The 235,295-nt window shown below is 40.0% G+C and overlaps 2 long non-coding RNA genes across 4 annotated transcripts; both read left to right on the forward strand.

Moving 5' to 3' along the window:
* Positions 1-13,526: 13,526 nt before the first annotated feature.
* Positions 13,527-233,300, forward strand: LOC138118550 (uncharacterized). 2 transcript variants are annotated; one of them, XR_011155206.1, is made up of 4 exons: positions 13,527-13,672; positions 213,018-213,381; positions 214,000-214,229; positions 232,124-233,300. It is a non-coding gene; the product is annotated as an uncharacterized lncRNA (long non-coding RNA). The 2 variants fall into 2 exon arrangements; XR_011155205.1 differs by lacking the exon at positions 232,124-233,300 and having other exon boundaries at positions 214,000-214,867.
* LOC138118552 (uncharacterized) lies at positions 162,675-173,619 on the forward strand. Of its 2 annotated transcripts, none has more exons than XR_011155208.1 (3): positions 162,675-162,955; positions 165,475-165,649; positions 170,544-173,619. It is a non-coding gene; the product is annotated as an uncharacterized lncRNA (long non-coding RNA). The 2 variants fall into 2 exon arrangements; XR_011155207.1 differs by lacking the exon at positions 170,544-173,619 and adding an exon at positions 166,074-166,180.
* Positions 233,301-235,295: the final 1,995 nt, after the last annotated feature.

Here is a 235,295-nt window from a genome sequence, read left to right on the forward strand (position 1 = left end):
TGAAAAATGTTTACCAAATTTTAGGCTTCCAATTTAAAGTGTGGATGAGACATCTTTTTTGGAATTGCACACACAAAATGTCTAATGTGGAGAATAACAGAATTTATTTGCAATTTTAATTTTCCTGAGATGGTTTTACAGCTCCCACTCTCCAAATGATTATATGGCGTTTTAGTCTATTAAAATTATCTTGAAAGGTTGAGGGTGCAGCCCATATTAGAAAATATTTTGTTTATAAAACTCCTACAGTACTCCTAGTAGTCATTTTAAAATGTATGTCTGAAATAGTTATGTAAGAAAAGCATTTGAAATTTTTTTACAATATATATTGGGAATGTTTTCACTTATATAAATAATTACTGATAATATGACTTATGAAAAAATTATTACTACCATATGTGGAATATAGTGACTTCTAAACAGATTTAAAAAAAAAAACAACCCTACAAACCCAGAAAATGTGTATATCTGTCTTTAGAAATTAGTGTTTATATCACAACCGTGATTTGTGAATAAAGAAAAATGGTTTGTAATATCAAAATAAAAGCTTAGTCTGAAAAGGTACAAATCCGTTGGTGTTCAAAGTCATTTTGCTTTCCCTGCTCGCTGTGTCGGTGCCAGGGCTGTCCCCACAGTGGCCCCAGGGCACCGTGCCCGGTGTGCCCCCAGCGCTCTGCCTGTGGGGCACGGGGCTGTTCCCGCCGGGGCTGGGTCCCGCCTGCGTGCGGGGGCTGCTGTCTGTGTGTCTGTCCCCGCGTCCGTGTGTGCAGCCTCGACAGCTGCCGCCACAGGCCTGGGACAGCCGGCGTGGGGCTGGGTGGAAGGTTTGCTTCCAAAGATGACAAGGTTCCACCACCAGCATCAGCTGTGTTTTTCAGGCAGCACTGCATGATACATGGGGAATAACTGGGGTTTGTTCATAGGGATGAAAAAGGCGTCCTCCAGACTTCTGAATTCCAGTTGTCACTTTCATGGACGGTGTCTGTTTCTGTGCACATCAGGGGCAGGGAAGCAAGCAAAGAGAGCTGTTCCAGAGGCTCCTCCTGTCACTGCTAGGCTTGTTGCCCAAGCCACAGGAAATGTGTCCACGTGCTGTAGTTCTAGACATGCCCATCAGCCCAGCAGGTCCAGATGAGGCTGATGAGGGTAATGTGCCTTGGATGGTCACATGCATGCCAACAGAATTATGTGACTCTTCTACCTGGGTTCCCATTGTACTCTAATTTAGCAGAGGAAGACAAGACAGGGAATAAGGGATTCAATATTGCTTGGGTTGCAGTTTAGCAGGAAGTTTTATTCTACCAAGTGCCTGAATCCTTCCAGGAAGCCAAAGAAAAGAAATCCTGATGTTTGCCAGGAATGGTGGGAAGACATTATGCTGTGCCTCATTTATATCTTTGTATGACATACAAGCACTAAATGTCCAAGTGCACTCTCCTGCCCATCAGGCATGATGGATGCATTGGCACTGCTTCCCTCAGGGGCTGGATGAAATGACCAAGGTGGTAACACTGGGTAAGATTTGGGCTGAAGGCGGGTGAGAAGTGTCTTAGCAGCTAAATCCAAGTGGGACACATAGACACACATGGAGAACCTGAAATGCCACGTAACTTTCACGTGGCTGGATTCATCTGCTTTTGCCTGGTATCATTATTTATGTCTAATGAAGTTGTGCTTCATTTCTTGGCCAAGCAGCACACATGCTAAATTAATAAAAACTTTGTATTTGTTGAACAATTGGCCAGAGAATAAGCAAAGCACCACATGTAACCAAAAGACAAAAGGCAATCATCTTTGTATTTTTATTCCAATTATTTAAAGTTCTAATACAGCTTTAATTGTCTAGCCCAAATTAAATTGAGGCTTTATAGAAGGTCTTAGAGCTGTTCCTGTGTAGGATGTTTTGTACTACTCTGTCCTTGGTCACCTTTTTGGGCATTCAAGTTGTTTATTAGCTTCCAATTTGGGTACAATTTTAACATTCTTTTTTTAACTAGAATTTAATTTTCTTTAACTTTCTGGGAACCTTGTCTTCAGTTTCAATTGCTGTCATGTCATATTGCTGTTTCTTGCCTCAAGTGATTTTTTTGCAAGTTTGACATGTTCCTCTTGCCACATTTTTTCAGTTTTACAGTACAGATGCATGAGGAAAAAAGACTGTGCAAATCATTTCCTCCCTAAAGTAGTGCTGAAATATCATTTTGGTAGGTGTAAGGGAGAGAAGAAAAAAGAAGAAGAAAAGTAAAATAAAAAGTAACCTTGTTTCAGTGGGATGAGAAGATTCAAGTGGGAGGTGAGATCAGAAGGGAGACAATGATTTTGGGAGGTCTTTTAAGAATTTATGAAAGTGTCATCAAAAAGAGTCATTTTACCAGTATTATAAAAGATTATCTTGGTGCTTCATTTATACCTAAAGGGCATATGCTTCACGTCTCACTATAACAGGAGCTTTATGCTGAGTCTTTCCAGACTTTCCAGGCAGCTTTCATGCCTCTCCAGCACTTCCCTAGTGTTCTGCATACCAATAATTGTCTCACAGCACTTCACAAAAAGCACAATGGACACAGACTAGGATCAGAGGAAGAGATGGGCAGTATATGCCAGTGTACCAGCAACTTGAATCTTTTCCTGAGGTAAGACGGAGATGAGCACAGGGAGGAAAAATATTAGAAGTAATTTTATATCCAAGAGCTCATCCTTATTTTCTTGCTTGGAAAAGAAAGGTGTTTAATTCATGCTGGTTTGTATTTAATTCTCTGGGTGTATTTCCTATATCCACACAAACCAAGGATGAGTGCCGTGCAATGGCAGTGTAGTTGTAGCAGTGATGTGGCTCCCTGGCTGGGACTGGCTGGGACTGGCTGGGACACAGCTCCTGCTTGGCAGCAGGGCAGTGGAACACACAGATTGCCCACTCGTGAAGGGCACGTACTTAGAATCATATCCATGAAGGGACCTGGAAATAGCAATGTCATTTTAGGTGTCCAGGCAGGCAGCATTCAGGCCCAGAAGCTCCTGCTCAGCTGTTGTTTAGCTCTCTCTAGTAGACATTCCTCCAAAATGTCCTGCCCGGGCACTCAAGGTAGGTGACCTTGCTTTGTGTGATTTGCAGTGCCTGGCAGGGGTACAAAGAATGACTTTTGGGTGGAAGGGAAGGTGGAGGTGATTGCCATGCCCACTGAAATCATGTTCAAGGCATTCACAAATGAATGTGGGAGATTGCTTTTAAAGTCTTCTTTTGGCTCAACTTATACAGGAATTGTTTTCCAGATGTAGTTGCCATGAGTATATTGGGTTAGGTTATTCTCAGTTCTTCTGTGAAAGACCTTCCATTTCACTTAAATAATTAGTCATTGAGAAACACTTCTACAGTCTGTTGGCTAGGACTCTGCCCTGGATTCCAGTCCCTGCTCCACGTCAGAGTGAATAAAACCTGCCTCCATGACCCTACTGCTCGGTTAAAGGGGATCGGGTGACAGTGGAGTGTCCCCCCTCCTTCCCATGGGACTGACAGGCTCCTTGTAGTTCCTGATTCCAAAAGGAATTTACAGTTGAAAACCCAAACTGGAGAGAAGCTTGTTGTTAAGGTACTTCGGAGCCCTCCAGCCTTCTTCCTGCTCAGCCCTGCTGGGCTGGGTTTGCTCTGTTAGCTGTAATTTACCCTTCACTGCCTGGGCAGCCTCTGTGCCTGGCCAATTTAATGATTCCCCTCTTTAGCAAAAGGTCTGTGAGTCAGGATTTCAGCATGTAGGAAAACTGTTAAATAAAACATAAGTGGATGCAAAAATAATCATTTAATGGACATTATGAAAGGACAGTAAACCAAACAGTTCAGTCCAACGGATGATGTATAACATCTAAACAAATATGACAACTAATTAAGGATTAGGTTCTGCATTTTGGATGACAGGCCTTATAAAAATGAACAGCTAGGTTATGTTGGGGGAAAAAAAAGCTGCATTTTGCAAATGTCAGGCAGACAGCTCAGTAAGCAGAAATGCTCAGTTATCCAATTAAAATAAATGTGCAGTGTTCTCCATATAAAGAGCTAAAGCATCCTTATGTCGAGGAGTTAAGATCCTGAAATATAAGTGGAACAAAAAGTGCTCTCTATAAAGATTAATGTAATCTATCAAGATTAACATTTTGCATGCTGGCAAAGGCAGATAGTAATGTGCTTCAATTCCTGAAATTGGAAACATTAGACTAAGATTAGTACCAATTTAAACCCCAGGTAACCCCAAATATTGAATTGAATTCATTATTTACAACCACAACGGGCTAATAACTTGCCCTGATGGCTTCTATGGGAAATAGATACTTACAGTAGGTGCTCTCCTATTCCCCAGAATCCTCCCTGGTACTTCATGTGAAATATAATTACAAGTTGCACAAATGCAATTTAGGAAAAAGTCCTCCACTAGAAATAATTCTGTTTATTCAGGAGTTTGATTTCTGTCCTGAGAAAGAATAAGGCTGGTTTGAACATTGTCATGTGCAAGGGGTATCAGGGAGAGGCCATCAAGTTTCAAGGCCACCAGTAGGGGACATAGTTAAACCTAATTTTTTTGTTGCTTTCTAACAAAAGGGAGTTATTGTGTAACAGTGGAAAGCAAGCAGTGGGGAGGGACCCTAATACCAATTAAAATAGGTTGCATTTGCTTTGTAGGAAAAAAAGATTCCACTATCTACACCTCCAGCAGAGCATACGGGTTTTTTTAAGGTAAGATTTAAACCTTCCCTTTGATGCAGGTCTTCAAAATAAGAATTTCTAAGGCTGGAAACATGTAACAAAATTTCTAAAAGGATATTAAATTCAAGGTATTTTCAACAGAATTATCATGAAACATATGGATTTTCTGGTGGTTTATAAAGCAGAAAGCAGAACATTATTACTAGGAGGGAGGCTTTACCAGAATATTAAAATGAAATTCAAGTTTGTGAGGTGCCTGACATATAAAATAAAATCTGTCAAATGTTGAAGTGAGAGGTGATATCTTAGCTCTGCAGTGCTTGAGAAAACATGGAAGATCATGGCTGTAACACTCCCACCTCTGTTTGATTCTGCCACCCACAGATTTGCCACCTTTTTAATGAAGTGAGCAGTTGCACTTGCAGCTCTGAGTGCCTCTGCTGTCCTCACCTTTATTCTTCTAGAAGCAATGTTTCACATCTTGGCCACAACTTTTGATGTTCACCCAGAAGGGCAACGATCCAGCTCCCTATTATTTGAGAAGAATGATGGCCCGGGGATACAGACATTGTTAATTTACAGACTCAGCTGATGAGCTGTGTAACTGAGGTTTCATCACAGACTTGAGAATTCTGGGGCCCTGTTGCTCCACAGTTAAAAAGCAAACAAAGTTCTTTCAGGAAAAATAGCAAGCAAGAGAAAAAATAGTTTTATCTGTGAAGCTGGAAAGCAGCTTTTATTGGCAGTTCTCTTACACTAAGAATAGAGAGAGAAATATGCGTGTTGCTACAGCTGGTAAATTCTGCCAGAGAGACAAGAAATTCCTATGGGATGTCTCTAGATTCTGATCCATGTCTTTTTATTTTTTTCTTTTATTTTTAAACATGACCCTCTACTAGGCCACGCTATAAAAATTCAACATTGCCCCCTCTCTTCACCTGGCATTGGCCCCTAATGCCTGATTCCCGTGGAAAGAACGATCCATAGCCCTTGGAATGTGAGGACATTGTTTCTGCCCTGGGATTAAGAGGAAGGCATGCACCACCAGAGCATGCTGCACCAGCCATCCACTCTGAATCCACTCTGAAATCTCCTACCTCTGGAAAATAAGAAGTGGCAACATGAATATGATAAGCAGAGCAACATGGCCTACTTTCTGATAATCTTCTTTTATAGCTTTATTCTCGGTGGCTTTGAGGAGAAGTCAATACAGAAATCGTTTTGCCCAGTGCCAAAATAATGGAAAAACATGCAAATTTGTGCTCTCCCCCAGCTGTCTGTCTCTTTGTCCTGTAGTCAGCCTGAGCCTGTCACCACTCTATGGAATTTTATACCTGTGTGGAGCCCAGCGTAGGATTGGGGACAGGAAAACAGGATGTCATTACTGGAACACCCTAAGAAACAAATCCCCAGTAAAATGAATTTTTGTGAGGCAACTGGAGATTTGGGAAAGTGAGAACCGAGTAACTTGCTCCTGTTGAAGGAATTAGGTGCCAACAGATACCATGGTTAGCACTGATCTGCCCAAACTGAGTGGGGGATCCTCAGAACACTGTCAGAGCACATCAAAGTACAGATAGGATTATTTGAAAGTCCCCAAATGCTGGTTGCCTTATTTAAACGAGAATCTTCAGGTGTTTTCAACTTGTTTTGGACAAAGCACTCTCAGGGTTTTAAGAGACTGAAGTCACCTGGAGAGGCGTGGTCCAATTTTGAGAGACTTTTTTGCCTAGAACTTTCACAAAGGACAGTTCTAACTTATTTTTTTACTCTGAGATTTCTGCACTTTTTCTACAAATATGAAATTTCTTCTCCCTTCTAATTTCACTCCTAAACTGTATTTTCTTCTCTACATTGTCAGAATTGCTTTTAAGGATTAAAATAAAGAAGGAAATAAAAAAGGAAAAAGAGAAAATGTGTTGGCAGTGCTGCAGGTCTGCAGAGGGAACATAGCACTGAGGTAAAGAAAGGCAAGTTGCTGAGTGAGTAGGTCCTAGGAATTTTAAATAACCTTAAAGCTGCTAAAAGGAAAAGTCATAAGGTCTCTGGTGTTTGTGAACATGCTGCAAAAAAGGAGACAGCATTAAAAATGAAAGTTTTCCATTCTCTGTTGTGTAAGCACGAGCAGGCAACAATATCAACAGTGTATTTTAATCAGGGAAGAGATAATGGTTTAAATTTGCTCATTTGCAGGGGTCGGCCCAGAGCACATATGCATTTAAGGTGATCTGATTTCTGTAAATTCAGGAATGGATGTCTTAAAACAAATTGATACTTTTTTTTTAAGGTTAGGGCTAAAAATCTTTTCCCAGGGAGACAGAATTTCAGTATTTTAGAATAAGCTAAGTAAGAGGCTGGTTTGGGGCAGCTATGTATATTTTGTATGTGTCACAGGCTAGCTTTATTTTGATCCTTGCCCATCATATTTCATTCACTGTGTAGTTTCTTAAAAGAAAAGAGTTTTGAACTCAATGAAGGCATTTCACCCTTTTGTTGAAAACTCCACCAAAGCAGGAAAATTCCCAGCTGTCCTGCCCCTCCTGGGCACACAGCCAGAGGGAGTGCTGAGCCCTTACAGCAAAGGGGCCTTGGGAAGCTGCAGATTAGACCCATCCAACCCAGCCCTGGGTGGCTCCAGCCTTCCCCTGGTTAAACTGGGGACATGCACCTCCACAGAGCAGGGATGTATCGAACTGCTAACACACCTAAATCCTAAATAAATCATAAAATAGAATAAATACACACTAAAACACACTAATGCAACCACCTCAGGGTTATTAAGACCTCGTAGGGAGTTGCCTGAGCAGGGAACTCCAAGCTGGCAGCCCTGCCAGCAGTGCAGGGGAGGGACAGCCACGCAGTGATGCCATGGGGAGGCACAGGCGCTGTAGCTGGAGGGGTTCAGGGATGTCTGATACCCCCACGTGTGTGACCTTTCTGTAAGGCCACGGTCACAGCTGCTGAACCAAGGAGGAGCCATGGCAATCCTTTGCCAGCTGTCCTGGTAAATTAACCAGGCCCGGCCCAGCCCAGCCCCACGGGATTACAGCTGTCCATCTCCCATCACCCGTGCCAGTCCTCTTGTGCCATGGGGAACGGAGGGTGCTCACCCCCTTTTCCCATATTTCTGCACAGAGGATTTCTCTTTTAGCCCTCAAAGATAAATTTGACCTTGAAGAAAACATAGAATTGAGGCTTTTCTCCCTCTGAGTCGCATTCCTCCACATGCACAGGACAAATTAATTAAATGCTTTTTGACCTTATGCTTTCCTGAATGTTTTGCATAATAGCTCAACCTAGATAAGTTATTTAAGAGGAATTGAAAACTGAATTTTCCTAGAATCTCAACTGTGAAAGCAGAGCAACTCTTCTGTGAATCTGATGATAATGTGGAGGAAAAGGACAAAGACTTATGTAGGAGAAGGAAACCAACAGTCTTGTCAGGAAGTTTAGAGGCTTAACTCTTCAAGTTACTTTTAATTATCTCCACCCGAATAGAAAAATTGCCAGTAGCTTGTAGCTGAATAGAAAAATTGCCACAAGACATTTCATCCTTGCATAACAATAACAGAAATGTGCTAAAGAGTGATGCAAAACAATGCAGAAGACTTTTTAGTGATGGGTACAGTGCCATGCCCTGATCTACGACAGGCCCTGCATCTTTCAGAGTTTAACTAAACTGAAAAAGCCTCAAGATGAGCCATGCAGAGGTTTGGGGAATCCCCCATGATGGGCATCTGTAAAACATCTTGGAACTCCCCTATATGTGGAGTTGCTTGTTGCTGAGATGGCAATGCTGAAAATATTGCTGAAGTTTTAGAGATGACTTCTGAAAGAGTGCAACTGTGATTGCACGATTGCACTGTTTTCAGTAGTAATTGCATTCCCATGGTGCAGCTTATGAAGATTTTCTGAGATCTTACTTTTGTATTTGATCCAGGAGAAGCAGTTTGCCTAAATAACTCAACTCAGTGGGATTTTTTTTTTGCTGTATTTCCTCTTAAAGCTTTTTTACCCTAATATGAAACAAGGAGTCTGAGAAGATCAAATAGCGAGTAAAGATTTAAAGAGCATAACACAGATTCTGGAACAGGGAAAAAGACCCCAACAAAACAAATAAAAGACCAAAGAACCCCCCAAAGATTCCTCTCTCTGCATATTAGCCTGACTTTAAACAGCAGGAGTTCCTTTGGGCTCATTTTTAAGTGGTTACAATAGCTGTCTTTCAAGAGAAACCTGGGAAAAGGGGATGGACCCACAGAGGGGAGATCCCGAACAGCCTGGCCGAACCATCCTTCCCTGAGAGTGCCTCCACCAGTGCAGGGGAGCTTTATGTAAAGTCATTTTACATGGAATAAGACCTGTCTGTAGTCACCTCCTCTTCCAAAGGAAGGTTCATCTGCCTTGTGGAGAGCACAAAGGCACTTGCATTTCCCTCTTTGCAGCCAAGCCATGTGGCAAACACAGCCATTTAGGTTTCAAAACCTTTGTTCTTAGCCCCTGACTGATATACAGCACTGTGACAGGCATAAGTTTTCCCCTTATTCAGCATGAAATTAACTTGACGTGTTCAAAGAAGCAAAGCTATCGAGCCCGGATCGTAATCAGCGTGAGCTTCTTCGGGGGAATCTCCCCAGCCAAGCACTAAAATGGGATCTGTACACGCAACGGGTCCCGCGGGCAGCCCCGCTGCTGTTCCACACGTGCTCTTGCAAAGGGGCAGAGCAAGGGATGCATGTTCTGCCCTCTCCCTGCCTCCCCTCAGTAGCCCCAAAGTTGTCAGCAGCCAGCCCAGATGCGTTGTTTTAAGCATGCTCGTAATGAGTAAATGCATCTGCAGCCGCTTGGAGCCGGTGTTTCGAATGTTTAAGTGCCTTTTGGGAAGCTTTTAGGCTGAAACTTTGCTGTTAAGACACTGAAATATTAGTAAATCTTGCAAACGACACAAGTTCTAATGTTCCTCATTTCTGCGGCGCTGCACGCTGTGCTAATGACCCGGTGACTGGATTTGCTGCTTTGGAAAGCAGAGCTCTGGGCCGTAAAACTTTCATCTAAGTTGAGCTGCCTCTCTCTAACGATTTTTTTATTTGTTTACTTGTTGTTTCAGTAGAATTTAAAAGTAGCAATTAGAGAAGTCCAGCCAACCAAACCCTCACCCCCTAACAAGGAAGTTGCCTTAACTCAAGATCTAATGTAATGGTGGGGAAAACATTGTGCTCTGCCCAGTAAAGTGATAAGAAGTAAAGGAAGATGCATAAATATGCTGTTGTTTTACACATGAGCAGGAATGCATAATTCACGTGGTGGTTTGCACTCACACCAGCCACCACAGCTACATTTTGCCACTCAGCTGTGCCTGGGCAGGTGTCCTCTCTGTCACTTGGTCAGAAATTACCGATGTCCTTTGAACCCTGGCCCTGCTGACTCTGCTGTTCCCATGCAAGTCCATGGGTTTGCTATAGGATGGAAGAGCTCTTGAGTCCGGCTGTGCCAGGAGGGAGGCTGACCTGGCACCCTCAGCCTCTCCACAGTGGTTTGAAGCAGAACCTGAGCAACCTCTGTGCCCAGCTTTCTCCCTGAGCCTTGGAAAAGAGGCCAGCAATGAAAAAGAAGCAGGAGTAGACAGAGAGAGCAGGACAGCCCTTGAATGAAATGGAGAGCAAGCCAAGGCGACTGCGCAGGTGACACCTGGGGACACAGGTGTCTTCCCTAGATTAAGAAGGGGGAGTCTGGGAGCCAAGCTGCATCCCAGGCAGCAGCTGCCAGTGCAGAACAGCTCTCCTTTGCCTTCCACTGAGAAGAGCTGTGTGATCCTGGAGGACCACGGGCATGGGGGAAAGACAATTACAATTCCTCCAGCCACAGTCAACGCTGTCATCTCCGCTCGTTCTGGTGGAGCTCACAGGAGGAACAGAGGGGACACGGTGCTGCTCCTGGCACTTCCACCTGCCCTTCCTGCATGGAACCCTGGGGCACAACCACCCGTTTGTCCCAGAGTTTGCTTTGCTCAGGAGTAGAAAAAAATACTCTCTGCACAAAAATAAATAAACTCCCCAGCACTTCCTGTTTAAAAAGCCGAGACCAATGTTTACTTGGCATGTATTTACAGTAGAGCTGGTGAAAACAATGTTATTAGAAAAATAAATGCTCGAAATATGGTTATTTTTGCCTTATTTCTCAGCCAACTGAAAAGATGAAAGATAAAAGCTTACTGGAGAGGCTGCTGATAAAAGCTGTCTGTAGTGAAATCCCTGATAGCTGCCCCCTGCCCCTCCTCTGCCCTCCCCGGAGCAGGGGCTGTGGCAGTCCTCCAGGGGCTGGCCAGGACGTGTCTCTCCTCATCGTTGCTTTTTTCTAAAGCTACTCTTGGTTTGAAAACTTCATATTAGAGCTCCAAAAGCAGACAGAAGAGTGTGTTTGGGGAGCTATAGGTCGTTATTATGGTAAAATCATAACATCTAAAATCCAATTCACCCCTTGCTATAAATAAGTATAATGAAGAATTTAATGATATTTCCACTAAAATTAGTCAGAAGGCAAACTTTAAAAAATGACACAGATCATTAACTGGGAACATTTCTCAGAAGAGATTTGTTATATTAAAAAGGCACTGAAATTACTAACGTTAATCAACTGTATTGTATTAAAAACTCTGTATAGATTAATTAAGTGCTTTAAATATGAAGAAATAAAAAAGCGGGGATATAGAGGAATCACAGGCTTGAGTCTGGGTCTCCTGACATGCTACTTCCCCTGAACTTCTCAAGCACCTAATTTAGTAAGAATTCAAATTAAATAATTATTCTTGCCTGCTCTAAGCTGTTTTTAATACCCTATTTCATAGGTAACAAGATTCCTGGCATTGCTTTTCATCTACTTTCATCAAACACAGATACTGGGCTCTTGTCCACGCCACACCCTGGGCTCAGCTGAATCAGTAAGGGCCAAAGACAGTCAGAAAAATACATTTTGAGATATTTAGCTGTGGTTCTTTGCTGTCAGGACCTGGCACTTTTAGGTGATCTCCTGCTGGAACAAATCTGGGCTTGTTTAGCCACTGACTGCAGAGAAGAAGAGCATTCAGCTCATACACTTAAATTTGTATTTGCCTATGAGGGCAATTTGCCTCTGCACTGCTGCTCCCTTGGGTACCAGACACTTAAATCAACCTCAGTTCAAAGTACCAACTTTAAAAAACAAAAACCAAAACTGTAAAATAGGTAGGCTACATTTTATCTTTCTCCTTGTGAGAGATGTGGAGCAGCATCTCTCTCATCAGGGCTGAGCCAGCCTTGCACAGGGTTAGAAAGTGAGGTCATTCTGGGGGTGGGAAGCAGCAGCATCAGGCCCTCAGTACCCTCGTTAACACAGCCAGCAGCTCCAGGGGCGCCTGTTCCTCTCCTGTAGCAGCACACCGTACTGCACATATATTATACACACGATTAGAATACTCACTGTCAGCTCGTGCAGGAAAATGTGCTTTGCTGTTATGGCACACGAAAAGCAGACTTGTATTTTTGTGCTTGGATGTTGTGGATGTTGCTATGTTTTTGCCAGATCCGTTTGCACCAGGGGTATTTAAAGGACTAGAAAAGATGTACCAGAGTGCTCCCTCTATGTGCAGCACTTGCACTGAAGGAGAATCTGTAAGAGAGGTCAGCAAAGCTCTCCTCCCCCTACCTCCAAGATAAACACTAAAAGTGTCTTTACCTACAGACAGACATACAATTTAATTTCTACATGAAGAAAACTTGAACCAGTCTTCTTCCCATCCTGTCCATGCAAAGCCCTATCCAGTCCCCTGAGCAGGTTGAGGGCTGGCCAACAGAGACCTGAACCACCCTTCCCGGTGCTGTGTGCACTGCAAAAGAGATTTCCTCCAGAGATCCTCTGGTTTGGACACTGCTATTGAAAAGGCAGCCCAGAAGTAGAACATTTTACTGGTTGAAACTAAATATTGAAACTTGAAAGCTGGGAGACCGAGATTTTTTTTTTTTTTTTTAATGGGCTTAGTATTAACAAAATAAAATAAAAAAAAAAATTCTGGTGCAGTTCGACTGGCTCAGTAGCAGGTATTATCATATATCCTTGTCTCCCACGTTCTTTTTTCAATTGTGTGGTGCTTTAAATGATGCTGGATAATGCAGCAGAGCGTGTGTCAGAAACAGGTCACCAGCTGATTTTCTGCAGCTACTTTATAGAAAAATATATTCCTTAAAACTCAAAAGCTCTTCAGCCAAGTCCCCAATACTTGAGGAGCTGGTGTATATGCCAAGTTTTCTATAGTGCAGCTCACATTCTGGGCACACTCTTTAGCTGTGTGATAAAAATACTGACATTGATTCATGTAAAATGCAATAACCTAAAATGTTTGTAGCCATATGCAATCACTGAAACAGAATGACCTTATTTTATATTATTTTATATTATTTTATATTATTTTATTTTATTTTATTGAGGAACTAAATCAGACATTGCTTTCACCTGTGAAATTCAACTCAGTGGGTACACTTGTAATTGTATTAATTCAAACATCTGAACACTGGCTCATAGGTTTATGAGCCCTAATTATGAGCAATTATTTTAAAACTAGGTATTTTTCAAGCTCGGATTTTCTCTTTTTCCTGGTGTTTGTTTCTGGCTTTTCCCCCCTTAGCACTGTTTATTTTGTTATTGGTCAGGGAGTAAGATAAAAACCTGAAAGGAGCTACACCTGAATCTAAAAACCTGAAAGGAGCTACATCTGTGTTTTGCCTCCCAGGCACATTCCAGGGTTGATGTCCTAATGAAGAAAAGCTGCTCATGAGGAGCCAGGCATTAAGGAGCAGCTTTATATGGCAGCAGTTTCGACTTCTGTGAGTAGTGTAAGGTTGTTTCCCAGGCGTGGAGAAATGATGAGATTCAGAATGCACGTTCTGTTTTGGGAGAAAAGTATTTTGTCTGTGAAGACATTTGTGCCTCAAGAAAATAAGGGCCTGGGTGAGTGTTACTTCCTGCAAACAAGCCCCTGTTTTGTTCTACTTTTCAACTTCTGTAGGGAGAGATAGAAAGAAAATATCAGTTTTGGAGATGGTTCTGAGTAGGGAGGAGGTGGATGAAGGGTTGAGGTTGACCTTGGAAAAAGGGGAGTGTGGGGGGGGTCAAGCATTTCAGGTTTTGTCTTTGTTTCTCACTATCCAAATCTATCTCAATTGGCTACAAGTTAAGTGAATCTCATCCCCTCTTTAAGTCACATCTTCTTTGTCTGGGATGGCAGTTGGGGAGTGCTCTTGCTTCATTTCCACTCACAAGCCTTTTGTGTTTCCATCCCCCTTGTCCTGCTGAGAGTGTGGCAGGGAGGGCACCTGCCAGTGGCACCCTGCCACGAAGGGTGGCCTTTGCCATCGTGGTGCTGCAGGAGCACTTTGAGGAGAGTCAGTATCATGAAACTGGACAGATTCACCTGGAGAAAGGGAGCAAAGGGTTGTGAGAATAGGAGCAGGGAGTCTCATCTAAACAAGAAGGGAGAAAAAGGTGTTTGGCTCAGAAGGGTGAAATAATTGGAGACTGTTTGTTTTCTAATTTAATAAACTAATACCACATAAGTCTTACAGAAGTTAATAGTTAAGTGCAAACTCTAAGTTTTGAAGAATACTTGGAAAAGAAGCATATGATGCTATGAAGGTACCTTTAGGCCTAACAAACAGGTATTGTGTTTATCCATGGTTAGCTGACAGTGCAGCATAATGCCAAACATCACCACCCACAGCACAGGGCACAGAGCAAGCTGCTAACCACGATTCCAGTCGGATTTGAGCGGGGTATGGCATCCCTGCCGTATGCAGTGGCACTGTGCAGGGTGCCCAGTGACCAGCTCCTGTCAGAGGATCAGTTGGATCAGCTTTGATGGTGTGGTTGGGTTGTTTGCTCAGGTCCTTTTCAAGCAATGCAGCAGAGCTGCCATGCTCAGTAGGCCACCAGCAATTCATCTTGCTCTTCATATCTGCCTCTTGAAATGTGTGTGCTATTCAAATAGGGCTACAGCACAGAAGTTTCAGTGAGTTAATGACTCTGCCTGTTTGTGATGCAGGCTCATCCAGGAGAAATGAACAAATATTTTGAGGGAATGCCACTTGGTTACAGTACGTGTCATTGAGACACTTGACTAGAAATTCAAAGTTATTTAAGTTTAATTTTGGCTCAAGAACCCACATAAACTGGAGCACGAACACTGCCTTGACTTTTTTTGCTTTGGCTGGAAGGTGCCAATTAAGTTCTGTAAGAGGGCAGTAAGGCCAAAACCAAAAAGCTGTGAACCCAGAGGGAGGAGGAGGCATTAAAATGGGTCAGTTGTGTCCCTGCATTAGGATAAAAGTTCTTAATTTGGGAAGCAGACTCTTACAGCCAGCAACAGGAGTGAGCCTGCTAAGGAAATATCCCTAGAGGAGTTCCTGCACTGCCTTAGAAGGGAGAGAAGAGATCATGCATGTCCATACCCCCCCACCAATGGATGAACAGGCTTGAAATTTCCCTCCAAAATGCCTTTTTGCTTTCTCTGTTTGTACTTCAGGGGCTTTTAGTCTCTCTTCTAGTCCAGTAGTAGTAGCTGGGGTTTTTCATATGTTGTTGGCATCTTCTAGGTGATACCTGGTCCCTGATATTACTGGAAATAATGCTAGCAGCAGAAATCTAAGTTTCAGTGTTATAATAATAAAGAAGGTACATTCTACAGAAACATCTGACTCCAGGCTGAATGATCTGAGCATAGGTGTGCTCCAGCAAAGCTTTGTTTTTTTCCTTCACCAGTGATCACTGACCCCAGCCTCCCTTTCCTTGCTGATGGAAGGTGATTGTTGCTTGCAGGCAAGAGGCAGAGGAAGTCTGGATGAGAAACATGGTGCAATCATGTGGAGATATACTTTCAGTGTAAGCCATCACAGTGTAAGTGCCTCATATTCAGACAGAACTACAAGTGCAGCATGGAAATAAATAGGCCTGGAAGTTACTGTATCTCAGTGATGACTCATGACCAGATACAGGCAGTGTGTCCTCACAGCTCTTCATGCTGTGTTTAGAAGAGAAAAATAATAGGCAATCTCTGAGTTGCTGAGATTTTCAATTGTCTGAAGTGGTGCAAGTAGCCAGCACTCCTTAATGAGGTTTTGTGGTTTCACTGCACGTGTTTCATTTGAAGGTAAAGAGTATTTGCACAGGCACTAAAATAGAGTGGAGAAGAACTGTATAGAATTTATGCTGCCCCTGGGGTTAAGAGTGTCCATATCTGACGGTTTATGTCCACCTTTTCTTGCAGAAATGATTGCAGGGTGAATTTTAAGTACTTTATCATGTGCAGGATTTGTAAATGCACAGAAGCTGGGTTAGGGCTCTTCTGCTTTTAAGGTGGCTGTTGCAAGTCTGGTGCTCTCAGAAATCACACCTACCTATGCAGCAGGTTTAGCTTCAAGATGAACGTGCCCTTGTGCTACCTAATTCTGAAACATCCCCAAAATTAGACTTACTATGTAGAAACTGTGACTCTGCACATTGGAACTGGAGTTTCTGAATACAGGTAATAGATTCCTGTGAGCACAGAACCAGTTAGTTTTTATTTTCTTTCTCTTGCTTAGAGTGTCAGCGATACCTTTAGACATAAATAATTTTGAAAAATGCAATCACTTCTAGACTGCAACTTAGGTATAATTGAATGAAAAAAAAAAAGATATTTTGTGTAAAGAAGCTTAATTGGAGACTGTGACCACGAGCTTTAATAGAATGCTTTGCGTGTTTATCCAACCAGTGAGTGCTCAGAAATACAGCACTTGAGCAGCAGTTTGTGCTAGTGGTAAACAACCATCACGATGTTCTCACTTGTTATATTGCAGTTTAAATGTTCTGCCATGCAGAACTGTTGGTTCTGTTTGTGTGCTGCTATTGCCTCAAAGTGAGGGAGCTCTAGAAAAGAATGACTTTGTGAAGAAGGCCTTTGCAGCCCCACAGGCTAGGAACAGATCCCCCATGCTGCAAGGGCAGTTCAGAACTCTTGAGTTTGGCAGTAGGGCTTCACCCTGCCTTTCCTTAGAAAATGTGTGTGCATCTCCTCTGCTCCTACCCCTGCCCCTTTTTGATTTAATATTTAGGTCAAAACTAGAGTTACGCACAAATGGAAAGTTGAAATGAGAAAGGATCATTGCCAGCATAGTGTTTGAAACAAATTATAAACCAGAGCAGGTCAAACCCTCTGGAATCACGGTGATTTCCTGCCACTCAGGCATTAGCAGGATGTGCATTCAGTCCCTGTTAATGTGCTTCAACTTCTCTGTGTTGCATGAGAAAGTTGGATTAATGTCTCTGTGTATTTTGCCACTTTCTGACAGCACTATAAGCTGCAGTCTGGGGACTGTATTCCCACACAGGGTAGACACTTGAACAAAAGTACAGCTTTAAGATCATCATTGTTTTGACCTTTCTTCTCCTTTTCTGCTCAATTCCTACTGTGATCAATCAATAGCTGCTGTGGGAACCCTGGGTCAATATAATTTAAACTGGTTAGTATGTCAGGATGATGCCACTTCAAATACTGTAGCAGTCAAACCTTGCTCTATAAGTAAAAAAAAGCCCACGTAGTAGAAAGAAGGCAGATATTTTTCTTTGAAACATTTCTGAGCTGACAAGTCTGGATTTATGCTGATATAAATTTTTCTTATAAAAACAGAAACAGACAAAAATCCTTGGGAGAGCTGCTTCCCTAATCTCAAGCAGATCTGAAGAGAAACCCAGAAGATGGGTATGAGTATGTGAGAAGCTGGCTTTGTCTCCCTCACCAGCTTAGTCTGAAGGGCTCTGGTTCATTAAACCTAGACATAAAGTAGTTGTACCCCAGACTTCTGGCTTAAGAAAGCAGCAAGAGTTTGTTACAAAACTCCTTACTTGACCAAGGTTTTGTTTCTTCTTGTAAGAAAAATGTGTCTTATCTTAGTGGTGGAGCTCTGGAGCACTTGTGGGTGTTGAGAGGTGTTCAGGCTGCCCCTTCCCAGCAGGGGTAGGGCTCCCCTCTGTGGGACTTATCCAAGGTATTTACTTTTTTTTTGTAAACAAAGAAAATCTTAGCTTGCAGACTTAATGGAAAAATGAACCATCTGTGAATGTTACTTGCAGCTCATTTGCTTCATTGGCAAATATTAAAGGGTGTTGTAAAGATCCACTGAAATTATGGAAATGGGTTTTAACATTAAAATCAAAGTGCAATTAGAACATTTCACTGCATAATTGTTTGGCAGACTAAGCTAGCAAGCAGAAGACACCCAGCTTTCTGATTTATTGGTCACAGGTTTTTTCTTTAGAACTACAGAAGCTGAGATGTTTTTGTATTTATATTTTTTAAATGATCTGCACAATTATGAAAAGGCAGCGCTCACACATCTTGAGGTTTATTTTGTATGACTGTGTTTTACATTTCCAAACTGTCATCTCTGTTTTCCCTAACCAGCATAAATTGGAACCTGCAGGATTTAGAGGCAGGGGTACAGACAGCAGCAGCTTCGTGTTTTACCCCTGTGTACATCCTCCTCCAGAGCATATAGCTTGTTTGGTTTTAATTATTTTTCAGACAAAAGAAAAAAAGGTTCATCATCAGTGTGGCCCAGAGTGTTTTGTAAGTAAAGGCCACATTGCAACAGACTTATAATCAATCATAAAACATAAGGGTTTTTACCTCTTCAGAATTGAAGAGGTTTAAAGAATAAAACAGATTTAGTGTTGGCATACCTGAAAATATTTTATTCACATGTAAAATATAGTGTTACAATTTATTTGCCAAAAGCATATTACAGATAGTCTCTGCTTTGCTGTTTCATGTGAAACAATGAGGGTTTATGATAGGTAAGGGCTGGCCAGTGATGCGTAGAGTCCTTGTGCTTTTAATTTGTGTATGGGGTGCTCAGAGTAAGACTGTATTTACAGTCTCATGCAGCTGAGCACCAGGGGCTCAGCCCTGGGAATGGAATAACATGAACTTGAAATTACTACACAGATCTTTTCAGTGTAAAAACTTCTCAGAGACCTTCTTTTTGTTCAGTGTTTGTACGATAGGGTCCTATTTGTGACTGGGTTCCCAGGTGCTATTGTAATGCAAATAATTGTATTTTTTTTAAAATGCACACTGTGAGCTCCAGTGTTGCTTCAGGAGTAAATATTTAAGTACCTTTAATATTGAACATTTGCTGAATGCCTTAGTGCTGCTGCTATAACTATTTAGTTTATTTATTTGTAGAATAATGTTAGTCTTGGGGCGAAATATGTCTGTTGTTGAGATCATGTTTGGAGTCCTCGGTACTGTTCTGGGTAGGCTGAACAAGAATTACAGCAGGCAATTTCAGCACTGAGGTGACATTATATTGGAATATTGCTCCTATGGGGGCAGAGGTGCACTTCCAGTCAGTGTTAAGGTGACTTCTTCTCAGGGAGCACTTCTGCTCTGTGGAAACACACGTTGCTGCTCTGAGCTGTGCAGTCTCTGGGCACAGGAAATTACTGAAGTCGAAGAGCAACTCTTGTAGCTTTTAGCATTACAGGTGGTGCAGACATGAAGCATGTTCCCATAAGCACACAAGGATAATGCTAAAATCTAGATATTTTGGTATTCTCTGGCTCAAAGTCCAGGTGTCCTGTGACTCCTGCAGCAGTCAGGGTCCTCCAGCTGCACGCTGGTGCTGGAGGCCTCTGTCTCTTGTTGCAGCTTAGCCACTGCTAACCCAGGCAAAAACATGGATTTCTTAGCCAATGCTTTAAAAACAGAAAGATATTGTAATTAGAAAGTATCTTTGATTGCTTCTGCTTGTTCTTTGTGATATGAGTGGGATGGATCTCAGCCTGGTTTGGGCATGAAAGGCAGGGTTTTTTTCTGATGGAGGTTTTACTTTCAAAACTCCCATGAGTTGAGGCTGTTAGCAGCAAATTGTTCTTTGGTTGTTCAAAAACTCCCCAGAGAAGAAGAAACTGATCATACATTGTTCACCTATGAGCTGTTGGCAGCTGTGAAAACAAACCCCTCAGCTGGCCCTTCACAGCCACCTTGGCACTGTGTGCCTTTGCTCTGGGCTCAGTACCTTGGCTGAAGGCAGCACCTGCCCCTGCTGCTGTTGGGTGCAGCCTCCATGAGAGATGAGCAGGCGATGGTGACAAGACAGAGATTGGGAAGCATGTTATGTGCTCAGGATCTGAGGGTGGGAAGCTGGTGGTACCTGCAGGCCAGGAAGTCAATTGATAGCCTGGTGCTGTGTCTTTAATCACCTCTGTGACCTGAGCTCCTTCTGGTGTTGGACACCGTGTTGGGACCCATGCATGAAGATGATCTAGCCAGCAGTTCTGGAGTAGCCCTCCTTTTCTGGTTTTGGCTAGGGACCCCTGCCACAGCCAAGTGAGTTGAGACATTTGGGAGCTAAGGGTTGTTTTGTGTATTCTGGGCCATTCCTCTGCATTAATGTGCTGCAGGGTTTGGTGTGCAGAGGCTGGCAGGTTCCTTTCCTCACCACCAGTAAATACATGGATCAAACACAGCATTTCTTTAAAGGTAAAGAGCTAAAAAAAAAAATCTCAGCAAGCCTCATGCAAATGAGCCTGCTGTCTCAATACAATTTCCCTGCAAACACCAACACAGCACAGGTCTTTGTAATGTGATAAATCAGCTGAAGCAGCAGGAATTTAACTGGAGGAATAGCAACTTTTTTTAAGCACCTCTGGAGGTTAATTGATGAAAGGATTTTGAGTTGATAAACACAACAGGAGGATTTGGATGTTTTCTCTGAGATGAAAACCTGTATAGTCTGTGCTGCAAGATATTTATTTAACAAGAACTGAAGCTATGAAAGTCTAAGACAATAATTTCTTCTCCTGAAAAAATAGACTGTATTTCAATCTGAAGTATCCCACTATCACTGTGACATCCCAGATAATTTCAGATCCCTTCAGGGGTTTGGTACTTAGATACATGTACATGCTAATCCACAAAGTAGATGGAGCAGGAAGATGACCTCCGAGCTGTGAATCCCCACGGATGGGAAGCAAACAAAAAGGAATGGACTAAGGCAACTTTGCAATATGAAGCTGGCACATGGTGATGATAAACAGTCAACACTGGCACAACGCTGTTGTTTAGCTTTCAACTGAGTTAGTCTTGCTGCTACCACTGGGAAAACTAATAACATAACAAATGAAACTATTGTTCAGTTTCATTAAAAAGAAATCTGATAAGATGGGGAAAATTGAATTAGCCAATCTCAATAGAGTTGCTGCTTGTTGGAGCAAAAGCAATATCATCTCTAATAGAATATGTCCCAGATAGTTTTGGCTGGTCCATGCAGTGTGGAATCTGTGTGCAGACGCTGGCACATCCACGCAGCAGGCTAATGTAAGCATTAGTGGGTCACAACTCTGCATCTCCAGCAGCAGCTCCACAGCCAAGGCTGGCAGTGGTACTTGTTAGATCAACGAGATGAATTGATTTCCCTTGGCAGAGCAGGCTGAGGCGTCTGTCCGGTGAGGCTGATGTGCCCCTGCTCTGTGTGTCAGGTGGTGCCTCCCCTGAAACCTTGCAGCCCAAATCCCCTGCTCTGGCCGTGGCTGTAGCCACTCTGCCAGGGCTGGGGACCACTTGGATTCCTTTTTTAAAAATTCAGCTTTGAAATCCATGCTGAAAGACTTTCATGCCCTGACCTCTAGATGCTCTAGGCCAATGTTTGTTTTATTATTGTTTTGTGAGTCTCCTGCCAGAGCCTTTACAGGACAGTGCTGTCCATTACTCTGTGCTCTGTGACAGTCCCAGCCTGAGTCCATGAGGTTGAAATCCTTGCATCACTTAGTGGTGACTCAAAATTTTTGTACCTAAAATAATCAGTGCTTGCTCATTTTGCTGGAAAACAGACATTGTGAGTTACAATTAGCACAACAGCCTTGTTACTGGGAGCCTTTTGGGTTCCTCAGCTACCTCTGGCACAGCCCAGTGCTCTGTCCTTGTCACTGCAAGGTGTCTGCAAGTACAAACAGACTAGGCTGGCATGCCACATTTCATATTTGTAGAGCTCATAAGATACAAGAGATTGCAGCAATGTCCTGTGCACTTTTGGTTACTGTGTGAGTTAGGTAACATGTGGGATGTGGGGTACATGTTTGCTCAAGTACAAGAACTCTGTGTTTGTTGGTAGAAGCTGGGGTGAAAGGGGACCAAGTGAGACTCTTTTGTTTGTTTTTTGTCCCATAATTAGAAAGAGAGAGGTGCTGGATTACAAGAAGGGAGTAATCACATATGGAAGATTTTGGGGTTTTTTTGTTTGTTGTTTTTTTTTTTAACAAACCTGGTAAGTGCAGTCCTTGAGGCAGTGTGGAGTGGGGGGGTGAGGCAAGGGGACACAGAATTCACTGATAATATGCTTTAAGTAGGATCAACATATTTTATTTGTAGCATAAATGTCTACACATGATGTTTGGCCCCAAAAGGGATATTTAAGGAGATTAATCTGAATATTTGCAGGGCATTACCTAGCTAATATTAAACTCCTTTGACATCTCAGTATCAGAATGTCTCAGAATTTAGTTCAGTTTCCTTATTTCTTCTTAAATTAAGGTTATTTAATTCTGAATTAGAGAATTACCAATGTTGATTTTTATGCCTTTATTCTGCTAGAGTTAATTTTCCAGAGCTGTTTTTTTTCTTGTTGCTGTTTTAGTAGGCTTCTGGCTGGCTTCTACTAATCAAAACAGTGTTGCTATGTAGAGGTTTTCTTGCTCCTTGACATGGTTTTCTGGGGACTTTAAAGCACTGCGGTGGCTGTTTGGTAATGCTCTATTACTTGTAGCACCTTCTAAAATATCTCTTATGTCATCTCATTCTTGCAAAAGTGGTGCACTCTGTTCAGGTTTAAATAATGTTATCAGATTGAAAAGCTTACTGTCCTTAAATGATCAGAGTGAACTACTTCCTTTCAGTATGGGAGGAAATGAAACATTTTGTAATAGAAACTTAAATCTCCTGCCTGTGGAATGAAATGACCTTGTGTGGTACAAGATTTACATTTAAGCCAATGGGCACTAAAACCTGCTATGCACAGCTTTGTATTTCCAGCTAGCTGTAACTTCATTTTATAAAATCAAAATGGAAATTGTATCCTGAACATTTTTATTTTAGTGGATTTAAATATAGCCATGTAAATAAAACTATTAGATGACAGAGAAAAAGAGATTTGAAGAATGATGTGTTGGAGAGGGTGAGGATGTGTGGAGATTGTAAGAGAGAAAAGGTTCTTGAGCTGCCAGTGGGATGTTCCTGAAATGTGAGACAGGAACAGGGAGATGGAGAGGAGTAGAAGTTTTTGAAATCAGAAAGCAGCTGGAAAAGGTTCCCAGGAGGCTGCTGCATGGCAGCCTGTGGCCCTTGCAGCAGCTGCAGGACTCTGCTGGAGCACGAGTGTGCAAGGACCCTAAAATAAAAATCTTTCTGGATTATAATCTTTGATCGTTTTGTTAACTCCTTTTGTATGTGTTAAAGGGCAAACTGAGGACCTTCTTTTGCTTATTTTCTGACTTGTTTGGGCTGCAGAGGTGTGACTGACATTTAAATGTGATTTGAAACTTGGTGCATAACTCTCATGGTGTTACTGGTGGGGATGGGGAGGATGAGCTCTTGTGATTCAGGCTTCAGCTGTGCCCTTGGAAGAGTGGCTGTTTGCAATAGCAAGTTCAATAAAATGCTGCTGTATCAAGGCAGAGTACCAGGGGGTTTTGTTAGAGGAGACAGAAAACGTGGTTTCTCTTGAGATTCTGTCCTGCAACCTGCATCCCAGCAGCTGCATCCCAGCAGCTCCAGCAGCTTTTGCCTTTCCATGGGCTCCTGGCTGTGTCCTGGTGGGTGGGGAAGCAGCAGCGTGCTGTGGGTGACTGGAGGTGGATGTGCTGTCCTTGTGGTTCTTCAGTGCTGGCTGGAATTGCCATCCTTGGAGGGGAGAAGGATGTGTAACAGAAAATGCAACATTAACTTGTGTCTGTGAGCGGTGTAGAAATGTCACATACTTGGGAGTTACATTGATCTTTCCATCAGAATTGGGGACAATTTTTTTTTTTAAATTATTGGGGGTACGAGGGCACGTGTGGATGGGCAGTGCTTGTGAGTTTCATGACAGAGGCATCTTCCTATTTCTAGTGTTGATGTGGAATCCAATATTCACTTTAATTACAGTGTTACAGCTTTTGTAACCTTGGAAAAACTGCTTTGATGGGAGAGAAAGTACAGCAAGTTGAGGGTTTTTTAGGCATACATAAAGTAAAAACTGAAGAAAGTAAGGTAGTGATTTGCCTGTAAGGCTTCATGAACACCACAGTTTTTCACATGCTTTTTCATGGGATTTTGAAATATTTTAACCTGAAGCAATATAACTTTGGTAGATATACTTGTCTCCTGTCAAAGTTCTTGGCATGACCTTTTATTGACTGGGCCAATGGCATCTTTAAGGAGCATTCCCTAACTTAAGATCTGCTCAACTGCAGATGGAGAAAGCTTTTGTGACAGTTGTTAATGTGATGATGGAGTTTTATGTTAATATGATATGTTAATTTTTTAGTAGGAAATGATGTTGACGATCTTTGTCTCAGCTGAGAGCAGGAGGAAACTCATTCTTTCCTCTTCCTTCTTCTGTATTTGTTACATCTTTTCTATATCCAGTTTGCTTTTTCAGCAGTACCATTTTAGAAGCTTTTAGAAATAATGGCCACATTCACATGAAATTGTGAATTCAAAGGTTGATGGAAACTGCTCCCTCAGCTTACTTGGGAATCTCAGGAAATCCAGCTGCTGTTGGGTAATGCTTTGCACACTGTGAGAGACCCCATCCTTGTGATGGGGAGCAAACAATAGATCCTGGCTGTGCATGACTGCTAAAACATTACTAAGTTAGCAAAATTCAGACTCCAGTGTTCTGGGCTTGACTTCAGCATTTTCATTTATTGAAACCTGCAGCAGAGGTAACCAATTTTGCTGTACAGTCACATTGGATTTCCTGACTAAAACTACACACTTTTGAGAAATGGACTTTTCCATAGTTGGTAATTACCAAAACAAACAAACAAAAAGTGCACATGTACTTATTTTATGGACTAAGTGTTTTCTTATTGAGTGCTATGCCTGTACAAATTCCTAAAAAGAGAATAGTGATTTTTGGTACCTCTCTTGGCTGGGCAATATTACTCATTAGCCTAAACTTGAGGTGTGTTTAAGCAGGGCTCATTTCCCTAACACAACTGTGTTGTTCCTGCTGTGGTGCTTTTGCCAGCATCTCTGGCCAGTGCTCTGTTACATGTCTGGGGGCAGCCATCCCCTAAAAAGGTGTTTCTGGGCTCAGTGACCAGCCTGCCTTCCACAGCTACCCCAGCCTCTTGGTCTGAGCAACAAAAGAGCATCATTTTCCTGCACTCTGGTTACACCAGCAAGACCCAGTCCTGTTTCTCCTTGTGACCCTGGAAGTTCTGGCAGAACAGAGGACAGGAGAAGCCTCTTGTGTAGCTCCTGGATAGTGCCAACACAAAAGGAATCCTTTCTTTAAATTTCAGTATATGTACCTTTACGTTGAAGTGTAAGTTTATGAAATAGAGGTTAAAGCACAGAGTCCTACCCAGACAGTTGCTTCTACCTTACTCTTTTTCTTAATGCTTGGGAGTAGTCATGACAGCCAACTTCCTTTCCTGGTTAAGGAAGGACTGCTGACCTCCATTCCTGATTACTTCCATGCATTAGCTGGCAACTCGTCCCTCATCTTGCTATTTGGACTTTAATAGGTTAATTTCCTTTCATGTTACTCTTTATCAAAGTGCTTTTCTTTTTTTTTATTTTTAAACTCTATTTTATCCCAAGTTTCTTTAATTTCTGAGTAAAATGTAGCCTGCCTGGCTCTTGGGGGTCTATCCAATGCTTCTCCTCTCAGTGGCTCTGCTGAGATTTCTTTGCAGACTTTCACTCTTTGACTGTGCTCACGTTCCTGGTCTGTTTTAGCTCTGAGCCACTTCTCACACAGGCAGTCTGAGCACCTGAGTGTTTGGGGTAAATAGGAGTTGGATAACCCAGTGCCAAATGTCTGTGTGGCTAAAGCCTTTCCATGTACAATGCATATGTGTTAAGAGGAGGAGAGGCCAGTGCTGCTTCAAAATTAAAAACTGGCTTGTAGCAGAGAAAACAAAGGCTCCCGTGGTTGTTACGCAGACTATGCACTAATTGGGAATGAATGCATTGTGTGGAATAAATAATGCAAAGGCAGCTTGATAACACCTGTCTGGTGGTACATTAGGGTATTGTGCTGGGAGGGTTTTGAGGAAACAGGGAACACAACTTTTCACAGCTCCACTTTGTACTCCAGGTAAGTCTAATGCAAATGAGGGAGAAATTGGTGACATTAGACTAATAGCACTGCTTAGTCTCTAATAGTCTCTACTTAATAATGACTCCGTACTTAAAATTTTCAGATGAAGGCTGAAAACTATTCTCTCCACAGGAGGCCTCATGTCTTTGTGTTTTCTGTTTTCTTAAAATGAATATTCAGACTAAGACAAATCAGAGATAATAATGAAACAAGATAAGCATCTAATGCTTCCGGGGCAAGATCACTCTATGGCACAAACAGCAGTTGCATACAGAGGGTTTTTGAAATTACAGCATGTCCATGTGTCTGTATAGAACAGATATGGGCAAATAGAAGTCCAGTGTCTTCTGTAAAGTGAGACTTGTATCTGAAATTCTTCTCCCATAGATATTCTTCCAATCATTTCATGTGAAAATTTAGGCCACAGCAGGGACTGATTCCTTTTGTCCAAGAGGGACTGCCACCATGTCCAGCTCCCACCTCAGTGCTATGGGGAAAGCCAAGAGATGACTCAATGTTTATTTTTTATTTCAATCCCAAGTCAAGCATTGTAATAATAATCGACAGTGGAGAAGCATAGCCCAGTTGGCCTCTAATTGATAATCCAGATTCAAGTAAAACGAATTTCTAAACTAGATCAACTCCTGTTGAATAAATGGCTCAAACATATATCCTGCTTGCACGGTGATAAAATGGCAACACTCCTGGTTGCCTTTCCGTTTGTGATTTGTCCATACTGATGACAAACTCTTTTTAGCTGAGTGCACTGCTTATGGTGCAGGTTCCTGTCAAGGTGAATTTGATTCATTTTACCTTATTGCACCAAAGTTTAAATCATGTCATTTCTATCCGTGGCTACATGTGGCTGATTTGTGGTACATGTCTAACTGGAGAATACATAACATAAGATTGATTACAATAGCATTTCTAAGAGTGTAATGATAACTTTTTATGGCTTTCAACTCTGTCATTGTGCTGGTGTCACACTGTTCTGAAAGGAGTTTGGGATCTAACGTGTTACACTATGCAGGAAAAGAAGTTGGGGAGAGGAGCAATATTCAAAAGCTGGGAGGAAATCACATTTCTTCATTAGGTTTGTCTGCAATGTAAAAACTGTCAAAATATTTCACCTATAGAAAAGAACATATTCAAGGTAGCTGCATGAATGGCTGCTTAGGAGTTAAGTGAAACCTGCATTATTTCAGCGTTAAGGAAATGTTAAAGATACCTGGAGACTTTAGGTAACTGGGTTTCAGAAGGTTGGTTTTCCTGTTGTCTTTGATGTGACTGCATGAGGTGTGATTTTTGCCTGTGACCATCTTTTCAGATACACAGTGGTTCCACTTTTGAAAGCTGTGAGTGATTTGGGTGCACATTTAAAGGCATCAGAACTAACAGGATTCTGCAAAACCTCTTAGCTGTATGGCCCATGTGGGTTTCTTATACCGACAAAAGAGCTCACTGACACTTTTAAAGCTGCTTAAAGCCTGTGTCAGCCAGCATTCAGAATCTAAGTAGACAAAAGAAATACAAAGTAGATGAAAATTAAAAGATACCACAGAAATTCAGTAGCAGGTCTGGGAATGTCTCTAATATTCTGGGTTCCTTGATTCCTTCTCTTCGGATGCAAAGAAATATACGGTATCCTTGACTTCTCCTTGGCTATGCTGTGTCTCTCTCTTTTTTTTTTTTTTTTTTTAATTTCTTCTGAATAATGTGACCCAAAGGGGAAGGAAACAAAAAAAAAGTTTGTCAAGTGTCAATTTGCCTGTGGTCTGAGTCATGGGGGGAAAAAGGCAGTGCTCACTCCGGAAGGAAGGACACATTTGATGTTCTACATCTCAGAACTCAACTGAGGCTAAAGATGGATGCTCTGCATCAGGAGATATCCTAAAAATGTCTCTCTCCTTCTAGAGATGATCAGTTGCATAAAGGTTCATTAAATGTGTGCCAGTGTAAGTGGGCTCTAAATACGCAGGGATCTTCCTGAAGTGAAGGTCTAGCGACAAACTGGATGCTTTCTAAATTATATTTCCCAGTCTGCATCTTCCCTTTTCCGTTTGTTTTCCACCTATACACTGTGGTTTCCTTGGAGGATGGGCAGATTTTTGCTTGTGGCCACAGCATGTTTTATTGAAACTACTGAGCTCACCTTCTGTTTTCCTTTCATTCCAAAGCAGAGTGAATTATCTGCCCTGCTTAATACTGATAGCTAAAGCCATGGAAACTCCTCTTCAAAGAGTGGACTAAATTCCAAATTCTGTTGGACTGAAGGCCAACAGACTCCTCGCTTGTACCAGAAACAGTGTGACTCAATAGGGTGTGATTGTTTCCATGTGCTGGGGCCCCACCTCGAATCCTGGGCTCAGCTGTGGGCCCCTCATGAAAAGAAGCACGTCCAGGGAAGGGTCTGGACTCCTAACAAATTTGTTAAGGAGTGACTGTAAGGGGACTCAGCCTGAAGAAAAGGAGGCTCAGGGAGAACCTTCTCCCTCCCTACAGCTCCCTGACAGGAGGGTGCTGGGGGTGGGGGGCAGTGTCTTCTTTCGTGTAACAAGAAATAGAACAAGAGGAAATGGCTTTAGATTGCAGCATGTGAGGTTTAGATTGGATGTGGGCAAGAATTTCCTTACTGAAAGGGTGGTCAGGCACTGGCACAGCTCTCCAGGTCAGTGGTGGAATCCCATCCCTGAAGGGATGTAGAAGACAGGTGGATGTAGCACCTGGGGATGTGCTTGAGCTTTGGCAGTGCTGAGTTAATGGCTCAGCTTGATGATCTTGGTGGTATTTTTCAACCAGAAGGATTCTGTGATTCCATGAAATGCAGCTGTTGTGGTTGATAGCTGCGATGGTAACTGATTTTCAAATATCCCCTTGTGAGGGGCAGGTGCTGCTTTGGCAGAATCCTCTCCTGCTCTGTTTCTGATCAGCTCATGGCTCCAGACACAAGCACACCACGAAGGGTAACAAGCTACACCTTGTCAAAGAGCATTCAAATGCTATGATCATGTTTTTATTCAGTGTTAACTGGGCCTTCCTGTTTGTATAGCAGTGTTTGCAGCTACTGCTTATAAGCTGGATAAGTTAATTAAGCTCTTCAAATAATGTGTACAGTGCTTCAAATTAAAAGCAGATTTGATTTGTCCTAACCATGGTACAAAGGCATGAAACTGGATTGTCACATCCTTTGAAGATAGAGTAATCAGAAAACCCCACTGACCATTAATTGAGTGCTAGTGACAGATATAATTGTTGGTTCATGTATAAATATATATATAAAAAATTGTGCACCCTAGGCACTTAAATCAAGTGTCTGGTTTGATGAGTTCTGATATTGTTTCTAAGATACCTTTCCTAGGTGTTTTCTAAAGCTCTACAAAGTATTTCCTGAGAGCTGCTTCCTGCTAATGGTGGGGTTTCCCAAGCAGGAGTGTTTAAAAGAGCTGTTCTTGTGGAAGTTTTGGTTCATGTACATCTTAACTGCTGCTCCAGTCAGTAGATGCTGCTTCAATTTAATTGAAACATGGTTTTTGAAAGAGGAGAGAATGAGTAAAAATATGTTTTCACTGCTAAGCAAATAATTGGCTGTCCTGAACATAAATAGAAAGGAAGTACATTGAGTGTTCTTCATACTTCATGGCCAAAAAATTCGTAAGTATGCATCAAGCTGCAAAGAAAAACCACTAATTGGAAGTAGTGACCTCACTCTTGTCTACCTTGTACCTCCCAGCTCCTACCAAGGACTTTCTGAGCTGTAAGTGCCCACCTGGTAAACCCTCATCTTTGCATGGCAGAGCATGTGCTGCCTCTGATGAGTCAGAGACCTGCAAACTGCCTTCTATTACTGGGAACTGCAGTCAAGGAGCCTTCTAAAACTACAGAAAAGCACTTTTTGCCAGTTGATGTTGTTTGAAAGTTAAGCACAGCATCAAATGGCAAGGCTATGCAGGGAGGACTGGATTATGGACAATTATATTGTTCCTGGGAGATCTGGGGATTGATGCTTGGTTTTGATTAAATCTGTTCACTGTTCAAGGAAAATTAAGTTCTACTTGCCCAAATTATTTATGATATGGATCATGTGCCTTGCATCACGTACTCGCTCGGGTCATTGGGTGATAAATCCATGTGATAGAGGTCTCTAAAATGCGTGGGAGTTGCAGTAGGGAGTGAAAAAAGGTAAGAGAGGGAATAGGGAAGAAAGCCAGACTTGACAGGAGGGTTTTTTATGTTTGAATGCTTTGAGAAAATAATCTGGGTAGTGCCCCATGCAGCAAAAATCAAAGACCAGTTTTGCCAATGTTTTTGGGATTCCATAGCATCTTTCAAGCGTGGTGTGCAGTGTTTGCATACCTGCCTCTGCTGCAGGGCCCCTCACGAGGCTGCTGTAATTGTCCCCTTGGGGACTGCTGTTGTGCCTCTCTCTCTCCAGAACCGCCTCACTGAGCACTCTCACAACTTCAGCTGCTCTTGTCTAATTACTGATGGAGACTGGGGGGGGAGGCTCTGAATTTCAGCTGAAGAGCTGATCTCTTTCAAGCTAAGCATCACTTCACGGTAAATTTGGTTAGTTTGTTTTGTTTTCTTTGTTTTTAAAGAGATGGGAGGGAGATCATGGGATAACTTTCCCTTAGTAAAGGCTACACTTTTTGGTCCTATTTTCACTGTGCAAGTTGGTAGGAAATTGAGTTCAGAGTACTGAGGACACAGTTCAGGTGTTTTGAACCCTAATGTACCTGATTTACTGAGGGAGAATAATGAAGCAGAATAGCCTCAACTGCTGGAATAGTTTCACTCTATTGAATTGCATCAGTTTTAGACAACTAGGTTTGAACTGTGACATGTGAGACGGGGTGTTGGAAACAGAGTTGTGTGCACAGCACAGCCCCCCTCTTCATCCTGCCTTTCCCTCTAAAGCCCTTCCAGCTTAGAATTCAACACAAGCTTCTTTCTCACCAGTGAGAATGAATGTTGATAATCCTGAAACCTCTAGACATCTGAACTCCAACTCCAAGCTACCCCAGCCTGAGGTGTACCTTTCTGGCATTTCCATTATCTCCATCGTACACGATCTATGCGGTTCCTGTAGTAGTTTGTTTCCAATTAAAATTTTAAGTTGTAAAAAGGTACCAGAGAATTTGCAGTGAATCTGTGAGGGATAGGAGAACTAGTTCAGGCAAAATAAGATTCAATTCAAGTGTGGGTAGGTTTATAGGATTGTAGGGTTTTAGTTTTATTCTCACACTCCTCTGTAATTCCTAATTTTGGACAGAACAGATGGACTGAAATTCTCTCTCTTCCCTTGTTTCCCTTCTGGGAGAAAACACGTTTGCAGGGACAGATTCACTGGTATAATTGAAGTAGAGAACAGGTCTGCTGCATTTCTGACCAACTGAAATCCAGAATAAAACAAGAAAATCAGGAATATGTGATATTTTAGCCAAAGGAAAAAATTATACCCTATTAAACAAAAAAAAGCCAACAGAGGTATAAGGATCAAGTCATTACACAAAAATTACACAGATGTGTTGAATAATGCTGGATAAAACAAAGAGGACCTCTCTTCTGGGGTGTGCCTTTGAAATTCTGTGCTGGTGATGTGCCTGTATCCCTGATCAGATGAAAATGGTGTGGGTCTGAGTTACCTGAGCTCTGACTGAGCCCTTGCTGATCCAGGAACCTTCCTGCACGGTTTCTGCACCTACGCAGAGACTCCAGTTTGGGTTCAGGTGAGTGCAGTAACTCCTGTCCCAAGGCACAGATGAACTTCTCTGGCCAGGTGAAGAAGGGACTGTGCCACACACACTCCCCTCCAGTTAAAAATGGAACCAAGCAAAATCAGTTCATCTGTGAACAGAACCCTGGCAGGTGAAGTTGCAGAGCTGATGTGCCAGAAGTTGCCAGAGCAGTCGGGAGGTAGCACAGGTTCAGGCTGCAGGTGTTCATCAGCCCTGCTGGGGACATTCAGCCCCACAGAGGTCTCTGACTCGGTGGCTTGGCCACACTGCCATCCATAGCAGCTGGGATTCATTTGTGGCTGCTGACTGCAAACACTGTCAACCTCAAAATGTTTTTAGCACAGCTACCCACTTTCTGTGAGAATCCCCTTGGTCACAATAGACTCAGGCAAATGTTAAGAGCATTTAGCTTTTATAATGCTCCTGTGCAAACACTTGGAAGTGAGATCCTTGGGAGGACTTCTAAACAAACCAAGCTGGGCTCAGGAACTCTCTCCGGAGCTCAATATAGTTGATGACTGAGAAAGGACTTAAAGAAAGTGTCAGACAATCTGCCAATGCTCCTGTTTGTGCCTGGCTGCCTGGTTACAGCTGGAACTGGAGGCAGCAGGCTGGGCTTGATGAGCCCTTGTATGAACCAGTATAATAAATATATCTTTGCTCATTGCATGGCACATAATGCACTACAAGGTTGAAACCCTGAAAGGCAAACTCCTTCCAGCTACTGGATTTAAATTCCAGTAAATGCCCATGTATGGCAGAGAAGGGAATAATTATTATATAGCAACTCTACTAGGTAAGAAAATTATTTCCTAATCCCTTTAATGTCTGTGCTTACATGCTAACCAGCTGGCTTGGTTACTGCAGGGAAGAGAGGCTACTCTATTCCTTTAACAACTTGTTTTCAATCAAGCAAGCTACATTTTTGCAAGATCAATATGAGATGAACAGAAAAATATTTGATTACTTCAGGAGCTGTCAGTGTCTGACTTTTTTCTAAGCTGACATAAATAACATCTGGGGCAGCAAATGTACATACTTCTGCTTTCTATTTCTGAACATTATTCATGGACTGAAACTTAGCTTGAAATTGAAACAATAAGAGTTAGAATGCTGGAAAAGCACCACTCCAATTTGCAGCAGAGAAACAACTGAAGCTGCCAGCTGGAATGAAGATTCTCTGCACACAGAAGGCAGAGAGCATGTGTAACATGATGCAAAGTACAGTGAAACTTGCTTGTAAATCACACTGCCTTTTAAAATTCAAGTCCTTTTCTCTGGCAAAGTAGAATGCTGCTGAAGCATTGCCCCATTCCTGAAATTATAGCACCTAAAAAATATTGCTCTTTCTTCGTGCTGGGAGAAAGGTGAACAAGGCAAGTTGTCTGAGAAGAAACTTGGGCATTGTCTGTGCTGTGCCTCTGGGGAGGATGCTGCAGTCACTTGTGCACCTTGCTTTTGCCCCATCTAGGCAAGGATTCTAAAATTTCCAAGTGGTTTAAATATCAGATGTTATTACTAAATCTGAAATGGTTTTATGAAAGGTTGCTATCTGCTCACCTGCTGTACAGATGGTTATACTTCTACTTGGTAAGTCCTCGGAGCAGGAACAACAAGAATACAATCCTACAATTTCTATTCTGTGCTCTCAGAGTGCCTTTAAAATGCAGCAGTGTTTCCTACCCAGCAATTGTCCCCAGCAACCGCTGGAGATCTGAGCGATTAACTACCAGTGAATGACTACATGTGCTGTGGCCTTTAACCTCATCTTTGGGTTATCATTTCTGATGTTTCTTTCAGTAATTCTGTCAGTTTTGGGGGTTTTTTTGTTTTTTTTTTTTTTTTTTTTTTGAGCTGCCACAGAGGTTTTATTTATTTTTTTTTCAGAGCTATGTCTCACACTTTTGGGCTGTATCCCCAGGATAGAAATACTTACCTCTTCTTTCATACCTCATGTGCAATTTGTTGGCTCTGACAATTCCTTTCATTCTGAAAAATATTGCTTTAGAGAAATCAGTTTTAAAACCCAGCAGCAGCTCAGACTGTTTTTTGTCTGTAGCCATTCCAAAGAAGTACCAGTTGCCAACTTGTCTCAACAGTAGTCAGCACCTCCAGGTAATGGCTCCTGACACACTTTGGTACAAAATGTTGCTGAAAACTCATGATCTGGCTCTTTTTAGACAAACAAAGAGAAATGCTGGGGGAGAGAAAAGATGAAAGCATTTACTTCCTCCCCCTTGGAATAAGGGCTGTGAAAAGGGCTGAGGAGATGTCAGCGTGGGATCCTGGACTTGCTGGGGCTGAGCACAGGGACACTGTTGTCGTGCCTTTCCAAAGGAGCTGTCACCTTGAGTTAGGATGCTGTGCCATGGCAGACTGCCACCCACACTTGGGTATACTTTGAAGTGAGCAGATTAGAAGTGGTTCAGCTTCCCAGGTACACCAGCTTGGGTAATGTCAAGGAGGGGAAAAAAGGGAAAGAATCTTGCTTGTCAGTGTGAAGAGAATAAATAAAAAATTAACTAAACCTTTCCCATCTGCTGTGCCAATAAGTTTAAAACTGACCCAGTGGTTTTTAACCACTTTTTTTTTTTTTCAGGTTTTGAGTGAAGGTTTTAAAAATCCTTTAAAATTCAGCTTGTGCAGGTGGGAATGTGGGGATGCAATCAACTTTTCTCCCTCCTTGCTGGAAGACCTCTGAGGGAGATGGAGCACATGCAGCAGTGCCTGCAGTAACCTGGGGAGAAGGTGTGATCACTGACTCCACAAAGCCCAGCTTCCCCATGTGCTGGGGGATGTGGGGATGCTTCCAAAGTTTTGGCCCCAAGAGTCTCTCAGTCAGAAGTTGAAGGCACTTCACCTCTGTGCAGCAATGTCTGGCACAAGGAGCTCCCTGCATGCTTTGTCTTATTCCAGGCATAATTTGTAATCAAATAAAACTATGATCAATACACTGTAGTGATGATGACTTGTCTGATCTGAACAGGACATGTTCTCCCTTTGCAGGTGGATAGAAGGAAACAGGCTTTTCTTATATATATATATATATATTTGTTTTAATTTGGGCCACTTCAGACAAAGCCTTTGAACTGGCTTTAAAGCAGTGTTGAGGGATGGTGAAGGATATTTGGGGTGCAGCTGCAGGTTGAGCTCTGCTAGCAGGCCCCCCAGGCAAGAAGAGGCTGTGAACTGCTGCCCCTTTGCACAGCAAAGGACATGGGGACCTCTGGCCCCCAGGAGAGGGACATTCAGGGTGGGAGCCAATGACCCCCAGGCTTCTGCATGTCTGGACTGTGAGGATATAAAATCCCAGGATGTTCTCTGTTCAGGGTCCTTCCTTGCAGGCACCAGCTTGAGCTGTTATTTTGTTATTTAGTTATTGCACCAAGATTAAATTATTTTAATGATCAGGACATATGAGACTCTGCTATGGGAAAGCTGGGGTTGAACAGGTGGGGAAACACCTGGTCTGGCTGTGTGGGGGTGTGGGGTGCAGCTGTGAAGGGGCTTTGGTGAAGTTGGACTGTATAAACTAGAGTTTCACCTAGTTTTGATAGCTGATGATTTTCAGGTGCACTAGTAATTCAGAGTTTTTCTATGTTAAAAAATTTCCTGAGAGATGAGGTAAACTGGGTTATCCACAGGAACATACACAAGAAAACCTTCATAGTCAGCAAAATAAGCTGTTAGAATAAACTGAACCTATTTAGGAGCTTGCTTGGTAACAACTGGTCAAACTAATAATGTTCATTATACGCCAGCCCTGGCAAGCAATTTTGCAGACAAACCAATGCCTTCCTTGTGCTTGGGCAAATCTCAGGCTCAAGCATAAGACAAAATTCAGCTGCTAAAGAGCTGTACCTGGATCTAGCACTGCCAGAAGAGCAGCACTTTTTCAGTCTGTTCTAGATCTATGTTGGGGCACTCTGCTCTACATGGGATGGAGAAGGCTGCCTCTGAGGTGACAGCATTTGATTTATATAGAAAATACTAATTTAATTTACCTTTCCTTTCCTGTATCCTAGATATTTAGGGTTTCTTCTGTGCTTATAGCACAGCTATGAGCCTTTTTGCATCTTTGCAGCCTTCCATTGGTTTCCAAGTGTGTTACTTTGGGGTTTTTTTGTTTAGCTGCGACCTGGTCCTCACTGCTATTCCCACAGTCTGACATCCATATGAGCATGCAGTTTGTTACTGTTATTAAAAACTCAATCACCCTATTTTTATATCTAATACTAATGTTCAGGTATCAGATGTGTCTGGTTGTTTAAAACTGAGTACAGCTTATAAGTGTTACAGAAAGGGTGGGAAATGCCATACACAGCAGCAATGGGATTTGTCTTACCTGTTTACTAGAAATGTATTAATATCAGAGGCAAATCATGGCAAGTTATGAGTTTAAATTTAATCTCCTTTCTCCCTCATTATTTAATAATTATTTAATTTTCTTTGATTCTCTCTTTTTCTTTTCCAACTTAAACAACCAACTGTGCTCTGGCCAAATCTCTACCAAGGCAAGCAAACCCCTTCTTTTTATCCTTCTTTGATACTATAAAGCTTCAAAACGACCAGTGTAAAATCCTTTGTTCTACCCTTGCCACCTGACATCTTAGAAATGGGATTTATCTCTGAATGTTTATTCTCCCCTATTCTCCATTTTAACAGTGTAAATATTTGACTTTGCAGTTGTGAAGTTAGTATAAACTTCACAGTAAAAACTTGGCTTAATTAAACCCATCAAAACACCTGTCAGCTTTGTGTATGTACAAGAGGCTGGGTCAGAATTAGCTACCTACAAAAGATGCTGCACATGTTTCAAGGGCTTTTTATTCCTTATGGCAGAATTGCCTTTCAAAGGCAAATTTTGCAGCAGGTATTTAAGTAAAATTAGATAACAAGAAAGAAAGTTCCTCTTCCTCTAAACATTGAACGTTAGGTCTTATCCCAAAACTTCTTTAAACAGACTTTCTCAGAATATGCTGTCACATGTGGGGTAAGAAACACCACTACAAGTATGTCATAAATACAGCTAAATTTTAAATATTCTCTTGTTTTTATGCCTGCAGTCATCTCAAAGCACACAAAAACTCTTAGAAGTGGATCTAAATGAAATAGGAGAACAATCAATTGGCTTCTTCATTTGCAGTAAGATGTGAAAGAAGAGATCATCTTGAAAACTCGCTGGAAGTAGAAAATAAATGGAGAGAAGTACATGGATTACTTTGATCTTTGACAGTTGTATTTGATATTAAGAGTTGTCCCAGATTTTTTTTTTTTTTTTTTTTTTTTTTCCATTAAAGGCTGTATAGGAAAATTTGCTGAGGGGCTGAAGGTTCCACCACAGGACCAGGCATTCAGTGGTACTGAGATCTGGGTAAACAGAGAGCTGGATTGCAAACAGCAGCACTTGGGGTTTTGTACAATGCAATGCCAGGTGCAGCTTGATTTCATAAAACAATAACCCCTGGCTGATGGAGTGTAATATGGCACATCTTCAAGAATAAATGAGACAAAATATTCCAATTACAGACTAATCTTACTTCTTTCTATCCTGAGCCAAGTGTTTGCCTCAATTGTTCAGCAACAAATTACCCCAGGAGCAGAGAACTACCACGGAGGATAACAAAGTGGCGTCTGCTCAGGGAGATTAACTGTTGATCAGATTCTCATATTAAGAGAATATGAGAGTTCATATTAAGAGTTCTTGAAGGAAAAGAAGCAAACTAATTCACAGCAGATGAGACACTGATGTCTTGTTCTTTGTCTTCAGAGGAGCCTTCTGTGCTGTGCTCACCAGGATTTTTTTGGAAGCTGCTTTTTGAGGATTTGTGTGTGCCTTCTGCACAACACATGCTGCAATAAAAAAAAAAATCAAACTTACAGGAACAGTTTCATGGGGGCTGGGAAAATTTTAGAAGTGTTGAGTTGTGACAATTAATGCCTGTATTCAGCACCTCTGAGAGATTTTAATTAATGATCTGTCATTAACTCTTTCACGTATACATGCCATAAGAATGTGTTTCTTTTTCTCTTTGGGATTGTTTTAAGACTGAGGCTGATTTTGCCCTGCATGCTGCAGAGGGGAATTTCTAAAGAGGCCAGACTGAGATGTAGAGAGACAAGCAATGCAGAGGTATTAGTTTCAGCCACATTGTGAATCTCTTACTGTGTTGAAGAAGTTTTAGGGGAAAGATTTCAAAGTATGTGCTGCAGTTGGATTTACTGCTTTTTACTTTGAACTTTGCCCCCTCCTGCACCCCCAGTAAATACTTTTATGTGGCTGCTCCAATGACAGCCTTTGGTTTACTCTGCAGTCAGAACTGGGGGTTCTTGGCAGCCTTTCCTGGGGCTTGGATGGATATGGAATTCCTCCTTTGCTTCCTACTGGATTTCGTTGATCCACATAGACCCACTACGGAGTTTGAAGTGCTTCACAGTTGAGTATAAGTTACTGCAGTGGTGAATTAGTTTATAAATATTTTCTACAACTTAACTAAATATACCATTAGTGCATTGGAAAGGGCCACTTGCCACGATGTGGGTATTTTAGGCTATGAAGATCAGCTGCAATTTTAAATGTGTAAAACCACTCCACTGGAATATCTCTATGCAGATGGGAGACAAAACTCAGCCAAATTTTTCAGTGAGTGGTTAACGGTCATTGTTTTGGGAAATTCAGGGTTTAACCTAGCATAGTATGTAAGTGTAACACTTCACCTGTGTCTCCTTTATTATTAAACACCCAGATTTAGGTTAATTGAGCTGCTTTGCAGCCACAGGCTGTTAAAGACTGTTCCTGACATCAGCACTTTCCTTGCTCTGTGGAAAATATTCTCTTGAAAAGACCAAGAAGAATTTAAAACAAAGCCCAGCAACCTTATCTGGTCCTGACTTATTCCTGGGACAGCCCAAACAGTGACTCCTGATTATTTTCTGTCTGCTTGCCCCTCAGTTTAAAAATACAGGTTTTGTTGACTTTGTTTCAGGTTGAACTGAGCAGCATCCTCTAAATCCCTTTGGCTAACAGTTGCTGTCACAACAACATTATGGAGCACTGGAAAACACTTGAAGAAAGTGATTTTCAGAATATTAAAAAAGCTCAGAGTGAAGGGGCTTTGATGAAATGTGGCAGGTCACTGTGCTTAGGGGGTGGGCTGTTAAATGTGAATGTAAGAAGCCAGGAGGGTTTAATGAGGGGGACTTCTGTTTGGTTTAGAGGGTGGAATTCTTGGTTTGCAGCTGCTTAGCTTGTGGATAGCTCTGGTAGATAGAGATAAGAAAGCACAGGTAAGATGCAAAACCAGAGGTGCTGATGGAGATCAAACCTTTGGAGAGCCCCTTGATCAAGTGCTGGGGCTCCTTGGGAGTAGGCTCAGGTGCAGGAGCTGCCTTCAGCTGCAAATACTGATGAAAAAGCCTCGGTTCCTCCGAGGCAGCCACCCAAGGAATGACTTTGCTGTTCATTTCCCCCTGCCCTGTGACTGAGGGTGCTCATGTTGGCTCCAGCTAAGATGTGCTCCAGTGCATTGTAGGTCCATTGCTGTGTGTGCAGATTGCCTGTAATGCTATAAACTAGATTATGGAGGTGTTTGCCAATGTTTTGGATTCTCAAAATGCCTGTCTATCCTTGAGACCTCTGCAATCAGCCAACTGCTCCAGGCTTGGCCAGCCACGCTGCTTGGCAAATCGAAAGGCGGTCTCATTACGAATAATTTGATTTTACATACCTGCTCACAAAAGCAGGTGACTCTTCATTTAGCTAGTGAGATATTAAGGCTCATATTTCAACAGGTTTGGAATTATGTCATGGGAATTTTTTTTTTTCCTGGATGAATTTAAAGTAAAATTGACCATTTTTTTGTCAGTTTAGTTGTTACAAAACTCCATGTACTCACTTTGCAAACTGTTTGAACAATCCACATTCATGTGAATAACTCTTACACTAACAATGTCTAAAAGGTTCCTGCTTGCTTTCTCCTTTCACTTAAATAAAAACCTTAGGGGAAAAAAAACAAAACGCCTATCCATTTTTTTCCATGCTTTCTGACAGGAAATCATTTCAAATCTGAGTTTTCCATAACCTCCCAGAGTTCAGGTGCTCCTCTGCAGAGCACCTCTAGTAGGTAATTCTTACTGGGAAAATATTGTTATGATGGCTCCAATTTCTATATGGCAGAAATTTAGCGTGGATCTTCCAGGCTTTCACCAGGTGCCAAAACTGTGAAAGCCAGGCCCTAAATCCAAAAGATTTCTGTGACCAGAGCTAGAAATCCTCTGTGGTACTGTTCTTTGGTTTCTAATGGCAAGGCTTCAAAACCTATTCCTCCAGCCTTCTGTAATTCCATAGAAAAGGGGGATGGAACTCCTTACTTTTGTACCTTACTGGGCTGCAGATTTTAATGTATCATGTGAGTTGTTTGGGGGTTTTTTTAAGGCACTTATTTCTTAAGTCACAGAGTTCTATTAATGTAACACAAGTACGTTGGATTACAGGGTGTGTCCTAAAATTCCTATCAGAAGTCTTAAAAATGCATTAGTTGTATATTTACAGTGAAGGAGAAGCCTTTCTGCTACTGCCCTGAAATGTGTGCCAGGTCTTCAGGGCATGCCACATAATGTGGCCCTAAGAAGAAATGCCCTACTTACAAAGCTGAGGGAGACAATGAATTATGGAATTAGATGGTGAGGAAACAACGAAGGAGACATGAGAACTAATTGCAGGGAGAGATGTTGCAGAAGTATTTTTAAACTTATACACTAGGACAAAAGCAGTGGTACCAAACTCATTTGCACATTAAATTTATTAACCATCTTTTTGCCTTATGTAACATATCTAAATAATTTAAATGTGCTCTTTATGAAGCTAAAAGAACATTTTGCTTGAAGCAAAGTGTAAAGGGTAGGGGGAAGGGTTTTGATAAAAAGATTTCCTATTCCTTTAGTTGTAGAAATGATAGCCCAAGTGCTGTTTTTCCATAACTGTTTGGGCTAAATTTGAGTGAGATGTGTATTGGAAAAGCCCTAATGAAATTAATGAGAGTTCCTTTGCTTGTTCCAACCTTAACTTGGGCTATGGCCATTATTATTTTTGAGGAAAACTGTCCTCACTATGTTGGATTCATTGCGCCCACCATGTGTAATGGAAATCCTCCTTTCAGAAGCAGAAAACAGGTCTTTGTTCAGATGCTTTTAAACATTTTTTAAAATCAGATCATTGCTCAGATTTTTGGAATGTTTCTTAATCTTTCTTATCTTTTGCAATGAATTTGGGGGCAGGTTAGCAATCAGTTCTGGCCAGGTTACACCTGAACATGATTGAGGTAGCAAATTGGCTCAGCTGAGATGCAGGTGAGGGCAGTCTCATGTTGGGGCAATTGAAAACAGCTGGGAAGCTCCCAGCCTCCAGTTCTCTGTGGGCTGTTGAGGAGAAAACATGCAGCATCCAGGGTAGGTTTTGTTGCCTTTTTTATACTTTGTTTTGTGTTTGTATATAGTTGTGCAGTTTTGCTGTTTCTGCATTGTGGTCTTTGTGATGGAAATCATCAGCAGATGTTAAGGTTCTTTTTAATTTTTTTTATTTTATTATATCCTGGTTCTCTGTGGTAAAATGAGCTGAACAGCTGACTGTAGCAAACTTATTTATCTGCAGTAGCCAAGCAGAGGCACTGCAGAGCTCATGCTCTTGAGGGCTAACAAATCATCACTGTGGGAAGGGAATGTGACTTATTATTATTTACTGCAACTAAGAACAACTTGGATAACTAATCAAAAGCGCTTTTTTGTTGGCTTTTTTTTTTTCCTCTGAGTCTTAATTTTTGGTTTTGAAGTTCCTCATTAGAAACATTAAAAGTGGAATGATGTTCTTAAGACATTTGCCAATCACAGAAGCCCTTTTCTGTTTGCAGCTGTACAATGTGATGTTTCAAACTGTTTTTCTCCCTTTTGTGACAAATCTTAATTTTGTTTAGCACACAGTAAACATTTATTTTTGTCTTCGTAGAGATAAAGAATTTGCATGCAAGGTTTTTGAGTTGTTCTGAAACAATATTTGTCTTGATAATTGGATGCATTTATCCAGTTTTGTGGATGTTTTTTCTTTTTTAAAAAATGGGTTGTTATTGCTCAGTGAGGTCTGTCCCTTAAAAGACTTGTTTACTGAACCTAGCTTCTTAGTCTAAAATATATTGGTCGGTTCCACCTTTGCAACACAAGCTGTGTGAAAGGAAAGCTACAATATTATTCCATTTACTCTGTTAAATCCTTACCTAAATGGGGTGCATGTTGGGGATTGTTTGTTCCCTTTTTAAAGCTATTTCAACATCAGGTATTTACTTAGGAAGCCTCGAGGACTCATGTGGTTCTCAAATTGCTGCTCTTCTCCAAACTTCTCTCTGTTGCTCTTTGGGTGAGTGTGACGGACTGCTTTGCATGCCTGGGAAGCTTCATCTCTCACCAGGTAGAATCATGTGCTGACATCTCTCAGGGAGTCCCATATGCCAAGACACCTGAGCCAGTCTTTAATGCCTCCCAGGTATGTGGCAGGCCTGGAAGAACCTCTCTGAAACTTTCTCTCCTGTCACTTTGCTATTTTTAAGAGCTATCTTAGCAGCATGCAGAGATGAACAGACTACAGGAGTAGAGGCTCTTATGCATTCCTTTCAAGTAATAAATAAATAATGCATTCCAGGCTGTGCTACCAGCATTGTTCCAGCTTCATGATTCCAGAGATAGTTAGTAGCAAGTTCAAAAGTAGTTTTATAGTATTTCTGGGGAACAATAACAAAAAAAGACATTGAGAACTGTTGTTTCAGAACCAGGTTTCAGTTCCTGGAAGGCAGCTTCAAATATTTGCAATTTTCATGTTTGGAAGAGAAAGTGGAGTTAAATTCTGAAATAATGGAGTAGCTTTCATAAAGAGTAGACTTCAGCCTCACGGGCCTTTACAGAAGATGAATTTTAGTCATTAATAAGTAGGATGTCTGTCTATTAAGGTATGCATTAATTTGTTTAGCTCCTTTTTGATGAGCTGAAGATTGTTTTTGACTGATTTTTCTTCAGTGTCCCTATCCCCTGACTGCAAGAGTGTAATTTGTGTTTCCCACTTATAGAGGAAGAAAGGTACAGAAGGATAGGATGCCCTATAGGATCACAGTCTTTTGGTTGGGCTTTAGAAAAGTGTTTCATTAATTGGAAGAGATGAAGGTGTGTTCAGAATCAAACCTGTCTCTGACAGGGTAGTGAATTGGTATTGCACTGATTTGGTAGATGACAGCATTTTGCTTCTTAATCTAGTTGTGCCTACAGACCTATGGTGGGACAAGGGTCCCTTTGGCACAGGGTTACACACAGAGTAAGTGAGGATCTTGCACCCCAATTGATGTCCATCTGATAATCTGAAGTGTGGTAAACATCTTTAAAAGATTTCTTTGGTAACTTTTGATAGTTTAATAGTGATTGTATTTCAATTTTAATTTCACTGGCTTTGAAAGAAAGAAAGCAATGGTTTTGGTTATCTGAATTCTAAAGGGCTTACCTCCAAGTTATTTTCATTCCTGTGGATTTGTTTTCTCAGTTTGGGAAATAATGGCCTGGCCACGTGCACTGTGCTGGATGTGAATCCACTGTATGTGCACAAACACTCCCAGAGTTATTATTGAATACTTTCTCAGCAGATATTGGCCACTAGTTTATGTATAAAATAGAGAGATAACAAATACTTAAAGGCATTCTGATACACCCTTCTCTCTGCCACACCAGAGAACGATCATTGCAAATGGGATTACGCAGCAGTATAACAAATGTCATTTGGTTTCTGTCCTCCAGCAGTAATCAAATAGCAGAAAAAGCATTCTCTCATGCATATGGTTTTTACTCCATGTTCTTTTTCTGTGATTGCTGTTTCACTTTTTTAAATGCCTTTTTTTTTTTTTTTTCTTAAGCAAAGGATGAGAAATGTATGTACTTTATTGAAATTATGTTTCAAATGATGGAATTTAGCATTCTTGTGTCAGTGTTTCCAATGATGGAATTTAGCATTCTTGTGTCAGTGTTTCCTGTAGTTCTGCACTGGGGAAGTAAACTTAGATCTAGGAGAGAACTCATGTTTTGGCAGTATCTAAACTTATCCATGCACTTAATATGGAACCACTTGTAATATCTGAGGCAAGTATTAAAAAATAAATAAATTCCAGTGGCCAAATTAATATCGAGTCTGAATTCTCTTCAGCAACCTGCTGCACTCGGTCCTTATTGTTAGTTCAGTTTAGATGCATTCGTTTGGGTAGAAAGTCGCAAAATAACGTTGGGTTGGGGCTTTTTTCCCCTTTTACTCACCTCTTTTTGGTTGTGTTAGCAAGTGTCTTGTTTGGGAAAGGCTTCCAGGCCATGTGTATTGAGGAACGAAGAGGTTTCTGTGTGAGACACTGTGAGGGCACCCAGGTCAGTGGCCTCTGGAGAGCTCCCAGCTGGGACATGGGGAAGGGATGAGCAGGATCCTCCCTGCTGTCACTCCTGAGCTGTGCCAGCAAAGGCTACACCTGGCCTTCAGTGACTCCCTCTGATGGGTGGGGAGAGGAGGAAGGGCTGAAAGCAAACTTCAGTTTTTGTTGGGTATTTTAAGATTCACTGCCAGTTTCCATTTCTCTGCTTTCACGAGTCAAGAAGGTGGTGTGAGAATTGAATACCTGCTCCCTCCCAGTGTTTCTGCTTTCTCAGTTGCTTCTGCTTTCTCAGCTTTTGTGCCAAAGCATGAAAATTCCTGTGACAATGTTACCATTTTGCTAATGGTTCATGCCCTAGTGGATACCCTCCATTGCCCTAAAATATGCAATCATTTAATTGTCATTGCAATCCTATTATATTGCCATTATGGAACGTCTGGTGGGGAAAGCTATGAACATGTTATTAGTGCTGAAAGGGACAATTTACTGAATCTCGCTAAATGCCATCACTTCTCAAAAATGAAGCAAAATTACTTTATTATGCATGTCCTACTTTAATATTCTGCTCAGATAATGATTGGGAGCCATTGATCTTTTTCTGAGTGGAGGTTTTTTGTACAATTTTTACTTTGTTGCAACAGTAGGAATGCTAAAAACTTCTTGGCTTCTTCCAGCATCCTTCCTTATGTTAAAAAAAAAAAGCAGCTCTTGCTGAACTGGAGTTGTGAGTACAGATTTTGAAGCCTTTTGTGTTTAGTGACTCAAGTGATGTTCCTATTCATAAGTTCATACAAGTGAATCAGATCTCCTCTTCCTCCTGACACTCCCTCTCCTTTTTGGCCCCTCTTTCCTTGCTTTTTTTAGCTGTTTTGTGAACTCTTCAGGGCACGGGGTACATCTTAATGAGTCTTTGAAATAACACTATGCTCTGTACGACCTCTCTTGAGGTCTCCAATTACAGCCAAAGTACAGATAATTAACTCCCCACGTATGACTTGTGCTGGAGGAGGGTTGGTTGCATTTGAAGCACATGCAACTTGTTGTCAGTGTGGGAGCTTAAAATTGTAGGCTATTCCCAGACATGCTTCAGTGGATTGGTGAATTTGAATTTCTTGCTGATTCTAGGAATTGCATTTCCTTCTGTGGATGGCAACTGAGCCTGAGTGAACCATTCCCTCATCTTTGAGATTACCATTCAAAGAGCTACAGGAAATCCAAGGCAAATGTCATTGTGGAACAGTATGGGGACCAACAGGGACTTCTCCAAAGCTTTATAAATTCTGGAGGAAAAGCTATTTTAACCATAAGGAAAGAAAGTATCATAGAAGTCCTTTAATATCTTGATAGTTTGATGTCTTTGTAAGTGCACATAAAACAAACTGAAGAGTATTACATGCAAATTATGATTAATAAGTTGAGTTTGGGGGGCATTAAAAATCCTAAGGTATGATAAATGCAAAATGTATCAGGATTAAGAATACAGATATATGCTCACATTGCAAATGTGTCACCAAGCAAAGCAAGAATAGTCTGTTGTGACTTTTTCCTCTTTTTAATCCATGTGATATGTTTAGCTGTTTCATATGGATTCTGCAAGTATCTGTTTTTTTAAATCCTAGATTTCTTCCTGGTAATTTTGAATTTGTAGTTCTGGGCCAGCTGATACAACACAAATAGAATTATTACTATACAACTTAGTTTGGAAAAGGGTTTTTGAAAAGCAGTTTTGAATTGCCTTGTGGCAATTCTCTTGTACATAAACTCATTTTAACTGCATAAAACCTACTATATTGCATCGAGAAACTGCAGTGAATGTGCATTTAGATGTTATGAATAACTGCAGTTAAGTAGAAATGAAACTGAAATAAATCTGAATTTTATTTGCACTTTCCCTTCATTTTAATGCCACTCAAGCTGCTGCTACCTTTTATTCTCCGAGTAACATAGCTGTTAAGGATAAAGAGCGTGTGTGTGTTTATCTGTGAAATGCTCAAGTACTGCTGGCCTACATGTAGCATGGTTTATAACCACAGAGGCTGTGCAATGAAATTTTGACTGCCGGACATTATTTTAAAGCTGTTTGCTCCTGTCATGGAAATGCTTTACACAACTAACACAAGGTATGGCCGAGAAAACTGAATAACCATGTCAAAATTTAAGATTTCTGTGAGTGATAAGTGGTGTTTGTGCCTTGGCAATCAAGATGCTGTTAAAAGGTGTTGGGAATGTGCACGAGGGCTTGTTCGTGCAGACACTGAGTGGTTTGTTGCACTGTGCTTGCAGCAGGCAGCACGCTTGGCTTTGTGCTGTGGCAGTGAGCACTCCCAGTGACACCATGTGGGTGACCATAATCCCTCTGCTCTTCTGCAGCCACATCTCACTTGGAGGACCCTGAGTAACTCTGGGGAAAATTTTCAAAAGCACTTGAATGGCTTGGTCAGCTTTGTGTCATTTCTGAGCACGACTCACCTGCCCAGGAACCGCAGTCCACAGAAAGATAATGTGCTTTGTCTGCCAGTGCAGCCAAGAGCCTCTGGAAATTTTACCATCAAAAATCCTGGTTGACAAAGGTTTGCTTGATTTATCAGGCTGTGATGGCTTTTATTTGCTTTCCTGCTGTTCTTTTTGCTGCCAACTCATTCAAATCTAAACTTTTGGACCATTTCTCTTCTGTCAACCCTCAACTTTTGTCATGCAAGCCACCCTGCACAATTACTGTCAGACTGTAATTAAAATGCTAAAATAAGGTAGTAGGAGCTTGTGCATTGCCTGGTGGGCTTCTGCCAGCAACTAATGAACAAGCCCTCTGTCCTGAACACATGGATGTGCTGGAAAAACAGCCCGAATGCTGAACACAAAATCCCTTAGCAAAGCTGTCATGGAGTGGAGCAGTGTGATAACCATGCTGCTCTTCCAGAGTGTGAGCACCCTCCTGAGGAGCTGGGACACAGCCCGGGCTGGCCCTGCCCTGTCAGTGACAGTGGTGTGACTGTGCCTCTCTCGTGCTACTCGCTGTGGGTCCCTTCCCCTCAGCACATTCTGTGAGTGTGTGACTATCAAGACTCTGTTTCTGTAATAGTATTCTCTCTTTTTTTCCATCTTCTAATGATTAAATCTGCACTAATAATGATTCTTTGATTAGTCTGTTAATATTTCAATTATAGTGCTGGGAAGCCAATGACTGGACATATCAGGTACATTTTCTTTTTGCCCTTAGCAAGATTTTGAGCATAATTTCTTTGGTCTCTTGAATTCATAATGGCACAAATAAGAAAAAAAAAAAAAAAAAAAAAAAAAAAAAGAAAAAAAAAAACCAACCATGGACCAGTCTGCTGGCATGGAGGCTGACCAGGCTCAGGAGTTATCCCACACTGCACTGCTGCTCTTCTTTTCTTAACTTTTAACTTGTTTTATCATGCCCACCTCCCCATTCCCTTCTTAAAGGAGTTCTCTCAAAGACTGAGAATTTGTATAGCCTGGAAAATTTTTAATTTTGTGCCCTAATTAATGAATATAATGTAATGTACACCTGTGGTGATAATACCTTTATTAGCATTGAAGCTGTTAGACATCAAAGCATTGTACCAGGCAAAACCATCTATTTCTCATTTAATGGAATCACAATTAAAGTGTATTTTGTTGGAATGAAATCACATCATAACTGGAGCTCTGCATGGTGAGCAGAAATCCTTCCATCCCAAACTGCAGGCTAATAATAATAAGGGAGGCTTTTATGTTCAGCATGGCAACCAAAGTATTAGGTCACAATACACGTTTAACATCACTGAACATTTTATGAATTCACTCATTTTAACACCTGACAAGTGTCCTAAGAGGTAGATGCATTAACATTATATTTGCTTCATAAATAAGGGTGAAACAGTGTTCTCACCTCAACGTGAGCAGTTTCAATAAAGAGAAAATGCTGCAGCTTTTGGAGCAATAATTCATTTCCTGTGTGGATAAACTGAGGCTGAAGGCAAAATAGTTTGTCTCTATCTAGTATTGTAAATACATTACCTTTCCCCTTTGAAAATTGAAATCCTTCCTATTAGACTACAAGCAATGCTGAGGTTTCTTTCCCATAGCTTCTTTTGTTTCTTTTCCAAATTCATCTGCTGTTAATCCTATTGTATAACAATTTGTTAAAGGTTTTTTGTTTGTTTCTGATTCCTCATCTCTCTAAAGTGGGAACTGTGCTCTGGCTGAAAAAAAATATCTTGGAGATTTATTGTAGAAAAGCCTGGATGTGCTTACTTTGGCAAAATTCTCCATGATTTCATTGTTCTTTTTAAGAACCATGAAGAAAGCTGGTCATGTTCAATATTGCCAGTTCAGGCAGTGTCTTGTAGGCATGACAACAAGCATATGTTGTTGGGGAGGCGAATGCAACTGGGTTGGGAACTCATCCATCTCTTGAGACAGGGGTGGGAGGCGAGGGAAAGGTAACAAGGGAATTTGTTATAAGACAAATATGAGATGAACGTTCCCATAAGAAAACAGTAAAGAAATTCCCAATATGTAGGGTTTGATTTTCATATTCTCTGCATCATGGTCATGTTTATCTTCTGTCAGGAAGGATGAAGGGGCCAGTAATGGTCTTTTCCCACTCTCCAATCTTCTTTTCCTTTTTTCCTCCATGGATTCTTAGATTTATTTTTATCTTGGAGAAGCTGCAGTTTACTGGTGCAGTAGGTTAGCTTTTATAGTTATAAAATTTAGGAGAGAGTGATATCCTTTCCATACAACTTCCAGAGTGCTTTCTAAAGCCTTTATTGCTGTAATCTTTCAGATTCAGTAAGAATCCTTGACCTTTGCTGGCTCCATTATTTTAGAGATGTTGCATCACTTTGATTCCCCTGTACTACCACATCATAAGGGAAAATATCTTTCCTTATGGAAATGGCATAGCTACATCAAATAAACAAGTCTGTCACTCTTCAATTATCACATTAAATGCTATAGGGGAAGACAGAGATCTGCCTGCACATAACTAGAGAAGTAACTATCACTTCACTGCATAACAGGAAGATCTGAATAGACAGAGGATACCTAGAATGGAAATAGAATATGTTCCTAATGTACAGTGATTGCCTATACAAACACTTCTTAGTCTATATTGGGAAAAAAAAAGAAAATGAAAGAAGTGAAAATCATTTCTTGAAAACATGAAAATGAAACTGCCTTTTTTCTCCAAATTTTGTGAAGAGTATTTTCACTCTGTTGTAATTTGGGGCTTGATTTAACAATCCAGGAACTCAATCTGGCTGCCAAAATCAGCTCCTGCCACCTCCAAGGTAGGAATGTGGGTGTGGTTGTGATCTGCTGGTCAAAGGTGATGACACTGTGTGTTCTCACCTTTGTGCTGACACAATAAACCATGTCAGAAATGCCCAACAGACCACACTGATAGGTTTAATTTAGAAGTTTATTAAAGTATGCATGTGTAACATTTCCAGTTACATTGCAAGTATGAAGGGACATGGTGTCATAGGAATACATTCAAGTCTCTGAGGAAAAAACATTCTAAAACACACACAAAAGGACACTGCAAGTCCAATTAACATATGAATCTCCAGCAGCGGAGTTCCTTGAAGAAAATGAAGAAAAATGTTGGGAAGAATATTTAAAGTTTACAGTTTTACACTACTCAACAGCTCTGTGTTCATTAACTGGCACATCCCTTCTAATTTGTGATCTCATTTGTACTGTGTCAACAGCTTTTAGCAGTGCCTCTCCGCATTGTGTTTGCTTTAAAGCGCAGTTTCTGTAGTCAGAGAGAAACTGGGAGCAAAATCAGCATTTCAAAACCTGTAGTCCTCCTCATTACTACCCCCTCCTCTGCTGCCTGGCTGAGTTCTGGCTGGTTCACCTGTGAGCCAGGAGGTTCTGTGTGTGAGGCTCTGCACATCACATAGAACTGACCACTGTTTTCAGCGAATCTCTGCAGATTTTGTGACAGTGTGAAAGCGTTCAAGAGTTGACCTTTTTTTCCCTTTATGTTGCATTACCAAAATAATCTCTTCTTTCATGTTTTGTCACGATGAAAACAGGACTGGTGTGATTTACAGAGGCAAATCTGGCAGTCTCTCCCTATTTACTTGGACTGGAGGGTACGTGTCAAATTGGTGCCTGTCCCAGTGAGGATGTTACCTGAAAGAGGAGACAGTGTGTTAGTGGATCAGATGTAGATTAAGGTGTTGCTGTTGTGTGTGCCAGCTATGATTTACAGATTAAGCTGGTTTCCTCTATTTAGTTTAATTAGCATTTTTCTCTTTATTATGTGTTTTTTAGTTCACTAATTTTGTAATGTTTTTTTATCTACCTTAACACAAAAGCCTATGCAATGACAGAATATTTTCTATACAATTCAGCATTTTTTCTTGTTATGGTACAAAATACTTTTCCATCCATTACAATTCTTATTTTTCTTTTTGCAGTAAGATGCCATTTTAAAATATTTTAGAGTATTCCAATATGCTTTGTAATTTTACATGACCTAAATTATCCCAAGTCCTTTCACAACAAGCTCCAGGCCTACTAGAGACTTTGGCCTTGTTTCCTTCTTGTCCCAAACTCTACTTCATTTACATCAGAAGTTCCAGGCCTGTGAAATCAGGACCCACTCTTGTCCTGCTTCTCAACAAATTAAAAAAAAAAATGTATTTTGTCTGCCTGAGGATTGCATTTTTAGGTTTTCTGTCACCTTATTAGTGCTCATTCCTTTGCTAGGTTCATCTGTAATAAGTCAGAGTTCATTTATTATAGAAACTCACAGATATACAGAAGAAGAAATTGTGAAGAGACTGTAATAGTTTCTGTTCCTTACAAGAGGAGTGTCTTTAAATTATAAAATATTATAAAGAACTTTTGCTCTTAGCGTTAATTTTCTTAAGCTCTCAGTCCCTTTGACAAGGAGAATAAGGTATCACCTGGAACAGGGAGGGAGGGAGCCATCCAAACCCATCTTCCTTTGGCTGATTGATGTTTGGTAAATTTGTGGGAGTTAATGTAAATCTTCTTGCTTAGGTTACCATCTGATTTGGTGCTATAGTAAATGAAGAGGAACAATTTAGGCTGTTTCCCCCTCCATGGTTTTTTTGTGTGATGCATCCCCTTGAGATGCCTTGCAGTCATTTAGGTGGTGTGGGATCTTTCAGAATAAAAAACAACAGGAAAAAGAAAAGACTGGAATAAAAACATTTTGTTCTGCAGTTAGCTGAAGGATTGGATAGGAAAGTTTGAGATATTAGCAACCTTCAAAAAAGTATTAAAATCAAGCAGGAGGGCCTGGAATCAGCTGTGTGTGTAATGTAGCAGCTCACACAGCTCTGCAGCTATCAAAATAGCTCTGTATATACTTGGTTAAATATTTTGGTTTAAGTCTTCCTCGTAGCCATCTACTTACAGAGTGCTCCTTATTCCTTCCTGTCAATAAAAGGGGAAGGGAGCCCTGGAGCACAGTGTGCATCTCTGTGGGCTTTTCCAACGGCTGATGAAAAGACAAGCTTGTACAGATGTGGAGTGAAGGGGAAGCTGAGCTGTTCCCCCAAAGCACAGCCTCTGCTCTGTCGTGTTTTTCACCACAGTGCCCTTATTGAAATTTGTGTAGGTGGTGTCAGTTTAATAGGCTCAGCACTTTTAGGGGACATTGACAGAAACTAAATTGGAAAAATGCAGCAAATGTTAGGTTTTAGCAGAATATCGACTTAATACAGATTGAACAGGGAAGAAAAATATTGTGTGGTGTGCAACTCGAACTTCACATTGTCTCATTAAAGACCCTGCAATGGATAGCACTGCCTGCCTGCCTTGCCCTCAGCTGTAGACCCAGCAGATCATTCATGTAAGGAGTAATAATACACCACTCCATGGCACCTCTCTGCAGCTGCCACGAGGTATTTTGAAGATGTGTTTTTATTATTTACCAAAATCTACACTCGATTTATTTCTGTGTAACTGTTTTTTGCTCCCTCCCCACTTTTGCATGTCCTCACATCTATTTTTTATTCATTTGTTTGACCCTAATTTCTTTCTTGTGTACAGCCATCAATCCCTTGAAACTCTCAAGTCCCCAGACCTGGGTGTGTATTAAGATGCATTTGCATTATTTTCCCCATTTAATGGTGTACCTACAAAAAAATGAGTCAGAAGAAGTATTAGCTTCTATCAATGAGAAATTTTGCCTGCTGTCTGGAAAACGTGGGTTGACTGAAAAAATTGAAAACTGGGCAAATCAACTTAGATTTTCACAAGAAAAAGCACTAAATCTCACAAGAGAAGCACAACATTCAATTTTATTTTTCAATCTTGACGTGTTTTATGTTATTAACTATGAGTATCTGGTTTAGAAACATATAAACCGTGGGCTGAGGGAACATCACTTCTGCCATTAATTTGAATCTGATACCAGTAAAACACCAGTTAAGCACAAGATGGACAACTGATGGTTTGGGTGGTCACTGATGGATGGCAAAGCCTGTGGCATGTTCCACTTGGCTGTGGGGCTGCAGGGGATGAGGAAGCTGTTCAAGAGCAATTAGTTTGTGGTTAAGTTTGTTGGGGTTTTTATGGCTTTGTTTCCTCCCCAAAATGAATTGCTTAATATAATCCTATTGTTTACTCACCAGAGAATAAAGGAGATGGTATTTGCCAACTGTGTAGAGTGGGCTTTCAGTGGGAGGGACTTGTGATGTATTTGTGGCCTGAGTCCCACAGTGGACTGTGACTGTGCAATACTGATATTTAGTGCTTTCCATTTCCTAAGCAATAATTCCACAAGACTCATTATTTATATTCAGCAAGTGCCAAAAGCTTTTTTTTTTTTTTTTTTTTTTTTTTTAAATGGCTCATAATATGAGTTTGCTCAATAGCCTCTGGAATACTGAATTTTATCCTTTCAGTGCAGGAAAAGCTGTTTGTCTCCTTTCAGAAAGCATCCAGGTTTGACCCCTTATGGCCAAAATATAATGTGAATGTTAAATTCCACAAAACCCAGAGAAAGAATATTAGTATTTCTTTCCACATTTCTCTTTTCATGATTGCAACACAAGCACTGAATGTCATTTTCCTGTCTTGAAACAAACACACCAATAAGTCTATCTGGTCTGCCAAGAAAAGATGCAACATCCAGACAGTTCTTTGTACTGTCAGATGAAATGAGGCTATTTTGAATAGTGTTTAGGATATACAACATATGGCATGCTGCTGATTTTTGCTTCTGAAGGATCATATTGGATTCACGTATCTGATGGTATAATTCTAACTGCGCCCCACAAAGTACTGAAATGGCAACTCAGCATGTTTTTTTGAAGGTGTCAGAACCATAAAAAGTTGTTGCTGGCTCTGTTCCAGCACTTTCTTCTTTTATTAAAGCTAATTTCTTAGCTTTTGACTAATTACAGCTGTCCTTGAGGACAACAAAATATGAGTTAGGCAGATTGGGAGATTGTTTTGTGTTTAGCCTTTCTGCTTCCCTCACCAGACACTGACTGTGTTTTCAGTCTTCTGATAACTGACCTGAAACCCCACCCAGAACAGCACCCCCTGAGTGCTGGGGAAACAGCTTCTCTGGGACCCTCTGCAGAGCAGGCTTTTGGCTGGTGCTGAAGCCTTTGATTCCCAATTGCACTGGTGTTCAAAGGCCCAGGAGAAAATCAATCTGCTCTGCTCATGTCATCTCATCATTAACCTTTCAGCACTCATCCAAAGCCACTGCTCCTGGGTTTGGGCAACAAAGAGATCATGGGTGGTTTATGTCTTTCATAAGTCATAGGATCACAGAATGGTTTGGGTTGGAAGGGATCTTAAAGCTCATCTTGTTCCACCCCTTGCCATGGGCAGGGACACACCTTCCCCTAGCCCAGGTTGCTTCAAGCTCCTGGCCTTGGACACTTCCAGGGATGGGGCAGCCTCAGCTTCTCTGGGCCTCACCACCCTGACAGGGAAGAATGTCTTCTAATATTTAATTTAAATCTATCCACTTTCCATTTAAGGTGTTTTCCCCTTGTCCTGTCACTACATGATTATATATTATGATGCTTTACTAAGATTCATATTTTTCTAGACTCAGAAGGTAAACAAAAATGACATATATTCATTGTATCTACATGACTTTCAAGCTCATTCTATGTTGGTCAGGTTGTCTTTTTTGGCACATGAACAATATGATTTAAGATGTCTAAAACTGGACTATGAAGCATGGCTTTGTGGTTAAGGAAAGTCCAGGCTGTGATGTAGCCTTTGTTCCCCCTGTTCCTGTGGACTTTACACCACATTTCTGTTGGCACGAGAAAATAGTCAGGGGGCTTGTCCAGCTCTCTGGTGTAGCTGGGAAAGTTTCATAAGGATTCATTTTCTTTACCTCAGGAAAACAAATAAAGCTGAGCAGCAGCTGAGCTGTGTGAATTTTGTTCTTAGAGAGACAGTGGGCACCAGCCTAATACACACATTTGGACATCTGTGTTGATCCAAGTCCTGTATCTCTGAAGAGCATTGTACTGCAGCCCAAACTCACCCAGCAGAGGCAAATCTGGTTTGGATAATGCCCTTGTACAGAACAGATTAATCACCTTAATTAGGTGGGGTTTTGTTTCTGTTTCTTTTTAATATCCTTTTGAGGTACCAGGTATTATGCATGGGAGCACTTCCCCTGTGCTCTGGTGTTGATGGTCACAAACAATAAGTGCTTTTTTCAAGTCACCTGTGTGATCTAGTAAACATATGTGATCCTGCCCATCACTTGTCTTCTTACACAAATTTGATATTCCTGCTACAGTATTTTCTTGTGGTCTCATTTTCTGGTAACTTTCAATTTTTATAGGCTGAAAAGTACCTCAGGGAAGGAGCTTGCTGATTGTTTTTTGGACTTTTTTTTCCTTGTAAAAAGCTATTTTTATAACCCCTACTGTTTTTTCTCTTTTTTTCAGTGCTTGCTTTTTCAAAAAGAATAGCAAATTGACTGTATCTGAGAGCTGATATGCCTATTTTGCTCATAACTTTTAGCTGCTATTTCCTTAGAAATTTCCTGGTGATACATATAGTGTGTATGAACAAGCTGCCCTTTCTGTATTTCTTTTTATTTCCTTTTACCCAAAGGCTTCTTGTTCCTAAAATTTTTATGTAAAAGCATTTTTTTTGTTTGAAATCGGTCTCATTCTCAGATGACCCCTAGCTCTGTTTCATTCAATCATTAAATTATAAGGTGCCACCTTGTTATTTCTGTCGTTTCCTCGCTGATCCACAAGCACACAACCTGAAAGTGAACTTTCACCTTAAATTCTTTTGAAAATATTCCTTCTTGGGATCTATTGCTGTAGCTGGTGTCTGACATGAGCTGCTGCTGTTCTTCCTTTGCTCCATTTCAGTGTGGCTGCAGGAGTAGAACCCCCTTGGGTGCCCACGGGGGTGGGCAAGAGCTGCACCAATTCCAACCTGTGGGTGCATGAGGAGATGAGATTTTTAACAGATATTCACACCTTTGTGACCCCACTGCTACCGTCTTGAGGAAGTTTCCTGTCCCAAATCATAAGGGATTTGGGCAGGTTAAAAACATACTAAGGGAAATTGAAAATACTTTGTGTATATATATATATGTAAGCATAATTTTTCAGGACCTTTCTCAAAAGCAGTCCCTGGCAATCAGACTGCCCCGCTACAAAAAATATTAGGCTGGAATTTCCTGGGTAAAGTGCAAAGACTTGCTGTGGGATATGTGAATTTAGGCCCATGCTGTGGTATCAGGAGTCTGTGACTTCAGGTGGCTCACAGGAATTAGATAATTCAGACTGAACTGGTGACCAGTGTGGGGCAGTCTGGATTGTTGATTGTCTCTGCAGCTCTGCCCATGAGAAACCTAAGGATGAGACAGAGACATCCCGAATTAAAACACAGGCTGGGCTCTGCTTGCTGCTATTTGAGCTGGATTGCTTGACATAATTTGAGGAGAATATTTGTTTGGGTGTTTTGGTGTTCTCCTTGTAGATTTTCCCTAGCGTGGTCTCCACACATATTGCCAAGATATTTTTAAAGTAGCTAAATTGAGTGAGATATATAGAAATGAATCTGAATCAAGCAAAATTCAGTGAGTTGGGCAATATATTTCTGGCAAATTTATCTCCATGGAATGTGAGGGTTGGTGACAGGCAGACAGACTGTTTTCACATAATCTCTGCATCTTTACTCTCTGCCTTCGAGTTTTGAAGCTATATGGCTGCTGTGTATTAAGAGTTAAAGAAGAAAAAAAAGATTGTTTAGTGGTGACAGCTGTGACTTTAACAGCTCGAGCTGGAAAGGTGAGGTCATAAAAAAACCAATGCAATGTCCTTATGTCTGCAGTGCTGGCCCTTTGCACACAGAGTCTGGAAGCCTGATGGTAATGCATAAAAATAATGGTTATATGTGACAGTCTATTTTGAGGAACTTCCTATACTTAGTGACCATTAGACAGTACAAAAATTATTGTTAGACTTTTCTTGTTTGTGCTAAAACAGGATTTGGAGAACTGCTTAATGAACATTTACTCTTTTACAGCTCTAAAACAACTGCTGAAAATGTATTCTTTCTCTTTTTGACTTCTGCCTCTGCTGGTTCCCTTTGGTTTTGATGTTATCTATTTAAAACCAAATCTGATAAGGGATAATGGCTGCATTAGATTTGAAGAGCTGCTTTGCTTGATCCGTCTCCAGTGGCTCTGGAGCAAGGTCTAGGGACTATCCTTTGTGATAAACACTGCCACAGACAATCCCTTAATTTCTCAATCAATTTGCTAGTGAGGTGAATGTCTCCAGCTTCATCATTTCCTGGACCAAACTCAAGTCTGAGGATATGTGGGCTGTGAAAAGAGACACAAAGAGGTTAAGGGAGCAACCTACCAGAGTTAGTGAGGAGGCTCATTGGGAGCTGATCCTTGCCAGGGAGGGAGAAGCAGCCCTGCAGATGGGGAGGGAAAGAGGAGGAGGAAAGATGCCATGCAGGCGTCTGCAGGTACTGCAGCAGGAGCTCTCGCTGGTACAGCAATGCTATACCTGTGTGCCATAAATGTGGTGTCTCCTTCAGCCATCAAGGTCCTTCATTTACTGACAAATAACTGCATTATTTCCTGATCTATTTCACAGTTATCTAGATATGTGTATATATATATATATATATACTTACCTATGTTTACACATGGCTATATGTGTGTGAAACTGATCTTTATACAAAATATAGAAAAACTATGTATAAATATATATACACATAGATACCTATTTATAAAAGTAATAGTTCTGCCTCCTCTTCGCAAGCTAGGGAAAACAAATGTGTATGTCCAATATTTATTGCTGGGAATAATGACCTAAATTATTTTCTTGTTAGAGTTCAGATAGCTTCATTATTATACAGTTTCCTCAGAGCAACTCTGAAGAGTTTTTTGTATAAACTGTACTTATTTATCACAAGGCTCGTTATCTGTGTTGTAATTACAGTATGCATACTGGTTTTAGACAGCAAGAAAACTAAAGCTGTTAAAAGAGTAAGGATAAGTCTAAAATAAAAAATAAAAGAAACCACCAAAAAATAACTTCAGTAATTCATCTCTTAAATCATGAGGTTCCTAACTCACAATTCTCTGTTTCATAAATCATAACTTAGGAGCAAACCAGTTAGTTAATGGATGGGGGAGAGGGCTCGTCCTTCCTCCTCCACCACAGCGCAGGGCTCTCCTGCATCACACTGGGAGGTGGGAAAGCCTCAGCAGTCCCATAGGATTTGCTTTAGAATGCTTTTTGGGCAAACTGAAATGTTGACACTTTCCAGCTAGGAAGAGTGGCCTGTACCCTTCCTGTGAGGCAGCAGATCCCTTGTGCTGTCCTTGCAGAACCCCTCCGTGTGCAGGGTGGCAGCAGGAGGGGACAGTGAGGCTGCAGCCGATGGTGGCTCCACGGTGACCTTCAGCCTTTCCTGGCCATCGTGTCCTGCTCCTGCCTGCCCCTTGCCCTCACCTGGATCACCATCAGCTGAATAATGGCTCATTGAGGGAACAGTCACAATGTGGTCTTTGTTGTTGTCCTCTCAAAATTAGCTATAGATGCTTATAAGATGTCTAAAGGGGGTTTCTTTAGGCCTAAAAACTTATATTGTACAATTTCAGATTTTTTTGAAACACTGAGGTTCACCTGTGAGTAATTATCTGATGAAATTAATGTAGCTTTGATGTTTGATGTTGTATGATATTGTGGAATTCAGCCTTTATTTATTCCATAAGCGTTTTAGGAAGAATGTCATGCCAACAGAACTAATTAAGAGGGAGAGCTGCTTTATGCTGTGACATTACAAGATGGAAATAGAATGGAGTATGTGGTAATTAAGGTGCTGATGGCTTTTCCTAAACAAATTTGGGTATATGGTGAACTTTGAATATAGTCCAGCCTTATTGTTTGATGGAACTTTAAATATACATCTGTGGCATGGTGGCATTAAGCTAGGATATGACAATGTAAAAAATATTGACTCTACTCGTATTAATGCTGTACTGAAATGTACTTTGCACCAGAACTGTTTGAAATGAGTTCAGTTTGCTAGCCCACTGTAACATATGACATTTTTCTAATTAGGGCAATGTTTAATTTACTGTCTCATGGCTTTTTGAATAAATATAAATTGTCATACTAAAGTGACAGGTGTAAAACCCTGGGTAGCTGTGTTAGAGAGGTTAATTTGCTCTTAATCAAATCAGTTCTGCTTCACTTTCTCACGGGGAGTGAGAGATAATAGGCCTGTTTAACTGGAGATTAGGCAGCCTTTTCCCTGGAATTCCCAAAGGGTTTACCTGAGACTTATTGTGTCATATTCTCTATAAAGATATTTGAATACATCAACATTTAAAGATGTGCTACATCTACTCACAAGGGTATTTTGTTGCCCGCATTTGACTCGGCAGCACTGAAAGGAAACCTAGGACTAGAAGAGCTGTGGGAATGTGGTCCTGTGGAGAGCTGAAATATGCCACCCAAGAAGGAACCCATCCCCTCCCCAGGTTTGGAAAAGACAGAGGGGTCAGGTTTCTTTAATTATTTCTTTTTCTTTTCTCTCATTGAGCTGAAAAGGGAGAAAAATCCTCACCCCATCTTATATTTTGCAGTGAGAAAGTTGTCAATATGTACTGCTTGAGAGCTGATAAAAGAGCTAAGAAACACAAATGAAAATGCCTGCCAGCCTGTAGGAAGTGAGAGCAACATGGGAATCCACTGGGGGAGTGTGTGAGCATAGGAAAGAAGCTCGGTTTGTGGGATCAATAGGTGAAGGCTTTGTACCAGAAGGCCAATTGCTGCAGTGCCTGCCAGGATTCGGTGGGAAGAGGCAGTCCCCAGCGAGACAGCACGAGCATCCTGCCATGGGGGGTGCAGGAGGGGCCGTACGAGCTGAAAATCATTCAGCAAAGGAGCTTGGGGTGGTGTGTTAGGAGAGAAATCCAGTGTGTTACAGAATATCTGAGGCTAGGGCTAAGAGCAGTGTCAGTTTTGATTGCCTGCCATCTCTGGGATAAGAGTTTTCAGCATTCAAGGCAAGCTGGCATCTTATTTTTACGATCTTCAGCGTAAATAACTCTACTCACAAAACGGAAATGAGGTGGTCTGTAGACTGAAGTTGTGACGCTTCCTTGTCACAATGTTTTAAAGCAGTCCCGTCTTGTCTTTTGCTAGCAGTAAGGAAAAATGAAATAATCACCCTTGCATGGCAATACCTGTGCTGAGGAGAAGCCAGAAGCACAAATTTTCACAGCTCCTTGTGCCTGGTGAGCGTAGCAGGCGAGGTTCTCACTGCTTTGCCAGGTACAGCGTGGTGGGATCCAACACAAGGAATGGTCTTGGTCCTCACTCTGCTTCAGCATCAGGGAAAACCATCCTAAGTAACATTAAAGTCTTTGGGCTGTAAAGATTAACACATGACAGTTGGATCTGGAATTGCTCCACTGGGAGACAAAGGAATGTCTTGACCAAATGAGTGCATCGAGGAGAAGCAGGAAAAGGTGATACCCCTCATACAAAGGTCTAAGCAAATTCCTCCCTACATTATTGCACATGAAGAAGAGCCATCTTCTCTTTAATAATTTAGGAGGTAGGAAATTAATCTTTTGTAGTCCCTGGCCCTAGATGAATGCTGCAGTAAATTGAGACTGATTTTGCTTGTGTGCATCTTTTGTTCCTGAATTATCACGTGCACCTGTGACTTCTTTTCTCTTTATTTGAATGGGCTTTGTGTAAGCTAAGTACTGAGAGAAATGTACCTTTTTGATTTTTTTTACATAACCTATATTGTATGTAAAACAAGCAAATCCTCTGACATGTTTAGAGTCCTGTATTCTGGATGTGCTGGGCAAAATAATAAGAAGGATAGATACTATCACTCTTCTATTATTTATGGGCTATAAAGTCTTTACAGTGGCATTGACAAAGGGTTTATAGTCAGTACACAAGCTGGTTATACCATAAATTGTAATGTTATATGATAAACTGGAAGTTTATAGCAGTAGTAGATATCAAAGAAAAAAATGAATTTTGGTTTGAAATGATCTATCATGGGATGGAGTTGCTACATGTTTAAATATTCAACCATTTTTGTCTTCATTTATTTTGAAGCTACTGATAATTCATGTGCTACAGAACAAGGATTTATAGGTTTATTTAGAGACTGCTGTGGGGGGAGGTAGGAATAGACCCTTTAAACTCAAGAACAACACATTCTGGCAGGGTAGCTGAGAAACACTGATGCAATTAAATTGATTCAAGTCTTTGGTTTCCAGCCCTAGAGATGGCAAACAGACCTGTTGCTAAATATTTGGTCTGTTGCTACAGGGCTCCCAACAATGCAATAAAATAGTTGGATTACTATTTCTAGGAATGTAAATGGAGACTACTTACAGCAAAAATGTCTTAAACATAATTTAATTGCGTTGAGTTTACATAAAGACTAAAACCAGGAAAATGTCAACAAATGTTAGTTCCTCTTCCTTTGTGAGTTACATTCCTTCCTTTAGCTAATGATTCTGTAAACAAGAACCAAAATATTCTTAGTGTTTACTTACAACACTTTAATTTAAAAAATCTCATTGTGATTTTTCCCCTTGCATGGAATTACTATGTATTAAATTCTTACTCTTTATTAAATTCATAGTTTCTCACTGCTCTTTTCTCTCTTCAAAGCTTTTCTGGTGTGTAAGTACTTTACAGATGGAATGGCACTGCAAACTTAACTAATAATTTGCAGGTAAAACTAACTTTCTTTCTTTTATAGTTTCTAGAACTGACTTAAAATTATCTCAGTCGGAGCATGGTGCTCAATGCCAAGGCCATGGGTTTGTTCCTTGTATGGGCCATTCACTTAAGGGTTGGACTTGATGGCTGTTGTAAGTCCCCTTTAACTCAAACTATTCTCTGAAACACAGTGTACCATAGGAATTGTCAAGCTTTGAAAACCAGTCTGCTGTCTTAATTTTGTAAGGTGCTCTTTTGTAACACTCGGGTACAGCCTGAGTGTTCTGTAACACTCAGGTACAGCCAGGATTTTGGGAAGCTTAAGATTAGACACAAAAACAGAGGAAAACAGCTTTTTCTGTAAAAATGACTGTTGCTGACTTGTCCTTGGTGGTGACTGGCATGTTGGCAAAACAGAGATTTGCCTGATTAGGCAAAGATTGCTGTGTTTGGCTGTGAGCAGGCTTGAGAGGAGTGGCTCAGGTGAGAGTGTGAGTCCAAACAGAACAGAAGGGATGGGACGAAGCAGGCAGCATGTTGTGAGCCCAGAGCACTGAGGTGCAGGGCCAAACCAGCCCCTTGTGGGCTCCTGAAGCTCCCTGTGCCCCCTCCCAGGAGACAGGCATTTCTTCTGAGGGTTCCCATCCCTCCGTGTGGCTGACAAATTCTTCAGGGATGAGAGAGTCTATGTCATGAAGGGAGAGGCTTGAAGCCTCTTCACCAGTCAGCAGAATGGCATAAGAAATTATGTTCAGGGAGTAAAATATGAGCAATATTTCAGTCTGTCCCTACTGCCAGGGGCTCAGGTAATGTCTGAGTGTATGCACAGCACATCCATGGCTTGTTTCCAAGCTCTGCTCCAGTCTGACTAGATAATGAATATGCATGAAGGGGAAAAGAGGAGGTGGGGGAGGGTTTTATCTATTTGTTGGTTTGTTTTGGTGATTTTTTTGTTTGTTTGTTTGTTTGGAGGGGAGGTTTATTTGTTTAATTGTTTTTCTAAAGAAATATTTTTGTTTCTGGGGGGAAAAACCTAACTGCTGTTTACCCCTGAAGTACAAGTTTTGCACTGTGTACGTTGTTAAAGTACAATGCTAAGGATGAAAAGATGTATCTCCCCAAGCGATTTCTTGAGTTGTTTTTCATGCAACATAACAGTTTTCAATTGTACCATGTAGCAGTCAAGTGGTCTTGTTTATTTTAGTTATGCCTGAGGAATTCTTTGAAGAAATTAAAAAAAAATAAACCAGCAAACCATTTCAGGGTTAGACTCTCTGCTTGTTTTTAGCCTTCTCTGGTCTTTGACACCCCTGCTAAGAGATTGAAAAATTGGGATTGGTAACGTTTCCCCGTTTGCAGTGGTGTAAACAAGCACATATCGTAAGGCCCTGCCTGATTTTTGACATCTGCTTCTTTATCACTGGTGCTTTAAATATGAAATAGTTCCACAGGAATTTCAAACAGCAGAGCTTTATGGGTGCTTTGGCCAGTGTTGTACCCCATAAATGCTAATAAAGTTGTCATTAGTGTCTACAGGATGGGTTCTTGCAAGATGGACATCTATTTTAGTCTTTATGGTTGCCACTGCGTATCAGCCCTGAATGTTCACACAGGACAAACTGATTGAGTACCAGAGCACTGGTGGGGAATTGTGGGCAGCTGTTGTGGTGGGGTTATTGATGGGAGAACAGCCCTGCAAGGATCAGCTCTTCCCTGAGGTGGTCGCAAGGGCTGACCCCTCACAGACCATCTGGGGGCCTGTTCAAACCTTGTCCCTCAATTTTCCTCAAGGCCCAGAGAGTTCTAACGAGCCTTTAATTGCTCCAAGCAGCCTCACCTGCTTTTGTCCCATGGCCCAGGAGTGGTGTTTGTGCTCAGGTGGGCCTGGGACAGCGTTTGCTCCCTCCTGTCACCTGCCCTGCTGCATCACCTTGCTCAGGTATCTCTAGACTGTGCTGAGGTGTGGGGTGGCCTTTGGGACCAGTCCCAACCCATGCCAGCTGCAGTGGGCATTCCCAGCAGGGCTGGATTTCAGTGTCACAGGAATTGTACAGGTCTTGTGCAGCTTTCCCAGATGTGCCTCCTCCCCTGCTCAGTGTGCTGATCAGTAATGGGGGTTTCAGGTGGCTTTGCAGAGTAGGGTTTTTTTTGTTATTTATTTGTTTTCTACTGAAGTTTCTGCCTGATTTGTCCACGAAGTTGCATAATTCATCTGCAGCGTAAAACTGCTCCCTTTGTACAGCACAAAGAATGACATTTGCAGTTTACTGAAAGAAATAAAAAATAGGAGAGGGGCTTGGGGCGAGTCAGGGACATGTTTACGTGCCAGTGGCTCTTGTTTGTGCCTGGCAGGTAAAGTGAGTGAACTGTTAAATTACTGTTGTGTTCCTGTATGAAGTCATCATTGATTTCTATGAAATTCTTTAATGTTCTTACTAACTCCTCAAATCTACAGCAAATACTCATTGGGCCATGTATATTTCTGAGGATTTATGAGCTGTTCATGATTCATTCAATCACAAACATGATATATACCACCGAAATATGAAAAATTCTTTAGGTGGTAATTTTTCCTTTTATATTTCCTGAGCAGAGGTATACCATTGTAAACACAATACCTGTTTCAATCTATCACTATTTACAGTAAATAACTAAAAATGAATTTAAGTTTTCAGCCTCTTATGCAAACTAAGATAACCTAAGCCTTTGGTATCTTCCCAGTATATGCTTGCTGAAATGCCATTTTTAATGCAGATACTTTTAGCTCTGTGTGATGCTTTGATATCCAGTATTTGCTCAAACAAATAGAGTTATATCTTCTAGATAACTAAAAGTACCTCCAAGTCTGGACTATAAAAATCTAGCATGTCCTAGTCATGACTATTTCTCCTCATAAATACAGTAGAGTTCAACTGAGTTTCTGTTGGGGAGTGCCAAAGTGGAAGCGTGTATTAAATCTTCAAGTGAGGTGAAGAGATGTTTTGTACTCTCACTGTATGTGGAGCTTGCCTTCTGTATGGGCTCTTTGGAAAGGAAAGGGATTGGTGATCTGCCTGTGCATGGCTGGAGCCCACACATGAGTTTACTGCCCCAGAGTGCAGCATCCCAACCCTGCTGCAGTGACACCTTTCAGCTGTGCATAGCAAGAGGGATGAGCCTTTGCAGCTGCACAGAGGGCACTTAGAGAGATTCTCCCACTTCTTATCCCTCACTTTCCAAGAGCTGTCTTGACACACTACTTGAGCTGGGATTTTTAGCGATGCAGTTATGCTGTCAAAAAGAAATAGGAATTGTGATCCATATCGGAGCTGTTTATATTTTATTTACAAAATACCATATTTTTTTATTCAAGTCTAGACACATAGGCACTTAGTAGAGTATAAGCAGAACTTAGCCCTGAAGAGACATGATGTTAGCTTGCATTTTAAAATGAGAGTAAATGTTTGCCAAAGATAGGTGCATGCTATACCTTGAATGCATATAGTCCCTCTTAAGTCTTCTTGTAGTGATTGTGGCTTACATAGCTCAAAGCTAATTTTGCAACAAAATCTTGCAAATGTAGTATTTGGAAAACCAAACCATGTTTACAGGCAGAAATCAGTCCTGGCTGTGGAAGGTCCTTGGTACAACTTAGGCTTTCCATTAGCAGCTCAAGTGGGGCTCCTGACTTGGAGGTCATTTCACACCAGTGCAGGAGTACTACAGTGAGAACAGCCTAAGCAGTACAAAAGGGGAAAAGCCTGAGCAGCCAACTGGTTCTGATCACTGCAGGAGCACTGTGGCCAGCCCATCACACAGAGCTCAGGTAAGGCAGGATCCCTGCTCAGAGTAAGAATCCAACACTGATTTCAAGACATTTATTTAAACGATTTCTCTTTTTTTTTTTCTTTTTTCTCCTCATTTCTTATTGTCTACAGTGTTCCTCCTTCCTTCCTGAGGTCCTAAATGAGTCCTTGAAATAACCAAATGAGTTGTTCCAAAATGGAAACACACTTATTTTGTAGAACTATGGCACACATAGGGAAATTTATTTGTAGGGAACAAGCTTTCCACCAGGTTTGTCAACACACGGTTCTTGCTCAGACTCTTTGTAGAAATGATTCGTCTATATGAATCATAACTCATGGTAGGGATAAGGTAGTTATAGGTGGCTTCTGAACTTTTGTCTACGTACAACATAGATATTGAAGAGATCCAGCTGCATCTTTAAGAGTGAATGGCACTACAGTATGAAGTTCTGCACCAGCTCTGAGTAGCAGAGCAGGAAAGATCACGCAGCCCAGAGGACAGGTGGCCTCTGGACCTAAAGTCATCTCACTGAATCAGACTGCTGAATTCTATGTAGCTCTGCATTATATGCAGCATGATCTTGATTTGCCATCTTGTTTTTGTCTCATACTCTTTAAGTTCATGAATTATTTTTCTGAGCAATCAGACTGTTGAGGAATGCTTGTAGCACAGATGTGTGATGGTCAGGCTACTGTAATAATCCTTTGATCTCCAGTTGTTGTTTGACCTACAATTACATTTCTAGTGTGTTTGATAAGAAGTAGCCAAGAGCATGAGATTACAGATGTGTATGTTGCTGGCATTATCATAATTGAGACATACTGGCTTGTTTAAAAAAGATGTGGTGAATGTGCTGGAGCTTTCAACTGGCATAACACAAACGCCCTGTGTTTACTTTAAATGTCTGCATTTGCATCTTATGAAACCTTGACTGAAAAATCCTACAGTATTCATGTTTTTGGATTCTTACTTAGGAACATTTCTCTTCATCTATGCTAACCTGCTGCCTGAGGCAGAAAGCAGATTTTGATTCTGTGTTTTGCTCGTTAATAGAGGAAGCAAGATCCAAGCCCCTCTTGAGCTAATACCTCAGCACGTGTCTGGCCTTAAACAGTGATGAAGGCACCCTCAGCCCTGTGAAGCAAGTGGTAGCTGAACCAGCATGAGGAATAGAGAGAGCAGGTCTCCGTTTACCCCTCAGGTGAGGTTGGAAGCAGTGCAGAGGTCTGTGTGCTCTCCCAGAGCTGTAGGAAAGCACACAGGCAGCCCAGGAGGCTGAAGCCACGAACAGGGATCTCCTGGCTGTATGGCAACAACTGACTTTCAGCCTATTCTCTAGGGGAAAAGAGACTTGCACAATTCTTTTGCCATTTTATCTGCCTGTCTGGCAGATTTAGTCTTATAACCACGTGAAATATATGTAAAAGAAAAATTTCAAAGAGAAATGGAAGCTTATGATTTGGGGTGAGCATGTGGTAGAGGAGACCCAGGGAAAGAATAACCACACAAGCTTGCTTCTTGCTGGGATCAGCAAAACCACATGAGAGAGAAATACTAGAAATGGCCAAACAGCAGGATGCTGTTCCATCAGAAGTGACAATGAGCTTCCACCACATGTCAATCAGGTTTCATTATTCATGTAGTTTTGCTGTCTCAGTATCTTCAATACCGAGGTGTACGATTTAGAAATCCAACCCAAAAGCTTGCTCCTTGTGGGTTTGGTGGCTTATTTCTGTAGCTTTTGTACCACTTTGGGGTTGTTCAGTCAGTCACACCACCTACACGTTGGAAGCTTTGCACTGTTTGGGTACTTTCCAACTATCACTCTCGTTCTACCTTTTCCAGCAGTATAAAAAGCTGGTTATGTGATTTTTATTTTACTGCTTTGTGCTATGCTTAACAGCCTGTATGAATACAGAACTTGATATAGGTAACGTAAAATAAAGAGAATATTTCTCCACAATAAGTAAACCAGCTTAGCTAATTATCTGTTTTATAATCATTCACCACTCAGCGTGTGTGCATAATTTTTGTTGCCCAAATTATCCAGAGGTTAAACTAAAGCTTATATATAAATAGGAAATATTTCCCATATTCAACTGTACAACTCCCTGCAAGGCAGAGGAACACAAATGTGCATATTTTACAATACCACAGAGCACACGTTTTTCATTCTTTTTAAGTCTCTGTCGGTTTATGTGGCAGTGACCGTGGGCCTTTGATCAGGCTGGCTGTTTGAAATCCCGGAGTGGCTAATAGCTCCCTGTTAGCGAGAGGGAGGAGATGAGCACTGAAGCTCACAATCACAGGCAGTCACTCGGTGAACTCCTGAACTGGAGTGTTTTGGAGTGGTTTTGAAAGCAGGGGTTTGAATTGACAGCGTTTGAAGTTTGCACCAATATCAGTGCCTGGGCACGGAGATGATACAAAGGCTTTTCCATGGAGTGGGCTAGGGATGGAACTGGAGAAGTGCATAGGACACAGACGTGTGGAGCTGTTCAGGTCCACCAGAAAAACTTGGATGTGTTGATCTCTGCAAGGGAGGTCCTCATGTGAAATATTGTGCTGCTGAGGATGGGAAGAACCTTCTCTAACTGTCCCAAGCCCATAGAACTGCCCCCTGCCTACTCAAAGGCTGGGAGCTGCACTCAGCCTCGAGAAGAGGGTAAGGGATGTGTTTAGTTAACATTGTTCTGCAGCATGGGGTAACTTGGAGGAATGTAATGTAAATGTTGAAAAGAAGGAAAAAAGTAATGTTTTTAAGTATCTTTTCTTTAAGATAACTGAGATGAAACGTGACAAGTTGTGAATGTAAAATACTGGTATGTTATACATGCTGCTGGTTTTGAGAGTTGATGCTGGTCTTGTAGGGAAAACTGTTCAAGTGGCCTATAGATCAATAAAGAAGTGAAAACTAGCTTCAGAATGGGAAAAGTGACAATAAATTAATACTTATTTTGAGTAAAAGCATTGGTAATAAAAAAAAGGGCAAGACTTACAGAAATAAAATTATTGCATACCTTGTATCCGATCATTAGAAGGCTGGTTCAGAGAGCCCTAAAGTCTCTTGCTGAAGCAGGTGACATGATTTACGTGACTGAAATGTTAGAAACCAGTATCTATGACTTATTTAGGAGGTATTTGGTGGGCATAGAGACGTAAACAACTATTGTAAAAAATCATATTTCCAATTAAGATATACTGAAACAAAATTATCCTGAATGGATATGAATCAGCTTCTTCTCAGCTGACGCACTACCCACAGCTTGTTTAACAATGGCTGAATTCCAAACGAGAACTGGATAATTCCCTTCCTACATTTACTTGCAATCCTCACAGTGGAATAATTTGCGGAATAATTATAGTGGCTAATTTGTCAAATTTCAGTTTAGACAACGCTGCTGGAAATCAGTGCTGGAAAATGGATACTGCTGCACCTTGTATTTGATTATATCTATCCTGCATCTAAATCTGAATTATCTTGCCCAAGCTCAAAGTATGAAGTTGTTTGGGAAGTCCAGCTTGCCTTCCTGGGCAAGCTTGATTTTCCAACTTTTCAGAAAGGGTGCTGAGTGAAAGGGGAAAAGGCAGAAAATAATCACCTTTCTCTGAAGGCTTTTTCTATGTTTTCCCCCAAGATCTGTATCAGTAAAAGGTGTTTTGCTCTTGGCCTGAAGCAGAGTTTTCATTTAATTTTTTTATTACTATGTAATCTTAATAAAACTTCAGAATGTTCAACATCTTTAAAAACAGTTTGCCAAAGAGTTTCTAGGAAATCAGTCTGTTTTAACACCTTAATTTAATATTAAGGGTATGAGAAACCTGTAAATAGATGCAAGAAATGCTGTAGAGGACAGTGTTTTCTGCAACTCCACAGTTCTCATTATCTCCCCTTTAGTGATGCATCCCATCCATGACTGTCAGATGAATTGGATCTTGCATCGCAAAAGGCATTATCTCCCATTGGGATAAATGTTCAGGAGGCATCAAGGAGTACTCTGAGAACAAGAGCATCATTTAAGCAATGAGTAGCTGCTGACTCACCAGAAAAAAATTCTGCAGAGACAGCTAATTTCCACGCAGAGATGCTTAGCATTTGTAAACAGGGCCGTGCATCTCCCGAGCTGTGCGAGCATCTAATCACAGATCACTTACACAGATTACTTCTCTGAGCCACTTCGGACTCCTCCATTCCCGAGAAACATCATCCAGTCTGTACTCTCGATTTCACTTGAAGAAGTTTTTCAGGACAGGAAAAGGGAAGTAAATGTCCCAGGATTTTCCATGTTGCTTGGGAGAGTAGGGATCCAACTCCTACTGGACAGCAGAGTAACTGTCTTAACTGCCTCTGAAAGTTACTCCTTTTAAATTAAATATCAATCTCACAGGAGATGATAACAGAAATGTCTGTATTTGAAATGTAAAATGTGTTTATCACTCCGAGATGCCCTGTGGTGTTTACAAATGCCTCCAAGAAGTGGTTGGGCTGAGAAGGGAGACACAGGTTGAGGGGCAGCTGAGGGGAAACAGGCGTTTGCTCTAGATTTGCACTGATATTGCTCTGTAGATTTAATACTTGTCTTTTCAACCCTTTGTTAAATGATTCATGTTATAGATGGATCAATGAAATAGTCAGAACTTTCTAGACCTTTTCATTATATTTAATATTATCTTAGACCAATGAGGCTTAAAAGGAGCAAAATAAGAGCAAGAGCTGAGTACTTTTTATGTCGTTTTCTTGATGCTCAAGTTAAACTGAACTAGAAATAAAAAGACTACTTTACTTTTAAGGTAATCTGCCCCAGATTTGGGGAGGGCATTAACTTGTCGTACTTGGCAAATTAATTGCTAAACACATAAATACAAACATGGGTGAAGAACTGGTGTTCTTCCAAGTGTGTGTCTATATATATTTATTCATAATGAGTGTGTACCCATATGATGTACAACCACTGCTCCTTTCCTTCTAATATAAAACTCAAATCATCAACAGTGTGCATAAAATACAATATTTTGGCTTCTAATGTTTCTCAGTGAGTTCTGCCTTTACACCTGATGTATTTTGTAGCAGCTCTGATGAGCAGGGCATTGGATTAAGTGCCAGAGATTCTGGGTTGGATTTTGGCCTCAACCATGATCTTTCATACATTGCTTTTGTTATTAAATGATGGTTTAATACAATGCCATATATTCCTGAAAATTAAACCTTAGCAACAGATTAATAGCATTTAAGACTATAAGTGTGCATGTGTATATAAAATTAAAAACTCCATAGTGTGGAACAGTAAAAATGGAAGGGTCACAACGAGGAAATAGATTAGCAGAAGAGTAGCATATAGCAGCTTGTAGTAGCAGGTATCAAAGAGATGCATGTCTTGACTTTATTCCATTTTCTTCTTCATAAGCAGAAGTTGGTAAAAGACTATTTTAATACTTTTTCAAAAGCTGCCTAGGAACCCTAGCTACTAAGCCATAAAGGGAATGGGTAAGTCCCCAGAAGGCTTCCTTTCTTTTCTTTTATAAATGTGTAGGGGGAAAAAGCAAGATATAAAAAGACACCCAGCTTCAAAGTTAGATGTAAAATAATTTTCCTTTATCTATTATCTTGCCTAGTGCAATGTACTAAAGCAGTTTTCTGAATGTCATGGAATTAAACGTTAAACAAAAATAAGCAGAAACAGAAATCTGTTTTAATTTCCCTCTAATTACTTCCTCAGAACCAATCAAGCTGCCAGTCAGGGGAATTGAAGACAGCACACAGATCAACACTTTGCCATCTTTGTTTTTACAAAACTTAGTTACTTTGTTAATGGAGAAAAAAAGAGTTTGTTGTGTTTGGTTTTAAATGTAGGTAGCTGATTATTTCTTGAAATAATATTTACATGATTTTGTTTCAAGTTAATTTTGAGATTGCTTTTTTCCAGCACAATTGGTTAAAAAAAGATGCCTGCCAAATCTCAGAGAGCTTCTTCTGAAGCTGCTGAACAAAAAACCTAAATTAAAGTAACAGTGATAATACTTCTATTTGTTGAAAATAAGGATAAGAATGCTGGGCGAAAGAGCCTTTAGAACAAATGCATTTCTAAAGATCAGAAATCAGTTTGAAACTGATTTCTTTTGCATCTGCACTTGTGTAGTCTTGCACACAGCACTAAAACTCTTACAATTTCTTCTTCTCATGTAACAGGAAGCATGGGCTTAATGTTTTCAAAGTGTTACCTGCCCCCATAGGAAAAGTACAATATATGCTTGGATTATTGTATTTCTTTATGCTATTGTATTTCTTTATGCTGGATCTGGAAAGCATGTGATTTGTTTTCAGAGGAAACTGTACTCCTAAATTCCTTTGAAAAATCTCTCTCACTAAATCTGTTATCACCCTAATTCTTTATACAGATAACAAAAGGCATCTGTCCTGTCTTTTCTTTATATGCTTAACAAAAATAGTTTGATTAATTCTAAATGACAGGCATGGTAAAAGGAAGTGATATAATGAATCTGTAAATGGAGAGGTTTTTGTTTGGAGTTCTTTCTTTCTTTTGTGTTTTGTTTTTGTTTTTTTTCTTGGATTTGTTTGTTTATTTGGGGAATTTTGGGGGCTGGTTTTGGTTCCTGCAGCTTTAATGAAGTAACCTGCAGGGTAAGGAAGGGAGTGGTTTTTATTTCAGGTATTAGCTTGGGACACAGAAGGAGTTTACATCTTTCACTGCCTGAGATGTTTGTTTCTGAGTTGGATACCTATTGTTTGTTAGGTTGGAATATTTCTTCAAAACACTGAAATCATAACATTCCTGAAATTCTCAGAAATGAAGATGTGGGAAGGAAAGCAATGCCTACACAGCACTCCAGTTTTTGTTTTATTTCTTGTCAAATAATGTTTGAGTTATTTTTATTAAGAGCAACAAGCAAAACAAAACAAGGAACAGAAAAACTTCAAAGTTCAGAGACCTCAGCTTTAACCCCGTTCCACTCCCTTAATTTCAAACACTTATGTAAGTAAGGATGCACTTGACTTGCAGAAGGATGCCTGAGGCCAGGATACAGCTTCTGGGAGAGGTGGGGAGAGGAGGGAAGGCCCTCTGGCATTTAGTGTGGGTTTATTACATGTGGACTGTAGCCAAGTAATTAATATTTTGGTTTTTTTCTTCTTATTGCTTTACTGCTTATTTTTGTATAGCCTTTCTTCCTTAGACAGTATTCATCATTAAGTTGAACTTAGTTGAACATTTTAAATAATCTTTTTCCAGTTTATGATTTTTCTTCATGAAAAATTGATTTTCCTTGCTTACCCTCTCTTTGGATGTGGTTATTTAGCTCACTTGGTGATGAGTTCTGCTTACAGACAGAATTACTGAAACATCTGTGGAAAGGAGATGTTCAAATGGCAGCACAAAAGTTCTCCTTGTGAACATGAGAATATTTACATGGGCATGAGAGGTTTCTGAGGGCCCAGAAGGTAAAGCTTTGTTGTGCAAGCTCATGGCATAGAGGAAAAACTTTATTTTTCTGCAGCATTGTAGTTTTGTTTCACTGCTTCAAACCCGTATTTTTCTTGGTTTCCAAGTCCTGAGCAAGAACTATAAATGTCACAATATGCTGAGTTAATGAGGGAGCACCAGGCTGGGCTCTCTGCAAGACTTTGCTTTGTGGTTTTAAATCAGAAAATCAGAGCCTTAAATTTATCTGAACATAGCCTCCTTTTTGCCTGTGTGGTTTAATGTGGCTTAATTAACTAATGTCTGAAGTGAGGATTCAAGTACCCATGTAGATTAAATGAGCCAATTTAGGATCCTGCAGGAGCTGAGTCCCTCTGAAAATACATCTCTTCTTCCACAAAGGAATACAGAAAACACTTAGGAGGCTGTATTGGTTTAGCATGGCAGGGGGGCTGTAAGGGTTGTTTCTGTGAGAATCTGGCAGCAGCTCCCCCATGTCCAGCAGCTCCAGGACCGACCCACCACTGGCCAAGTCTGAGCCCAGCAGGGCGAGGGCAGCACCTCTGGGACAGCAGATCTAGGACTGGGGAAGAGCTACTGTGCAAGGAGAAATTGCAGCCTGAGAGAGGAGTGAGAGCTGTGAGAGGAACACCTCTGCAGAGCCCAGGCAGGGCAGAAGGAGGGGCAGGAGATGCTCCAGGGGCCAGAGCTGAGATTCCCTTGCTGTGCCTCTGCAGCCCATGGAGGTGCTCCAGGATGCAGAGATAGACCTGGGGACCGTGGAGGACCCCACAGTGGAGCGGGTGGGTGTCTAAAGGAGGCTGTGACCTCCTGGGAAGTCCATGCTGGAGCAGGCTCCTGGCAGGACTTGTGACCTCCCAGCTAAACTGCAGAGTTTGTTCTTGAGGGAACACCATGGGAGGGTCCCTGTGCTGGAGCAGGATAAGAAGGTGAGGAGTGATCACTCCCTCACCTGGTCTCAACCCATGAACCTTTCATTACACTATGATGTTTTCTCTCCCCTGTCCAGCTGAGGAGGGGAATGACAGAGCAGCTTTGGAGGGCACCTTCTTCCAGCCCAGGGCTGCTCCCTGGGAGTGCTCTGTGAGGGGAAGGTCAGCCTGAGTGCAGCAGGTGCTGGGCAGCACCAGGAATGTCCTTCACAGGGCCCAGGTACAGCCCCACAGCCCCAGACCTGGGGAGGAGCTGCCACAGGCAGGCAAGAACTTCTGGAGAGGGGCTGGGGCTCCCCAGGGCATATCCCCTGTCCCCCTAGCAGCCCTGACGTCACCTGGGGATCTCTTGAGGAGTGAGAAGCAGAGCTGAGGTCACAGGTAGAAGCCAGCAATACTTCTGTGTACCAATTTGAGGAGTGTTAACCCCATAAACATCAAATGTGAGCTAGCTCGGACTGTTGCACTCTGGAAACCTGGCTGAGCAGACAACAACTTCTCGGGTTCCTGTCTCCTCACCCAATGCATTCCCTGTTCCCTGTTTGCCTTTCCCTGGATCATGGTCCAGCTCTGCCACACACCATCCCAGCAGGGCTCCTGCTGCCTCTTGCACCTGCAGACAGTGTCAGGTGCTGGTCATTGTTTAACATCAGAGGAAGTTCGCACTTAGTTTCTTGTATGTGTTTATTTTTACCTGGTTGAACATTCACTGCAACAGCAAAACAACCTGTTGTGCTAAGAAGACAAGTTCTGCACAAATGAGGACACAGCAGAGTCAGACTTAAGTAGAAATTCTTTAAACAGCTAATTCAAAGGAAACATCTTGCAATGCTTAATTTCCACAGGTATACCACACAAGACAAAGGAGAGTGATGTACTTCTTAACAGTCACCATAAACAGTCATAACAGACGCTGGGTTTAGAATAATTGAATCATTAGAATTAAAGATATCCAAATCAGAATCAAAAGACTTTTCTGGATTTAGCAATTCAGATAATATTACTGTTGAAATAGGAATAGTATTGTATTATAGGAGTTAAATGGTAAGCTCCTACGCAGAGAACAATTATAAGTTATTCCAAACTCTATCTGCACAAGGGCATTTATAAAAATGCAGAGGCTCATCACACCTTGTATAGACTCTGAGGCAATTAATGGTGAAGGCGTCTGGAAACAGAAATGAGACTTGATAAGTAATTGCTAGATAAACATTATAGAAATGCTGAGGTCCTGGTTTTAGAAGTGAGAAAGGCTTCTAAATGTCTCAGATGCTCCTGTGAATGTTGCTATTTGTTATATCTCTGCAGAATTTCAGTGTCTAAGTGCCCATTTTAAGATACTTTGGGCCTGATTAAAAAATAATAATGGCTGAGCAGTTGAGATACCAATGCAATTCAGTCAAACTGATGTGAGGCTGGGTTGTGTTATGATCAGATTCAAGACTGTCAGTGATTAGTTTGCCAATTGGTATTTTAATATAGAAATAATAATTAAGAGCAATTTTTGTGGCTACTGAGGCTTTTGAAGCAGCCTGAGTGCTGCTTGTTCTGCCTCATTAGAAATGGGTATCCCAGTGCAACCTGGCCTCTGGAGCTGGGCTGGCCACCACGGGTTTAATTCCTAGATGAGAAGTGCTTCTTGCTGTTCTTTGAAGGATATGGATATGCTATTTGGTTTCCCTTCTTTCAAACTCTTCTTTTCTCCATGATGAAGAGTGGAAAAATGTTTTAAATTTTAGCACTGTTTAGGATACAAGAAACTGTTCCTTGCTCTGCTTCATTTACAGCCATAAGAAAATAATAAAGTGTTTTGGTGGGGAAGAATTGGTACCCTTAAAATATTTTTAGAAAAATATTTTTCCAGACCATTAATACAAAGAATCAGCTTACATGGATGTTTATTGTGAATGTTTTTGCATGTAGTTGTTTTTATGAAGATATTTTGGTGTTCCTGAATGCTCCTGCACAAAAGAAAATATTCTCATTTTGTTAGTCACTACTTATGAAAATTACTTTATACAACTTATTTATAACCTAAATATGTAGGGTTGTGACTTTATCTTGAACGTTATGCCCTATTGGAGTAAAAATACAGTTATATACAGTTGTACTAAAGCACCAACAGAGGAAAAAAAGCCTGTGCTTTCTGTAGGTTGCTATTGCACTCTCTATTTTACTGAGTTGGCTTACAAGACAAAAATGTTCATTCTTTATTTGTGTGAACAGCCAACTGTAGCAGCACCAATGTCTGTAACTGGATTTCATTATGGAAATTCAGCTAAAAAGGGCCACAGGCACAAAAATCCATTAAAATGTTTCTATTGCTTTACATATTCTTCTGTGATAAAAATAGCCCTATATTTGAATTTAAGAAGCTTTAGCCTAAAGGGTAGCAGATGGATATTAAGGAGATTATAATAAAGAAGGGTATTATAAAAAAAAAAGGCGGATGGGGGAGAACCATTCTTCCATATTTAGGGAAACCATTTGTAATAGCAAAGGTATTGAGAAAATGTGATCTGTTCCTTGGTAATCAATAATGACTTGTTGATTCTTTATGTTTCTCTATGAGGTCCTGATATAAAAATAGTCTTGTTTTGTAATAAATTGATACAAATGACAGCTAAAAATATTAGACCTATCTAGGGCACTTGCATTGTCACTGTAACAATGTAAAATATGATGAGTGGCTGCCATCTGAGCATATTTTGAAATAAACAGCAAATGCTCTTTGGCTTATTAAGAGTCTTAAAAAGCAGCCTTCAGAAGTTTCTGAGAACATGCAGCCTTTGCCAATTCTAGACCCAATTTCCTTTCCTGTAAATCTGCTTTATATCTGAACTTTTTTCCCTATCTCTGCAAATTTGTCCTGGCAGATTTAAAGGTTTTCTCAAGTTTCTTGAACATTTCTGGTCCCTTTGGAGTCCAGACAGAGCCTTCCAGCAGCCAGATCAGAGTTTCTGCTTCAAACACAGAAGTTCCTCCCTCCTGTGGGTGCACAGAACACTTGCAATGAACAGCTCAATACCTGTGTGTTAAGTTTGAGACACATCAGACTGAATTGCCATTTTTTCATAAGGGAAGAGCAAATCCATGGCATACCTGCTAGTTCCCAAGGTTGTTGGATTGAAACATTAATGATGGACAGGGGCAAGGCTGCAGCCAGACTGTCCAGCAGCACTGAGCAGTACAGCAGGGGCTGTTCTCTCTTGGAAGTGGACAGGCTTCCAGTAGTTCAGCAGGCTGTGTCCTGCATCTCTGCCCTTTGGAAAGGGGTGATTCTTGAATTGCCAGGGCTGCTGCATCACTGGATATCTGTGATGAGAGGTGGAGGAGCTGACAGGAGGGGAAAAAAAAAAATCCCACGTGTCTCCTCTCAAGCTTTCTGGTGTGCTGGCTGGAGGTGGCCCACTTAAGTCTGATGGGATTAACTGGCTTCAGTGGGCTTGACATCTGTGTGAGTAAGGTTAGACTTTTCCTTCAGTTTAGCTGGCCCTAATAACATTTCAGTGATTGCATTCCCCTTCTTATACTTTCCATGTCTTGGTTGAATATTGTGAGCTGTGTTATAAGGATGGATTTGTTAGCTATTGCTCATGCTCTTTGAGTGAGCCCTGGGACTTTTCCAGCAAAAGATAAGGAAAGAAAGGAACAGGGGGGAGAAAAGAAACAATTGCAGGTCTTAATAGCTAAGAAGGGTTAAACAAAGAGATAACTGCTGCAATGCCTAAATGTTTTTGGCATTGCTTTAATGTGAAACCTTTTCATCTGTGTTACACCTTCAGAAGTCAGATCTCGCTACACTCCCTTTGAGTTCTGTGCTTCCATTTCTGGCCTAATTACCTCTCTCAGAGTGAGATTGCTCTTCTGCCTTAGAGGAGGGGGATTTTTTAATGCAGTGTTGTATTTTTAATATATAAATATATATATGTGTATATATGTCTAGAGAAAGTCGGATTCGAATCTTTTGTTCTTGGCACACACCATATGCTACTGTTTAATATTTAATCAGCCCCACCTCATCAGAAACACTGCTGGCCTCATTAGATAATTAATGGCTGCCTGCATCTCATTTGCTTCAGTTGATACATCTGCAGCCAGTAATTAGAGCAGGAGTTTATTAGTTGCACTGGCTTAGTTTATTTGTGAAACAATCTCTCCTTTGATTGAAGCCGCTGGGATTGGCATATGTGGACAGCCTGCCTCCCTGTTCAGTAGGGCTCTTTTGTTTACATTTTTGCTACAGTTTTGCAACACTGCACATCCTGGCAGTCCTAGGAACAGTTGGTGGCGAAGATTTGCCTTTTATAATTTAGAAGATAATTGGGTAATTCAATGCAGTAAAGCTACTGCAAAGCAATTCTGTAACTTTGGGGGAGGGGTGAGGAGGGAAATCTGGTAGACAATTTGTTCTCTTATAGTTTTCATTTTTTTATTATTATTTTTTCAGACATCTTGATACAAATCCTCTCTATCTGAAGGATCTATGTGCATAGCACAATGTGTTTGGAAAGCTTTCAATTCACAATTTTTTTCTCTTGATATATTAGCTAAAATAAAACCAGTATTCTTAAATATTGGTGAGTGATGACATGCCAGTGTCAGTAACCATCCTTCTTAATGAATTCCCATCTTAAGCCTCTCTCCTTGGTCTGTCAACTCATTTGCATTTGTATAAAATGTACTGTGGTATTTTCTTCTGGCCCTATGAATTTATGACAAGTCTCTCACTGAATAGTCTGAAGGAAAACCTTTGTACAACTGACCACATTAAAATAATGAGATGAATTGTTCTTGCCTCTGAGAGAAAACACTAGATCTCATCAGGATTGTCTCTGAAAGATCCTCTCCTATCATTATACTCTTAACCCTGATTAAGTGTTTTGTTTTCCCTGAGAAAATAAGTCTCTATAGTTCTTTCTTTTTCTTTTAACAAGATTCCTGTACCAATAGTCATCTAGCCAGGCAGAAGTTTGAATGGGGAGTTCTCCCTCCTCAATGCCTATTTTTGTTTTGCATGTTCACTGAGAACCTTGCTTTGGCACTGCATTTGTGTGCAGAGGTACTGCAGAATTCCACTTTGGAATGGCAGGCATGTGTTTGACAGCCTCCAGCAACACGATGCAAGAGTTAACTGTTAATGTGGGGAAGAGATCTACATCAGATTCAATTATCTTTACCACTAGAAAGGCAAACTGAAAATTGGTGGGGTTTTTTGCACATTTATTCTCCAAAGGGCCAGGTCAGCCCTGCCAGTACTGATTTTTTTTTTTTGAGATGGGAAAAGGTGGTTTGGGCCGATGACTCTGACTCTTCTTTGTCCTCAGTGAGGATTCTCCTGCAGTGAACATTTCTGGATAGGTCTTGTTCCAAGATGAACACATCAGCCATCCTTGCCCACGTGCAAGAATTCCTGCAATTAAGAGTAATTTCTCTTACAGTACCTCTGTTTCTACCAGCAGGTGTGCTCCTGAAAGCATATCCTAAATATTCTATAGTCTGGGATGCTCTTTCCTCCTTGTTGTACCTCATAAAACCAGGGGAAGGCAATTGTCAACGATTTTTGCCTTCAGCCTTGCTGCAGAAGAGACAGGCTCTAGTCAAAATTAAACTGTACGTTCTTTCAACCTGTCTGCAAACGAGGTAAATTTACTGCAGGTTGGAGGAATCCTCAGCCTCTAGAGGACTGGGTTAAAAGTAATCCTGGCTGGGTTGTTCTGGTAAAGACATAAACTGACTGATAAGACCTGGGGCTGGCAACTCCCCACCCTTGTTCCCTTGCTGCAGAGGTGAAGTGGCAGTAGCTGTCTCTGCTGGGATGCCTTATTTCCTTTATTGTGTGCATCTGGGTGTGTTCTTTATTGTTTGTTTTTTCCCTATTTTGTGAGCCACAGTTTGAACTTGAGTCACAGAGCTGATTTTGTTCCCTGTTGTTTAGAGATTTAACCCTGGAGAGGAGCTAGAATTTGTGATAACCACATCTTTAAAGGAATGGTACCAGGCAGTCTGGCTGCACAATTGGAAGGGGTGTCAGCCAGCAATAGTTTTACTGTAGCTCCAAGCAATGGTTTCCTTATCAGTCTTCAAAACGTTAAAAAGTCTTTTCTTCTACTAGATAATCCTTTATCATGCCTCTGTAGCTCCACTTAGCCTACACTGGTAGATGCAGTGTGTTTTGACAGTTCTGACCTGATGAAAAAGCCTGTGCTATGTTTGTAATTGATTGTACCCATAAATGACTCACGGACTCTATTCTGTTTCTGTTGTTCACTGTGTCACTTGAGCTTTTTGTTTGTGTTTCTCTGGTTCGATTTCTCCACAGTGAGAAGAGCTTTGCAGAAACAAGTTTAGATTCTCATTCACAAGGTGGTGTTGGGCTGCCTCTGGGAAGAGGGCAGGAAGGAGAGACAGTCATCAGTGTTTTCTGAGCACAGAGCAAGAGTCAAATGCTGGCTGCTGTACTCTGGGGGAATGCACAGGCTGCCTGGAGATTTGGATCACACCAGTTGGTTAATAAGCACTCCTTCCTTCTGACTTTTCTCTCACTGCTTTTGATCAGTTTGAAGTCCTCATCCTAGTAAAGGTTAACTTTTTCTTTCCCATATGACTGGTACAGGGATGTCTACCAAACCACATTTGGGTTGAATTTCGAAATAGCAGCACTAGATGTGCCTACACAACTAATTTTAATGTACATTTGGCTAGAACAGTAGGGATCTGTATGTCTTGCCTGTACTGCTGCATGGATATTATATAACTGCATTAGTTGTGTGTTTGCAAAGTTTTCCAAACACCAATTTTTTTCTCTGAGTCTTCCAAATGTCTTATGAACAGTGTTTTAAACGCCAGGTTTCTGAAAGCTGATTATTTAAAGGTGTTTTATTCAGAACAGCATGTGGGTATTTAACTTCCCAAGCTGCCCTCAGAAATCACAGTTTTATGTTTTGAGTCCTAAACCTGAAGTTTTAGAGTTTGTGTCCAGGATTACTTTTCTATGGTCAAAGGACTCATTATTGTGAATGTATTCTGCTATATCGGGACTTTTTTTCACCTTTGCATGGTGAAGTCTGAAGTTAAAGACAAGGGCTTATGTTACAGATTTTTCAGAGGGCCAAAAGTATTTTTACTTTTTTTCTTGTCTTTTTTGTTGTTGTTGTTTGGCTTTTTGATTGGTGTGTTTTGTGGGGTTTTTTTTTGTTGTTGTTTTTTTTTTTTTCCTTTTTTTCTTTTGACCACTGACACTTTATGGCAGCTTACCCTTGTACACCATCTCTTCAGGTCTGGAAAGTGTGATTCACCCATTTAATATGGAATTTACAAGGCTACAAAACAGTTCTTAAAAAAATCATTAGAAAACGAAAATTTTCCAGACTACCACACTCTATCAGACAAGTCATTAAAGTAATAAATAGATGAAACCTGTTCACATAAGCTGAATTGTAAGAGAAATTTAGCTGATATATATAACAGTGAAAGAGACACTGGAACACACATTACTTGGATTGCAAAATGATGAAAAGTTACAATAAATCTCCCTGTATATGCCTTTTCTTTCCCCTTTAAACATTCTAATGTCATTGTTGTCAGGTTTCTATATTCAGAGTCTATCTCCTTTCAGTAATCTCGGGCTCGCCTGCTCTCCAAGGGACACAATTATGTTAGCTCCAAATAAGGGCTCTTTGATCTCTTTTTATTCCTCCTTTGTTTCTGCACAATGAAAGCGAGAGGAACTCAATTAAAGTGACTTAGTCTGGTCTCTTGACAGAAATTGTTACAAGTAAAGGGTTTGATTCTCTCCTCAGTTAAACTGGTGTTTTGCCAGTGTAGCTACATTGACACTATCAGAGCTGCATTGATGGAAAGCTGCTGCCATGGAAGAAAGGATCAATCCTCAAGTTTCTCCAAATAGGCCATTTGAAGGAACTAACACTTTCTTTTTCTCAGCTGAATTGAAAGCAATTTAATTGGCTTTCAAAGTAGGCTGTTCAGTGAAAGAAGCCCAAACTGAAGGTGACCATGATGGTAAAACGAAGGAGACAAACATCTTGTGATGAAACTTTGTTTTGTATTAAAGTCTGGTAATCCTTTAAAAGCAAATCTTAAGAATAATGTGCCCGTGGCTGTCATTGTTGTCAAACCTTAAAGGAGGCGTGTTGCTCAGTATCTTTTCAGAGTAAACTCATGTCTTGAACTCCCTTACCACACACCACATGTTTACCATTTCTTTTTTTGAGAAAGGCATAAATTTCAGCTAGTATGTACTCAGCTTTTGCTTTCAGTCCAAATAATATTTGCCATCCTCAATATGTGTTTTAGGTCTTAAGTCAGTTTTTCTCTTGAAAGATCCGGAGATTTGTTAGAGCCTGCAGGGATTATGAACACTTGGTAATTGCTACAAAATGAGATTCTTCTATTGATAAAATGGAAACCTTAAACATTATTATACATGTTGCTGTTCAGAAAGCAAGTTCAGGACAGAAAAACATCACTGGAAACTTGAAATATTCCATTGAAAACAGAATGTGTGGGCTCTTTGCCGTTTGTGAAATATGGTCATAAGTGTTTTATGTAACTCTGGGGCTTTTTTGCATAATATTTGGCTTTCTTTATATTTGGATAGATCATCATGGTTAAAAGAGCTGTGTTAATGCCACAACTGATATTGAATATTACTTCTCCTTTGCTGCTTTTATTTTGAACCATTGTTTCCTAAAGAAATCCTGTGATGGGTTTTTGTCATTTGGTGGAGTCATTCCGTGCTCAGTTGTGCACCAGCCTTATTCATCCTCTAATGCTGCTGTGAACTTTGTGGTCCTTGGGTTTTCCACCTTGTTAGAGGATCCTTGTCAAGCTTTATTTGAGAAACCATCTGATTTGGCTTCCTTTTCACTTTTGTCAGGATTCACTTATTCCCAGTGTGCAAACTGTTTAAAGCTGGTTTTCCCATTAGCCCTCAGAGGTATGAGAAATGTAGTTCATAGAGTCAGGTTAGTTACTGTCTCCGAAGTCACTCTTCTCCTCTGCACCTATTTCCCACTCCTGGCTTTAACCCTTTTCTCAGCAAATCTTGTCCAGCTGGAAAGCCTCATTACGCTGCTTTGTGAGGCTGCCTGTCTTGCCAGGAGTGAGGGCACATTTTCTGTCACAGAATATTGAGGCAGTAGTGGAGATTGCTGTCAGAACACGGTCTCAGAAACATCAACTTTGTTTTTTGGAAATAATTCTTTGCTGCTTCTCGTGCTTCTAAGCAAAAAGGATGGAAACAAAGGCAAGGTTTTTGTTACCCAGCAGATGGAAATTACAGGCAAGCCAGAGATGAAGAACAAGCAAAGAATGCAAGTGTGGGAGGTATTGCTTTGCTCTCCAGTGTCACAGACAATCTGGACTTGTCTAGAATGGATCTAATGATCTCTGGGATATTTGATCAATTCTTATTTAAGCAAATTCTCTCCTTGAATTTAGAGGTGATTCAGTGATTAGGGAATGCTGGAGACATCTCTATTTCCTTTGTGCTTTTTTCACCGCATGGAATTTTTTAGTGCCAAAGAAGAATGATGGTCTGCTGAGAGATGTTATTTAGACAATAAAATAGGTAGACAGCAAAATTTGAAGTCTTCCAAAAGATATTTTACAATGATGATCCACTGCTGGATCTGGCTGCTGTTTCATGCTGTACCTCATGCTCAGGGGAAAAAAAATAACTAAAGAAAACGTAGAATACAAGAGTTCATGAAAAAAGAATCATACATAGGAAAACCTGACTGCTATATCACAAGACTATTGCATTTTGAATATATGGAAAAAACCAGAAACTGATCAGTCGGTGATATTTTCCCTATCCATAGCTGAAGAACAGTAGACCAGAATGAAATTCAAGGGCAGGAAATCTTAGAGTGGAAAGAAATTCAAGGAGTGTTGGTGTCTTATATGGCTTATCTGCATCCAGAGCATCCTATATTAAAATACCCCTGTGACTGAAATAAAGGCTAGAGAGTAGAGCTATTTCTAAGATTTTTTGATTAATACTACTTAATTAAAAATTACCATCACTCACAATTTGGATATTTGGGGAGAAGGGGGAACTTTTGTCAGTTCTCTTGCTGGATTTTCCTGTCCAGGTTTCAGCACACTTAGGGCCAGGGCCCAGGAGTCCCATCTTTGAGAAAGGCTCTTAGGAACTCGACTTCCATTATCTTAACTAACAATTTGTGCCACTGCTTGGACTGTGCTGATGCTTCAGTGTGCTCACCACTTGGAGACACTCAAACTTCCATTTTTTTTTTACACAAAGAAAGTAAAAGAATATTTTTTTTCTCCCTACTTTTGGAAATAATACTGCTAAATCCTCTTTTTCTATGACAGATACTTTTATAGAGAGAGAAAATTTTTTAATATCAGTCTTTTAGGTGACCTGCATACTGAGCTTTGACTACCTAATTTGTTTGCTTATTAGTAAAATCCAGAATGAGTTTTGTGTTCCATAATCCTGCATTTTCAGTAGGGCAGGAAAGTCACCTGATTGCCAGGATCTGAATCTGATGATATGTAACACTGGAGTGAAAGACTTGTGCAGTAGAAGCATTGCTCTGTGCTAATTCTGCTCCCCTGATTTCAATGGAAAATACCAACCTAAAAATGACGACGAGGAAAAAGATGAGTTATTACTCAGTTCTGCATATGTTCTTCCATATGCTTCCGAGATGCAATTAGGTTGAGGTGAAGCCAAGGCATTATTTTGTATCCTTCTGATTCTGCTTCTACCCATTCACCTGAGCAGGGTGGGGGTTTGCTCTGTCCTTTCTCTTTATCTGCTATGCACAGTGTAGGTGCTGCTACAGGAAAAACACAAATCTTTTTTAGTCATGTGCAGCCTCCCATGTATTTGGGCCTTACTGTACAACAGTTTTTATCCCCTCCACACATACCTTTGGTTTTATCAGGCTCTCGAGAGGAGGTTTATCTTAAGCTTGGTGTGAAGTGGAGGTCTAAATGCTGAGCTGTCTCTAAATCAATTCATTCTTCCCTGGTAGGAAGAGTGCTATTCATGCCTGGAGTGGAGATAGCAGTCTTTTCAATATTGGTTAAATGTTTTATCCTTATTTATCTTATTTTAATTCAACTGCTCTAAAGAGCTTTTTGAAGTAATCAGGTATGACGGTGCTAGGGTTAATTAACAGTTGGTGTGCTGCCAGCAGCTTCCCCGTGATGGTACTGATGATGATACTGATCTTATCTGATATGCTTTGCTAGGAAAAAACCATCGAGAAAGAAGCAAAGACATTATGATATGAATATATAAGGACAGTAGGTGTCCTTCCTGCCGTTTTATGGATGCATCTGAAGGATTTCCTTTGTGAGAGAACAGAAGCTCAGCCTAACCCTTATCTGTATTACACCACAAAAATCTATCTTCAAATGACATCAAAGCACAAAGCAGGGAAGTATAAAGCAGACTCTGAAAACTCATCTTGCTGGTGGTGCTGAAGTAGTATTGTCCATGTGATTTTGAAGGTCATGAGTAGCTTGTATCCATGGGCTGTGAACTTGCCATGTTTTGGGTTTCCAAGTGTCAGCTCTACATGTATACAAACACAGAGATGTGCCAAGGCCTTTGTTTTATGAATCTGGGAATTTTGCAATGTCTGTTTGAGGTACAGCTGTCTGAGAGGCACTTTTTGCTTTTGCAGTGCAAGGCTTTGTTTATTTCTGTTTGCCTGCCACGAATGAAATTGGAACTATGATGCCGATAAATCCTCTAAGAAATTTAAAAATGAACAGCAGAGAAGTCTCACAGAAATACATCACTGTGATAAATGCTTGTTATGCCTTTGGGAGAGATAGGAAAAACTCAAATCCCACAGGTGATATTGGAAGAAACCAGATGACCCAGTTAAGACCATGCTTTTAAAACCAGTGGTAATTAGATTTGCCAAAAGCAAACTGCAAACTCATGTTTCTTTACCAGTGCTCAAAGTCCTTCTCCAATATTGACCAGCTGTGTATAAGGCAAACAGTCTGAAAATCCACACATTTTTACACAGTCTACAAGAACTAATGGGTTTTCATGTAGTCATCCATCAAATTTATGTACTGGGCTCTGTGTGTTTTCAGGGCCGTGTAAAGGAGGAGTCACTCCAGACTACTGGAGCATCGTCACTTGGCAGAACTATGAGGATGAAAAGTCAGTGTAAAAAGGCAGGTGAATACAAGGTGTTAACCTGGCAAAAGTCGTCATCGTTTTCAGGTTCTGACTAGTGATTACTGTTTGAGAACATGGTGAGAATTAGAGTCAATCTGATTTTGCTCCTTAAGATTGCAGTAAAATGAGTTCTGCTCTCCAAAGGGCTTGCAGTTTGGAAAGTAAATAACTTACTTTGAGATACCTTTGAATTTTTTTTTTTTTTCTTTTTAGCTCCAGCCATGTAATTGAGAAATGTTGGTTGAGTTAGATGATGATGAAAGTGGATACTAAAAACTTCATTCAAAAAGTAAGGCAGAATTTTTTTGGGATCTCTGGTATTTCTGTAAATACTCTCTTTAAATCTGCCAAAACCCATTCTGTGTTGTTCCTCTCACTTGGAAGATACAGTGAAAATCTTGCAGGTAAGGATTCCAAATTTTTCATAGCATGATGACTTCTTAAACTGACAGGGATGCTGGGGAAGCAGCTGGACTGAAAACCTCTACAACCTACTAGTTCCTGCAATCCAGTCCTATGGGAGCACTTTATAGAGTGTTAATCCTGGTTTCCTTTCTCCCTGCTGGGACCTGTTCTTTGTGCTGAGTTGGTGTTTAGGTACTACTCAGATATTGTGCAAATTTTTGGTGTGCACCAAGGTGTGTGTAGGTCTTGAGTTGGCTGATTGGTGTGTGAGGCTCATCCCACTTCGTGGATTTAGCATTGCACAGAGCAGCCACTTCAAACAGGAGTGCTGTGTAATTGGTCTTTGAGAGAGTATTATCAAGATATTTAATGTGCCCAATTAAAAATAGGAAAATAGAAAGTATTTTTAAGAGCTATAGAATTACCTTTAAGTCATTGTAATTATGTGTTTTTCTTCCAATGTAAGTGATAATGTCTGACCACAGGTCAATGCCCCTGTTCTGTTCCTAGTGATTTTGTTGTCAGCAGTGATCCAGGTAGCTGGTGATCTCTAGTAGGATGTTCTTTGCTGTCATGGAGATCTTCACCCCTGTGCTCTTTGTTTAAAAGAAAAAAATCTTATCTGGTGGCGGTTTATGCCTCAGTATTTCCATGTGTCCCTGTCTGCATGTTTGGGCAGAGTGTGACCTTCCAGAGCTCCTTAGGTCATGTTGTTACTTTGTAGAAATCATATTTTTCCTGTTTGTGTTTCTGTGTGCATAAACAAAGGCTTTCATATTTGTTTGAGCAGAGGGCTGTTAAGAAAAAGAGTTGGGTTTGTATGCAGTTATCTCCTTTGTTAGGCATTGGTGTTGCTACTCATATCAACATCATTTTTGTCCTCTTGAACAGCTCTGTAAGCTTTGAGGTTTTTAGAGACCTGTGGTGCACTTAAATTTTGCTGTGATTTTGTTATGGCAAACTAACCAAATAATCCAACTTCTTTGGAGCAAACCAAACATTTCACTTTGGAGTTGCAAAACTCTGTGGCAAGATCAGTAAAGAAGGAATTTGTTTAACAGTTTCTTGTTAGAAGGTTTTTTGTTTCTTGGGGATATTTTCAAGAAAATGGACAAAACAGTGGTTTTTCTGAAGGCTTAGTCTAGAGAACAAATGATAAAAAGGTTAACTAAAACATATCTTGAATTCACTTATGGAAAGTTTTGGTAGTAGCTGGCTGTACGATTTCTTGGACTCTAAATTTTTGGGAAGCCATTGCACCAAGGATTTTGTTATTTCCAGGTTTCAGGCATGCAAAGCCTCAGAATGCTGTAGGGCAATTTGATATATTGATGACTTTGGTCCCAATGTGAACTAGGTGAGGAAAACAGGAGAGATGAGTGACACAGAAATGAATTAGATTTGAGTCATATTTTTAATATCTTATTTGCACTGATTTGTTTTGTGGTATTGGTTTAGACCATCTGCATTTGGGTGGAACAAGCTGCATAAAGCAAACAAAATCTTGACAAAAGGATATGTGGTATACATAATTTTAGAAATTTAGTTTCAAGTAAATGTACTTCAGCTTTAAAGGAACCTTTTCTTTTAAAATATCTTTTCCTCTAATTTTCTCCAAATGTAGGAAAACAAGCTCACTTTTTGCTCAAACATACGGTACTTTATCAAACTTGTATATAAATTACTTGATTCTTCATACTGCTGATATTCTTACAATTGTTTTAATAGACCATAAAAATGGTAATACTGTGGTAAACCATTAAATGCTTTAGCCCAGCAGTATTCCTAGTTTAATAGTTTTACTCATTTAACACTTACGATTTGTAACCGAGTAAATCTAATTTTAAAGTAGGTTGAGGAAGTTAAACCACCTCTGGGGGATAAATCTACACTCCCTTACCTGGAGGGCAATACTAATTGCTATCCAGACCCAGAACAGGCTCAAATGAAGTCAAGCTCCAAGGATTACTAATGAGTGAGGCTTACATTGTGCGAGCTAAAAGTCTTTGAATGCTATTTTTTACTTGAGAAACTGGCTGAACAAAAGTCTGAGAAAATCCATGCAATCAGTAAGACTGCTGGTGCTTTTAAGTATTAGTAATTATCAGCCTTCCTCCTTGGGATGTTAATGATAGTGGTTTGACCTTACCCCACTATCTCTATCTAAATGTGTAACTTAGCCATCAGTTTGCTTTAAATCAAGCACTAAATCTCTCTGAGTGCCATTTCATATGGTTATTAAAAAAGCATCAGGGTTTACTCGGCTTCTTTTGTCAGCTAAATCTTGGACAATTGTAGGAATAAATTAATGGATGAAGCTGAGCTCCTTTTTAAAATTACTGTATAAGTTCTGTGTCGGTGTAAGTGAGGAGCACATCTCAGTAGCTGTTTCAGTGCAGAGGAGGTATTTGCAGGCACTACTAAGGTGCATAATCATATCAGTGGTAAGATGAGAGAGTTGTTTTCTGTAGACGTCTTTAGCCTTTCTATCAGTTTTCCACCTTACTCATAAATCTTGATTGAGCTCTTTTCTGAGGTTGTCCTGTTATTTTTCCTCCTTAACTTCCGTTTCCTTTGTTCTGCTGATGTATGGCAATGGAAATATCAGGATTTGTTTAAAACACTAGCAAGCTACATTTAGGCCTTTTCAAAACAAAGCGTGAAAGTGTTTGCAATGATTAGCTAGACACATGTTAACATGAATAAATTGTAATGTAAAACACTTTGCAGGGCATAAAATAATGGGAGGGAAAAAGATTAGGTCTCTGTTCCCTCATTTAAATCCTGTTTGAGCTCAGAGGGTTTAATAGGTACCTAAGTGGAGCCTCAGAGAGTGAGATTGAGATTTACAGGTGCAAATACCTTCATCTGACTTTCTGCTGCTGCTGAATTTTGCCCCCAATGGCCAACCTTAGTAAGATGCAGCTATTTTCTTTGAATAATGAAGCTGTGGAAAATCCAGCAAGTACGTGGAAATCAGAAGTGGGAACAGGCTCTAGAGGATTTTTAACCTAAATAGAAGAGGCTGTATCACCAGCTCTGAAAGCTGTTACTGTTTCACTATTCTTTCTTTTTTGCCTCTGGGATATTCCTGAAATGTGTGCATCTTCTGTTTTATGAGATGTACTTGCCTTCCTTAGATGTAGAGAGAAACAGGAGGAGGTGGACGATGGCATGGCCTCCAGCACTTTGTTTATGAGAACATCCTTCCAGCAATTTTATGTCTGCATGAGGCAGAAAAACCATTTCCAATGTGCCCTTGAGCTGTGGATCAAGCATTTTACTTCTTACTCTTTTCTGCTTTAAAACTTGATATTCCTTTCCCAGAGTCTTTAGACGGATGAGGTTTTTGTTATTTGCAGTGGCTGAAGCACTTTCAGCTCCCTTTCTTTTTCCCAGCTCTGTTTCCCAGCTGATTGAGTTCACATCGTGCATTCCTCTCCCTGCAAAACAGCTCTCCTGGGAGCAGGCCTGGCATGCTGTCTGTGCTTCAGGATACCTGTAGGACAGTGTTATGGTGCAGTCATTGCCTCAAACTTTTTATTACAGCTCATGAAATGGGGCTGTTTGGTCTATTAGCCAGGATTCTGTTCCCGGGCTGTATTCAGTGGATTTGTGTACAGAAGGCTTGGGGAAATGAGCTGACCACTGGCTGGCTCCCTCCTGGGAGAAAAGCTGTATTTACTTGCTTGTTCTCCAGTCCTCATGCTGCTAATGCTTGAAAAATCCTCAGTTTCTTGCCCAAAAAACTCCAACAAACTGAAAACAAAAACTAACCTAACGCCAAGAATTCTTTATTTCTTTTTTTCCCCAAATTAAAGTAATCAGACAAGCGATCACGACACTGGGGATCATTTAGTCCCAAGGAATGTGCAGGGCACGCTGGGCTCTCAGACCCAGATTTATGTCCTCTCTATGTGGTGAGGGGATTTTCTGAGTCCCATACTCTGAGGAGCTGCAGGTGCTGCTCTGCTGTGGCTGTTGATACCGGCTTTAATTCATATAAGCAAGGTAAAGGAAAACCTGTTGCTCAAATAGCAGCGTGTCTTCATCTGGCAGTGCTGGTTCCTGCACAGCCATGTCTGTATAGAAAACAGCCTTGTTTATCCTATTGCTAATTTACAGAAATAAATTTCTTTCTCCGCTGAGCGTTGAGATACACATGTGCAATTCACTAGTTGTAACTTGTGTTATTAGCTCTTATTCCTCCACAACAATTTGCCAAAATAATTGCCTCACCCACAATGACCTTGTTATATGATGTTTCTGAGTAAGATGTGCAACAATTTATTTCTTACTGGAGCTTTCTTGTTTAAATTAGCATAATTTCTTCTTAAAAACAAACAGATCCGACTCCTCCATTGAGCAGAAGTGCAGAGGGAAATTGTTTATGCTGTTTTTACTTTGTTGTTCTTTTGGGCTGAGTTTTGTCTTGTGGAAGAGAACTAATAACAGATTAGGAGGTAAACAGCTGCTTTCCTGGAGCCATGTTGTCAGCGTGTAGGTCACTTCTGTTAGGATTGCCTTTTAAATATCAATGTCAGAGTGAAATTGATAATGAGGAACACTTTACTTTGGGTTTGCTTTTAAAGAGCCTATCTGAAAATCTGTGCAGACAACAGCATACACATAAGGGCATTTCCTAGCCTTAGTTTCTTGTCTTTTTACCAGTTATTAATCTCCAAGAGAACTTTTCTTCCTGTTCCAAGACAGTCTTCACTGAAGGACTGTGTCACAAGTTTTGGGTGGGGGGGCAGCAGTGCACTCTGTTTGTGGACTGCTCCTTTTGTCACTGCTTTCACTGGGAGGCCTGGGGAGCCCAAGCTCCCTGCAGGAGGTTGATTCTTCCAAAAATCTTTGACCGATGAGGTAAACATCGTAGTCTTTCATTCAACTTTCTATCAATATTCCCATTCCTGAAGTCAGAGTCCCTGGGCTCTTGATACTGTGTTTATTATCTTTTGTTCTACTTGTGTTAGCTCTAATTTAAATTGTAGGCTGCAAACCACAATTAGATAATCACAGATTTTATACCTGAGATGCCTTGGAACTACAGGGTGTATATTATGTGTTTCCATTCATTTTGTCCATTCATTCTAAAAGCTCCTAAACAGGTCAGTTTGAGGGAGTATTTTGTACTCATCCTATACAGAGAACCTCTTCATTCCCAAACACCAGTAAGGCTCTCTGTTGGAAAAGGGGATGTGTAGGAATCATTCAATTTGCCTTCCTTCTAAGTTCTTCATATACCACGTGCTCAAACAGGCTGGGTGCTTCTTATGGGTATTTGAAATCTTGGTATTTTTAATCTTTAGCAAGTTATTTCATGAAATCTTCTGGTGGTTTATTTTATTTTTTTTACTCCCCCCTGATTCTGATTTGACGTTAATCTTGTCAGAGTGTGTTATTTTCAATTTTCTCAGGTGTATGCAACTTCTACCTTTTGAAGGATGTCTTTTCATGTTTAATAGCCTCTTTTACTCTGTTATTAGAGTACACTGATATTTTTTGGAAACCCATTTAAAATTATTTTTGAATGGTATTATACATGTACTCTGAGCTTTTACAGTGGTGCCTTTAAAGACTCTCTATGCCAGTTTATATAAAAAGAAAGCTTTAAAATATTTATATGAATATTTTAAAATTTTAGCTGATTCTTTTTAATTTATTTTTAACTAGCTTTTTCATATTTGTATCATTCTTCTTTTTCAAGTTAACCAAGTTAACCTTTCAAGTTAAACCTCTTGTGGATTTCCTTTTGGGCTTCTTTTTGGCTTTTTTTCCCCTCTCATATGAGTGGTTTGGTATCTGAGTGTGGAGCAGTGTCTTTTCCACAGTTTTTCTTGGATAGCTTCATCTTAAGCCTTGAGCTGATCCAAGAATTGCTTCTCATCTTGTGAGTTTTTTCATTAGTTGCTCCCAAAAGTGGTTCTTTTAAGTAGAGGATGTCCAGCAAACATGTTATGTCACCACAGTGTACTACATGGGGGCAAAATAAAATCCTGTCATTGTGCTTTGTCCTCACAGCTTTTCACTCTCCCTGGAAATTTGTAGCTCTTGTGGTCCTTGTATATTTTAGATATATTTAATATCTCTATTTTAGTATACTTTGCTTAGGGCTCCCAGGCTTTGTGGGGAAATAGGAGAAATTCCTCTCAGTCCAGTGACAAGATGTGTTTCCTTCCCCTGCAACTCTGGATTGCAGAATCTCTTGAGTAATTGAGGGTTTCCAGCTGTGTTTTGTTCTCTCAATACCTTTTCATCTAATTATCCCAATTATATTGGTGCTTGGTTTATCCTGCATGGTGGTTCCACTTTTTAGATCTTCTGTAACAAACTGCTTGTAAATTGTTCTGCTCTTCCCCTTGAAACCAGGTCAGTGGGGGTGGTCAGGACTGCATCTCCAAGTGGAATATTATACAAGTCTTCATGAGTTTCTCCTAAACAGTGAGAGAAATTCTTCATTTTAGGTATTTCCTACCATCACTTTTAATCACACAGACTCTCTTATGGGTTTGTCTGTGCAAAGCTCTTGTAATCTGTGATGATTTCTCTTTTCAGTTGTCTCTTACTTTCTGGACTACTTGAAATACCTTATCCTTTCCCAGTACTTTGTATCTCTCCTTAATCAGTTGAGCCATTTTCTCAAACCTACTAGGAGTTCACTCTTTGCTTTCAGTCCTTATGTTTAACATGGAAAATTTCTTCTTCCCAACTATACTTCCTCTTTCTGAACTTCTCCTCAGTTTCAACTTTATATGGCAATTGCTCTCACTCTAATACACTATGGACTGCCTCACCCATTGCGTGCATGACTCTTGACTAATTTCAGTTAATTGCAAGTTAATTACTATTTAAGAGGTTTGGTTTTCTTCATTATTTGCTGAGCTACATATTAAATTACAGTTTTTCTGAGGAAGTAACTTTCCACCATTACAGATCTATGCCCTGCTCAAACCATTTGGCACTGTTAGATGTGGCCATAAAATTTTGGCTGATGTTGCTATTTTGTTTATTAGAAAGCACAGTTCTGGAATATCGATTACTTTTTCACTCTGATGCTGCTGCTGTGTCCAAGAGTACAAAAGGTTTTCCAAGACAATGTCTCTAGAAACTTCGTTATAGACATGCAAATCTGGAAGAAGTATTATGTGTTTTCTTCTTTCTTGTGCTTCCATCTAATGGCATTATTTGCACTGTGGCCAAGTAAAATTTTTAGTAAAATTGTGCAACATGTAAAAAAAAAAAATTGAGACGGACTACCTCACATATGCAAGGAACAATGTTTTACTTTAGCTTTTATAGGACCCCTATTTGATGGTGTGATTCCTGCAAAATGTGGATCACTGAAAATATTGATTAAAAACAGAGACATCATCTTGGAGTATATTTTGTAACTGAAACTGATTTCGTCTTTAAGTACACAGTGAGGGCTTGGTTAGCACTTTTAATTGTTGTGTTATGAAGAAAATTTTTGGTGCACAAAGATTTTAAACTGTTTTCATAGAGGATCCGTGTCGCTAGATACTGAAAAGAAAAAAATAAGCTTGATGTGATTACTCCAAAATTTTTGTTAAAACCTCTGCCTCCTAAAAAGAAATATTTTTTTCCTTATTGGTTTGGTTTTCTGATGTTTGTGGTTTTTTTCCTCTCCTGCAATCAAAACATGCCCATTAACCTTGTCTCCTCTTTTTGTTTTTTGTTTAAGTCGAGTATGTGAGGCAGTGTTAATGGTTCAGCTACAGTTTGATGGAGCTGCAGTACTTTTGTTATGTAAGTTTATGGCTAAGAAAATTCAAGGGTTTTCAGTTAATTACTTTTCTCCTGAAAATCCCTCCATTCCTTCCTAGAAAAAGAAGTTCAAAACCCATGCATCTTCTCCTTGACTGCAGCCTGCCTCTTGTTGTCTTGTAATTTTTAGCCATCAAATATTGAAAATCTAGGAAAATTTGCTTAGTGGACCTATCCAGTCCACTTTTATCACTTGGGGTTTTCCCCACATGCTCTCATTTAGTGACTGGCATCTGCAACTTATAAACAGCCCCGAATTTTGGTCTGTATTTAATGACAGAATTAACTTTATTATGTAATTTTGAATCACTGGCTGAAGAGGCTCTCATATATTTGTGCTTTTGAAGGAACAAGGATTTCTAAGACGTCTGCTCTTTTATTGAGCCCCCTCCTGGTCCATTCAATACCTGAGTGAAGTCTAGGTAGGCAAGCTTTCCTAGGTGCACGGTGATCTTCTGTGTTACTGAAATTAAAAAGATGTAATTTGGAAAGAAGAAAGCTTGCCTGTGGTAGTATATTAATTCCTTCTGATTGTCTTTTGCCTCCTGAAAAAGGGAAAGTAGATTTTTCTGTGCTGTGAGCTCAAACTGTAACTTGATCTCTGCATGAGAGGTGAATGTTTGTGGTAAATGTGGCTTTCTTAATGAGGACCTGCTGTTCTGCATGAAACACTGTCACAAACAATCATAAACAGCGCCCAGTTTCTGCCTCTGCAGTAGGAATAAAAACTGGGTAGTGAATCTTCCTTCCACGACTGTGTCAACAGCAGGTCCTCATTACCTGTCCACGGCTGCTGAAACCTGATTTAGCCCCTCATGGTCAGAATGCTGCCCATGCTCCTTGTTTTTGGTGAGGTTTTTTGAAAAGCAGAAATAAATATTTTCCCCTGTTAAAAGGGTTTTGTTGGCACTCCCTGAAACTGCTTTTGCTGCTTCCAATCCATTCAGTTGTTAATGGGCTTTGTGGACACAGGGCCCGGGAGCTGTAGGAATTGCAAACACACAATTCCAGCTGAGCTCCTGAACTGACAGGTGATCATCTTATTAGGAGCTGGGAACTCACATTGTGATTTCTGCCAAAGAAGATTTGCCTTATTGTTCCTGCTTTTGCAGTAAATGCCTAAGAGCCTACTTTCTTTGTGGAGAATACGAGAAGCTCTGTAGTTTAATTATGAATAATATCACTTTCCTCAGTTTCTTCATTTTCCTGTGTGCTGTTTTCCTCTGGAGCAATCTACAGTTACTCTGCGGGAAGGAAGCATAGGAAAAATAGTGGAAGAGCCTTTGACTTAAGAGGAAAGAGCAAATCGAGGTCTGGAGGGGGTAACCACTTAAAGGTTACCTTTTTAAAGGGAATAGAGATCTTTAGTAGTGAATGTTTTGTTTTGATGATGTCAAAGAAACAGAGTAACCAGATGGAAGGAAATTCTCTAATTTATCTCACAGTTTAAGGTAGAGAGACACAGGTCTTCCCACAGGTGCAAGGTGAGACAGCTTGAAACCATGTTTGGGCACGTTCTTGTTGCTCTGAGGGATCCTTCTGACTCGTGGAGTAGATAAGCAGTAAGGACAGACCCGCGTGGCAGAGGGGACTCCATGTCACTTGGCCACATTTATTTATTGCACTTTGCACTTCTCCAGTGTGGTCATGATCTCTAAACAGAGAGGAGCTGCTACTGAGGCCCCTGGGGCTCCTCCATCCAAGGCTCCAGCTTTAAGTTGAAAGATTTATATCCTTTATCTGACTCATGGCTGCTGCAGGCTTTGTGATGTACTCAGAATCAAAAACCCCTTCAAGGCCCAAACTTCATAAATCTTAAATCCTATAAACATTCTAGTTCCGGGAGTACCGATTTCAGGAAACACTACGTTACAAAAAATGTGAGTCCAGTAGTCCTGTTTTCCAGCAAGGAAATTTAATTAAAAGAGGAGATAATTAGATGAGAAACCTCTGCTGGGAGTAATTAGAAATATTTCTGAATGGGTTGAGTTAGATGAGTAATCCACTAAAACTATGCAAAGCCATGGCAGGCCAGCTTCCAGTAAACTGAGTGAGAAAGGAAGTGAGAGACTCTCCCCGGAGGCAATTCCTTCTGGAAGAGGAGGGAAAACTTCATGGCTGATGGAGTCTGTTTTGTGCCATTCCTCCTCTGAAAGGAGTTTGTACCAGGCTATGGTGAAAAAATACTGCATTTCTGCAGCAAATTTCTGCAGCAGCCCGCACTAGAAGGGGGGAAAGGATCTGATTCTGCACCAGCTGCCATAAGATCTGAGCTTAGTCTTTACCACCAAACCCAAACTGAGGCAGTGCTGTATGCTGGAGTGAACACAGACTCAGGGACAAGATAAACATAGTATTTGTGGTTTGCAGTGGGAGGATTTGGAGTGTGTTTTTACCATTTTTTTTTTTCCTTTTTTAAAATTGAATTTCAGAGAGGAACAGAGAGCTTTATGGGAAGGTATATCTGTCTTTCCCCCTCACCTTTTCAATAAATCCAAAAAGAAAAGTTTCTAGAGATATAGCTTAGGATGAGAGCAACTTGAGAACTTCAAAAAGTCTCAGTTCAAAATGAAATTAGGCGTATGATATCTGTATTCTTTTCTTCTGGGCTCACTGTTTTGGGAGGACACTTACAGCTAATAACTTTTTTTGATGCTGCATGTGAGATGGTTGTAAGTAGTTAGAGTGAGGGTCAGCACAAATACAGCCCCCCAATTCTTTGACAGTGATCCAGTACGTGGATTTTTGCACAATGTGCAAATGTTGTTAAGGCTCTTCCTCTGTTAATCTTTCATGGCATCTTAGTTTCTTAAAAGCATCTCAGCTGAAAACTTAGTTTTTATTTTTATATGTTTCATGATGAAAGTATTATCTGGTGGTAACTCAGACTTGCTGTGATCCCTATTGGCTATGTTCATCTCTATGATGAAATTGGCTTTACTATGATTATCTTAATCTTTAGGGGGATTTGTGTAAGCATGAACTGTTCAAATGAACTGAAAGTCAGAAGAGCTTTTTGTACTTTGCGACTGAATTCTTCAGGGAGCTGGACTCCTATCATTTAATGTTTCTACTTCAGGAGGTCTTGCTTCTCCACCAGCAGAACTTAAATGGAACAGCCAAGACTTTTGAGGGCTCATGTCCAAGACTTACCAGTTTGAATAGAGGTGTCATAAATTCCTAGCTCTGGCTCTTCACAAGGGGATTATCCAAACTTCTCTGAAGCACTGTACACCTTTTGCTGAAGCCAAGGGCTGGTGTATAACTATTCTTCTTTTTGTATCGTGCTTTCCAGTTTCTCAATGTCCTGGAAAGCTTACAGTTTTCCACAGAACTTCAATTCTGCTTATGTCACCATAAAAAATTATGGTTATGCTTTTATATATACATTTAAGAGTGGGTTTTTTTCTTTTCAGAAACTTGAGCATTAAATTCCAGGAACTGGAGCAGCTACACAAGATGACCAGCTCTTTAGCTGATATTTTGCATATGTGGATTTCCATAACTTAATTCATCTGTAAGCTCCTGTGGCTTTCAGTAACCTGCAAAGTGTTTACAGGCACACTCGTGCTTATTTAATTTGTACAGCAAATAGAGAAGTATCATTTCTTCAATAGAATAAAAAGCAAAGCAACCAGTCTGGAAAACTCTGTTGAAAGCTCAGCATGCTTTATGAATGTTGGAGCAAAATGAAAAGTAAAATTCTATTTTAATATCTTAATTACCCACCCTGTCTTTGCAATATTATGTACAACAAGCAGTGTGAAGTCTAAGGAGGTTGTACTTTGAGTACCTGTACAGGAGTTTTTCAGAAGCTGGAGGAGATGGATTTTTTGTGATGTGCCAGATAAAACTTGAGCTCTAGGCTTTGCTTTTCCAACTCTGCACAACTTTAAGCGTTGGCTTAATTTCTGCAGACTTTAGTGCACTTCATTACATGTGCAGCTTGCATATGTAACTGGCAGAATTTAGAGACAGTTTTTATTAAATATGTTAATCACCTAACACCATTTGGCTTGCAGCCTCAAGTATAAAGAAGCAAATAAGAGGGGGAAAAAAGTTTCATGCAGAAAATATAGCACATGAAGTAAATGGAAAAATGCAAAGGTGAAAGATCAGTTGTTCTTTCAAATCCTTTAAATTTGAATAATTTGTTTAATACCTCAGAAAAAGAAATCGAGTCCTTATATGCCATTTTTAGCTGGATTCTGACTGTTAAAACACTTCTGGTGTCTGAGAAACTCTCATTAAGTTTACTAAAATGACAGTATATTTCCAGTCTATTTTGGTTAAGATTCTGTTGGCTGGACTGTTCCTGTGCAGCATCCAGCGAGTGTTTTTGTGTTTTTGCACCAGTGTATGGGATTTGCAATAATGGATGTCATAACCCTCTGCTGAAGCTTTGGAAAGAGCTGGCCATCAATCACAATGTACAGTCTTTTCAATTGTAGCTCCCAGTAAATGTGTTTTCTTCATTTACTTGGAAGCTATTATGCTGTCATTTAAAAGCCCAAGAGAAAAGGGAAAAAGCCCTTTTAATGAGACTTTGTGCACTCTGTTTTTTAATAATAATGGCTTGTTTCATGTTAAATTTAAAGCATGTAGGTCCTTAGCAAATAGGTTTTTAGTTGGTTCACATAATCAAAAGCAGTACAGCTGGCATGTGAGTGCCTGCTCTGATCCCAGCTTTCAAACACAGCAGAGAGAGCAGGCATACATGCTTTCCCTATTTCAGACTTTGAAAAGTCAAAACTTTCTTCCTCGTGTAATTGCCCTAACAGATCTCATCAGTGATGGTTCACATGCTGTGTTTCACAGATCACGGAGGTTTCTAAGCTTGCTTGCTGATGAGGAAGAGGTTCTGTAGCCACCAGCACCAAGCCAGCCTGGCTTCCTGCTCCTCTCTAGCTCTTGCTTTACTGCTGTCTCTCCTTTACTGCTGCTTAACTCTCCAGGTTGGGTTTCTGTACTGCCACATAAGGCCTGGGCATAGAGGAGAAAAGTTGTTGTTTGCCTTTGTTTCTTTTTCTCCCTTCCCAGGATGGAGCCACAAGTCTTTAAGGTTATTTGTGTTTGCAGTGTAACAATTTAAAATAGTTTAAAAAAAAAAAAATTCTTTTAGGTCACCCAAACGTATCAATATGATCAATATTTTAATATATGAAACAAATAATTTAAGGCATTAAAAGAATCTCACCTTCATAAACACAACCACATCCCTGTCAAGTGTGTGGGTTTGATTAGTTGCAATGTTAACATCTGACTGTTTCCACAATTTTCTTGTATTGAAACAGGTTTTATTGGTAGTAGTTCATAGTATTCAAGAAACTTCAATGAAAAATTAGGATCATTTCGTAATTATTGTACCTTATGGTACAGTCAACAAATCAAAATTTTCTTCTGATAAGATTTACCTCAGGTTCATTGAAAAGTGCTTCTCTAGTTTTGCATCTGAGTCTTGTTTAGGAAACAGCCACACAAATCTCAATTTGCAAAAAACTTCTCTTTTAAACCATATTATAAAGCTGTAGAGTGGCAATTACAGCAATGTTCAAAAAGTTCCTTCCATCATGTTTTTCTTAGTCTTGAATAGCTGAGAAAAAAAGTGAAGAATTCAGTGCTTTGTGAAAATCATTAACTACAAATGCAAGTACAGATACTCATCACTTTACCTGCAAACAAAAGAAAGCAAATTGTATAACACTTCTTTTTAAGTGGGTTTACTTAAACATTCTGAAACATTCTGAAAATGTGGAAAAAAATTATATTAATAGTGCCTTGTTTCTTTCTTTATCTTGAGTGCAAGTTTTCCTTGCCTTGTGATATAAAGGTAGCCATGGCAACTTAACGCTTTAATCACTCCTTTGCAGTGCATTTCTTAAGTAAAGATTATGTAGAACCTGCACTTTGTGTCTGAACTAATTAATTCTGCTTTCCTTTAGATAATATTTCAAGATAACTGTTCTTATTTAAAAAATAAGTAACTGAAACGAAAATGCCCAATTGTCAAGGAGAGACAATAAATTTGCACTTGAAATTTTGTTGCTGTATCTGCTGACTGAAAGAGAGGGATTTGCTGTGTTTATAAAATCCTTACCCCTCCTGGAGAACAAGGGAATTCCCATGACTCTACGGAAGTGCTCATATTTCATTTAATTTTATGTCAGAAGCAGTTCTGCAGGCACTGGCCTTTCAGCACTTGCAGTGTCTCAGGGAATGTTAAAAGAGCACTTAAGTTATTTGTTTCTGGCTCTGCAACAAGGTATGGCAGGCTTTTCTCAGGCTCTCACAGGTTTTTTTAAGACAGAATGAAAACAAATGTTGAACTCTTTCCCTAATCCATAAACAATTTTTGATTGCTGTATTTATGTGGGAAACAGGCATCTGTTTGTAGTAACAGTGTTGGTAGTTCTGTTCTAGGGGAAGCTTGTCAAGTCTGAAAATGAACCTTTTGCTGTTGAATCTTGGATTTGTGAGTGTTCCAAACCTTTACAGGGAGCAAAGTGGTTTGATAATGGGCTTTACCATTAGTGGTACTTTGGGTTTGTACTTTGTCTGTGCTCCTTGCCAGGTGCTAACTTATTTAGCTGTGCATTTGGATATTATTCTTGAAACTCACTACTATGAATATTGAACACAATCTGTGGTCCTCTAATCACTTAAGCAATCCTTTCAGCAAACTCTCTGCTCAGAGCTATGGCCCCACATGCTTCACATTCTGTGACTGCAGTACACTGGTGTGATTGTCTCCCTAATAAAAAAAGTCATCATTTTTTTCTTTAGGGTAAAATTTTAATTTGCTTCCCTTCTTTTTTTTGAAGTCCTACATCAGAAGCCAGGAGCTGGTGATATCAACGAGTAGATAAGGATTTTGAGTTGTGTTCATCTCGTGGATGGTGAAGCCGACACATGCTCAGCTGGTTGCCAGAAAAGAACAATGCAGTTTCTTTGTGTCAGATTGGTACTAAACTTTTTCAGGACAGCTGTAAACCTCTAGTAATAAATTTCCTTGCAATGATGTTCTTAGGAATTCCCCAGCCTGGTTTATTTGGATTCCATTGGAGCTAGTAAAATAAAATTACCATGGTAGTTTTTTATGTATATTTGTGAAACAGTTGTAAAACCCAGTTATTTCACAGCAGTTATTAAGAATTGAGAGTCCATTTTTTTTTTTTTTAAGAATTTTATTCACACTAATTAAATGAAAAAAAAATCATATGGAAAGAGCTTACTATGTAGGAGTCACAGACCAGCTGACAAATATTTTTGTGGCACATTGGTGCTTAATTCATCTTTGAGCTATGTTCTTGCTGTATCTCTGCTATAAGCAGAGGAAAGAATTTCCAGTTCCCCTGCCTGGGTCTTGCCAGTCTTCTTTGCCTCTCTGCTGGAGCAACTGCTTAAGCAAGAAAAACATTTGGAGTGAATCCACCTCTGCAATTACAGAGCTTGCTGTAACGTGGTGCTTCAGCCTTCTCACCCACTGCTTGCTGCTGTGGCTTTGAAGGGAGGGTGAGGAGGCAGGAAGAGGGTTAAAACAACTGTGTGGCTCCTGTTTAGGAGATGTTATCAACGGGTAATAATTTAGTCAGGGGTTGCCAGTGGCCTGCTGCAACTAATGGAAACCTGCCAGAAACGTGTGGAGCGAAGGCAGCCTGGGGCATCTTGTGTGTTCCGTGTGGGGGGATCGGGAAGCGGCCGGGGTGCACAGCACTCCCTCTCTGTGCTCGTGCTTTAAAGGGCTCACTCAGCCATTCAGAGAAGTGGAAGGATGGGTGGCTGCAGAGGGGCACAGCTTGCTGCACTTATAAATGTCAAGGCAGAGATGTTCTTTCAATTGCAGGCGTTTGGGAAGCTGGGAAAGATGGCTCGTGGCAGTAAGCACAGAGACTTAGAGTAGCAAAAGTGGAGTTTGAGTGTGCAGAAACTGGGAAGGCAAAGGTTCTATGCACCTTGTATATCTCTTTCTGTATATCTCACGTGGAATATATTAGCATTTGTAGGTGTTTCTTGTATGTCAACTGTCTGGAAAGAACTCAGTTCTTTTTTGCCGATTGGGCCCAGGCAAGGAAACATGGATTTGAATGGGGCAGCAAACACAGCAGCACTGGTACTTGATGATTTTTTCAATATACAAGAAGAAATAAATTTGGTCTGAGCCTTCCCCACACTCTCTGGACAGCCTGGCTGCGAGTCACTGTGAGCTCTGTTCCGAGCGCCAGGCACCGAGCTTCCCAAACTCGCAGAGCAGCTGAGCAATTTGACTGTGCTTTTCGCAGCCCGGCTGCCTGGGACAGAGCCAAATTAGACAGCCAGTTCCTCAGTCTTGGTATGTAAATAAAAGAGGGTTGTGTCCCTAAGTATCAACCCCTTAGACTGGAGGGAAAACAACTAAGAGGGGTTAATGAATGAATTCCCTAAACCACAGTGCACTAGAAAAAGGGGCAAGAGAGAAGAGAATAAGTTGCCTTTTTAATTTTATTTTTTTTAAGGGAGCAGGCACTCATTGCACTTAATCAAGTGGAGAATAATCTGAGTCAAAGGCCTTTAATTATGTTTTCATTTGGTATGATTTCTGTTTGTCTGACAATTCTCCTTGGCAGCCATGCAAAGAGGTTCTGCTATGTTTAGAGCCATTTGTATTCGATATATGAACTGTTACCCACATCTTTACTGAAAGAGTTCACACAGAGAAATGAAAATTCACCTGCACTTCTCTAAGGTGATGGACTCAATCCCCAAATGGCTGCAAACTGTATGTGTGTATGAGAACTTTGGATTGCAGAGCACAGCGGTAAACGCTGAATGTGCAGAATGGCTTAATTTCCTGTGTGCAGGGCTGAGCAAGGTTATTAAGAAGCCCTTTCAAGTTTGAGGTTTTCCCCAGGGAAACTCCAGAAACACAGCTGCTTGAAAGGAGAGAAAGAGAGGGAGGAAAAAAGTAAGAATAAAAAGGAACTGAAATGTGAAGATGCTGGCTGTGTGCTGCAGAGAAGCTGGAGGCAATATTTTGCACAAACCTGAGATGAGGCAGGATAGCAGCAGCAGGAACAGGAGGAGGGATGGAGCTCTCAGTGCTTGCTCTTGCTCCTTGTGCCTTGCTCAGACACGTGGCAGGTGTAGAGTTGCTGACACACGGTGGAATAAATTCAGTGAGTGCTGAGCAAGCTTTGAATCAACAGCTATGGATGAGAAAAGGAAGAGAGAAGAAAGTATGGGTTTGTTGTGACTGGTTCTGTTTTGGGGAAACTGTGAAACTTTGGTTTGGTGACTTTGCTGTGTCATTGGAAATATCCATGCGGGTGGAATCTTGTGCTGCTTCCTGGTGCACCTGAAGGGATAGTGTTCTGGAGAGACAGGAGTGTTTCTGGAGAAAGCAGCAGCCAAAGTCAAAGAAATGCACATGGGATAGACAAATCATTTAAAAAGATAAGATTTCTGAGAGTCTTTCTAGAATTTTTCCAAAACAACTCACAAGAAAAACCTTAAAGTGATGTAGAAATTGAGGAGAAAGCAGCACAGGGATCGGGATAGGTGTAATTTTTGAGCTCTCTGAAGCAAATTGATTCCGTAACACTTTGCAAAGTAAACATTTGCTTTCAGTAGTGTCATCTGTGTCCCTAAGTAAATCCCATCTATTGCCACCCTTGCTGTGTTGTTTTGGGGAAGATGGTGTGTGTGTATCACACAGCTGCTACGGTGAGAGTAAGAACGGCTCTCCTGTGTGTGATCAGCATGGGAACACTGACACACCAGATCCTGACGCTGCTTTGAACTAACGTGTGATGCCTTCCTACAGTGGGGTGCTCTTAGAGGAAGGCTCTAGCACGAGGAACAGCTTCATGTAACTGCATTATGTCAAAGTCTTGGCTGACTTAGTTCCTTGGCCAACTTAATTATTTTTATGAAGAATGCCATGTAGTGTCAGAAGCAATGAGATGCTGGAATCCTGTATCTAAAATGAGTTTAAACTTAGTTATTGCTATAGTGTCAGTTTAAAAAAAAAAAAAAAGTCCCAATGTCAGCAAGTACCTGAGAAAAGAAAGTGTAAAATAACTAAATATGTTTGTATAGTAGAGCTTGCCAGTTTCAGCTTCCACAAGTGACTGATTTTATTTGGAAAGGGTAGGAGTATTTTAGGTTAGACTCTTTTACATTCTAGAACTGGAAGGTTTCATAACCCACACTGTATTTTGAAATATGTATCAGATGGTATAATAAAAAAAAAAAAAAATTAAATTCCTCTTGTCTTCTCATACAAAGAATACAGGCAAAGGGATTATAGAATAGAGTTATTTCAGCAGTGGCCAAATGAATGTCTACCTGGAAATGTAGAAGAGAGACCCCAACACTATCACAGTGGCTTTGTGCAGATAGTGGAACTAGATGATATTTGTACTAAGGCACATTACTGCTGGTTCCAGATGTTAATGCTGACAGTGGAGGATGAGACCTTCTTTAGCGTAATTCACTTTTTTAAATCACCTCTGTGCATTGTGAATTATATTGCAGGTGTCTGTACTTTGACATGCATTTCACTCAGCTTAGGTTGCATATAGGAGAAATCTTTTTCTTTCACCATTAGTATTCAGAATCATATTTATTCTTATTTAAACCTTGTTGAATTCTTTATCAGCACTAAGTAGACTGAAAGGCAAGTGTTCAGCCTTCAACATGATAAATTTTGTGCCTCATTTTTTTGGGTACTCAGTAAGAAATGTCATGAAAAGATAGAATTTATTTTTAAATTGGGTTAGTCATAATGAAGTATTTTCATTAATAGGTTCATTAACTTATAGTTCTTTAGAAGAATAATTAACTGAGTTTCATTTAAGCCTGGAAATGCCTAGAACATCTGGAGATGAATGAATCTTTCTGAGACTTCGAAACGTCAGTCTGAAGTTTTCTGGAGTAAAAACCTAGGTGTTTAATATATTTGGAAATAAATATATTTACAGCCTCAGGTTTCATGTAGGCAGTGTGCTGTGATTACAGCCTATAGAACCATGAGAAAAGGGGTTTTTGACCTGTAACGAAAGTCTGATGATGGCCAACTTGCTCATCAAAGTGCTATTACAGGGCACAAGAAAATGCCCATGTTGGTGTTTGAAGGTGCAAAACTCTTCCTTGCAAAGGGCAGCTTCTATCCTAGTGGGCTGCTCCATTTCTTTGTGCTGAACCTCAAGACAGATGTGGCAAATGACATTCAAAAATCACCAGCAGTGGCAGAAGCAGCTGCTCTGAAGAGCAGAGATGAACAAACAGGAGCTGTTGTAGAGCGAGGAGTTACCTGCCATAGCAGTGACCTTCAGCTTAATATGCGCTTGTCTGTATTGATTTTATCTTACAGCATGTTATTGAACACAAAAGCAAGATGAGCCAAATCCCCCTCATTGTTCTTGAATGCTGCAAGACTCCTTATATGAATAAGGGGACTAGGAGGTGACTCTATAAAAAGAATATTTAGCTGGGTTTTTAGATCATCTGCCAGATTCTAATCTCTGTAGGCATAGAAACAGGGTTTTTTTCTTTGACAGCCACGCATCTGAAATTAGCGTTTAACTCCTACAGTTGTCAAAATAGATTTTCTGTGGTTTCAGAGCTTTTTCTAGCATCAAAAGAATATTCAGTTTAAGTTTCATCCCCTGTCTTATGAGGACTTAGGTTAGATTTTTCTATAGGGTGTTTTTTTGTCCTTAGTTACAAGACCTGGTGCAGCTTTGTATGCCCCCAATTCATATAATTTCTCCTAAAGGAAGGAGAGTTTAAAACCTGGTAGTTTGGATGATGAGGGCCATTGGAGGTTATGTCTGCACACTTGTTGTCAATCAATGCCTGGAACTCTACATATCTTTTTGCCAAATTTCAACCTAAGGACCGCCAAGGCTGTTGAAAACTTCCAGGCTAAAGTAGATCAGAATGGAGATTTTTATAACAGGAGGATCAGGAGCATCTACTGCTCAGCCAGGAGAAATTTCCAGAGGTGGTCCAGTGACTTTATGACCTGACTATGGCAGGAACTTTGCTTTTTTTTTTTTTTTATCCCTTCACAATTTCCAGCTTCTTAACAGAATACAGCTCAGAAATATACTTGGGGTTTATTGAACAAAAAAATTCAATCAGCTCAGCTAAGACAACGCAAAACACTTTATTCTCAAATTTTAACCCACGTAAAGGAAAAACAGAAACTTTGTAAATTCCCATTTGGGACTCTGCTATAAATTTGGTAGGCAGAGAGATAACAGAGAGAGGAAAGACTATATCAGAATATTATAAGAAGGAAAGAATACCCTTGCTCTGAAATTAAAATTTTTGACAATAATGGCCTTGTAAAAATGTGAGCAATATAGAATGCACCAAGCATTATGCAGCTACAAGTGTGAAAATAATTTAGGCAAAATAGGAAGGCCTCTTTTTTAATGCCTTTATCCAGGTAAATATAGGAAATTGTTCCATTTTTTAAAAAATTTTCTGCACACCTTCTCTTTCCTGTAGTAAAATATTGTGTTAGTATTTCTTATTCCCTACACTCTAGGTAGCTGAAATTTATGCATGGAATTAACACCACCTCTCACATTGGGAGCCTGTCCATTTGAGATCCTACTCAGGAAATTAATTTTCTGTTTCAGAGGTAGAAGAGCAGGTAAAGATCTCAGTCATCTGCTCTGCCATCCTGCTTCAAAGCAGGATCAGCTGTTCCTCTTTTCCTCCCTGGCAGATGAGCACATAACTGCTCCTAAAGATCTCCAGTTATGAAGTCTCTGCAGCATCCTTAGGGAAATCTATCCTGAGCTTAAGTGTTCTTACAATTAGAAAGATTTGCCTAATATCTAACCTAAATCTCCTTAGCTGTAAGTTAAGCTCATTAATTCCTGTGATATTCCAAGTAAAAATGGTGAACAGATTCTTTCCTGCCTTTCAGTACATTAAGACTATTATCAAATCTCCTCTGTCTCTGCTTTTCTGTAGCCTAAGAATCAACAGTTTATTAAAGCTCTTCTTCTAGGACAAATTCAATACCTTTGGTGGTTTTTTTTCTTTTTTTGTCTTTAATTTTAAAAAATTACCTTCACAAATTGTTTAGCTTTTCCTTCTACAGCACTGGGATACAATATTTCAGGTGATATCTAGATGAACTGTTATTCCTGAAACAAAGTATGCTTTTATGCCTTGGAGGAAATTGTTCCTGTTCTTGTAAGGCCGTGACATTTACTGAGTCATAAACAACTTATGATCTGCTATAGCCTCTGACCAAGTCTTCAGGGTTCCTAGTTAGCTGACTATTCACCATATTTTCTTTGTGCCTCTACATTTCTTTTTTTCTTTTTGAACTGCCTTCACTTTTCTAGATTACTTCTCCAATTAGTCATATTTTTCTGGGGGCGTTTGTTTTGCTCAGGCTACTTTTGTGTTCTTGTAGAGCTTCTTGCGCTCCTTTACTCTCTTCAAAGAAAAGTGTGTGCTCTCTAATCCTGTTACTGAAACCATCAAACAGGGCCAGCCAAGGGAGTCACTGAAGGAACCTGACATGATATTCCCTCTCCAGTGGTAGGCACCTAACAAGTGTACAAAATTGTTTTCCATCCTTATTAATACTGCCTCGGTAGTAGATTAATCTAATCCACAAGGGTTTTAGTTTGGTGACTTTTATGTGTTGCCTTGTTTTTACTTTCCTTTTTTCCTAAGCTCAAAAGAATTGCTCAAAAGAATGTCAATGAACTTACAAGTATCAGGAGATTTAACATCTTTTTTTCCCTTCTTTCCCTTTTCTTTTTCTTTTTCCTGTTTTTCGTATTTCCATTACCTTGTTATAGACAGAAATTAAATGTATTTCTGGTGACTACTTTTTGCCAAGTCTGTTTCTCATCATCTAGAAGCTGACAACCAGTTTGATTAATTTTCTCAGTACTTTTCCAGGAAATTAATCACGCTTTTCTGGAGTTGTCTGACCCTTATTTTTGCCTCCTGGTTTTCATATGTAGCTAGAAACAATATTTTCACCTTTTCTGCCTGTCCAGTACTCCACCATTGTCATGAGTTGCAACTGGTAATTAATTTTGACACGGCCTCAGTCAGATCTGTAATGAAGTAAATCCACTCTAGCTGTTTCAAAATTAAATTTAGCTTCTCTAAATAGTCCTAGATTATTTTTGCTGTGGTTTTGCCCTGATTCACTGGTATTAGCTGTACTGGCAGCCTGCTTGCAATTACATCACTAGTGCAGACTGAAGCAAAAAGATATTAAACTTCTTGGCCTTCTCGGTTTTCCTCTTCCTAGATTTTTCTTCACCATGCAGTAGCAGATCGGTTTTATTATTATTTTTTTTCATTCCTTTCTCTGCATATGTGTGTCCTCCTCATATTACTAATACACTTTCAGAATCACTTCAGTTAGCTTGGTGTGTCTGTTTGCTCTTAGGTTTTACATCTTCTGTAGGCACTTGTGCTGTTCCTTTCTACTTATCCCTGGTAATTAAAAACCTTTTCAAATTTCTGGCCTTCGAAGTGAATAAATAAATGTGTGCCTTAGTGAAGTGACATCTTGATGATCATCTGTTTCACACTCAGATAATCTGTCTTTAACTGTCCTATTTTAGTAAAGGAACTTCTGGTTCTCCTTTATCTTTACATTTTTCTCTCTCTCGCTATGTGTGTTCGAAGTGTGTTGAATTCTGATTTCATGAAGTCTTTGGTTTCATTTAGTTTTATTCTCTTTTCATTCCAACGTGACTGTCAAATACACTTTTGTGGTGACTCTTACGGGTAAATAAAAGGGTTGTTACCACTGCAGCAATGATATTGAGGATCTAATTTTTTCTCTCTCTCTCAAGCAACTGGAGATGTGTGGACTTCAAGGAAAAGCGTGAGTGAAGTGATTTCTGTGGAAATGGAAAAGGTATCAGGAGAGGAGGATCTTACAGACAAACCTGGGCAAGGCACAAGATGTGACAGAGCTTGAAAACTGTGATCTGTTTGTATCACCAAATTAAAAATAGATTTAAGTTTTGTATTGCATTTCTCTTGGGAGATACTTTCTTCTTTTTTTTTTTTTTTTTTTTTTCATTCTTGGAAGCTTATAATACTTTTGGGTGTTTTTTCCCCTCTTTGACTGTGAACCTAATTCCTCTGCAGACACTACTGAGTTGGCATTATATCATAGAGGGAACTGCAAAAGAAGGGTGAAGGGAAAATATCAAAATAATATCCACTTCTATGAGAAACTAGTAGGTTAATTAAATGATTGATCTGCACATGTTTTAAGGTGGAGTTGGCTTTTTTCAAGGTCTTCTTTTGATGATTGCTGCTACATCTGACCCAACATCATATTACATAATTAAACTAATATCCCATGCTACAGAGGAACTTTTTCTGGAAACTCTGGAGGTAAGAAGCAGGACTGATATTCTTGCTTTAAGAAGCCTTTCATTTCAAGATCTTGCTAAAAAAAGATTACACACACTGATTTTCCATTTATAAGTGCATAATTTAAATTTTCTTGCCTCAGAACAATTCCATTCCCTTTCCCATTGGAGTGTCTGTAAGATATGTTAAATTAGATGGGTAAATTGGCAAAATTACTACAGAAAGGCCACTGAGAACATACCAATTTTGATCATTACTTGTAGTGTGTAGGAGTTTTAGGAGAGCACAGTAGATGTTCTCCATAAAAGGTGAAGGTTTATGTCACAGGAGTAGAGGTTTTTTTGAATGTTTTATGTGACGTAGATATTCAAGATATTTGCTGTATGGAATATAATTTTAAAAGTCTCTGTTAGAGATTTTGTTCGTCACTCTTATGTCTTACCTGCATCTGCAGAGGGTTGTGAAGTTATTTCAGTGATAGAGAATTCCAGAAAGGACTAATTCAGTCATTCCTCCCTGAACCATTTGCTTATAGTAAAAGCAATAAGTAAACTTAAGGAGTTTGATGGGTATTGAAGGTACTTCATTGACTTCTTCCTTCACAGAGGGAGAAGGGGGAATGGCATGTATTTTTCGCCCTTATCTTTCATTAACTACAAAATTGAAGGAGATCTCATATTTTAATTTCACAATGATGTCTGCATTGTAATGTTTTTCTGTGCATTATGTACTGTATAATCTTTAGATCAATGAATTTTCTGTTCTGTCCTAAAGTGCTATGTGCATCAAAGAAGCGACAAAAATGGGTTTTGTGCATATTTTAGATGCCTACCACACTTTTCATAGCAAGTAAGGTTATAAGCATCTGGAAATAGTCATTGACCATAACTGGGAAGCTCAGTTGTAATGGAAATGCACCATCTTGAGTAGTTTTATAAGCAAAAAATATTAACAAACCATCTGTGTCAATAAGTTAATAACACCTCTTGGTAAATACTCTGATGCTTTTGTCTACTGCTGCCACTTCACTTTGTATTTTATATAAAATAGTTTGGGTATGGATATTCATCCATTGAAAAATACATATAGCATCCACGTTAAGAACTTTATTTCTTGTCTGTGGCAAGGACAGGTTCAAGATGCATCAAGATAAACTTGCAATGTACTCAGCACACTGCACTAGGTTCCTCTATTGACAGTAATTTATTCTAGTTTCAAAAAATAAGCAACTTTTCACTTACTAATATGTTAAAAATGTGAATGCAAAAAATCCTGTAGTGTCAGCATCTCTAGCTAGTTATCTCATTCTTTGGAAATTTGTTAAATTAGCTGTGATATTCTGATTGAGCAAGCCTGTGTTAGGTGTCTCTGCTCTTTTAAAAAAGCTCTTTTACCTGTCTGTTCTCTGTAAGGATCATTTTTGTCTCAGAGAATTCAGGGAAAGTTTTTTCTTTGTTGTGATGGCACTCTATAAAGCAATTGTCTTGCAGAGGCCAGGCAGTAGGGAAAAAAAACAAAAGAAGAACTTACCTACCTTGATATACTTACAGAACTGGAGGGACAACAATCTTTCATAAGAATTTGTTTTTATAGAAGGAAAATTAAAAAAAAAATAGAATGGAAAAAACGTGGATTGAAATTTACTTCTGGAAAGAAATGGAAGCTAAACTGCACATCCAGAACACAGCCTGAACAAAATGTTCCTTTATGTACTGAAAAAAAATCTCAAGATTCACTGTGTATTTACACCAGAGAGGGATTTGAGTCAGGCATTAATTCAAATAACCTTCAACTTTATATAATTTTATCAGGGAGTCAGTCTTAGGTGGGAGTTCTGGGGCACTCTGTGTGGGTTTGGGGCTGGTCCAAGGATGACACTGACAAATGTGAGTGCAGTGCAGGGTTATGAGGGTGGTGGGCATGCAACACAGATTGTGTGAGCAGGGGCTGAGAGAGCAGGGTTTGTCCAGCCTGGAGAGCAGAAGGGCCAGGGGAGATGTTCCTGTGCTCTACAGTGGCTAAGGAGGGGTGCAAATCCTGCTGGAGCTGGACTGGGTATGCAGCAACAGGTCTGGAGGTGCTGGGAATATGGCAAATTCCAACTGAATGCAAGGGGGGAAAAAATCATTGTAGGAGGGGTAAATTTTTGGGATGAGGCTCACAGAAGAATGGAGATGCTTAAAACTCTCCTGGACACAACCTTTGGCAGCCTGCTTTAACTGCACTTGCTTTGTGCAGGGGTTTGGAGCAGAGACCTCGGGAGATCCCTTCTACCTTTCTGTGGTTCTGGGTGTCGCAGTCCAGATACAATTCATTCAGCTTTGTCACATCTTTGCCTTTGTAAGTTCAGCTGGCACTGGAGAGAGCAGTGCATCTCAAAAGACCTTTAGAATGAAATATTCAGGAAGGTTTTTCAGCCAAAAACTTGAAGAATTTCAGATAGGCAGACTTTTAAGTTCTTCTAAAACCCAAAACAAACCTCAACACCTACACTGTTGCACTCTGTCCAAGTGTTCCTGAACTTACCTTTTTAAGTGCCTCACCAGCTTATTAAATGAATTTTAGATGGTGAACCTGAATTCTAAGCTACAAAATACAAAATGAGCCAGACTCTGCTCATAACCATATTAGTAGAGGCATTTGTTGCATGGTGATGAGTCCCAAAAGCGGCATCTTCAAAATTGAGTTGTCTAACTTCTGGATATTCACTTTATCCCTTTATGTGCTTGATTAATATCTGCCCAGCTACTTGTCTATATGTACCCAATTTATTTTTTTTTTTTAGTAAAATGCTACAAAATATGAAAACAACATTGTATAATTTCTGCAAGTTTATATGCACCTTTCTATTATTTTTTTCTAATCTGTTGTAGACAGACAAGAGGGGTTGTTGTTTTTTTTTTTCCCCTCCAAAATTAAATAAACTTTTAATTAAATAAAGATTTTTTTTTCTTCAAAATGGAATCTACAAATATCTAATCCCAGAGCTACAATTTCTCAACCTTCCTCTTCTTCTATGAGATGTTGCTATGGTTATTACCCTGCTGGGTAGTGAAATGCAGTAATTTGTTTAGCAATTCCTTTCCTCCACAATACTGTACACACATAGAGGAGGCTGGCATTTACCAAGTGCATCAGTGTGACAAGTCTGCTGTTTTTCACAAATCCTTCTAATGTAAGTCATGGTTTGTAAAGCACACATATTTTGGGTTAACAACTGAAATTCTTATCCAGCAAAAATAAATTTCTTTGGTAGCAAAAATAAGTTTATAGAAAGCTGTTCCAAGTGCTGACTGACTTTCTTCCTCTCTGCAGACAATGCGAGGGCCCTAGAAGGGGCAGCAGATGTTATGATATCTTTTTGAATTTGAGGAGCATTACTAGTTAGATGACTAAATAATCAGATGCTTGAAAGAAGCTTGAGTTGTAATTCAGGTTTCATTAAGAGCAAGGGATTTGCACTAAGATCTGTTTAAGAAAAATGGTAAGAATAAGAATATTCTTGATGCAACTGTTCTGTTTCAGTATGATCTGGCTTGCTTCAAATCTCGAAGCACCACTGCAATATACGTGGTAGTCAATGATAAGATTTGCCAGGGTGTCTTTGAGCAAGGCTTGCATCTTCAAAATTGCTCAATATCTGTAAACCATTTAGTTGATAGGCTTCTTCAAACATCTGGGCTGCATTGAACACAAAAACATTTGAAAATGTAGAAGGTTTTGTCATGGCAAACAACCAGTTTGGGGTTTACTCACTTGGTGGTGGTGCTTCAGCTACAGAAGACTCTGATAACTGTATTAAGTAAAGAAGGTGCTGCACTGCAAGGCTTAAGTGAGCAAAGGGAAAGGGAGTGACAGTCAATTAAAAGGTGCAAGGAAATAGGCTGCAGGCTGAGCAAGGTGGGTTTTATTTGGACAGAAAACACAGCAGGTTGATGTTTGGAAATGGCTACAGTTCTGGTTTGCCAAGCCATGAGGTGGCTGCTCTGCTGTGGATTCTCCTCGGTTTCATTCAGTCTTTTCCTAAAGTTTCAAGTGATGAAAACTCCAGCTCTTCCTTCGGGAGACAAATTGTTCTGTAGTCTAATTAATCCCACAATCACCTTGTTTCTTCATATTTATCAAAATGTATATTCTTAATTACCCCCAGCCTGTCTTGCTTTGCATACTCAGCAGAACACGTTAGAATTGATGGCCTATGGTCGTTTTTGCTGCTTTTTGTATGTTACAGCAGCTACCTCTTCAACTGATGTCTGGTGTGCTCTGACTTCCTTCTTCTATATCCTGTTGCTCTTCACTGCTTGCTGGTATTTGCAGGATGGGAAAACTCTGGAGTCCATTTGCTGGCAGGAAAAAGTGAGGAATGGCCAAAAAATAGTTAAAAAAAAAAAAAAAAAAGAAAAGTAAGGCATTAAGCTCTTACATGCAGTTTAAGAAAGCCTGTGGGCTGATTCTACCAGGCAGCAGTCAGCCAGCTAGCTGGATTTAGAGCCCTAGCTAGTTCCATGTAATTTGGGAAAGAAACCCAAGGCAAACATGATTCTGTGACTGAGGGAGGTGATGTCTGTGTCCTGCCCTGTAAACCTGCACCCTCACTGGGTTGTGTAGTACAAACAGTGCTGTAACCACCCCTGCACAGCAAGTGAGGCAATGGTTGTTGATGGGTTTAGATATAATGATTGCATTTTGTTTCAGTGCAAGATCAGATGAAAGTTTCAGTAGCATTTCATCCTTCTCCCCTTTCAGCTGGTTGCATGTTTTAGTACTATCTTTCAGCTCCCTGCGTTGCTAGGGTTTCAACACACTCCTCTGTTCAGTTCTGGAGGATGAAATAAGTGTTTTATTGCAGTTGTCTGGAATTTTCTTCATTCAGTCTTGCAGAAAAAGTACATCTGTCAAATGCACCTGTCTTTCTGCACTGAACTGTCAAGAATTGATGCATAACTCCCAGAAGTATAGAGGAGTTGTTCTCAGCACCTTGACTTTTCATTTCTAAATCACCCAAGATTCTCCTAACCTTTTGTTTGCCTCACAATCATACAGTAAATTTGCAGTAGACTGACTTCTCACTCAGCCTTCCAGACTGTTTCCTCCATTGAGGTGTTTCTATTTTTCCACTTCATCTGCACCAGCTTAAACCCATGGGGTTTTTCCCAAGGTTTGTGGATGCTTATTTTATCATGCAGAATATTACAGAACTTGAGGTTTTGGGGCAGCTGGGCTAGTATGACATGTTTTAAAATGGCATTAGTTTCACTTACTTGATTTCTTTAAAACTCATTGCCATCGTCTGTGCCTTCCCAGACTCCTCCTTATTTTGGCTTATCCAAACAAGGTCAGCATAACTTGATCATGGGTGTATGTCCTTAAAGGTAAGGAATTCAGGGAATAAGTTCAAGAGAATGACAGATCTTAGAATATGGTCTCCAAATTTTGGATTTTACGCAAAGCAGGAAAAGTACTAGAGATTCTTTCTTCCAAAATTTTAATAGCAATTGTCATATAGAGGGAAAAAAGCTGACAGCACTCAACTAGTTACAGCTGTGTTGATGTTATATGTTCATTTTGAAATCCTAATCAGGTTGATTATTATAATCAATAGATCATGGCTGTCTTGAGGATATGTTTTATGAGGTCACATGTGAACGAGGAAATCAGAATCACGTCAATGTTTAAAATCAACATTGTATTTATTGTTGTATTATGTTGTAATAGTGTTGTTTGAAAATCAGTTTTCTCATGGCCTTGAAGATGAGCATGGAATATCTCCCAGGGTAGAGATTGTCCTTTTCACTTCAGCCTGGCTTTGGCATCTCTCTCTCTCCTCGCAGGCAGTTCTACAAAGCAGAAGGTCCCTTCCTGCCCCATTAGCTCTGAGTATTGCGTGTCTTCTCCAGGTAGAAGAAAACAGCTCTCAGCCTCTCTGTAAGGTTATGTGCAGCAGTCCCTGCCTGTGCTGGCAGCTCTCCAGTGAGCCCTATCTGGTTTGAGAACATCTTGCATGTACCCAAGGTCTCAGATCTGTCCCATCTCACTACTTGAGCTCATGTGTGTGTGTCCAGTTTGCTCAAGTGTACCTTAGTCATCCTCTCTTAAGGATAGTTCTGGTCTGCCCCAGGAGGTCTGTGAGCATTTATTTCCCTGAGCCCTTCCTGCATCCCTCAGCACTGCAACTTTCACCTTGCTGAGCAGTGGGCCCACATTTCCCTTGGTTTTCCTTTTGCTGCTGCTGGACCTTCCTCACCACCTTCCCATCCCTTGCCAGTTATGTTTTTCCAAGCTCTGAGAATGTGAGGCATATTTGCCCTAGGAGCAGCACAGCTGGGAGTAGGGCCCAATGTGATTTGGGGTGTATTTGCCCTAGGAGCAGCACAGCTGGGAAGTAGGGTACAATGTGATTTGCTCAATTTTTGTAGTCAGAGCAGCTTCCCCAGGACTCCTTGTGAATCAGCCTCAGCAGTGAGCAGCTCCTGGTGCAGAGGAAGCAGTGTGTGCATTAAAGTGGATCATGTCAGATAATACAGCAATGTAAGACCTATGATCAAAATCCAGGAAACTCTGCATTGTTTTCTCCAAAATGAATTTCACCCTCAGCATGAAGCTTCAGAAGGGGGGTGTGAGATAAAACACAGCTTTGCAGCTGTAAACCCAGGATGCCAAGGCGGAGCAACTCCTTCAAACTCTTATTCAGCAATAAAACATTAAAAGCTTGTTGTTTCATCTATTCTTTTGACAACCATGTCTTAATGACCCAGAAAAGAAGTATCTAAGCAAAAACATAGTAGGATTTTAAAACCTTTAAGGAACTCAGTCACTAACGCCACCTCTTAACTGGTATCTAGAAACAAGGGGGCTGAGTTTTGTTTCCTATGGAAAAGGGCCAGTGTTTCTGCCCGGGTGTCACCTCCCAAAATTGCAAACGGCGCCGGATTTCTCCCAGACCAAAGCCGCCAGCAACTGCGACTCTGGCTGCCCTTGAAGTGCCAGATGCCACCTCTTAACTGGTATCTAGAAATGGGGGGGCTGAGGTTTTTTTCCCATGGAAAAGGGAATTGTCTACAATTATGTGACTCCCACACATGCTGGCCTAATGTATTCCACAGAGAATGTGTTGACGACTTCACTGGCAGTTTCACATTAAATCACTGAGGAGAGAATGGAGATTTTTTTTTTCACTCTTTATGTGGAGAAGTAAATTTAATAAATATTTTGTGAATATAATTGTTTTATGTTAACTATATTTATATTGGCATATATCATTTTAAAAGGAATATTAAACTCGGCAGTAAGAGGTGAGAATATCTGTATATATATACATTTCTGCTCGTTAAGAAGGGCTGTGAACTGACTTCATCATCAAACTAGAGGTACATAAATGGAGAAGATGTGCCTGTGAAATATTTTACAATTTCAGTGTTCTCATTTCTCTTAGCAGAGCAAATCTGATTTCCCCCCCCCTCAGTGAAAATGAGGATAAAATTCTTTTTTTTGTGTAGATTGAATTCTGTATCCCTAACTAAAATGATAATGATTAATAGAAGAAGGGTATCTTATGAATTTGAAACATGTCAAGTTTAAACTGAGGCAGTTTTCCTTTTATAACATTTTTAAGTGATAACTGAAAGATTAAGCAAACTTTGGTTATGGTGGCCTTGTGTCATTATTAAATCTTACTGTATAAACAAAAAAGCTTTAGACCAGAAGGAAGGTAAAAATTGTTGCAGAGACTGTGCATAGTATTTCTAGATCACTCCTTCTGGTGTCTCAACACTGCTGCAAATAAAGTCAAGAAACCTGTTTTAAATTTTCACTAATTTTTACTATAATAGTTCAGGAATTCAAGTGGAAATGGGTAGGCCTTGAAGAAAACAGACATTCTGAACGCTATGGAGAACTATCAGTTGCTTGAGGGAAATCTTGCTGGAGATCACAGAAGCATATTAATATTCATTGAAATCAAAACTTTTTTTTTTTTCTTTGACTGTCTTTATGCATTAGGGAAAGAAGAATTCCAGGGTTTTTCCAGAAATCTAAGGTGTAACACATTTCTGCTATTTAACGTCGAGTACGTTAATGTTATGCCTCAGTTTCCCTGGCTATAAATGGGGATAATGATACTTATCTCCTGTAAATTGCTTTGGGAACTTTTGATTATGAAAGTTGAATATGATTATTCATTATGTTTGCTTCCTATGAATATTCTAGTGAATGTGTTTCGCAAGGGGATGATTAATTTTCAACAAATATCGGAGACTTGAGAAAATGAGTTTATATCCTCATAAATATAAATGTTCTGTTTCAGATACTGAGGAAATGTGACATATTTGTATTCCATACAAATGAAGCCAGTATTCTCAAATGAGGAACACTGAGCCCACACGTGTTAATCACATGTTCTTTCATGCCAAGAGCTATCAAGCTTCCCTCGCGCCAAGAGGGAACGGTTCTGAGTAAGGAATACATATGTATATGCTTTTAGACAAAGTAAGGAAGAGATGCAGATGCAAAGTTTACTGAGATATGGTTATTTCCACATGTTGCAGAGGTAAAACGCATGGGGTGCTTTCTCTGGCAGGTTTTAGATATGCAGAGAGTCATTCTATGGCTCAGACTGTGTCACGTCGCACATGTCACTCCAGCGTAACTGTAGGGAGGTCACTGTTCAACAAGTATGTGTTTCAGAAAGGTGCAAAATGCCAAGAGATGGGATAATCTGGGACTGATTTTCATAGATTTTTATAGTGGTCAGTCATCCTCACGTGAGGAATGTTTGCCTCACAGCTGAGGTTCTCTGTCTTGTTCTCACTGCTCCCTCTTTGTGAAGCTGCTTAGATGGTGGAAATAAATAACATCAGACACCCCTTTCACGTGGGCTGAAGAGGTCAAGTCTTTGTCTACCAATAATAAGACACATTTTTTTAACCTTGAAATCATACTTGTCATATGTTTACACTTTTCCTGTAATTTCTCAGCTGTTTGGTTACCAGATGCTGTGTAGTCACATGGTCTGTAACGTTGTCCTGTTCTTACACTTTGCTCATTCTTTGTCAGATTCTGAATTGGGGTTTACTTTCGTTTGTACCCAGCATTGTGAAAGAGTATCTGAATTAACTTTCTTCTTAATCTCCACTTCCTTGTCAGAATTGCAGCTTTTTTGGCTTCAAGCTGTCATTGCCTTGGTAGGACTTGTGCTCTGTGCTCCCTGGTCTATAATTCTGTTCAGTACTTGTTTCAACACAACTTTCTCAAGAGTTAAAGTCTTTCCATATGGTTTTTTTGCCACTGTTTCATCTACAAATTTTAATAGGAGTATTTTATTGGCATTCAACTGTGGGATCAAAATGATTCTCATTCTGGTGATTCTTTTATTCCTGCTTCCTGCTCTTTCACAATTACACTACAACCCACCAGTCATCTTTTACCAAATAACAGTTTGTGTGTGTGTGAGCATTTAAAACAACCTTGGTGTAGGGCTATTCATAATTAGAAAACCCCACCAAACAGTTTGTAGCTGAAATGCTTAAATCTAATGAACAAAACCAGAATAGTATGAGAATGAGTATCAGTACTGTTATCTTCACCTTACTCTTGAAAAATGGCATGTAGGCAATATCTTTTTAATTATTTAAAAGGCATACTTGCCTAGGTTTAGATGAACACAATTGTGCTTCACTTTGAGGACCAGGAGCTGAGAAGTGTGTGAGAGCAAGAGCGACCCATTTCCATCCTTGCTAAAGAAAAACTCTTTAAACTTTTTACAGCTTTAATCTCTGTGCACTGGAAACAAGGACCAAAACAACAGGACTGGTCAGAAATGAGCTGTATCAACAGAAGTGGGTTTGGGGCTGTCCCTGCACTTAGTTGCTGGTATTGCTAAATAACTCTTTTCATCAGCAATGACATTTCAACCCTCTGTAGAAAGACATAGGTAAAGCTGTTGTGTCAGGAGTAATTTCCATTTCTAGAGATGAAACTCTGGAAGCATCACAGGGATATGGGGACCAGGAGCCAAAGAAAGTCTTCAGGTAGCCCGAAACAAAAAAGGCAGTAACTGAAGAGTGTTCATGCAAGATTTCTGTAGGATAGCCTTAAAAAAAGTTATTTTCACTTACAAGAGCTTAATTGACTAATTATTGCCTTGTAGGCAGAACACAGGTCAGCAAACTCTCACTTCAGCCCTGTCTAACAATCTGAAGATTAGTTGGAGCATTTAATAAATGTAAACAAAAACCCTAGCAAAAGCAACAGGCCAGAGCTTTATAATTTTGTTGACTTTTATTTTATTTCATTTTTTTCAGAGGTGTGAATAGATATTGAATTGTGCCTGAAAAGTGTGATTGTTTTGTCACTCCCACTGCACCAGGGGATTTTTATTTTGGCAGTTATCGTTAAGTAAAAACTGCCAGTGAAAGAGTTGAGCTAGAGGAACATATTTGAAAGATTCCTGCGCCAGTCAAACTCGCTTAGCCCCTTAATCCCTTACATTGGCAGTTGAATCCAAGAAAAAATGTAGCAGTGCACAGAGGAGCTATAAACAAACAAAGCTTGAAGCTCTTGGCACCTTAAAAAATTGCCTGTTTCTCGTAAATACATTGCAATAAAACAATAGCTACTGAACATTAGTGGAGAAAGAAATCAGCCATGAGGAACTCCAAGTAGGTGGCTTTCCAATTGCGGGGAAAAAGCATCAAGAAAGAGGCTAAAATAAATCCTGCAAATACCATGCAAGGTTTTTGAGGACTTATTAATAAAACACACTGATAGAACACATGCAGGAAACTAAGTTAGTTGATGATTTGAATGGTAGAATATTTGTCTTAGGCCCCGAGGCACTCCATTCCCTGCAATTTAAACAGCTTTCTTTGATTACCCATTATAAGCCTTGCCTTACCACCCCTTCTTAACCCCAATCACTCACATTCAGCAACATTTTTTGCTATAGAATATGGGAAAGAAATAAAATCAGATGTCACATTTGTAAAGTGCAGTGATAACAGCAAGGATTCATTCTCATAACTAAGAACATTTCACTGTGAATAGTTTGAGTATCCTGTTAAAAATGCAATGGGACGAATTTTTGTGGTGACTTAATGATGCACATGCCTACAACTGAAAAAAGCAACATTTGAAATTGTAAAGTTTGGATTGAAGGTCTATGCTATTAATATCACAATTCTGTAAAATACAGACTGAGGTAGAAATACTGAATAAAATACGAGGCAAATTGACAAAACCAAGTTCTATTTTGGCCACTTTATATATGCAGAAGGTTTTTATTTTTGGCAACACCTGTATATTTCTGTAACTGTCTTTTTGGTAGGTGGAGTGGACAGGTAAGGAATCAAGAGAAAATTGTAGAAGGACATGAAACAAAATAATTTAAAACTGAATTTGCTTGTTATCTTTTGTTCTGTAGTTTCTTTCTTTTCATTTTGCATCCTGTACATTGCCCCTTCTGCCATCCAGGTCTACTCAAGACACTTTTACACCATTTGCCAGATCTCACACTGATAAACCAGCTGTTACCAGTTGACAGCCACACTGCAAAAATAGTTTTCGCATTTTGTCTGCTTGTGAAAAATCTAATTATGAATGCCTGGGATGCATTTTTATCAGCCAAAAAGTTTCATCATGGTGGGAGTTCTAGTTTGCCTTCTTTTGCTCTCACTTTTGCAGCGATTGGTGTGAGGCAGGGAGGGCTGTGCAGATGAACTGGAGTTTAGCCAGGTGTTTTCAGTAAGGAGACAAGGGCTTGCCTGAAGAAGTAGACTATATGCCACATTAGAGAGGAGGATTCTTACTTGTGATTTTAAGAAGTAGAGGGAAAGCCTCTAGAGAGTAAGATGGATATATCTGGGACTGTTGCAGCATCTTAAACCTCAAGTTACTTCCCTATAGTATAGTAAACTCTGTGTGGGAAAAGCAGGAGGTGCTGTGCTTGTGCAACTCACTTCATTTGTATGAAGGTCCTCCTTGGAGTGGTTAGTAAAACATATGCTGGTATGCCTGTGAGGTGAGGATTGCAAAATCATATCCCTGGAGAGTGTGTACTACACACTGCCTTGTTAGCATTAGAATTTAATAAATCCCACATCTCCAGGCTGCCCCAAGTGAGTTTGCATCCCGAGCTGCAGCATTTCCAGAGCACACTGCATCCTCCAGCACAGACTGCAGGGCAGGGGAGAGGCTTCCTTGGTACACCCTCTTCCTCCCAGCTTCCTGAATGGCAACTGGAGGGTATGAAGGCAGCAACTTTTGGAAATTTTTCTGCATTTATAAATTGTGTCTGCTAACTCTGAGCGGTTTGTGGGTTTATTTAAGCCTGAAGTAGCACTGACAGCAGCAGTGGTTTTAAATGTGTGTGACTGTGCACTGTGTGAACAAAGCAGAGAGGGCTCTGATACCCTGGGACCTTTTGTATGGTGAAAGTGCTCAATATCTAATAATGTTATTTGATGTCACCCTTCAAGACAGAGGATTTAATTTTGTTGTAGTTCTGAGAATGATCCCCACAGAAGTCAATACTAACAGGGAGGTGTTGGGTTGCTGCTTCAAGAAACTGAAATCCTCCCAGGCAGTTCTTGTGCAATACAGGCACACCATCAGTGGTGATTAATATACATAATGCATCAATCATGTGCCTTACTGCTATCATCTTTGGATAGCAGAGAAATTTTGGCTTGTTGTTCAAGTGTGAGCTAAATAGATAATCCCAATTTACTTTGCAATACTTGGAAAGCCTTTAAGTCAGAATAATATTTTAATTGTATGGTTTCCATCAACATCCAAGATTTGTTCACTGTTTTGCATTCGCTACGTCATAATTTCTTTCTGGAATTCACAGGGCACTTACTTTCACTTACATGAAGATCTCTTCATGTTGTTCTGTCAGTGAAAAGGAGACTTAAAGTGGGAGTAAATTACACTAATATACAGTGCTTTTATATTTTCAAAAGGATCTAAAGCAGTGTTATTGCACTAGAATATGATGTCCATCTGCTCACTTCAGTTCTCAACAAAAAGAAATTCTCTCCTTAACTAAAAAGGAAGTGGTGAACAAACTAACTTAGATTAATAGAAATGGTAGTAGCCCTTTTTGCTACACACCTGGTTTCAGCCAGTAGAAGAGAACCAGGTACTGTTACCATTTTCTAAGTGATGATGTTCCCTGGGATGACTGTGACCCCAGCTTAGGTAAATTCCAAAAGAGTAAGAATTGCAGATGCTTTCCTTGCTAGTGTTTCAGAATAGAGAATATTTGTGTCTGCATAGGCTGACAGCATGTGAGAAATGAATTATTACCAGCGAGCAATGAGAGTTTATTAAAAAGAAGTGCTTGCTTCAGATAGAGATAATCACAGTGTGTTTCCAGTTGGGTTTCTTAAAAACAACCAACTCCCCAAAATCACAACCTGTCAAGAAAAAACTTAATGGGAGAGACCTGTAATGCATTTTTTTAAAATGTGGTTTGGTATTTTAGCACTACATGATTACAGGAGAGCTGTTTAAATCCACTTAGGATCCTCCTACCTCCTGGGTTTCAGTTTAGAATTCAGTGTCATCACCAAAGCACAAGGACACTGTTCTTTCTGTCTTTAATCTGTATATTCCACTGGGTTGATTTTCATTGAAACCAGCAATATCTTTCATTTCATGAAGGATTCCTTTACGAGGCACACTTAAAATTTTTGATCTTGATTTTTGGTACTGCTGACTGATAATCAATTTTTGTTTTATGAATAATATCTTTCAGTATAAAAATTTTAACTAAATTTAGCAGGAATTATTATGAATAATATATTTTACCATCAAAAGCAATCACTAATACTGCAGTATTTGATGTTCTGGATTTTCTTTACCATATAAAAGCCCTCTCTATGCATGTGAAGTTACATTAGCTGCTTAAAAATATAAATACATAAATCATGGCTCTAAATATTTCACTTTATCTTTTGTCCTACACATAATTTCACAGGCCCATCGCAAAGTGAACATGTGGCTTTGAAAAATTCAAAATAATTCCTGGAGTGAGTGTGTGATGTAGCTAGCAGTGATGCTAGAAATTTCCAAAGCCAGCTTCACAAATGAGTGTGACCGCAGCGGTGTGAACTCCAAAGGTGGTGGTTCCTGTTGGTTTGAGGCTGGCAAATGTGGACAGTGTCAGATTAAAATGTCAGTTGTGGCTGCTTTTTTGATGAAGCATTCACAAAACAAAAGATTCAGTGCTGGCCAGCAAAGCTGGGCTCCTTACATGAGTGGCAAGCCCCAAAAATGGCCCAAAGGAGGAGGCAAAGACTGGGGGAGATGGGGTTGAGGCCTGGCCACACAAGCTCAGCTGGGGTCCCTGCTCTGTACAGGCTCTGCAGTGTTTGGGCCTCTGAGCCTTGTCTTTCTGTAACTGTGGCCAAATAGGAATAAAAGGGAATTTGCAGGTCCTGGATGTGCAGCACAGCAACTCCTTTTGGTCCGTGCCTTTTGTTGGTGGCAGCTTGAAATTAGGATCTCAAACTTAGCATATAGAAGGAAAAAAGTGAAAGGGAAAGAACAACTCCTGTTGCTGTTTTATTCACTAATTGGGCTTAATTTCCAACATAGCTATTTTGGTCCATTAATTTCTGGCTTCATGCTCCCCTTGTTTATCAGAAATTATCTCAGCACAGCTGTTTGGTTTTATGAGCAGGCATTTTTTGGTTTGGACTTAAATCTTTCTGTCTCGTGCTTTTAACTTTGGTGAAATGGTTTTATGCATCAGTCTGAACTCGTTTCCTTGGACAACTAAAGTAGATTTGTCTGTGGAACAGCAGGTACAGAAAACAGTACCACTGTAGTATTTACCGTCCTGTCACACACTTGCTGTTTTAACTTGTGCTTTTTGCTGCTGATTTCTTGGTGAACTTCAGGAAATCAAGAAGAATATTCACCAAAAAGAATATAAAAAGAAAAGCCAGCTCAGGAATATATGAACCTTACTCTTTATATTCTAACACAAATTTTAGCACCCTGCTTAAGAAAAAATGTGGAGGAAGATTAAATTTACTATGTATTCCTAAACATCCCACCCTTCCTAAGCGAGGCAGTGGTGCTGAGAGCTTGGTTGTTTGGGAAGCAAGCATTTGCCTGCCTGCGAAGTGAGGGGCGGTGCAGAGGGAACACCCTACATGTGAATGTCAGGCAGAAATGGAAAAGGGGAGTGAGAAGAGAGACAATTTTGTGCAGACTAAAAGCAGCTAAAGCTCTCCTAAATCAATAATTGTTTGCTAGAGATTTACATTGTTTTCAATAGAAAGCCTTGCAATATATTTCTGTGATTAGCAGTGCTACTGTAACATAAAACTCAATGGTCACGTGAGACAGTATAATGTCATTGTTCACAGATTCCACTTGAAGCTGTAGGGAAAATACAGAGCTCTACAAATCTATATTTTATCTTGTATAATGTTCACTAAAGCTTTACAGCAGGCTTAATCAGTTGGACATGAATTAATGATGGTTATCAAACAAAAAATAATGAATTCCAAATAAATACTTATTGCATAATTGAAGTCACAAGAATTTTCTATGAATAAAATATATTTGTATTTACAATGCATAAATTCAGTTGTGACACTGTTGGTCATAAACAGCTTTCTGATGGAAGTATTGATGAGCTATGTTAAATTAGTAATAGCTTGAATACATTTCTTAATTATGTCACCAACTATGTGGGCAGGAATGTTGTTTGAAGTGAATCGGCTGCCATTTATTTTGTCTGTACTAGGAGAACAAAATGGTGGGATTTTTTAATTTTTGAAATCTAATATATACTTAAGAGCCTCAGTTGATGATAGAATCTTTTGGATTAGCCTTTTCTGTTCATGCATGCAGTGGATGTTACATGGTTTATGTCTGCTTTGCTGAAGACAATTCAGATAATTTTGTCATCGATGCAATAATTAGCACAGATTCACATGTGCTGCAGAAAACATAAATGTGCTACTCTGGGTCTTCTCAAAGAGCAAGGCAAAATATACCAGACAGCTGCATGTTTGTTGTATCATTAACAGAAAACTCTTTATGTTCTAAAAACAAACAAGCAAAGAGTATAACTGGGGGATACCTGGTGGTAGCTGTTGAGTCATCAGAGTAATCCTGTGCAACAGAGACTATTGATATTCAGCTTTAAAAAATGGAAGGCTCAGAAGAGTAGCAACTTTGCTGTGCCCAGGGTTCTGTGAGTTCATGTTTAGTGACCAGGGAGAGAAGTGATTTCCAGACCTAGAGGTACTTTGGTACTGGTGGGTTAGCATGGGAACTTTGTAACCCACATCATCTCTTTGCACATCAGTCTCCTATTCATAAAATGATAATAGCTCTCTTACCTACACAGCTGGGGCTGTGAAGTTTATATAACATTTTTAATCCATCAAGATGAGCCATCCTCAGTCATTGCAGTGTTAATTTTTGAAAGATGATTTGAGTGCTTCCAGTTGAATTAGCATCACACATTTCAATGGATGTGAAATTTGGTTTTTAATGAGCATAAACCACCCCCTGCTTTGGAAGCAGTGTTATCACTATTGCTCTCTTATCTGAGAGCCTGGGTTATGGCCCATAGTAAAATCCTTCTTGCAAAGACTTCTGAAAGAGAAACAGATAAATAGAAAGGCAAGGAAGTACAAGTGCATGATAGGCAGAAGCCTTAACATGTCAGCAGTCTTACTACCTTTTGCTCTTCTTTTTCCCTCAGCAAATGGGAAGTTTCAGGAGATAATTACAGAACAAATAATGAGCCTTGTCAGCATTAGCCACCCCTAAGAGAGAAGTACAAAATTGTGAGTGTTCCAAGGTGCTTGTTAAAAAGTGCTAGTGAGATGGGTAAAAGAAGGTTGGAGGAGCATGAGGAAAAGTGGGAAATGAAGAGAGGCTGGGATCAGGGGAGGAAGTGTCAGAGCAGAAGTGCAAAGGAACTTGTATCTCAGACAGAGACTCTGCTGGAGTTGAAGAATACAGACCAGACCTTATGTCACCTGCAGCAGTACAAACCTATGGTGACAGAGGGGACAAACACACACCTTTGTGAGCCCTGGGGAACAGGTGATGTCCTGAAACTTCTAGCTGAAATGCAAGGATTGATTGTCCTTATTGCCCTCTTAACACTGAGGAAAAAAATTCTGAAGCATAAAACTGTGTCGGGAAAAAAAAATGTATTTGAATCAATGAAGGGCAGAATGAAAAACTGTGCCATGAATAAAATCATTATTTCCTGATAAAGGGTACATCCTCTTGCAGAATGGGGTCTGATGCTCCCGTGGGCTCCTCTTACCAAGCTCGAGTGAATTCACTGCGCTTGCACTAAAATCCAAATGGGTTCACTTGTGATTTCTGAGAATTGTGACCCTCTCTCTTGAGAAGTTGATGCAGTAGAGCACCCTCTGTAGAAATGTTGAAATGCTTCAAGTCACAGTTCTTCTTTTGGTCTACCAAAGATTTTCTAGGTCAGGTCTAAGGAATAAATTCTCTTGAGAAGTGATAAAATTCTTCATCTAACACATTTAAAATATACCAAGATAAAATCATAAAGAAACCTATCACCGAGGGTAGTAGTGTGTTAGCACAGGTGGTATCTCCATGTTTTTTCTTTCTTTTTTGTATTTTATAAATGTTTTTTAAAAGCATGAATATACTTACCGACTTCATCTTTATTTATGTTCCACTATTAAGAAAAGTTCAGAAAGATAAAATTCAGAGCGGTTTGTTTGTTTGTTTGTTTGTTTTTCTTGGAATAATGGAGAATTAGAATGAGATTTACAGTGCAGACTATACTCCTTATCCACCTAGTCCTGGATGCTATTTCTGATAGAGGCCAGCACTAGGTGCCTGGTGAGAATCAGAGAGCCTCCCACTCAGCAGCTCCAGTAAAATCTGTTTTCCAAATAAATACTTTAATTAATAGAGCCAGCTCACATACAGAAATGGCTTCATTTTTTTGTCATAAGATTTGCAATATTTAGGTCATACTTAGACCAAGGACAAAGAAACAGTAAGATTTTCACTTTATGGCCCCTATTTCATCAGTAGCATGAGTAGGTCAGAACAATTACAGTACATCTCATAAAACTGTCTGCCTCCCTACCCTGCAACTTGATTATTCTGTATAAATTTTCAACTGAAACTGTAAAATCTGCAATATTTATACTGTGACATGAAGCTGTAATGATGTGAAACCTCTCCATTCACTCATGTCTGTCCACAAAAGTGAGATTTGGAGTAGATTTTGCTGGTTAGGGTCTGTAGGAAAATAACACAGACTTTATCCTTTAGAGATCTGTCTTGCTGCACCCTGTTATTTCACAGTTACATAATTTTTTGTCATACCCACGTGAAAGAAAAATTAAAACAAATTCCAGCAATATCTGTGGGTTAGATTTTTAAGAGAAAAATGACACCAGACAAAATATTCTTTAGAACTTAACAAGAACGCTACTATTTTACAACTTAAAAAGAGCAAACTTTTACATCCTTGTGGCAGTGCCACTTGTGTTCTCTTTTTCAAATGTTGCCAAAAATTATAAAACATAAAAGCTTTCAAGCACTGAAGATTAATCCTCCCTCCCAGAAAGATATAGATTGTAGTCAAATTCTATAAACTTCATTTTGCTTCTAGCTACATATTTTTAAGGATAATTCTGAAGCAATATCAAAGCAGATGGTGCAACAGCAGCATTGAAAAAGCATTTGGTGTATTGTAAGTGTCAGGTTAGAATTCACAACCTGATGAATTGCCCACAAGTTCAGTGCTAAAATGGTGCCATTTCTGTTTTAAAATAACTAAGTTAGAAACTATTTTCAGAACTAGAATTAAAATAAAAAAGAGAATAAATAACCCATATGTCCCTTGTTGTTTTTAAATATTTAAGTGTCAACTGGAATTGTGAAAGCAAGGGTTATGTGTATTGTATTGCTATAAAACTTTCCATTTGTTCAGAATTTTCATGCTGTGTGAACAGTGTTTTCAAAGACCTTTGCAGCTGGTATTGTCAGCATATGCAGTAGATTGGAGTTTTACATAATACCTCAGGAGCAAACACTCATGGCTTTGAAAGAAACTTTGTTTTAAAGGTAGCAAATTCTCAACAATATCACTGGCTGGAAGCAAAGAAATCGTCCTCAGGTGATGGATAAAAATTGACCTTTCTAACTATGAATAATGTCAAGTGCTGAAGCCATTAAAGTTCAGTTTCCTCGCAACTCTAAGACTACATGATGCTATTTTATATTTCTATTCAGGAAAAAAAAAAAAAAAAGATTAGGATTTCTTTCATACTATAGATAAGAGGAGACAGCTCCCATTTAGCTGGCAATTCCCACAAAGAAATTTGAGGTTTTATACCCCTATTTCAGCGCCAGAGGATTCATAGACCTTCATTTAGAAGCTGAGAAGACAGAGGGCTTTAAGAAACTCTGGAATAAGAAGTTTCCAGAGAATAAGAAACTGCTTATTCTGAAGTTTCTCTGCTCTCCTCGTTAGGCAGAGAATCCCCCCACTGGCGGCTCGGTGGCAAAAGCCCTGTGTGAATTTGCCATCTGACAGGCTCTGACAGCATCGGTTACCTTGTCGATGATAACGCAGCTAGGAATCGTCTTTGGGAGGAGAGCCAGGCATTGATTTGTTTCTGGAGCTCTGCTGGCTCATTGGCAGCCCTGTGGGCTTTGGGAAACTTGGAAAAGCAGAGCATAGTTTGTTTCTAAATGCGCTGCCATGCTGGAACAGATGCTTTGGTAACGGCGACCAGCGCTGTGAGACCGGGGCGTTCGATGCTGCTGGGCTCTGGGGGGTGGTGATGAGGCCATGTGGGGCCTGAGCCTGCATTTTCTGAGTTACTGCCATATTTCATTGTGCCTCTGCTTCTCCCCTGTTACAGAGAGCCCTTGGAGGGCTTAGCTGTACGTTTTATCTTTCATTATTCAGATTTTGATTTGCAGACGATCTTTGAGGAACACAACTGCCTTTTTGGACAGAGTTATCAGTAATATCTGGGGCTTCACACACACAAAGCCACCTGCAGTAATTAAATTTCCCAGGCGGAGCTGGGAGTTTGGTGCTCCTGCAGTGTTAAGTGGAAAGACGGTGGCACTACAAGTCACCAGGTGTGACCCAGATTTGAGACTTGCCCGTTCTGCTGCAAGGATGAGAAGCGTCCTCCTGTTTGGTTTGGTGTGGTTTCCAATAGACTGATCCATGGAGAAGGCAGCTGCCTCTCCAGAGACTATAAAAATGAGATGCCTAGCTAGAAGTGCTCCACTGACTAACAGGTTTGTGGCTATGAACATATCACGTGAGGCATATTGTTTTAAAGGTATCCAAAATGCTATACTGAAAAAACAAATCATGAGATTCTGAGGTGAGGAAAGTACAAAAGGGGGGGCTCTTTGTACATGAGTGAGTTTTTTCTCCTGCTATGAAGCAGAGCTGATGTTTAATCAAAACTTCAGTGAACGTAATATACACTGTAGGTGTTTTAGTACCTATAACCTTATTTCTTGCTTGGTTTCTTGAAAGGAAAATAACCTCTCCTAGGATTTGTTTTTAATGAAATGTAGGTAATGTGTTTTCTGAGCTTACAAGAGTGATGCCATGAGATTGTTCTGGGAGGAAGCATGGGGAGTCCTTTCCCATTTGTCCTTTAAGGACACTGGCCTTGGAAATCACCCTGCAAGCAGGTGCCTCTGTCCAGGTCTGTGCTGCTGGTGGCTCTCAGGTGGTGACAATGGTGTGTGGTAGAGTTTGCATTACCCCAAAAACTGCTAACCACAGGGCAAAGAGCTGTTGTTTCTGCTCTTTCCTCTGGGATAAGTCAGTGCTTTCCTAATTAATTAAATGTAGCCTAACAGTTAAAGCAGAAATGTGTATTGTTAATTCCAGTGCAGCTGTGAGCTCAGAAGAGATGGTTTTCATATTTGTGCAGGAAAGACAACTTTCTATTTTGCAGAGAGACTTGGCCTGGGAATACCAAAGAAACTTATTCTTAAGGTTTGGCCTGTTATGGCATGAATGCTCAAGTAGTATAATATAGGATTTGTTTACTTCTAGCTTAAATAGCTGTATTTCTAAGGGAATCCTGATGTTCTAACCTTTCCTGGCCTTCTGAGGTTAATGTTGAAAACAACCTTAGCATTTACAAAAAGCCTACACATTTCCAAGTGAATGAAGTGTTTCTTCAACTGATATGAAAATGGGTAATTGTTTGGGCACGTTTTAGAGTTTCTATAGTTATTTCCCCCCTAATTTAGATATGTTTGGAAAAGTTGCTGTCTGACAGCTGATAGGTTGATTCAGATGAGAAGACAAAGCTGCCACCATACTTGAGAGGATGCTGCTGCTGTTATGTCTTCAGATGATGTTAATAGGTGATATCTAAACCCAGGCTGACTCTGTAATCCAAGACCAAGGAAAAGCAACGCTTCCTAATACTCTGACCCTATGACAAAATGAAAATATTGAGGAGACTTTGCCTAACTTCCCTACACCAAGTGTCTCACACGGCTTCTGTGCTCGGGTTAGTTGCCTTGGAAACCAGTGACTGTGTACATGCAGCACAGAGCGGGACCGCAGTTTGTGGACGTGGCCCTTGGGGGCCCCATTACAGAATTTCTTATGTTTAGAAATACTTTGTAATAAGGCCCCTGGTGTCACTTATTAGCAGTAAAGTGTAGGGCAGCCTTCATCAGCATCAACTGCCAATTTGTTTCTTATGGAAATGAATCCACGTTGATGGTGTGTAACATTTTTTGGAGATTTTCTGCTGGAACAGAATTCTCACTTGCTCTTTTTATGCTGCCACTTGACACACACTTCTCTAATTTGCGTGCTTTTCTACTCATTATATTGATTTCAGCCTTCTCGGTAAAATGAAGTAACAACTTGCAAGGGGAAGATGGGCAGAGAGAGAGGAAATAAACTCATAGGGAAAGCATTTTGTCTGCACCATGTTCTGCCTTAAATTACAGTGTTGGAGTTGAAGCAATTTTAATCTTCACTGACTAATCTTTTTTTTTTTTTCAAAGTTTTGTGCCTTCATCTTTGCTAAATGGTGTTTTGATTCTCTTTAAAATGCAAGCTAAAATATTAACATTTAAGGGAATGTCATAGAAATGAATATATGCTTATCTCATTTTTTCTATTACCTATTTCATTTTTTATATTACCTCTTAGGAAGTACAGAGATGAGTAAGATATCTAAAAGGCTATAAGCTAGCCAGATATCTGGTGTAAAAACTCTTTCAGCTACAAGGCAAGTTCTGGATGAAAAGCTCAGGTCCAGGGCTGTGCAAGACTTTTCTTTTGTGGGTTTCTTGTGGGTTTGGATTGATTTATTCTGTTATTATGGCTTCATTTTCCTGCAAATATTGCAAAAATGCCTGTGTTGTGGGAGAATGTCCCAGAGAACCTACAGCCTCTGTTTACTGCGATGGTCAATCCACAACACAACAGGTCCCCATCCTCTCCATGATGGAAATGCATAAATTCCTCTTCACATCGGACATCCTGGTGTGCTGGTGAAACAAAGAGACAAGAGGGAGACAGAGAAAGGCATTTCACTCTTCTTGTTGACTATGTTGGTCTCTTTCACTGACAGTTGAGAGATATTTGATGGGAAAGGCTAAACACTACTGGAGGAAGCAGGCAAATGTGAGAATTTAATCTAAAACCCAAAGATCTTTTGGTATTATCGTTTAATTAAAAATCCCAGAAAATACAAGCCTGAAAAGCTGAGAGAAATGAGAAGTATATACTCAAGAGCAGGCCTTTTCATGCAATCACAGTTTGGGGTCTTTAAGAACCTCTTTGCTTCACGGTTGAATTCCTATAATCTAAGCCGCGCATACACTCCTAGATACAAAGATCAGTATCTTTTGAGTAAACTCCTTTCTTGTCATTAAGACTTGACATTTCTCTTCATTGGGGCTGCCTCACTGCAATAAACTCTCCTTGGAGGATATACAAACTCTATTTTCGGACGTGAATACCAGGAAGGGGCCATGTATGAAATAGGGAGGAGGAGTTACTCTTGTTCACAGGGGCTGACTGGAGAGGCACACAAGTTACTGACATATCCTACTCATTTTAGACAGGAGGGGATATAGAAATCAGAGAAACAGGGTGGACTGTTAAGTTTTTGGTCTTGTGTAATGTCTCGCTATGGCAGGTTTGTTTTCCTATGGAAAATTCTCTTCAATTTTCTGCAGTCAAGTTTTAAATGTCTTTGGTGTTAGGGCATTTGATACTTTCCTTGTGAGATTGTACCAGAGCCAGGATGTTTCATTGGTAGGCTGTCTCCTAATATGCTATTAAAAATAAAAAAAGTTTCCATACAGAGAAATTGTAATGAAATACTGCCACTGCTAAAACGGAGTCTATAAAGATCCTGCAAGAAAAATGAATGGTGAAACTCCGAAGACAGAATAAAATGATTAAATTCAACATGGCAAACAATGGAAGAGAATCCTTTAACAAGAACAAAACTAAATTGCTTGAACTTCATTGTGCAAAAGGTCTCAATTTCTGAAGGCTGCTTTTCTTCCGCTATCATCTCTTAATTACAGTGAAAACGTCCCTTGAATGCCTGGCATCATTTATAATCAGATTTCATTCATTGTTCCTCATGATACTCTCATTGTTAAAATTGCTATTTATACATATGTGCATATAATTAATATTTAAAAACCCTATGAGTTGCAAACTATAAGTTGTAATTTACTTTTTCTTACTTCCAACCGAATGAGAATATGCATAATTATCACTCAGAATTGCCCTTCCCCCCAAAAAACCACTCCAACACCAGTAAAGAAGATCATCAAAAATCCTTCAAATTGTATTTCCTGAAAAGAAGAGTTAGGTTTAGGTATCAGTGGGATTTCACACTACCCTCTAACCTTTCCTCTTTTATTTTAATTCCCTCTAATTTGCAGTTACACTTTTATCTGTCCCCTATGGTTGTCAGGGATGTTGAAGCAATATTTGCTTTCCCAAGGCTGCATCCTAAAGGATAAATCCCGGCCACTGGGGACAGAAAGTGGGTATTTGCTGCTCTGCCCATCAGAGATGACTTTGGCATGAGGGGAAGTAAAATAATCAAGTTTCCTCCTTTTTGTGCTTGGATTTTCCACACTGTACCTTAGGACATCCCCTTTCAATGTTATTTAGATGGAAGCAAACTGTTGCTATTCTAGTAAAAACCATAAGAATTTTTCTTCTTACTGTTCTTTTTAAAACTCTTAAATGCCTGGAGCGCTAATTACTTTCCTTCATATAATAGTTTCAAACTAATGTTAATAACTGCATTTAATTTTGTACTGATATTTAGCTAAGGAAAAGCTGAAGTGGTTGCCATCTCTAAGTTATGTGAAATACCTTTTCAGTGAATCTTCATTACCTTGGAAGAACTCTTTTGCAATGGCACAGTAATAAAAGTGTTCCGAGGGAGGTCGAGCTCAGAAGTTGCAGTAGCTGCTCATGCTGTGTGTAATGTTCTTTGAACCAGCAACCTTGTAAGTTTTCACCGAGCACAGAATATCTTATTAATTGAGAGGGTCATCCCACGAACCACTCAGATACACTGAATCCTTGTAACGTGTTCTTCTGCATTAATTGTTTCCCTCAGTGGTGGCTGAAACCTTCTCAGCTAAAAATGTCAAAAAATGGTGTAATGGGGAGTATTGTGGGCTCGAAGGTGTCAAAGTGGGGATCCTGACATTTTCCAGTGACTGCTGTCAGTCGGAATGTTTTGCTTTTGTACACACAGAAATGGTTTCACAGGGCTGAGTGTTTTGGAGACTGAGGCAGCCAGATCTGACTGGAGCAGACACTTCAGCTGAGCCTCCCAAAGGGCTCCTCCTGGGTGGTATCCTCAGTGTACACTTCTGCTCTCCTCATCACCTACAGCTTAAAACCAAATAAAAATGGATGCTACTTTATTTAAAAATTTCATAGTGGATATTGTTGATGCCTCTTCTTTCACTGTCTGTACCATTAAATTAAATTTACCCTAAGTGTAGGATGTCTGAAAATTTGCATTTTTGAAAACTCACAGACTTTTATAATCAGCACAGTCTTCCTACCCAAAGCTGTGGCATTGCACATTGAGAATCAAAGTTTGTGATGCCCTTATCAAGTGAATGACACTGCCCAGAAAAATTAGAGCAAGCACACCACCCTGTCAAACCTCCCTGGCTTCTGAGAGTGCAGTGAGATGAAAAGGACTTGGATGTGTCTGATACCAAACTGCTCTTCCTGAGAATACCTTCAGGTTAGTAGAGATGAAAAGAAGCAAACAAACAAAGCCACTAGATCGCTTTTTCCACGTGCTCCAGATATCTGTGGTAGAATTGTGAAGGCTCAGAAGGGATGTCTGAAGCCAGAGCAGTGTGATTTACTGTGAATTGCCAGCTTGGTAATTGAGGACTGACTATTCCCACTCTCTCCCTGCATCCATTCAGGCTCTGTACAGAACCAGTTATGGCTGCTGTTTGTATTGGGGCGCAGTGATCTCTCTCTGAAAATAATTCCTTCTTTCCAAAGATTCTAAGGAAGCAACACTGGCTGTTTCAGGCATGTGAAGGAGTCATATATAAAAGCAGGGATAGATGCTTCAGTTAACAGCTTCCTTGGAGGCTGTACCTCAGAATAAGCACACCCATCATGCCTTCCTCTAGTCCGTCTGCTGTCACAAGGGCCCTGACCCAAGCTTTGTTGCTTGGGAGGAATAATATGTCATCAACTCTGCCTTTTCTTACGTGATTCTTCCCCTCGTTGTCTCCTGAAGGAGCCCTGCCTGTCTGTCCTACACATGATGTGCAGCATTTCTAAAGCCAGTAACATGTGGAATTCTCTTCCAGACAGGGCACCAGTTTCATTCCATGTAGCTAAAATGGATCTAAATCAAAGTGATGTTGGCATTGCCACTGAGAGCCTGAGTGAAGCCGGATCAGTAGTAGCAGTGGTGGGAAGATGATGTCCTCTGGGGACTTAGATTCCTGGGGATACCTGTGGCCCCAGGCAGAGCAGCTGCTGCACAGTGTGCTCCTCCTGCATCCTGTTCCCTGGGGATTGTTAGTGATGGCTGCAGGAGTCTTGGCCAGGACTTTGGGGATGATTTAAGCCACTTTCAGGTTCCTCCTTTGTGCCCCTCCAGTCTGAGTTTCTGATGCAGCCCCACCTGGCTCTTATATTTGAAGAGCACAATGGGCTTATGTTCGGGTGATATTGATTGGCTCACTTTGGCTGTCAGTCTTTCAATTAAAAATATAATAAAGATCACTAAATGATTCTAGGTTTCCTGTGCATGTTAAAACTGTAAAATTTAATATGAGAGATTTTGTGGGGCTAGGGGCTGATTGAAACATGACTTTACTAAAGCTGCAAATTGGTGAAAAAGAGCACATGAAGGTTACAAAATAAAAACGTTAGTTTATATTTTTGAAAGAAATAAGTTTATCGGGGCAAAGTTATTTATTTGGATACTTTGATCTTTGGCAGTAATGCAGTGAAATATTCTAACACAGACTCCTTTTTTTCTTTTTAAATATTTATTTCACAGCCCTATAAAAATAACAATCTCATTTTCAGGAAGGATTTGGTATAATCACAGGGTGTTTGCAGTTACGATTAAGGTACGTGTGGCACTTGCTGCCAATTAGTTTAATTGATGTGAAAGTCTGAGTACATCTTAAGAGGGCAGGATTTCCCTACCTGAATTGAGCTTCAAAGACCCGCAGGAACCAGTGTGGAAAGAGGGAAGGAGAAAGCCAAGTACAACAGAAAGCCTCTGTCTCTAAAGGGACCTGAACTAGGACAGAACTGGATCTTGGGGTAGCTAAAAAATATCTTCATCATCTTGAATTTCTTTTAATTTTTTTTTAATTAATCTAATCTCCAATTGACCTCACCTGTTCCCTTAACAGGAAAAAGCTTTGCATTAGAATTTTGGCTCCAATGTTAAAATTTCGAATGATTTAAATCAGATGCAGTGTGGGCTCTGAGCCAGTTCTGTTTCTCCTGATGACACTGTCACAGAAAGGAGAGGAAGGTGACAAGTTTAACCTGTTATGCAATAGAAGACTTTTCGGCTTTTTTTTTGGGTTTTTTTTCAGTACAGAAGTAGCCAAGGTGTGATTCACTCCTATAGGATTGCAAAGGCAGCCTACTTGACTTGTCCATGGTCAGAGCTGTCAGTTCGGCTTTCTTGGTGTAAAGGAAGGGTTAATTTGGGCAAGATGCATTTTCCTTCAAGTTTCTGCCAGCTCTGTATTCAGCGGTGTCTGTGTCCTGTGCCCCCAGCAGAGCTCGGGGAGAGGGGCTGCAGTGCTGGGACTGAGGTGCAGCCCTGCAGCTCCTCCCCAGGTGGACACAACCTCTCCACTTCTGCTTCGGGCTGCAGCTGCCAAGCAAATCGGAGCAAGGAGGGCAGTTAGGAAATCAAGAGCAGCAAAACAGATGGGGAAGGACAAAGGAGAACTTCATGCTCTGGTGGCTTGTTTGGCTGTCTGCATTTTGGGCCCCTCTTTGGTACTGTGTCTGTATTTCCCCACTACTGGCCTTAAGCACATGTATTTACCGTGAATTCCCATTTAAAAAGGGAGGCAGGGGAGAGAAAGGAGGGGAAAAGGAATCACTTTAAAGAAATTAAACATTTGAAATTGTAAAACTCTGAACGTTGACTGAGCATTGTTCCCTTGCACTATTAGATGACTCCTTTATGCAGTGATATTTTAGATTCCCTGTTTTTATTTTTATTTGGCTCTATTCTGCTTGAAACTGTAATCCTTTAGGAATTCTCTCTAGTAAACTCCCATTCAAACCACTGGGGATTTCAACAATCTGTTGGCACAATCTTTCACCATGTTTTTGAGTTATTTATAGATATGGTCTTGCATCACTGAAATATTTTTACATATTGTTCCAGACAAAGCCAGTAAATTCAACATGTCACTGTGTATCCTCTGACTTGCCTCCAAGGCCTTGTTTTTCACAGAGCAAAAAAAATACTTTATAGAAGAGTGGGAGCTCTCTGACTGCGAAATGGGCTTGAATAATAACACCAGGCTCTCAGATGAAATTTTATACACTAGATGAATCATCAAGTGCTCATTAAACATCTATGTACTCCAGGAAGAGATAAAAAATCTTCCTCTTGATGTTACCCTTAGGATCTGGACAAAAAATAATTTTGTATTGGAACATGAAAACAGCAAACTTGACCGAACCATCAGCTGCAGTAGTCGTAGTTTCACTTCTATTTGATTCCAACCTGAGAAACCCTTGCCTTTTTCTGTTATAGTAATGCCAACATAAGAGCACTCATTATTCTTAGAAGGCCTTGCAGTGAAGCGTGGAAAGGGCTGTGTTCTACTCCATCCTCTTTGGAGAAATTATCCTTTGGCTCAGAAATCAAAAGAACCTCCCTTCACATGAACATATGAAAGGGCATCAGGGCACACCATGAAACCCAGGACATCAGGCAGCCTTTCTTAGGACACTGTTTTAGTTTCCATCTTTCTCACATAAACTAAGTTTCATGGCAGGAAGGTCACATTTTGGATAAGAAATAGGAGTAAGGACTGTGGTTAGGAATAAGGTTTTGTCTTCTTAAACCCCGCTGTAGGAATGGCAGCTGTGGATCAGGCTAATACTTTGTTTGGCTCTTCACTGCCTTCATTATTTGGCATCAGATTTCTTTGCAAGTAGCAGTTTTCCTGGGCTGTGCAATGGCACTGTATGATGCCACAGTGGAAGCTCTGCCATGCTATCACTGGGTTTTAATTCCCTCTTCTCAGTGTTGTATGACCCCTTATTTGCCCTGTGTTCAAAACGTGCTTGGCAATGGCTACAGCAATACTGTTCATGCAGCAATCTCATTGCATTTCAATCACATTTTATTTTAACCCAGGTTTAACTTGTGTTGCAAAGCTATACACTGCTTGATGTAACAAATTTTCAATTTCATGTTTGCATAAATATTATTTTTAATTTTTTCCTAGCCTACTTTATCTCCTGTCTCAGAAAACAAAACTTTTGGATCTGGAAAATCATGCACTGTAACTGTCATGTGTATGATTTGCTTTGCTTTTTTCATTCCCCATTTAACTGAGAAGCCACCAGGAACAATTTTTAGCCTTCTTATTACTTAATCTTAATTGCAATATCTATTAGTTTATATTGTGTTAGTACTTTAATGATATGAGAGCCAGTAAGTGGCTATTGTTCATTAGCCATATAAAGGCTGTGTGTTTGAGGTTTGGGGGATCTTTTTTGCTTTGCTTTTTTTTTAATCTACCCGACAACCTTTTTGCATGTGGAATACTGTAAGGGTGAATGAGGTAAAGATATTTTCATTCATACCAAACTAAAATATCTCCAAAGTGATCTCAGTGGAATCGTTAATTTGCTATGAACAAATGTTTCAATTAAAGCTGCTTTTACATTTTCTCATCATTCTGTTATTAACTATTATAAGGTGAACTTAGATTTAAGCTCCTTTGGCAGTTCATGTTCTGTTTACTGGAGAAAGCTTGCTGTCAAGTTTGCATCATTTTTGGATAAAAAGGCCAACGCTGGGTGAGGAAAGGTGGCAAAACACCTGGATAAAAAGTGATCTGTCCTGTGTTGTGTCTGGCATTTGTAGTGTGGGATCTTTTCTGTGAGGGTGAAGCTCAGCTGGGGCAGAACAGCAGTAAAAGCACAGGGAGTAGCAGAAGCCAAGGATGCCAGGAGATGTGTGAGTGTACAGATTTCTGCCTTTAATTTGGGAGAGCTGTGGTTTGCATGTTTCGTGTTCAAGGGAGAACAAAGCAGGAATGGTGGAGTGACTGACATTGTGTGGCTGCAAATATGGGCTACAAACCCCTCAGCCTTTTCACACTGATTGGCACACCTCTCCACACAAGACTCTTTGAAACTGATCTCCTGCTAACATGGTGTTAATTTTACCCTGAAAATATTTAATAAGTGAATCCAGCAATTATCAGTAACCCTGGAGCTTGCTTAACATTGTAAGATATTCGAGGCGTGTTGGATAAAAATTGAGCAGTAGACATTTTTTATTGAACTGTATGGATTTCAAATATTTGAGAAAGAGTTCTGCTTCAATGTCAAAAAATGCAAAGAATTAACAGCAGAAGCCTACATTTTATGTGAACAACGGTGTTTTACTGCCAACTTGCTTTTGTTGAATACAAGGCCACAAAAGGAAGCAGAGGAGGAGGAGTTGTGGCTGTGCTGAGTGATGATACTTGAGATGTCAGAATTGTAGAGTTTATGGGCAGCTCCACTGTTCCTCACTTGTGCATCATCCTAGAAAAAGTGCTAAAATTTATCTTTATTTAACGCTGTTCAGTCCTGTGTGTAATTTGCAAGAGCATGATGTGGTGGGGAAAACTCAAGAGGGCTTTCTGCAGGGCGAGGGGGTGGGAGGCATCTTGCTTTTCCATGCTTGGGTTGTACAAGCAAGCAGGAATCACAACGAGCATCTTTGAATCATAGAGGATATTGCATTCCTGTCTGGTTTTCCTGACCTACAAAAGAGACATAAATGGCTTTGTACAGCCTTCTGTTTGGTGTCTGGAAGGAAAATTAGACTGCAAAGTAATTTAAGGTTGTTGTTGCTTGAATTTTAAAAGGGGGTTTCTTGTGTTGTGCTGAGGAGAACTGTTAGACTGGTGCTCTGCAAAATTTCAGGCTGTATGTGGATAGAATCATAGAATAGAATCACGGAATCATTAAGGTTGGAAAAGACCTCCAACATCATGAAGTCCAACCTGTGTCCAATCTCCACCTTGTCACCCAGCCCAGAGCACTGAGTGCCACATCCAGTCATTCCTTGGACACTTCCAGGGATGGGGACATCACCACCTCCCTGGGCAACCCCTTCTAGTGTTTGACAACCCTTTCAGTGGAAGATTTTTTCCTGATATCCAACCTTTACCTTTCCTGGCACAGCCTGGCCATTTTCTCTTATCTACTCTCTTATTCCCTGGGAGAAGAGAGCACCCCCCACCTTGCTCTGATCCTCTTTCAGGCAGCTTTAGAGACCCATAAGGTCTCCCCTGAGCCTCCTCCTCTTCAGACTAGACAAGCCCAGCCCCTCAGGTGCACTATCATCATCAGGTGTTGTGGGCTAACTCAAGTTTGTTGTGGAGCTGTTAAGTTCTCCCATATGTATCTGCTTATAATTGCTTTTATGCAAAATTTGTCTTAAACTTCTACCAGCCTGATTGTTCAACTTGACATCAGTCCTCTTGTGCTTGTTTACCACTGCCATCAAACCTCAAACCAGAAGGGATCCATGTTTTCCTGTGCTCTCCTTTGAGAACATCCAGAGAAAGTTTTTGCATGGGTCTTTCAAGAGACTGAGCCTTCCAGAGGATGTGTTTGCATCCTTGTTGGGGGCAAGAGCTCCTTGCCAAGCTCTCATTCTGGAGACTTCCTTCTGTTCACAGCCAGTCCTTTTTCTGTTAAATTCCTTGTAAACCAACTGAGAAAAAAGTAGCCTTTTGAATACAAACAGTGGACCTCTCATGTAGGCTGATAGCTCTCCTTACAGGAGGGCACAACTGCAGCAAAACAACCAAGTAAAGGACACAGATAATAAACCCAAAGCAGTTAATCACCTTCAGCATGCCCTTCATCGAAGGCAAAGTGCTGCCCTCCACCTCAGTGTACTGCCATCCACCATACAAACAAACCCTACAAAAATCTAATTATCTGAACTGATGCTGACTATTTCCAGTGCTACAGTTGCAGGAATGTTCAGTTGAAACAGTCCTTTCCCTGGCAGGTTCATTTGTCAAAACCAGAAGGTGTTGTAAAATGTTTTGCTGAGTTTCTGGTGAAATGAGTGTAGGTCTCTCAAAAATCCATTCAGCAGGTGCCTGATGAGATGATCTGCAGACCCCTTAGGTTACTGTTGGTGCAGGGGGTCAGAGAAGTGTTTGAGGGACATAGCACTCCTAGGTGTGGGCTAGGGGTGGATAAAGCAGAAGTTATGGATTGTGTTTGTCTGTCTGCACGAGCAGGTTGGATGCCTGAAAATACACAGCTAGAAGTGTTTGGGTGGCTTGCTGCCAAATATAACAATCATTCTTTAAACAGTTTTAAACTTTTCTTTCACAGAAAACTCCAAATTGTAATTCTTTCTCTTACAAAGCTCAGTTTAAAAGAGAAAGAACAACTCCTGAGAATTGGAAAATGTGTGTTGATGAGCACAGCTTTTTGTTACAATATGTTGCTGAATTTTAGATGTTTGTAATGCTACATTTTGGAGGTAATTCCCTGATTCAAAACACCTGTTTGTACCAGAATGTTTTGGGTTTCTTTTCTTTTTTTAACCATCCTGGCTTTTCCAAGATGAAAAGAATGTGTCTGGTGTGTAAAATGCTTTGATTTATCAGAGGTAAGCCCTGCTGTTAGCAGAGATAAAGGACCTTGTTTACAAGGTGTCTATATCCTTAGAAAAAAAGGAGTTTCCAATAATTGAATAAGGTGTTGTGAATCTATAGATTAAACTAGAAGGCCAACAGCAAACATGATGAACTTCAAAAGAACAGCTTCTCATCTCTCTGGGGACCTTCATTAACGAGTCACCAGATAGGCAATTACTGTACAGTTCTTATAATGACCGGGATCAGACACAAGCAATCAGCACAGTAGGCAGCAAGAAAGCAAGCAGAAAAAACCTGTGAAAATATGCCATTAAATCTTAATTATTCTTCAAAAGAAAACAAGCACGACTAGGGGGCAAATAACTGTAAGGAATACACAGAACTGTATCCAAACCTGCTGGCTCAGGGCAATGATATTTAGTTATTAGCAACATCAACGTTTATTTAAAGCTAAGCATTATGTTCACAGACCATTCTGAGGTGTATTTTCCACCTGTTTGGTATAAGCCTGAGGAAGAGCTACTGCTTGCTGCCACGGGATTGTTCTCCAAATTAGGACATGTACCCTGTCCCCCTATTATTTTGATCTCTATTCTACTACTGTCTAGAAACAGCAGCAAAGCCTGGGGCCCCAGGTGGATGTAGAGAAAATGAGAGACAGCTTTTCCCAGAAGAATGACTCAAATTGGTAAAGGAGGACAGGCCATTATGGGAGAGTAAAGAGGTCATTGGGGCTGCACAGCACCACCAGGTCTGATGAAGTCTCAGCCCAACATGGCTACAGGATTTGTATGCAGCAGCTTTATTCTGGGTCCGTGGGGTTTATTTACCAAGGAAGGCTCCCCAGGTCCCAGATTGCATAAGTGGCTCCTTTGCAGCTAAGCGGCCCTGTTTAGCTCACTGGAATTCTCTGGGGAAATCCTTTAATGATTAGGAGAATATGGGTTTCTTGACTCATCCTTCTTTGTAAGAACTAATTATGAACTTATAAAAAATATAGGCCCCATGCACTCACTGTTATTGGGGAGGAGAAAGACTCAGAAAAAGAGGTATTGCACAGTAGCTACAAAGTTCCATATCTATTATCTACCCTGAACTGCCTTTTAAAAAGTAATCTTATGCAGTGGGCCACAAAGGTCATGCTCATTGCTGCCTTGCAGCAAACAACATCATTTTTCTGTCCTCCAAATTGTCATTATTCAACTCACTTTGGTCTGTCTTAAAAGATGTGAATAATCCAGTACAGTGTGGATTTATTACTTCACCATGTATGTGAACCACCCGTGTGTCTTTTTTTTGATGTGTGTAAAATGCTTCAGTCTTTCAAGAATTAAAGCTATTTAAGATAAAGAGGACAAAAAAGCAACCCCCAAAATTGTCATACTGTTAGTACCATGTTCATTTGTCTGAAGTCCAAACTACTCCAAAGTTGAGGTTTGGGAAGTGGACTTGGGATTCTTTTCTTTGTCTTGAAAAGAATATTAGCAGGAAAGACAGTAGAAAGAAAAAAAAAATCCTAACAAAGAAGTAATGGTGTTTCTAATGGCAATGCAAAATTGATCTGTAAGTTCTACGAAATTTACTGTCTCCCTCTACACCTGGGGAGATTTGAGCTTAAAATTGATAGCTCACTTAGGATAACCTTCCTTCAGAGAAGTGCATGGAGGAAGTTACTAATTTGCACAGTTGTGTGTATTTAGCTCCAGAGTATTGTATGACTAATTGTCTAATGACTTTTTCCTGAGTTTTTTTCATAGCGCTCCATACTTTCCCTGCAGAAAGAATAATTATGTAAATAACTATTATCAGAACATAGTGTGCAGCTAAAAAGTGTAAGATGCATTGTATGCTCACATATTTGTATAATAAGTCTGGCTCTGTGAAAGATAAAAGTGATTATTGAAGCTGTGGTAGTTTATTTATATCCATTTCTGTGCACTCATCACCTAAGGTAGTTTAACAATTTAAAGATTTGTTCTATCTGATAGGGGCTATTCAATGTGGGAAACCCCCAAAGGAAATAATAACATATTGCATTCAGAGCTCCCAACTATGGGGGCTGGAACTGGTGATACATCAGAGCTTTTGAGTTCGGTGTTGACTGTCACAATGATAATCCCTCAGTAAGGATTCCTTTCGTTTTCTCGGGAAATCAAACAAGATAACAGGAATAATTAATCTGTTGTTCTTTTTAGAGTTACTGATCCCTGAAACACTACAAAAAATAATGTCCTAATCTTTCATCTCTGTGTATTCTAAATCACTGTTTAACTTGGTTCTTGAAAACAATATTTAGTTATCAGTCTAGAGTGTGTGATATGTCCTCAAGTTAGTTGTGAGGAAGTATGTGTTTGCCAGCGTTCTGCTTTCATCAGCAGCTAATACTGAAACCTGCTGCACTTCTGCAGTAGTGGACAGAGGATAAGTTGCACACTGCTGCCTATCCAAACCTGTAACTGTTACTCCCAATTTCTGTGTGGATCTATGGAGCAATCAGGGATGAGTGACTTACCCAGGTCACCTACTGAACTCTCACTACTGGTGTTCAAATTCAGGAGCTCATGGTTCCCCACATCTCCATGCAGTTTATCATCAGTGATATAATTTATTTGTTACACAGTCTTTAGTTTTGCATTGGAATGCTGTTGTATTTCAGCAATTAATATTGACCATCCCTCCTGCTTCATTTCTGTATGAGGTTAATAGATAGTTATTGTTAATGATATTGAGGATGTGACATGAGTTCATGACCTGAACAGAAACATCCTTTATGGTAAGGTTTTTTTTTTTCTTCAGACTTTCCTTTTTGTTACTTCATATTTTTTCTTTGCTCTCCTATTCACCCTTTTCTATTTTTCTTGATACCTTTGATGTCAATTGGGCTGGCAGGTCAAAGTGAGCAATTGCCTTTCCGTGTCTTCAGACGACACAGATCGCCTCTGTAATGCTCTTAGATGCTGCTGTGACCTGGGGCAAACCTCAGTTCACTTCTAAATGCAGATCTTTGGAACTGGATTAAAACCAATCCAAAAGTTTGTCTTGCAGTCTGTGTTACTCAGAAGATGGTTTCTAGTACTTAACTTCAATGACTTGATTTGTTTCATTGCTAGTGGTGACTTCTAGTTCTGTTTGTGTCAGATTCCCGTTTGAAGTTTGCTCTCTGCTTTTGTGTCAGCACCTGAGTTCTGACAGGTTTCTGATCATGGTCAAGGGATGGAGTTTTTGTTGCTGTTTGGTGAGGTTTTTTTGACTGAGGATTTTGTCCAGGACAGAATGCATGACAAAGATACATGTTGCTGCAGAAGTCAGACTGTGCATATATACTTTTGAAAGCAATTGAATTATCAAGCTGTACCAAACTTCAAGAGAAATCTAATGGGGAAAAAGGAGGAAATGTGCAGGGTGACTACTCAACAGGGTTGCTTTCTTTATGAAGTCTCAGTCTAAATGTGAGTAGGTACCCTCCAGATGGATACCTACTAAAAGCCAGGGCCTTTAAAAATACCTATAAACTTTTAAATATCTAAATTCAAGAATATCCAACTTTTATCTTAAATGAGTTTTACTTCCACTGGGGTATATTCTCAGCAAATCAAATCCTTTACAGGGTTCTGACAATAGGTTTTGGGGATTTTGGGGCCTGGCCTTCGAGGTTTAGCAGCTATCCTGCCCCTGGAGAGAGTCTTGGATTAGCCAAGTTTTACAGGTGTGTATTTGGTGTCTCCAGGTCTGGGAGCTGCCTGTTGGCAGCTCTCTTCATAGAAGGATCAGCAGAGCAGGAGGTACATGCTGAATGCTTAAATAATATCAAATTTCACAGTTGATTTTCCCCCTAGAAGTTCAAAAAGAGTTAATTGCTGTGCATTTCATGCTGTGCGTGTGTGTGTTATTTTGGAGCTGCAAGGAAGTCCAGGTTGGTTAGGTCCTCAAAATACTTCACAGATTTCTTCCTTTCCCTAGACAAATGCCTGGTTTCATTCCACTCTGCCTGGCCAACTACCTTAACTTTACAATTAATAGGGTAAATATTTTTAACAGCTTGCTTACCAGGGGATTTTTTAATCTAGGTTCATCTAAATTGTTCTCTTTTACTGCCTTTTCCTAAACCAACCCATAGAGCAAATGAAGCAACCCATAGAGCAAATTACTGTAAATATTCTTATGACCTGGTCTAACCACAAAGTATTATTGGATTAATGAGGATCATTCCCATGTCCTTCTATTCTGTTTACATCATTAAAAGTATGTAAGTAGCAGATAAAGAAAAAAAAAATCTAGGGCACTTCATCTGAAAGTATTTGAATTTAATTTAGAAGATTAAGCATACCTGTTTCAACAACAGAAAGCATTTTGTAGAAGTAAATAGTTAACAATAGCTAGAGAAACACCAAAGAAAACATTTCTACTTGATTCACAATGACTAATTTTGCCTTGCTGCTAGTTTTCTTCTTGAAATATAAGCCAGAGATATATTTCATCATTAACCTTTTGAACTGGGCCAAGTATAATTGGCAATTCTCCTGCCACGTCTATTTGTCTGTATTATGCTGTTCCTTTTATAGAAGAAATAATTGTCTTTTTTTTTCTGTGTACAGTTTTTTTTCCCAGCCAACCTTTGCAAGGATCAGAAGTAGCAAGTCACCAAATGATATCCTATTCTGTCTAGGTTTATCCAACAACAATTTGTGGTTGTACATAAAAGGATTTCACTATGTTCGATACGAAAGAGGAGCGCAATTGGGAAATTCTGTTGAGCAGATTGGATTATTACCCTTGCCTCTATTTAAGTCTGGCAACAATGTTCTTGGAGATGATTTTGCTGTCTCTTGACATGCTATAACACACATCAGAAGCTTGCAAGGCGTGCCGTGACACAGACCTCTCTTGTCTGAAATCACCCACTGTCAGTAACAACGCCCTTTGTTTACTGAAGAGCTAATCAAAAATTTGGCCAGCTGTAACTGGGATTGCCTTTTAATATCTTAGCTGTCAACCTGCAAGGATGTCTTTTTGACATGATATTTGTAGGAATATACATTACATAGTAACAGATAACTGAATAGCATTAACATCTGGAGAAGAGACTACCTTCAATCAAAATAAAGGATGATCTGTTTTAGTACTTTCCTGACAAGTGGGAGATTTCAGAGAAGGGCTACACTCAGATTTTTTAATGGTCTTTACTTACTTAATCAGTATCTTTTTTCCCTGTTGGTTGCTTGCTGATGGCTGAATATTTGCCCTTTGCCCCTAATCATTATTTAATACATTAAAAAATACACCATCAGGGACATAATTTTTATTTCTCCTATTAGTTATGCATCTGCTGAGTGCACTGTTCACTAGTGAGTACTAGCATGCTGTTTTACAGTAGAAATGACACAAAAGGGGCACACATTTTCATTAGAAAGGCAATTATCAGGCTGGTGGTTGGTGGTTTACTGCTCCTTTGGCCCACGATTTATTATGTAAGACAGAAACTGGAGTAATGTTTTCATACATCTGCCTCAGTCCAGCAAACTTTTAAAGTCCATGGGTGGTCCGCCCTTGACCTCCTCCTGAGCTGAATGCAGAGTACTTGGCTGGTGGAATATCAGTGGCATCTTGAGATCTACAAATAAAAGCCCTTAGAGAGGGATTGGATATCATCACTTTTGGCTTGGCTTTTATTACTCAGTGAAATACTCTTTTGCTGATGTGTCTGCCCAATTTTGACTTCTCAGATCTCTGAATTGAATCCAGGCTAAATTGTCAGTCTCAGAAAGCAGCTGTTATCAAGACAGTGTATCAGAAGCCTCTGAACTTTACAATTTTATATTAAAAGCCTACAGTGAAGTGATTTAGTGGCCCATAAATCTTTCAGATAGAGAAGCTTAAATCTTTGTACAGTTTCTTCTGAGGTTTGGGGTTGCTTCCCAAAAGAGAATATATGCATAAAAAAGATGAAATGTGTTGTCCTCCCAGACTTTCAGTGACTGCATCAACAGGCACGAGGTGTAAGGGATGGGAGGGTTTTTTTTAATCCATCCAATTATGTTCTTTTTTTTCTTTAAAGCTGTAACATGAATCTATTAGGAATTAATTTCTTACATTAATAGATATACACTTGCAACATTTTTATGAGCCTTTTTTGAAGGACTTTGTGTTTTGTAAATCACATTACTTCTGTCTAGCTTTATTAGAGAAACCAGAACATTTAGATTTAATAAAATTTTTAAACTCCTTAGGTTAGGAATTCTAGATTCTTAACTTTTGATGACTCATTGCAATAAATTTCCATTCTCTTGCCTTGTGTAATTCCAAAGTTTTATCAGGGTCTTATAAATTAAACTTCTAGACATTAAAGCACTATTAGGCCAATATTGTTGAGAAAGTCAAAGGCCAGATTGAGAAGGGAAATTATAATCTCAGTTGTGTTCAAACTACTTCAGTGTTGTTAGAAAACAGTTACATTACTGTTGAGTTCAGCTATATCAGTACGAGAATGATGCAGCTCCACTGAGATTATTAATCTAGGAGGCATCCACATATCTGCCAACAATTAGTGCTTTATGCAAATGTAAGTCTGCAGGCAGGAGTACCAGGCTGCTCCCCTGCCTCCTGGAACAACCCCGTGCCCCTCAGCTGGGACGGGCTCCCTAAAACGCTGTGATAATTTCTCACTGTGTGACTTGACAAAGGCAGAAAGAATACTTTCAAAAAACACTTTAGAAGGCCTTTTCAAGTACGTTTAGTTCTGAGACAGCATTAACTCTGCTGAATAGTGAAAGTAATAGGGATCACTCAGCCTGCCTTAAGGCCATGGCAAAACTCTAATCTGTTTGTTGATAATTCTGCAGCCCTGTGAAGTGTTCTCATTTGCTCCATAAATTGTGCTGAAGAATAGCCTTTTTTGGAATAGCAATATAGTAATTTCTCTATGTTTACATAGGGTATAAGTAGTTAAAATGGAAAACAGACTAAATCCAATAGCTTCTTAAGATATTGCACACCCATCAAAGTAAACTGGAACCCAACAGATCAATAGTTAAATACCATTAAAAACAGTTTTGAGAAAAAATCATAATTGACTTTGCCATATGCTTCATTTTCTTACTACACTATCTTCAGAGTGAAACACAATCACCGTTCATAGAGAAGCTAATTATCCACTGTCAATTAAGCCCTCAATAACTGATCTCTTGACAGCTGGTAATAAGTCCCAAACCCCATTGCAAATTGCATTAAAATACATGTTTATCCACTGGAGAAAGATGGGGAGCACAGCTCACATGTTCATGAAATTCTACAGCTAGAAACCATTGCTTTCTCCGAGACAGCTTTCCTTGCACTTCAGCTTTGGATTTTCCTCTTTTCTGGCTGCTTAAGCCTTGCACATTTCAAATGGCTTTTGCATTCTCTCTTCAGTGAGCATATGAAACCTGGCAGTTTTTGCCTCAGTGTTTGTTTAAAGTGGCCCTTTTTGTATAGTTTCACCGAGAAAGTGCAGGTGTTGACTAAATTTTGCATTTGTTAAAGAAGGTAGCAAGGGATGTGGGAAATGGGAGAAGAACTGATCTGCAAGTTTAATAGCTCACTGGTATCAACTCCTGCAGGTTATAAACTGTTCCATCTTAAAGGCTGAGACCACAAAGAATCAATCTCTTTCCCAGATGAGCTCTATTTCACCTCCAAACTTTGTTCCCTCGTGCTTTGATCTGCTCTGAGGGCCAGTATGTGCTGTTCTTAGAGCTTTTTGCCACGTAACTACTGTAAGAATTCCTTTGTAGATAAAGATTTGAAAGCCAAAACTCATTTGGTTTTATTACCAAAGAAACCCAAACAACCTAGTGATAGACACAGAGAGGAAAACAGAAATATGATAAGAGTCTTACGGCTGTTCTTAAATATAAATAAATATATAGTAAAAGTGCTTAGTTTGGAAGAACAAGAAGGACAAAATCATGTTACATTAATTACATAGGATCATGTGATAAGGGAATAGGAAAAATTCTATCTATGCAAGTTTTAAATGGCAGGGGAATGTGGCAAATTTTGGCCAACTTTCTGGTGATTAGTTGTATCTGTTCCTGCAGTAATGCATTTACTTAAGAAATACCCACTGCTGAAAGGGTTCCTCATTGTTACCTTCAGACAGTTCCTCATTGTGTGATCTAAAAAAAAAATCTATTGCCCAATTCTGCAACAGCTCAGTAGAAAATTTACCTTTCAACTTTAAAGGCTGAAGAACCTAAATTTCTTTATGCCCTAATTTGTTCTTTTAAAGATTTGTTCTAACATTTTCACAGGGATAGTGTGAATTGATTAATAGATACGAAGTATATTTGTATCTTTGCATTAAAAGACCTGCCCTGTATCTGCCTATCTTGTTCTCCATCACAGAAGTATTTAAGGTCTTTGACATTACTATTCACAAAGGAGGAAATTTAAATGTTTCTAGGGATTGTTCCTCCTTGTTAAGCATCCACATTTTTCAGTGCTTTTGGTTGATGATAAAGCCTGTTGTGTAGCAGTGAATCAATAGATGACTGGTGTAGCCTTTTCTTTTAATTGTCACCATCTCCACTATAGAGATCGAATCTTTTTCCTCTTTTTTTTTTTTTTTTTTTTTTTTTTTTTTAATTTCTTGGCAATTAAGAAAGGAATTGTCATGAAAATGGAACAGTCTTTAGTTCACTTCTTTTTTTTTTCCTCATCACACTGGCATGCAGATCCATCTATCACTATTGTAATGCTCTTTTGAGATGTAAAAGGCTATTTAGTACATCTTATTAACTACCTCTGCATAATGGCAGCATCAAAATTGAGAGTACTTTTCATTCTCTGAAAAACTGGAATACTTCTAAGTAGAGAAATAAATGAGTTCTGTAAGCAAGAACATCAGAAGACCCAGATAAGATAGTGATATTATAAGAACCTTGAAAATAATTCTCTTAGTGCTCCTTTTATATTTCTTTAATTAAACTTTATATTCTGATGACTCTAAATGTTCAAGATCTCTTTAAATACCTGCTTTCATGTTTTATACATACCCCAAAATCACATGTTTTACTTGTCTTTGTACCAAGTGCTGTGCTGGAGAGCAGATTGTAGATAGCAGCAATGTAATTCCTGCCATCTTAAAAGGTAATAGCAAAATATCTCTCTCAGTTAAGTACTGGCTTAACAGATTTGTCCTTAAGATCCAGATAGTTTCTAATAATTCCTCTGGAGCAGCATATGCTTCCATATAAGATCAAGTGGGCTATCTAGTCTTTTCCTTTCCATGTGTGATTCAAGACCCATTTTGCAGCGTGTGTGGATACTTTCATGGAGTGCTGTGTGTATACAAATGGCAAACCTGTGATCTTTCTGTAAAAATTAGTCTATAAAACCAAACGTCTCTGGTGACGCTGCCAGTGTTTTGCTCTGGGCCGTGAGTGAGGTCTGTCCCTCTCTCAGAACAAAGGGCTGCATTGCCCAGATTGTGCTGAGCCCTTGCCCAGGTGGAGCTGTGTGGGAGGGCAGGGCAGCTGCGCTCCCCAGAACGGGGCCAGCAGCAGCAGCAGGGACAGGAGGAGAAAAGAGAGCCCTTCCATCACATGAGATAGGGTATGGGGTCTGGACAGTTGCTATGTGCTGAGGATTTAGCATTTTGCTAAGGGTGCTCTTACCCTTTCTTTTTCCCTTAGGGTCAATTTAAGATGAATGTTATGTCTAGAAGGAAGCACCTTTATTCCTGAGAACAGAAGTTCAGCCTTACAGTCATATGTGTTCTTCATTTTGCACATTTAGTGCTCTTTTCCAGCATTTGGGATGTTACAGAGAAAAGTCCCAGGCAAGGGAAAATCTGATTCTTTAAAATATATTTCTGTGACCCCATTCTTCCACAACTGCATGATTTCCCTTTCTAGCCAAATTCCTTGAGTGTATTTTAGTGGTTTGTGCAGTTTCTAGTGCTATTTTACCAAAATGATGATCACTTGCTGCGAGGTGAGACTTGCTCAGCAGAGAGGAGAGCCTGTGTGCTCATTCCTAGTGTGGCCTGCCCAGCTGGGTGTCTGTGGGCAGCACCACCCTGTGCTTAGCCACAGAAGGAAAAGGACCAAATTTAGAGAGACTGGAGCTGCCCAGGTGTACTGGAGAATTTAGTGCAGGATAATGTGACTGCTGCTGCCAAATGTAGTCTTGAACTTCATCAGATCCTTCACCCTCCCATCCCTGATCCATTAATCCTACCTAGATCTGTTTGTTCAGCCATAAGGGGAGGTTGCTCTGCTTTGCTTTGCTTTGCTGTTTTAGTCTCAGTCCCACTCACTGAAGTGCAGAGAGGTTGAATCCCTTCCAATGGAAAATGCACCTGGTTCAAATTATACACCTGTGACCTGTGCTTGGGTAGGAATATCTTACATTTTATAAAACTTCTCTCATCTGGGAGGTTTTGAAAGCAGCCACCATCATGAAGGCTGCAAATTATTTGTAAACAAGACCTTACTACTTGCAAACTTAGACTTTTTTTTTTGGTAAACTAAGATAGATTGAATTATTACAGTCAAATCCTTAATGTTACTCTTGTTTACAGCACACTTCCCTTAACAATAAATCTCCAAGCCCGTGGGCACTTTCAATTACTGCATCTTCCTTGCTTAGCAAAGGAACTCATAAACCTCTCCCTCTGTCATACCAGTTTGAAAGATCTCCCTGCAACAAAACTGTGTTGTCTGACAATGCTTATATTAAGAAAGACTTATTAAAAGCATAACTTGTGTGGTTCCCTGTGACCATGGGAGAGAAGGAATACACAGATTACTAAAGTTAATGTGTACTTTCCTTCAAAATTTATTCCTAAGGCTGCAAAAAACTGGCTAGGAAATACGACAGAACTAAATCTTTAAGTTTTATTTCAGTTTTTTGCAAAGTATAAAAGAATTATTCTTGGTATAAACTCTTACAAAAGTACAGCACCAGACTTCTCAGTATTTCAAGTTTTATGAATTTTAGAGAAACCAGAAGATGCAGCTGTAAAGGCAGAGATATTTCTCCTAAGGAGGATTTTATGGCATTATTTGAAAAGGTGTCACGTTTACACAGTTTCTTGACCTACCCAGAGGTCAGAGGAAGATTCACTCTGATTTTAGAGATGTAAAAATGAGGTGTGAGAAGAAAATAAAATTAAAATTTCCCAGCTGCCCTTTTTTTCTATTCACATGAAGTAAAAGTATGGAAAATGTAGGACTCACAGCTGAAAACTATTTACAGTTTGTCCTTATAATCTGTGTGTATTTTCAGTATAGATAAAAAATTATAAGAGAGGTATTTTTAAATAGAAATCATTATCTACTCACCACCAGTGAGTTAATAGAAAAAAAGTGTGGGGTGAGGAAAAACCCACAACACCTTAATACTGAGCAACATCATGTCCAACTTTTGTGAACACAGATAGCTAAAAGTAATTTCTGAAATTTGTGCTTAGATGTATGCACTGGTACAGTAAATAGACTGAGTTCCTAGTGGAAACTGGAGATGTTCATCATCTCTGAAAATTGGTCCAGCTACCCAAATGTCTGTTAGAAAACTAATTTTAGGAATGATAGTGGGGAAATGTTGATGAATATTGCCAGTGTCATATTTAACTGTTAAACAAGTAATAGCATATAATCTTTTATGCCTCAGTGTAAAAATATTCCTTAAAATAAATAACAATAAAAATATATGAAGCGTACAACTCTATCCCGAATAACTGTAATCCCATTTTGTAACAGTAATGAATAGACTGCAGCAAGCTTCACTGATTAAAAACTTCTCATGCCAAGTTTGTTTGCAGTTTATCAAAGGGGATGTAAAATGCAGACTACCTTTCTATATGGTGTATTAAGCTTTACTTGTGGAAGGAAGTCCATGTTCTTTTATCAGCTTGAGCTTCAGGTTTGAATTTGGGTCACCAGCAGACCTCTGACTACTGGGGGTGAAAAAAGCAGAGCAAAAGGCAGGAGGTTGCTGTGCCCCACCATGCACTCACTGAAAGAGTGAGCAAGCTCTGACACGGAGTGTTGGTCACAGAAAATAGGGCTCAGGAGGCCACAGAGTCCATTCCCCTGAGGCAGGACAGAGGGCACAGGGAGTCAATAGCTGAATCTGTTGTCTTCTTTGCCATCCCAGTTTCAGTGGTGCTGGATAAAAAGCTTTTGGTTTCCATGGGGTTCACTTTTGCACATGATTGTATTTTCCAAAATGTGGCGTGTTTTGAGGTTTGCCATGTGCATTTCCTACTCTGACCCCTAACACACTGCAGGTGTTTCATGTGGTATTAGAAAGAAATGGTGCATTAGAGTAAAGAATTACAGTGTTCTGTCAACATTGAGAAAGGAATATTCATTTCTTTGCTGAGACAAAAAAAAAAAATAGAAAAATTAATATAAATGTCTGGGATCTACAGAAACAGCAATGTTTAGAGTCATGGCAGTAGTGCATCTGCACTTCTGCCATGTGGAACTGAGGGACTTTCCTGTGCACAAGGCTTCTTTTAACATTTGATTAACATCAGTGCTTCACTTCCCAATTCTCTCTGTTGAGTTTTTGCAATTGAATTATATGGACAGAGAGCCTGTCCTAGTATCTACAGGCTTCACAGAAATCCAGAGTATCTCAGGTTGGAAGGGAGGCATAAAGATCATTTGATACCTTAGACCTGGAAATCTGAGCCAGATGCTCCAAATAAACAGTTTGAGTTGAAATGTTGTTCAGATTTTCCAAACTGTTTGTGAGGTGTTAGAGGACGTGGAGGGAAGAATTTGAGAAAAAATGTGGCTCAAGGGGCAAAGAATTTAAAGACAGACAAGTCCTGCAATTAGCTGTGGTTGCCAGTGAACCTGGAAGCAAAAGTTTTGCAAAGTAAGAATTCAAGGAAGATGAAGACCTGAAGAGAGGTTTGTCTTGTAGGAAAATTAGGCTGCTGATAAATCAGGTTTTTCATGACTGCTCTGGTGTCCACGACCTATTTGTATTCTTCCCTTACCTTGCTGTGCCACTCTGCTGCTCTGTTCAGGCCTCCTGACAATTAAAATCTAACATCAGGACAAATTCTGTAAGTATTGGGCCACAGTCCTTTTGTCAGTCATTACCTGTATTAGTGTTCCAATAAACTGAAATGAGGAAAAATACTCTCTCCTCGTGTCTTAAGGAAAGGTGTCAAATGTCCAGGGAGCCTCAAGTTAGGGCCTCTGATGAAAATCCATTTCAGAGGGGAAAATGTTCATACATTCACTGCCACCTTATGTGTTATACATCAAGTAGGACGATGATGAATTTTGTCTTTTCTCTCTTATTTAAGAAAATCGATTTTGCGTGTAACTAAAGGTGTTTTATGGAATTATTCTTTGTCAACAGAATAACTCTTACAGTACATTATCTGAATTATATAAACCTGCTATTTTGGGGGTCACACCGGCTGAAATTCTCTCCATCTAAATTCTTGGATGGAAAAATTGCTATTTTTCTAAGGACAACTATATGAGTTGAGATGTAAAATTCTCCCTAATTTGCAGGCTACTTTATGATTATAAGTCTTGAGGGCATTTGGCAACATTTAAAATTGAATGGTAGAAGAATTAAAATTCCTTTGACATTAATTTTTGATAAGATGGATAATGATCTATTACCCATTCTAGAAAAAAGTTTAAAAGACGGAAGGTGTTATTCAGTGCTACGGAAAACAACACTGTATTGCAAAACAAATCAGCAGCCTGGACAATAAAGAGAGGGAAAACCCCCACCAACTAAGTCTGGTTTTACCAGATAAATTAAAATTAAGAAACTTTTGACAAAAAACATATAATCCATATACCCTGCAAGTTTTGTGTTCATATTTGCCCACAGGTTCCTGCTGCTGAGAGACACAGGACTAGAGTTCCAGCTGTAGAAGGCTGAAGTTAAGCCTTCATGAAATCAAATCTTAGCCATTTCTTCCTCTTAATACCCTTCCAAGGAACAGCAAGACATTTGCCTTTTAAAATAACACTCAGATCCAATTATTTAATAGTAAGAGATGAAAAAGCACTAAACAAATCTAATAACTGCCAAATTAATGCAATTTCCTACGCTTGTGTTTGGTAGCTGAAGACAAGCTAAATGACTAAATAGCTGTCTAACCTAAGGAGCAGGAAAAAATAGTGTGCAAAAAACACCCTTCAGAGAAAATGTCTCCCACCAATATCAGAGCTAGCAGTAGGTATCAAAACTGAAGGAACTAATTTAAAATACCTACCAATTTATTCATATTAGGAAGTGAAATGTTCTTGGGTTTCAGGATTAAGGAGCACCTGAGTGTATGTGTGGTCAAAAGCAATTTGCTGTTGAAGTTGCTGGATCAAGGCAGTTTTGAAGTCACATTGCATCTTCTTTTCCCCGCTTTAGATATCGTCCTAATGACCAGCTATAAAGTGCACTGTGGAATTAGTTTTATTTTTGATTATGCAGAAAGAAGTCAACTCAGCTGTGCTGGACTGGAATAGCTGCAGCTGGATTTAACCATGTGAAATCAGGGGGCCTGGCAGGGTTGAGGGAAAAGGCTGCTCAGTAGTTTGCCAGCATCCTTTTTGTGCTAGAGGAGCTTTACATGGTTCTGGCCACTCTGACACTCGCATCCTTATTGATCATCTCTCTCAATATTTGTAGCTGGAGGATAATTTTTTTTTCCCCTGCATTCTCTGTTAGCCTTTGAAAATGGGGTAATTGTATTTAATGACGTTTCTAGGATGAAAACAAAATCATCCTAATTTCTTACAGTCTGTCTAATTTGTCCTGACTCAAACACAATTGCTGAGCTAAAGAGGTAACTGTGTGGGTCTGAATCATTATCAGTGCTCTGGACAATGCTTCCTCTGATTTTTCTCTAAAATATGGTAGTACTACTTATGGGGTCTTCCAGCCCAAATTTCTAGTGAGATATGGAACGATACACTGCGCAAGGAACTCTTCTTGAGCAATAACATTAAAAACATGCCTCTCCTCCAGTGAATGGATGCAACGTAGACAAATCACCAAAATTTGAAATACAGCCTCTTTTTCTGTGGAGCATTTGAGGTTATGTTACCTTCACAGTGCACTTGTGTTAATAAGAGAGCAAAGTCAAGATTTTTTTTTCCCAAGTTGGAATCCTGATAGCTTAATTTGGCTAATTCTTTTGGGGAAAAGAGTTTTAATCTTTAATCTAGTACACATTCAGTCCATTTAATTTATTGTGGTAGTACACAAATAGAATAAGACATTAATATTGTTATGCCACGTCCACGTTTTGTTGCATTGTGCATATTTTGACTTATATCAGTAAATACTGCAGTAAATATAATAACCATAAAGCATTCCACAGGTTCACAATCTTATAATGAACTTTAATATAAAATCAAAGCTAAAACTCAGTGAACTACTCTTCCAGCAACAAGATCATTTCCAGGGGCAGTAAGATACACATGATTAACTCTTTGATATCCATTCAATAAAGGATCTGTTTTCATTTTGGACCTTAAATCTCTTATCAGCCTTCTCAGAGAGAGCACCTGGGGAAGTAGGTAAATGGTTTTGTAGGACTTACACAGTTTTGGCCCCAAAAATCCCCACGGGAGGAGGTTATCTAAAAATTTAATTGCTGAAAGCAAGAATCTAAATCAGTCACACTCTGTTGCTTGATCTTCGGGTCTCCTGTAGCACAAGCCTGGGGAAACCAAGGAGAACTGGGCAGTGCCAGTACCTCCCATTCACAAATTCCCACTCACCCCCAGTTTGGGCAATAACCTGTGGATTACTCTTTTTTCTTTGGCTGACAATTTACACACTGAAATAAAAAATGAGGCCATCATAGAAAAGAAACAAGAAAATAGGATAATTTGTACACTGACTTCCTGGGCTGTACAGGAGCCTGTCAGCTGCTCTTAACCAAGTAATAAAACTGGAAGATCACTTGACTTTTGGGTGTGTGTTATCCCCAGGCAAAGCATCACACGTGCATTCAATTAGCTTTTGCAGCTCACTAATTTGAGTTTATGAAGCATATTGTCCCCACAGCGAAGAAATGCTGCAGGGCTATTGTAGAGGAGTGTGTACCACAGCCTTACATGATTAATGAGTTTTTATTATTACTGCCAGCCTACACAAGCAGATTTACAAATTATCCAGATTCAAGGTCTAGGTGGCCAGTTCCTCACGTGCTTTATGTCAACGCTTGAACTTTCCTTTATGTGAAATATGAAGATTATTTAAATAGAAACCAACGTGAGCATATTGGGACAAAGGAAAACATAAAAGAGCTTGGTGTGAAACTTGAGAATAGACAATATGTTTAACGAAAAGGATTCTACAAAAGGTACAGGTTTTTTACTCAGAAGAAAAGGTGTAATTTTCATTAAGCAATTCTGTATGATGGGATTAAACCTAAGGAAAAACTCTCAACATTCATTGCATTTATTTTCAAGTGATGATTCTTACTGTTAAACTACTGATGGATTTCAAGATTTATTTTTTAGCATTTCCTACTCACAAAATCTGTATTAGGAACATCTTTCTCTTCTACTTTACATTGAAAATATAAGTTTGAGATATAATATTTTCTTGTGTTTTTAGGCAAGTGAAGCTAATTTCTTACTCCTATTCCTGAAGTTTTTCTTGATTTCAATACACAAAATTTGTCTAGGCCCACCACAAGATGAGTCCATGCAGTTTGTACTTGTAATAGAAGACAGCATTTCCTGTATTCTTACAGCTACAGCTTAATCTGCTCCTGGTACTACTATAACCAACTGGGCATCCTCCTCCTAAGCTCAGATCTCTCTCTGGCTCAGGTTATAAAACTTTAAGTTTAACTTAAAGGTTATAAAACTTTAAGTAAAATATTAAGCATTAAAGGATAAATAAAATAAGTGCTGGTTAAGTTCAGCAGTCACCGAAATATGCACAGCATCTCCAGAAATTACATTTATTGTATGAAGGCAAAGTATGACAAACTCAAAATATAACTCAAGGAAGATCCCAAACTCTGCGGTCACCAGCTCTACCGTACTCCAAATGCTGCCTTTGCTTTTATCATCACCTTTTCTTGCATACCAGTGTGAAACTAAAGCTAGATACAGAGAGTAATATTCATTTTCTCAATTATTTTTCTCTTCAGCTAATGAGAAGGAGGTAAAGTGGTGTTGAAGCATAGTTAAATATATATTTAGAAGTAATATAAGCATAATATAAATGGAAGTGTAATGTAGCAATATAGCTTAAATATAGTTTAAAAGTAGGCAAGGCTGAGGTGGACTGGGAGATAAAGACCTCTATTGTTCCAGGGAAATCCATCAAAAAGTGTTTTGGTGCCCACCCAGGGTCGCCCTGGGTTCCTTTCCAAGGACTTCCCTGTCCCTGATGGGGAAGTGTAGATTACTCATGTGTAGTTAATTTACAGCATTTCAGAGATTGGTTTCCTTCACTGAAAGCTTCAAACCACCTGAAAGTCTATCCTTTGTCTTTTGAAGTCTTGCCATCGATTTTAGGGACAGCAGTGTCAGGTCCTCAGCAGACATCTAACTGACATAGCTGCTCTGGCATTTATTTCTTCTGGCTATGTTTTAGAGCCAAGTAAAAGCCAATCATGAACACAAAAGGAAAAAAGAGGAAGAGAATGATAAAGCCTCCATGGTCCAGGAGAGACAGGCTCCTAGCTTTGAGGCTCAGCCAGTCTGGAAATGGAATAAAAGCCAAGGACTTGCCCATGTTTACAGGGTGTAGATGCCAGAGTGCCCTTCTCATCCCGACTGCACAAAGGAAACAGTTCATCAGCAAAAAGCCTCCTAATAAATCTATAAGGGCCTCGCAGACCTTTCTGTTTTGTTTCAGTGATTTTTCAAGCTATAGGAGCTGTCTGAAGCCTTTCCCCCTCCCCTCTTGGAAAGCAATCTGTAGCAGGGGGGATGCAGTTTGGTTTGCAGCCTTCTCACTGAGGTGTGAGTTGACTAAAACAGAATTCCCACTTCATTTGTCCCAGAGGTTGCTAGTGCAGGCTGGCTAATCCATACCTTGGATTAGGTAATTCCATTGCAGCACATTTTGTCCTCTGCTGTAGCCTTATTCTTTCTGGTTTATAGACTATTGCTCCCTTCTTTTGCCCTCCTTTCCTCAAATCTTTCACATTTAACTGGTTACACAGCTATGAATATAATGTTTCAAAGATATAAATAATAATGAGTCCCTTTAATAAAATCAGACATAAGTTATGCAGCAGATGTCAATTATAATGGATTTTAAAGGTTTTGATCTAGAACCTGGGTGGCATTACATTTAGACTAATAACTGTAACTATGATTTATGTGTTTGCAACTGAAATGGTTTCAGTGCTTCGATATATGTCCAAAGTAAAATTTATAGTCTGCTACAGAATGTATAAATAATGAACAGCCATATGTCATATTGCATTTAAAAATTTGACTTCTTCCACAGCCAGCATAAGGTAAAATGAATTAAAATTTTAAGTTCATTTGGGATCAAGTTACTTTAATACTTTAAAGCAGCTCCACAAATACAACATTGATTTAATTACTTTTGCTGCAGTAAAAATAAAATACTTTTAAATTTGCAGTTGTATTCAAATTAAACCATGACAAAGGGTAAAGTATGTGCTAATAAGAAAGGAAAATGATCCACTTTTCTCTCAAAAATGCTTATAACTATTTGTTAGATAGCAAAAGTAGGATAATGGGTATTGACAAAGAGATGCCGCATGTTTATTATAACTTTTAAATTAACCCCCTCCTCCAAATGCCCATTTCATGTTGGAAAAAAATCTGTAATCTATTTTTAGTAATATGAGCTGCATGTGAGTATATGAATGCACAAGGCAATTTTCCAGTTGGTTGTTTGGAAAGTAAAAAAGGCACCTGACTAATATTTGTGACCTGTTTGCAGCAGAAAGACACCCACCCCCCCAACCCTCCCTTACAGAGGAGGCTGTTTTCCAGACTGTACCTACCTCTTCTAAATCTTGGTTTAAACATTTTAAATCTTGCCAGCCAAACTAGGTTTGGGTTTTTTTCCCCTTCTTAGCTATCTGTTGAAATTTGTCATTGTCATGAGCAGACTGTGTACAGAAATGGGATGACAACCACTATTTTGTTAGTAGCTTATAAGGTGCTTTCCATTTTGCCCATAACAAGAAGCGAAGCATAACAGGATTTCAATCCTATGGGAAACAGGACGTGCTAAGATTTCACTCTGGGAGCCCGTTCCCTTTATGTCATCAGATCAATTTTGCACCAGTAAATGTTTCTCAAAGGTTTTAGGTAATTTTTCTGGTATTTACAGCGAGTGAATTGCTGAGTGTTCAGCATGGCCCATGGCTTGAGGCTTCCCTTTTTCTTTTTATATGGGAATACTATTTCCTTTTATTCCCTGGAGTGCTTGTACCAGGACTGAACTTAGCGAGCTCTTCAAGAAGCAGAAATAAATAAATGAAAAATTTGCAGTTAAGCCATCAACAGAGATGACATCTATTCCTCAGCAGACCCTTGCTTTATACTATTGGGAAGTTATCTAACTTCCCATAGAAAATGCTATTGATTTTTAGCCTGTTTTGTCAACTAGTCAATAGCCACACACAGAGGCTACTCGTGATACACGGGTTTTTTTCCCTGTTAGAAAAAGAGCTCCTGTATGTTGAGTTCCTAATGTGGCCAGCCCAGCTTGGTGGCTTTTTCCACTTGAACTTTAGGCATTCATACATGTGTTGGGTTTATAAATGCCAAAGTCTATTTTGTCATTCCTCTAAAAAGGTGTCTTAGCTGAGACAGATGCTTTTGCTAAGAAATAATCCCTGTATTTTACAGCCTTTGGGCTCTGCCAGACACTTGGCAGCAGAGTGAAAAGCAGGTGTGTGGAATGGTTACTGCTCTCACCTTGTCTCTCACGGATTTAGTTTGTCTTTGCTACCCCAGCCTGAAGTCACAGAGCTGGTTTATGAGTACTGCAGACTCCCCTCTCCTCAGAAATGGCAACATCTGTCATAGAAAGGCAGGAGACCTGGAGAGGAAATGAGGAATGAAGGCACAAGAAGTTTCAAAATTACAGATGATTTTTTAATATTTTTTGAATAACGTAATTGGACAAGCGAAAACATCAATTGTTCTAATTCTAAGATTCTGAATGAGCAAACCCTTTTTAATATTGAAATATCCTTTTACTTCAGTTATGAGATGTTTAGTCCCAGGGAGCATGGCATTCCAAGATCAGATTGCCTATAGTTATTGAATATTGGGTAAAAATGTGGGTTCGCAGTTTTCAATGGGAGAAATTCAATTCAGATTTTAAGAGGGAAACAGAGGACTGTTTTATTGCTGGATGAAGTCATGGGATGTGACCATGGACATGGATACTCTGCTCCATAAAATATTACTGATGAAAATATTTGAAAATTTTCTTTCCAAGGGTGGGATAACATCAATGAGTGAAATGTGTTTATTCAAGACAGGAAACTTTTGCGTCACTTTGACTTAACCCAGTTCTCCCTCTGTCCCTTTTTCTCTTAGTTTATCTCTCCAATTCTGTCCTGCCAAGACCAAAATGCTGTGATTTTCCTGTGCTTTGGAAATTCCTAGTGGAAAAGACACACAAGTATCAGAATTTAAGGTTAACTTGTGGATCTGTGTGTGTGTGTGGGCATCTGTTTCTCCTGATATCCAACCATGAGAGACACATTGCTGGTTTTCTGTCTGTGGGAAAAAGGTTTTGGAAGAGATTACACTTGCAAACAGATAAGCCTGCATTCAGGTGTGGCTTATCAGAAGAGGCTGCTGCCATTGTCTGATGATAATCAAGAGCACCTTGTCTGAGCAGGAGCTTATTTGTCTCCTGCTCCCTTTGAACTCTTGCCCCAGCTTTTCAGAGAAATGGTTGCTTTTATCTTTTTCCAGTTTTTCAGAGATTTGTTACTAGATATTAATTTCAGCACAAGGTTGTTTAGGAAGTCAGGTGAGCTTAAGAAAAGGTCAGGAGAAAGAGCACTGAAGACTTGAGGAAATTCAACAGCAGGCAAGATCTCTTCTGATTTATTTAGTTTAATGGAAGTGCAAATAGCTGGACTCACCTCCTCCAGTCCAGACATTTTATGACCTAAAAGTAAAGTGGTAAGTTGTTTGGTTTGTTTTTTTTTTCAAGGGTGTAGTTGTTGCTTTATTTCTATGGTACAGTGTCCTTAAATAAATATGTAAAGAAAACTACATTTAGTAAATATGGTGTTAGAGAGAAACCTTACAGTAAATCCTGTGGCAGCTCTACTTGCAGTTTCTAACCTGTTTTCAGTTTTGTTATCCTTCAGTATCTTCAGCTTGAGAACAGCTGTTATCATTGAGTTGAACTTGCACATTTTGTATATCTGTCTTGAGATGTGTCATTCTGATGCTTAAAAAAAGGGGTAAAAAAAGAAATATCTAAGCCTATTTGTGTCATTGGGAGACAAAACATTATCTCTTCTCACCTGTTGTTGCTACTCAAGCAGTACCAGGCTTTTAAACACTTTTTTTATCCCCAGATTTACCCTTACCCTTCAATCACTTATTAATTAGTGACTTACAAACAGTTAAAGGATGGTTTTGGGGGGTTTTTCTTGCCATTCGTACTGTGATGACTGGACTTAAAATTGTCATAGAAAAAGAGTATTGCACTAGTTCATTTAACCTCTGCCTTTTTTTCCACCCCCACCTACCATTCAAACTCAAAAGTTTGGAATTTTTTTTTCTCTTCCTTTTAATAAAGTAAGTAAGGGTCTTCAGCTCAAGAATATCTTTGAAGCTGCTTTTCAGATCCTTGATTGGGCTCAGGAGACAAATTTCTGTATCTCATTGGATTGGAGTTGCTGGTTTATATCATGACCTTCTGAGACGGGTACTGAAAGCAGCGAGATGAATATCAAATCATTTCACTCCGTTCCACAAATTTTTGAACACTTCAACACTTTTCATATGAAAAAAGCCACTTAACAAACCCCCAAATTTCTATATTATCAGGTACTTAAAGAAATGGAGAAAATGGTAGTTTATAGGAATTGGCTTTTAATATTGTGATGTTACTTTGTCTATGTTACCATCAATTGTCATTATTGCATTACCTAAGTTATGGGCTTCAAGATTCATTAAGAAGTTAATATGGTTTTTTTTTTACACCAGCACTGTTGCAGCTAACAGAGAGAGAACAATGCCTTGGGACTCTTATTGCTGGGGTGGAGAAAGTGAGCCTTCAAATAAGAAAAAGAAAGAAACAGTAAAAAGTGACCACACATTTTGGTTGGAGTTCAAGTCCCTAGTGAAAGATGTCATCAGAATGTCAGTTATATGACAAATTAATGCTTTGTTAAGACATTACATTTAGAGAAGAAATTACCATAAACATAGGCTTGTGGTTTTCTTAATTTCCCCTCTTGGTCAGCGTTGCTTACAGATACCTTCTTCTGGGCAATTATCATCAATCTTGTCCTTACTTAAAAAGCTCATTTTATCCTTTTCATAATGTTTTGTGGGACAAACAAACAAAATCTTTCTTTCAGTCTTACTTTCCCATAAGATTTCCTTTTGTGATGTGATACAGCCACCTCCAGAGGATTTGTGATGTGATTTGATAGCTGTATTGCTCTATACATGTGAAGACTCAGAAGGATTCTGTGGGTGTGGAGTTTAAGCTGCTTTAAATCCTGCTAATTACATGCAGCGTTTGCAGGAGTCTGATGACTTCACAAATGTGTGAATCCAAGTCAAAACTGCCACCAAGTTACAGGGATTTCAGAACAGTAATTCTTATTCGGGCTTATCTCGGGAACAGAGATGTGTGTTCCCAAGGAGAGAGAAGGGGAGGTGTTGATTCTTTTGTTCCCTCATAATGTTGAAGATCCAAGATTTATTTGCAAAGTTTTTATTCTGTTTTTCTTATAAAGTACTGTGTTTCATTGTATTTATCCTTGAAAATAGTTACATTTAAAGAACAAATAGGACTGTGAGATATCAGTAACTAAAAACTGAATCTTGTGGTTCCATTTGAGAAGGAGATTTTTTCGGTATGGTTAAAGAATCAGAACCTGTGTTTTTCTGGGGCTTTTTTTTTCCTTTTTTTTTTTCTTTTCTTTGTTTTTTCCCCAATAAGCTTTTTACAATGAGATGGTATAAAGTCACTTTGCAGGCTCTTTTATGCTATTTTAAAACCTGGTAAAGATAAGAAAATTTTCGTCTCCTAGATTTGAGTTCTCCAAGGTGTCCTTAGCAAAACCATGGAAAAAAAGCATAATGCACTTGACATTTCTAAATTAAGGTGTGCATAGATGATTACATGAAAAGAAAGGTTTTTCTTGAGAGGCTTTTCAGGCCACTTTTGACCTCCCAAAGAAATGATGATCAAAATTTTCTATCAACTTCTCATGTCACCTTAAATTAACATCTGGTAAATGTTAATAAGACATCAAAAGTAACATTTGTTTACTGCCTCTCACTGACTAAACCCTCTGGGTGTTACTGTGACTCACTGAATAAAAACCCTACGAGGGAAGGATGCTGGGAGGGGATGTGCAGGGTTTAGGTGCCCATGGAACTTGGAGAACAAAGCAGGGCGTGACTGACCACAGCTGTCACACAGGAGCTGCTAAAAAGTGTTTTTCTTTTAGCTCTGCACAGCTGGGTGAGAGCAGGAGGTGGAACTGTTCCTCCCTGAGATGGCCAGACCGGCGTGGGGAGAGTGAATAAGTAGTTCAGGCCGACAAAGAGTATAAAACCTCAGCATTTAACAAGGATTTTGGAGGGTTTTGAACTGGCTTCAACCAAAGTGCTGTGTAGCATCAAGTGAGTACAAGTGATACTGAACTTTACACCTTCCATGTGTGGAACAGCTTCAAAGAACCTGGTCAGGGGGTGCTGGACTCGGACCATGCCCCAGCTTCACACACACCTGAAAGAGGAGAAACTCTCACACAGAGACAGCTTTTCAAAGGCATGGGAGAAGTTTAGCTCAAATTCAGTTAAAACATGATAATTCTGCTTGGATCAGCAGTGCCTCTCTAGAAGCCAACTTGGCATTAGTCATACAGCAAAAAAAAGTTAGATCAGCATTTCAGCCTCTATGTTGAGGGGCTGGAAGTTATTCTGGTAGTGTGATTGCCTTAGGGAGGTCTGACATGCCATGTGGGAGGCTGCACCAATATTTGAAGGCTCCTGTGCCACAGACTATGACTGGTTTAAAGTCTGAAATACTGGTTTTCATCCTCAGGTCAGATCTTTACAGTGACTCAGTCCTTAGAGTGAACCTTTGACTTCAGCAAGATTATTTGCAGTAAGAAAAGTTTTTTTTAATAGATTTTTTGTAGACTTATTATGAATTAATTACCAAATTGAAATAAATATCTTAATAAAATTGTGAATAGTTTTCAAGTGTAGTTCATTATGTTAATTTGCTTAAAAATTAAAATGGTGCTAAAAGATTATTAATGCAGTATTAGTGGAATATATGAAAGTAGATTTTGCCAAAATGAGTAGAAAATAATAAATGCTGTAAAAGGGATTCATACACAAAAAGATATGATGACATGAGGTATATTGTATTAATGGACAATTGTTTTGGACATATTCATTAATTCAGCTACGACTTCTGATTTTATTGGGTGTTGCTAACCAGGCTGTTTGCCATGGGTGGGCCATCCCCATCCCAGGTATCCTCACCATGTGCTCTTACTGGGATATGTGGCACAATCCCCATGTTCAAACACTGAATCCAGAGGAGTCCCCAAACGGTGGCTGAGCACCTGTTTTACCACAGCACGTGTTTGCTCCATGTGAGATAACCCCTTACACATTTGGGGTTGTAGTGCAAACACTGAGCTCCCTGGATAAATTGATGTGGCTTGAGTTGGGAGATCCAACTCTCTGAAAGACTAGAGGGTTATTTAATAGATGTGCCTCTCCTGGGCACAGAATTTTATTTTTTTCTAAGTGATTATGTCAGCATTTGAGGGCAGGGGATGTTTCCAGCATTTCCTAGAGAGTAGTTGGGGTTTAGGTGACCAATTCAAATGTTACAATAAGCTTTGGTTCCCTTTCAAGTTAGCCTGTGTCACCAGCTACTACCAGACAGGTGAGAATAGCTTCACCATCAGGGATTTTTACCTCCACAGCCTCCTTAAAACTTGGATGTTGTCCCTAAATTAGATGGGAAGTGTGAATAGAGTAAAATTTGTTATTGCTCTTTCATTTCCTGGCTTAAACTCTGCTACCACACGTGTTCCGTGGATACTATCAAATCTTCCCATGCTTGGTTTGTCTCAGGGAGGTAGGCAGACAATATCGTGCTCCTTGCACAAGCAAGCTACTTCTAGTGTAGCTGTAGGTTATTGTTTTCCCTCTTTAAAAACTGGTTTTTGAAAAACATTAGAATTGTGTGCTGACGGTAGATAATCAAGAAAATCCACAGTTTAGGGGAAACATGCCATATGTCTCGTAATTCCAGCACACAATGGGGTCTCTCCTTAATGACTTCCTCAGTGCCCCCAATTGTATCTCGGTGTTAGAAGACATATGGAGCCTTTTCCCTTTAACTGTGAATTTTCTTCCTGCCACTGCTTTTTCTTACAACCTTAATCTGCTTTTAATGCACTGCAGTTGTCTTTTCCTGCCAATAATCTTTTATCCCTTGTTAGGCGACTTCATTACAAATGACAGAACTAGAACTCTCACACTTGGAGTGAGATGAATGCTTAAATTCAGTTTTATTTCTCAATAACTGAGCAATAAGAGGTCTTTGAGTTAAACCTGGTGTCCTGTGTTAGGCTTCACTCTAAGATCTGTACTTACCTGGTTGCTGGTGGCATAAGTGTTTGGTGGCATTTGCTGTTCTGCAACCTCTGTATGTGTGGGTGTATACCAGGCTCCAGTGTGATGCCAGCTGTTGTTTCTGAACAATTTGTGAAACCCTACGTATAAAAATACCCTTATATGGCAGTCTGATATATTTTGATAAGTTTTAATAATTTTAAGAGTTTCTCAGGGTGCAGTTTGACTCTGTCTGTACAAGAAATGACACGAGCTGCAGTCCCAGTTTAAAGGATATCTGTGTCTTCTAAATCTTTCATATTTTACAGAGGTGATATACAGATTTCTTTTTGAATGCAAGTGCAGCACGCTGTGTGGAAAATGCAGAAAGATCATAAAAGAATTTTCATAATTTTTTTCAAATTAAGGAGAACATGGTTCATACTCTAATAAATTTATGAAGGGCTAGTCTTACTGATCTGATGTGTTTATTTAAAATATTTTAGACAGAAATATTTATAACTGGAAATATCCTTGCTTGATTCAAAGACTGAAAAGATCAACAAGACTTTCTGTAATGCTTTGAACGAAGATTTTAAATGTCATGTAGGAAAGAAAAGATGGAAGATGATTTACATTCTGATCTTGAGAAATCTTGTGGTGCATGAGGGCAAGAGAGGCAGTGCAGCCATTTGCCCTTCAGGGCTTAGGAGTTGCAGCAGAAATCAGTGTCCTTCCTCCCAGATGGGGGAGGCTGACCCTGGACTCCTCTTCCATGCAGGTGCTTTATTAAGCCAAGGTGACTCGAGAACAACACGCACTAGAAGCAGAGCTGGCTTAGGTTGCTTTTCTGCTTGCTAGACCACCACTGGAAATAAAATGATGGCACTGATTTTAGCCCAATTGACAGTCTGCTCCTGAGACAGAGCAGATTTTGATGTTGCACAGTGCTGATGCCAGAGCTACAGTTTTGCTCTTAAAACTCACAGAAATATATTGATTAAACATGAGACAATACCTGTTAGTTGTTCAAGGTTTTGACTGCTTTGCAGGGAGTGCATTCCCAGTGAGAGTGTAGTAAGATTTATTTTTTAACCTAAATTTGAATATTATGGTTGCAGTTGGAAGTTATTATAAGCAAATCTGAGATTCACTGTTGATGGAGTTTGTAGGAAAATTTTATGATAATCTAATTTTTATCATTTATCCATGATGGATGAAGGCTTGTTGTGAGCCTGTGGTGGTGGAATACACTGAGGAACACTTCATTTGCAGTAAAGGATTATTGGTAACTCTAGGCTTGCTTTCAGACTTAGAAATAGGCTAATTTTTCAGTTGGTGAAACTCTTGCAGAAGAGAATCTGCCCTTTAGCTTTTTGCATAGAATTGTCTGATTTCCAGCCACACCACAGAAAAAGCCTGGTCTCCTGAACTGTGTGAGATTCCAAAATGCAGCAGATGAGGGAGGGTTGGTTGTTATCCAACTGTGGAGTTTGGAAGGCTTCCTAGTGGTCTGCTGATTGCAACATTTTTAGATCAAAGCTGGGGAGGGGTTGGCAGGGGGAGGTGATGGTCCATGAAAGTGGTAAGCAGAACTGTCTCATAACCTTCTCCCTTACTGCCAGTAGAGTGTTTGGATGAAAACAAAGAACTGAACAAATTCTACAGATGCTTGAGAAAAACCTTCCTAAAAATGTATCATTTATGAGAGCTCATAAATGAAAGCTTGAGTTTATAATATTCTTTGTGCAAGGAAATATTTCTTGTTGCGTGCGTGTTAATAAAGTCTCTGTGGGTTGGTTGGTGTTATGGTTTTTTTTTCTTTCCTCCTGCCTTTTTATGTTTCTGTCTTTAGAGTGACATTTTTAAATGGGGGTGATCAGTTGCTTGTTGTTCACTGAAGTAATGTTTACTGAAGAAAATATATTTTCCTCCCCTCACAGTTTCTGGCTGGACATCACAATTACCAGATGCCAAGCTATAGAACACAGTTTTCCAAAAAATGGCATCTGGCTTCCTGGCAGAGTCCACAGGCACTTGTGTTGATGGTTTTGGAGATGCAGCTGGGTCTGGGTGGCTGCTGAGGGAGTATATGGTCCACCCTGTCATTCTAGATGCTATTTACCTTTGGCTCACCTTTGATTCAGAATCATTTAAGCATTTGTGCCTTTCCCTATTGCTATCCAACATCAGTCTTTCGAATGGCTTTATGTGGATCTGTTCACAGGCAGGAGGAAGAAAGCCATTTCACACCATCCCTGATTTTCTGCATGCCCATGTAAACGATAAACCTTCTTGTGTACCAGCAGGAGGTTTATTTGTGTAGTGCCAACAGGGGAATAGAGCCCTTCATTTAAAGGGAAAGAGAAAAGAGGGAATACAATAATCTTTCCATGAATGCAAACATGTGATCACACCTGATGATGTGCCACAGCTAAAGATGCAGAAGGCTGGAGAGCTGTGTGAAAACACTGCTGGTGCCACTGTGTGCCATCGAGGCACAGCCTCCATCTGGGAGCACCTGCATCCCTTGGATCTGGTTGGTGCCATACTAGGGCTGGGTGAGGTGTTTGCCAGTGTTTTACTCTTTCCTGGGATGCCAAATACCCTCCAAAACACAAGCAGCTCAGTAGTGGTCAATAAAATGAGTTCTCCGGCTCCAGCTGCCAACCTCCTGTGCTGTGTTAGGGGAATGATCATCTCATTCACTGTATTGTGCTTCCCTGTTTGTCTGCATCTTATCACACATCTTGGAGGCACCACTGGTGCTGTAAATAGTCCTTGTACAGAGCAGACACACATTCTGGAGCCTCTTTCTACTGGCAGAGGCATCTCTCTCTAGCTGGAACACCAGGATTGTATTTCTGCCCTGATGCTGCTGGAGAAACTCAGCTGCACGTGACTGACAGCACTTTACTCTCCTTTTCTTTTTCAGACTTGGGACTACCAAGTTTCTGCTCGTGATCCATCCTTCCTTTAATTTGGTCTGCATGACTGGTACCAAGAAGGCACCCCCCACAGTGATGTTGATGTGTGAAAATATGCAAACAGTCCTTGTTCTGATTTCAATGAGAGCAGCTCAGATGCAGAATCATTGCTATTACGTCTAATTGCTAGTCCACACTGTGGTATTTAAAATGGAGTGGTGGCAAGGATTCAATGTACAAATCTATTTATTTATAACTGAGTGACCTTCTGTTCAGTGATATTATGGATTGTAGCTAGGGAGAAGGATTCAGCCCGCCTGCAAATGTCTGGCTCAGTGTTGACTAGAACATGGCTTTTGTTCCCCTGCTGGTAGTGACAAAGCCTTTGACAGCATCCTGGGGGAGCTGGTGCATGCCTGAATTCAATTTGCTTGATGTCCTTTGACCAAGCTGCAATTCACTGACTGGGTATAATTTTTGATAGGCAGTGGTTGGGGATAAAATCCCATATGGCCTTTTACATCATTCTGTTTGGTACCTGGGAAAGCAGAGGACTCTATCAGTAAAAGAATCTGAAATGTTCTGAAGAACATGAAAAACATTAGAAATGCCACACAGTGGGAAACCTTGCAGTGAACTTAACAATATTACATTCAATTTTATTTTTCTTTGTCTTCCAATACACACACGATCTTATTAAGTTTCTAAACATAAATATATTCCTTTTAAAATACATCTTCAAAGTATACTTGAATCCCAGCACTATAGGGACTTGACATATCAAAAGAAATTTGCTGACATAAACTGGTATGTAGAGCTTGATCTATTCTAATATATGATTTTAATGTTTCTCATTTTCTTGCCTTGCCAACTCACATCTATCACACACTGTCACATTTAAGTTTCCTAAATTACTGCTTTTAACTTTTTGTCACTTATTCAGCGAAGAGATATATTCTAAAGCCCGGCTCAGCTTTTTTTTTTTTTCCTTTCTTGTGATTGTATCTTTATATTAATAGTTTGAGGGGAAAATGGAAATTTTTGCTCAGTTAAGGAGACAGCACTTTTTGATAGATTTGGGATTCAATATTGTCCTGGCTTCAAATTCAAGACCTGATTTAATTTCCAAGCAAAGCACAGAATTCAGTGAGGCAAATGGAATAATGGCATGTGCAAAAGGGGAGGATTTTCTGAGCATTGTAATTATGAGCAAGACAAAATATATCTGCACTACATCTGTTTATCAGTGATGGATAGATAGATTCATTTCCTATTGTTTGTAGTACATGTGTTGATGACAAAGTGTTCTGGTAAATTCTGTTGTTTGCAGGATAAGAGGAAATAATAATTGCACTCCTTAATCAAACTGCTTTGACCTCCAGTTGACAAAATCAAAGTTGCTTCTTTCTATGCTCACAGCTGATTTTAGGCACCCCAGCCTTTCAGCCAAGGAGTGTATTTTAAGAGCTACACACCTTGCAGGATTCAGGAAATATGAAAATTGTGCCCCTCGGTGCCCCAGTGAGAGCTGCTAATATAAACATCTTCCACAGAAAATTGCAAAGGTGATCAGCCCAACCCTTAGCTGTCTTCTGGATAAACTGGGAGAGTTTAGTGTTTTAATCCTCTGATCACCATATATTGTTTCCAGACCTGATGGCATTGTAATTGCACTTTTCAGTTTATCATCAGCTTAAGCAAAGAGTCAGCCCAAAAAACTGCTTATCTTCAGTTTGGATGAAAGCTCAGTAGGAGTAGGTTAGGTTTCCGTAAGATACAAAGGAAAACCAAAATTAAATAGATGGGTTGGAAAATGAAGAAGGAAGTAATTCAAGGTTGTCATTTGTCTGACTGCAAGAAGATGGAACTTATTTACAGGTTCTGTGTCTGGATTATTTAAAGGTGTATTTTAAAGCAGCAAAGGAGGCACTTTTATGAATATTGATTTAAAGCCTTTTGGTATTCTAGGAGCAACATGTGATTTGCCAGCAATGGTCACTGTACTCATAGAGATTATATCTTTTTTTGTTGTTAACTTCACATGTATCCCTGCCTGTATTAATGTGTAAGGAATAGCAGTATTTGCAGTGCACATGTGAGAGGTTGCCTGGTTTGCTTTATAACAGATATATAGATGTCAGAGGTCCATCATTTGTAATCAGTTTTACGCTGTCAAAATAGGAAAGGTATCTGTGATGGACAGGAAATACATCAGAAAAATGGGTGTCTGAGCTTCTGAAAAATCCTTTGTCATAAGAAGTGAGAAAATATGTTGTTAAAAATTGTAGAAGATATCTTAGTTTCCTTTTTAAAAATGAATTTTTTGCTGCCAAGCAACTGTTCTTTTACCTGTATTTCGATGGAACAGCACTTAACATTCAGCATAGTTAGTTCTGTTGGATATCCTCTGCTGCAGTTTTCTTTTTCAAGGGTATCATTCGATCACCCAGAATGTGAAGTGTTTGTACTTCTGTTCTTTAAGGGGAACAACACATCTATATTACACAGAAGTCACACTTCAGTGATTTATTTTCCTCTGCAGAAGTGTGTACGCAGCACCAGATTAGTTTGCAATAGGATGGTCTCATCTTCCTCTGGTCATACAGGGCAAATGCATATGCATTTTCTAGAAGAGGAATAGAAATTGTAACGTAACTAATCTACATTTAAACAAACTGCCCAGCCAGCCAGCAGGACTGGGCAGAGCTGTGACAGGGAGCTGGGGCCTGGTTTGCCTTTCCTTCCTCTGAAGCACTGGTTATGAATAATTCCTGTATTCATTCCTGGCCCCCAAGTGCACTGTGCCAGGAAGGTCAGCAGTTTTTCTGTGCCATTGGCCAAGAAATCCAGGATTTAGCATTTAATTAATTTGGCTTGGTAACTGCTGTCAGGACAAGAAGGTGACGCTGTTTGTTCATCACTGGTGTAGCAAGGTAGAGATGGAAAGAGAGTAAGATGGTCCATGGGTCCTGTGTCCTGTCCTTTTCTATTACACAATTCATTGTGATTTTTGGCAAGTTCTGACATATTTCAGCTCTTTTTGAAATCAGTTGGGGGTTCAGTTCTGAGGGTGTCACTGTGTTTTGAGGGTTTTTTTCTTTTTAATAAAGAACTGTAGAACTCAAGTAATGAAAGATTAGGCAATAAATGAGGCTGTATAAGTACATTGACTACTGTCCAAAATGATTATGTCCTAAACTTTATGAATCTTTATGAATCTTACATTGGAAAATGCTCTTGATTCAGGCTGGATCTTGTTGTTTGTTCTGAAGGTGAAGTCACTTAAAATCCTGTCTGCCATTCTCCCTGATTTCCCTTTGAAGTTCACCACTGCAACTCCATTCACTTCAGCAGGTTTTCTTCTGATATACTCCACTGTAAAGAGGGAAGTGGATCTCCAAATTTGTTTCTGGTCTTTGAAAGAGATTTAAAGTTATCCCCTGGGAATGTCATGATATCGACTCCAATGAAAAACCTGAAATTTGAGACTCAAACCTACACGACATTTAGAAATTTTGAGGGACAAGAATTCTCAAGCTTCTGAATTAAGGAATCACGCTTGAAACAAGATTATTGCTTTGTGACATTTTTGAGGGAACAGAGTTTATTTAGTTTGAGTGAGCTGAATGTGTCGTGAAACCAACACCAGACAAGAAGTAGAAATCACCAAAGGCAGTAGCTGCTGGACAATTAATACTGAAAATGCAGGGTGAATGTTATGGTGGCTGCCAGTGGAGATCCCTGCTCAGTGCTGGATCAGAAAAATAGGGTTGATAAAATGCAGTCCTGCACTGAACAGCAGTCTCCAGGCCCTGTGGGTTGGAGTTGCCTTTCAAATGGTTGGTATCACTCACATTTTCTCTGTTCCCTTGATATGATATATCAGATATTGTTGGGGTTTTTTTCTCTTCCTGATTACTGTTCTTCCTCTTATAACATTTTCTTCCATGGAACTCCCCATGAAGGATAATTCTTAGTTTTGTGGGAATGCAAATACCTGAGGGGTTTTCTGTGTTTTGTACTAAAAAGCAGAAAACAAGATTTAGATTTAGTAGGTGAACAGTGAGGCTTTGGATTTAATCTCCTTGACCCTTAGCTAAGCCTATGTAATCTACTAAGTTTCCTACTGGTATTTCATTGAGCAAATAACCATGTTTGTGCCAACCAGGAATTAAGCTCTAACTCTTTTTGTCCCATGAACTTTACCATGGCTTCTGTGATTAAAGCCTCCTACTTCTTACCAGATATTTTTTCATCTTTATTAACAGTATAATATGATGTAATATGGGTAAAGTTCAGTCCAGAGTTCCTTGATGTATTTTATGAAACATGCCACAAAGTAATTAATTTTAACTTTTCTTTCCAAGAGCTAATTTAATTTTGACTTAATTAATATGATGCATTTAATTAATATAAAATTATAATAGAAAAGTGCAAATTAATTTGTAATCCATCACTTGAAAGTTTGTCTCAATTAGAAATGCATTTACAGTTTCATGCAGATTGAATGGCAGTGGACCTCTTAGTAGGAAACTTCTTTGAGAGAAGGATTGGAGTGAAATTTTCAGAAAAAAAGGGGTATTGAAAATTAACAGAACTTTCACCAGTTCATACAGAAAGCCATTTTTGTTGTGGGCCAAAAAAAGAGCAGTGTTTTGGTGTTTTTTTGTTTTGTTTTGTTTTTTTTTTTTTTTTTTTTTCCTTTATGAACACAGAGCTATACATAACAAAAGGCTTCAAATTTAATGCTTTTAACGTAATGATTGTCTGGTAACGCTGCAAACAAAAGCATTTTCATTTTAGGTAAGTGCAATGGTGCTTATTTTCTATTGCCACCTGTGGCCAGCACATTTTGTAGAAGACAGAGTTTTTTGATTTGAATTGCTCTGCTGGGATTTGGGGGCAAAGAGCAGGGGAAATAGGGCAGACTGCTGCAGCACCTCTATTCCAAGTCAGAAGATTTTTCTGGAGCTCAGAGGACATCATGTCTCCTATAGGAAGAAAGAGGCTGATATTGAGGTAAAGGGACATAGCTCCTTTATTCTCTAATTTGGTGAGATGTTTACATATGAGAATGTTAATTGACATTTCACAAAGGAATGACTTCTAATTGCTACCACTAAGCTGGGTAAAGGCACTTGTCTTTAACCCTAAAAAGAGATCTGTTTTCCCCTAATAATGAAGTCTGGTCCTCCATCAGTTTAGGAAGAAATGCTCATCAGCTAAATTTTGGCAGTACTAGTCCTAAAGTGTTTAAGACTGGGGAGAGCACCACCCACATATCTTGCCTGACCTAGTTACCTGAGTCTCAGATGTTTTTTTAAGATGCTTTCAACAGTGTTTCTTCCCTTTGATTCATTACTTTCATGACATCTTTGGAAGGTAATTACAGATCTGTCAATGAAGTCATAAAATCATCATGAAAATTCTCCTGTGCAAGTCAGAATAAATACCATGACCTCCTTTTGCATTCAGTTCTCTGATCAGTTATATGGACAAACATGTCTGGTGTAGGCCAGGTAATGGTTTGAGTGAACTCTAATTCAAACCATCATTTAAAGTCTCCATAATTATTTGAGAGATACATACATCTGTCAAAATTCCTTACAGGGTTGTTCTTTTACCTCCTTCCATTTTTTTCCATCTATACACTACTTCATGTCTTTTAAGCCACTGCTTTTGAAAAACATGCCAGTCACCTCTGTAGATTTAGGAACAGACCTAATTAAGGTGATGTGTGTTCCCTGCTGATTCCATTCTGCCAAAAGGTGCAGAAGAAAACAGAAATGAACTCTGAGACATCAGTTGAACAGATTTGTCTCGAGTTTCTTTTCTATCAGTAATATTCTTATAGTGTTACCAAGCGAGCCTTAAAAAAACCTCTGGTGTTTTGGTGAGAAAGAAAGAGATCATTGTGTTGCATCATTTGTTTATGTGGTATCTGAGCAAATGAGGATAAGTGGTTTCTTTTTTACTTTGTATTTTAATTTCCAGGGGTGATAGACTTTGTTTTAAATAGTTGGCTTGCAAGATAAATATCTTGGTGGCAATGTGCTTTTGATACACAGCCTGATACCTTCACTTTTTAATTAAATTAATCTGGGCCGTGATTGAGTTGTGAAGCTATAATTCTGATGGAAATTACACAGATGAAGTAAAATAAAGCCAAAATACTGTGCAAGATAAATACAGTGCAGCGTGATTTCCTCCCACTTGTAAACCTGGAACTTGAGGTGAGCTCTTCGTTTGAAAGCGCAGGGTGGGGTTTGGGGTGGTGGAAGCCCAGATGTGGCAGTGCTGCCCATTGGATGGCATAGCTTTGGAGCTGAGCTGCTCCTGCTGCCTGGGGAGCATCAGCAGAAGGGGACAGAGCACAGCCTGTGCAACATCAGATTTTAAAGCATTCTCTCCTTTTATTGCAGTGCCTGACTGCTTTCTTCTTCCTCTTATCAGTAGAGTTGGAGCCCAGATACTGAGTGCAATTTTTCTTTAATTAACGATAGTTCCCCAATATCAGCATTGCTTGAGGCTAAATGATTCATTTTAGTAAAGGGTAATGTCAGTAACTGTATGAGATTAAATAATTTGGCTAATTTTTCAGAACTTTGCTCTTTTTAAAAAGAGATCTTTTCACTCACACAGTAGAAAAGGATGGTTCATTTACCAGCTTTTACTTGTGAAGTGTTTTAAAACTGTAAACAGTTCCTCTCAGTGTCAGCTTAACGAAGCAGATGACAAGAAAAGAGTTTGAAGTTTGGGATCACTTCCATGCAAATGGAGTGATGTTACACTTGGATGGCTCTTTGCAACACAAGGGCAGTTAAAGGTTCATGACAAGTCAGAGTGGTTCAGCACTCTACACAACAAAAGGATGACTGTGCTCTTTAAATCTACGTACAATAAACAAAAAAATAATTTTGTAGCCTAAGTGTTTTAACGTTGGGACAAGTTTTTCACCTGATTGCAAAACCATAACTTTGAAAGTTGGGAAGTTTTGGCACTATTTGCATAGCTGTCAATACAGCAGCCAGAAAAAAAAAAGTATACTAGAAGAACACATCTCAGGCTGTAAGTGTAGACACTAAAAAATGTTTTTGACTTAGAATATGACTTAAAATACAAAGCATAAAAAAAATCCTATGTTTCTAAACTAGTCTAGAAAATATGGAGAGGGAAATGATCCCCATTTCTTATCTAAAGAAGCAGCTTCAGACGTGGGACTGGAAGAAAACCCCATGGTTTTCTGTCATTTCTCGAGATGTCCTCAGGACAGTTCAGGCTGTGCTTGTAAGTGCTTCTATAAAGGATGCTCAGCTGCCCACATTGTAAAGAACCTCTACAGTCTGGAGATCTCAGTGGTCCTGCAGTCACACCTGCCTTAGACTGAGCCTTTCCAGGTGCATCCCAGCATTCTTGCTGTGAGCCAGTCGAAGTTTTGGAAATTGGTAGTAGGTAATGAATGGATTTATTTATATTGCCTCGAGACTACAGTAACCTATTGTTATTTTATTTTTAAGCAAGAAGACAGCTAAAAAAAGAGCATTCTGTCAGCAAAAGCCTGGTAAGACATTTTAACTTTTATCAGAAAAAGAAAAATCACAACCCTTTGTTTTGGAACATCATTCTTCTAACCCTTGGAAAGCTGCCTTGGGCACTGCAGGAAGAGACCTTTTATCAGGGTATGGAAGTTACCTCCTACTAGGTGCACACTGAAGTTTTATTGCTGTTCCTTTACAGATTCCATTTCTGCTTCTATTAGCCAGACAGTTAAAACTTGTTAAGCATCTTCAACTTAATCAGGAATCACATATTTTCTTTCTCCTTTGAGATGGGCTGCAGTCTGACAGAAAGCCGAGCTGCCATCTCAGCACTAGTGCTAGATGATTCTGTAGTAAGAATCAGGAATTTAAATGTCTGGGTTGCAGTGTAATGTCCAGGTCGAAGTGAAGTCGTGTTCTCTTGGAGAGCATCACTTTCTGACTGTGGAATTTAAAGAGAGATTTTTGTTATGCAAGCATGTCCACTAATATATAAAGAGCAATATGGAAATATTTCAGGCTCTGTTCAGAGAGCTAGGATATTTTTACATTTGATGTGACTACAAAACATTTGTTCTCAGTGAAGTTCTATCGATCTGCCTGTGGAACTTAAGGGCAGAACTCAAGCTGGGTGGGATAAAGCCACCCCTTCTTTCTCTCCAGCTATTCTGATATTTTAATGGGACAGGAAATGGAAACCAATTGTTCTCCTGATTTCTGAGTCTTAAAGAAACTGTGTTTCAAGACTACAGTATTCAAATTGCTAGAAACTGCATGCAGCATAAACAACTATGCCATCAAGTCATCAGTTTCCACTTTCCAAATCTTGTGAAAGTCATCAGCATGTTAAAGATGGGGAATCTTGGACACTTTTAGGAAATAGAGAACCCCAGACAAACTGATGCCCATGACTTACTTTTGTGTGGCTATTCATACGTGCCAAGAGTGTATCTTTACTTCAGGTGTGAGGCAGAGCTAAATTTGAAGGAAATGGAGCACGTCCCAGCATGACCTCTGTTGCAGGCTGCAGATGAGCAGCTGTGAGGGTGATCTCACACTCTGAGTGTGATCCTGGCAGCTCCTCTGTTGGCTGTTGCACTGGGGTACAGCACAGTATGAAACCAGACAAGGACTGCTGGTGAGAGACAGGGCAGGAGAGCTGAAAGGGGCATTTCATCATCTTGCAGGAAAGGATAGGACATATACCTTTCTGCCTTTGTAGTCTGGAAATGGAAAGAGTTTCTCAGAAAAAAAAATTCCACCTTCATTTTCAGGCCAGAAATATGGCCCAGATACTGCCAGAAGATCCAGGTGGCATCCTGGGCACGGGGAAGGACAGTGATGGGTCTCACTGCTGTGCAGTGGCTGAACCCCCGTGGCTTTGCTATTTTTGTCTTGTATGGTGCACTCTGCAACTTTCCAGTGACTTCTCTGGGAGAACTTGATGATGAGGAAATGATGATATGGTGTCTTTAGAAAATGCTAGTGGTGCTTTTTATTGTTTTTAAGTTTTTCTGGGTTTCTGAAAGCAAGGTAGTATAGGACAGGCTGCCCACAGCTCTTGCACTACTGAACTGATCTTAACTCATCTGTTGGCTTTACCAAATTGCAGCACCGACTATAGACAGCATAAAATGTTTCCACTTGGTGGTGGAAACACATGACAGCAGAGACACCTCCTTGTGTGACTTAATGATGAAGTAAACATGGGAAAGCTGACAATTTACCAACTCTCAACACAGAAAGGAGCCTTTTTTTGTTTTATTTTCTTGGCCACTATGATGCAGTAGGTAACTGTTTTGTTTGAGTAATAGATGAGATTATAATAATCTTATGCAGTCACTCAGTTTTAATCAGCTGAGTGGGAAATCTTGGCTTTCTTATCAAAGGGCAGTAGATAAAAAGTGGCACCTTTACAGATGGTTTTGAAGGGACCACTCACCTCCTCTCTTTCAAACAGGAACTGCTACTGAGGGACTTACCTACTGGGTGAAAACACCTTGATTAAAACAGGGTTAAATCTAAATACAATTATGTATCAGGGGGATGCAGGAATGGTTTCTCTTCATTGGTTTCCATAGCAAGTGCATAAAGTGAAACAAAAACAGTAGGAAAAAAGCTGAATTTGCTGATGAATCGTTCAAAATGACAAAATAAATCTGTTCTTACAGGCACTGCATGGAAACTTTGTCTTTTTGGGATGTCCAAACAGTCCATGCAATTATAAAAACAGCCCATGAATACAATCTGTGCACTTGTTGTAGTAAGGAATGAGTCTTTTCTTTCTTACCATGAGATCAAATATTTAATTGATGAAGGAAGAGAGAGATCTTTAAAATTAAAACTTTGTCTTCTCATAGGCATAAACTGTATTGCAGAACTACTGCCTATGGCTATTCTGTTCCAACACAAATCTGAACATTTGCATCACATCTTTGCTGTTAGAATTGGACAGTCAGACCTCTACAAACTCTGGGGTCTGCGATTCAACTAATGCTGGGATAAAACATTCATTTAGAGAAGAAACAATATTTTGGACTGTATAGGTTAGAATATGTGCATTTCACCATTCATTGTGGTGGGAGAGAGACACACAGCCTAAATCCTGCAAATGTAGTGGGTTTAAGCCCATCTTTGGCCACTTTCCCTGCTAAATAATGACAGTTACAAATATCAAGCTCAGTACCAAATGTTCCTGTTCAACTGCAGTTTATCAGTGATGATGTGGTGGGTTGACTCGAGCTCTCTGCCAGCTGCCCACACAGCCACGCTCTCTATTCCTCTCCTCAACAGGATGGGGGAGAGAAGAAGATGGAAAAGCTGGTGGGCCTGGGCAGGTTCTGTCCTTTCTGGAGCACGTTCTCCGTGAGGTGCCCCAAGCCTTGTTGAGGCTCAGGTGTGACCAGGGTGGGCTGTGCCTGGCACAGGGCAGCTCCAGGCTCCCCTCACAGAGCCCTCAGCCCTGCTGCTGGCATTTAATATTTCTGTGGCTTGTGCAGAGGTTGTCAACAAGTTTTGTAGGTATGTTCTGGAAGGCCAGAGGAGTCACCAACCTTAACAGCAGAGCCCACCATCTTCAAAAGGAGAATCTGAGACCAAATCTGTCTTACTCTGGCTTTTCTTTGAGCTGAAAAACAGCATTAGTGCCTTTTATGTGCTTTATTGCTGTAAAGATGCTTATTACTGCTTGCTGTTTGAATTGCCACAGCACCTTCAGATAGATGACAGAAATAACTGTTCCAGCCATTAATTGGGTGGGTTAATACAGAAATTGAAGGATGCTGCCCTATAATGCAGGGCCAAGAGCAGCCTGCAGAGAGCTGCCCCAGTCCTGCAGGGTTTGAGGTGCTGGTGCTGCTGCCGCATTCTGCTCATTGTTTATGGGCTCTGATTCATTCCCTGCAAGGTCTGGATGCAGAAGCATTTCACTTAATGGGCAGAGACGGATGACAGGCTTTGGGGCTGGGGTGGGAGGCTGCTATTATGTAGTTTACCAACAGATGCACCCTTCTTGCTGGTGATAATTGCTGAATGTTTCTGCAGCCTCAGAGTGTAGTCATTCTGCTGCTACAATAGGGTGTCATTTCACTGTAAGTGGCAGGGTGAATCATGGTAAGTACAGCATATCCAGCAGAACAAGTAATTTGCTGACTTAGTGCTATCTATGTCTCACGATATGCAGGTAAGTAAGGCAATTTTTCCTAAAAGAAGGAGTAAAAAGCTAAAATTGCTTTTTCTTTATTCCCCTTCTCTCTGTCTTCCCTCCCCCTTCTCCCCGTGATTATTAGACAAAAGCCAACTAAAGGCAAGGAAAAGAATCATTTCTGGTAGACTTAGTACTGCCTGAGTCATCAATCCTTCACAAAGACCTAGGGCCCACTTCCTTTTCATTTTATTCCTTTGGCTTTTAGATTTATAATGTTGTTAGGAAAAAGAGATTCAGTCTCTTGGTCTATAAGAACCTGTTTAAACATAAAGAGGCATTTACTTACAAATAGCACCGTATTGCCTATGCATTTATCTTGACAGTCCAGTTTAATTTATAAAGCATAATGTGCTTGTAACTCAGCCTGAGAAATGTAGTTTAGCAAGCACTATTGACTTACTAAATCTCCCTTCTCCCTCTTATTGTAAATCTGATAAACCTAAAGAAGCATTCTGGGTACTAGAGAATCTAAATAGTAAAGTGGGGTTCTTCAAGAGGATCTTGATAATGCTTCACTTAAAACTGCAAGTTGAAGCAGTAGTTTATCCTATTGTGAAGTGGTTTAATCTTTCCTTGATCATTTCTCAAAGATGTGGATGTGCTGTACAGTAAAATTGCCAGATTTGTGCTGAATTGCAGCTTTAGAAGCCATTATTCTGAAAAGGTTATCTAAATTGAATGGCTTTCAGATGACTTGTAAAGTCATTAGAAGACTTCTAGCCCTTTATGTGTTTGACCGCACAACCTGCTGTGATTCATTTGGACTCTGAGATGCAGCTTTACATCTGTTGTTTGCTCCCTGATTTGCAAAGGGATGTGTGTGTTCTCCCATTTCTGACAAAGGCAGTGTAACATTTTATTTTAGCTTGCTGCTTATACAGAGATCAGTTATGTAAATCCCATAACAATGATCTATTTGCCATATAAATAGTGCCAGGAAGATAGAAGGTTGAATCACAGGTTATAAGCTTAAACACAGACTTCACACTTCCAGTGCCTGGAATCCTCTCACCCTAATGCTTTAACTGCTTGTCAATTCTCAGAGAAAAATCTAAGTTCCAAGTTTCAGAAAAATCTGGCTCCATAAAAATAGATGTATTTTCTACATTTGTTATATTACTTGTGGCAACTTAACACCTGTTTTAGCAATAGAGTTACACTTTGTTATGGGATGGTTTTTTTTGTTTCATGTTTTTAAAATATGCTTAGAAGTAGTTTAACATTGCTGCCTTCTCTTATTCTGCCTTGTGATATGGCAGTAGCTAATGACAGCTTTTTAACGAGTGGTCCTGGCAAATACTTTGCTCAGCTTTTCTTATCGGGTCTTATTATTTACACTTTGATAACTTTTCAAAATTTTAAAATATATTTTCATTTGGGGCTTATTTTTAATATTTTGTCCATTGGCTAACCAATATGAGATAAAACACTTTTTCTGGGGTCAAAGACAAATTTCCAGCTGTACTGTCTCATATAAATATGTTCTCACTCTCTGAGTCTGCAAGAGATTAGGGAGGCACTGTTTGCCTCTGTCTCTACATCCTTAGCATCATAATATTCTCTCATGTGAGTGTCTTCTCTCTTAAGATTTGCTCTTAATAACTTTCTTCAACCTGACTTTTATATTCAGTTCTTCCAGTCAGTTTTTCATTACCCACCTTGATCTAGCAAGATGTTGCAGAGATTATTCCAGCACAAATGGGAGAGGATGCTATCTGTTCATGGGCAGATGGCTCAGCAGTCCCCTGCACTAAATAACACTGAGTCCCAAGCCTCTCCTTTCTCCAACTGTGCACCTTCCACTAGAACAAAGGACGAATTTATTTATTACCTGTATTTACGATGGCAATATCTTTTTCATGTTCAGGTAAAGCTTTTTTCAGCACTGTGATCATAGAGAGAAATGGCCTCACTGTTGTGCATGGTTTTTATTCAAACTGTGGCGCCTACAACTTTCAAAGGAAGAAGCAATTAAAGTAGAGTGATTTTCTGGTGTTATTTTGGTTAGATTATTGTAAATTTTGAAGGAGTTGAAAGATCTTAGATGTGTTTTTCATATTTGGACAAATGACAGTGAGGATGAGGCTGGACCTTGTGCACTTGATCACAAAAGAAAGCCATGTTCTCATCTCTGCTATTGATCTCAAGCACATAGCAGCCAGCTGATTTATAAATATTTTTCTTTCAGGCGACCCTGCAGGTCCACATCTTTCTTCCTGCATCAAGTAAACAGTAGTCTAATTCTCACATAAATCCCGTGCTGTGAATAAGTAGATAAAAAATCACAAGACATTCAACTTCATTGGTTGCCCCAGCACTTTTAGGGGAATTTGAGATTTAATTTTTGTGTTGACTATAATGTAAGGAATGCTTTGCAGTATAGAAAGGGTAGTTGCAGGTAATAAGAATGCCATGTACAAAGCAGGACTTCCATGAAAATGGATAAAACCCAAGGTGTCTAAAAACCTGAACAAAAATCTCTAACTGTGGTTTGTCAGCTCAGTACGGGAAGGAATAGTTCTTGTTTTTGTTCTTGAAGCCAGTCGGGCAGAAAAAGAAAGGTAATGAGGAAGTGATTATTCAATTAAAAGTTGTCTTAGAGGAAAAAAAAAATCAGCACTTTGGAGAGGCTTGTAATTTCTGAATTCCAGATTCAATAAAATCTCAGACAACTTCATTATCAGTAAAGTACGGTTTAATGATTGCAAACAGAAAAACAATTTAAACTCAAACGCTGCAAAACGTAGAATGGAACTCCGATCCAATGTGACCTGAAGCATTCACTGAGATGGACACTTGCAACGGGTTAAATGTGACTTGGATCACATCCCAGCCTGCAAGAATGGCTTGCTTATCCAAACCCTGCACTCTCCTCTCTGGCTATCAATAAAAGATGAGCTTGAGAAGAAGTGGGTATGAAGAGTTTGATGTTAGGCCATTTGCATGTTGGTGTCACCCTGTCCTAGCCCCTCAAAGAAACCTCCTTTTCAGCAGATGAGTTCCCTTGTATTTCCCCATCAACCTCTGCAGGGAAAGGAAGAAATAACTCTGAGATACCACCATGATGTCCTAACACAGCAATTCATGTACCCAGTGGGTATCTGGTACTCTGTGCTGGCTGTTAGGGGTAGAGCAAAGACGAGGCTCTGGCTGGATATTTATACAAGGGTTGGTCCCTGGAGGCTCTCATTAGGCCATACAACCTGGGCAGGCTTTTGAAAGCAATCAGCTGATGCTGAGGGGATTTGCACATGGAGCAGAGATAAGATTGACCAGAGTTAGCTCTCAATAAACTAGTTCAGGTGTTTGGCTTTGTGTGGGCTAATTGAACAAGTTAACAGCTATTGCTTGTGGAGGCCGTGGAAGCTCAGGTAGTGCTGCATGGCACTGTACCCTGCAGACAGCTGAATGAAATCAATGTGTTTCCAAAAGAGCTCAGTGGCGAGGCCAGCCAGAGCTGCTGAGTGCTGAGCACTTAGGGAAATTTGGTCATTTTATTTTAATGTGATTTATTGGACTTAAGATCAAGATATAAAACAAATCACTTTTACGTTTTCCTAGCAGTACAGCTGGAATCTACTCGTGCATGTTATCTGTGGCTGCTTTCTGATGTTTGTGTGTTTATTATGCACAGCAATTAAACACCCCTTTTTCCTAGACAAATTAGAGCTGTGCGAGTTTGTGATTCTGCTGGCAGGCTTACAAATCTTGCTGTGCAGAGCTCACAGTGTTTTCAAATTTTTCTGTGTCACGATGTATCTTGTATGACTAGGGTTGTTTCATTTTCATAGCAAAGCTATAATGATTTCATACTGATTAAGTGGAAATAATGCCAACTTCTGGAGCTTCTTTGCTTAGATTTTAGCATGCTGCACTGCAAATACCTCATCTTATGTAAGAGAGGATGAAATGTGTTCCTCAAACTTATATGCACACATGTATGAGGGTGTGCATATCGGCACAGGTTTTGAGCAGTATTTGCATGTATACATGCAGGCTGGAGTACTCAGGTAATTACTGTGAGCTGCTAATGGTAATGAGTGATGTGATCTCTTCCACCACGAGCACCCCTTTCTGCTGCAGCCTCTGCTGTGCAATTTTGAGCACAGTTCCTGGCAGGGCCAGGAGCAGAGCAGGACAGGTCTGTGTGTTGTGCCCAGTAAGAATAAGGGAGGAACAATGTGTTTTGTTCCCCTGTGGCGGAGGAGTCCCGGTGCTGTTGGCTCCCCACACACCCTGCAGGCTCTGGAAGGCCACCAGGTAGACAGCTGTTGGGCTTATACAACAGACAGCCAGGCTGGCAGTACATCAGGGAGGAACTGGGCACATTTACAGGAGAAACCCATCAAAAATACATTGAAATCAACACATTCCCACCAAATGTTTTGATTTTTACATGTGGAGTGTTTTTCCATCAGAAAACCCATTGGAAGGTTTCCAGTCTTTTTTTTTTTCCCCCCTCAGTTAGATTCCCTAGCAGAACTGAAGTGAAAGTAATCATCATTTAGTGAGCATTTTCTGTGATAAAGTGTGAGATGCCTCAGAGGGGAATTCTGTGAGCTGTGGAACAATGATATTCTGGTATCTCTGATAACCCCTTTGCAAGATTTCAGTATCTCTTTGTGGCCACTTTGCATGCTCAGTTCCAGAACTTTACCCCCACAACCGAAGAAATGTGTTCTGGTAAAGCTGGATGTGCATCTCACATTGCATAGCTGACTTAACAAGAAGAAATTCCATGTGTCACAATAAGACATTAGGTCCCCCAACCCAAAGGATGAATTCAGCATACCCAAGATGTTTTCAGAATTTAAATTTTATCAGTGTGATGTGTATGCTTATGGGGGTTATCTTCATCTTATAAGACTGTAAGTGAGGAAGACTAGAAGGAAAAAGCTGCCAATGATTTACTGCAAAGATGGGAAAGTCAGGAGAAAAAAGACGTGAATGAAAAGGACATTTTCCAAAGTAAAAGTCTGAATGCATTTATCTCTTTGCCCCGACTTCAGGTGCACTTGAATTAGAAAGTTTTGCAGAGGGATGAGCATAAAGAGTAGGGGTTCTTGCAAGATAAACACAAAAGGACAGATGAAAAGGGGCAGGAACTATACCACCACCACCAATTGCATCCAGGAACTAAGTTCATCTTAGTTTGAAACTCCAAGAGGCAAAGTGGGAGTGAGGTGCAGTCGAAGCAGCAGTGGAAGGGCCAGAGCCCACGTGGGTTAAGGCTTGTGAGGAACATCAGAACCATCAGCAGAGTTTCTCCTTTGTATTCTTTCGCAGATATAAAAGCCAGAGGCAGAGGGAGCAGAAAATCTTCCCCAGGCTTAATGCTCTGGAGGAAAATATTATTTTCCTTCTGTAATGCACTAGCTGAAAAGCTGTTTTTCTTCTCTAAGTTGTAATTATATATGCCAATGTTACAGCACATACCAGAGCCTAACTGAAATGTTTTGGCACCCAAGCACTGCAACAGGATGTCAGTTTGGCAGGCTCTGTGCTCCTTCCAAACCAGGCTGGGGCCAGATCTGTGGGGCTGGGGTACTCCTGGATGGGCACAGTGGAGCTGGGATGCGGCCACCCAACCGCTCAGCTTTTGGCCAGGGTGGAGTGGGGAAAGGTGGGTGTTGGACCTGTGTTTCAGAATAATGGGGCTTGGCCAAGAAGCTGTGGGAGGGGACAGCACACACCCAGGCTGCCCAGGAACAGAGTAACTCATGGGTAGCTGCTCCTGACAGAGAAATGACAGGTCCAGAGCAGACATCTCGGAGGCCTGCTCGGAGGAAAGACCTTTCTCTCCTGGAAGATCAGCCTTTGGCAGAAATTGGTTGTACCAGGATGGTCCAACCTTACAGTGGTGCCCCTGCTGCTTCCCTGCCTTTGGCTCATGGAGAATTGCTGCTGCTCTTGCTGTGGCACCATTTTGCAGTCAAAATCACACCAGAAAAGTGCAAAGGAAAGGGCAGGGATTGCTTGAAAGCTTGCATTCATTTAGGGACTAGTATTAGTCCCCAAATTCCCTAAAGTCTGTGATAATCTGATTTTTAGGTAAAACTATGGTTCGGCATCACTATAAATTCCTAAATTTGTTTGTTTTTGTTGAACTTCTGTTTATGGAATTACATGAAAATCCAGAATAAGATAATGCATTGTGCTACAGAACTCCCAAGTATAGCTCTAACTGAGGTGACCGTGAAGTTTCTAAAAGTACTTGCTCACTTCAATATTTGTTAAGGTTTGATTAAGGTTCACTGCATTCAGAACCACAGTTTGGGTGTGGGGCAGTGAGATTACAGTGTTACTTTTCTAGAGAGGAAAGGCAAAGACTGTCGCTTTTACTGCCACAGATTCCTTGAATCCCTGTTCCTCAAGCCCTGCAAATATCTAATGTGGAGATTTCCAGTTTGCAATCCTGCAATCAGATGAGAGTAAGCTGCAGTGGATTCCAAATCCAATGAACAAATATTTTGATGTGAATTCAGCTAGTGTGAGGGTCATGTTTAACCCAGAATGTTTTTTCCTTTCACTTTTTCCCAGTGTTGTTTTGAGGTTTGGCTTTTTGTTCAGAGATGTTTTTTTCTCAAAGGTGGTAGAAAGTGAGTTTTCTTTCCCCCCCCCCCCCCCCACCTCCGCTTCTTGGAAAAAGTGTTTTCTTTCAGAAGAAACATTTAAGCTTTCAGCTAATTCCCAGGGATACAGAAGGATATTCTGTAATAAGCTTCCCTCCAAAAAGGGTTGGCTGCTGCTGTAATATTAAGAGCGGCAGGATTCCTTGGCTGTGGGGAAAATGAGATGGTCCAGCTGATTGAGGTTATGACTGAGCCAAGATGAGTCAATTACCTCGATGTGCTGAGCAGCCATCCAGGGGCCAGCGGGGAGGAGAAGTGCCAGGGCTTGTACTCTGACAACAAACAGCTGCACAGAGCTGGGGACAGAGCTGCCACCGAGCTGGGGCAGCGCTCACTGTGGTTCACTGTACCAGGCTGGAGCTGCTCTGTTTTCAGGTCTGGCAGTAAAAATTTGGAGGAGGCATTTGAAAGGCATCTATTTTCCCAGTGCCTTTTCAAATGTTTGTCAGGCAGGGCAGAAACTGCAGGTCGTTTGCTGACACGGGAGATGGCACAGATGCAGGAGGCCTTTGGCACTCGCCAGCAGCAGTGAGCTGGAGCTCTGAGAGCGTGTGCCAAACCCTTAATGGGCTCCCTTACAAAAGGGGGTGTTTAACAGCCTCCTCCTCTGGGGATATTTGCTCTCTCTCTTGTATGGACTTGAGGCAGGCTGTACAATCATGGCTTTGATTCACATTTGTGGGATGTGGGGTGCACCCAGAACCATCTGCTGCCTGCAGTTCACAGTGGTATCATGCTCTGTAGGATTTCACCTCCTTTGGTTTGTTTTCTGAGCAAAAATACAGGCGTTTTACCTCCCATTTTATCTCTTTGTGCTCACCCTTGCAACCATTGACACACATTTCTTCTGACTTCTTGTGCAACCTGAACCTTTTGCGTATTTTGTCTCATAAATTTAGCAGAAAAAAAATCACACTTGTCCTCTGTACATAACTCTTGGCTAAAAAGCTTTTTTGCCCAACTACTGTAGAAGAAAAATAACAAATGGGTGATTATAATTAGTTCTGAGCTAATTATATAAAGTAATATTTTTATTTTTACCTGTCGGATTCAATAACTGATTGCTTAACCATAAAGCTATCAAATCTAGTTTAGGGTGAAAAATTGCTTAACAGAACTCTGGGATTATAAAAGAAAAAAATAAAAGGTAAACTCACAGTTCCACCTCAGTTCCATGGGAATTATGATTTTTACCTTCCTTTGAAAAACAATTCAGAATTACAGGTGGAAAAGAAAGACTAAAGCATTGCAGCTTACTGAACTGAAAAAGCTTGAAAATTAAGTTAAAACTTGATACTTTAAAAAATTCAGCTCTATATGACTAAACAGCCCACGGGTACTTTTTTTTACCAGCTTAGATTTTCTTATCCATCTTTGAAAGTTAATGCTGACTTCCCCCTACCAGCTTTGCCAAGCCTTGCATTCTGTCCAGCAGCATACTAAGCAAATATCCCCATGACTCGGCGTATTCTTGGTCAGAAAGAACGGATCTTTTATTTCCACCCCATCTGATGCTGAACCAATGCTCCTATTTTCAGATTTCTAGTCCATCAATCTAGCCTGGCCATTGTTACCTCCTTCCTTAGTTTCAGGTATTCAAATAGCGTGTAGCTAAACCTTCGGCAAGTGAGATTTCCCCAGTGCTCTGGCATCCTTCCCTCTAGCTCTGCCTCCCACGCAGGTCTTTCAGAGAGCAGTCTGAAAAGCCCGTTGTTAAACTGATAACAGCGTTCAGGTTTGCCTTTGGTGGGCTGCAAGGCCTGAAAGATGGTTCTTAGTGTGAGAGAGAAACTTTTGTGTGTCGAATCATTTTGGATCCATGCTCTTGCAATGGCTTTAGGATAGTATTTGTCTCTGCAGTGTCTAACTTTCTTCTGCAGTCAATAGATGCCAAGTAGAGCAGCAAGCTGCATTTGTCTCTACATTCTCATTAATGTGATGGATGTTACATAGGTGTATTTATGCAATTCTTCTTGATCTTGTTTTTGTAGTAGTCTGTAGAGTATGGTATCATTACTCTAGGCTTTCACGTCGACACCTTTGCCAAGAAGATAAATACTGGCCTTAATCCTGAGTACAAACATCTTTTTCAGCTGCCACTGTGCTCTTTTTGCATACAGGGCTATTGAGCAGGTCTGCAGGCCTGCCTGTGTGCTTTAGGAATGTAGCACACAAATCCCAGCTGACAGAGATCTTCCACAACAGAAGAAGGTTCATATAGATTTAGGAATGGCAAAATCCTTTTCCACTTTTCCTTGGCATTGTCTGTATCCTTGCAAGTGTCTGCTGGTTTAAATTTTCACAGTCTAACATAAACAAGACACAGGTATCAAGAATTTTATTCCACTACAAACAGTGAGTGAGATTAGGCATTTGTTATTTACAAATGTTTGGAATATGCCTGCGTCCTTTGGTACTTTCCTGCTAGTGGAGGAATAAATAGTCTTGGTAAAGAGCCAAGTGGATCAGTTTATAACCCTGCATTAACCTGTGCTCGTGTGGTTTGACAAGATTCACCGTTCTCTCTCTTCATGACGGGAATAAAATCAATACTTAGTAAAATTCCATAGCTGTACAATTAAATGATAGAAAACATTTTCCATCATTGGATCATCATCAGGACACAGACACGTGCATGTTTTTCTTTTCACTGTTGAAGAGCTGCCCCAATATGCAGGAGAAGTAGCTGGGTTTCAGTAACGAGTGGAAGAGCCTCGTCTGTGGGAGGGTAAAAGACTCTGACACCTCAACCCAGAGCAGAGGGGTGATGTTAGTCCTTCGTGGGCTATTTCCTGCTTTGTTTGGATCTTTAGGTTGTATTGCTCCAGTGGAAGCTGCTTTTGGCAATGTTTTGACTTGATATGTTGCCAAAAATCCCTTTTGCTACCATAGAGTTAAATACTAAGAGAATCAAAGGGCTTTGGAGAGCCACTTCCACATTTTGTTGCAAGCTTGTTGATCCAGTCTGGCTATTTCAATTTTGTTTGTTTTTCTAATCTGGGATGTTTCCCTGGATATAAAATAGTGCAATTTTTAAGGAGTTATTTTCCAATAATCTTGCTTCCAAATAAAAACATCAATTATTAAAAATCATTCCTGAAATTAAAGAGATACTTGTCTGACATTATGCATGTGATTATGGCTGTGCATGTAAACATGACCACTGGGGCTGTATACATAGACTGAATCATACATAAATATTTGCAACATGCATTTGTGCAATACAGGATAAGTTCATAGCAAATTTCAGACATTCAAACAAAAATCATTAGATGGGTACAGAGACAGCAAAGCTTAGTGAAGAATAAAGAAGGACATGTTATTTACTGTATATTTTTGAGTGGTTTAATCATATATATTGTCTTATTCTCTGAGAACTGGCAGTTTCTAATGAAAGTTCAGAATTGTGCAGTATCTAACTTTCAAATGAAACCCAGCTGTTGTGAAAGTTGCCATAATGACGACAGATGACAAATGTGGATATTTCACATATCACACATTCTATGTTGAGCACTCTTATTTAAATTTTGATATTATATGTAAGGGAATTAATAATTGGTTATTACTTTAGTACTTCAGATTTTTAAATGAGAAATGAAAAGATGAAAGATCACATCACTTCATAGCAGATGGTAGCCATATCTGATTGGGAGAGGAGAGAGAGAGGAAGAACCTCAGGTCCCCGGTAAAATCCAAGGGCAGAAAGCTGAGAGAAAAATCTAAAAGTTGAGTGCTCTTGCCTTCCATCTGTGGGTGTGATAATGGCATATGAGATTCCTATTAAACTCATGTGAAAAGTGTGGAAGAGATGGTGAACTAAGCTTAGTTTTTTAAAATCTAATTTGACTGTTTGCTGCCTCCTTATCAGGAGCAGAGCAGAGCTGCCTGCACTGGCTGTGCCTGACACAGCACAGCGCCGGGAAATGTCACCCGTGCTGTTCACAGGCTGCTCGTGCTCACCCTGCACCAAAACCCACCAAGACTTTTTTGGCTGCTTCAGCACAGCAGGACTGCACCCCTTGCTGAGGATCCTCTTGCCTCATGAAGGCTGCAAAGCTCCATATTGCTGCTGCTTCTGGCTCTAAATCTTTTTGGTGCTGTCTGTGCTGTGCTCCGTCATACCCAGCAGAAATGCCCAAAGTCTTCGTGACTGCAGTGCTTGGAAAGAGAGGGCAGGGGGAAGAAGAGATTTTGGTGCTCAGATTGCAGGCCACCCTTCAAAAAGCTGTCACCATATCCATGAATCTACAGCCATCTAAGGAGAGTGATAAAATGTATTGATTAGTACTTCATGCTGAAATACAAATACCAGAAAAACAGCGTTTCTCGGATTTGGGAAAGCGTCCGTTAAACTTATTTTGGAATAGAGCACAGTTGAGAAAATATCATGGTATAAACTTGGGCTTTTCATAAATGTCCCTGTGTGACAAAGTAAAAATGGATATGATTTCCTTTCAGTCAGGGCTATGCAAACATGAGACACTTGTGCTGCTTCCTTTACTAGAGCCTCAGTAAGCAGATGGTGCAGGCCTGTGAGTGAGTACTATCCATCCCAGGTGATATTTCAGCAAGAAAGATCTGTTAGTCAAGAACATTCTCTTTCCAGTCTGTAGGGAAGAAATTTATAGAGCAGTGTGTTATGGGACTGCTGATTTCTGAAACAGAAGATGGCCTTTTTATTTATTCGTTTGGGATTCTGCTTTTATAGCTTTGCTCGCTGGCTCGTCTTGATGCCTTTCAGTGGAGCTGAGGCTCTGGAACAGATACACTTTCTGAATAAGACTGTCTGGTTGGCTTTTTTTTATTTTTAATACTTATGATGGCACTGAGATTTTTCTTCTCAGAAAAACACACGTATTCCTTTCTGCTGATTTATTTCTGACTTCTGCTGTCATAAGGATTCTCCCAGGACATTTGTTGTTCACTCAGTAATTTAAACTTTGTGAATTTCTTTAAACTTTGTTTAAGTTAATTCCCAGTGTATTTTCCTCTGAATATATTTTTGCACTCAATCCCCAAAAAACGGTTTGTGTTTTATTTATTTATTTACTGCTCTCTGTTTAGTTCCACTGACAGTTTCCCAGCTCTTGCTAACAGCCCCCTGGTCAAGTGTCCTTGGAGAAAAGCAGAAAAAAATATTCTGTACTAGAATATTTTTGAATCTGGAATCACACTAATAGATTCAAAAATTTAGCATTCTAGGGAATGACTCCTGCAGAAGTTATTTGAACATGCTCTGTTTTCAATACCATTTTCCAAGTCCTTGATGCTGCAGAGTCTCCATTTAGTGCACCTATACCACTGGGAAATACTGTGGGAATGTTTTATTAGCATTTTAGTCACGCAAGTGAAACACAGTTTTGCAAGCAGGAGGAAGACTTCAGTGGAGAAAGAGCTTCTCTAATGTATAACTTACTTTGGAACACAGCAGTCAGGACAGGCCCATTCTTCCTGCTGGAGAAAAATTCTGCATGTGTTTGACACCGAGTCTGCTTTGATGCAGGTGTGCAAACAGGAAACTTAAATGGGTTTCTTCATATTGTTATTTAAAAACATCATTAATAATCAAATTTGGCGACTAAATTATGTTAAAATTGCTAAAATCTTGCAGCCTGCATGTCACAGCCAGATGTGTATTGAATGTAAGTGGAGAGGCCCCAGTCAACTTTGGTCCCATGGGACTTAGTCTCTTTTTATTTCTCCCTGGATTACCCCATTCAGGGATGCAGAGGCAGCTCCCCTCTGTGCTCTCAGCTCCCCTCTGTGCTCTCAGCTCCCCTCTGTGCTCTCAGCTCCCAGTTCTCCCAGTCAGCCTGGATCACTGGGGGTGTGTGGGTGCAGGACTGCAGGGGCACATTGTGCGATGAGAAAGGGAACTCCATCCTTCTGGGCCTTAGGTGAGCTGGTGTAAGTTTATGCTAAACCTTACACTGGGTCGTATCTTTGATAAACCACTGGAATGAGAGAAATGAGAAAACATTCTGTAGGAATTAGTAAAGTTTGTGAAACCCACTTGCCCTCACACCCTCGTAATTCCTTTATGGATGTAACCTATTGATGTTTCCTGGGTTGTGGAAATAACGTTTCTTCAAAGCTTGGCAAAGCTGGGGAAAGTTATGAAGAACCTCAGAGACAGGGCAGGTGGTGACAGTGGTGGTTTCACACTCAGCTTTCATAACATGGATGCAACATAGAGCAGATGAGCAACAGATGTGAAAAGACTTGCAGAGGACAGGATTGTATTGATGAGACGTGGCAGATAATGGTAGTGGAGATAAGAGACAAGTTTTTTTTGAATGGGAAAATTTTGAGTTTTGTTTTTAACTTTCCTTTTTTTCCTGTGTGTACAGGAAGACAGAGGTATTGGATCTTTTAGAAAATAATGAGTGATGCTCTGATTGGGTTTGGTCATCTTGCCTCCTGAAAGTGCTGACTTTATAAATGAGATGGCAGAGATGGTTCCAGGGGTATCAGGAGATATCACAAAATCTCTAGTTAAAGTAATTTCCAGAAACTCTACCACTCAATATAATTATATAGTCTTAAGTAGAAATTACTATAAATGCATGTTAATATTAAATTATATGTCTGAAGTTTTTTTTAAATTAAGCATACCCACAAATTGAAAAGCTACCCAGGACTGCTTGGGTTATCTTTTGGTTTTGTGGCCACAAATACCCAGCTCCTTCCCAAGCTTGTGAGCTGGATGCAGTGAAATGTGCAGAGTCACTGTCTCTGTAATTAGCAAACAGGTTTCATTATATAGATATACAATGAAGTTGGTAGGGGATATAATATTTAGAATAGCCCTGAAACACGTGATCATAAGTGAGAACACAGGTGTCCCCAGAGCTCATGGCTGTGGTAGGAAGCCAGCAATGACTCCTCTGAGCTGTAGAGGTCCCTCCACTTAGAAAGCAGAAGATGAGTGGGGTTGGTATCTCCAAAATTAGAATTGTCAAAGCCTAAAGGTACCAGAAAGGTGTGTTTGACATAAACTGAGATCACTATCTGACCCTTCCCATCAATAAAAGGCACAAAACCACACTCCATAACTGCATTTTTCACAAGTCTTCTTTGCTGTGCCATCTGTGCTGCCAACTGTTCTTCTACTGTGTATCGTCTGCCTGAAGAAGCACTAAGCAGGTGTGGCACATGTTTGGCTCGTTCCTGCTTTGCATGTGTAATGTAATTATGTTTGACAGACTTGGTTTGATTGAGAGAAAACTATGAATTGGATTAAATGTTTTTTGTTTAGACTTTATTAGCTAAAGATGCCATTGCATAATTAATTTGTGAATAAGCAGCAATCTTGCAAATGAGGCAGTGAATCAAAAGCACAGGCAGACGTTATAGCTTCTTCTCAGGATGAGTTTACACATTTCTTATTTGTAGTATTCATTAAAAATACATAAAGGAAGGTTAACAAAACATTGCAACAAAGAACCACAAGCAAACTAGTTAGCCACAGAAGCCTTCATACATGCATAAGTCAAAAAACTGAAAGCAAGCCAAGTCAAAAACACGAGCCTGAACTAGACAGCAAATGCTTTAACCATACTTGAATTCTATTCCCAGATGCTTTCTGGTTAAAACCAATGCTTTGGTGTAAGGATGTCAGTAGAACCATATACTTTTATCCTCAATGTAAAAAAATTAAGAATATTTTCTTAAGTGTAGGGAAATCTTTAGAGGGAACCTCTGAATTTTTACTTAGAGAGAGGATGGTACTCTTTACATTTTACTCTGAGAATGGAAAGTGGCTGTTTTAGTCTCTGCACCTAAAATATTTACATCTGTTTTTACTTTGTGTTTAGGTTGTACAAATGATGGAACCATACAAACCACACTGCTCAGGGAGAAAGTGAAGAAAATCTGTAGGATGCAATGGTTTGGTTTAGAACACACTTTGCAAGTTATTTCTCTCTGGAAGCCCTGCCTGCACCATGTCTCAGGCAAGGGTGGGGCACAGCCTGAGCTCAGCTGTTCCTGCCTGGGCAGGGGCTGTGGTGGGGAGCTCTGGTGACGCTGCTCAGGGACAGGATGATCTCTTGGTGCCCTCAGAACCCTGGCACCTGGTTGGATTATTTGTGATAAATCTACTACCTTTCTCCTTCATTTCTCTACCTGCTTTCTCTTTAGCCAGTGCTCATCTTTGAGTGCTGACTCCTTGTCCTGTCCACTCTCTGTCCCAGTGATTCTTCCCTCTCAGCACTGGCACTGTCACACGTGCTTCATACCTTCCCTTTGGGCACAATGCACCAGTTTATCTCAGTTCACAGAAATCAATATAACTAGCTCAGATATGCAAGGACATTTCCACTCCAGGGTGTACCAAAACTTGGGCTTTACTTGAGCCACTGCCCATAGGTTAAAGTGAAGGTGTCCTGAGGTGCTCCTTAAGACAGGAAAGCTGAATTTTGAGCTTCCTTATATTAATCTTTTCCTTTCTGTTTACCAGTAGTAGGAGAAAACTTAGTAAAGGCAATTTTCATGCATTTATTTATTGCATTGTAATAGTATAAATGCTGATTTATAGCTATTGATAATGCTCAGGTACTAACTTTAGCATTGTAATACGTTAGCAAAACGTATTGGTCCTAACAGCAGTCTGCAAATGCTCCCATAAGTCAAATATAGAAACTGGTCCTCTGAAAGTGTGGTTTAGGAAGCAGATTAATTTACCAATAAGAACACACCCACCTTAAAATGATTCATATTACTTGTTTGCATTATTTTAGTTGAACTTATTCCTGTATGGTAGCACGTGAGAGTAAATTCACCAATGCCCCACGTGCTGGGTGAGAGGGCAAGTAGACTTTTCCAGAGCAATCGTGTTCAAATGCATCTTCTGTGGTAAAGGAGCGAAGGAAGCAGGTTGGAGATTTTTTGATAGATTTAGCTATCTAAGTTCTTCCTGCTGTCTCTTTTTCAGTTCTGTGTGAAGCATTGTGCTGCTCCTGCTTCCCAGCAGTGCCGTGTTTCTTCTCTCAGGAGTAGCAACCGCAATCTGGTAGGACAGAAGATCGATGCAGGCTTGTTTAGGAAAAGTTTTTTCTTTTTTCAGATGAAGTTACTTCCTATCCTTTGCCAAGGGTTTATGGAGTTTGTAAGATAGCTGATTTTTATTCTAATTCTTTGGCAACTGCTCAAACCCTGCCTTCAGTCCAGCTCTCTATGATTATTTTCTTCCTGTGCAGCACTTTGAGACTTGAACATTCATGCAGATGTATTACTTTTGCTACTCCAGATAATGGGTTTTTCTTCATTATGTCTCCTTCGAATTTTTCCATTAATTTCCATCCATCTTGGATCTTTCAGAGAAGACACTCAGAACTTTAAATACTATGACTAGGCTGTTGATTTTTCTCAGTACTTTAATCTTCTTTGAGGAGCTCCATAATTCTTAAACACAGTTTTCTCTCCTTTGTGATTTTTTTTTTTATTGCAGAATTCCTCTCTTTGTTGTTTGAGTTTCAATTGACTCCATTTCTTTTCAAATCCCTCCAGCCTTCCCTCAATTTTATTTACCTTAGTCTCAAAGGAAGCTGTGGAAGCTGGAAGGTTATCGATTTTTAAATGAAGAGATTGAAGACGTTCTTTTACTGAGGTGTCTTGTAAAGTGTTTGAAGGTGGAGGGGCTGCACTGGCTGTGGGAGATGATGCTATGTCTGCAGGGTGAAGTCACTTGACCCACCACGCAACAGGTTTAATTCCATCCCTGTGCTTGTTCCAAGCACCTTCTGGCAGATTTTTGTTCAGCTGTCTGTGTCAAACAGTGCTGTGCCACTTGAGGAGACTGCTATCACCGGGGTTTTGGCCAGCAGTGGGCTTTTAGGCTGGTGAGGGTGTGCTAACCAACCCCACAGGTGATGTGGGCGTTAGTGCTGCAAAGCCACCGTGGCAGCGTATGGCTCGTGTCAGGATGGCTCTGCCTCTTGTCTCTGGGCCCTGATGAGACACTGGGCAAACAGGGTTCTCACCTCCTCTTCTGGTCCACAAACAAAGTGGGAGGAGGTAGAGAGTCACCAAATAACAGTTGGGAGCACAGTGAGAGGAAAATGCCTTTGATAATAAAGGGAATTTATCCTCCTTTGCACCAAGTTGAAAAAGGTGTGCTGGAATCACGGTCCATTCCCTTAGCAAGCTGGTATTTTCTGTCCTTTGCTTCTTTCTCTTAGACTCTGAGTTTGAATTGGGATCCTCTGAGTCACAAATAACCCATTGACTTTCCCTGTCTCTTACCTTAGTTTTGCATCTTTCTTTCATTAATGAAAAGTTGCTATTCCAATGAAACTGTAAAGCCTCTGGCCTTAAGCCATCAGATCTGGCAGTTCAGTAAATCCTAAATGCCCAGCATCCCTCTGAACAGCTCCATTTCTTCCATGTTCTTGGGGATTTAATCCCCATTGGAGATTGTGTGCTGTCGTTAGTAATGGATTTTCTAATAGTACTGATAGAGGCTGGGAGAGATGTGAAATATTTTGTGGTGAGGCCAGGGCACACTGAAAGGACATGAAACCTTTTCCAAAACATTGCAATTTGACTGATGGACAAACTTTTAGGCTGGACTTTATTATTATTCAGCTTTCTTTGTGTTTTCTGAGGAAGACCCACTAGTATTTGCAACCCTGATGTGCAAAGTACCTTCTCCTTTAGAAGGGCAATTTTTGTGACACACCGACCTCTCTCTCACCAGTGGTCAGCTCTGACAGGTAAATGAGGGGTTTCCATCAGGGAACCTGACCAAAACTCCCAAACAGTGAGGCTGATAGAGAAGTTTGGACATGGTAGCAAATATTACAGTATAGGAGTATTTCTATTTAACATAAATGTATCAGTGATGCACAGAAATGAGACTATATGTTTAAAGAGCAGTTTAGGGAAGTGCTCTTTGTTAGAAAGCACTGGCTGTTCTCTGGAGGGAGAAAAAACAAACACATTAGAAAATGATCTTGATTGCTTTACTATTGGTACAAAAATCTTCCTAGATGACAACCTCTTGATTTTCATTTTTACTTTTATTTTCATTCAATGGTGTATCCATGTTTGAGCTTCAAAATAATGTTTTAAATTTTCCAAGGAATTATGAATCTACAGCACAGCCCCCTTGTAATTACTGGGTTTTTTTACATGCTTCTAGTCTCCTTAATGTTCTTTAAGTAATTTTATCTACTTTTATTCCCAATCAATTTTTTTTTATTTGGATTAAAATAGAATTTATTACTTCTGCAAGGAAAATAATTATTCATCTGTGTGTTTTACAATAGGTGTTGTCTTCTAAGGTTCTTTGATTCCACAAATTTTGTGTCACTTAAGACTTTAAGGAGAGTCTCTTCCATCTGGCACAGTTTGCAAATAGCCCCGCTGAGTTCAGTATGCAGCATTTTCCTCATGTATAACGTTACCAAGCTTTAGACCATGCTGATTAGTAAAGTACTAAATGCAGCACTTGTGACTTATATTACATGCAGCAAAAAAAACCCAAAACAAAAACAGCTATGAAAATGAAATATCTAGTTTATTTACTGACAAGACTAACACTGAAAGCCTCCTGAAGCTGTTAAAATTTTAGAAGATAAAGACATTTTCATTTTGGAATAACTTATTCAAGGTGTGCTTGTAATGCTGTAGGCTGGAATTTTCAAAGCAGCATAGAGAAGTCAGACACCAGGCTCTCATTGCATTTCAGTAGGGTGATCTAAAGAAATGAGTTGGAGAATATCTCTGGAAAATGGAGATTCAGTAGGTCTAGAGGGAATCATTCTGGCAGTGTCTGAAAATCCTTTTAACAGGGAAGAAGAACCAGGGTACCTGCAATTTGGAAATTACTCTTAGAGTCCTGACTGCTCATTTCCTGCACCTCTTCTGGTGACAAGCAGAAGGGCACTGACTTCATTTTTTACTTTCCCCACATCTTTTCCATGTTTTATTCCAGAGGCAGTGACCCACGACAGCAGTCAGGGACCAGGTTACTTTGGTTATTTGTGTCACTTGGACTGATATGCTGTGTGGTATTTTTAGACAAATCAGTGGATAAACAGAAGAGGAAGGTGGAGGGTGTTTTTGTTCTGCACAACATACATATGAGAGACAGAGAAAAGTCATCTGGAAACAGACTGTGTTTTCTTCCCTGCTTTTCTTAGCACTCCCTGTCTGGGTGTAGTTTTCTGTCCCTTTTCTCATTGAGAGTAAAGGTTTCATATGGGTCTGAAGAAGACCAGTGATCCATTTTCTTCATGAAGAAAAGGACTATGCTGAATTCTGACTAAACACCGCTGGCTTCTTTAGACAAGAAATCAGTATACATGGAATAATAAGAAACTCCTGTTTTGATTTGCAACAGTTGGGGTTTTTTCCCTCAAAGTGTGCTTTTGCTGTTGGTCATGGGATCCGTCTCTGACTATAGTGTTCAGTTATGATCTCCTGGGGCATTAAAACCTACAGGAATCTTCTAGACAGTTAAAGTGCATTTCATCATTTAAAAAACCCACCAAAACTCATCTGTGCATCTGTTTCAAGCAAGTTTTCTACCTAATAAAATGCGTGTAAAAAGTAGAATAACTGTTCTTGCCCAACAGTTCATTATTTTGCTTTGTGAAGCCAACCTTGTCCCATTCTGCCACACAACATAAATCCAGTAGGTCAGATTCTACTGTTAGGATGCTTTTCCTGGGTAGGCTGGACATTATATGTTCCATGAAGATTTTTTTTTTTCCTGGTGTCTGAATGAAAGCCAGGATGTTATTGTATACTTCATTTCATATCAGATTACATTGTCACATAATGATATAATTGCAGAACACAAGCAGATGCAAATGTTATAGTGCAATAAAATGTCACAACTGAGAACACTGTTTGTAATTTCATTTAAAAGTTTGTGTTTCAATATGAAACTTTGTAACAGTTGGAATATGAGTTTCAAGACGTCTACACTTGTCTTCAATCAATGTGTTTGTATTTATGTTTCAGAATTAAGAAAATAATTTTAGATCAGTACTCAACTCCAAATTACTGCTGAGGTCTCCACTCCAAGAGCTGGAGTGCTTTCCTTAGTGAGGACTGGTTTGAGCTGGGGAAATTTCCCAATGGGAAGGAGAGAAGATGTCACCGAGTAACTTTCAAAATGCACTTTGTGTCCAGCAAATCACAGAACCATAAACTGCATTTTCATTAGTCAAATTGACCTTTATTGAAAAAGAAAAATGTGGTGCATTATGAAAAATTAATTTATGTGAAATGCAAAGCTATAAAGAGAATTTATCCTTTTACTTTTTTCTTTAAAGTCTATAGAAAGAAAATGCAAAAACATATATTCTGTAAAAACAGAGGCCCTCAAATTCCTTTTTACAGGTTTTTTTAAGTGTTAAGACTTAAAATAATATTTCCTTTCATCTGCTCTTCTGAATGATTTCTTTTAATTGATGTGACTGCAAGTGAAAAACTTCTGAATTTACAGATATTTTAAAGGATATGATCTCTTTAAATTTTTCTCTCACCATCCTGTCTGCATTTGTTACAGGCAAATCAATGAAAATTGATAAACCCATGATGGAAAAAAGGAATGTATTTGTATTCATTACAGGGGATTGGAGATAATAATAAAATGAAATGTTGTTATAGTGAGATATAAACCCAACCTAAGGAATTGTTCAATATGTGAATAGCAAGATACATTTCATTACTATGATATGGAGCAGCTTGATAGCGGAAGCCAATAATTTAAAAAGTCTTGAGCACAGGGTTATGCTGACTATCCAGTTCAATACGTTAATTGACAATAAATCCTGCTTGCCTATAAAAAGCACTTGACTAGTCATTTTCAAGATGGTCATGATTTTTTATGATGCGGAACTTTTAATTTACAGGGATGATAAAAATAGATTTACTTTCAGCCACTTCTATTTGATTTAATTACCTAATCAACTATAAATCATCTACTATTGAAAAAGTAATTTAACAGAGATGATATTTTGTCGTCATTTTTTTCTTAAGTAGGAGAGAGTCTTTTGTAAAGGAAGGTGAAATAGGCTTTAGAGGAATTAAAAAATTCCATCCTTTTTAGGGGAGGGTTAGAAGTTCAGAGTCAAGAAGTTTTGATTTAATAAGTGAAGGATTTGAGTTTTGGAAAGACTTGTTTGTGGTTGCCTAATGTCCTGTTAAGAAAGCAGAGCGTAAAAAGCTCTCTCACAAAAATTGACAGGTTACATGAAGAAATCTAAACAGCTTAAAGAAAATGGAGATTAAAAAAGGCCCACAGTAATACTTTGAAGGGAGAAGTGTGAGGTTTTAGAAGGAAAAGGCAACATTTTCCATGTACCGGCAATTGTATTAAAGAGGCCAACTATTTATTGGGGTGAGAATATTTCATCCTACAAGACTTTACTTCTAAAGTTTATAATGAAAAATATTGTGAATGTCATAAATGCCATTAACCAGAAAGTGGCTATGACATCCCCAAAAATATGTTTACACAGTGCTGATAGTGCTCGAGATGAAAAGTTGTCCAGATAAAGAGTTTTGGAGTATATTCAGGGAGGAATTTTTGGTCACATGAATAACAGGTGTCACGTAGGGACCCAGAGATTACAAAGTAAGAATTTATTGTAAATTTGTTGCTCTTTGGTGTTCTTGTTTGATCTTACTTTAAAAACAGATAAGCACCCAAATTCCCTACGAACATATCTTCAAAAAGTCTAAGGAGTGGTGAGAGGAAAATGAAATGCACATAGCACGAAGGAAAAAACAGTGTGATAGTGTGGGATTATAAAAATAATAAAAGTTAAGAAAGTAGAGGAAGTAAAGATAGGAGCAGTCATGCCATTAACATTATGGACGAAGAAAAATCAATGCTAGAAAATATCTCCTGGAGAATTTGGGTCACTTTATGAGATGGGAATAAAGCCAGCTTCTATAATAAGGGTAAAAGAATAATGTGAAATAATGAAAACCAAGCTGGAAAGTGGAGATTCGAGACTGAATTACCCTGATAGCTAGAAGGCTTTATTAAATTTAAGGAAATAAACAGAAAGAAAAGTATGTATGTTAATAAAAATGTATATTTTTGTTATGGGTAGCAACTGATTTTAAACAAACTGAAGAAAAGGATGCACTATAAATCCTATAGCTCTTTCCAAGGAGAGCTTTGCATTTTAATTTTCACCAAGTTTTATTCTGGGAAGTCCACTGTCTAATTCACAACCAATATGAAATTAAATCTGCCTTCAGAAAATTGCTCAGAATTGCTGTAGGTAAATGAAAATTGCCGTATTTAGTTAGACTGGAATCCTTTCATCAGACGAGGCTGAGATGAGGTACTTGGAAGGCAGTATAAGGAACCCTTAATAGGATAATTAGGATATAGCTGGCCTACACAAGAATGTTGTTCTTTCCTTCTCAGTGAGAGTTTGGGTTACAGAGATGTGAAGATTATGTGGTCTCCAACTGTTGAGGACTTCTTTTTAACCCCCCTTTTACTCAACTGAGTGTTATAATTAATGGGATTTTAGAACATAGATTTGACAACTACTTCTGTATTCAGCCAGGGATGAGCTTGTGAATTGCCAAGCTTGTTTCAGCTCCCATCACCTTAGTTTAGGCTTGGGTCTGGATGTTAATCTTCTGAGAACAGACTGATGATTTGATGGTAGGTGCTAGTTGATTGTGTGGTCTTGCTCAGTATAAGAAATTCTAAACTGAAGCTGTCCTGATGTCCTGTTTTGTGTCTGCTGCTCAGAAATGGACGTGGTCCCAGCCTGGAAGGAGGTGATGGCATAAACTGCAGTCATAGGAGGCATTCCAATGTTTCCATGCAGAGCACAGGTGGAGATGGTGGCTGAAGTGGCCAGGATATGTATGGGAAGTGTGACTAACCTGGATGTGTCAGAAACGGGCTGATATCTATACAGTTATCTACTGTGACAACATACATGGCATTTTCTTGTGCTGGAAACCTACCTACATCCATGGAAGCATTTCAGACTAGGCTGGACAGAGATCTGGTCTAGTGGAAGGGGTCCCTGCCCATGGCAGGGGGGTGGAATGAGATGATCTTAATGTCCCTTCCAGCCCAAACCATTCTGGGATTCCATAATTCTGTGACATAATATCATTCGACAAGATGATACTAACAGGAAACTGAAAAGACTTCTTTCTGTTGTAGCCGTGTCTAGTTACTACACATATGGTTCTTGTACTCCTGTGTGCTTAGCAGTCATTCTAATACTGGTGATACTGGTTTGCTCCAGGAATGCTCAAGTTTATGAACTGGCCATGTATGAAGTCCATTTGACGCACATACAGACCAGCCATTAAGTTTCTGAGTATTTTCTAGGGATTAAAAACAAAAATTTAGTCTCCAAAATTGTTCTTTTCAGTGCCAGATGAATGCTCCTTTGGCCTAGAAAGTCACCTAGAAAGTCTAAAAATAATGTTGTGACTACTTTTCACGTGCTAAGTCCTGCCAGATTTTTGGTGTGAAATTTGAACAGAGCCCCAGAATAAACATCACAATGAGCAGTCTGCCTGATGTGATCACCCTCTGGAAACATTGAAGAGTTCCTTATTCCCTGATTTATTTGGTTTACATGACAAGGTTTTGATAGTGGGGGAGTTACTGGAGTGCCTTCAGTGAGAAGCTGCCAGAAGCTTCCCCCGTCTCACAGGGCCAACACCAGCAGCTCCAGGATGGACCTGCCACTGGCCAAAGCTGAGCCCAGCAGTGATGGTGGTAATGCCACTGGGACAAGAGATTTAAGAAGGAGCACAAAACCCCTGGTAACTCTAGCTGGAGAGTAAAAGATCAGTGCAGAAGGAAGGGGAGGATGTGCAGCCTGTGGTGAAGCCCCTGGTCCAGCCATGGTCCAGCCACCACCCTCAGGTAGCCACTGGGCTTGTACAAACACAAGTGATGTTTCTAGGTATCTCTAAAGGTGACAAGGTCTAGTCTAGAATTCACTGGCAGAAAGGAAGAGACAATGTGACCTCTTTTGGTGGTTCAAACTGTTACCTGTGTTCATTTGCCTGGTTTATCCCTTACTTCCCTGGGAGCTCTTGACAAAAACCCAAGAGCAGCCAAAGAATTTATCTTACACAAATCTTCCTTAGTGCATAACAACTTCCATATTAATTAGGATATAATCTCTGAAATGTAAAGGATACAGAAGGAAGCAGGAATGGGGTTGCCATGGGAGGAGAGCAGTTTTGCATGGTCACACTACTCTGAGCAGTTTGATACGCTCTCACTGGTGCATTTTAACCAACAACCTTTTGAATTCACATGCATAAATATTTCTGAAAGCTTTGCTAAGCTTCCCTTTCCCTGACCCCAGAGCTCAGAGCAGCTGCTGCCTGCCCAGGAAAAGGGACATGGCAGAGCCTGAGAAGAGCAGCTACATAGTTCCCATGGCAATAGGAACTTCATGGACACTCTCAGAAGTTCCTTTCCCTTTCAATATTTATTTTGCATTTCTCCATTTTATCAGGCTAAATGTTTTAAAGACAAAACTTTGATTAAATTAATCCTGCTTAAACTACTTTGGAAAGGAAGAGTAGTAGAAAACAGCAGAAGAGAGAACATGGCATCTGTAATTACTTTGGTGATTGGTTGTTTTGATGTACATAGAGGGAAACCTGCTTGTATTTATATTTTTTGTGTAAGTTTTTGCCTTGAAATAGTCCCTCTCCTCCCAAATGTGCTATGATAAATGCCATTGAAGTGAGTTTTATTGCCTATAAAACCGAAGTTGGTGGGGTGAAATGGTGTAATGTGTAACAGCATATCTGAGTCCTCAATTTTTGAGATATTTCCATTAAGAATTCAATTTTTTCGCAGTGTTCAAGGATGACTACTCAAAGTTACACCAGAGCTATGACAGTCACTCACATTTAGCCTTAGTTCTACCTTTTCCCCATCTCAATCTTAACACAGGTATCCCCATCACACATCATCAGGCAGAAGTACTACAGAGGGGCTTGAGTTTCCTTGAGTAAGTGTAGGTCACAACATTTTCATCTTTTTAACTGTCTGTTTCCAGGTATTTGGTCCTTAAAAGGCATTTTGCTCCCAGATAAAGGCTGTGAATGAAGCTGTGCTCCTGCTGCTGCCTAGAGTTAAGACAGAATTTTGCTATAAGTTATTCTGAGAAGGACTGAGTCTGTTCCAAATACCTGATTTTTAGACTGAACTAGGTGTGAAATAAGATGAGATAAGTGGTATTTGTTCTAACATAATAAATAATAAAGATGCCTTTTTTTTTTTTTTTTCAGAGAAGAAACTGTCAGAATTATTTAGGAGCTGCTGGTACTAACAGCAGGGTAGAAAGAAAGATCCTGTTCATTATTGTAAAAAGACAGTGACTGCCTTTAAATAAACTCAGTCCTTCCTAAGGCACTAAAGTAAAGGCTATAACTTCTTTCTGTTATTACTGCAGCTCCAAGTGTAAATTGGGAACTGACCCAGACAGCAATTCCTTTTGTTTTAACCTTTTAAACCCTAAAAGGGAGGGTATCTTTTTCTTCACTCCATGCTTGCCAAAAGTAGTGATTTATTATTTTTCACATAACGATAGGGATGTTCTCTGAACAATCATTTAGGTTTCTTAGATTCCCTAATTCCCTCTCCCAGAGCAAGTTTGTGTGTCACATCTGTAGTGCTCCCAATAAGTTGCTAATGAGGTTTGCAAATGAGGAGGCACAGACAATGAGGTGGTGGTGATAGGAGGCTGATCTGGGGCAGGTTTGGTGGGCAAGGATTTGGCATTTGTAAGAGTTTAGTGATTGCCTCACTCCCTGCACTTCTCCCCGTGCAGCTCCAGTGCCCAGAGCTTTAAGGGAACGAGGAAGATTCCTGGCTCTATGTGCTGTATTCCACCAGCACTGCTTTGTGGAGCCTACCTAGAACAGGAGTCCTACAGGTTACATTCCTAAGTTCTGCAGCTGAAAAGAGAAAACAAAATCCTCACCCAGGAGTATGTGAATGCCTGATTTAACAAAATTAGTCTCACATTCAAAATTGATGAGGATCACATTTTGAATTGGGAACAGATGGAGAAGTGCTGAGTTTTGCCTTAGTGTCTATAATGCTTCTTATGCAAGAACGTGCTTTTATTTCTTATCATTGTTCACTTGAGTCTTATAATTCTGGTAAGATCCCCCATAGACAAAAGAAGGCAATTCTAGAGTTTACAGTGTCTACTGATATCCTCTGAAAAACAGCAAGTCTGACTCTGTTCAAATGAAATATGAACTGATTACAATGAAAGTATTTCATGATCTTCGTTACTTATTTTGGTTAGTCAAAGTAATTTAACCCTCTAAGTCTATTTTGTTACGCTAAAATTGTGAAGGGTAGTGTAGAGAGCAGGTCAGCTGGTGAATTGCCCACTTCTCAAGGAAAAAAGCAAGCTTGAAGAGCTTAAAGAGTAAGGAGTTGGTGAACTTGTGCTAATTATCTGGTTTGTATTGCCACTGGATCAAATTAACCTTTTGGTGTGTGTCTCCTGTGTAAAACGTGGAAGCTACATTACTGTGGGAGCAGTGCATGGTCTGTAGTTATTACAGAACATGACCATGGACCATTATTCAACATTTCTGCAAGTTAAGAAATAATTTTAATATGCTTTTCCTTACTCCTTAAGCTGCTTACTTACCAAGTTCAATCTCCTCTCTAAAAGAGAGTCTTTATTTGTGAAAGTATTTATACAAAGAATACTGGCATTATTTTATACTGACTTTCTAAAGAACTAGACAAGTCTATTTGAAGCTTTTCTTTGGTATTAACTAGATATTTTATCATAAGTGAGCAAGGCGTTTCTGGTTCACTAGTCTTTTTTGCTTTCCTGAATGCACTTCAACCTCATTCACAGTTCAAGTCTATATAATCCTTATGCCTTTCATGCTTTTAAATCCTCCACAATGTTTTCTGTATATCTGACTCTGCTAATATCCACAGGACTAGGGTCTTAAAGCTCTCTCCTGAGCTTGTATAATTCTGCACTGAGGGTGAAATACGCATTTTCACCAATCTCTTTACTGCTCATAAACACAGGCAATGTTTTCATTTATGCCAACATCCCCCGACCTCAATTTTACCCTCTGAAACCCAAAATCCATTTCTCACAACAAAAATATGAACTGTAGCTTGGCCACTCATTTATTCTTCCTCTGAACACCAGTTATGGACCTGCTACCCAGTTCTCTTGATCTGAGTGTGATGTCACTTTGCTGTTTAATGATTTCTTCCTTCCAATACTTCCTCCTTGAACTTAAATGAAAAGAGGATTTTTTTTTTTTTTTTTGGGCGGGGGGGGGGTGTGCAAACAAACATGATAAAGGCCATCCAGGTTATAACTTTGGTTCTGGATTGGTAAAACATATCTGCTTTATCCACTGCTCCAGGATAACTTTACATATTTCACGTTACACAGCTGTGCCGCGCACAAAACCAGCTGGATTTGTTGGGAACGAAGGAGTATTCTCTTCCATGGTGCTTGGTGTATATATTGACTGTGATAAAGCATGTTTGTAGCTACAGTCAACTCTTCTATAGCTGAACACCTATCTTGGACAAATTGTGGGTGTTTACCGAGTCCCTATCTTCACGTGCTGCTTTGCAATTTTTCATGCAGTGTAGGATAGTGCATTAAGATCATGGGGTGCAAATGTATATTTAAAAAATGTATTGCAGGGCACATTGCAAGAGTTTGGGCTGCTACAGAGCAGCCTTGTTGTGGTGGATCAACTGCTTTGCAGTCATTGCAGATGAAAATGGAAGTTCAGGATGATCTGCAGTGGGTTGCTGAAGCAATTGCAGAACAAAGCCGTGTGCTCTGCTCTGCTCTCACAGCTCAAGGTGTCTGTTCTGTCAGCTCCCTTTGCTTGCTTTGCCATTTATTTCAACAGAAACCTGTTCAGCTTCAGGGAGCACCCTCCAAAAGCAGCCAGGTCTCCTCTTTTGCTATGCAGAATGTTCAGCAAATCTGTTACCCTCTATCTCTCACCCAAATACAAAATTCCCTCTCCAATGTTAGAGTGTTGTGTCAAGGCAGGAAAGCCTCAACTGGATTGATTAATAAAGCTAAAAAGAAGACATCTTCTGCCTCAGCTCTGAGCAACAGCTGTGTTCCTGGAGCTATGCTATTCCAGCCCTGAAAGCAGAGGGAGCTTTAAATTCACCAGTTTTTCGGTGTTGCCTGCACATCACCTTTCCAACCAAGGAACTAGAATATTTTATCATGCTCTCAAGGCTTTTATGTTTAAAGACTTTTTTTTGTGATTTTTATCGGCTTAGTTAGGGAGTTTCTTTTTTCTCTGAGGTCTTCAGTATGGTGTTGACTATGCTTGTGGACCTCTGCCTTGGAATACATCTGATAACTTCTACTGTCTAATTCCTCTTTCTTTGAAATCACTTTTGCAGGTTTTATTATATTTGTTTAAAGAATTTTATAGTTTCAGGCTTATTTGACTTGCAAGTGTACCCCAGGTTTTCTCCCCAGGCTTGGCTCAGCGAAGGCTGATGGTTAAGTCCAACAGGCTGTGGTTTTGTGGAATAATTTGTTTCCACATGGAGTGTGTGAGACAGTGAACTTTCATAGACTTGCTTAGTATCAGGAGTAAAATCCTGTGGATTTTTAGTAAAAAAAATCAAGAAATATCCAAGTTATACAGACCTTGAAGCTGTTGTGCTACATGAGTCAGATAAGCAGCATCTGACACTGGCTCAGTCTGTACTTGGATTTCAGGATGGGAAGGCCCCTGTAGCCTTGTATGGTCCAAGATGTTTTAAGGGAACGTGATCTCAAAACCCACGACTGAATACAGAATGCTGGAGTGTTTGCAAGAATGGCACCCAGTTAGATATCAGTTCTGAGAGAGTCAATGCTCTGTTTAGTCATCTATCATGGCATAGATTTTGCCATCACCTTTCCATCCATATTTTTAAGTCTTTGTCAAAATACAGGAGCTTTTTCCTGTGCAGATATCTGTATATGACAGTAGAGAGAAGTGGGGAAAAAAGCAGAAACGTCATACAATTATTCGGAAGCTTGCCAAAACTCTTTATATTGCGAAGTACTTCAACAAAAAATTAATCTTTCTGCTGTGATTAGTTTTGTCATTAAGTAAATGAAACTGTTTTGGCTTTAGGTTTTAAAACTAGAATGGGAATGATTTTTCTCCCTCTCCCACATAGCAACTGAAATCAATATGAGTGTTTCTAACCAAACTGCCTTGACTCATTCCTGCCCTTACCCCTTCAGCCTTTCCTGCAGGTACCTTTAGTCAGCTAAAAGGAAAGAAATAACTAGAGAGAACAGAATAAACACTCACACATCCTTTTTCTCCTGTCTCTGCCTGTACACTGTATTGTTGTGACGATATTTTTACATTTACCTATCTGAAGATTGCCCTCTGCTGCATTAGCCGTTCAGTAAAAATTGAAATATTCGAGCTGGCTATTGTTACTTTATGAAAACTTTGGGTTTAGTTAGTTTGTTTTTCAGACCATTGAAAGGAATCAGTGAAGAACACACTTTTATTCAGGTGAACAGCATGTTAATTTTGTTTTACGCTTTAGGGAACTTCAGATTATAACTTTGTAACTATACTGGAATTAAGCAAAGAAGGGCATGCAATAAAATATCTTAATTGCCCCACATTTTGAGGCAGTAGGCTTGATCATGTGTTTGTGTATTACCTGCTCTTTAACAGCCACTTGCTGGAGGAGAGACATATTTGTTTTATAAGCCACCTGTACAAATGCAAGGCTATTAAATTGCCTTCTGTGGAGAGTATGTCACGTTTAGATTCCAGAAACAGAGAGTGTTGTTTGAAATGGATTCTTCATCCATAACTCTGCTTTTTTGCAATTCTGTGTGAAGCTCTCACAACACACCCTGGTGTGACAAACGTGAGAGCAGCAGCTCCTCATCACTTCTGTCTCAGCTTTGGAGCCATGGAGAGCTTCCAAGGGGCTGGACTCAGGTGGAAATCATGATTGGGAGTGTAGAGGAGGCAGAGTCCTCCTTTGCCCCTGCTCTGCCTTGCAGGGGCAGGAACATGGTGGCAAGAGAAAATCAACGTTCCCTGATTGTATAGGAAAATTCAGTGTACGGCTCAGCAAGAGAGACTGCTCCTAAAATTAAAGTAGGTGTGTTTCTGAGTCTGGCTGGAGTCCTAATTCTGCTGAAACTCAGCAGTAATATATGGGTGCAGCTACCTGCCTGATCCCTCAACTGCAGCAGTCAAGCATTTGGCTTTTCCTCAAAATATCTCAAGATAATGTTTTCAGTATTGATTGCATTAATCTGCAGTTAGCTTTCTCCTGTGGTCTAGTAAATCCTGGATCTGCCGTTCTGTATCATAAAGTATTGCAGAAAGTCTGGGAAGATGAGGAATTTTTACTTTTAGAGAAACAGTGTCTATTCTCTTACTATTTTTTAATATATACCATTATTTGTAATTATATACATAATGAATGTTATAAAGAAATGTCAGTATGGAGCACATTCTTTTATGGTTATTACAGTCATATTTTCTGCTGAAAATCAGCCATCTATGGTGTGATGCAAATGCTTTTGCAAGGCTCACTACTGGTAATCGATGAGAAAAAAAAAGTAATCATTGGATGCTTTCACTTTGGCCAGATCTTTCTGTGGTTTCCAGCCTTTAAAGGCAGCCAGATTTAACCAGTGGCTTGGATGATGACCATGAGCAGAGTGGGGTGGGGAATATTATCAGTGACACGACTGGCGTGCACTGAGGCTGACAATTGCTTTTCATGTATATTTTGATAGCAGACCCAGCATCAGAGAAGGTACAGAAGTGCTGAGTTCAAGGAGCAGAATGTGCTGCATTCTAGATCACTGCAAAACAGCTCACACAGAAATTAGGGAGCTAAAGCAAATCAAGCGCATTAAAGTACTTCAACTAAGGAGTAACAAAAGTGTCCATCAGGATTTCAGTGTGCTTCTTGAATAAGATAGGGTGAATTTAATGAGTGACTTCAAGGAGTAATAGGATAGTTACGTCCTGAAAGTGAATGGAGATTAATTCAGAATCTGGAATTACAAGAGTTGTAGGAATTAACAATCAGCTGCATAAAAAAGAATCATCTGCAGTAGATGAAGAGACCATTAGTTCTTTGAAAATGTCTGGTATCTGAGAAGACTGTTAACAAGGAGACCTTATTAGAAATGATTTTTTCTTGTGAACAGCAGAAAATGAAGTCTGGTTTCCTACACTTTTTATTTGCATTTTAAATCCCTTGCATGTCTCTATTACAAACACTTTTCACGTGCGCATTTGCCTGGTGTTGGAATCTCCTTTTCCACTTCCTTCCAACAGTGCCCTGTCCACCCCCTAGTTCCTCAGGAACCTGCCTCCCTCACTTCCCTCAGGGAGCTGCTTGTGTCCCCAGTGCTCCCCCTCCAAGTCTGTCCCTGTCTGTGGTCCTGCCATCCCCCTGCTTCCCCCCACACTTCTTTGCAGTGCTCGGGGAAAAGCTCCCTGGGTGTTGATTGGGAGCCAGCTGCCTCTGGCAAAGATGAACTGTCCTGTCTCTGCTTTGACAGGATATAACAAAGTCTCTTTTCTCTACCCAAATGACAGGTCTGGCTAAAGCTGGTCAGGGAGGTGCTAAAAGAACAGAGAGTATCTGAGAGAGAATCACAGCTCGGGGACATACGGTGTCACTGGATCAAGTACTGGCCTCTACCTTTTGTTGGGAAACCCTGCTTCAGGTTCTGGGGCCGAGCAGCATCTCAAACCTATATACAGACAATAAAATGGGTAATCAGGGCCTGCTGCAGCTGCATCACACTTGGCAGCCCCTGTCAGCAGGGCCACAGTGCCAGCCAGCTCCCCGGGGCTCAGACAGCCACAGGAGACACCCAGGACTGTGGTACCTGTTGTACCAATTGCCAGCTAAAACCTGATATAGACTCTGATAAACACATCTGTATCAGTGCTTGAGGTGAGGCATTCTCTGAGAAGACAACAAAAACCTATCTGTCTTCTCCCTTTCTTGGATTAGGCTACTCTGAGAACACAAGGTGGCTCATCTGATGTGGACTGTGGTGATTTTTAGCCCAGCTGGAGATGAAACAATGAAACACGACAGCTGCTCCCTCAACCCCTTTTCTCTTCCCCCTGGCCCAGGTGTAATGGGGAGGAGCATCGAAGTAATTCTTGTATGTTGAGATAAGAATGGTTTAATAATTGAAAATAAAGTAAAATACAATAATAATAGTAAATAGTAATAATGATGATGAAAAGGAAAAACAAAAAACCCAAACAGGTGATGTACAGTGCAATTTCTCACCACCTGCTGAGATTCTCCCTTCCCAAACCCTGAGGAGATCTGCCAGGTAGCTCCCCCCAGTTAATGCACTGGGCATGATGCTCTGTGGCCAGTTTGGGTCACCTGTACCAGCTGTGCTTCCTCCTAGTTTTGGGGGTTTTTTTTGGCAAACCTCCTCACTGGTAGAGCCTGAAACAAAGGAAACAAAGTCCCTTAGGTGGGATAAACATCACTTAGTCAAACCCCAAAACATCAGTTGTGTTGTCAACACTATTCTCTTTCCAAATCCAGAACACAGCACTGCAACAGCTACTGAGAAGAAATTAGCTCTACCTGAGCTGGAACCAGGACCCCTGATGAAAGGATTATGGCCATGCATGTGTGTGTTTGCCACAGCTCAGCACTTTTCCCCTCTAATTCTTATGCAGAGGAGTGAATTTGGGGTGTATGGCAGCACTTGGGACCTGCCATGTCCACTCAGAGATGACTAAGCAGATCCACAGCAGCCAGCAGCTCCATGGGTAAGCTGAAACTGAGAAACAGAACAAACCTGAATTTCAAAGGCTTTGTCAAAATAAGTGTTTCTAAGAGGGGCGAGTTCATTTTGTGAACTAACATCTGGTTAAAAGGTAGAAACAAAGAATGGACATAAATGCTAGATTTTCATGGTGGAAGGAGGTTATTAAAGAGGTCTCGCAGGGCTCTGTGCTAAACTTTGTGCTGTGTATTTAGAGAGTTTCTCTGAGAAAATTTGCTTGGTGGAAATTCATGTAGGACAGTTTAATCCATAGCAGACATGGAAAAGTTACAGGAGGATCACTTAATATTGAGTTATTGGGCAATTAATTCAAAGTATTGTTTATAGAAAGGAAAGTAATTCTAACTTTTTTAATGTCATTATGGGCTCCAAATTAAATATTGCCACTCACAAAAGACATCTTAAAGTCATTGTAAATTGTTCTCTTAAGACATTAGGTTAGTGCTGATTTGCTGCCAAAACACTAAGTAGGACATTAGGAATTGCTAGGAAATCAAAAGAGAATACAACAGAAAATACGCCCATGAAAAAAGATTAAATAAGCAAGGACAGCTCTACAGCTCTGAGAATTTGTTTGGGGGGGGAAAATTCTACACTGTGATGCATTAATGCTCTGATTTAAGAGTTTTATACACTTCCTGTAATCAGACAGACATCTTGAAATTTTCCCATAAATGAAAAATAAGTTCAAATGCATCAATGTGGGATGACAAGACAAGAAACAGAGAAACCCTGTCTCAGTTCAGCCATTAGCTGACACTCAGTCTGTGTGAACAGACTTCTTTTTAGTTTCTGAAGTGAACTTAGCCCTCTGACATCCATTTGCAGTCTCCAGACTGTGAAAATAGATCTGTTATCCTCCGAGAGCTAGATTTACACAAATTCTTGTTTTCTAATATGAGCATCCTTTGGCATTTCTCACTGGTTTAAATTGTCATTGCTTTTCTGTCTCTCTTACTAAGTGTTGCAGAAATTTAAAATTTGATATCACAGGCTTGTGAATACCATGCCACGTTCCTCCTAGGTACCTAAATGCCCTTATATTTTTAAATGTGGGGATAAAATGTTGGGTTCTATGAGGACTATTACATTAATATTTACAAAATAAGTGAGTTCAGAAAGTTCTGTTTTGCCACTGGTAGGAGTTAAATAATGAGAAAAGATCCAGATTTTTAAAGTATAGAGTCTTTGACCCACTTACTTCCATGGCAAGCAATCACCTCTAGAAATACTTCTAACCTTCCTTTAAAGTTGCAGGAAAAAAGGGTAAGTGGTTTAAAGCATTTGATGTATAAAGTAAAACATTCATTGTAGCAAGGTCCCTTATTCCCTTTCCCTTTTAGCAGCAGACTTTATTTTAAAAAAACACATACTTTTTTACTCATTTTCTTCAGTTGCATCAGTGATGGTGTTATCTGCTCTTTTATGGGGAAAAAGAAAAAAATAACTCATAGTGGCTCACGTCTGCTGCTCCTGATAGAACTGGGTGTTGTTTCCTTGAAGAGAAGATGAGAAAAGTGCTCAGAGAAGCAGGAGAGGAGCAGGACAGACTGAGGGCAGGTTCTGCTGCTGGTCTGTGTGCTTGCTGTTCCCACTCATCCTGGCACAATCTGGAAAGAGGGAGCTGCTCTGTTTGCCAGCAGGAATTCCTTCTGGCACTGCTGGGGCCTCCCCTGGGTTTTTCCAGCACAAGCAGGGTGCTGATGCTGTCAGCTTTGCCTGCATGTATGCAAGACCCTTGCTCTTCACATCATATTACTGTGCTGGCAAACGCAGTTAAACTGCAAAATGTCACCATTACCCAGCTCTGTTTCTTGAGGGGTGGTTTTATGCTCTGTCTTCATTTGGAAAATGCTTTGCTGGCAGATATATATTCCTCTCCATAAAGCATTCCCAGCAATCTGAAAAATAACAATTTGATCCATGGTGCTGTGTCTAGCTGACAGTGCAAAAAGGAGATTCTGCCACGTGTTCATGCACTACGCATGAAATGCAATTACTCAGCCCTGAATGTGATCAGGGCATTAGGCTCCTCGTGTGAAATATTCTCTTGTATCCCTAGTGATCCCCAGGGTCTTGTTTGATAACTTAGAAAGCAAGAGGAAGGAAGAAGAGTGTCTTTAAAAGAGGTTTGTCACAAAGGGTTAAACAAAAAGCTGATTTGCCAAGCTGCAAATGGGTGAAGGGATTTACAGTAATATTTAAAGGCAGCAAAGAAAATTTAGGGAAATGTGAAATCATGTAAAACCAGAACAACCCTAGAGGAATAATAATATTCAGAAAGTCACAGTGAGCACAAAACACTGGTTTGGGTTTTTTCCCCTTTCAAAGCCAAGAAAACTGTCAGGGAACTGGGTAACCCAAAGGCTCATTTCTACTGCATAATCGTTCAGATAACAGTTTCAGATAAGAAAAAATCCCACTCATAATCCCCTCATGAGAGCTCACTCTTCAACAGCCCCACCAACAGAACATAAAGGATGTCTGGTGTCCTCACTCCTGGATCTGTGGAGTCTGATTTCAGCTTAATGGAATGAGCACAAAGCAGGGACAGAGCCCTGCCCTTCATGCAGGATCTGTTCTGTTTCATCTTGTCCTGCTGGCATCCTGGACTCCTCACTAAGACCCGGTCAGCAACTGCCCCTTTGCCCATGGAATGGTCATTATAGCACATGGATCAGCCCTTCTCTCCCAGCACATCTGGAATTTAAAAGGCAGATAAATTAAAAAAGCAAACTCTTTGGCCAGCATCATAACACAGTTTGCTCCTTTAATAAATATTGAGTTCATTGAAATGTATTATTTTCAGCAATTCTGGAATACAATCAGAGAGGAGTCTTTTTCTGTGCCAGGTAGATTAAAATGTCAGCCAAATGGGATGGTTAGTAATAACACCAGAAAATGTGCATGGGTGAAGCAAATCATGGCAAACCCAACCAAATTCTGCTATATAAACTACTTTTTGGATCCTAGATCCTTGAAAAAAATTTAATTCTAGCAATATTATAAACAATTTCAGGTGTTAGAAGAAATATGTCAGTATAGTTATTGTTAGTTTTAATATGTTAACCAATAGTTTCTTCAGATCTAGGTCAATAAATGAACTGTAATAAAACTATGGTGTGCATGCCAGTTGGAACATTAGGGGTAGTGACTGCAAATCCTTGAAAACAGTGCCTGCCCAACTAAAATATTATCAGTACCTCAACATTAGCACTATGACAGACTGAAATGTTATCCATCCTATTCTGATAACAAAAAGTTATCAGATTAATACACATTTTAACCTCATATTCAGCAACATATTGGATTTATGTTGTTTGGGCTGACTCCTGTGAATATTCAGGCAAGTAAATTTAATGGTAGTAATGCTGCTGAAACAGTAAATTTTTAGTGACTATTAGAGAATGCTCATCAGAAAGTTAATGTGAAACTTGGAAGCCTGAGTGGTCACAGTGGAAACTGGCTGCCAAGAACTCTCCTCACCCAGAGGAGAATCAGAAACAAAAGGATAGCAGATACTCATAATGTACACTGTTGGTGCTCAATTAATAGACTAAAAATTGGAGAGAGTTTGGCAGATAAAGCAGGGGTGAATAAATTACAGAATTGTAACCTGCCAACAGACAAAGATGCAGAATTTGTTAAATAGCTTCCCTCTCCAAAACATTCACACAGCACATTCAATAACACCATCCTGCACAGGGACAGCTCCTATCCCAGAGAGCCTTCTCGCTGTGCTGCAGCAACCACAGCTAATCCAGCCCCAGAGCTGAACTTCAGTTTAAGCCAGGTTAGCTCCAAAGGCCCAGACTGGACCCCAAATCTCCCATCTGCAAAATGAGGTTTTGTAGGTCACAGTGCTCTTGATCAGGTTCTCAGAGGACAGTTGTCAGCCAGCACCACAAGTGGCTCCCACGGTTATTCGTGTTGGCAGCCTCAGCGAAAGGACTGATGAATATGCAGACACAAGGCCTCCTTTAATTGTCCTTCCTGAGGTACATTGGAAATGAGGTGGCAGAACGAGAGTTCTCACTGCTGCTCTCCTTTGTTTGATTTATGTTGTAATGGAAATCATCATCTCTGCACCTTCTAATCCATAAAACTCTGACTCCCCTGGCCATGGTGAGGTCTGAGCACTTGCACGTGTGCTGCTCCCCTGTGCCAGAACATGGGCTGAGGGGCTTGGGGCTCCTGCACAGAACCAGCACACTTGGCATGGACAGACCTGCTCCATCTGAGAGCAGGAAATAGCACTAAGCCAGGATTATGGAAAGTTTGATACAGTTTTCTGTTTCATTACAAAGGCATTGTTTTGAAATCCATTAATGTATTTAAGATCTATGAAGGCAAATGTATAAATAATTTTGAGGATGTGGGCCGTAGTGTTTTTGTCTCTCCAGTTCCCAGCTGCAGCAGTGCAATGGCATGGCCTTACCTCACACTCGTGCTGCCAGGCACCTGCTCTCCAAGGGGTACATGGATATCCAGGGATTATCTGTCAGGATGTGTAGTAGCAGATCCGTGGAGGAAGCACATAAACAGAAAAAGTTAATTGTGTCTTTTGTTGTCAGAATGACACGTCAGGTTTCTGTATCTGTGGGTATTTATTTATGCAAAGAAATTCAAGGAAAGTACCCATCTGTTTGGAGAGTCTAAGATGAGTGTCAGGCATCCATGGTCATTCCAGCAGACATTTAAATAGAAAACACCAGTGGACGTTTTTGAACGTTTTGAAATATGGAAAAAGCCCAGAGCAGCCCTCAATAACTTTGTGGACAGGACCTTGACTTCACATCCCCTGCAGAAGACAGTGACCAGCACACTGTTGATGCTGACTGCAAAGTAGTGCCCTGGGCAAGTGGAGCCTGAAAACAAAGAGCTGCTTTATTATTGTAGAGTGTCAAAATTACTGTGCAGTCTGGGATGACAACCAAAAATGCTATAATGGGTTTTCACTCTGTTTCCAGGGGTCACTAATCATACCCTCTCTTTTTTTTTTAATGCAATTTGTAAATGGCTCTATCCACTACTGCTGACATGCCACTTGTCCCTGCAGCACTAATGCTGCCATGCTGATAGCTCAAATTTTCTGGAAGTGGCCTTAACTCTCAGTGATTGACAGGAATTGCTGAGTTCCAGGAATACCAGTTCAGCCTGGAAAGATGTAGGAGGAAAGAAACAGAAGCCATAGGCAACTTATGAGAGAAGGTAAAACAAAACAACAAAAACAAAACCAAAATTGGAATTAAGGAAAGGGTGCTCTGCTGCTCAAATTTCACATTAGAACTGAAATCTGGCTGCAGGGATTTTGTATCCTTCATTCAGAGTTACCAGATAGATGAAAGCCATGGAATCTCTCAAGCAATATGAGGCACTCACCTGTAGTATATTGAGATATATCTTACGTTGTGCCTCTCAAAGTAAAAATGTTTTCTGGAAATAAAAATACCTAAAAAGAAATTGAAATCTTGGTATTTGTATTCTGAGACTCACTAGATTAGCAGCATTTCATACCCACTGGACACTGAGTCTTTAAAATGCTAATGATCACAGGAGATATAAAGGAAGACAGGATCAGACCTAAATGATTTTAGACTCTAAACCTGGTTTAATTTGTGTCAATAGGAAAACTTATACACACTTCAATGCACACTCAACTAAATTGAGCTTCTCACGTGGTATTAGATTTGTAGTCACAAGATGTTCAGTTCTCTTTCATCTGTCAGAATTTGTGAGTATCTACAGTCAGAAATATCACATATGCCAAGTCTTCAGTGTTCATATGGGGCAAGGTAATTTTAATTTATTAAGATTAGTACAGGTCTGGCTCCAATGACGTTTGTGAAGCTGACCTATTTAATAAAGGTGCATGTGCATTTATATAAGCAGGTTTGTGACTCTCCAAAATCAAGAGGAGAGTTCAAGAAAATAAGGAAACCGAAATGTTGCACTTTGTGAGCAGGGAGGTTTGTACACACGGGATGTGGCACATGTCAGAGCTCATCTCTGACAAACTCCACTTGTAGGTGAGGCTGTTTGAGCTCCTTGTGCATCACAGGATTTACTACCTTTATCAACCCCCACACAGGTTGTATGCTGGTTTGCAGCCCTGTGGGTTAGGGCTGAACAGAATGGCTGGCAGGGCAGCTTTGAGCTAATTGTCACTCTGGGTTTGTCTCACAAACATAGTCCTACTTCCCCCCTTCTCTGCTATATTTAATTGTTTCTTACTCAGAGGAACACTTCTATCTAACTTAGGCACTAAACATTTCAATATGCTGAAGGTTAACCACTGAAAAAGTGAAGTTTCTTTTTTAATGAAAAAGGAAACCCATATCTGCTCCTCAGGAGGGCTTCTCTCCAACAGCTAGCATGTATTAGCAATTATCCTTCAGAGGAAAAGCTGTCTAATTACTCGATTACCTCAAGTGCAGAGCACTCACCTGGGAAGCCACCAGATCAAGGTTCAGGTCCCATCACTGACTTTAATATTAATTTATGACTTGGCATGTGTGTCTGATAATCAAATAATGATCTGTTTTAGGGAGCTAAGGTGGATGTAGATTGGATTTTGGAGACTCCTCTCCATCTGAAATAGCACTTCACAGTTTTCCAAACTGTTGTCTTAGGGTATGAGGTAGCAAAAGACGTTATTCAAGCACTCTAATAAAGGTGAGTATAACTTAATTTCAGAAAACATAAGCAAGAAAAAACACGGAGTTTCTTCAGATATTTGCATAAAATTTAGACAAGTGGTCTGGAAGTTTGGGGTAATTTTTCTTCTAACCAATCTCCATCTTATTAAAACCAGTCCTGTTTTCCTGCTCCATTTACAAGGAAAGTTATTACATGAAAGTGTTATGCTGGCATTTGTTATTAGTTTACTTGGGAGTTCTGATTTACCTGAAGAAATAGAGTTTACAGATTTTTCAAAGCTAATTTAACTTGTGTGTGGACAACCTTGCTATTTAATTTTTTTTTTCCCCCCCAAAAGATTCATTAGCCTTTGGAGTCTTTCTTCCTTGTGGTTCTGCCTCATGGCTCCAAAGCACCTGTGGAGGTGTCAGGCAAATTTCTTTCTCCAGACAGAAATGGGTCTGTTCTCCCCCAGTGAGTCCCAGGCAGTGCTCTCGCTTCTGCTGCTCTTGTTGTGTTCATCTGTTAACTTCACAGTCCTGGAACCAAGCTGGCATCCAGGTTTCTGGGGTGCACTGTGTGAGGAAACAGGGGAGGAAACAATCCATTTGCTCAGAAATATTCTTAGAAACATTTCTATATTTAGCTATGAGAAATATTTTGATGAGTGTGCAGAGTAAGGCTTTTAGGTTGTAACTCCTTTGGTAGTAGGACTTTGGGGCAATTCTGGGTGCTAGGTTGTTTGTAAGGGACAAGTCTCCTGGCCACTAACAAAATACAAATATAAAATCAATAATCAATACAGAATAAGTCTTGCTCCAGTGGGGCTGTCCTTTCCTGTACTGAGTTAGATTCCACCTGGATATCTTCTACAACTTATAATGAAATAAGTGAAGGTGAAAAAATGGGACTGCACTGGTGATATCTATAGCTTGATATTTTTAAAGCAGCTCAGGCAGTTAGGTACCATCATCTTTAAATGAAAGGCATATGTTCAACAAAATGTTTGACAACTGACATTTGAAAGGCAAAATTCCTGTCTATGATATTTAAACCACAGCAGTATCCAAAGCATTTCCTTCCTTTTTATAGTTACAATGTTTAATTATTAAAAAAGGAATTTCAATAAGTTTATTAAAACATAAGAAGGTCAGGTATTAAAAGAGAATTACATCTTGCAGAATGGTAAGAAGTTATTTTGTTATTTATACAGTCATTAATATTACTGAACAGAGCTGCTCCACAAAGAATAATTTGATAGTCCAAGCAAATTCTTCCTTTTGCTACTGACTGCTTTAGGCAAAGCAGTCCTGCTGAAGTGAAGGCTTGGAATGGCCACTTTGGCTGTGACTGGGGGGAATGCAGTGGCTGAAACTGCAGGTGACCAACAAACAAACACAAGAGCTCTGACTGTGGGAGGAATTGGCTTCTGCCTTCCCTGTGAGCTGGAGGACTCCAGCAAAAGGAGCCACAGCAAAAGCCACGTGTCCTACTGAGCAACCGATCTGATGTTACTGCCAGAGACCACAGCCTGAATGTGCACCTAATTGGGAGGCATCAGTAGCAATTCTGTAATCTGGTAGTACACAAAAAAATTGAGACTGAAAAAAATTCCTGTAACTGATAGAAGAATGTGCTGAGATGGCACATAGTGAGCTGACTAATTGTATGGAGAGAAAGATTGTGAATCACCATCTTTAGATTTAGGTTACCAAGCAGTTAGAGCTCTCTCTTCGGCTGAAATTGTACTTCTTGAAAAATTCAGACGAGGCCAAACAGGCTCTGGACTGCGCTTACTAATGTAATGATCTGCTTATAGGAGGGATACTGAAGCACAGCACATAATGCTCCTATTATTAATCTGACTTTGTTCATCTGGATGTCTCAATACATGTTTACAGGTAACAGCAGCTTGCAGGGAGGAAATGCAAAACTTTCACAAACCATCTTAAACCACATGGTAGTGCCAAATCATATGCAAGTGAAAAACAGGCAAACAGACCCCAAACTCAGAAATTCAAATTAAACATTCAGTAAATCTTTATCTAAATAATATCTATTCCTGAGTGGTTACACAGATTGATCTAGTCAAAGCAGAGCTGTAGTATTTGATGTCCATTGCACCCAAGCCTGTAGTGACTATTAACCAATTTTTGCCATAGATTACATAAGAAAAATACATAAAACTTACGGTAGGAGGCACAGTGAGTCATTGGTTACTTTCAGGAAGAATGATATTATTTCCTCATAATTATGACAAAATTAATTTTAGATTAATGTTTTCTGTAAATAAATTATATTTAAAATTAATATTGTTCACCCAGAAGCAGTTTCTGCTTTGCTGGCACTCCTGTGGAGGACTGTCAGCCAGCTGTGACAGATCTCCTCGTATGCCTCAACCACAGAGGACTGATTGTAAAACACAGACAAACAATTTGTAAAAAGAATATGCATCTTGACCATCCTGAGCTCTTATCTTCATTCAGTCAGCTTCAAAGGCTCCCACCAGCTACAAGAGAAAGCTTAAATCAGAAAAAGCACAAAGGTGAGGCACAGAGATTTTTGGATACCTTTAGCCTCCTCCACAAAGAAAACATGCCTTTTCTTCAGTCAGAATGAATTACGAATTATATTCCAGGAGAAAAGCTAATTATTTTCTTCCTTCAAATTTATCTTGTTCCCCTCAAAGTTTAGCAGTGGTTTCTGTGAGGAGCTGAAGGGTGTTTTATTCTCATCTTCTGTCTTGTTCCAGCTCAATCAGGTGCTCACAACACACCGTTTGCCTCCCCAGCTAATCCTATCCTGGGTCAGCTCTTCTACTTTGTCAAAGCTGCTGATCTGTAAAGTCACTCCTCTGTTGTGCCTTGAAGGATCTTCTGGGTCACCTTCTTCTTTTATTTCACAATGTGTTTGACAAGACAAGTTTGTTTAAGGGGCCTTTTCCAGTACTAACCACATGACTAAGGTTAAATCCAGCTACTCAGTGCTGTCTTTTGTGCCTTGGGAAGGAGTTGCACTTGTGTTACCTCAAAGATTTTTTGTCTTTTGTACCAGGAATGGCAGAAAATACTGAATCCTTTTGATAAGTCTTTGATCTTTTATGATCCATATGTAAGGATCATGACTGCATTCTTGCAATGCAAGCTTCCACTACCACCAGTGTTACACTTCCACAGTGGGATGGCAGTGCTTTTCCTGGCCATGTAAGCCACTGCAGCATAAATTCAGTTAACTCCCTTGTAAAATGTTCCCTAAATTTTGCAGTTTTCAGAGTTTTTCCTTTCAGAATGATAGAACCAATCAGGGTCAAGCTGATTTTCATGATCTTTGTTTTTCACTTGTAAGACTCATTTGTTTGGTGGCTCTGGCTGGACTGTTGGTTCACTGCTGTGCCTTGGTTATTGATGAGAAATCTTCTTTTGCAAACACACATGACAAAAGTGTGTCTCCAAGTGTGTCACAAAAAATGTCTCCATTATTGTTAGTGCTCTGAAAAATATAGTTTTGAGACTGCTGATAAACAGCATTGTAAATTTATGGAAATTTCTAGTGCCACTTGAGCCTCTTTAGCTTTATGGTGAGAAGCTTAGGTGCAAATTACAGAAGTAGACTTACCAAAGACTCACCTGGAAGGCAACATAAAATATTTAGCCACTGCCATGTTCATTATTGACACTGGGCTGTGCCATAAATCAAATCCCTTCTGATGGGAGAGAATTTTCTAAAAGTCCTTGCAAGGAGTTTCAAAGATAAACCGAGACTTTTCCTTGATTTTCAATGCTGCCGGATAGTTGTTTATTAAGTCTTATCAGAGGAACTGAGCCACCAGCGTGACCCAGGTACAGCATAGAGCACAGAAAGCAGGAGTGAAGTCTAATTATCAAGAATTACATGGCCTTTCAAAGATAATTTAACCAATAGTTACTAAAAATGTGTATTATTTTCACTTTCCTTCCAATTATTCAGTAACACTGGCAGGAACTGCGGAATTTTCTATCCAGTCATTCCAAACTACTTTTACTGCAGAACATGGAGTAGTAGAAGAAGGAGAAGAAGGTTTAGAGAACAACAACAATCCTCCATTTTGATATTTTTTACTCTTATCTATTTACTACAAAGAGAAGCCCAAAACCTCTAAATTTTTCACCCTGTGACAATCTTACATAGTAGTCTATCACCTAATTCCCACCACTGTATTTTCTAGTTCCTGTCTGATCGTTGGTAATTTTTTCCAAGGTTGGAGGTTAAAACAGTGTTGTTCAGGGGGCTAAGAACCCTTAAAAACAGGCAGGGAAATATTCTCGGCACTCTGGGTTCCTACAATTATCTTTCCACACTTAGGTGGATGTGCTGGAAACTCATACCATGTCGCAGTTCTGTTTCTGTGTCGGCAGTTATTGGCTGATTACATATACAGTCTCTTAAATGCTCCCCTGTGTTAATCCTGTCCTCCTAATTACTAATTAATTGAACTTTAAATGGCTCGTAGGTTGGTTTAGGTTTGGCAAAGTTCCGAAAAGATTTCCTGTAAAGTTCATTTTTAACTAAAAAAAAAAATTCAGTTGTTGACAAGCTCAGTTAAGCAGAGCTTCTCAGCAGAATACAGGATCTTCCTGTGACTGGCAGGACCCAGAAATGTCATGACTAGATTTTTTTTCCCCTCCCTTGTTTCAGGTTTCCAGTTCTCACATAGAGACCACCATGAAGATAAAGAGAATGTTATTAAATTTAAATGATTTCCTTCTTGTCTAAGATGCTGCCTTGACAGCAGCAGAAAATGGTTTTGTCTCTTTATGCCTGTAGGTACAGCATCCACTCTGAGCAAACGTGGGGGATCAGCGTCCGAGCCGGGCAGATCCTTCCCCTTCCACTTTTGTGTGCTGGGGAGTGCAGCTGCAAGGTGCTGGTGCTCATCCAATACCTCAAGAGACAAACACAGGACCATTACGTGACAAACGTGGGATGGATTTGAAGAGGATATCCAGAATTAACACACTTGTGGGGACTCTGAGCAGCCTGCCAGGCCCAACATTCGTTCTCTAATCTGATATTTGCTGCTCCCCTTTCTTAGCAAAGCCCCACAAGCAAGTGCCAATGGATCAGCAGAGGCTACACATTCAAACCCTCTCAAATCATTTTAAATAGCCTTGCTGGAATTTCGTGTTGACAGCAAGCCAGGTGGAATTTTCCATTTTCTTTCTATCTTTCCAAATAGGAACAGTCCTACTTTCTTTTGACTCTGGTTTTATATAACTAACAAAAGCGACAGATAGCCTTGAATTTGGAAGATTATATTGGCCTGTTCTGAGCTGGAATGTTCTGTTATCATTGACGTATGTGTTTAAGTGAGCACTGAAGTGTGAATGGCCATCTGTCCGGGAAGTACGAGACATCCTGATTACTAAAATGAAACCACAAAAAAGCTTCGTGCTTAGCAGCAGCACTAAAACATAGAGGGAGAGAGAGCCTTTCTCACACTGTGGGTATTTATAGTAGGCTGGTGATTATAACTCAGCATTTGCCTGGACTCCCTGCCCCATATTTTTCTAAATATGTTCACTCTCAATTTCTTTTTTTGCAAACATTGAGCTTTCTGTATTTGCATATTTTGTACAAGCAATCAAAAAGAAGGACTAGGTATTTTCCCTGTCGAAAGTAGCTGTTTTCTGAGGGAATGTTGTGCATTTTCTCATGAAGAGTTGTTCTCTTAACAAGACTTTTAGCTAGAACATGCTCTGATTACATTTGAATGAAGATTTCAACCTACATTCCCATATGATTGCTCTGCAGCAAGGCTGAAGGCTGTTCCTGGGTGCAGCTTTTCCTCTGGAAACCTGAAAAATTTCCTAAGGAAAGGATTTTAGAAAAAAACAAATATAGAGAGATTTTGATCTCTAAGGTTGCTGTATCTGATTCGTCTCCGTTTTTGACTATGAGTGACAAAGGTTCCAGCAATAGCCACAGGAATTGGCTCAGGGTTTCAGTGTTTCAATCAAAAGCTCCTTACAGATGATTTTTTTTTTAATTACACTTTCTGGTGTGAAAACTGTTAGCTTATGAAACAATAATTTTTTAGGACAGTCTCCCATGACATTTAATCTGATAAATTCATGACCATGTCGGCTGCTCTGGTTGGTTTTTGTGGTGCTGAAAAAGTCACCTGTCACTCCCTGCTCCAACATGAGGTGCCTTTTTAGAGTCCTCACATTATTGATGTGAATCAAGGCAATTTTTCTCCATTTCTGCATTTGCATTTTTCATTGTTTCTCGTAATTACTTTTCCACTATGAATACAGTTATGAAGATACATAAAGAATCAGTTTTTAAGCAAAGCTGTTGATTTCCAAAGACTTCACACACAGTTTTTGTTTTAAATTTAAGTCACGAAATATAAACGTATAAAGCAACAGATAGAGATACATCATGTTTGTAGGTAATGCTCCACAATTTCACTTTTGTTAGAGCATGCTTCCTCATAGCAGGGCTCTCTAAGTTACCAAGTCTCTGTGGAAATCTGAAGAGATAATTAGACAGCAGAATATAACTGCAATCTACTTTATTTTTTTTACTTTACAGTTTAAAAAGCACATAAGACAGAAAAATATGTAGGAAGCCAATTAAAATAAGAGCATTTTTTTCCTTCTTTTTGTTTGGTAGATGGTTCAGAGAACACAGCAGCTTTGTACTCTTACTTATTTATTTATTTTGAGTGTAATCTGAGGAAATGAACCGTGAAACACAATTAATGAAATAGCTGTGCTGAATCACATAAACTGGTGTCTGCACAGCTGCCACTCATGTCACAAATGCATCTCTCCCCTAATGTCCACCCGGAGAGCCATTAGCCAGCCGCTTCTGTGGAGGGCCTCCTGTGCTCCCATTTCGGGTATAATGGAGCAGGGAGCTGCCTGAGTGGCCCTAGGACGCTTTTCCCAGCAAATAAAAGGTACAGGAGAAATGGCTGGTACAGGAGCAGCGTGCTGGGGTGGGGAGGGCGCGTGGGCAGGGTGCAGCGGCTGGAACAGAACAGAGCTTGGGTAGAAAATATCCAGAGCAGTGTCAGCAGCTCAGCCTGAGGTGTAAAATGACGGCGTGCTGTTTCTTGATATCCAACAACACTCCTGACACTAAAGCTTTTTGCTTCTGTGCCTATCCTTAGCTTACTTTTGTTTCATTTAATGGGTGTGTATTCCACGCCAGCGACAGAGCATCAGGGGGGAAGAGCCAGATGTGCTGCAAGGGCTGGTCTGAGGAGGCTGGCCCAGGTCATCTTTGCCGAAGTGGCACGAAGCCAAAAGCCTCCAGAGCTGCAGGATCCAAAATCTCTTAGCTTGCTGAGGAATTAAGGAGCAGGAGAGGTCAAAGGACACCTCTTCTCTCGGCATTTGCCAAGCTGAATGCTCAGAGCTGTGTTACTGTGTCACCGCTGGTAGCGGTTTTGTCAAGCTGAATCTAGTATTGCTCAGGAGGATATTAATAAATTATCTGGTAATGAAAAATGTGAGGGGAACCACACTCTTACATCAAGGCCTGATGATTACTTTGATAGATGCAGTGGCAAGATTTTCCTGACAAGGCAGAAATGAAAAACATGACACATGGACCTTTAAGGGTGACCTCAGAGGAAAACCCATGTTGCTGAATGATACAAAAATAGAACAGGAAAACAGAGGCTCGGAGGGGCTCAATGTCAACAGCCAGACAGATGGGCTACACTCATCCACTGATCACTGAGGGTAGTGCAGAGAGACAGGAGCCCTACACTGGGCAGGACAATAAACCTGGCACAGGCAGCTTTGAAGAAGCATCAAGTGTTAAGAATTTAAAGAGAATAGGGAAAGTTCAGGGGAAATAAAAAAGCAAGCATTAATAAACAGTGAGCTAATTGGGAAATAAACCCAGAGAGCATCATGAATTAAACTACCCACTTCTTCTGCAGGTACTTTAGAAACGATCCTAAAAATAACAAAAGCAATTGAAGGTGTCCCTGCATCAGTTTAAGATTTGCTAAGGTGGGTAAGAGATTAGACCACTTTCGGAAGCACAAATTGCTAAAAATAAGGATTATCAGAGCACAGGTGTTAGCTATAAAACTGCAGAAAAGTCAGATGGGATTGGGGTGTGACACTTGACAGATCTGTGAGTTTTATCTCGTGTTTAATTCTGCTAGAGTTCCTGTGAAAATGTGCACGAACCATTTGAATTTTTTTCTTCCTTATACTCCAGGTTTACTGATGCTTTTTTAACTGATATTCAGAATGTTCCAGTGTAAACTGGAAAGAGCACTAACACTTCAAAAATATGTAACAGAACTTACTATGACGGTAAACTGATGAAAAATAGCAGCAAAGTGGGGCAAACTTTCCCGTGCTAGTTCTTCTAAATGTTTGTACTTAAGATCCATTTCCATGTGTGTCTGTTTACAAACATCTATATAGTCTAAAAAGAGAGAATCTGGATTTCCACCTGTTCTAACCCCTGTGTATTTTGCAGATCTATCTGTAACTTTCATTAAAAAAAAAAGATAGTTTGTAAGCTCTGGTTTTGGAGAAATGCTCACCTTCCCAGAGAAGTGACCCTGCAAGACCACAAACAGACAAATCAATTGAAGATGGGCAGTGAAAGGTGAAGGTCCTGATGTGATCTTTAAGTGCATGTGTGGATTAGAAGACATTTATAAACTGGTTTTGAAAGGTAAAGGCTTGCTGAGCATGTGTGTGCCTGCACGAGTGTGTGTGTTTGAGGGGAGGTGTTAGGGGTTTCTTTTCATTTTGTACTGCTGTAACTACAGAGCAATCGTTTGCCAGATGTCAGGGAGGTCTAGCATCTGATTTTGAAGTGGAACATAATAGATGATCTACCAGGGAGTTCAGCAAACATCACATATAGCTTTAAACTGTCATTACAGAAAAAAATCCAGGAAGGTGACATTTGGTGACATACTGGGTGACATTTGAAATGACAGCGCTTGCTTTAAGATGTAGCATTCCCTCCTGCTGTGAATCAAGGGAGTCTGCACTGTGGCTATGACTTGTTTTATTGATGACCCTAATTTCTGCCAAATGTAGCCAAAGAGCCTGCACAGAGCCCTGTCTGTAGCATCCGGCGAGAATTGGTGCAGTAGGAGAGGGCAACCGTAGAGTATTTGCTATGCACAGCATGCTCGGAATGACTTGGCTCTGAAAAGGAGTTACAGCCTCTCCTCTGCTCCTTCTAAAGAGTTCCATGAGGGGAGAATGAAGAGCAGCAAAAAATAAAAAACGTTCCCCACTGGAGGAATGTGTGTGCTGTACTCCATGGAACTGGTGAGCAATAAAAAGAGCTGTTCGGCGCTTGGTTTTCACCAATGTCCTGCTGCTCCCAGGAGTCGTCAGTAAGTGCTCACCTTCTAGCATGTGGAAATGAGCTGAATCCTCACTTCTGAAGGCTCTCGGGGCTGGGGGAAAACCAGGCTAATTAGCAGCAACCTGGGTTTTTGTTGACCGCTTCCTTTCTTTTTTTGTATTGCTTTGGTTTTGATTGCTCCTCACTTCTGCCCGTCAGGGTTGGGACTCCTTCAGTGCTGTGATCACTGGAATGGGGCCACCTTTGGGTGTGCTTGGACAGCAATCTATTGAAAACCATTGTAAATGTGAAAGTCTTGTCGAGTTTGGAGTCTGTTTTGGTGTTCCCTGTTGTACTGTTAGAACTACAAGGAAAACCAGCTGGTTCCAGGCACCCTTTTAGACCTATTTACTAATTTTGTCTGAAGTTTACTTTCCTGAGCTTTCTGTGGAAGTTTAAAGAAAAGTCTAATGTAGAACTTGCAGAAAATTGTCAACAACTGGGATGTATTATTCCCATTATATATTGTATCATTACTCAAGCCAGTACAGGAAACAATTTTATGAATCAGAATTAGACTTCTGGGAAGATATTCTGCGTCATTTGTTATCAATATTATTTTAGATGCCATTAACTGGCAATAAAATTTGGATGCAAGTAATTTTAATTGTTGAATGTTATATTAGCACATAATGCTCTAATCATAAATATATTTTTTTTTCTGGTGTTAAAATGAAACTGCTGTACTTTAGCAATTTTGTTATATTCAAGAAGTGTTTGATTTGAAGTCTCTGAGGTAGAAGAAGGGACATGAAGAAGTGGTTAGAGGTAGCAACTGCACTCCTGTGAACAGAAAATTACATGCCTGAACTTTGTTTTAGAATTCCTATTAGTAGAAAACATCCTGTAGGATTTTAACCTAGGTAGGTGAAACAAGTGTTATTTTTCTTTCTTTCTTTTTGTAACTGCTCTAGAGTCTATTTAATGACTGAACACAATCCTGAAGCTTCTGCTCACTATTATGAATGGGTTAAAGATATATCTACACAGCACAACAGCTGTAGGGCTGAGAAATGGCACAAAAGCCTCATATTGGTTCTCTCCACAGGGAATGAATTTTAACTTCATGAGTTCAGCTCTCCAAGAACTGGTCTCCATGAGGAATACAAGAAACACCTTAACAGATTAGCCAGTATTCTATCTAATTTAGTATCGCATTTCTCAAGGCTTAGAGAAGAAAAAATAATTCTGGTTTATGAAGAAAGTGAAGAAAGAGTAGATATTGGTTGTGGGGGAAGGGAAGAGCAGCGTGACTGCTGATCCCGGAGGTTGGGGAATTTGGATGGAAAGGAGCAAGCCTATGTCCCTAACACTGCTCTTCAGATAGCAATGGTTAGCTTGGATAGGGTCTCCCTCACCTTCCCTCCTTTACTTCCCCGATTCCACATCAGAAGATTTTTATGAGGGAAAATGCAAACAAAGCTTATATAAGAACTTTTGAATTTTCAACAAATTTCTTCTTCACAAGAAAACTTCTGGTAGTCACAATTAACACTTCTAATAGCTTGTTTTTTGTGGTTTTTTTTTTCCTTTTTTGCTAGAAATGAATTTGTGTAGTGTCTTTCACAGTTTTCTCTGGTGTTTCCATTTTTCCCATGGAGACCATAGAGGCCCTTGCTGGTGTTAACATGAAGAAAATGTTCTTAGGATTTCTGTAGCTTTTGGCCTTAATAACATCTTATGTTGAAGAATCACAGAGGTTGTAACAGCTAAGAGATCACTACTGAATGCAGACAGTGATAGTCATGGCTGAAAGCTGATTTTCTTTAGTCCATAGGTAACTGCAGGACTTTCCTATCAAACGTTGGTTGGTTTTGCTCCTCCTGAAAGGTGGTCTTTCTTTTTTCTTTGCAGGTTGTGGCTTGTAACTGTTGTAGCTGCAATGAAATAATAAGAGTAGACACTGTACTTTTTGCATCTCTCTGGAGATCCATCATGGCCAGTCTGAGAAAGGAACCAGTAAAGCCAATTCTCTTGAGAACCTGGGCTCGTTATCACACATGACTGCTGTGTTTGCTGTGCTTGTTTTGCAGTTGTTCTGATATTTCAGCTGATGAGTTAGGAGTGAGGCCTAATTTGTAACTGAGTGATACATCACCAGCTTTCTCTTCTTTTCTTTTTTCTTATTAAAATGTTTATCAGGTGTCCTCAATTGCAGAGGCATTAACCAACTCACTGTTTTATCCGGATGTAATACTGATGATTTTAATTTTTTAATTGTGATCAGGAGAACGTGATAGAGGGGAGTTTTATTAAACTTGCAGATGTTAAGAGCTTGGAGGAACCTGAATACTGGATGGCAGGAGATTGAGGATGATTGGATATATGGTTTTGTTATGGATATGTAGCACTATTCTGGATAATGGCTCTAATAAACAGAGACAAGAGAAAATTAGGGCTTACTCAGGAATAATCAGATGTCTAAACCTGGGATGAAAAACAGCTGTCTAGGTAGAAATTCAGTGGGAAAGGATCTTGGGCTGGTGCTTCAGAGAGGTTTTTCTTGGTGGCAGCAACATCAGGAGTTTCAACCCTCAAGCTGACCTCCTGCTACCTTGCAGCCATGGATCTGCTTCAGAACCACCCTGTTGTTTTTGTCAATTCGTTTTCAGCTGGATCAGCAGCTCAGCTGACAGATGTTGAGTCGCTGGAGTCATCAGAAGGGCCACAGCAGGGATATGCAGCCAGTTGCTGGGATCACACCTTTTGACGAAAAATGTCACCCTGGGCGAGTTTAAAATAATGGTGAAGCTGCAGGTTTTCTCCATGCTGGTGGCAGATGGGATAAGAAATTCTAATTATGGAAATGAAAACTTAGCTCAGCTGTAAGGAAAAGCTTTTCCTTGACCATGGAATGTCGGAGCAGGTGGCTGGGGATGCTGCAAGAGACCCTATCTGTGGGTCTTTAAAAGGCTCAGATAGATACACGTGTTGGGAAACACCATGAAGGATTTTTCTGTCTTCAAGCAGGGAAACAGATTTAACTGATCTTTGGGGGTCACTGCCAGCCCTCTGACTCATATTCCTTAATTATTTGTAGTGCAAAATGAGTAAAATTAAAGGGTTTTCTTAAGGTAAGAGGACTGACTTTTGCATAATCATTCTTTTATTGTTCATTTCTTCAGTGTAGGCCACTGGATTAGCCTTCTTGCGTTTGATCAGTGTGGGGGAAAGGGAGGGAGGGAGGAAGAGCATTAATCATATCAAATTTCTCTCTCAGCATTTTGACAATAAGATGGCATTTAGGAAGAACTTGGGTCATACAATAGATGTCTATCTGTCATTAACCACTTTCCAAGCAGTTTTATTAATCACAGAACTTTCTACAAAAAAGTGTCAGTGTGACCCCACCTGCAGCATTAATCCAACAAAGATATTCTTGATGGTTATCTTTATCTTGGTTTGTCCCACTAGAAGATGCCAGTTTTGAATGAACATGACTGTCTATTTCAATAGAAATTGCAGGACTGCTTTTGAGGTTTTTATTTTTATTTTTTCCCCCTTTTAAATGACTGTTTTGCTGTTCTGTACAGGATTATGTTTAACTGTTCATTTTAATGTCTGGGATGACTGGTGAATGCTCATGGAGAAAAGAATGGAGAAATTTCCAGTCACAGACTCTCTAGAACATTTGCTACACACCTAATCTCTATTCTCATTTAATTATCACAACAGTTTATCATAAAAGTTATTAATTGAAAATGTTAATCCTTACTGAGAAGACTTCTCAATCTTTGAAGCTGAGAGGTTTCATTTTGAGACTGTGCTAGAGTTTTCCTGTCCTCTCTGCTCTGCATCGTCATTTTTTTAAAGCTCAGAAGTGACACTAAAATTGCCTCTCCTTTTTTTGTGTTTTCATTTGAATAAAGAGCCAAGGGAGCTGCAGGGTGGGAGTAAGAGCTCTTGCAGTGTGCATGCCACTGTGTTTTCCTTCTTCATGTTTACCACAGATAGACCTTCCTCAGCTTCTGAAATTAGCGCTTCAGCCCAACACACCTTCCTGATAGGCCCACAGCACCGAGACCTTCAGTGCTTGCTAGGACAAGTCCTGCTCCCAGCAGGAATAATTTGCTTGGATAACTGTTTGGATTCCATGGAGACTGGTGCCTGGCTGGAATACAGAGGCAAAATGATGCTGCAAAAAGCCCTGCAGGACTGTTTATTCCCTTTTCAGACAAAATTGATAATTACTGCTCCTGGTGCTATAGCACATCACTCCTTTTAATTTGTCCAATAAACCATGCATTGCCTTTAATTTCTTTTCCCATTCTTTTTGCTAATGAATGAACAAATATATTTGCTTTAGGTCACACTGGTGTTATTTCATGATGTCTTGTCTGTGCACCACCTAAAACCAGCTGAACTGATGATATTCAGCACAGATCAGGCTCAGATATTTAAAGCAGTTTCTGATAGAATTTGGGGGGTGGACAAACTCCGTCAGGAGGAGATTATTGGTATGAAAATCCAGAGAGGCGGCAGTGTCCTGCATAATAGTCACAGCAGCTCCTTGCAAAGGCAATAGGATGTAGCTGATGGCAAATAGATCCCTCAATCTATGAATTTTAAAATGCAATATGAAGCATAAAACAATATATATCCAGGAAAACTCCAATTTATCTGCACTTTGTTGTCTTAACTCATGAAAACACAGCAGTATTACATCATATAAAGAGGAAAGTATGGTTTAGAATTTTCTTCCCTGAAATCTCAGAGCAAGAGGCAAATGTTCTTTAATGACAGTAGTCCATGTAAATTCATTAATAAATAAGGAAACATATCTATATGCTTATTACAGTTTTATGAGTGTCAGATTCCGGTAAAACTGGGTGCTTTGATGATATGCTGAATTAAGTTAGACTTAAGCACGTAGAACTGTTTTTACTGAAGTGGATCTTTCAAGAATATTGGTAGAAAGTGACTGTAAAGATTTTTCAAGAACGGGACAGAATTAAAGCTTGCAAAGGTTTGGGGAATGGGTATCTTGTTGGCTGACAAGGGAGATACTGTGATGGAGAATTGGTCT

The sequence above is a fragment of the Aphelocoma coerulescens genome, chromosome 14 (genome assembly GCF_041296385.1).
Source record: "Aphelocoma coerulescens isolate FSJ_1873_10779 chromosome 14, UR_Acoe_1.0, whole genome shotgun sequence".
Taxonomy (NCBI): domain Eukaryota; kingdom Metazoa; phylum Chordata; class Aves; order Passeriformes; family Corvidae; genus Aphelocoma; species Aphelocoma coerulescens.